Below are 288,358 nucleotides of genomic sequence, written 5' to 3' on the forward strand. Positions count from 1 at the left end.
GTGCTTAGATTTCATATCATCTCTCACTATCAGCCTGATCTAATCCTTAATTATGAGTGCATTGCTTTATTGCCTGCCCTCCTGCATTGCTAATGCTCTGGACATTTATTTCTCAACATCTCCACCCTGCAACCACCTTTCTGCCATGGCCACTAAACCATACCCCTTGTACTGATATGTGCAACAGGTTTGAAAACTGTGAGCATTCAGATCAGATGCCCTTACACTCTTGGTTCTTTTACAATCCAATAATATGCGTCTTTTACATTTGGATTTTTTTGTACTCCTCACTGCTTTTCACTTTGCCTGTGACAGAGGTAGCAATCCTACCTTTGAGGACCTATCTTTTAACTTATCTTTTAGCTTCCTAAATTCACTTGGTAGGACTTATCTCACCCTTTTCTGTCCTTCTGTTTTCTACTTCCCTTTCTTGTAGTTGATGATTTACTGACAAGGTACTGAACAGGTGTCAATCATTCTACAGTGCATCGTTTATGGTCACAGGTGAGTCTAGACACTGCACAAGAATAAGCTTGCATTTACCTAATGTCTTACTGAGTCCTTTGTGCTTTACAAACAATGGTTTCTTCTTTCTTCATACGGCCAGGTCTTGCAAGGTCATAACAGGGTAAATGAATGAATGACCAGATAACATGTCTTTAATGATGTTGATTAAAGGAGGACTGTCACCAGGACCTTGCCCTTTCTCAGAGAGTATTGGACTTTAATTGCCACTTTACCTAAGCCTAAAACATCAAGACCTCATCAGAATGGAGGTAATTCTAAATGTAGCACTCCTTCTGTGAAGAATCACAGTCCACTGGGTGTAGCAGGGATCGAACCCTGACCCTTCTAATTTGAAGGCAAGAGTGCACTTAATGTACTATGATCCACAAAATATAACAGTTAAGCAAACACAGGAAACCCTATACACATTTGGAACTGACTGAAAATAGAAATAGTAAATGTTAGGAACCTTTTTGCTGGTGTTGGTGGAATCATAATCCTTCGTCATTTTTGGTACAGCTCAGCAGATGCTAGGAATGTCCTTGGGTTAAAATAATGTGGCTCCAATTGCATTACTTTTGGATGGCCAGCCTGATGAGAACAATCACTGCATTTGCAGAGAGGGTCAAGACTGGTGTTGACAATATTTCTCTGATAAAATACTCATCTATGGGAATTTTAATTCAATAAATTTGCTTCATTAACATTTGCTTCAGAAATAAGCCCTTTACTGTTTTGTGCATGCACTCTGATTTCTAATAGTTCCTAAACTCCCCCTCTGAGCTGTAATGCTTAATGTTCTTGCAAATGATTAAGTCCCACTCCAGGCCTTTGTCTACACAACCTGGCTTGTATTTTGGAAGTGTTAACTTACAGGTGAATTTTGAATGAACCGTACAGATCTCTTGGTGAGAGCTTTCCAGATGTCCTAGTACTTACCCTCAGTAAGAGTCCACAGTATGTTACAGCATTAATTTTAGTGCTGTTTGTAGAAACATATTGTACTTAACTTGGTTATTGCATTCTCTACATTACAACAGAGACTGCTACCCTGCAGAGTGGTGAAGACTTACAGGTGGATGATCTGGTGGTCTCTCAGACAGCAGTGCCCGGCATAAGTCATTGAAGTAGAGAAGGAAAAAGCACATCAAAATATAAGTGAGAAAGCCCTATGGGAAACAAAGACAGGTTTTACCAACATTAGACCAGCTGTAGGACATACAGAGACTATACACGTTAGACAAGATAAAAGGAAAATAAGAATTCATTAACAATTAACAGGTGCCTCCAATGGGAAATATTTCGTGAATTATTTCAACTAAGATGGCATCTGGTTACTGTTATACCATAACTAAAAGCAATTTTAGACTGCATCAAACTCAGCAGCCTTGTATTCCAATTTTAATGTTTTCTTCGCAGCACATTCATCCCTGACCCAGTTTTAACAATATACCCTATAGATGACCTAATCAGGAGTCATCACTGGTTCCGTGTTTGTTTTGCTCCAGGTGTTCTTGCATTCAAATACAGGCAAATGTACCTTAATTTGGACGTGAGGAGAAAGCAAGGCACCACACAGACCGAATGAAACCTGCCAGATTGTTCCAGATCTCAATGGCTCTCCAGTTCTTGCCTCTTGTGCTTTCCGAGTTTCCATGGCTCCACCTCCACTTGCTCTACCTTCAGCTGCGAAGAGCTACTCCACCCCTCTGAAGCCCACCACTGAACAGTTCCCACGGCCTATGGACTCACTTTCAAGGGTTCTTTGTCTCATGTTCTCGATATTTATTTATTATATTATTTTCCCCCCTCTTTTTCTGTTTGCATAGTTTGCAGTCTTTTGCACATTGGTTGTTTGTCTGTCCTGTTGGGTGCGTTCTGTCATTGATTCTATTGTGTTTCCTGTATTTATTGTGAATGCCTGCAGGAAAATGAAATTCGGGGTTGTATATGATGACATTTTTGTACTTCGATAATAAATTTACTTTGAACTTTGAATAAAACTCCTCATCTTTCAGTTAGTAACATTCCTAAGAAATACCTTGAGGTGTTTTATTGTACTGAAAGAGCTTTAGAAGTCATTGCTGATATGTTAATTTATCACTAACCAAAAGGGAAATCATAATTGTACCCAAATGGACACTCATGACCTCTGTGAATGATCTCACACTCCTCCCCATAAGCAAACATTTAGTTGATACAAAATACTACGACAAAGCCATATTTATGTTATGCTAGAAATCTGGCAAGTGTTAAAAATGCTCATAAAATAACTTCTATTGTATGGAAAAGATTCTAATCTTAACATTAAAAATTGACTCTAGGCCATAATTTTCTCATTATGTTTTGCAATGTATTCACTTTTTTCTTATATATGAATAATGCACTCATTCTTATTAATAACGTCTCTAATCATTACTGTGTGTTTGCAAAGTTACTGTACATTAACAAAGGATTTCAATATGCCTTTGTGTTCTAATGCCACGGTGAGCTTACATTGTTGATTCGGTGCTGAAGTATTTGTTGGATCCTGTTCAGACCCAGTTTATTTAATGACTTCTTTGCCAGAAATGTTATTTGATTATCAGGAAAGCTCACATAATAGAAATTCACTGGCTTGTTTTCAATGCTCATAAACAGGTTTATAGAACGGAAACTAATTGTCTTTGCAGCCCGTGCTTGTCAACATCCTTACAGGAAACCATGAGCAGAATAGATGTGCAATCAGCGACTGTACATCAAAGTGACTGAGTAACTTGGAGGCAGTGCTAAATAGTTTGTTAAAGAGCAATTTTAAATGCTCATTCTGTGGAGCTCATGCTAACCAGGCAGTCACCATACTGTCCTGCTTTATTCTGTTTCCTTTAATAAACTGGACCAAAGCTAATATGGTATATTAGCCACATGGTATATTGTATTGATTTATATAGGTCGGAAAAATCAGGGATTTAATCTGAGCCTTTGCCATGATAAATAATCTCAGCTAAGGCAGTACTGACGGCAAAGATTAGCTGGAATTTCATCTCCACAGACTTACCACTCCCCATCAACTCTAATCTTTTTTTATGCTGCAGTCTTTCAGGAACAGTGAAGGGAAATTATGATGAGGTGGCTCTGAAATGTGTTCCAACATCTCTGAAAATGATGCACCATAAAATTAATCATGCTTATTGACGTCATATGATGCTTCATTCATGTTCAGTCACAAATGGGAAATTTCCACTTGCAATAAAGCGACAGCTAGGACAAAGGCAAAGCACAGCAAACATTGGTATCTGGTACATATTTTAAACAATAGCAGACACATGGAAGTAAATCCTAAGCATAAATCCAGTTCAAGGTCCAGGTGACCAAAACAAACTCTGCCTCCATGGTTTATGATGTTTCTGTGGTTCCATAATTCTATGATTAACTTGCGGGTGTCCACTGCCTTTTAGAATACTATCTGGAAGAAGCACTTCATAAGCCAGTAAATCACTCCTGTGAAAAAAAAAACTTATAGCACTTCAGAATTTGTCACGAGAAAAGCTGACAGAGCTTCAGGTCAAATGTTCATACTCGTTCAGAAAAGCCTTTTTGTTTTACATCATATTGCTTCAAGCTTCAGTCAGTCAGCACACCTGGAACATAAAGATAAGGGTAGATAACTTTAAAAAATCTTCCACCTATAAGCAGCACTATATATTTCTTAAATACATGCACAAAGTAACAGCTGCTGGGAGTAAGTTGCACACCAAAAGCAGAGTCCAGTGATCCAGGTGAGCTCAGGAACCACAAGATTGAAGCTCAAGCATTCACAAAGGCATCAGAACCAAGTGATCATATTGGTGTATGTGTGGAGCTTTTGCCTTATGCAATGCATGCAGTCTTTCTTTTCCAACAGCTCGTTATAAGGTGCAGATCATGATTATAGAGGCAGCTCTAAAGTAATATTAGACTCCATTATGTAGTGCAGTGCAACCTCTTTAAATGTTATGAATGATAAGCATTACAATGAAAATTTAATTTGGTGTGATGATCTTGCATGAAAGATGAAAGGAATGACAGTGTTTTGCAGTGTACAACACACAGAAAATGCTGCAGAAACTCTGCAGCTCAGGCAGCCTCCATGGGGTGGAATATCCAGTCAATGAACTGGGCCAAGATCCTTCATCAGGTCTCAGTCCAAAAGATCGAGTGTTCATTCCCCTGCCTGACTTGTTGAGCTCCTCCAGCATTTTGAGTGTGTTACTCAAGGTTTCCAGCACCCTTCAAACAAGAGAAAATCTGCAGATGCTGGAAATCCAAGCAACACACACAAAGTGCTGCAGGAATTCAGCAGGCCAGGCAGCACCTATGGGAAAGAAGAATTAGTCGATGTTTCAGGCTGAGACCCTTCACCAGGGACCAATATTTTGGGTACTGAATCAACTTTGGAGTTCAGCCTTGATGCCATTGAGATTCCATTTTATTTATGTATTATTTCTCACTAATTCTTCTTTCATGACGTAAGCTCTTGTTTCAAGATGTTTTAAGATGTTTGCTCCTAGCAAGTTTCAGTCTTCCCACAGAATACAAGACTGACCATTCCAAAGTTCACTGGCCTTTAGAACTACCCCAGTATTAAAATGGCATCTCCTTGCTTCAGTAGAAATGAACGTGGTAAATTAAGACTGGACGATTCTGTAGCTCACATCTAGTATTTCATGTGCCAAGTAAATTGTTCTTAATTTTAAAACTCTTCCTACACAATACCACTCTCTATTTGTGAGAGAGAGAAGACTGTTTTAGTTCTAATGAAGGTAGTTAGGATAAAAGGAAGCCTATTTAGCTCTCATTAACTGTCCAACTGGAGTGATCCTTACTGCATTCTATCGTAGCATCTAATTCGTTCCTAGCATTGTTCTAAGCTGTTTTCCTCCACCTTTGTTTCTGAATGTTTATTCCACATATCATTCACTCTTTCTACAAGTGAACTCTAATACACGTTTGGTGAAGGTCCCCTTCTTTAGTCTGAATCTGATTTTTTTATTCCAGCTTTTCTGTACCCTTTTACATTTGTAGAATCATAATTACTACCCTTTCAATATTTTTACAAGACCCAAAAATTCATATTTCTCCAGACACTCCCCAATTTTGTCTTGTGGCTTTTCCATGCACCTTCTTTTCTACGTGACAGTTTCACTCCCTGCTGACAAGAACTAGATCCTATAGTGTTCTAACTGCACTCTGGCAAGAGCATAATCAAACTTGATCGTCATCTCTTGAGACTGCTGTTTTGGTTGCACAGTTAAATAACCATAAGACCATAAGGCATAGATGCAGAATTAGGTCAGTCTGCTCTGCCTTTCCATCAAGGCTGACTTATTATCCCTCTCATCCTTATTCTCCTGTCTCCTCCTCATGACCTTTGATGCCTTTACTAATCGAGAGCCAATCAGCCTCTGCTTTAAATATCCAATGGCGCAGCCTTCACAGTTGTCTGTGGCAAGAATTCCACAGATTCACTACCCCTTGGCTAAAAAAGTTCCTCCTCATTTCTGTTCTAAAGGGATATTCTTCTGTTCTGAGGCTGTGCCCTCTAGTCCTAGACTGCTCCACTATAGGAAACATTGTCTCCACATCCTTTCTAACTAGGCCTTTCAATATTCAATAGATTTCAGTAAGATTCCTCATCATTTTTCTGAACTCCAAAGAATATAGCCCTAGAGCCATCAAACACTTCTCATATGTTAACTGTCTTAAACTCAGGATAATTCCTCTGAACGTCCTCTGGACCTTGTCCAATGCCCTCACCACCTTTCTTAGATAAGAGGCCAAAAATCACTCACAATACTCCAATTGCTGTCTGACCAATGCTTTTTAAAGCCTTAGCATTACATCCTTGTTTTTGTATTCTAGTCCTCTTGAAATGAATGCTAACATTGCATTTGTTTTCCTTACTATTGACTCGGCCTGCAAGGTAAATATTAGTGGATCCTGCACTAGGACTCACAAGTCCCTTTGAACCTTTAATTTCTCAATTTTCTCGTTTTGCTGGTCTATATAATTTGGACATGTTTAGTGTTATGTTTTGAAACTCCAAAACATAAAAACTAATTGAAAGGAAACATGGAGCTGGGAATGCAAATCTTAACTTTGTTTTTTTTAACTTTAAGTGAGGCGCTCATGTATGACGTGATTCACGTACTTTTACATAAAACCCTCAATGAATTATGTAAACACAAAGAATGGTTAATCAAACAATGTATTTATGATATTACTGAAATATTAAATAAACAACATTCCTTCCTGCTTATTATAATCTCCAACTCAATATAGAATGCATCTCAATTATATACAAAAAGTATGATATATAATACAACTATTATATACTGTAGACGTCCACAGCAGAGTAAATTTTAAATTGTCCCATTCAGGCCTGAAGATTTAATCACTGTGGGGAATTTCTTACTCTTGTGGGATAATGCCTTTCCTGACCAGGGAGGTCACTCTGCTTGGCAGGTGAGACTTGTGGCTCTGAAACAATCTCAGTTTTGAGGTCTCCTCCATGGTGGTTGTAGGAGTTGACTCTGCGACTGCAGGAAGTGGTTCTGACGACTCTGTATACCTTTCTTTTTGACGTGTTGGCATCCCAAACAGTGCATGGCAAGCTGCTCGATTTGCTGATCTATCCAAGCCACCAGGCAAAACTTTGAGCCAGCACCTTCATTTTGACCACACCTAGATGACTGGCATGTCGCTCCTCCAACACATTAATTCACAGCTTGAATTGTACAGCAACTCTCAATCCCCACATAAGCCAACCTTTGTCAAGGTAAAACTGGGGGGAACTGGGATTTCTGCTGCACATTCCAGTTACTTTGGGTGGCCATGGAGGCATGAGACAGTGTAGGGTCATTTGAAAGATTTCAAATGTTTCAAAGGTATATTTAATGTCAGAGAAATGTGCACAATAAACATCCCGAAATGTTTTTTCTTCTGGTTTCCCTTTGGATAATCTCTGCCACAATAGGGAGACCTTTCATTTGCATTAGGGAGAATACTTCAAGAGGAGTGTCATCTTTTGTAAGTTTTTCAGGTATTTCTTTTTCCAAAACTAAATATGACAACCTAACAGCATTTCCATAATTAGACATTCTCTTGAATTCAATCTTGTAATAGTGTCCTCCAAGAAACAGAGCTCATCTCTGCATTTGTGCTGTTGCTGTCAGTGCAACACCCTTTTGTAGATTGAAAATGGACACCAGTGGCTGATGATCAGTAATGAGGATAAACTCTCTCCCATGCAAGTACTAGTTGAAATGTTTTACATCCCAAACCAGCTCAATGCCTCTCTGTCAATTTGTATGTTATTTTTCTTTGCAGTGGAAAGGGAATGTAATGCAAACACTATTGGCTGTTCACTTCCATCACTTCTAACAAGTGACATGATTGCACCTACCTACACCGTAAGGCAAGGCATCACTGGATGAAGTAGATCATAATGTGTGAATACACTGTCTGGCATCACTATTTCTTTCACCTCATGGAAAGCTTTGTCCATTGCCATTTCTTCCCAATCTGTAGTAACGAGTTCAAAGGGTGGAGCACAGTAGCCATGTTTGGCAGGAACCCGTTATAGTAATTGGTTAATTCTAAAAAGGACCGCAACTGTGATATGTCTTTTGGTCTTGGAGCAACCACCACTGCTTGAATATTGTCAGCACATTTGTGTAATCCTTACGCATCAATGGAGTGACCACAGTAAATGATGCTGGGTTTAAAGATTTCATACTTCTTGCATTATGCTCTGAGCCTACAATCTTCTAATCTTTGTAATGCTGTCTTGAGATTTTGGAGATGTTCCTTGTCATCATTATTGGTAACCAGATGTCATCCCGGTTGCACTGAGTGCCTGGGCAGCCTTGCAGCACCTGATCCATGGCTTTCTGCCAGAGTGCAGGTACAGATGCTACTTGAAAAATAAACCTATTATAGTGATAAAGCCCTTTGTGAGCTTTTATGGTGACAAGCACTTTGGACTCTTCTTCCTTCTCCATCTGTAAGTAGGCTAAGTCCATTCTGTTGAAATGCTTTCCTCCAGAAAGGTTTGCAAAGACATCATTTATTCTGGGCAGGGGGATCTACTTTCTGGGCAGAGAGATCTACTTTCAGTATTCATTGATGATGACCATAAAATCACTGCAGATCCTAAAGGACCCATTCATCTTGACTACTAGACCACTGGCATAGCCCATGGACTCCATTCAACCTTGGAAAGAACTTATTTACCCTCTATGCAATCTAGCTCACTGGCTACTTTATCACAGATAGTATAAGGAATTGGACGGGCTTTGTAAAACTGAGGTGTGGGATTTTCATTGAACACTACTTTACCCTTGATATGTTTTGAGTTTTCCAGTGCCATTCCTGAACACTACTGTGGCATCATCCACTACCTTTCTTAATTCACTTTTGGTTGACTCTATTGCAAAAAATGTGGCATACAAATAGTGGATGGATCTCTAGTCAAGTTCTAGTTTTCTCAGTCATTCATGACCCCTCAATGCTGTTCCTCCTGATTTTACCACATGCAAGCTCAATGTGGCTTTTTGGTTGTTGCATTTCACTGTTATGAATGTAATTCCCACAGAGGTTATCATTTCTCCAGTATAAGTTCTTAGTTAGGTGTCTGTAGGCTTCAGTTCAGTATTCAAACTCATATTGGGGAATGACAGGAACAGCTGAACTAGTGTCCAAACTAGAGAAAATCTGCAGATGCTGGAAATCCAAGCAGCACACACAAAATGGTGGAGGAACTCAGCAGGCCAGGCAGCACCTATGGAAAAAGGTACAGTTGACATTTCGGGCCGAGACCCTTCGGCAGGACTGGAAAAGAAAAAGATAAGGAGTAGGTTTAAAAGGTCGGGGAGGGGAGAGAGAAACACAAGGTGACAGATGAAACGGGGAGGGTGAGGGGTGAAGTAAAGAGCTGGGAAGTTGATTGGTGATTGACACAGAGGTGGAGAAGGGGGAGCCATGTGTCGCTTGAATCAGTGTCCAATTCCATTTTAATTAATTTGTCGTTAACTTCTGGTGTAAGCCATGCTGCTTGTCTATTGTTAGCTTTCGCATTGTAAATCTCAATGCTATTCAGTCCTGTGTGACTCTCATTTCACAAGATTTTTCAACAATAGCATGCAGATTTGTGCTCGTTTTAAAACTGCAACTTGAATTTTCATCTTTTTCATTTCCCTGTGCAGTCCATTTATTTTTGTCTGCCTGACATGCTCTTTTGTATGTGTCCTATTTTGATAGTTTTCTGCAAGTTTTGCCTTTAAACCTACATTGGCCTGGTGAATGTGAGCCCCTGCCACAACGGTAACCTTGCCACAAAAGTAACATAATTTGTTTGACAAGGCCAGTTTCTGTTTAGTTGATGAATTTTTGCTCAAGCTCACTATCATTCCTGACTGAAACTCAATTGTGTCTCTGTCTGCAGGATTTTATTGATACAGCTATTTTAACTGCTCTCTGAAATGCAAGTTGTGCATCAAGTAGGAGCTGTTTTTGAATGCTTTCTTGTAAGATTCCACAAACTAAATAACCTCACAGTACATCATTAATCTCATTACTGAACTGACAACGTTCAGACTATTTCTTCAATTCAGGCCATTGAAATGGACTTCTCTTCCTTTTGATTCTGCTTAAAAAGCTAAAGTCTTCTGCAATCAACAATGGTTTCGATTCTAGATATCCTTGCATTGCTTTCACAATATCAGCAAAGCTCATTTCAGCTGATCTGGTTGGAATACTTAACCTTCAAAGCAAACTGTATGCCCTTCCACCTGATGCACAGAGCAAAACTTGAATGCTGATCATTGGCTATTTCTGTTACTTTAAAATTCTGCTCAATTCACTCAGTACACAATATACAGTTATCTCTTGTGCTATCAAACACATCTATCTTTGCGATTTAGCCACCCATTTATGATCACTATCACCCAGTAGTCACTGTTTATGAACCCATGAATTTGTCCATTTTCTGCCATCGTTGTTAAACTCGGATGTCTCTGTCCCTTCCAAAGAAGCACATAATGTGTTGTTTTTTCACTTCAGCATTTCTCACTGCACTTTTTTTTTAAACACAATTGTCTGCAGTGCACTTCAATAGGTAGAAAGTTGTCTCAGATTCGTTTAAAGCTTCCTTGTCACCACTGTTATATTTTGTAACTCCAAGGTATTAAAACTAATTGAAGAGAAACATGCAGACCGGAATGCATGTCTTAGTTTTGTTTTTATTTTAAGTGAGGCGCAGACATATGACATGGTGGCATGACGAAGTATGCTTTTCATGAACTGATACATATAACCCGTGATGAATTATGTAAACAATAAAGAATGCTTAAAATCGAACAATATAGTTAGAATATTACTCAAATATTACTGAAATATTAAATACACAATATTTAGTATTAAAACTTAGGAGCAGAATTAGGTTATTCGGCCTATCACATGTTCTCCACCATTCCATTATGGTTGACTTATTTTCCCTTTCAACCCTATTCTCCTGCCTTCTCCCCTTCTATTGAGGCTCCTAAAGCTCTTGGTCTATTTAATTTATTCTGAGCTACTACGACCACATTCAGCCTCTAGGCTTCCCTCCATTCCCACACCACCATGCATGATTCACTTGTTGCCTCAGTTATAATTTGGAATTTATGGAATACTGTTTACAAGTGGCAAGATCTAAAACAGAAAAAAGTGAGAAAGCATTATTATTTAGGATCACAGAAGACATTTATAATATTCATAGTTGAAGCTGCATTTAGTTTTGTACCCTATTTTATTTTATAGTTCCTCTCCTTAGCATAGAGTATTATTACCGCTTTGCTCTTCAGCTTCCTAAGGTAATGACTCATGCTTGAGCGTGATGTATGTGGCATATCCCACCTGAAGACATAGAACATAGAACAGGACAGGCCCTTTGGTCCATGATATTGTGCCAACCTTTTAACCTACTTTAAGATCAAGCTAACCAATCCCTCCCGCATAGCCCTCCACTTTTCTTTCATCCATGTGCTTATCTAAGAGTCTCTTAAATGTCCCTATGATATATCCCCAGACAATGAAAGTGGAACAAATCACAGCTCAGCCTACACATGTGCACACACACAGACACAAGCACTGACACAGAAATGCACTTGTCCTTACGTTGAACACCTTCTCCATCAACCCCACTCATTATCTCTAAGTCCATCTACCAGATCTTTTATCCTGAACACTTGTTGCTCTCTCCCCCTCCATTCTCATCATCCCATGACCCAGCTAGTCCTTCCAGGTGAAGCAGAAATTCAGTTTTGCATTTGGTGTTCCTGCTGAAATTTCCTCTATATTGCAGAAATAAAATGCAGATTGCATGATCGTTTTGCAGAACATTTCCATTCAATCAGTAAGATTGACCCAGTGCTTCCAGTTGTCTGTCAGTTTAGTCCTCTATCTAACACGCTTTCATTTGACCTCCTTGCCTTCAACTTCCTACACTGCCCCAGTGATTCCAATATAAGCTTGAGGAACAACATCTCATTTTCTGTCTGACTAAATAGATGCTAGACCTAGCATTGATTTAAACATTTCTACAGATGTACAGTTGCTCTGCTTCTCTGCTATAATTTGTTTTATTTCTTTTGTGTCCAATTTTTGTTATCCGTATACCTGCCCAAATACCTTTTACATATTGTTAAGGTACCTGCCCCAGCCACTACCTCTGGCTATCATTCTGTATATTGACCACTTTCTGGGTGAAAGAGTTAACCCTCAGATTCCTATTACATCTCCCTCCCCTCTTATCTTACACCTATGTCCTGTTGTTCTTGATTCTTCAACCCCAAGGAAAGAAGTCTATCAGCATTCACCCTAACTATGCCTCTCATCATTTTATACAGTTTGATGAGATAAATCCATTAACAATTGTCTGAATTTAGATCAGCCAACTCAACATAGGGCAGCTATTTACTTTGCAGGTAAAAATAGTTTCAAATGAAGCGTAATCCTGAAATATGCAGACTGTTCACATAAAGGGCTAAAGCCTGTGCCCAGAAGAGTAGGAGATTTTAGCAGGTAAATGTAATGATTCTCATGTGAACTTCCTGCCATTATCTAGCATAAAGTAAGCAAGACGTATGTATTGAACTGGTTATTTAATAACAATATCACATGAATACGTTGAAGCAGAAATGAGGACAGTGAGAGTCTATTCACTACAGAACCTCGTGATTATCTCACAAAGTGCATGTAGCCTCAAGCTACTGATTTGAGTGATTAAATTTGAGTGGAATGTGCAGGAACACAGGACAATGCTCCTTTGCTCAGCAGTTTCTTATGTGTTTGTAATGATCGAATCTTGGTCTGACCTAAGGAAATAAAAAGAACCACAAGAATCTCAGATCTCTCCTTTAATACTCACGGTTGTGTGAAAATGATGTATTGAAGTTGCTTTCAGGTTCTTGAACCTTCTTAGAAAATGTCTTAACTCTTCTCAGTGTCCCCAGAACTTGGGAAAACTGCAGTGGGGACTCCCAAAAGAAATATCACTTTGTGGCTTGTCGGTTCTATAAGGTCTTCCACCCGAACGTATTGACTTTTGCAGACTTTTTGCCCGAAGATAAATCATGGTCTGTTAAAAATCCACTGTAACTATTGTTCAAGTCTAACCACTCCTAAAGGATGGCTGCAGAAATATGAACAACATCAGTCTGACACCAGTTGGAATTAAACTATGAGTAGCAACTCACTTCTATTTGATTCACAACTGAGATAAACGTGAGCAAGGAATTCATTCTAAGTATGGAGGGAAAAGCCTGAAATACTCTATAGGAGTATCAGAAATCACACTTGCAAAGAGCTTTGTTGATAAAGTTGTTCATCTAAAAAGGAAACTAAAATACTAAGAATACTATAAATATTAAAATGCTGAAAGGAGAAGTGGACTTTGATGCTTGCATAATGATTTTCTCTCTCCCATAATTATAAAAATAAAGTGTAGATTTCTTTTTGTTTGGTGCATAAATGAAGCTGCAGTTGTAAGTAAAACCACTTCTTCCTGACAGAGGAAGTGGTTAAGGCAGGTACAATAATATCACATAAGAAGTACTTGGATAGTTACATGTAGGGGCAGAGCTTAAAGAGATATGGGCCATATGATTTTGTATCTGTGGATGTGAAATTTCCTCTTTTCAGGACATTTACAGCGGCAGATGCGTAAAAATGGCCCGGAGGATCATTAGGGACTCCACCACCCCAAACCATAAACTGTTTCAGGGGATTCTGTCTAGCAAACGGTACCAAAGCATTAAGGCCAGGACCAACAGGCTCCGGGACACCTTTTCTCCCCAGACCATCAGATTTATCAATGCACATTGATCTGATTGCATATCTGACTGTACATACATGTATATAAAACAATTATGTATACAATCTTAGTGTTTGGGCAATATCCTCCCAGATTTCCCTTCCTTGTTGCTTGTACATTGCGACAGAGACACAGCATAAAGAGTTTTACTCCCTCATGTTATGAGGTGGATGTAAGAAATAAAATAAATGCTAACTCTAATTCTAATATGCTGGAAATAGGCTGGATGGGCTCTGTGGTTGGGATGGATCATTGGACAAAAATGGCTGCATCCATGCTGACTTGCTCTAAGACTCTATGAAACGATTCCAGACTATCATTAAGCAAATATGTTGAACATCATATGAATATTTTTAAACAAAGAATATCACACACTATGCATAGCCTAGGACTGTACTCACTAAAATTCAGAAGAGTGAGAGGAGATCTTATAGAAACATATAACGTTATGAAAGGGATTGATAAGATAGAGGCAGGAAAGTTGCTTCCACTGGTAGATGAGACTAGAACTAGGAGACATAGCCTCAAGATTCGGGGGAGTAGATTTAAGACAGAGATAAGGAGGAACTGCTTTTCCCAGAGAGTGGTGAATCTGTGGAATTCTCTGCCCAATGAAGCAGTGGAGGCTACCTCAGTAGATATATTTAAGACAAGGTTGGATAGATTTTTGCATAGTAGGGGAATTAAGGGTTATGGGGAAAAGGCAGGTAGGTGGAGATGAGTCTGTGGCCAGATCAGCCATGATCTTATTGATGGGCCAGATGGCCTACTCCTGCTCCTATTTCTTATCTTCTTATGTTATTGTACAGTGCACATCCAGGTTCTCCACATAGAAATATGGTGGAATATAACTCAGTACCACACTTTCTCTTCAGACATTGGTAGCTATCACAAAAGCCATCGTTCCAGAGTGTATGTGTGTGAAAGACGAGATTATATTAATATCATCTTCACTGCCCTGACATGACTGTAATGTGTTACAACGTGAATAATGATGAGGTTTAAGAGTTGGGAAGAATTGAATCCTAATAATTTCCCCTTTTCTGGTCAATGAGCCCATTGGCAGGGTTTCAGTGTCTCACTGAAATTCCAGCCTTGCTGGAATTCATTGAATCCCCTGGAAGTGGAACACTGAAGGCAATTAATAAATAATATCATAAAGGCACAGTCATTCATGCAATAATAATACACAGAGGCAGTAATATGTGGTACATTTGCTGTGCGATTGCAACAAGAGACTGGAAATTAGTGTTCAATCATGTATGGAAAGTGAGTCTTTATCTAAACTTCTGTTTTAAGCTTCATTTCGTTCTGCACTGGAAATGTGTATAATTGCTTCAAATTCAGTTCACTTTGATTAAATAAGTTCAATGACAGATGATTAGAAGTTAAAAGGTTTGACTTATTTAAAAGATATTTGTCAAATTCTATACCTTATGAGGAAAAAAATCTACAAGAATACAAGAAAATAGGAACAGGAGTAAGCTGCCAGGCATTCGAACCTGCCTCTGCATTTAACATGATCACAGCTAATTTATGCTGGCCTCAACTCCTCGTCCATGTCAGTTCCTCATAGCCCTTACTTCCTTCATCTTTCAATTATTTATCCATCTCTACCTTAAATAATCTGATGATCTGGAATCCACCATACTCAAGAGCAGAGAATTCTCAAAATTCACTACCCTCTGAGAGAAGAAATGACCAGTTCCTTATTTTGTAAGGACACTCAGTGGCCACTTTATTAGGTACACCTGTATACCGGCAAATATCTAATCAGCCAATCATGTTGCAGAAACTCAATGCATAAAAGCATGAAAACATGGTCAAGAGGTTCAGTTATTGTTCAGACCAAACATCAGAATGGGGAAGAAATGTGATCTAAGTGACTCTGACCGTGCCAGAGGAGATGGTTTGAGTATCTCAAAAACTGCTGATCTCCTGGGCAACAGTCTCTAGAGTTTACAGGTAATGGTGCAAAAAACAAACAAAAAAAATCCAGTGAGTGGCATTTTCTGTGGGTATATCAGAATCAGAATCAGAATCAAGTTTAATTTCACTGGCAAATGTAATGAAATTTGGTGACTTTGTGGCAGCAGTACAATGCAATACATAATAACAGAGAAAAAACTGTGAATTATAGTGTGTGTATATATATAATAGTTGTTAAATAAGTAGTGCAAAAATAGAAATTTTAAAAATAGTAAGGTAGTGTTCATAGGTTCAATGTCCACTCAGAAATCGGATGGCAGAAGGAAAGAAGTTGTTCCTGAATCGCTGACAAAACTTTGTGTGTACCTTCACTCCAATACACCACCTCATCTCCAACACTGCTTTCTGGAATAGAGCTAATCTACAGAGCTAGAACTATTCATTCTTTGTTGATTCCATTTCAGAACAAAGATGAGTTGACCCTCAGTTACTGAATTACAGTTTGCACAGAGACAATGCACATATTGATGCACATTTGAAGCCTGAGTTCCGCTATAATTAGGCAATAAAAAGAGGATGAATCTTAAAATAAATATCCGGAAGACAAAGGTCCTTCACTGCCTGCCCATTTGCAAAACACTGCCTGCAGAAATCAAGATCAATTGAGAGCCCTGGCGAATCTGATTCATTCTCCAGACCATAGGAACCACTTCCCAGTGAGGGTGGAATTTCAGAACCCATTTCCGCCTCTGTTGCGTCAACTCAACCTTTAGTCTCCTGAATGAAATACCTTTGAAAGCCAAGATATCAATCCTCATTCAGGCCTGTGGTCCATGGTACAACAGTGATCTCTGTTAACTACAGCAGAAATCTCAAAACACTGGAGATGTACCAGCAACAACCCTTACACAAACTTCACACACAGCATTATTGAACCAATATCAGAGTCCTCTCCCAGGCCAAAAACCGCAGCCTCATGGCTCCACTCATGATCAATCAGCTTCAATAGGTGACCCTTGTAGTCCACGTGACTCAAACCAGACTCCTAGATCAAGCACTCCTCTCCAAACATGATTAAGGCTCGGCATAGAGAACTGTTTTCAAGAATGTCTGTGAAGCTTCCTTGAAAAAAGAAAACAACTTACTGGCACTAGACAACTTAAACATCAGGACAAGCACCGAAAGGCAATAAGCATTTCCCTTCTCGGTGAAAGAAGTTATGTGAATGTTAAGTGCCAACAGTGGAATCTACCCTATCAAGCTCCAGATGCTATAAAACACTCAAGATCACACATGGGGCTCATTCACCAACTCAGAACCCAGAGAAATACAGAGGAAACAAATCACCCTCAAGCCCAAGAACAAGATGAGAGGAGTTGTCCTCTTCTGATGGCAAGTTCTGCATCATAATGCAACCCACCTGAAGTACCGGCATCCACTATGCTGATACTGAACAGCAGGTGGTGGAAATTTTGTTCAATCAGATCAATGATGAGCTCTTCCAGAATTAACGTGGCAGAAAGACTTTTACTGTATGCATTGATTGTAAGACACATTGTCATTTGACAGCTGTTGTTACCAGTCGTCACTCTTTGGCTAGCTGTTGTGTTTCCAATGCAAATAGACTGGAAGGTACTGCAGTAATGTAAGTATCATAGCTGGTGTTAGAATACAAGGCACTGAAATGCATTATGTTCTACCTGTATTCACACTCCACAAAGTAATGTGCATAAACTTAGTGGCATTCTGTGTAATTGGGAAATTTTTAATCCTTACAAAGCCAAGATAACGCTTCTCTTGCTCCTCTTAGGAAGAGGGGATGACATTAGCTGGTTCTCTTTGAATATACAGCCTCACTAGTACAACTAAGTACTGAAACTTGCAAAATTGTGCAAATACTTCTAGCTACAGCATGGCAAGAGATCTTTACTAAGAGCTTCATAGTCACAGGCAAAATTGTTCTTGCCCTGCTTTGAGGATGCATTTATAATTGGGTCAGAAGGCAGAAGTCAGTGAGGGTCGTCACTGAAATTCCACTAAGAGAATGCTTTCCTCTATACCCTCGATTATTAAGGGTTTCCTCTGAGAGCCGTTTCATTTCTCTTCACTTCCTGCCTCTTCCTGAGTCTTTTCCTGCTCTGTTTTGCCTCATCTCATTCTTATACCTCCCTGTAACGATTGTCTTTCTAGATGGATTGGAACTTGGTGTGGGTGGGGTTCAAAGAGTTCCACACCCCAAAAAATAATAAGAGCAGGAGAGATATTGGGACCTCAAGCAAAGTGAGTCAGAGTCCTGTAAGGTGTGGGTAGAAGGAAGGTACTTGGGACTGGGTTAAATGGGGCTTATTTTCACTGAAGTATATAAAATATATGAGGTAAAACAACCCAACTCCAACACTATTCAAGCTCTGTAACCAATTCGCAAGCAAGCAGAAGATTCAAGACTTTTTTAAAAGCCTTCTTGGAACATTATGACATCCCAGGCAACACCTGAGACACCATGGTGCATGATTACCCAAAGTAAAGAAGAAGCTTTTGGGATGGTATTGACAATCTCAGGTCCCTGCAAATGGAACAGATACAAGGAGAGAATGAAGAGCAGCAGGAGAGTACAACCTGACAGCTAGCCACCCGTCCGTCTTGTCAGAAACCTCCCGCCCCACCTTCAGAGCAGTCTACCTTTCCCTCGTAAGCCTTGGCAGCCAGGGGACAAAGTGGGTTGGAAGCAGGTTATTCTCAACCTCTCAGGGGCAAACTAGGAAGAGAGACCAGAGGGCATCCAGTGATCCAGAGAAGTAATGAAAAGTCAGTTTGAAATAGGAGTGAGAATTTGTACTCCAAAGAGATAAATGGAGTCTTTATGAGAGGGAAAGATATAGCCAGTTTATATCAGACTGGTTTACACTGAAATTCCCCCTAATTTTAATCCAGCTCAATCAGTGTCTGAGAAACATTCATCTGGTATTTTCTATGTCGCACAACTGGCGTTGAGGTCAATGAAAGCGAACTTGCAAGAGTTGAGTGTCTGGAAGGCGCTAACTCTGAAAGGAGTACGCTGGCAGTGCAAACCGCAGCTCAAGATCAATGTTAATGCGGGAATATGGGCACTGAAAGAAGTAAATGCAGATATATATTTAAAATATTCCGCGCGTTTTCTGGTTTTGTAATTGCTATTCTCCACATGCTCTGCCGAGGGTGCATCATTTCGGTTTAGCAGGTGCCAGCGCGCTTTTTTGCAAGGATTTGAATATGTTTCAAGGCTATTTGAATATCGCCCAATGGCCAGGCTAGGGGGAGGATCTACGCTCACTGAAGTTACAGCGAGTTAAAATGTTCATCATGTTGGAATCAGGCAGGTTGTAAATTGTGAGGCAAAATCACCGGCGTGGAGGAGAGTGAGAGCGCGAGAGAGGGAGATGGGGGGTCTTGGATCAAAATCTCTCCAAGACCACTCCGAAGTATAAATGAGGCTTGGGGAAAGAATTCGTAACTTGGACATTTTGCAAGGTCCCAGCGATATGCACGAGTGAGACTGTGAGCAAGTTTTGAAGGGCGTTTTGTTTCTAATTCTGCATGAATTTTAATTCAGTTGAAAAGCATGTTTCCAAAGTTTTCCCCCGTACTACAGAGTAGGAAACCGACTCATGGGATGTGGTAACTGGAGCGCCTGTATTCACCTCGCTTCTCTCAAGGCTCAGACGAAGGCGCCGCTTCTTCTTACCATGATCATAGTCTTCACCTATTTTATCTACTGTCTGACGGGCTGCTGCGACACCATGCCGAGCCCCATCCCCGTGTCTCCCCAGCGCCGGGCGGCCAGCCCGCTGGTCGCAGCCGCTGACTTGGGGCGATACCAAGGCAGGGAGCCGCCCGATCGCTCTCCCTACCCCGCTCCGCTGGAGGAGGAAGCCGCAGCGGGGCGCTGGAATATCTCTGTCTTTAACAATTTTGGGAGTAAAAAGTTTCCCCAGGCCGTGATAATCGGGGTGAAGAAAGGGGGCACAAGGGCTCTACTAGAGTTTCTGAGAATTCATCCGGATGTCAGAGCCGTGGGAGCCGAGCCGCATTTCTTCGACAGAAACTACGAGAGGGGACTAGACTGGTACAGGTACTGAATCTGCGAGCGGCACCTCACCAAGCACACTCATTTAAACACAGACCTTCCCTTTCCCTTTCAATGATATTATTGATTGAAGTTAAAGGCGAATTGTAAAGTTCAAAAAATCCAAGAATTACATATTCGCAAAACAATGCATGTTTTAATTTACAGGAACAATCATAGCAAACAAGTAGCACCCATGATTGTAATGAAAGATAACATTTTGCCAAGCCATTGTATTAACGTGTTTGAAACCTTATTTATTCGTAATTATATTTGGGTGCTCTGAAACACATTATTACAATAAATTGAGAAATCTGTTTTTTTTCTGTCGAGGTTTGCGCCAATATAGAAAAAAAAGTCTGCTGAATATGACATCTATTTCATTGTCAGAGTACCAATCCTTATCCAGAACAAAGTTGAAAGGGAGAATTTAAATTTATTTCAAACTCAAGGATGATAGAAATTGTGACATGCTGCTTGCTGAATATTAAGTTCCTACTTTCTGCTTTGTCTATTTTAGGCACAAATGTGACATTATTTGAAAACAAAATATAAGAACACCTAATAGTCAAGTTTTGGGAAATCACACACACAAACACACAGAGTAATCCTTTTGGAGTTATGAAATATAAAATTTATTTTGCCAAGCTTTAGTGCTACAGATGGACTCCCATTCTCGGGCTGTACTATTAAGATGAATACCAACCTATTCCATATTGAATAGAGTTATTTACTGTTTCTTCTCGATAAAAATAAGACAACTAGACCATGCTGATCATTGACATTCTGAGTGACATATACACATATTATAGTTGGACCTACCTTGTCGTTCCAAATAAAAATCAATCTTCTCTGGACTGTTCAAGCTCAGCCTGCATAGCACTGCATTTTATTCTCAAAGTAAGAATTCATTAGTTAGTGACCCATCTCTAAGGTTTAACAAGGTGAACATTGTAATTATAGCTATTATATTCCAATTGTTGACTCAGTTACAGTATTGCAGATTATATTTCAATTTAGAACGCTGTGTGAACTCTCCAAAATCTAAATTGTTAACGGGAGGCAGCTGCTTTCAACAAAAAGGAAGAGATAAAAGAGGTTTTGCAAGAGAATGCTAACTTTTAAAAATCTGTGTAATGGAACAACCTCACCCACCAATCAAAGCTTTAGACAATGATGCACAGAAGTAGAATTCACCCAGCTACTATTTGAGGTATATCACACGCATAATAGGTAAAATAAGTATTTTATGGGATTGAAGAATGAATCTATCCAGTCAATACACAGCCACATAAGTAGGGAAAATTTCTGAGGTCCAATATATCATATGAACATGAATATAGTTGGGATACCTAGCTCTACATCAGTGAGAGTCAATAGACCGCAGCTCTGTGGAGATAGAAACTGTGTCACCGAATGCAAGTTCAGATTTTTTTTCCCGGTACCAAACTAGCAAGGAGTGTTGCTGGTGCCTTGGGTTTTCTTAGTTTGTTTTACATTCAGCCTTCTGCCTGTAGTCATGCATAGCTAGTTTCTGTGTTAGACGGATATTCCAGAATTGGCAAAAGTGCCATTGCAAGCCTTGTCATATTAGACACAGTGGTTGAGAGCGTATTATTACACTGAAGGTCTGACCTATCATGGAGCAATTCAAATTTTAAGCATGATTAAGCTACATTAGGGAGAATTTTCAGTTTACTGGATCATCATCCAATTTGCAGCAAACAAACTTGGCCAGAACATTGCAAATTCATTTTTAATGTGGAAAACAATATCTCATTTTAGAAAGACTGCAAATTAAAATCATACAGAAAAATTAACATTAAGTCACGAGTGGCCACAGAAATGCTCAAGTGTTTCTATTAATTATCTTGTGTAACAAACTTGAAGTCATTGTATTTGTTACTACGAGCTATTATTTTCACATTAAAAGTTTGTATTTATGATGTGGTTGGCCTTGTAGGTGGCCAGAGGCCTTCATTTGCACAATATGTATGGTGGTGTACTATATGTGCCATATATTGTAAGTTAAGAACTGTGACACACTGTTTGGAATATTTCCTGCAAGATTGGCTTTTATTTCTAGGAGACAGAATGCTTGATATGTATTAAAGTAAGAGAAATACAACAATACTTTAGGGTGTATCTAGTGATTTTCAGAAGATAGATATATCTTTTTTTTTGCCTTGTACTATATATTTTTCCCTGTGGTAGTTTGTAATGTGCAAATTTGATATCATGTACAGTGGATTCAAGATAATTGGGGCTGCTGCTTACTTGGGATAACTCTTAAAAGAACGAAAACTAATCAAGAAAATAGCCTGGATTCCTTTGTTTATTTGGGATATTGTGCTGCTTAATTGGGGCAGGAACTGTTGCTGAACAGATTCTAACTAGCATTGGTCATGTGCACTTGTGTGGCTGTTAAACACACCGTGCTTTGGGTGAACAGTTTTAAAATAATATCAGTTGTGTGTGTTTGTGTTCAAAAAACAACGATTTTTGTCACCGATTGTTGGCGAGAAGTAAACAGTAAGACAACTCAGAACGGTTTTGCTCACTGCAGTTTCAAGCATTCAGGTTTGGAGATGCCAGAGACAGCTGAGAATAAAAATGAAATGATTTTGCTGCATCAACAAGTAAGAAACTATAAAGAATTTGAAAGTATCAACAATCATCTTGAATATTACAAAGAAGATGAAGATTTGGCAGATGCAATCATCGACAGCGTTGTATAAAGCCAGTCAATTATCTGCACTAGATGCAGGTACTTATTTTGTTCATTTACAGTCAAAAGAATGCAACATGGATGAATTCCTCAGTCAAAAACTATTAGGAACTAATACACAGTTTTATAGCATTGTAGCAGTATTGGTAGTGTTCTAATTTGTTCTGTATTTCCTTTAAGTACATTATTTGTTACTCAGTTTGTCTTTTTTATAATATTTAAAATATTTTCATGAAACTTCAGTTAATAGGAGCAGCCTTTTAATTGGGCCAAAATGTACTGGTCCTGATGTGTCCCAACTATCTAGAATCCACTGTATGGTTTTGAAGTATCCACAGTAAGTCTCTTTTTAAGACATTGTATTACAGTTCACAGTTATTTTAGATTTGAAGTATTTTCCCTGTATTTAAATACTTTAAAACTAAAAACACTGAAATAAGATGTGTAAATTGTATGAGATTCTGGGGCTACTAATCATTCAGATATGATTTCCAATAAAATCCATGTATTTTGGGGGAAAGCAGAAACCTGTCCTCATTATCCACTGTCGAAATGTCAGTACTATATTTTCAAATTGACAATGAGAATTAATTGCCCAAAGGGTTAGTGTGAGCCTGGGAGAATGAGTAGTCTAGCCTAATCACAGGCATTTTGATTTAAAAAGAAAAGTATGGGTATCACACTCTATTACAGCCTAACCTTTCTATGTCTACATAAAATGATTACTTTTCAGTTCCTCTGATATCAATTACTTATCAAATATACCAGTGGCTTCCTACTGTAAATGGCAAAACTCACATCTTTCCACAAATTCACAGAGTTGTGACCTCCATGTGTTTTCCAAATTCAGTGTTTAAAAATGATTGAAAATATACATAAATTTGGTCTATGTCTATTACCCAGCTAATAATAGTGGTATTCTCACAGACACAATTAAAAAATGTATTGTGAAGTAATAACATTATTTTTCAGGAAATATAAAAGATCAGGATAATTTATCCTTGAAACCTCTATGATATGCACTGAGGTGAAAGTTTGTACTGCAGAAAGTCTAAACAAAATAATATATTTGTCATCTTTGTTACTGCACTGAGTTCCTGAATTAAAGGTATGTTATGGAGCACCAGTTTTTCATGCTCTTGTGCTGAAATAGAGTATTTAATAGATTAAGGACATTTAAGAAAAGTAATCAGAGAGATTGGATGAAAAGCAAAGTACTAAATTATTTCCTTTAGAATCTGATGGTAAAGTCTTAATTAAAAAGAAAATGATGATTTGTACCAAGAGTTGCCAAATTTATTTCTCATTGGCTTCTTAAAAAAGTCCTTAATATTGCAAAACTTTGTCCCTTACAATGTAAGGTACTTTATCATAAAATAATGCTGTCAAAACCATATTGAAGTATAATGTATCACAGGGAAATAACTTCCAATTTCAACAATTCATAGTCTGGAAACATTTATACCATACCAACCCTCTTTTAGCATACATTTAATTACCACCAAGTTATCTGTTTTGATCATTTTTTTACATAAGATGATGCAGTTATTGTTTAAATGCACCATATTTAAATGGTTCTTTTAAATGACCTCTTTCCCTCTTTTCACTATTTGTGTCCAGCTGGAATTGAACAGTCAGGTAAAATGTGCCTCAGAAGGTTGAGTGGTTGTGAGGAGAACTTTTGACATTATTGAATTTGTTATAACTTGTTTTTGGCATCCTAACAAATTAAACAGTCAGGCATTGACAGAAATGTATCTTAACAGCTTTACCACTGTAATATTCCTAAGATTTACTTTTAAGGGATTTGAAATATTGAAAGATTCTACAAGAATTCTGATTATTGACATTTTGTATCAGTGTAGTTTAACATAAACTGCTGTAGTACGATTAAGTGCAGAGATTTTCAGCAAGGGATTTGCAATGTGATTTCTGTCACTGAGTCTTTAATAGTTTAATGTTGATATAAACAAAATAGTTGATATTGACTGAAAAATTTTTCCTTTGGTCACACTGTGCAGAGAATTAACATTGTCTTTTCATGTTTAGTGCAATCGGAGGACAAAATGAATCTTTTTTACATGAGTAATTTGAATGTTACTGTAAATATGTAAGCTTATACAAGTTGCAAAATGGGAATAAAAGCTGTCCAACGTTGTAAATTTCTAAGGTGAGAGCATTGTCAGTGGGAAGTATAGGTGTTATGCCTTCTGTTGGGTCAGTGCTTGCATCCTTTTGTATAGATGAAAAAAAATTGAGGATATCATTGCGCTTCCATGCACCCCCTAGTGACCAGTCACAGAATAGGAAAGGACAAGGCTTGGTGTATTCTCCCAGTTGTAAAATTGTCTTTTTATAAACGGCACATTAAAAGAGCATCTGAGGAGCAACAGTGAGGAGTAAGCTTTCTGAAGCCTGCTGATTGGAGCTGGGGGGGGAGGGGGTAGGTTGCCCAGGGTCACTGCCTTTGCCTCAATATCCTGAAGTGGTTGACAGAAAAGTCTGCCTGTAGATACCTGATGTGAACACAGGATTGAATGCAGCTTTGATGACTTGCTATGGTCAGTTGGTGGGCTTTTGGATGTCTTTTAAGCATCTATTGGGCAATAGTATGATATGACAGAGATAGGAAAACAAAAAAAAATTGGAAGTGGACCATAGATGTACAGTACAAAAGCCCAGTTCTAGTGCAATATTTTATCACTTGGTGAATTGAAATTACCTTAGCATTAACTTATTTTATAATACACAATGTATAAGATTCCAAATCTTGAAGGAATAAACCCAACGGTTGGTGTTCTGGTGACACTTAGGAAGGGTATAATATAGTTGGGGTCATGAAAGTCTTACCCAAACAGGAAAGTTGATCATACCAGCTCCTGGTATTTCCAAAATGTATATACCATAGCTTATCAAAACTTTTAGCATTCAGAGGCCAAATGACTACTCTAAATTCTTGTTTACTTTGCAAAATTAATACTTTCATTCTTTAGCTAAATGTAGCCACTTCCATTTCAATTGGAGGCATGAAATTAAGTCGGTGGGAAATAATCAGCAGATCAGGCAGCACCTGCGGGGAGAGAAAGAAAGTGAATGTGTTGGATCAATGGCCTATTCGGTAGTCATGTGTTTTCTTTTGTACATGAATGAAAGTTGCTTTTCTCGATGGCATGTTGCCATGGTCAGAACACTAGTTCTTGAGCTTTATGCAATTACTGCTATCAGTCACTTGGGTGGTTGAAGTGATTTGAGTTGTCGACGCTTATTTATTTCAGCTAATGTGGATTTTATATTTTTTCATGATCTTTATATTAAACATAACAATAGCAGACAATATGATACTTTGGTTGCTGATAATTCACTCCCTCTTGTGTGATAAAAATGAAATTCTGCAATAATTTAAATATTGAACAATGGAATTAATGTTAAAGAGCAATTTAATGTTCAGAAAAATCAGATCATTTGTATTAAGTAATTTTAAATTAAGAACAATAACTCATACTGACATTTTAAAATAAAACTGAAGAAATGGAACACACAGCAGAATTGAGAGTGGAGTTTTGCAGTTACTGTTGAGCTAGAGGAGTCGTATAAAAGATAAACCTTTTTTTGGTTGAAATACAATATTGAGAAACCAATATTATAATTTATGAGTCAATTCCTCTTAATGCAGAGCTTTCTTCGAGGCTTATTATAGATTTAAATGCTTGCATTATTGATGGATTGATGGGACTAATGATACCATGTAGTTATTTCTCCTGGGTTCCAGTATAGATTGAGTGAAATGTACTGCTGGCTCGAAAGCAGAAAGCTTAAAGTCAGAGCTGATGAAAAAGGTTGAGTGTCTGAAAGTACAGTTTGGTTTGTTAACATCATCAGTCATTACTACTACCTGTCAATACAATGGTAAACGGGAGTTCCTAAGCCATTGGTTTATTCAGTCTCCTGCCGATAACTGTTGAGCAACTTTTCAGATGTGATTCAACAAGGATGGCAAAGTAGAATCCCTGAGGATTTGAGTCTGAGGAGAACAAACGTGGAATAGTTGAATATTAGGAAGCAGGTTGAAGAGTCTAAACTTGAGAAGGGATTGGGACTATGCCCAAGTGAGCAGTGGGAGATAGGATCCATATTCAGAGGCAGAGGATTTGGGACCATGTCCAGGTTGAGGAAGATGATAGGGTCCATGTCTTGGATAAGGAGAAATTGTGATTTGTTCCAGGGGTTGAGCTCAGTGTCCAGAAACCTAGGAGAATTGGGATTAAAGGTCAGTAGCTTGGGCAGTTGGGATCCATGTCCTGGGACCAGTAGAAATGAGATTTACGTACAGGAGCTAAGGGGAGTTAGGAGTCATATCCAGGAGCTAGGGGAGTTGGGATCCATGACCAGGATTTGGGGGAATCAAGATCCATATATTGTTACTGGAGGACTGTGCAGTGAGGATCCATGCCCAGAAGCCAAGGGGAGATCAGGGGCCTGAGACTTTGGGTTCTTGTCCAGGCACTGGGGATTTGAGATCAGTAGCCTCTGGATCTGGAATAGTAGGAGAGAAGCTGGACACGTTGGATCTGTTTACTGAAGCTAGGAGTTGGATCCATGGCTAGGGATAAGCACACATCACACTTTGGACCAGGAGGGGAGCGGGTAGCCCTATGGCTCAGAGAGAAACCAAACAAATATGGATGGTACACATAAATTGGGCTGTCTATTGGGGTGCAGTTTTCAGAAGATGGATTTTATTTTTCCATAAGTTGTTCTATTTAAGATTTGAGGTAAAATCCCAATTGAAACTTTAGCTATTGCTTTTGAGTTAATTATGTTTGATCTTTATCTCTGCCTTCCTCATGCTGGCCTCCTGCTCTGCCATTGGCAGCTATGCTTTCAGAGATCAAGTTTGAAGCTGAGAAGTTATTTTTCTAAAGCTGCACAGCTTTTTTGTCCCCATTAAGGCATTTCCTAAACCCTACCATACTGATTTAGTCTGCTATGTCAGCTTTTGTCTGATAATGCCACTGTGCAGAGCTTGGGGAAGTTTTACTGGATCAAAATCTGCCACAACTTGTTGACATATGATTCAACTCCACACCAGGCAACTGGTGTGTTCAATTTTGTTGGTCCTCTTTATAAAATGAAACATTAAAAAAATACATAAGCACTTTCAGTCTTCCTGTGAGAACAGATCTCCAGTCAGCTTTTAGATCCATAAGCCTGGGATGTTTTAGTCATGTGATCATTGCAATCATCAATGCTTTATTTTTCTATTCAAACAGTTCTATAGCTCGATTGACGTAAATTTTTAAATAATGTTCTTTTGTGCTGATGCGAAGAGCATGTACCATCCCTTTCAATTGGCAAGTTTATCAAGGGAAGTGATAATGTGATGAATGCCATCTATCTGGACTTTTTTCCACAAGTAACACGAGTCTCGTGACATTTTCCTTGCCGTAGCTGAGCATTGCTGGACTGCATACATCACCAACATGTGCAAAGCACATGAACTTAACCAAAGTGTACAGAAAAGAACGTGCAAGATAATTGAACTTAAACCTAAGGGGATCTTCTGCAGATGAAATTTCAGATTCTTTGGTAGGGTTGGGATGGGGGGGGGGTGAAATTGGTGGGTGAATGCATTATAGGGGGGCCTGTAATCTAACCCATTGCATCATTTATACCCTTGGGACTGGGATTTAAATGAAGCCCAGCTTGCTAGTTTATAAACCTTCCCTATTTGCCGGCTGTAGCCCTTTATTAAATAACTTTGTTTGATCTCCAGCCAATTCCTACTCGGCAGTAATCCGCAATGAAAAAAAAATGCAATGATTTGGTTCAGTACTAAGTTGGCTAAAATTCATTAGAATCATAAGGGGTGAGTGATGTGCTGAATAGAAATGTCATACTAGAGAACTTGTTACTGTGGTTTGTGGATGTAGATAATTTATAGAACGAAGGAAACTGTTTCTATTGGCAGAAGGACTGATAATCAAAACACACAGATTTGTCAAAAGAACTAGATGTGAGCTGGAGATCTTTCTTTAACGCAGAGAATTGTGATCTCAAATGCACGCCCCAGCAGGATAGGCTATGCAAATTCAGTGGAAATTTTGAAAAATATATTGGGTAAATATTTGAAGGAAAACATGCATTAGGCCATGAGAAAATTGTAGCAACTAGGGACTAATCAGAAAGAAATTTCTGAATAGTCCCTGTGCTGCACTTTGCTTATTGACTAATGTACGAGAGCACACTGGGGCACAATATACTGCGACCTCTTCCTATGCAGGGTATTATTCAAGGAAATATACAGTATAAAAATTCATTCAACCCAAACAGTGCTCATATTTTGCTTGAGATACACCCCTCCCCAATTTCAAATCACATCACTGTTTCCTTCCTGTCGTTACTTACTAATATGCTAACCAGCTCAATTTGAGGGTAGCAGCTGATAATAACTTTTCCCTCAGGTAACAAGTATCCCTATCCAACTATCCCCTGGATGTAAAGATGATCTTAGAATTTCATTTTGGAATTACTAATGACTATCTTATGTTAATAATCCCAAATTCTGGCCTTTCTGTGCATCTGATTATCCATTTTGTAACCTGAAAGATCCATCTCTCGAGTCATCCCTCAATTTTCTCCTCTTCTAAAGAAACACTCTCTTCATTTACTCCAGATGAATGTGCCTCTTCGTTATTGCATTGTTCAATTAAATCTTTTTTGCACCTTCTCCAGTGTTTCTCACTATCCTTTTTAGAATATGGAAAATGCATAGAACTCAAAGAGATGTCCACCAACATTCAACACGTGGTCAACTTAGCTTTCCTGCTAATCAGTTCTGTTCCCACATTTTGATATATTTTTGGCTCATTGCTTTGTATTACTGCATTTGATGTTGTATGTGCCTATAGCCAAGAGTTCCCATACAAAGGTGGCAAATCTTTTAGAGAGCGAGTCTGAGTCCAATTTGGCAATAACCTTATAAAAATTTCTTGTGTAAATTTCATGGTAATTTTGAGGAGAGAATATCATTGGTTAATCAGAATCAGAGTCAGGTTTGAAATCACCAGCATATGTTGTGAAATTTGCTAACTTAGTGGCAGCAGTACAATGCAACACATGATAAATATAGAAAAAAAGAATTACAGTAAGCATAAGGATGTATATTAGCTTGTTAAATTAAGAATAGTAGAGCAAAAACAAAAATAGTAAAAAGAGGTGAGGTAGCGTTCATGGGTTCAATGTCCATTTAGGAATTGGATGGCAGAGGGGAAGAAGCTGTTCCTGAATTGCTGAGTGTGAGCCTTCAGGCTTCTGTACCTCCCTCCTGATGGGTAACAGTGAGAAGAGGGCACTTCCTGGGTGATAGGGGTCCTTAATAATGGATGCTGCCTTTATCAGGCACCGCTATTGAAGATGTCTTGGATACTACCAAGGCTAGAACCCATGATGGAGCTGACTAATTTTACAACTTTCTGTAGCTTCTTTTGATCCTGTGCAGGAACCTGTTCAAAACTTGTTAATATTATATTTTTAAAAGGCAATTGACAAATAATATCATTTCCAAATAGTATTGTTATTGTACGTCATATATAACATAGGAAATATGAATGTGAAATTATAAGTTTTGGTAAATGTGAAGGATCAAGGAAAGGGAAAAAACATACTTCACTTTCAGGGAGACTTTTGTTGCTACGCTAACGATGAATGGAGCACTGGTTTCGTCAGTAAGTCCATTCCTGTAATTAGGCTTGACCAAGCTGATGTGAGTATTCATGGGGTGCTAAGTTACATGTAGTATTCACCATTATTTTCACTGAATATCCGAACAACAGAAGAAAAATAAGCTGAGCAAAGCCAATGTTAACAGGCCCAACTGCTAACTATCCAAGTACTGATGTGCACACCAGGTGTTGGAGGATTTTAAAACATATCATGCATTCTCGCAATTATCTAGCTGATGAAAAGTATGTGTGAGATGTTGCCTACAGAATAAAAAAAAATACACTGCTTTATTTGGCAGTAAAGGAAATCAGTATGTATCTTTTTATTCTGCGGGGTTCAAAGAATCAAATGGTGGCATTGCATGCCGCATGCCAACAGAAAATTTTTGTGCATGCCATCTTGGGCGCAAGTGCCATATGTTCGCCACCCCTGCAAATGGAAACAGAAAATGCTAAAATCACTCAAGCAGTATCTGTGGAGAGAAAAAGCAGAGTTAACGCTTCGTTGATGGTCCAATCCCTCTGTTGCTGTACTTCTATATTGAGGCTTGTTCCAAGGAATATAGATTGATATGGTTAACAAGGATTTCTTAGTAATGCTGGAGAAATTAAAAGACGTGAAGGACTTTGCAGTTGTGGTGAGAAGAAAAGTAATGAAGATTCTGTATGACAATTTGTTGTTGGGGAAAGAATGAAATAGGAGGTTGATAAGGATTTGATATTGGTGAATATTTGGAAAACTGGAATATCAAGGAGCTGGAGTTTGTGGAACTTAATTTGCTGGTTGCGTTGGTCTTGGGGAACAATAGTTAGAGGGACTGGGAGGTCAGGGAAGAGAAAGAAAAAGGCTAGTGAGAAAGGGCTTTCATTAAAAGGTCTATAAACAGGGGCACCTTCAGTTTTATAAATGGGAGAAATGGGCCTTTTTAGTGTCTAAAATAGAGGCTGATGCAGGAGAAAAATAAAGTATGTTGTGCAGTGAGGAACTGTAACAAGAATTTAAAGTAAAGCAGAACATGGACCTATAAAAGGAGAGTGGTAAAGTTGGAGGTCGCCAAGCTGGGGTGGCAGATAAGAGTGGGCAAGATTTTTTTTGAAGTAAACAGCCTAAAAACTGGGCCTTAAATGGAGATGTGGAAATCAGAAATATGGAGCATGCAACAAGCCAAAATTATTTGATTGTGGTTTGCTTTCATGGAAACTGCACGGCCAGGGGAGATATTAAATTGGTGAGGCTTGATAAATCAATTGATACTTGCTGGCAGGACCATTTATTTATTTAATTTTATGCACGCCTCCATCAGTTGGTTTCAAATGATTAATTGTTCTCACATGGTTGGAATCTCATTTAGTTCTATATTTACAGAGGGAAAGATACTTGGAGAGAGAAGCTGGACCATAAATTAAATCTTCCAAGGTTAAAATATTTGTTAATACCTGTAGTGCTACTGTGTTTCTTTTTTAAGTACTCACTTTGGGTGCTAGACAAGTCTATATTGACATTTATTTCATGTTAGCTGTGCTTTAAGACTATTTTATTTTCATTTAAAGGAATTATTTATCTTGTGAAGGGAGATGGCAGAGACCAAAACTGTAGCTAGAAAGAATTTGAAATGTACCTGATATTTCTGAAGTCTATATTTATGATATATGGTTGGGGATGGCAAAATAAATCAAATGTGGGGGAAGGCAGTGAGTCCCAAGGAAGGAATCATTAATGTACGGATAGGGATCAGAATGCAGTAAAGTTTTAAACTGGCAAAAAAAAGATTAAAGGACTCTGTCAGATCTAAACCCAGTAAGAATGTAAAAGGGGAGGGGGAGGAACAAGTCTGATGAGTCAATAGAAGTAATTTGTCTGAGAAATGTTTTACAATGAAAGTGTGATAGTTATACAAAGGTTTCTGAGTCAAGCTTTTCCAATCACACCACAGATGTTTTGTTATATTAGCATAATTCATATTGCATCATGTCTCATTGGCCAGGCTATTAATAGAAACCAAGGGGCCTGTTATGGACGTGGATACACATACCGCATTAGTGATATTGAATTACAATAAGATTGCTTTAATTTTGATAGATAAATCGCCATTGAACAATTAAAATAACTGATATGAAAGCTTGGAGTTTGAAATGTAAATAAGAGATTACAGCCTGTAACCAAGGCTTGAATAAATATGGAGAGGAAAGTAAATGGCTCAGATAAGTCAAGGATTGCCTGGTACTGTGATTTAGATAACTCTCCCACCCTTTGCTTCCAATCCTCGGGAGTTAATGTACAGATGGAGCCTCCAGGTTGCTGAGGTCCACTGGCGTAGCTGAAGTCCTAATCCCTGAGTCCTGTGAAATACACTACATCCTCCTTGCCTCTAATCCAGTTGCTGGAATCATTCTGGGTAGTGGCATGACTGTGGGTTGTGTCAGAAGTATGAAACTGGTTCCTGAACATAAATCCTGTTTACCCTTGGGTCATAGAAATTAGCAGAGGACTTGGCTGTCTGTTTTATGCAGTATTGGTGGAGATTGGAAACATGATTAGGTCAAAGTTTACTTGAAATAGAAACAGGAGTTGGGTACACTCAGCAAGTTGAGCAGCACCTGTGGAAGGAGGAATAGTTAGTGTTTCAGGTTCAGGACTCTGTTAAAAACAGAAACGGGGGAGGAAGCTAATGTTTAGTGGTGCAGAAGGTGGGAGAGTGATGCATAGAACAAAGGGAATATCTCTGATAAGGTGAGATCATTAGAGTAAATATTGCAGTGAACTAGCCATTAGGTTCAAATTAAGCATCTTTGTTGCTAATTGCAAGGCTATGAATGATGGCTGTTGAGTCAGACTAAAGATTGGGGGGGGGGGTGGTGGAAGACAAAATGATGAGATGGAAATGATGATTCTGGTATAAACAGACAGAAAGAGTGAGTCACATTCCATTAGAGAATTTGATATTGAGACCTATAGTCTGTAACATGCCCAAAGAAAAGATGAGACAGTGTTCCGTAAGCTTGTGTTGAGTCTTGAAACAGTACAGAAAGCAACAAACGGATGAACGTGGGATGGTGAATTAAAGACTTAAACAAGGTTCCTGTCTGTATCAGAACTGGCCATTTTCTTTATTTTATCTATCTCTCCTCCCACCTTTCATGCTACTGAAAACTAACTTGTTTTCTTCTTTCCCCATTCTGACCTGCAATACTAACTGTTTCTCCTTCAGCAGATGCTGCTTGACCTTGTGTCTTTTCAGCCTTTTCTATTTTTATTTCAGATTTTGACGTTCATTTATCTGAAATGTTGCTTCCTGAACTGAGGTTTGAGAAGATTGCTATGGTTGACTGCAGGGGCATGTAAGACAATAGAGGTAGTGAATTCATGGTTCCATAGACCAGGATCCCTTTCTGCAAAATCAGGCTTTTAACCTGTTAGCAATGTGGATTCCAGGAGCAAACTGGGACCTTCATACATCATGATGGGATTGCTGAGAACAGCGGAGGAAAATGGTGGACTGTGGTATAGGTTCTGACATGAAGGTGGTTACCATGAAACATGGTGTAGAAGGTGGACCTTTATATTTTATACAAACAAAGAACAAAGATGCAAAGATTAAAATGGAAATTGTGAATAGATTAGAAAATGATATTGTTGACTCTGCAATGCTTACTCTGCTAAATAGCCAACTGTTGAGGATGATGGTTTTTCACTTAAGTTAGAAAGCAAGGTTTAACGTTCATTTTATTGTCAAAGTATGCATGTACAATACAACTCTGACATTAGTCTTCTCCGGATAGCCATGCAATACACATGAAAAAGTAAAAGAAACAAAACTTGCAGACGCCAGAATCCCCCATCCCTCCCTGCAGAAAAAGAACAGTGATAGTGACAATTTCCGACCCCCTCCCTGCAGAAAAAAACAGCAACAATACAATCCCTGATGCCCTCCCCTGCAGAAAAAAAGCAGCAGGAATACAATCCCCGACTCCCTCTTTGCAAGTAAAAACCAGCAACAATAAATATTCCCGCAGGGGAAAAAAAAATCTCTCGAAGAACACTTAAATTGCTCAAGACACAGAAAGCTGTGGATGGTATACTTGTAAATGGGATTAAATTGCTCAAGACATAGAAAGCTGTGGATGGGTACTTGGTCGTTAGCCTGGACGTGATGGACAGGAGGGCCCAATTCTGCACTGTATGTCTATAAATTGTATATCAGGCAGGTTTAAAACCTCAGTGTTACCACACGATTCGCAGTCAGCTGTGTGATTGGTTGAGATGAGCTGCCCATGTATGCATGCCATAACCAAAGAGTTGTAGAAGTTGTTCAATCTGTTGCTTTGTGAAGTAATTGTGGACTACTTTAGCTTCCATCCAGTTTCTCTGAGTCCTGAATTATCCTTTTCCAGTATCAGTCCAATTCCTTTCTGAAAGCTGTGATGAAGTTTGCATCCGCTCACCTTTTAAGATGACTTGCAGAGCCTCTAAAGTTATTTTTGCCAATGACCTGACTGTGATGAGATGTGCACGACTCACCTCTTTGTCTTTGACTTGCGGACTGGCACTTCTTGTTAACCAGCTTGGTGTCAAAACACGGTGCTGCTCTGCACCAAGCAATATTGCTGTTTCGCTGTCTTTCAAGCCAGCAGGCTTTTTTTTTGTCTCTACATCTGTGGAAGGGAGGGTCAACACTGACTGATGGTGGGAAGTGGCGGTCAAGGGTGCAGATTAGATCGGATCACATTTTTGAGAATGTGGAATGAGGCACTGTGCTTTCCCTCGACTGCCAGGTGCAGCACAGTCACCATGTGGGACTAATAGCATTGCGGATGATCACAAGGAAATCTATCAACCAATCACAGCCTGCTCATTTGCTGCGATGAGGAACAAAGGAATGTATAAATTGACTCTAATTACAACTGCTTCCCTTAGGGTACATAAAGTACATAAATAAACCATCTTTCAAATGAATCCTCAATAAATCATTCCCTTTAGCAGGAGTGGGTGAGGCAAAGAAAACTTCCTTTTGTTGTTATTCAAGACTTGAATCTCAGAGACACGGAGACGGCAGATGCTGGAATCTGAGGCAACAAGCAATCCACTAGAGGAGCTCAAAAGTTCGAGCAGCATCTGCGGGGGAAAGAAATTGCTGACGTTTCAGGTCATTACCCTGCATCAAGAATAAGGGTGGAGAGGGGAGATAGCTTTTACGGAAAGGAAAAGGGGAGTATTGAGATAGGAGATGAGGGGTGATAAGTTAAAATGACTTAAAATACAATTTGCTGCCTGGATTTTAGTTGCTTTCTTCTGCAATGGGAAAGGCTTTATTGAACATAAAGTGTGCCAGGCCGATTCGGTTGCATGCAAGGCCAACTGTTGATGGTTTAGCACATACTTTGAGACGAGGTACAATTTCTAGGCCCACACCTATATGATTGATCCCACCTGTTTGTAGACACCTATATGAGTTGTTTGCCTATGGATTGGCAAATGCAATTCAGAATACTCTCACCTGCTTTTCTGAAAGTAATATTTCGACTCTTTAAAATTGTTTATTCTTGGGGAAAACACCATACTTCTACTCAGTAGCTATTTCTCGATTGCACACCAACTTGAAGAATATCATAAAGTAGTTCAGAATGTGTGAGGGCTGTTTCATCTGCAAAATGTAAGCTGAAAGCACAATGCATTCACATTCCTCTTCTGTATGCATGCTGGTTCACTCTGAGAAATAGGTCCTCCCCAAAGAAGCTACATGGACCATGGTCACTTTTCCACTGTTTGAGACCAGTTTCTGCTTTGCTGAGCCCACTGAACATTCATGGTAAACATCAGTAGTTGCCCATAACATTTCCATTCCTATCTCATTCCTCTCTGGAGGTGGGGCATGTCCTATTTTCTCTCATGCTCTACCTGCAAGCATGTATCTAATTTATACCTTACTATAAATTTCAAAAGGTCAATAAATATATTTTTGACATAAATTATATTGAAGAATATTGTTACTAAAGTTGAGTAAATAGCCTGATACATGGGGCTGGTTGTTTAGTGTGAGCAATAATGGGGTAGTTTCTATGTGTCTTCTATAATGTGTCATGAGTAGTTGCAGTTTTGCTGGAAAAAATAAGCAGAGTTTTTCCCATAATTTCTCAGAAACATTTCTTTTTATTTTAATTTGTGTGAGAGAATGTTGTATGGAGCTCTAATGGGCAAGGTGATCTTGTGGACTTTCCAGCTAAGCTAATAGCTGGGTTTTGGTGGTAAAATGTTACTTTCTGACATGAAACCTCATGAATCTAACATATGACAAGTGATCACAATATGATCAGATTCACCCTGAAATTTGAGAAGGAGAGGTTGAAGTCAGATGTATCAGTATTACAGTGGAGTAGAGGCAATTAAAGAGCCATGAGGGAGGAGTTGGCCAGAATTGATTCGAAAAGAACACTGGCAGGGATGACGGCAGAGCAGCAATGGTTGGAATTTAGGAAACAATTCGGAAGGTACAGGATATATACATCCCAAAGAGAAAGAAGTATTCCAAAGAAAAGAAGACACAACCATGGCTAACAAGAGAAGTCAATGTCAACATAAAAACCAAAGAGAAGGCATATAATAGAGCAAAAATTAGTGGAAGCTGGAGGATTGGGAAGCTTATAAAAGCCAAAAGAAGGCAATTAAAAAGTCATTGAGAAGGTAAAGATGGAATATGAAAGTAAGCTAGTCAATAATCTTAAAGAAGATACCAAAAGTTTTTTCCAGCTACATAGAGTGTAACAGAGAGGTGTGAGTGGATATCAGTCTGTTGGAAAATGATGCTGGGGAGGTAGTAATGGGGGACAAGGAAATAGTGAGTGAACTGAATAAGTATTAAGTATCAGTCTTCACTGTGGAAGACACTAGTTCCAGGTGTCAGGGGTCACGAAGTTTGTGAAGTTACCATGACTAGATAGAAGGATCTTGAGACACTGAGAGGTTTGAAGGTAGATAAGTCACCTGGACCAGATAGCGAACACCCCAGAGTTCGGAAAGTGGTGGCTAAATAGATTGTGGAGGCATTAGTAATGATCTTTCAACAATCACTAGATTCTGGAATGGTTCCAGAAGAGTGGAAAATTGCAAATGTCACTCCATTTTTCAAGAAGGGAGAGAGGTAGAAGAAAGGAAACTGTAACACGGTTAGTTTGACCTCAGTGGTTGGAAAGATGATGGAGTCAATTATTAAGGATGTGATCTCAGGGTACTAGAGGAACATGATAAAACAGGCCTTAGTCGGCATGATTTCAAGGGAAAATCTTGCCTGACAAAACTGTTGGAATTCTTTGAAGAAATAACATTAGGATAGATAAAAGAGGATCAGTGGATGTTACGTATTTGGACTTTCAGAAGGCCTTTGACAAGCTGCCGCACATCAGGCTGCTTAACAAGGCTCAAGTCCATGGTATTACAGGAAAGATTCTAGCATGGATAAAGCAGTGGCTGATTGGCAGGAGGCAAAGAGTGGGAGTAAGAAGAGCCTTTTCTGGCTGGCTGCCAGTGACTAGTGGTGTTCCACAGGAGTCTGTGTTGGGACTGATTCTTTTTATGTTATATGTCAATGATTTGGATGATGGAATTGATGGCTTTGTTACAATGTTTGAAGGCAATATGAAGATAGGTGGAGGGGCATATAGTTTTGAGGAAGTAGAGAGGTTACAGAAAGATTTACACAGATTAGGAGAATGGACAAAGAAATGGCAGATGGAGTCAAATGATAAGAAGTGTATGGTCGTGTACTTTGGTAGCAGAAATAAAAGGGCTGACTATTTTCTAAATGGAGAGAAAATACAAAAAAAAACTAAGTCACAAAGGGACCTGGGATTCCTTGTGCAGGATTCCCTAAAGGTTAATCTGCAGGTTGAGTCTGTGTTGAGGAAGGCAAATGCAATGTTAGCATTTCAAGAGGACTAGAATATCAAAGCAAGGATGTAATGTTGAGACTTTTTAAAGCACCGGTGAGGCCTCATTTGGAGTATTGTGAGCAGTTTTGTCCCCCTTATCTTAGAAAGGATGTGCTGAAACTGGAGAGGGTTCAAAGGAGGTTCACAAAAATGATTCCAGAATTGAGTGGCCTGGCATATGAAGAATGTTTGATGACTCTGGACCTATATTCATAAGAATTTAGAAGCATGAGGGCTGACCTCATTGAAACCTATTGAATGGTGAAAGGCCTTGATAGAGCGGATGTGGAGAGGATGTCTCCTATGATGGGAAAGTCTAAAACCAGAGGACACAGCCTCAGAATAGAGAGGTGTTCTTTTATAAGAGAGATAAGGAGGAATTTCTTTAACCAGAGAATGGTGAATCTGTGGAATTCTTTGCCACAGGCAGCTGTGAAGGGCAAGTCTGTATGTACAATTTAAGGCAGAGGTTGATAGTTTCTTGATTAGTAAGGGCACGAAGGGATATAGGGAGAAGGCAGGAGATTGGGCTTGAGAGGAAAATTGGATTAACCATGGTGAAATGGTGGAGCAGAATCGATGGACTAAATGGCCTAATTCTCCTCCTATATCTTATGGTCTTATTATGATCTTGTGGAATTAGGAACAGGAAAATGCCACTTGGCCATCAATGCTATTCTGCTTTTGAATAATATGAGAGCTAATCTAACTCTAGCCTGAACTCCTAATAATGAACTCTTGTCTAACCCTAATAACTTTTCAAACCATACTTATTAAGAATCCATCTAATCTTGTTTTATAAATATTCAAATAAAAGCTCTACTTCCACTGTCCTTTGAAAAAGGGAGGTCCAGGAAACCTTATGACCCCAAAAGAGAAAAAAGACGTTTTATCTGTTGTTAAATGGATTAGAGCTTGTTTTTAAACAGTGACCCCTGGTTTTAAAAGAAAAATATTCTCTCCACCAAAACCCTTTCGAGGTTTTTCAGGATTTAAGACATTTTATTTGGAATATTATAAGTTTTAATTGTTGCTTTGCATTCTTCTGAACTCCAGTGGATACAAGTATATGCTGTTCACCCTTCATAAGACATCCACCCGTTTTTGGTGTAGATCTAGAAAATATTTCTGAACTGCTTCCAATGCGTGTACATCTTCCTTGAATGATATCTCTAGGCTGGCATCTCAGGGAGTTCTGTTCTCTCAGGTTCTGTACATTGAGATGAGATGTTAAACGAGGCCTTCTTAATCTCATGGCACCACTCTACGTTTGAAAAAGGGAGTTATCATAGCATTTTAGTTACTTAACCAATGACTTAAAAAAGATCTTTCTATAAAGTAGATTCCAGTTAAATGGGACATATTGGGACCAATACATTTTGGCCCAATTAAGTGGTTGTCCCAATTAGCTGAGGTTTCATAAGAATAGTTAAAAGGCATAACAAAGACAAACTATTGTATAACTGAATAAAAAATTATGTATTTGAATAAAATACAGAACAAATTAGAACACTACCAATATTACCACAGTACTATAAAACTATGTATTTGTTTCTGATAGTTACTGATGGAGGAATTCATCCAGTGTACGCTGCTATGATCTTTTCATTGATTGTAAGTGAACAAACTCAGCACAGACAGCTAATGCAGATAATGGACTGGCTTCATTGCCTTCCTGCACAAAGTCAAAATATAGTGTGCTGTGTCACAGAGAGCAGTGGGTGCGTGTAATGCACTGCCAGCGAAGGTGGTGGAGGCGGATACATTAGGGTCTTTTAAGAGACTCTTAGATAGGTACATGGAGCTTAGAAAAATAGAGGGCTATACAGTAGGGAAATTCTAGGCAGCTTCTAGAGTAGCTTACATGGTCGGCACAACATTGTGGGCCAAATGGCCTGTTATGTGCTGTAGAATTTCTATGTTCTATATTCTGTGAAATAAAATGATCAAAAATCACTGCTTTATGCATCAGTGTCCACCAATCCAAATGGATAACATAACACAAGCACACACAACTGACACTATTTAAAAACTGTTCGCTCTTTAATGTCCAATAGCCATTTCTGACATCTCCAAGCCTCAATGGTTGAAGTCACAGGGGTGCAAAACAGTTCTGAATTGTCTTACTGCTTATTTCTCACCAATTACTAGTGACAAAAATCACTGCTCTTTGAACGCAAACGCACGCAACTGATGTCATTTAAAAACTGTTGGCTCCAAGCACGCTGTAGTGTCTAACGGCCACACAAGTATTTGTAACTGATGTTTGATAGAAACTGCTTGGTAACAGTCTCTCGTCCAGATTAAGCAGAGTAGTGTCCCAAATAAACAAAAGGATTCCCAGCTATTTTCTCGATTGGTTTTTGTTCTTTAAGAGTTGCCCCAAATAAGTGGCTGCCCCGATTAATTGATGGCCCAAATTACTGGCATCCACTGTATATCATATCACTATGTAATTACTGTGATGACACAGCTTTTCTTTCATTGTGGAAACATACACCTTCACTGATTCAAAATTCTACCTTTGGCTCTGTGTCTTTATTTCCACATTTCATGGAATATTTCATCTACCGCGGAGGTTATAAGACGATATAATTAAACTTGCCTAGCTATGACAGCACCTGGAGTAGATTTTTTTTTCATATTCCATTGGGGAAACTCAACTGAATGTACTATGGACAAAAACGAGAATAAACAGTGTTGTTACTGCACATTTCAAAGCAGCTGGGGAGTGATGCAAAGCACTGGCCATCCAGCTGAGGAGGAGATGGGTGGTGGGTGATGAGGGAGTAGATAAATTTAAAAGGACAAAGAACAGACCATGTGTGAAATTATATAAAAAAATCTTCAGTTAAAAATAAGCAAAAGATTCATCCATCTGTACTAGATACACAATACCTTCCTAGCAATTTGATTTGATCTCTGCCAATATAAACTCTTCAAATTCATGAGATCAACTTAGTCCACTAATGAAGAAAATTTGTATATACAAAAGCAGGAAGAGTTTACAGGGCTGTCTTTTTATAGATGGATGGTTTGTCCACAGTGGAGAAACCTCATTTACATCTGGAAGGGAGCATCTGTTTTTCTTTTGCAGAAAGTGACATAAATTAATTTAAATCACATTGTATGTATTCTTTGTATTTTTCACTTGTGGTATATGAGAGTTTGATATTCTGGTTTTGATTGAGGAAAAATGCAAACTCAACAGAGCAGGACTACATTATGTAAATGTTTCTATGAGTACAAACAGAATATTCAGCAAATTAGTTTAACGCCTTGGGAGTTTGGACATCAGTGTTGTGGAGTCTTCAAGAAGTCTAGCATAAGATTGACACAACAAAGGTTAAATATGCCTGCAAGTACAACCGTTAATCTGCAAAATTACAAAATAAAGGCAGGGACAGCCTGGAGGCTGCGATGAGTTTGTGTCTGGCTATTAAAATTATAACTGTTTTTGTTACAATCTTGAAATATTATCCTTCTGTGTAAAGCAATCCACTGTAATCCTCTACTTACCATGGAGTTCAAAGTAAATAAGTGGTGCTCAATCTGGCTAGGCTCACAAGGGATTCAAATGTGGTAGCAGTATGTGTTTAGTTGAGTCAATTATTGTCACTTTTATTTTGAAGGTAATGAAGGAAGAATGTATAGGAAATCTGTTTTAACTTTTAGTTCCTGTTGGAAGTGCATGTTTATTATAATATTAGTTAGGTTGCATTTACAATGCAGCATCTGGATTTACATAAATATAAATGAAGTTGGTTGTAAGATGCAATATATATTGGCACTTAGTTATATTGCTGTCAAACATACAGTACATTCTTAGACAAAATGGTACTCTTGGAAATAGATTTCAGTTGCATAAAATGTTTGCAGAAGGATTATTACCATGCTTTCAATTTTATCAGAGTGATGAAAAAGGAGCCTTTTAAAAAGACAAAAGGCTTGAATTCATTCATAACCTCAAAACAGTTTAAAATTTTTTTGCAGTCAATTAATTATTTTTCAAGTGTGGTTGTAGCATGCAATCATAGCAGGCAATTTGAACACTGTAAGAACCCATGAGAAACAATGAGTTGAAGGCAGTTTTAAGCAACATTGGCAGAGGCAAAATTATTGGCCAGGACGTGGCAGAGGAGATCCCAGGTCTGCTTCTAGTAACGTTATGGCATCTTTTCTGTTCACCTTGGTGAATAGATGTGGCTTCAGTTCAAGTCTGATGTTGCAGCTCTTCCTCAGTGTTGCACTGAGCTGCCAAATCTGATATTCCACTCGCGTCGCAATGGAACCCATTGACCTGTGGCTTGGTGTAAAAAATACTCTTACTGAGCTAGACCATTTATCTAATCAGATTTTTTTTTGTTGCTAATCACAGCATACAAAGAGTTCATTCATTACATAAACACAAAAAGGGTAAATCTGCAGATGCTGGAAACCCAATGTAACACACACACACACACACACACACACGCACACACAAAATGCTGGAGGAACTCAACAGGTTAGCAGCATCCACGGGAATGAATAAGCAGTCGCTGTTTTGGGCGGATGCCCTTCTTCAGAACTGGAAAGGAAGGGGGAAGGGTACAGAATAGCTGGAAGGCAATTGGAAAGGTAAAGGGCTGAAGAGGAAGGAATCTGATAGGAGAGGAGAGTGGACCATGAGAGAGAGAATGAAGGAAAGGCACCAGAGGGAGGCGATAAGCAAGTGAGAAGAGGTAAGAGGCCAGAGTGGGGAATAGAAGAAGAAGAAGGAAGATGGAGGAACACACACAAAAGTTGCTGGTGAATGCAGCAGGCCAGGCAGCATCTCTAGGAAGAGGTACAGTCGACGTTTCGGGCCGAGACCCTTCGTCAGGAAGATAGAGGGATTTCTTTTTCCAGAATGAGAAATCAATGTTCATGTCATCAGACTGGAGGCTACCCAGATGGAATATGAGGTGTTGCTCCTACACACAGAGAATGGCCTCATTGTGGCACAAGAGGAAGCCATGGACTGACCTGTTGGAATGGGAATGGGATAGGAATGAAAACAACTGGCCACCAGCAAATTCCACTTTTGTCAGATGGAGCAGAGATACTCAACAAAGTGGCTCCCCAGGTTACAATAGGTTTCATTGATGTAGAGGAGGCTGCGTAGGGAGCACTGGATACAATAGATGACCCCAGCGTATTTGCAGGTGAAATGTTGCCTCACCTGGAAGGAATGGTTGGGAACCTGGATGGAGTTGCGGAAGGAAGTGAATGGGCACTTTGGCAGCTTGTAGGGATAGGTACCAGGAGGGAGAGACAAATGGACAAGGAAATCACGGAGGGAGTGATCCCTGCGAAAAGTAGAGAGTGTGGGAAGGTAAAAACATATTTAGTGTTAGGATCCTTTTGGGGATGGCAGAAGTCGTGGAGAATGATGTGTTGGATGCAGAGGCTCATGCGGTGGTAGGTTAGGTCAAGAGGGACTCTATCCCTGTTAAGGCAGCGGGAAGATGGTATGAGCACAGATATCTGTGAAATAGAGGAGCTACGGGTGAGGTCAGCATCGATGGTGGAGGAAGGGATGCCCTGTTCTTTGAAGAAGGAAGACACCTCTGTCATCCCGGACAGGAAAGCCTCATCCTGAGCACAGATGCAGCAAAACGAAGATACTTAGTTGAGGGAATAGCATTTTTACAGGAGACAGGATGGGAAGAGTTATAGTCTAGATAGCTGTGGGAATCGGTAGGATTTTAAAAAATGTCAGTAGACAGTTTGTTTCCAGAGATAGAGAGAGAGATCAAGAAAGGAGAGGGAGGTGTCAGAAATGGACTAAGTGAATTTAAGGTCAGGGTGGAAGTTCATTACTGTTAGCTTGTTTCTCACAGTGTAGATATGCACCCCTACCCCTCCAGGATGACTTAATAGGATGTTTCATCAATAGTAATTTATGTTCATAGGTAACTGAATGACTAATACAAAGACCATTTCATGGCCTGATATTAACTGACTTCAGTTTCCAGAGGTGATCAAGGAATGTGACTCAGAATAGAAACTTTTAGCTTCTGTCCCAAGCAACACTTTCATAACTAATAGAAAGTGATAACTTCCTATAATCACAGATTTTGATCTTCAAAGGACTAATACTAAAGAATCTGTACAAATCCTTTGAAAGTTGATAATCTAATTTGATAATGAGATTTTTTTTCTTTTTGTAGTAAGAATTTAGAGCTAGGACTATTCAAGAGGCTGCCCTGAGATTCCACGCTGGTATATAGTACAGTACAGTTATGGAGGTCCAATCACAATTACAAAGGTCCAATAGCAAATACAGAGGTCTAGTGGCAATTAAGGAGGTGCATTGGTGGTTAAGAGGGTCCAGTGGCAGTTAAGGAGGTCCAATGGCAGATGTATACCTGCGGATAAGGATTTGCTGTTTGATCTCCAGATACTATTAAACTTAGCTGAATATTGGAGATGTGAAGACACATTATTTACTATCATATTTATTTACTATTTACTGGAATGTGTCGCTAACACCAACTCCAAACTAAAACTCTAATCGTAAAAACCTCAAACTGCAGCGGTAGCCATGAAAACATAGAACATTACAGCTCAATATAGCCTGAAATTTTGGCTCTTTATTTCTTTCCATAGATACTGCTTAAGAGTCTTTTAAGAGACTCTTAGATAGGCCCATGGAGCTTAGAAAAGTGGAGGGCTATGCAGTAGGGAAATTCTAAACAGTTTCTAGAGTAGGTTACATGTGGGGCCGAATGGCCTGTAATGTACTGTAGATTTCTATGTTCTATGTTCTAACCTGCTAAGTTCTTCCAGCATTTTGTGCATGTTGCAATATTCCAAATGTGATCTTATAGAGCTACAACAATACCTCAATCCTTCTACTAATGAAGGCCAACACAGCATACAACTTCGTAACTACCCTATCAACTTTGAGGGATCTATGGACATGGACCCCAAGATCTCTGTGTTCCTCCACATTGACAGGGATCATTCCATGAACCATTCTGCCTTCACATTTGATCTTCGAAAGTGAATCACTTCTCACTTTTCCAGAAAGAACTTGATCTGCCACTTCTGAGCCAGCTTTGCCATTGTAACCCATGACAACCTTCTACACTATCCACATCACCACCAACCTTCATGTTGTTTGCAGACTAACTAACCCACCCTTCCACTTCCTCATCCAAGTCACTTATAAAAAATACAAAGAGCAGGAGTCCCAGAAAAGATCCCTGCAGAACACCACAGGTCACCAACCTCCAGACAGAATGTGCTACATCTACAACCACCCTCTGCCTTCTTACCATCCTTTCCCTGCCTCAATGGGACAAACCAATCCAGACCCCCATGCAAGTGCTTCCGAAACAACCACCCTATTTCTGTTGTGCTTTCCCCGAGTACATCCATTCCCAATTTATACTCCCAGTTTCCTGCCTAATGACATCACAATTCCCCATCCCCCAAATAAATAGTTCCCCATACTGTCTTCTCCTATCCCTCTCCAAGGCTATGGTAAAGGTCAGGGAGTTGTGGTCACTGTCTCCAGAATGCTCAACCAGTGAATGTTCTGATACCTGACCTGTTTCATTGCCGAATACCAAAATCTAAATGATTACTGATGACAAAATGAGAAAGTTTCTTGGGGGCTGAGCATTTGGAGTGGAGCTGGAAGTCCTTGTATTCAAGTTGCATTCTCTATATTTCTCATCTAGTTACAAGAAAGGGAAATAAAAGAGTTCTACAGAAGATTGCACAGAACACTGAGAACAGCTGTAGAGCAGATGCTCCAACCCCAGCAATATCCAGCCACAGAGCTGGGCAGGAAGGAGATACAGAGATAACAGTGAAAAAGAAATCTAGTATATAGTTTCTTAAGAGCAAAGTACTAATCAAATCTGAGATTTTTAGATTAAATTCATATACAGAGAGAATAGTTCATCATATGGAGCATATTCTGAGATGTTAATGCATTTTAGAGCAAAGTGGATAAAAACACGAAAAAGAAAGGAACTGAAAAGGATAGTGATTAGGTTAAAAGAAGTACAAATAGAGTTATTGAGAAGTACAGCACAGAAACAGGCCCTTCAGCCCATCTAGTCCATGCTGAAACCATTTGAACTGCCTACTGCCAATGACCTGCACCTGGACCATAGCCATCCATGTACCCACCCAAACTTCTCTTAAATGTTGAAATCGAGCTTGTGTGCACCACTTGTGCCAGCAGTTCATTCCACACTGTCATAGCCTTCTGAGTGAAGAAACTTTCCCTCATGTTTCCTTTAAACTTTTCATCTTTCACCCTTAACCCATGGCCAATGTCAGCCCTTTTGTGGAATGTAAAAGCCAACATAGATTGAATGGGCCAAATGGTATACTTCTGCACTTGTATTTTTCTGATATGTATTTTACACTTCAGCTGTTGCAGAGAATTGTACTTTAAGTTATTTGAGAGATCAGGGTTTCAGGCAGGGGAAGCTGATTTTTTTTCCAGATGTTTTATCTTCAGTTATCTTCTGCTTTTTGGAGACCAGAGCTGCTTGAGATTGTGCACTTAACTATTACCACAGGAGCTGAACATTTGATCATATTTTGCTTTCGTTGATCAGCTTCAGTTGGGTTAGTGAAGCAGCCTGAGGTGATGCAGAAGCCTCAATTCAGGGATGAAGTCACAGTCAGTAAAGCTTTAGCATCTGGCATTGAGGGAGGGGGGGGCGGGTGTAGCATGTGGACCTCATTTTTTCACCATATGTAGAGGTTCTGCACACTGGAATAGTTAACCAGCATGAAAAAAAAATTCTCTGCAAAACATCTGAAACCGATCTTCGTGGCTGTCATACAAAGAACCAAGGGAAAGAGTTTTCTCTACTGTAGACAAAACAAATACTGAAATGTATTCTACAACTAATTACTACCAACCCTGCAGCTAAAAATACTACTCAACATTCAAATGAAAAGGGTTGCCCTCTGCTCTCCTGGCCTTGTAATATTTGCCATCGTGTTCAGTTATGCTTCCAGGTTATTTATAGTAGATCACTGATGCTACTTATTGTACTCATTCAAACAAAATTATATCACTTTACAGCATTTTAAACAAAAGTGCTCTTTTTTTTGTATCTTAGCTGTTTTATGTCCCGCTTGGCCATTGAGTATCCAGCCATTTTCATTTTAAGGTAATCTAATGCAATTATGAGTTCTTTTTGAGCTGAGCTGACAGGGACAGATTGGTGACTGACTGCCATCTGTGGCATTGATTAGTGATCTGGCATATACAATATATTGAGTGCTAGGAAACACTCAATTATTTAATGGCAGGGATTGGTATTTAGCAGGGTAAAGTCCTAGCTATTGATGCTCCAGTATTGCCTGTCAATGCAACTGCCAATAAGATAAATACAGTTTGCATTTGTAACTCATAATTTCAGATGTTTTAGTCAAGTCAAGTTTATTGTCATTTAACTATATACATGTACACCGTCAAATGAGTCATTTCTTCAGAACTGGGTGTGAAGTTCTGAACACACACATACTTAGGAAAGTAAGAATAAGATCTACAAATGAATTACGCATAAATAAACAAAATAAAGTGCATGAATTAAATATCGTCAAGTCCAGAACAGGTTAACCAGTGACACTTTGTATGTAATGAGGCAGGGAGTTCAGAAGCCTAAAGGCCTGAGGGAAGAAGCTATTTCCCATCCTGACCGTTCCTGTCTTTATGCATTGATGGTAGAAAGTCAAAGAGGATGCTGGATGGATGGGTGGGATCCTTGATAATACTAAGGGCCCTGCATACACAGCGCTCCTGATTAATGTTCCCGATGGATGGTAGGGAGGCCCTTATGATCCTCTCGGCCATTCTGACAGTCCTTTGTAGGGACTTCTGGTCTGATGCTCGGCTGCTCCCATACCAGATTCTGAACTCATTCCACATACATCAAGGTGGGTATGCATTAACTTATGCGGCTAGTCCTTGACCACAGGAAGGCACCTGCACCACTGTTCCTCACCCTATAACTAACTTTTCGCCAAATCCAGAGTAGATGTGTGTAGACATTCAGTGGTTGATGGTTGCTTGTGCTAGCGGGGTGGTGTCTTACTGGAGCCGGTGGTACTGCCTTCCTAAATGTCCAGAATGGAGTTGGTTATCTAAAAGTGAAGACAGGGATTGAGTGATACCATTGCAATAATAATCAAAAGATTGAGTCTGGAATCCTATTCACTGTGGGTTTACAATCTGCATTGTAGTATTAAATGGTCCCTATCTAATTCCATTGCCCTGAACAAATATATTCTTAACTTATTAAGCCTGTCTGTATATCCATATATGAAGCATTTGTTGCTTTTTTGGTCATATCTAGTTTCTCTTTTTTATCTATTAAGTAAATAAGCTGTTTGTACTTATAAGAAACACATCAGCTGTTTTAAATGACCCTGATATTTGTTGCTGCTAAGTAAATTGGAAAGTCCTGTGCTAGATCCAACTGCAGAACGTAAATCACTATACCTTTTCACTTCATGAACCTTTGACGCTGTGTTTAGATTCCTTAGCATTGAGTACACAATTTGGTCCTCTTAAAAGAGAGAGACCTTTTTCAGAGACCCGTCATAAATTGTGAGATTGCTTCATTGAGGAGATCCGCACATCTGCCACAAGTGGGACTTCCCAGTGGCCAAACATTTTAATTCTGATTCCCATTCCTGTCCATTGTCTCCTCTTGTGTAAAGATGAGACAACTCTCAGGGTGGAGACGCAACACCTTACATTCCATATGGGTAGCCTCCAACTTAATAGCTTGAACATCGATTTCTCCTTCCGGTAAAGTAAATCAACCCCCCCCCCCCAGCCCCCGCCCCCATTCCGCTATTCCCCACTCTGACCTTTTACGTTTTCTCACCTGTCTATTACATTCCTCTCCTTCCCTTTCTCCTATGGTCCACTCTCCTCTCCTATCAGGTTCCTTCTTCTCCAGCCCTTGACCTTTCCCAGCCACCTAGCTTCACCTATCACCTGCAGATGCTGGAAATCCAAGCAACACACACATACAAAATGCTGCAGGAATTCAGCAGGGCAGGCAGCATCAATGGAAAAGAGTAAGCAGTCATTGTTTCAGGCTGAGATCCTTCACCAGGACACTAGCTTGTTTTCCTTACGTTATCTCCACGTTTTTATTCTGGCGCCTTCCCCCTTCCTTCTCAGTCCTGAAGAAGGATCTCAGCCTGAAACATCAGCTATATATTCATTTCCATAGATCCTCCCTGACCTGCGAGTTCTTCCAGCATTTTGCATGTGTTACTTTGGATTTCCAGCATCTGCAGACTTTCTCATGTTTGCAATAAGGCCTTTCACACTTTTCCAAATATTCTCTGGGGAAAATGTAATTAGTACAGTTTAATTTTTGCACCATGGGAGCAGCAGTCGATTGCCTATATGCTGCGTGTTATAAGCCAGATAATGTAATTGTGTACTGATAGTGATTTGTCCTGGGGCCATGCTTTCTGATTTCTACAATATTTGGAGATGTTAATGAAGGCCATTTATTAAAGCAACATATCAACCGATCTGAGAAGGAATGCAAGCAATGACTTTGATAATTTTATAATACTTATGCAGCTTTTTTGCTCATTAGCTATCAATGTTCTTTTTGTTTTGTTTTCTTTCATTCTGGTATTTCATATGATGCTTTATCCCTTTTCCTCCTACATATTGCAGAAAGTCATAGTATCATAAATGTTAACCTGATGCCACATAACTGCTCAGGGACAGATTGCTTAAGCAACTCCTCTGACATTTCTCAAAGAAACCCTTCACTAAATGAAGATAAAACAGACAGGAAGCCACAAACATCAGGCCTGTAATTTTAACTATGCCGTTGCAGTCTCTAACCATAACCATGCAGATGGAAACACTTATCAGGTATAAATTTGGGAGTAAACGCCTTTGGTTCCATCCACTGAGAACAAAAGTAGTGTTGTCCTTGATCTGCACAGGAGAAATTTTAATATTCAATTTCAGTGTGTTCTCTAAGATTCAATAAGACATTAAGATCATACTTTTTAAAACAGACCAACCATTGGAACATAAATACATGGTAATAAATCCCACTTCTTTGGAAATGTCCACTCAGTAAAGCTTGGTTCTTGATAAAATGACACTAGCCCAGTGAGGTGTAGCAAGAACACCTAACTTAATTTGCCGAGTTCCGCCAGTTCTCAGCTGGGTCACACTTGGTGCTTTCCCCCAGGGAAGAGAACCTAACATTGTCCTCCCGAAAAGTCTATCTGCTGTCAGTCAGGAAGCATTGGACTGACACTGGTGACAGTTCTCTTAAGAATGTTCTCCTTCCTCATCCCCTGAGCAATCTCCCCAGCTACCATCAAAAACACCCAAATGAGTGAAGCTGTTTTTTTTTGTCTTTTATACTGCAGATGTTCCGCAAGTTTCTGAGGTTGCTGTACTATCAGGGCAATATTGCTTTCATTATTTCAAACCTTGTCAGGGTGGGGGTGGGGAAATAAAAGATAGCACTGTTATTTTATTGTCTGAATGATAAATCTGAGGTGCCTAATGTTCAGATATTGCTGTTTCAAAATCATCATCTACTTAAGCTTTACTTACCATAAGGTTCGAGCCTGCTGCATTTATTTGTATCAAAAGTAATTGGAGTAGACATTACCAGAAGTGTCTTGCAGAAGTTCTATGATTATAAAATATTCCGTGAAGATTAAGGGTCTGATGTTTGTAGGTTGCTTGGCATTAGTTATGTTAAACTAAACCTGGGCGATGCAAATTGAAAGGAGCACAGATACTAAAGCCGCAAGTGTGTGTAGTGGCTATTCACAGCTGCAAATAAAGCAACCTAATTAAGATAACTCTTAATTCATTTTAAGAAAAACCTACAATAGATTCCTTATCATTTCATGTCGTAATCTATGCAGAAATGCACAGTACCATCTAAGGAACTTAAAATAGCCTAAAAGGAGTTTAAATGCTAATAAATTATAATTAGGCTACCTGTTTAAAGTTATCTCCCTGATTTGAATGAAGAAGAATAATGTAAAAAAATTACAAATCATCTTCAATTTTTAAGGAACAATAACTGCATTTAATTTTTACACTTTCTGAAAATCATTTTACATTACAACACAGGAATAAAATATATATATTTTAATTTTAAACTGAATCAGCCTTAAGTATAAAGGAGTTGAGCAGGGAGCGCATTGTGGATTGGTGGAGGGGATTGTCTCTGTGGGCCCATTTAATAGTGGGAAAAAAAAGTCTTTCAGACAAAACATGAGGTCCCAAATCGTAAGACAATTATTTCAATCATGAAGCATCCTGGAGGAACCTCGGAGATATTCTGCATATCTGTATTTAAAATAAGTGCTTAGGTACATCCCTTCAAACACTTATGAATATTATAAAGTGACAGCAGGGATGTGTAAAGGAACACTGTTTTTTTCATTTGCTGTACTTTAACAAAAGGCAGCTATAACCTGGCTACAGTCCGTGGCACAAAGGAGGTCCAGTTGCCAAAGGCACTTTTTCTCATTAACAAAGAGCTACAGCAGAGGAAAAGGCTATTTGGCCCAACTTTTGCTGCATGCCAGTTTTAATGTTGCAACACACCTTCACTCAGCATCTTCACCTCAGCCTATTCACCACATCAGTGTATTTCTGTCTCCCTCAAGAGCTTATCTGGCTCCTGTCTACTGGCAGGAAATCTTAACTATGCTTATTTCTTATCAATGGCCATCTCTATTGACTGGAGCATTAAGAAAGTTCTGAAAAAGAGCAGAATAAAGCATTCACTTCCAAGAGGACCTTCCAGAAACTCCTTTATTTCAGATTCCCAACATCTGTACTGTTTCACTCTAATATTTCCAGAGTTTTCTATTTCTAGTCATCTGAACTTACCTAGAAAGAAGTGATTGGCAAAGATAAAGGAAACTGTGGTAAAATGTGCTTTTCTATAGATTGAGTTGATGGGGATGGTTGTTGGAGGAGAATATGGGGAGCACAATTTAAATGCCATTTGGAAAACTTCCTTTTCGTGATGAATCACTGAGATCCCCTGGACAAAGGGAACTGGAACTGTAATTTACTCAAACATAGATAAGAAAGCTGTTGGCCGATCATTGGAAATAAATAAACCAGAGGGACACTGTCTGCATGCATCCCACTATCATGTAACTTCATGTAAAGGTCATTGTGATCCAAAATCAACCAAATTAGTCCATGTGACTCTTGATACCAGCAACACCACCCCGCCCCCCCCCCCCCGGATTTAACCCTAGCCTATCCCAGGACAATTTACAAAGACCAACTAACCTACCAACTGGTACGTCTTTGGACTGTGGGAGGGAACTGGAGCACCTGGAGGAAACCCACGTGGTCACGGGGAGAATGTACAAATTCGTTACAGGCTGAGGCAGGAATTGAACCTGGTACAGTAAAAGTGTAAACAACAGGAATTCTGCAGATGCTGGAAATTCAAGCAACACACATCAAAGTTGCTGGTGAACGCAGCAGGCCAGGCAGTATCTCTAGGAAGAGGTACATCTCCCCCTCCCCCTCCCACTTTCAAATCTCTTACTATCTCTTCCTTCAGTTAGTCCTGACCAAGGGTCTCGGTCTGAAACGTCGACTGTACCTCTTCCTAGAGAATCTGCCTGACCTGCTGCGTTCACCAGCAACTTTGATGTGTGTTACAGTAAAAGCGTTGTGCTCACTTCATGCTTCCAGAATCAAATCTCAAATAGCTGATTAAAATGGAATCGTTCCCCAGTCAAGTGTTGGAAAAATACTTGTCGTTTTCCATTTCAAATTGCTTTCCTGAAGGTGTCAGATTCAACCGTCATATGACACAGACCCGGCCCAATACTAGTACCTTCGCAGCTGAACACAGAAGCAGGATGAACCCAAGAGTTTCTTGTCTGTAGAGCTCAACTGTAATGCAACTAATGAATCTGAACTACTAAATCAGCACAGGAGTTTTTTTTAACCATTTAAGTCAAGTTTTGTAAGGTGATTTCACCTCCATGTACCTATGTTTGGAATGTGGACATGAAACCCCATATATCTAACACGGGGCACAAGTTATAGTTGAATCCATGTACCATATGGTTCTGGTGTTTTCACTGCCAAACTGTAGCTACTGTCAATCAGAAGGACTTAAGTGTTTCATTGTCCTTGAAGGGAATTAATATAACTTGTGAGCAGGTCTTCCATTTTTCTTTAATAAATAATTGTGCATAATTGTTTGATTATAAGCAAGTTTTATCATTAGCTCATAAACGCAAGAGTTTCTGCAGATGCTAGAAATCTTGAGTAGCACATACAAAATGCTGGAGGAGCTCAGCAAGTCAGGTTACTCCAGCATTTTGTGTGTGCTTTATCATCAGCTGTCTCATCTAGAGTTTCTTTTACATCTGCACATAAATAGATTCAGCTCTTGCTACGTACGTATTCACTTTATTAAGAGGGAAAAGAAACTTTTATAATCAGTTTGTGAAAATCCTAATCTAGGCATAATATTTCTTGGCAAACAAGTCGTGTGTTTATCAGGATTTGTACTATTAAAATATTCAAGCTGTGTTGAGTAGTGACAGACTGCGAAGGTCAGGTCACGCATTTACACTACAAGGGGGGGGGACTACATGCTGTGAGTCAGAATGTAAACATTAGGATAAGGATGTAATTATAGCTGGCATTTCTCTGGATATTTCTAATGGTGGTTTGAGGTTTTAAGCCAGTGTTTATCTTGCTTGTAGCAGGTGCTGCTTCTTCCTTCATCTTTACAAGAGGTCACCAAGCTAGCCATTTGCAGCCAGAGTGTTGCTGACAACTGTTTTCAATTATTTCTTGCTGCCAAAAATAATAAACCAGCAAAACTGAGTGATTTTTTTTCTAGAAATAAATCTTTGCACAACAGTAGTAGATCACAAAATGCAGGCAATGGTGGGGGGGGGGCATTATAAATTTTGGAGATCCACTTCGGCTTCACCAGAACACCCAAGACATTTGTGCTTGTCCCAAGCCTGAGATCCCTTATGAGGATGGAATTGTTTACAGAGCCAGGTTAAGCACCAGTAAGGACACTTCATGAGAACCTACTATGAGCTGGCTGTGTTAGACAAAACTGCAGCATTCCACCTGATATTTCACTGGCACAAAAAAACACACACGTGTCAAGGTCGGCAGAGTTCGGACTCTTGAGTGAGGATCCGGGCTTTAACGAAGATGATCCACTGAGCAGTAAATATGCAAAGGGTAGGATGTTTTAGGGAGTCTGGCAGCTCTCCTCTAACATGTCCCTTGTGGTATCTGTGTAAAATATTTGTTTAAAGATAACCTTTCTGATGGAAAACTACTACTTTGGAAAAGAAGGGGTAGATTCAATGAATCCAGCTGCTGGCCCAAATTCTAACAGCAGACAGCTACAAGGATAGAATTTCAGGATCTAGCTGTCTGTGGATCTTCTAATTCTTTGAGAGTGTTAGTGTGTAGACTATGCAATATTCCAGATACTAAATGCTGGGGAGGGAAGGGGATAGGGTGTGCGGGGACGGGGAGAGAGGGGGGAGGTGGCAATTAACATCTAGAGTTGCAGCCCAAAACCGTTTTCTTTTCCATTAGCCACTGTGTTTTATGCAGGTTCTGGCATGGGAAAGTGGAGGCTTACCAGTTGCATTAATCCACCACGTAAATGGTCAGCTTCTGTGCAGGAAAGGAAGAAAGCAACTGATACATAAATATAGTTCGGTTTCTAATACAGCGTGGTTCCTGGACCAGCCTCCTCACTGCCTTTAAAACCTTTATCATAAGACCATCAGACATTGGAGCAGATATAGGTCATTCAGCCCGTCGAGTCTGCTCTATCATTCCATCACGGATGATTTATTATCCCTCTCAACCCTATTCTCCCACTCTATCTTTGTAACCTTTGACACCCTGACTAATCAGGAACCTATCAACGTCCACTGTAAATATACCCAATGTCTTGGCTTGCACAGCCATCTGTGGCAATGAATTCCACAGTTTCACCACCCTCCGGCTAAAGAATTCTTTCCTCATCTCTGTTCCAAATGGACGTCCCTCTATTCTGAGGCTGTGCCCTGTGGTCCTAAACACCCCCACTATAAGAAGCATCCTCTCCACATCCGCTCTATCTTAGCCTTTCAAAATTCGACAGTGTTTCAATGAGATTCCCCCTCATTTTTCTAAACTCCAGTGAGTACCAACCCAGAGCCATCAAACGCTCATCATATGTTAACCCTTTCATTCCTAAGCTATTTCTCATAAAGCCCCCCGGACCCTCTCCAATGCCAGCACATCCTTTCTCAGATAAGGAGCCCAAACCTGTTCACAATACTCCAAGTGCAGTCTGACAAATGCCTTATAAAGCCTCAACATTACATCCTTACTTTTGTATTTGAGTCCTTTTGAAATAAATGCATTTGCCTTCCATACCGCTGACTCAATCTGCAAATTAACCTTTAGGGAATCCTGCACAAGGACTCCCAAGTCCCTTTGCACTTCTGATTTTTGATTTTTCTCCCCATTTAGAAAATGGTTCACACCTTTATTCCTTCTGCCAAATGCACGATTGTGCACTTCCCTACACTATATTCCATCTGCAACTTCTTTGCTTATCCTCCCAACCTGTCTAATTTCTTCTGCAGACACCTTTTTTCCTCAAAACCACCTTCCCCTCCACCTATCTTCATATCATCCACTAGCTTGGCCACAAATCCATCAATTCCTTCATCCAGCAGGTACCCACAGCCAACCAGAAAAGGCCCCTTTAATTCCCATTCTTTGCCTCCTGCCAGTCAACCAATCTTCTATCCATGCTAGTACCTTTCTCGCAATACCATGGGCTCTTGTCTTGTTAAGCAGCCTTATGTGCGGCACTTGTTAAAGCCCTGAAAATCCAAATAAACAACCTCCACTGATTCTCCTTTGTTTATTCTACCTGCTATTTCCTCAAAGAATTCCAGCAGATTTCTCAGGAAAGATATCCCTTTTAGAAAACTATCCTGACTTTGGCCTATTTTATCATGTGCCTCCAAGTACCCCAAAGCCTCATCCTTAATAATAGACTCCAACATTTTCCCAACCACTGAAGACAGGCAAATGGACCTATAATTTCCTTTCTTCTGCCTCCATCTGATCCATGTGACTTAATTACCCTTAAGAGTTCTCAGCTTCCCAAGCACCTTCTCCAGCATAACAGCAACGGCATTCACTTCTGCTCCCTGACACACTCACATTTCTGGCATTCTGCTGGTGTGTTCCACAGTGAAGACCGACGCAAAATACTTATTCTGTTCGTCCTCTGTTTATTTGTTCCCCACTACTCCCTCTCCAGTGATCTGATATCCACTCTTGTCTGTCTTTTACTCTTTATATATCTGAAAAGCTTTTTGTATCCTCTTTTATATTATTGGCTATCTTACCTTCATATTTTATCTTTTCTCATTTTAAGGTGTTTTTAGTTGCCTTCTGCTGATTTTTAAAAGCTCCCCATTCCTCTACCTTCCCACTGTTTTTAGCTATATTTATATACCCTCTCTTTAGCTTTTACGCTGTCTTTGACTTCCCTTCTCAGTCATGGCTGCCTCATCTTTCCTTTAGGATACTTCTTCATCTTTGGGATGTATCTTACCTGTGCCTTCCAAATCTCCCTCAGAAACACCAGCCATTGCTGCTCTGCCATCATCCCTGCTAGTGTCCCCTTCCAATCATGCTATGGAGCATCTGAGATAACAAAGAACCACTGCTATTCTTGCTCTCCAAATAAACTTATCACAAACTTGGACTTAGACTCCACTGTGTGGCCCCTGGTGTTGCCAGTGGTTATCATCAAGGTTGTGGTCAAAAAATACTAAAGGTTGACTTAACAGACAGTGGGTTGAATTTCTGAATTCAACCTGAACTTCACTTTGGAATGTGTGCACCATCTAACAATGGTGGAAACTTAAAGAAATGCTGTCACTTATTATTTATTGAGAGAAAAGTGTTTTCAGTATTTAAAGCACAATCCTCTCGGTATAATGGGTTTAGATATGCACATAAAAATTGCAATCACTTACAAATCACGCAAATGAAAATAAATAGCCTGGTGTTTATGCTGGATAATAATCTTTAGTTTGTTAATTAACCAAAGTTGAATTAAAACTCTGTTTCCCAAAAACTGAACAAAAAAATCAAAGCTGTTTTGTAAAATGAATATTCCAATTTCAACACATCTTTTATTTTTTTTGTATGTATTATATGATGTATCATGATAACAGGGGGGATGTGAAGGTTTCTTTAAGTGTTGGAATTTTCTACTTCAAACTATTACTGAAGCAGAAATCCATAAATGTTTTATGAGCGAATTAGCAGGTTCAGAAACAGGGATATTATAGAGTGAGTGTGTAGGAGAGGACAAATTTGACTTCTGTGGTAAAGAGTCCCAGTACAGATTTGATAAACCAAGTGGTTCAATCATATTTTTAGATACTATTATAGTTTTTTAACTAGCTGAATTTGAAATTTTAAATGGCTTGTCAAGACATGTAACCCTGTCATTGTTTTGAATGAAGTATTGTTTTGTGTTTTGCCATAGAATTAGTGAAAGATTGTACAGAAAATAATCATTCAGACTAAAAAATGAACACTAGGAAATTATGTTAGCTGTATATTGATCAATGCAAAGTAGAGAAAATAATTCCTTGGAGAACAAAATGATAAATGACTTTAAGTGCCCTTTGTTCAATGTACTGCTTGTACTTCTAGAGTAGTACTGACTGACATTGGAAACAGTGAGTTGGACTTAATTGAGTGTTGTTCTTATAAACATATTTCTGGCACTGTACTTTACATAATTATCGCCAAAATTGTTAACACTGGAACAATATGTATTTTTATTTGTTTGAATAGAATCAGATAAAAATGGATAAAAACAGAGAATGCTGGAGATCACATGGTTCAGCAGCTTTATGGATAGGAACAAATGCTTAGTATATTGTATCATTAACCTTTCATTATTTCTTTTGTTCTCTGGGTATTGGCGCTGTTTATAAGAATGGCTTTATTTCCCATTCATAGTTGTCCTGAAGAGATTGAGCTGCTTGCTGAGTTAATTCTGAAGGCAGTTTTGTGCCAAATGTTCAGTGTCAGACAGAAGTTGCTTACAGACCAGACTGGATAAAAATGACATGTTTGCTTCTCTGAAGAGCATTAAGGGGCCAGCAGGGATTTTCCACCATTTGACGGATTCATTGTCAGTTCTGTGGTCAGCTGTTATCCATGCTACTTTTTAAAAAATGAATTTAAATACCCTACCTGACCTACTGCAATTTGAAATCCTGTTTTCCGGATTCTGTTTTGCTTTGTACATGGAGATTGGTTTCTCTTGCCTGATAAATAGAGGTTTATGTTGTCCCCTAAAAGTTAATTTTCATTTGTGCCTGATTTGGAGCTCAGTGAGCTTTCGGTGCAAGAGCTTGGGCTACATTGTTCACTAAATGTAGAAAACAGCAGAAAGGATCTCCCCAGAGTTCAGAGAAAAGGAAACAAAGGAATGGACATGTCCCAATGAGAAATTTGGTAGCGATGACCAAAAGACAGAAGATAGAATTTATGGGTGCAAAAGGAGACAAATTTACAAACAAAAAATAGAAATTGGATCCATTGTCATCCAATTACAAGTGGAATTCAATCTTAGGAACAGTGATCCCCTATGAACCAGTTAACACTTCTGCGTGAGATAGCTTGCATCAGGGAAGTGGTTTGTACTCTTTCAGCTCATATGAGGGAAACTTGTGTTTCTCTGCTGTCACAGGTCACACGTCATACATTTCTGCCTTTACCAATGTGAACTGGAGCATTTGACTATTACCTCTGGTCTTCCCTTGGTATTCATTGCAGAACTAAGAGTATATCCCACAACGTTATTGCCTTCTGTCTATTGAAAGGGACAACCTGATCTAACTTGGACCCCCAGCACCTCCTCATTAGTCAAGAAGGCGCTATAGCGCCTACACTTTCTGAAGAGATTGGGGCTTGCAAGGCTGCCTGACCCATTCTACCAGTTTTCTACAGGAGCACCATCAAGAATGTTCTGTCTGGCTCCAGCGTTGTGTGGTACAGAAGGTGCAAGGCACTGGACCTCAAGTTCCTGCAGAAGATAGTAAAAACCACTGAGATGGTCACAGGGGGTCTTCCTCCCTTCCATATTCATACGAGTTGTATACAAATGGCCTGAAGCAATGTTGAGGATCTTTACCACCCATCCCACATTCACTTTGACCCACTACCGTTAGGAAGGAGGTGCAGAAGCATCAGGACTAGGACTACCAGACTGGATAACAGTTTCTTCCCTCAGGCTGTGAGACTAATTAGATTAGATTAGATTATGAGGCCACACAGTCCTCTTTTATTGTCATTTAGTAACGCATGCATTAAGAAATGATACAATGTTCCTCCGGTGTGATATCACAGAAACACAGGACAGACCAAGACTGAAAAACTAACAAAAACCACATAATTATAACATATAGTTACAACAGTGCAACAATACCATAACTTGATGAAGAAGTCCATGAAGAAGAAGTCGCACTGCCATCTTCTCCTCCTGCCGATCCCTGCACTACTGAGGTCTCATCACCAGGACAGCTGTACTATTTACTATTCACTGTTTGCCTGTCCTGTGCACTACGTGCACTTTGAATTATATTTTAATAACTTATTTGTGGTTATGTTTTGTTTTACCTGCTGAGTGTGAGTCATATTTCGTAGGGGCACCATGGTCCGGAGGATCGTTGTTCCATTTGGTTGTATACATGTACAGTCAGACAACCGTAAACCTGAACTTGAACCTGAGTCTGTTGACAAACTGAACACTTAACTGGATGAGCTCAGAATTAACCGCAGTTTGATCAAAAACATTGGAAAGTTAAAAAAAAGTGTGCTTAATCTAAAGGGGTTGCTTTACTCAATACCTCCTTTCGTACTAAGGCTGTAGAGTGTCCTTGTTGACCCATGAACAATTCTTGTCCTGGGTGAATTGGCTTCAGAATGCTCTTCGGGGCCAGTCTGGGATGACTGGCTATGGGGCGTGATTGAGTCTGCTGTCTGGGAATCAGTCCCCTCTTGAGGAGGGACATCCAGGTCCTGAACCTTTATGTTTACCAGCCTCTGAGGAACAGGGTAAATGGAGATAAATAATCTGGTAGCACTCAGACAGACCCACCATTGCCCCGACCTTTAGAGCCAAAGCAGAGACCCCATGTCCTGCAGCTATATAGGATCCTGGTCAGACCACAGTTGGACTACTGTCCTGACGAAGGGTCTCGGCCTGAAACGTCGACTGTACCTCTTCCTAGAGCTGCTGCCTGGCCTGCTGCGTTCACCAGCAGCTTTGATGTATGTTGGTTGGACTACTGTGCTCAGTTCTGGTTGCCTCACTACAGGAAGGATGTGGAAGCCATAGAAAGGGTGCAGAGGAGATTTACAAGGATGTTGCCTGGATTGGGGAGCATGTCTTATGAGAATAAGTTGAGTGAACTCAGCCTTTTCTCCTTGGAGCGACGGAGGATGAGAGGTGACTTGATAGAGGTGTGTAAGATGATGAGAGGCATTGATTGTGTGGATAGTCAAAGGCTTTTTCCCAGGGCTGAAATGGTTGCCACAAGAGGACACAGGTTTAAGGTGCTGGGGAGTAGGTACAGAGGAGATGTCAGGGGTAAGTTTTTTACTCAGAGAGTGGTGAGTGCATGGAATGGGCTGCCGGCAATGGTGGTGGAGGTGGATAAGATAGGGTCTTTTAAGAGACTTTTGGATAGGTACATGGAACTTCGAAAAATAGAGGGCTATAGGTAAGCCTAGCAATTTCTAAGGTAGGGATATGTTTGGCACAACTTTGTGGGCCGAAGGGCCTGTATTATACTGTAGGCTTTCCATGTTTCTATGTCACAGATGCCTGCTTTCCACTCTTCATTCGTCCCCTTGGAGGTGGCTCTGAGAGGTTCTGCTGATCACATAAAGGAGGGTGAGTTGTGGGGGCGGGGGGGAGGCACATCTGTGTGAGGAGAGACCTGTTCCCATGCCCCATTTCTGTGCATCGGTAGGTGAAGAAACAGCTCACATATGGCGGTTTCGCTTTTCCTGCAGGACAAGCCATCTGCTGACACGCGGTATTCCATCAGGAGAGCACAGAGTTGCTCATATGCAGCAACTCTTTGCTCCTGAGGTACTGTGAGCTGCCAGTAATTGTCAGCCTCCCCATGTCCATTGAGAATACCCATCTCCCTATGAGTAGATCATGAGGACATCAAGCTGCTCCCAGGTGACTTTACACTGACTCTACAGAACCTCAAGTGCTTTTCATGTGGCAATGGCTAGCTCCTCTGGCTGGATTAGTGCAGGTATTGTATAGAACCGCACAGAGCCATGAGTGACAGCTCATGTGACGTTGCTCTGTCCCTCTACAAAAGCTGAGACCTGAACCTGTAGGCTTTGTATGATTGACCTCTAGCAGAAACGTACACATCCTGTCCAGGACTTCTGAAGCTTGAGAATCTTCTGAAAGACCCTGGAGGTGGAGTTCTGCTTTCGCCTTGTCATTTCCCGTATGGAAGCAGACCCGATAGCTCATCAACTCACTGCGCCTCGGAACAATGGCATCTTAATCCTCACCTTTCTGGCAATACAGATGCACAGACTCTCCCACCAAAGAACCAGTGCACTATATTCCCTTCAAAGTACAACTCCTGCCCCTCCCCTCCATCCTCTGTAACTTACTGTGGCACACAGTCCTCCAATTTCATTTTCTGAAATGATGCCAGAGATCCAAGGCTCAAAGTTACAGGGTGCTGTCATTATCATTACAATTATCTCAGTCCTGAGTCACTTCGTGCTCGTTTCACACTATTTCCTTCTCTTCCTGACGCCGGCCCCCTAGGCCTGAGTCAACGTCGTAGTAGTAGTAGTCCCTCTCTTCTGCAAGTGGCATAATGTGACCTGGAACTACACTTTGAAAAGGCAAAGCAGTTGTACGTTAAAACAATAGAGGATGCTTGTTGATGCCCACGTCAAAGAGCTGTAGCAATCACAATGAGATGTTGCTTGTGGGCTTACTGGCAGATTGGTGGTTTTGGGATCGAGGTCCCTTGTCCCTGCTCGAGAGGCAGGGTGAGTCCTCTGTGGGTTAGGCATTGAAACACAAAGGTCCTTGTCCCATGGAAGTGACCTTTATGCTGTAGCCCACTAATTTTGTCTGAATGTAGGAGATGGTGAGATTGGGTCGCCTTTTGGGTATTGGAGCCTTGACCTCAGTGCTAAGGATGCAAGGGGTGTATGTGTTAGAATGTCAGTAGCTGGGGAGAAGGGATTGGTGGGGAGAAAGGTTGAGGATGGAGTAATAATTTTTGTCAGGACTGTAGCCAGGCTCTGCCAGCAGCCTTCTGGTACACAAGACATCCCTCCCTAGGGCTTCCCTTTCACCAGAACATCAATATGTCTCTCTGAGTGAAACATAGTGTCCGGGCCCTCAGTGCCTCTGCCTTCATGGCTGCTGCACTGTTTTGTTTGGGGAGTATTCTTTCAGGCTTTTGCTCTTCCCTAGTCGTTGGATTGCAAGAACCATGCAGCTCTTGTTTTAGTGCATCATTCTGCACGATCACCATAACCCCGTTTTAATGCTGTTTTGGCCAATTTCACCTTTTGCAGGAGATCTGTTTGGTTGTGGGATCTGTGCACAGCACTAGTTTAATGCTCTAAAGAGAGACATATCCAGTCCTTACGAAATAATATAACCAAGTTCCAAGCCACCGGAAGACCCAGTCATGCTCACTTGGAAGTGGAGTCACTGTTAAAAAAACGGGGAATACATAGCTGAATTGTGTCATTCAAGCCCCATAAACATGGTGGTGGTTGTCCGTCATTTCCAACAATGCGGGTGAGTTTTTAAAGTGGAAAAGCTGCTGCACTGGGGCAGTTCCACTCTCTAGACCTTGGAAAGTGGTACAAATAGTTGTCTTCCTTGGTTACAGTGGATGGTCATGACGTTGTGCCTTGTCATTCCTTGAGCTCTCCATGTAGTTTCGCAGACCCGCCTTCCTGGTTGCTGGATCTCACTGTTGATCTCCACTCCACAGTTCTTCACAGCTGACTTAATATGCTAGACAGGCGTGTCCCTAGCTCACTGAGGTATGAGGCCTGCCTGCTACCTTCACCTGGTTTAGCCCACCTGTCGAAGCAGCTTACCAGGGTGTGGCCGCTGTCACGTGCAAGCAGCTACTTGGAGCCACAGGTGAGAGCGGAGTCTCCGGTAGGGACCAAAGGTGAGTGAGCTGCCCCAGAATGGACATGACAAGCCCCTTCACCAGAGGTGCTACCGCTTTCTGAACACTCTATACACACCAATAATAAGGTAATCCTCCCTATTAGTGGTGTTGGGTAAAAATAGAAAGAGGCCAGGACACGGCCTACCTCCCCTAGAAAAAATACTGGAAAATCTCTTGCATCCTCCTAAGAGAGATAACAGATTGTGGTTGAATGCCTCATGTGAAAGCTAACAGCATAGCAATTTATTAGCTCTGAACTAGACTGCCAATATGTATTGTCTGGGCCAAACATTTATCCATTAATCGCTAAATCCAATATTGAAATCACATTACTGTTTCTGGGCTCAAGTCTCTCCAGTAATACTTGGATGCATGATCTTCTGAATTAGTGGTAAGGGTACAACTAACTGAGCTACAGGTATCATTGGAAAAGCAGCCTGTGGGATTCAAGGGGAGAAACTGGGAGCAATGTTGGTAATGTGGTAGTGGAAATGACCCATCATGCTTCAGTAGCTTGTTTAGAACCTATCTGATCTATAGAAAGAAAATCAAGCCTAACATAAAACGTGTTGTTAATTCATTATCAACTTTGCTTTGCCCTGCTATCCAATCCCAACCTTGCCCCAGTGGCTGTTCTAAGGAAGTGTATTGACCTCTGTTCCCAATGTTTGGAAGACCCCTCTGTAAATATGTGAGTACTGTTTGTACTTGGAACCTGAACAGCCCTGTTTGCATTGCTCATGGTCCAATGCACCGCTGGCCCTTACCGTTCACGCTCATACATGGCTGATTATCTGAGCGGCTGCCTGTGGCAGGGTACCAGCAGGGGCTATCTTGTTTAAATTGGAGCAGCAGTCAAAAGGCTTCTGACCCACCTGGTAATTTTGAGCAGAGGCTAAAATATCAATTAGTAATGATTCCTTTGAAAGAACTTGTCCCTGACAAAATATATAGGAATATATATAATATTCCTCATTATATAGTGCAGTGAGACTTAATAAAAGTTACCTATTTCTGTAATTTCAATTCTGACACATTACCACTTCACAATGCTTGGCATAGTTGCCAGTCTAAGTATTACAAAGCTTTCTTCAGTGAGAAAATATCTTGAATAATGAATATATCTAATAGACTTCCAATAACGACTTCAATTTGAGGAAGAAGCTCCAGTGGTTTCAAGGCTTCCTTAGTATATAGAAAACAGCTGAAGTGAAAGGTGTTTAGTTGTACTTCCGTGAAGGTATTAACTAAGGTCTCTGAAAGAGTGTTCCAGGATTAAGTAATTTGTTTGGTCAAACTAATAATCATTGATCTTTAAATCAAAGGATTTTATTCATTTATTTTTTCTTCTAGTCCAGCAATTCATTAGGTCCCCAGCAATTTAGAGTTCATCGTAAAAGTTAAATATCAGCCAAAGAGATGTCAGTATGTCAGAGTGGTGGTATGTCTGAGGGCTAATGGTGTCATTGGATAGTATACATTCACAGCTAAGGAAGATTACCGTGTTTGATTTGGACAGGTTGTAAAGTCATCAGCAAAGACAATAAAAGTAAGGCTTGTGGGATGACCATTGTTGCCTGAAATACGGGCCAGGTAGATTCTGCATGCCATCCTCCTCTGCAGCTCTGGGTCAATATTGGGACTTGTGTTCTTTCATCTCCTGTTGACAGGAGACAGATGGCGACTGCTTGTCTGGTTTGAATTACTTACACCCAGCCTGAGGATGGTTTATGCTGAAAAGGGGAATAAAAAGTTTCTTCTGTCATTCTCGTCTTATATAATTGAGATTTGCTAGTTTTAAGGTAATTTACATGGAGTAAATTGTTCTTCTAAATAACGTGTTTGAGAGAGTCTGGAGAGCAGTGGGGGTGCGGTTCAGTGAATCAAATGTTTTAAAACTGGGTTGTAATTACTGGTGTATTTTACTTGCAATGTGCAGCAAATTGAACCAATATAAACATTGAAATACAAATTATTTACTTCTTCTTAAGCCCACCACCCCTATGGGGGCAAAGGACGCCAACAGCAGCTCACTCGAGTCCCCTGTCTTGGGACAGTCTTTCAACCTTTCAAAGTGTAGCCTGCCGAAAATTAATAGAACCACAGGAAGCACAGAAGCAGCTGAACTAACTGATCTTTTTTCTGTCTGCACAGTTTCTTCACAAGCACAAATCATTGTTAGTACTATTGCCCTGCTTAAATATGTAACAAAGTTTCCTCTAAGACATAAACACCAGTTATTCCTTCAGGCAAACATTCCGTGTTCCAGAAACCTTACATATCCGGAGCTCTTTCCTAAGCTCTCCCTATTCTTGCTCTGATCATCATAACCAACTTGCCAAAGACCTTTCCACAGTAATTTATCTTAAAAAGGTTCTGTGTAAACCTTGTTTGCAATGTTATTGTATAACAAAATAATCTGAAAAGAGTGATTTTCAAAAATATTAAGCTGATCTAAATTAAACCAAGTAACAACTTGTACTGGTTAAGAAGAATAACAATATTATATGTGATTGTGGTCTACGTTTATGAGAACCAAATGATAATTCAGACTGCAAGACTTCCACCATGCGTTCAATTTTAAATGCAAACCATTCAGATTGGCTTAGGATAATGGCATTATTTTATATACATTCTTCACCCTCTTCTTGTTTTCCACTATATATTTATGTCAATGCTCTTGCTTGACAGGCAGAGAAACTCCTTTAAGATGAGCAATTTGGCTCATATGAGATGATTTCTGCCTTTAGGACTGAACCAGAGCATCTAGTCTGAGAAAGCAAAACACAGTCCATTAAACCTTTAGTTCCCAATCTTCTTTTGACTGAGTCCCACTGAGTCCCGACCCTTACCCCAAGCTAATTATAAACAATAATTAATTGTTAATTTCATCTGATTTCTGCCTTCTAACATTATTACAGAATCCTCCCAGGGCTTTCCCTCAAATTTGAAAAGCAATACATTAAACCATTACCAGAAGCTAAAGCCTCTGTTGTCACTCAAACTCCTATTTACAAAAATTTTACATGGAAGCCCTTTATCTCATTCGTAATCAATATGTTGCTGTGCACAATTACTGCATCAAATGGTTAGTGCATGTCTGAGGGACTGAGTGCTTTACATTTAAATAGATTTGAGTCCCAGCTTTATTTTTTTATTTTGAGATACAGCACAATGAACCTAACGAGCCCACACTGCCCAATTGAACCTATGTGACCAATTAACCTACTAACCAGTAGGTCTTTGGAACGGGGGAGGAAACTCATGGGGTCACAGAGAAAGCATACACGCTCCTTACAGACACTGGTAGGAATTCTACCCAGGTTGCTAGCACTCATGCTAACTGCTACGTAACTGTGCTGCCCCCATCTTCCTTTTTTGATCTGACCTGACTTTCCTCGATTCAAAACACCCTCAAAGCCAAATATTGTGATGACTATACAGGGGAAGGTCAATTAGCTTCAGAGCTTGATGGAACTTCTTATAGTGAACAGTGATATTGAAGAGCAGCATTTCACTAATTGCTTTCACTCTGAGTGAAATAGCCATCCTTTTACATGAAAATTGCACCATGAAACACTTAAACAGTTGAATGCTTATCTAATACTTCCTTGCAAATCCATTTTCTTTTGACTTCAACCTTCTGTGCAAAGTCCCCCTAAGTCCAAGCAATTATTCCTGAGATTTGTAACTCTCTGTCTAAACCAGGAGGTTCCAACCTTTTTTATACCATGGACCAATACCATTAAGCAAGGTGTCCATGGACCCGGGTTTGTGAACCCCTGATCTAAGCCATAAAAACTTCATAAACTCCTGTCCAGAGAGTCAGTCACTGCTTTTCCCCCCTTGTTGAGATTATAGTGTACGTTTATGTCATTGGTGCTATAGTTACAACCTTGCATTTATTTAATGCCATTCACATTGTGAAACATCCCAAGGCACTTCATTGGAACAGTGATCAAACAACATAAAATATATATGGATTTATAAAGAGGTACGTTTTTGGGAGTATTACAAAGGAGGAGGAGGAAAGTGGAAGGGCTTTAAGGAAGAAATTCCAAAGCAGAAAGCCTTATGTACCAAGGACGCAGTCTTCAAAAGCAGTGTGAAGAACATCAGGAATGTGCAATTGGAACAATGGAGTCACTTCTGAGATACCTTGTTCTGCTGCAAGGATTGGAAATAGGAGTGACAAGCCATGAAGGGAACTCAGTGTATAACTAAATGACACTAACAGGACATTTATTCTCCTGTGCCCAAACTGAATTTCTTTACTTTGTTGAAGTTGATTGTACACTTCACAACCACAACAGGAAATGCTTTAGAAGTTGAACGTTAATGAGGGGAATGAAGCCTGAAGAAGCTGAGAATGCAGTCAGTTCAGGTTTCATCAATATTTTGGAGTCACGAGCCTTTTATGTTTAGGATTATGATTTTGTTTATTCTGAGAAACTGAATGTCAATGACCGGCAGTCATCAACGGTCAGTTATTTGTTAGAATATCCACACAATGGAACACCTTTGACCATATGATATGGTAGCATACAAATTAGATTGTATTCCTATGAATTTTCTTCAGAATTTAGCAGATGGAATATTTTGTTTGGATTTAAATGTCTTTCCCTATTATGTATTCAGCGCTAAACATAAGGTATGAGCTTGTTACCTTAGAACTGCATCTTGGAAGGTAAATATTGTTTTGTGATGAGCTCTGTAGTGATGAGTTTGTAAAGTGGAGACATGCCTTTCATAATTGCTAACCAATGAACTCTCAAAAACTAATCTCTATAATCTTGCATCTGATGACATCTTTGATTTAAGTTGCATAAAAGTGTGATCAAACATGAATTAATAATTTATGCTTGAACTAAATTGAATTAATGCTTGAAGTAATAATTGAAACAGAGGATGTTTATTTGTCCATTTCATTAATTTTACTAATTGCTGTGGATAAATTCGCATTAAAGATAACAACTTTCTCGTGTAATAATTCATTCACATAATGTGGATATTTCTCCATATAGAACAGAGCTTCACTCATTTTTTACAAACTGTGAATACAAGAAGGGTAGGAAATCTTTTATTCATTTGGCTTAGCCTGAAGGTGATTTCTGTAAACCAGTCCCTGGTTTTGCTTGCCAGTGTGTGACATTCTTCATCATCGAACTTTCATCTAGTCCCAAACCATTCGTATGGCTTTGATCATCATTCTAACTATTTCCTTTTAAGAGCCAAATCTATCAAGTGAATCTTGTATTGATTTATGTACCTTTTCATCGAACAGGGAATGATTTAGTACAGTACAGGGCATTTGGCCTGCGATATTGCAATGACCTTTTAACTTGCTTCAAGATCTTTCTACCCTTCCCTCTTATATAGTCCTCAATTTTTTTTTTCATCCATGTGCTTATCCAAAAGTCTATTAGATGTCACTAATGTATCTGCCTCTACTACCACCCCGGCAGTGCATTCTATACACATGACTCCATGTTAAAAAACTACGTCAGACCTCCCCCCTGTGCTTTCCTCCAATCACCTAAAGGTATGGCCTCTCATATTAACCATTGCTGCCCTGGGGAAAAAAAGGTGCTAGCTGTCTGCCCTATCTATGCATCTTATCGTCTTGTTCATCTCTATCGAGTTACCTCTCACCCTCCTCCAGTCCACCCTTCATCATAAGACATGATCTCTTATCTAAACAGCACTTTGGTAAATCTCTGCACCCTTTCTAAAGCTTCCACATCCTACCTACAATGAGGTGACCGGAACTGTACACTGTACTCCAAGTGTGGTCTAACAAGCGGCAACATTAACTCGTGGCTCCTGAACTCAATCCCCCAACTAATTAAGGCCAAAGCCCGCATACACCTTCTTAACCGCACTAACAGTTGGCATGGCAACTTTGAGGGATCTATGGACATTGACCTCAAGATCCCTCTAAGTACCTCCACACTGCTAAAAGTATTGCCATTACTCTGCCTCAAGTTTCACCTTCCAAAGTGATTGACTTCACACTTTTCCAGAGTGAACTCCATCTGCCACTTCTCAGCCCAGCTCTGCATCCTGTCAGTGCCCTCTTGTAACCTATGATAACTTTCTTCACTATCCACGACACCGCCAACCTTCATGTCATCTGCAAACCTACTTACCCACCCTTCCACTTCCTCATCTAAGTCATTTATAAAAATCACAGAGTAGGGATCCCAAAATAAAATATAGTCCATCTATAACCACTCTCATCCTTCTATGGGCAAGTTAAATCTGAATCTGTGCAGCCATTTTGCCCTGGATCCCATGCCTCCTGACTTTCTGAATGAGCCTACCATCAGGAATCTTGTCAAGTGCCTTACAATAATCTGTATACATGACATCCACTGCTCTACCTTCATCAGTTTGTTGTGTCACTTCCTCAAAAAAGTCAAACATGAGCATAAGGCATGACCTGCCCCTCAGAAAGCTATACTTCCGATCCCTAATCAGGCTATGCTGCTTCAAATAGTCATAAATCCTGTATCTAAGAACCCACTCCAATAGTATGCCCACCACTGATGTGCAACTCACTGATCTCTAATTCCCAGGATTATCCCTATTATCTTTCATGAAAAAAAGAATAACATTTGCCTTCCTCCAATCTGTGGTACTACTCCTGTGGTCAGTGAAGACAGACAGATCATCAACTGTGGCACAGCAAATTCTTCCCATTCCTGAGGACTTAACGTATTTCATAACGCAAACACGAGGAATTCTGCAGATGCTGGGATTTCAAGCAACACACCTAAAAATTACTGGTGAACGCAGCAGGCCAGGCAGCATCTATAGGAAGTGGTACAGTCGATAGTAAGAGATCCTTAATATCTCTTCTTTCAGTTAGTTCTGACGAAGGGCCTCAGCCTGAAATGCCGACTGTACCTCTTCCAATAGATGCTGCCTGGCCTGTTGCATTCACCAGCAATTTTTATGTGTGTTGCTATGTATTTCATATCCTCTTTCTTAACCTCAACGTGTTCCAGCAGGTTAGCCTGTTCTATGCCGATCTCACATCCATCAAGGTCCCTCTTACTGGTGAATACTGAAGCCAAGTATTTATTAAGGACCTCCCCTTTCTCCTCCAACTCTAGGCACACGCTTCCTCTTTTATCATTGATCAATCGTATCCTGACTCTAGTCGTTCTCCTGTTGTTTATGCGCATGTAGAATGCTTTCAGATTTTCCTTAATCTTACACATCAAAGCCTTCTCATGCCCCCTTCTAACTTTCCTAGTCCTTTACTATACTCCTCCATGGCTACCTCATAACTCTGAAGAGCCCTGTCTGATCTTTGCTTCCTAAACCTGAAGTATGCTTTCTTCTTCCTCTTGACTAAATATTCCACTTCTCTTGTCAACAATGGTTCCTTTACCTTACCATCCTTTCTCTGTCAGTGAACTGATCTATACAGAATCCCATGCAAGTGCTCCCTAAACAACCAGCGCATTTCCATTGTACATTTCCCTGAGAACATCTGTTCACAATTTACGCTCCCAAGTTCCTGCCTAATTGAATCATAATTAGCCCTTCCCCAATTAAGTACTTTCTCATACCGTCTGCTGTTCAAGGCTATGTTAGCAGTCAGAGAATTGTGGGTACTGTCCCTGAAATGCTCACCCACTGAGAAATATGTCATCTAACCAGGTTCACTGCCTAATACAAGTTCCAGTATGGCCTTTCCTATAGTCGATCTGTCCGCATATTGTATCAGGAATCCTTCCTGGACACATCTAATAAATTCTGCCTATTTAAACCTCTTGCACTAAGGAGGTGTCAATCAATATTAGGGAAGTTGGAATCACCCATGACAACAACCTGTTATTTTTGCACCTTTCCAAAGTCTGCCTCCTGTCTGCTGCTTGGTGTTTCTGTTGCTATTGGGGGATACATAGAATGCTCCCAGTAGAGAGATTGCTCCCTTCCTGTTTCTGACTTTCATCCACTCAGATTTAGTAGGTATCCCTCCACATTGTTCTCCCTTTCTGCAGCTTCAATACTGTCACTGATTTATAATACACCTTTTACCTGGCTTGCTGTCTGTTGTAAAACTATTTAACCCCGGAACACCCAGCAGTCCTTGTGACAGCTAGTTCTCTGTAAAGTCCAGAACACCATAGTTCCATGTATTAATTCATGCTCTAATTTCATCATCCTTGTTCCTGATACTTCTCGCGTTAAACAGACTTCAATCGATCCACGTTTATACCCTCTCCACTGACTACTCTTCCTCACAGTCTCTCTACACATTGAATCTACCTTTACACCAATTCTCCATCATCTGAGTTATCACTCTGGTTCTTCTACCCCTGCCAACTCAGATTAAACCCTCCCAACAGCTCAAGCAAACCTGCCTGCAAGGTCATTGATCCCTCTAGAGTTCAGGTGTAACCCACTGATTTTGTATAGGCCACACCTTCTCCAGAAGAGATCACAATGATCCACAAACCTGAAATCCTGCCCCCTGCACCAATTCTTAAGCCAGATCTTCGTATGTCAAACCTAGAGATTACCACCTTTAAGGTCCTGCTTTTTAGCTTCTGTCCTCACTCCCTATATTTGCTCTTCAGGACCTCATCCATTTTCCTAGTTCTGCTTTTATATCAGTATATAATGAAATTAATCAAACTGTTTGAATCTCTAGCTGAAAACAAGTCTCAATCTTCCTCTATTTTAGCTAATAGGAGTCCAGGAATATTGCAACACAATTGGTCAACTGGGCTTGTCTGATTCTCCTTCAATCAATCTTTTGTCACTAGCCTTTGGAAAGTCATTTTGAACTCTCCTTTTACTGCTTTAGCAATACTTTGTTAGCTCTATGATTCCACATGAAACAGATGTTTTCCTTTCTGCATAGAAACAAATAGAAGACTAGACTATTTGACCCTATCTAAGAAGAAGAAAGCCCTTAACTCTGAGTGGAGTCATCGAGTTTTTTTTAGCAGGCTTTCCGATTTTTATGAGGCCGAGTTGCTAGCTTGACGCTCAACCCAGCCCAGATGGAAAGCGTGCAAGGGAGCCAGCTGGATTCGAACTTGGGAGCCTTCGCCCCGAAGTCCAGCGTTGATGTCACTACGCCACCAGCCAGCTATGAGTCTGTTCTACTATTTAGATAATTACAGCTGATCCTCCATTTCAATGTTGTATTCCTGTTTTTGTTTTGCCATGCTTTTTGAGTGTCTTTTGTTTCTAGAGATGCATCTACTGACTTCTTAAATATTTTCAGTAGCTTGGCTTCTATAACTTTCTGTGGTAGGGAAGTCATCCTCATCTCAGCCGTTAATATCTGTGTCCTGAGATAGTGACCTATTCTTGTGGACATCCCACTTACGAGGTAAACATACTCACTGCATCCAGCCAATCATATTTTGTACATTTAAATGAGATTTCCACTCATTCTTCTAAACTGTAATGAATATAAGGCTTGTCAGTTACATATCTTCTCATGTGAATACTTGCCCCTCACAGGAATCAGCTTGGTGAACATTTGGTGATAGTTAGCATCTCTATTACATTATCTATTAAGCTTTGTTCCAACAAGAAGGTTGCCTTTGTGACCACGTACTTACAGTCCTCCTAACCTTCTTATCACATTGCCATTTACCAAGATATGTTGGCTCTAATGTTGATTCCTATGTAATACCCTGGTTAGGAACATGTTTTACTGTAATACTACAGTTATGCTGTTGGGTATTTCATTTTCCGCAGATTTTTTGTAAAATACAGTGGTCTGCTAATTAAGTTTTATAGTTCAGTATTTTGTGTTCTGTTTAGATAATGAATCATTTGATTAGATTAGGAATGTTGTATCAGCCAATCGGGTTTGTCTTGATAACATTCTGTCCATTGGGGCACCATAGAACATTTGAGAGAGATTGCGGCATCCAATTTCTAGGAGAATGTGGGTTTTTGGGCGTCTGTTGCGAGGGTTGGGAGAGAAGTGAGCTTCAGCGAGGAGCACAATGGAAGATACTCGCAGAACCCCGCCTGAAGGACAGACACCGTTGTAAGAAATTCCTTGTGCTGGCATATGGTTCCATGGAGGAAGTGTCCATATTTCTGAGTTAGCCAGTTAGTTCATAACAGACTTTGAAGAAAGTTCAAATCATGGCTGACGCCTTTCATACAGAACGTGGGTTCAGCACCTTGAGTAATTAAAGGACAGTGCACGACTACGCAGCAATGAGCTCCAATGTTTATGTGCACATTATAGACTGGTTTAATCATGATGGGCCCCTTTTCTGTGAACTGTTTGTTAAAGTGGAAATATTTGTAAATATACTTCCATGTTAAGTATATTTGTAAATAGGCTTCCATGGTGTGAGTTTCATTATTTCCCGGCAAACAATAAACCTTACAGCATTCATCATGATTTTTGTTCCCTTAATGGAACGTTCCAACTTTCCTGTCTGTGTTGAATCTGAATCATACCGACCCTCGACGTGTGTTGTTTATTGGAAGTGTCTGTCTCACTATTACCCATGCATCGCTGAGTTATGTGGCTGTTCACCAGAAATAGCTAACAAGCCTGATTTATTATGAGCCACAGTAAGAGAGTTACACCTAAAACTATGCAAATGCTCAAGATGTTTGTCACTTTGTACAACTTCCAAAGATTCTATGTCAATAACCACCATTAGGTTGAAGGCTATTCTTCGTATTTTGCCTGATGGCCACTGATGTCATTCAATAAGAAAAGGCACTGACTGCATCCGTAGGTAATGACTGCAATCCCTCTTCTAGCTCCTTCAGAGCCTTTGAACCTTATTTGATAGAATATAGTGCTGACTTCGACTGGTGAGGCGAGAAGATTGTAACAAGGCTAGATAATATCGAACAGGTGCTTCAAATGCCAGGCAATGGAATGCTTCCCTGGACAAGTGTTTTGTGAATCCAGCACTGGGAATACCAAACACCTACTTTGACCATAAAAACTATCTTGAAGGACTAACATAGATTAACAGCCTCATTTCTCAATGGTTTATTTGTTCCCTTCCTCCATCCCCTTACCCAACTTCCAGCTGTCCATGTGGTAGTGACATAATTGTTTTACAGCTGCCCTTTCAAAGAATGAAATCTCCCGTGATTTTATTGTTAGGTTTACTGATTAACATAGTAAAATTTCACACATAGCTTGGATTTCTTTTACCAAATCTGAATCTGTTTCATATATTCAAAGCCTTTGCAGTGCTACTGTAGAAAAGACTATTTTACAGAGACTAGTGTGGTCTATGTAAGGCAATGTGCAATTGTACCACTGTTGGGTTTTTGGAGGAGTGTTTTGTATTTTCCTGCACCTAAGTACTCAGTGCCATGTAGCCTATGCTAATGTGAAGATAACGATCTGCCATGGTTGTTCTAATTCTGTGCAGTAACCTGCTATGAGGAAATACGGAGGAGCATTCAGATTTCCTCCCACTACCCGTAGAGAAGATCTGGCTGTGCTTGATTAATTCTGACAATTTTATGGCCAAGATTTGCATCTTGTCAAATGGGGACTCCCAGGTAGTAACTTAACAAGAGAATTGCATGACCATTACCTTTCCTTGCTCATGGTTTTAATTTTACCTGACTACTCGTAATTACTTTTGACAACATCATCCCTGGGAGCCAACTAAGCACACTGTGTCCGTGCAAGTGCAGCATATAGATTAATGATTCATGTAATCATGAAATATCCACAAAAATGTATATGATAGCAGAAGTCATATATGTCACAATGTATTAACTGCTTTTGAACACTAATTTAGGGTTGGTATTCCTTTCAGGAACTTTGTAACATGTGTTTTACTGAGGAGCCAAATGGTTTGATTTTACTTTAGTATCATTATAGAATTAAAGGTATACTTGGTGATGTTAGAGTAGCAGTCAAATACGTTGTGTTTACCTCGAGAAAGACTACCATGACCGTGAAGCCTTGTGCGGGCACCTGTGTGTGCATGCGTGCATGTGCCGACTTTTTTCTACAAATCGTTTTTGGTGATTCTGTTCGGGGGGGTGGGTGTTAATCACGACCGGAATATAGGTGATAAGTGGCTAATACACTCAATTTCGTTTCTAAAAGGGTTTATCTAACGAATTTAATATTAAGCACACAGTGCATAATTTCCTCGCATGAATATAGTGATAAGTCAATTATCAGGGGAGGACAGGAGAGCTTGAAGTTAGTGTTGAATGAACTTCCAGTAGAAGTGGTAGAGACAGGTTTGATATTATCATTTAAAGAAAAATTGGATAGGTATACGGACAGGAAAGGAATGGAGGGTTATGGGCTGAGTGCAGGTCAGTGGGACTAGGTGAGAGTAAGCGTTCGGCATGGACTAGAAGGGCCAAGATGGCCTGTTTCTGTGCTGTAATTATTATATGGTTATATGGTTATATTACTGAAGGATGGTAGCCAGTGGAGACCTTTTTCACTGTTCATTGTTTCCCATAAAATTAGTGATCAATATTGATAAAAGAACTTCCTACAGAAAAAATTGAAGTCAACACGGATGCCTTCTACTGAGATTGGTAGCTGTCTTAGCTCAGCTGGAGAAAATATCTCCATTTCTTCAACAAACTGGATTTCTGTCTGCTGATTTTCAAACATTCCTTTGCCTGGAATGGCTTTCTAAATATTGATGTACTGGAAATATTGAAATATTCCCGAGGAATAAACTTCAACCTGTGTTTTAGAGATTGCCAAGCCAAAACTATGTTGTTTGGCTTGAGTTCCAATTTCATTTTATATGAGGTTCAAATTTAGAGGATGGATCTACAATATTCTCTAAATCAATTATACATTAATCTTGTATTCTAATCTGAATAGTTAATAACCCATCGTTTGAAACCAGGAAGCTATGGCAAGAGCTTTTTGCCTAAAGTGGTCTGGTGAGTGGGAGGAGGGATGATACTTGAATATTTCATTTGGGATTCTGTTGGCATTGAAGTTAACTTCCTTCCATATCTGTTCTATGGGTTCCGAAATGGGTATTGTGGCCAAAATAGGAGATTTGGCCATAAGTGGGCCAGGTGGTCTTTCGCGGATGGATAGTTCAGGAGGTGATGTACAACTTCTGCTGTTTTCTCTTTGAATAATACTGCTCCTAGCAACCAGAGTCAAATTTCTCTGTGCCTTTCTGGACTTTCCCCTTTGATATTTTGAGTTATCATGTGGCAGTGATCCCCAGGAGTAAATGAGAGTGTGACATTGTTTGCAAGGAGGTTCTAAGAACGTCCTTAAGGCATGGTCTCTGCCTCTGCCATTACTGGAGTCGACTGCTTGCTTTGGATGCCTCATCTACATGGCATGCAAATGATACAGCCTGCTCTTTGAAGCTGGTTGAGATTAATTAAACATACTTGTTAGGGATATTTATCTAACAGAGGATGTTGACGTTAGTCTGCCAATGGAATTGGGGGATTCTGCAGAGAGGGTATATTAATAGTATTTATCTGGTTCTGTGAGGTGTCTGCCGTGGGTGTAGTCCATGTACGTTTTGAATATAAGTGATCTTCAGGGAGGGGAAATCAGAGAACACATACCAATCCTCATTGAGGGATCAGCAGTGAAAAGGACAAGCTGCTTCAAACTCCTGGTTGTCAACATCCCAGAGAATCTAAACAGGGACCAGCGTATTGTTACAACCGCAAAGAAGGCATGATGGCAGCTGTATTTCATCATGAGTTTGAGGAGATTTGGTATGTCCCTAAAGGCTGTCGTGAGTCTCTACAGGTGTACCGTGGAGAGCATTCTCATTGGTTGCATCACCGCCTGGTATAGGGCGGCTGGTGGCGCAATGGCATCAGCGCCGGACTTTGGAGCAAAGGCTCCTGAGTTCGAAACCAAGTCGGGCCACCCCCCGAGCACACTTTCCATTGGTGCTGGGTTGAGCGTCAAGTTAGCACTCGGCCTCGTTAAAAAAAAGGGTTGAGGTAGGAACGTTCATATCGTGGCCCAATTAATCCGAAAGGAGACCAATCCTGACACCACACGCCAGACAAGAATGGCTGACTGTTTGGTGCAACACGCTAATAAAAAACGTCTGGTATGGAGGCTCTAGCAACACACATCAAATTTGCTGGTGAACGCAGCAGGCCAGGCAGCATCTCTAGGAAGAGGTACAGTCAACGTTTCGGGCCAAGACCCTTCATCAGGACTAACTGAAGGAAGAGTTAGTAAGAGATTTGAAAGTGTGAGAGGGAGGGGGAGATCCAAAATGATAGGAGAAGACAGGAGGGGGTGAGCTGGACAGGTGATTGGCAAAAGGGATATGAGAGGATCATGGGACAGGAGGCCCAGGGAGAAGGAAAAGGGTGAGGGGGGGATAAAACCCAGAGGATGGGCAAGGGGTATAGTCAGAAGGACAGAGGGAGAAAAAGGAGAGTGAGAGAAAGAATGTGTGTATAAGAATAAATAACGGTTGGGGTACGAGGGGGAGGTGGGGCATTAGCGGAAGTTAGAGAAGTCAATGTTCATGCCATCAGGTTGGAGGCTACCCAGACGGAATATAAGGTGTTGTTCCTCCAACCTGAGTGTGGCTTCATCTTTACAGTAGAGGAGGCCGTAGATAGACATGTCAGAATGGGAATGGGATGTGGAATTAAAATGTGTGGCCACTGGGAGATCCTGCTTTCTCTGGCGGACGGAGCGTAGGTGTTCAGCAAAGTGGTCTCCCAGTCTGCGTCAGGTCTTGCCAATATATAGAAGGCCACATCGGGAGCACCGGATGCAATATATCACCCCAGCCGACTCACAGGTGAAGTGTCGCCTCACCTGGAAGGACTGTCTGGGGCCCTGAATGGTGGTGAGGGAGGAAGTGTAAGGGCATGTGTATCACTTGTTCCGCTTACAAGGATAAATGCCAGGAAGGAGATCAGTGGGGAGGGATGGCGGGGATGAATGGACAAGGGAGTCGCGTAGGGAGCGATCCCTGCGGAAAGCAGAAATGGGGGGGGGGGGGAGGAGGCAAAGATGTGCTTAGTGGTGGGATCCCGTTGGAAGTGGTGGAAATTACGGAGAATAATATGTTGGACCCGGAGGCTGGTGGGGTGGTAGGTGAGGACCAGGGGAACCCTATCCTTAGCGGGCTGATGGGGGGGATGGAGTGAGAGCAGATGTGCGTGAAATGGGGGAGATGCGTTTGAGAGCGGAGTTGATGGTGGAGGAAGGGAAGCCCCTTTCTTTAAAAAAGGAGGACATCTTCCTCGTTCTGGAATGAAAAGCCTCATCCTGAGAGCAGATGCGGCGGAGACGGAGAAATTGTGAGAAGGGGATGGCATTTTTGCAAGAGACAGGATGAGAAGAGGAATAGTCCAGATAGCTGTGAGAGTCCGTAGGCTTATAGTAGACATCAGTAGATAAGCTGTCTCCAGAGATAGAAACAGAAAGATCTAGAAAGGGGAGGGAGGTGTCAGAAATGGACCAGGTAAACTTGAGGGCAGGGTGAAACTTGGAGGCAAAGTTAATGAAGTCAACGAGCTCAGCATGCGTGCAGGAAGCAGCGCCAATGCAGTCGTCGATGTAGCGAAGGAAAAATGGGGGACAGATACCAGAATAGGTGTTCCACAAAGCCAACAAAAAGACAGACATAGCTAGGACCCATACGGGTGCCCATAGCTATGCCTTTAGTTTGGAGGAAGTGGGAGGAGCCAAAGGAGAAATTATTAAGAGTAAGGACTAATTTTGCTAGACGGAGCAGAGTGGTGGTAGAGGGGAACTGATTAGGTCTGGAATCCAAAAAGAAGCGGAGAACTTTGAGACCTTCCTGACGGGGGATGGAAATATATAGGGACTGGACATCCATGGTGAAAATAAAGCGGCGGGGGCCAGGGAACTTAAAATCATCGAAAAGTTTAAGAGCGTGAGAAGTGTCACGAGCATAGGTAGGAAGGGATTGAACAGTGGGAGATAAAACCGTGTTGAGGTATGCAGAGACGAATTCGGTGGGGCAAGAGCAAGCTGAGTCAATAGGTCTGCCAGGACAGGCAGGTTTGTGGATCTTGGGTAGGAGGTAGAAACAGGAAGCGCGAGGTGTGGGAACTATAAGGTTGGTAGCAGTGGATGGGAGATCCCCTGAGCGGATAAAGTCGGTGATGGTGTGGGAGACAATGGCCTGGTGCTCATTAGTGGGGTCACGATCGAGGGGTAAATAAGAGGAGGTATCTGCGAGTTGTCGCTGTGCCTCGGCAAGGTAGAGGTCAGTACGCCAGACTACAACAGCACCCCCCTTATCGGCGGGTTTAATAATAAGGTTAGGATTAGTGCGGAGGGAGTGGAGAGCAGAGCGTTCGGAAGGAGTGAGGTTGGAATGGGAACAAGGTGCGGTGAAGTCGAGACGGTTGATGTCCCGTCGGCAGTTAGCAATAAAGAGATCCAGAGCAGGCAGAAGACCAGAGCGGGGTGTCCATGAAGAGGAGGAGGGCTGAAGACGGGGCAAGGGGTCATCGGTGATGGTGGAAGAGTCCTTAATGGTATGGAGGCTCTGGAGGCTCTGATGCACAGGATTGATTTACAGCTTCAGTGTGTTGTAAACTTAGCCAGCTTCATCATGGGTGCTACAGCCTCCCCACCGTCGAGGACATCTTCAAAAGGTAGCATCCATCATTAAGTGCACTGACCACCCGCCATCCACTTCTCATTAATACCAGTAGTACAGGAGCCTGAAAACACGCAGTCGGTGTTCTAGATTTCTGAACAGTCTATGAACCCAGGAACACTACCTGACTACTTCGCTTTCTTTTTGTATTATTTATTTATTTATTTATTATTGAAACATTGTCTTTTTTAATGTATTGCACCATACTGCTGCCACAACACAGCAAATTTTATGACATATGTCCGTGATAATAAGCCTGATTTTCATTCTGAGTCTTTGACACATCTGGACAGAACAACGTGTTTTGCAATATATTTTCTGAAGCATTCCTTCCTCAGTCTTTGAAGGTATATTGTGTCCTGCTTATCCTTGTATGGTAGTAGATGAAGATGCCAGTATTAATACTGCTGAAATAAGTGCCCCTGAACTATTTAAGCTTATCGATGTCCCAAAGACTTACACTCTCAAATTTTTGTAAAAATCTGCATTAAATGATCACCTGTAGCTGTCCAGGCACCAACAATTGCAAGGTTCAAAAAAGGGTTTTGCAAATATTTAAAATAAGAACAGACAAAATTGAAGGAGGCCATAGAACTCCTAAAGCTTGTTCCAACAAGCAGGAAACTATGACTTTGTAAGTTGACTTTTCTGCCCTAACCTCATATCCCTTAATTCATAATTCTGCCTCTAATCCAGTTTAGAATTACTTCTGTATGTAATAGATATCTTGAAGATTTTAGACTCAGTGCCGGAGGCCCTGCCACCGTGGCTCACACCTGGTCGGTCGTCCCCGCCAACAGTATCCAGGACGGTAAACTTATTATTCAGGGGAATGGCTACAGGGGTGATCTGCGCTACCTGTCTGCTCACCTTCGCTTTCCCCCCTCTGACTGTCACCCAACGACCTGCTTCCGACAGCCTAGGTGTGACTACCTCCCTGTAGCTCTCAGGGTGGTGCAGAAGAGTGGGACGGAGAAGAGAAGAGCTGTCGTCATTGGAGACTCTATAGTCAGGGGAGCAGACAGAAGATTTTGTGGACGTGAGAAGGACACCCGCATGGTTTGTTGCCTCCCGGGTTCCAGGGTCCGGGATGTCTCTGACCGGGTGCACGACATCCTGGTACAAGAGGGAAAGCAACCAGAAGTCATGATACATGTTGGGACCAATGACATAGACAGGAAGAGGGATGAGGTCCTGAGTGTGAGTTTCGGGAACTAGGCAGAAGGCTGAAGAACAGGACCTCAAGGGTGGCGTTCTCAGGGTTGCTGCCAGTGCTACGTGACAGTGATGGTAAGAATTGGAGGAGATGGCAATTGAATGCGTGGCTGAGGAGTTGGAGCAGGGAGCAGGGTTTTAGGTTTTTGGATCATTGGGATCTCTTCTGGGGAAGGTGGGACCTGTACAGATTAGATAGGTTTCACCTGAACTCGAGGGGGAGCAATATCCTTGCAGGTAGGTTTGCTAGCACGGTTCGGGAGGGTTTAAACTAATTTGCAAGGGGGATGGGACCCAAAGCGATAGAGCAGTGGAAGAAGTGCATGGAGTAAAGCCAGATCTAACATATAAAGAGGCTTTGAGGAAAGAAAAGCAGAATAAACAGTGTAAAGGTAGTAAGGCAGAAGGGCTGAAGTGTGTGTACCTCAATTCAAGAAGCATCAGGAACAAAGGTAATGAACTGAGAGCTTGGATACATACATGGAATTATGATGTAGTGGCCATTACAGAGACTTGGCTGGCACCAGGGCAGGAATGGATTCTCAATATTCCTGGATTTCAGTGCTTTAAAAGGGATAGAGAGGGCGGAAAAAGGGGAGGAGGGGTGGCATTACTGGTCAGGGATACTATTACAGCAACAGAAAGGGTGGGTAATGTAGCAGGATCCTCTTTTGAGTCAATATGGGTGGAAGTCAGGAACAGGAAGGGAGCAGTTACTCTATTGGGGGTACCCTATAGGCCCCCTGGTAGCAGCAGAGATACAGAGGAGCAGATTGGGAGGTAGATTTTGGAAAGGTGCAAAAATAACAGGGTTGTTATGATGGGTGACTTTAACTTCCCTAATATTGATTGGCACCTGATTAGTTCCAATGGTTTAGATGGGGCAGAGTTTGTTAAGTGTGTCCAGGACAGATTCCTGTCACAATATGTGGACAGGCCGACTAGGGAGAATGCCATACTAGATCTAGTACTAGGTAATGAACGGGGTCAGGTCACAGATCTCTCAGTGGGTGAGCATTTGGGGGACAGTGACCACCGCTCCCTGGCCTTTAGCATTATCATGGAAAAGGATAGAATCAGAGAGGACAGGAAAAATTTTAATTGGGGAAGGGCAAATTATGAGGCTATAAGGCTAGAACTTGCAGGTGTGAATTCGGATGATGTTTTTGCAGGGAAATGTACTATGGACATGTGGTCGATGTTTAGAGATCTCTTGCAGGATGTTAGGGATAAATTTGTCCTGGTGAGGAAGATAAAGGATGGTAGGGTGAAGGAACCTTGGGTGACAAGTGAAGTGGAAAATCTAGTCAGGTGGAAGAAGGCAGCATACATGAGGTTTAGGAAGCAAGGACCAAATGGGTCTATTAAGGAATAAAGGGAAGCAAGAAAGGAGCTTAAGAAGGGGCTGAGAAGAGCAAGAAGGGGACATGAGAAGGCCTTGGCGAGTAGGGTAAAGGAAAACCCCTAGGCATTCTTCAATTATGTGAAGAACAAAAGGATGACAGGAGGGAAGGTAGGATCGATTAGAGATAAAGGTGGGAAGATGTGCCTGGAGGCTGTGGAAGTGAGCGAGGTCCTCAATGAATTCTTCTCTTAGGTATTCACCAATGAGAGGGAACTTGATGATGGTGAGGACAATATGAGTGAGGTTGATGTTCTGGAGCATGTTGATATTAAGGGAGAGGAGGTATTGGAGTTGTTAAAATACATTAGGACAGATAAGTCCCCGGGGCCTGACGGAATATTCCCCAGGCTGCTCCACGTGGTGAGGGAAGAGATTGCTGAGCCTCTGGCTAGGATCTTTATGTCCTCGTTGTGCACGGGAATGGTACCGGAGGATTGGAGGGAGGCGAATGTTGTCCCCTTGTTCAAAAAGATAGTAGGGATAGTCCGGGTAATTATAGACCAGTGAGCCTTACGTCTGTGTGGGAAAGCTATGGGCATTTAGAGAATCATGGTCTGATCAGGGACAATCAGCATCGCTTTGTGAAGGGCAGATCATGTCTAACAAGCCTGATAGAGTTCTTTGAGGAAGTGACCAGGCATATAGATGAGGGTAGTACAGTGGATGTGATCTATATGGATTTTAGTAAGGCAATTGACAAGGTTCCACACGGTAGGCTTATTCAGAAAGTCAGAAGGCATGGAAGTTTGGCCAGGTGGATTCAGAATTGGCTTGCCTGCAGAAGGCAGAGGGTGGTGGTGGAGGGAGTACATTCAGATTGGAGGATTGTGACTAGTGGTGTCCCACAAGGATCTGTTCTGGGACCTCTACTTTCGTGATTTTTATTAACGACCTGGATGTGGGGGTAGAGGGGTGGGTTGGCAAGTTTGCAGACGACACAAAGGTTGGTGATATTGTAGGTAGTGTAGAGGATTGTTGAAGATTGCAGTGAGACGTTGATAGGATGCAGAAGTGGGCTGAGAAGTGGCAGATGGAGTTCAACCCGGAGAAGTGTGAGGTGGTACACTCTGGACGGATAAACTCCAAGTCAGAGTACAAAGTAAATGGCAGGATACTTGGAAGTGTAGAGGAGCAGAGGGATCTGGGGGTACATGTCCACAGATCCCTGAAAGTTGCCTCACAGGTGGATAGGGTAGTTAAGAAAGCTTATGGGGTGTTAGCTTTCATAAGTCGAAGGATAGAGTTTAAGAGTCGTGACGTAATGATGCAGCTCTATGAAACTCTGGTTAGGCCACACCTGGAGTACTGTGTCCAGTTCTGGTCACCTCACTATAGGAAGGATGTGGAAGCATTGGAAAGGGTCCAGAGGAGATTTACCAGGATGCTGCCTGGTTTAGAGAGTATGGATTATGATCAGTGATTAAGGGAGCTAGGGCTTTACTCTTTGGAGAGAAGGAGGATGAGAGAAGACCTGATAGAGGTGTACAAGATATTAAGAGGAATAGATAGAGTGGACAGCCAGCGCCTCTTCCCCAGGGCACCACTGCTCAATACAAGAGGACATGGCTTTAAGGTAAGGGGTGGGAAGTTCAAGGGGGATATTAGAGGAAGGTTTTTTACTCAGAGAGTGGTTGGTGCGTGGAATACACTGCCTGAGTCAGTGGTGGAGGCAGCTACACTAGTGAAGTTTAAGAGACTACTAGACAGGTATATGGAGGAATTTAAGGTGAAGGGTTATATGGGAGGCAGGGTTTGAGGGTCAGCACAACATTGTGGGCTGAAGGGCCTGTAATGTGCGGTACTACTCTATGTTCTATGTTCTATGTTCTAAGATTTTAGTGTACATATTTTGAGAACTGAATACCTTACAGATAAGCAATATATTATATAAATTTTTGAAGCTTTTGATGACATTCTTAGGATTCAACATTGTGACACTTCCACTTCTGCTATTGTCTTCTGAAAAAAGGCACCGTCCAACAGTCATCATTTCACAGATAGTACATCTGCGACTGTAGTGATGTAGTGATGTAGACTGTAGTGATGTAGCGGCAATAGTTTCAGCTGACTTAAAAATTTTAGATGCCAGAGGTGAAAAATTATAGTCTAGCCAAGCGTGGTGTCCAATAGCATTGTGTTCAGGAACTAAATATAAAATGATGCTTTGAATTATAGTGTATTGCAATAATTATGCATTGACTTAAGCAAAGCCAAACTGTGAATACTTCTAAATTTAGGGAATTAGGTTAGCTGGAGTTAGAAAGCCAGATATTCCCCTCATTTTAAATAAGCGCCAGTTAGTCATTTATCAAGATACTTAAACAACTGTAGCATTTTAACAACATATGTTAACTTTATTCTCATTATCAACCTCAATAAATTTCCAGACCCTTGCTGTTTAAAATCAAAATATTTTTCCTATATTAAAATGTGCTTTTCAAAAGAAAACATGGCTTGATTAATTGTAATTAATTTCAAAGATTTAATATTTTAAGGTGTTCGTTATTTTTTATTTTTACAAATATACATAAGGAATTCTGGTAGTTAACATAATTCATTGAATGTAATGTTTGGATTCAGTTTGGCAATAACAGCAATACAGTGCTTCTATTATTTAAAAATGTACGTATGTTTCTAATATCTAAAGGCAATGAGAGAAGAAAGGGCCCTTTAACAACACAACTCAAATCCCAATTGTTTGCTTCTCCTTGGAATACTTAAAACCAAGATAATGACAGTTAATATCAAACACTCACCAGCAGTCTTTCTAACAGGAAGCTGTAGGGTCCTGCACAAGAGTTAAATGCTGGATAAAGAAAAGAAAATCTCCATAATTCCTCTCATGGGGTTTGGGATTAAGAGAGCGTGTACTGTTAGTCTTTAGAGGCAGTTAATGGTATAAAAAAGCCTCAGAGAAATGTATAGAGACAGCCTGTGTTTTGCTGTTCATTAGGGTCTCTTTCTCCTTGTTTGCACAAGTGAGATTCAAAGTGGAAGCAGATACAAATGAAGTCTTCGTGTAAACGTTCTCAGCATTATGCAGCGGCTTCAAGTCTTTATGCCTGGGAATTGTCTCATAGCACATCTAACACTTAACCCTAGCTGCAGTGAGTTGTGAGGCAGGGATTGAGTTCAGACTCGAGAACGAGGAGTCAAAGAGTCACATAATCATGGCACGAGAATTGATTGTACATTCATGTGAGGTTCCAGGATATATTGATCATTTTATGTGACATCTGCTTTTGTATAATGCAAACACATTGCATGCTTGTGAAAGAATTTTATCTATAAAGAAAAAGAGAAATTGTTGGAAATACCCAGGCTGAATCTGTGCAAGGAAGAACAGAGGTTCTTTCAGGTTGGAGCCCTTGCTCAGAACTGGGAAGGAAACAGAAGAATCTTACTAAGATGCTCTCCAACACACCTTTCTTTGACTTTCGGGGCGTTTGTATTGTTAAGTCTATCTGCTGCTATTGTTTGTCAGTGGGAGCTTGTGCAGAGACACGTCTTTTGGACAACGCTTCAGCTCAGTACTCAAATCAAAATGGTAGTGCAGCTGGGTCGTAGAGATGAAATTCAAATTCATTTCGGATTTGGCACTCAGAGTGAATGGAGCTTGCTGTCTGCATCTAGTTCTTGTTCAGTGGAGGTGCTGAGGCTTTGAAAGATCTAACTTCTGACTTAGTCCCCCTCTTTCATAGAACATAGAACATAGAATAGTACAGCACAGTATAGGCCCTTCGGCCCACAGTATTGTGCCGACCTTTAAACCCTGCCTCCTATATAGCCCCCCCATCTTAAATTCCTCCATATTCCTGTCTAGTAGTCTCTTAAATTTCACTAGTGTATCTCCCTCCACCACTGACTCAGGCAGTGCATTCCACGCACCAACCACTCTCTGAGTAAAAAACCTTCCTCTAATATCCCCCTTGAACTTCCCACCGCCTTGAACTTCATCTGTAGGGACTGCATAACAAACAAGTATTACTGTGCAGAGACCCATATGAAGACTGTGTCTTTGTATCAGAGGGTTATAAAATTCCTGGCAAGCTCACCAAAAGCCCCATGTTTACATTGTTTGTTTAATTCCCATGTTTCTGTGTAAACACACTGGCTGAAACTCACAAGCTGCTGCTCGAAAAAAATGTAAATTAAATTTATTGTCTTTTTAGTCACAATCGTTCAGGACTGAATCAAATTCTTGTGGTAATGGGTGAAAAGGCATGTGTGCAGTGGGTTTTCCTCATTGTATTGGTACGAGTCACAGGGTTTCATTCTCTGCTTTGGTGTGGTCTTTGGAACCTAAAGATCTCTGCAATCTTTGTAATTAATAAGAAACAACAGCAAATCATGGAATCGTAGAGTCACGGCCCACTGGTTCTACACTGACCATCAAGCACCCAATTTACATTAATCACAATTTAACCACCCCACGTTTCCATCTATTCCCCTAGATTCTACAACTTACTTACATGATGGGGGAGATTTACAGTGGCCAATTATCCTTACAATCTCTGTTTGGGAATGTGAAAGAAAACTGGAGCATCGGGAAGAAACCTATTCAGTCCAAGGAAGAAAATGCAAGCTCCGCACAGCTGACATCTTGTTGAAAATGAATAGGCCACCGTTAGCATTCCACTCTGAATAAAATAGGAGAAATCTCTCGCCGCTTCGTGACATCAACAAATGGTTTCTTTGTAGGGTTTCATTGAGTGCAAGTGGCTCCTTTTTAAACCACTTGTGTTTGTGGGAGCAGCAGTTGTCATGTTTTCTACAGTTTCTGGATTTTTCTCTTATTTATCCTATTTACCCTTTGCAATCTGCTCTGTCCCCATGGTTCCCTCATCCACAACATCTGATGAATCCACTGTTTTCGTATTTCCATTGATTCCTTTCTTTCTGGCCTTCCAACCAACCAGCTGGGCTTTGGTCTTTGCAACTACTTCTACAAGCAGTTTTTTGTCTCCCACTTGAAGTTCATGCAATGACTGTAAGGCTTGTGAGGTAGGTTTTAGTTCTTTATACTTACAAAAGCCGAATGCTTGCAACTTTCGTGAAGCTCCTTGAACTCTATTCCTTCTTAAAACCAAACCACATTTCACAAGTAACTGCCTAATTAACATATCAGAAGCTTTCATAAGTATTTTGCTTGGAAAAACTGTTGCAGCTGACTACTTCTTTGGTCACTTTCACGATTCCTCTGAGTAGTATGTTCCTTCCTTGGTATAGCGTGCTTTCCAACCAGAGGCACAGATGTTGGCACCAACACTAGTTTGCCCTCTGTTGGGCAACGGTTCATAGTGTACATCATGGAACCAGCTGCAGCATCATCCAGTACCTTTCCTAATTTGCTTTCAATTGACTCTATTACAAGGGGTGAGGCATGCAAATAAATCTCCAGTCAAGTTGCATTGGTCTCAATCAGTCATGTCCACACAATGTTGGCCCTTCTGTTTTTACCACAAATAATCCCAATGTGGCTTGTCGGTTGTTGTATTTCACTGTAACTAATGTCATCCTTACATGTTACCTTTTTTCCAGTATATGTTCTTAGTTGGATTTCTGCAGACTTCAGTTTAGTATCTGTGAGGTGCCGTTCAAAATCATGTCTTGGAAAGACTGAAACAGCTGAGTCATTGTCCAGTTCCATTTTAGTTAATTTGTTATTCACTTATGAGGTAAGCCATGTTGCTTGTCTATCGTTAGTTTCCACATTGTAAATCTCAAGGCTACCCAGTTTCATCATTAACAGATCTTTCATCAACAGCATGTAGATTAGTGCTCTTTTTAAAATTCCAACTTGATTCTTTCTCCTTTTCTGTTCACTGTGCAGCCCACTTATTTTTGTCTGCCTAAAATACTCCTTGTATGTGTCCTACATTTTCACATTTTCTGCAAGTTTTACCTCTAAGCTTGCATTGGTATTGTGTATTTGAGCACCTGCCACAATGGTAACACAATTTGTACAGCCAGGTGGGTTTCTGTTTAGAAGTTGCAATTTTGTTCACTCACTTTCATTCCTGACTGCAACTCAGTTGCATCTCTGTCTGCTGTTTTCATTGATACAGCTATTTGAACCTCTGTTTTAAATATGAATTGTGCTTCAGTGAGAAGCCATTTTTGAATGCTTTCTTGTAAGATTCCACAAACTAAGGAATCATTTAGTGTATCATTAAGTCCATCATTGAACTGAGAATGTTTGAACAATCTCTTTAATTCAGCCACTTATGCTGAAGAGGTCTTCTCCTCTGTTTGATTCTGCTTATGAAACCTAAAGCATTCTGCAATCAACAAAGTTTTCAGTTCTAAATGTACCTGCATTGCTTTCACAATATCAGCAAACCCCATCTTGCCTGGTTTGGTTGGAGCAGCCAGATTTATCAGCAAGCTGTGCTTTTTCACCCATTCCACTCAGCAAAATCGGTACTTGTTCGCCATCTGCTCAATTATCTCAGTATGCATATTCTAGTTATTTGTTGTGCAATTGAACGTGTCTATCTTTCTGATGTAGCCAGTCATTTCTGTTCTTTTGAAATTTATGATTGTTACCACCCAGTATTCACTATTTACGAATCCACAAATTTCTCCATTTTCTACCTACCTTTAAACTTGACTGCGTCTCTCCACGTTCCCAAAGAACCAGGTGCAGCGCTGTTTTGTTCCTACTTGACCGTTTTTCACTGTGCTTTTTTCTTAAACTCGAACGTCTCGCTGTCCTTTAACAGATTGTCTCAGGTTCATTTGTAAAACTTACCCCCCCACCACTCTTATGTTTTGTAACTTCAAAACATAAAGCTAATTGAAATAAAAACTCAGGAGAGCCGGGGATATCTTGTGAACTTCGTTTTTACTTTAAGCGAAGCACGCACATATGACGTGGTACCATCATGGCATATGCAATTCAGGTATTTTTACATATAACCCGTAATACATTATTTAAACAAACAAGAATACTTAAGCAAACAATATGTATACAATATTACTCAAATACAACTGAGTTATTACCTACACAATAGCAGTGTTGGAATTGAACCCATGAAACTTGAGCGGTAGGAAAACAACTACATGAGCTGAATCACTCTGCTCCACCCCATCTCATCTTTGCTCTAATTTTTTTCCCTTGCTTCTTATTTTGTGAAACAACAGCAGCCTCTCAGTACCTTAATCACCAAGTACTTTTATACCTGGACTAATATAGCACCTGTACATATATAATTCCATCCAGGTAAAACATTAAGTGTAAATCCCAGTTGAGTCTTTCTCTTTCCTTGTTTATCCTAATTCAGAGAAACTGAAGAGATGTGCAATTCCGCCCCTCTTTCAAAAGCTGGCACTGACATGAAATCAAATCTCTTAGGTATCTGTAATTTAACCTGATGTTATGTTGTGCAGTGCTTTTACCTGCAGAGATCAGAGATTTCACACAGACGAAAAGGGGGAAAAAAAACGTGTGACAACAAGATGATGAAATTGGCTGCTTGTTGAGCTGCACTACTGACTGGAGCCAGAGCTCTTTCACTGTATGCAGAGGAAGCTTGGCATCAGACCATAGATTTACTAGTTGTATTGATTGTGATCATTTTTCTAGAATGAGTAGTTTGCCATTAGGATTCCAATTTGAAAGGTTAAGCCAAAATCTTTGTTCTTTTGTGAAATCAACCAGTAGTTTGACTGTAGGGCTTCAAGAGATGAATGAGAGGGGCTGTGTTGTATCTAGTTGACTCCTTTTTAAAAAAATACTTGGGTTTGTGGGATCATTTAGTGGGTTATACTATCTCTTTAAATTAATATATTTTTCCTAATGTTGAATTTGAACAGAGTTTCTTCTCTGTTTGATTTACTAGCAAATTCTTCCAATTCTTCAAGATGTATATTTTTTGCTGTCGTGACCATGGGATAGTAAGAGAAACTAACCATAAAATCGTGACGGTCACATCTAGACGTAAACAAAAATAATGACCATCCCTTAGGATCCAATTATGAGTGGATTTAATTATGCCGAGAAATGTTAATGGATTGCCAACTTTGAAAGGAAAAGGTCAAATAGTAATAAGGGAATCATTTTTATCAAGCTGCAGTTAGAAAAAGCTTTTACGGACTAAATGAAGACATCAACAGAGATAATAAATGCCAAAATTACAAGTTACTTATGTAAATTTAGAAAATTTTGAAGACTTTAGAATTCTCTCCATTTCTTTACCTGTCTTAAGTAATCGGTTGGGCATATATCCAAAGTTTTGCTTTTGTTCTTTACATGGCATCAGTTTTGGTTGCATATTTTGGGCCTTTATGTACTTTAAGTATGCTTTCTCTATGTTAGATATTATTGTTGATTATACTATCCCCTCATCCTTCCGTCATGTTGGCTCTAGACTTAAGAAAAGACCTTGCCATTTTTGAGAAGCAAATGTTGATCCTTCACAAGAATAATCCAATGAATGAAAGGCTTGAGTAATATTATGAGTCAATCTTTAGCCATTGAACTATGAATGGCCCATGCATGTTACAAAGAAGGCCCCGGCAGCAAAGGGTTTTGGGAAATATTGAAATAGAACCATTTCATCTTCCCACGATAGCTACACTCAACATACCTTACACCTCAACTTACTTTCCCCTGTATCCTAAAATATTGTATTGTGAGAATGGTTTTTCCAACTTGTTAGAAGGCTGCCATTAGTGTTTTACAAATCAATTTTAATGAAGTTTATTGTTAATAATTATCTTCTCTAAAAGGTTTGCAATGTAGCCCATAAAGAATTATGTAGATGCTTTAATATGATTACAAGTTAAATCAGGCTTTATTTCTGTTTGGAGTCGGGGCAGTGTACACAGAGCGGCATGGTAGCAATGGTTAACGCAATTGCTTTACAGCATTAGCTGTAAGGTTGGGGTTTGATTCCCCTGCTGTCTGTAAGGAGCTTGTACGTTCTCCCCATGACTGTGCGAGTTTCCTCCGGGTGCTCTGGTTTCCTCCCACATTCTAAAGACACTGGGTTAGGGTTAGTGAGTTGTGGGCATAGTATGTTGGTGCTGGAAGCATGGCGACACACGTGGGCTGCTCCCAGCATGATCTGCACTTCCGTCTGGGTAGCCTCCAACCTGATTCCGTCTGGTAGCCTCCAACCTGATGGCATGAACATCGACTTCTCTAACTTCCGCTAAGGCCCCACCTCCCCCTCGTACCCCATCTGTTACTTATTTTTATGCACACATTCTTTCTCTCACTCTCCTTTTTCTCCCTCTGTCCCTCTGAATATACCTCTTGCCCATCCTCTGGGTTCCCCCCCCACCCTTGTCTTTCTTCCCGGACCTCCTGTCCCATGATCCTCTCGTATCCCCTTTTGCCTATCACCTGTCCAGCTCTTGGCTCCATCCCTCCCCCTCCTGTCTTCTCCTATCATTTTGGATCTCCCCCTCCCCCTCCCCCTCCAACTTTCAAATCCCTTACTCATTTTTCCTTCAGTTAGTCCTGACGAAGGGTCTCGGCCTGAAATGTCGACTGCACCTCTTCCTAGAGATGCTGCCTGGCCTGCTGCGTTCACCAGCAACTTTGATGTGTGTTGCTTGAATTTCCAGCATCTGCAGAATTCCTGTTGTTTATGATCTACACTGGTTTGATTTGATAAAAACAATTCATTTCACTGTATGTTTTATGCACATATGTCAAATAAACCTAATCAAATATTTAATCATTACTTGTGAAGCATCTTTACTAGCAGATTTAATGAAATTTAGAGATTCTCTTTTTCTTATCCTTTATTCCAGTCACACTCATTTTCCTGTTTGTCCTTGTCTCAGGAATGGTCAAGGCCAGCACTGGATGTCCAGTCCTGATGAAGGGTCTCAGCCCAAAACGTCGACTGTTTTCTCTTTTCCATAGGTGTTGCCTGGCCTGCTGAGTTCCTCCAGCATCTTGTGTGTGTGTGTGTTGCTCCGAGTTTCCAGCCTCTGCGGATTTTCTTCTGCACTACATATCCATCAATGTTTTGTTTCTCAGATACTGGTGAGAGCTTGAATGTGCCTTCAAGTTCTCCACCATAGTCCTTTCTCAATTATTGTGCAGTAATTGAATTATAATTAGCCCCAATTTCCCTTATTAAGGGAAACTGTGCAAACCTTTTGTTGAATACTGCAAATCTGTGGCATTGCTGTTGGAAAACAAAAAGCAGATTTGAGTTGTGTCAGTCATTAGTGGGTTCAGACCATTTGATACAACCATTTTCCTTCCATTTTTCCTGAAGAATCTTCCTAATTGCATTTTTTTATATTGTTGGATTTGATGCTGATTTGCATTTTGGCACATAGATATTGAAAGAAATATGTTCTACTGAGCACATACCTCTGGATCTCCAGCTGGGTCTTGCAGCATGGAGATGTGAAATATTTGATTATTTGGATTGGATAGACACATTGAAGAAATCAGATCCAAAGGATTTCCTTTTTCTTGAAGGAAGTACAGTTTAATTGCTGCTGGACTTCTTGCTCGTGGCTGAGTGAAATTCTTGTAAGTTGGCAGTCTGTAAACCAGCCACCAGAATTTCAACAGCTGCAGTGCACATTCAAACTATGAGGAGCTTTGATACTGAGACGCAGCTGATTATAAAGATGGCAAAACACACATCAAAAGCAAGAAGGAATATATTTTGATTTAATTGTGAAAGAGCCATGTAATGGAAGTACAGTGGATTCTGGTTAATTTTGGCCATCGGTTAATCGGGGCTTACTGCTGATGGCACAACTCCTAAAGAACAAAAACTAATCGAGAAGTTAGTCGGGATTCCCTTTGTTTATTTGGGACATTATGCCGCTTAATTGTTGCAGGAGACTGTTGCTGAACAGTTTCTAACTAGTGTTAGTCGCATGCACTCGTGTGGCCGTTACACCATGCTTCGAGTGAGCGGTTTTTAAATAGCACCAGTTGACTGTGTCTGTGTCCAAAAAGCAGCGATTTTTGTCACTGATAGTTGGCGAGAAATAAGCGGTACGACAATTCAGAACATTTTTGCTCATTGCAATTTCAAGCATTGAGGCTGGGAGTTGCCAGAGGTGGCTGAGAATGGAAATTAAACAATTTCACTACTTCAACAAGGTAGAAGCTACAAAGAACTTGAAGGTATCTGAGTGTTACAATGAAAATGAAGCAATAGTCAACACCATTATATGAAGGCAGTCCATTATCTGTACTAGGTGTTTGCACTGATTTTGTTCATTTACAGTTTCATTTTGCATTTTCAAAAGAACATGATACGGATGAATTCCTTTATCGATAAGTATTAGGAAATAATACATAGTTCTATAATACTGCAGGAATATTGGCAGTGTTCTATATGATACTGTATTTCATTTAAATACATAATTTGTTACACAGTTTGTGTTTTTTTTATACCTTTTTAACTATTTCCAAGAAACCTCAGCCAATCGTGGCAGTTGCTTAATTGGGGCAAAATGTACTGGTCCCAATGTGTCACAAATAACTGGAATCCATTGTATTTAATTATATGTTATAGAACATGTGGTAGAGATTCATTTGTTGTCACAAAAAATACCGTAGGTTTAATTTTCTTCTTTTTTCTTCCTCTCCTTCAGTATTCACCCTTGATATGCTATTTGAGCTTCTCTCTGTTTATTGCTTTTGCCAATGTTAAACACATATCTCCATTGCATTAAATTTGTTCTTTGATTCATAACTTAAATATTCCTTTTCATATTAGAATAATTTATTTCTGAAAGGCAGCTTTAGATCAAAGCTATGATGATGGGATCTTTAATGAATCCAAGATGGTAGAATGGAATTGATGACAGGAGAGAGATGGATTTAAGAGAAAGAAACTGTGCAGCTTATGGATGATTTAACATCAACAGCAAAGGAAATTTATTGATTTGGAAAATCATTCTGTACTTTTAGGTCCATGTTCTAGGAATTTGGGTATCCAAAAAATAACAAGTTAAGGAAAGAGAAAGGGATGTAGTTTTTTTAGGCAAAACCCACAAACTAATGGAGCCAGAGGAAGGATGCATTAACATCAAATAAATGGTTAGCTAAGTATTTCACTTTGAAGGCATTTTGGCCAGGAAGACAGGCTAGCCCTTTGCTTTTTTTCCCTCTGTCTTTGTCTACATCCACTTCATTGGGCAGATGCCTGGTCCAAAATGAAACTTTGCAGATAGTAAAGGAAAGCTGCTTTAAATTTCAGCCCCGATCTGCATCTGCATCTGTAGTGGCATCTGAGAATGCAGCCTTTGAATTCAGAGATGAGAGGCTTCCAACTCAGACCCACATGTTAAGAGTTTGTACTGAGAATGTGTGTGCTGGTTTGAGTGGGTGGCTTAGATGCCACTTTAGAAAAGTTCCTTAAAATTGGAAAATTTGGGAACAAAGTGGCTCCATGGTTGATAAATAACCTGAATAATTGAACCTGCCCAGCTTTACCAGCCGGGCATTTGCCCCCATTTTCCATCTACTTCACCCCAACTGCAGTACTCAACAGAACTTTATTATGTCACCACGGCTTTTTTTCTGCTGTAAGGCTGGTTGTACCACAATAGAGGCAAAATATTTTTGGCTCTGGATCAATGCAAACTGTTTATTTTAATCTGGATACTGAGTCATATGGACCTAATTTCTGGGACGACCTCCTAAGTGTGTGATCCACACTGCTTCTTCGTGCAAACACATTGCATGTGTGACAATGTACAAAAAGCATCTTGGTTCATCACCACTTTATTGTCTGCCTTTAATGATTTGATCTGATTATGTAGTATTGCTCCCAGTGGTGTGAGTCCAGTGACACACTTTTGCTTAAGTTTAATTTTTAGACTGAGGAACTTCTAGTTCTTTTTGCTTATGTAACAGTTTTCTTGAGGACATTTTAAAGGTTGATTTGATTACAAATTTTTCCATTCATCATAAATGGTTTAACTATTATAGGCCATTCCACAAGTCAATAATACTGGATCATTTACCTCAGTAATGCATTCCCGCATTAGCCTCACATACCTTTGGTGCCTTAATTTCCAGAAAAATCATTCGAGCTCTGTGTTTGATACACTGACTTTCTATATGTACTTGCTGGTGAATACTAAAAACTCCCTCATTGAGGACTGGGACTCGCTTCTGCAAGCCCAAGAAAGGCAATGAAGACAAAGTAAGAGGAAAAATCAATTGAGAAGTGATATAGACCAAGGAGGTGACACTGCCTGAAATGTATCAGTCTGTTATAAATCCAAACTGTTTGAAATTTCTTTGAAGAACCTTTAAGTAACTTTAAAGACCCCTTACCCATTACCCGACACACATTTTATTGACTCTGCCTCTCGCCGCTTCTCCCGTCAAGCTCTGAAGGCGACTCTCTCCGCCATGAGGAGGTACTTGGTGTCCCTATCCCAGACCCTTCCACACCTTCGGGACACTTTCTTCGCCGTCTGTAATGGTCCTACCCGTTATTTCATCCTCCGTCGGATTCACGCCTGCAATCACCGTTTTTTTGACTTTGCCATGTTAGGCAAAGATTGCAAGATCCTACATCTACGGACTCCAGAGCCTGCCGGCCCCGACGCTAGCAGACACGACCTTCAGATTGTGGCCCCTGCCATTGATCTCGGCGGCTCCAACACCTCAGGGCATATTCAAAACCCGGACTCCAGCAACTACCATGGACACCTTCACAGCGATTGCGCAACCACCTACTGCGACGCCAGCCTTGAACTCCAGGCCGGGTCTTTATGTGCCGCTGTTGTGACTCCTGTCTCCCCTTCCCCCACCAATACTCTGTAACCCCGTCTCCTTCAGATCCCATCGTCAGCTCCTGGGTACTCAGAGGCTCCATCCTCCTCTCACCCCAACCCTCCCCTCTCCATTGACACCCCCAGCCTCCCCCCTCCCCCCTCTGATCCCAGCTCTCAAGATTCCAGCCTTGAACTCCAGGCCGGGTCTTTATGTGCTGCTGTTGTGACTCCCGTCTCCCCTTCCCCCACCACCACTCCGCAGCCCCGTCTTCCTCAGATCCCACCGTCAACTCCTGGGCCCTCGGAGGCTCCATCTTCCTCTCACCCCAACCCTCCCCTCTCCACTGACACCCCCAGCCTCCCCCCTCCCCCCTCTGATCCCAGCTCTCATCCGTGCCGGGTCTTTACCATCCCCTCTGACCTTCAACTGTTGGAGGCAGAACGCTCTGTCCTCAGTAAGGGCCTCACGTTTGTCCCCCTTCGCCCACACCTCAGCGAATTCCGTGTTCGCCATGATGCGGAACTTTTCTTCCGCCGTCTCCGTCTCCGAGCCTACTTCTTCGGCAAGGACTCTTCCACCCCCACCGATGACCCCTTCTCCCGTCTTCAACCCTCCTCTTCTTCATGGACACCCCCGCTCTCGTCTTCTGCCTGCTCTGGATCTCTTTATCGCTAATTGCCGACGGGACATCAACCGTCTCGACTTCACCGCACCTTGTCCCCATTCCAACCTCACTCCTTCCGAACGCTCTGCTCTCCACTCCCTCCGCACTAATCCTAACCTTATTATTAAACCTTCTGATAAGGGGGGTGCTGTTGTAGTCTGGCATACTGACCTCTACCTTGCCGAGGCACAGCGACAACTCGCAGATACCTCCTCTTATTTACCCCTCGATCGTGACCCCACTAAGGAGCACCAGGCCATTGTCTCCCACACCATCACCGACTTTATCCGCTCAGGGGATCTCCCATCCACTGCTACCAACCTTATAGTTCCCACACCCCGCACTTCCCGTTTCTACCTCCTACCCAAGATCCACAAACCTGCCTGTCCTGGCCGACCTATTGTCTCAGCTTGCTCCTGCCCCACCGAACTCAATTCTGCATACCTCGACACTGTTTTATCACCCCTTGTTCAATCCCTTCCGACCTATGTTCGTGACACTTCTCACGCTCTTAAACTTTTCAATGATTTTAAGTTCCCTGGCCCCCACCGCTTTATTTTCACCATGGATGTCCAGTCCTTATATACTTCCGTCCCCCATCAGGAAGGTCTTAAAGCTCTACGCTTCTTTTTGGATTCCAGACCTAATCAGTTCCCCTCTACCACCACTCTGCTCCGTCTAGGGGAATTAGTCCTTACTCTTAATAATTTCTCCTTTGGCTCCTCCCACTTCCTCCAAACTAAAGGTGTAGCTATGGGCACCCGTATGGGTCCTAGCTATGCCTGCCTTTTTGTTGGGTTTGTGGAACAATCTATGTTCTGTGCCTATTCTGGTATCTGTCCCCCACTTTTCCTTCGCTACATCGATGACTGCATTGGCGCTGCTTCCTGCACGCATGCAGAACTTGTTGACTTTATTAACTTTGCCTCCAACTTTCACCCTGCCCTCAAGTTTACCTGGTCCATTTCCGAAACCTCCCTCCCCTTTCTGGATCTTTCTGTCTCTGTCTCTGGAGACAGCTTATCCACTGATGTCTACTATAAGCCTACTGACTCTCACAGCTATCTGGACTATTCCTCTTCTCACCCTGTCTCTTGCGAAAAAGCCATCCCCTTCTCGCAATTCCTCCGTCTCCGCCGCATCTGCTCTCAGGATGAGGCTTTTCATTCTAGGACGAGGGAGATGTCTTCCTTTTTTAAAGAAAGGGGCTTCCCTTCCTCCACTATCAACTCTGCTCTTAAACGCATCTCCCCCATTTCACATACAGCTGCTCTCACTCCATCCTCTCGCCACCCCACTTAGGAATAGGGTTCCCCTGGTCCTCACCTACCACCCCACCAGCCTCCGGGTCCAACATATTATTCTCCGTAACTTCCGCCACCTCCAACGGGATCCCACCACTAAGCACATCTTTCCCTCCCCCCCTCTCTCTGCATTCCGCAGGGATCGCTCCCTACGCAACTCCCTTGTCCATTCATCCCCCCCATCCCTCCCCACTGATCTCCTTCCTGGCACTTATCCGTGTAAGTGGAACAAGTGCTACACATGCCCTTACACTTCCTCCCTTACCACCATTCAGGGCCCCAAACAGTCCTTCCAGGTGAGGCAACACTTCACCTGTGAGTTGACTGGGGTGATATACTGCGTCCGGTGCTCCTGATGTGGCCTTTTATATATTGACGAGACCCGACGCAGACTAGGAGACCGCTTTGCTGAACATCTACGCTCTGTCCACCAGAGAAAGCAGGATCCCCCAGTGGCCACACATTTTAATTCCACATCCCATTCCCATTCTGACATGTCCATCCACGGCCTCCTCTACTGTAAAGATGAAGCCACACTCAGGTTGGAGGAACAACACCTTATATTCCGTCTGGGTAGCCTCCAACCTGATGGCATGAACATCGACTTCTCTAACTTCCGCTAAGGCCCCACCTCCCCCTCATACCCCATCTGTTACTCATTTTTATGCACACATTCTTTCTCTCACTCTCCTTTTTCTCCCTCTGTCCCTCTGAATATATCTCTTGCCCATCCTCTGGGTCCCCCCCCCCCCTTGACTTTCTTCCCGGACTTCCTGTCCCATGATCCTCTCGTATCCCCTTTTGCCTATCACCTGTCCAGCTCTTGGCTCTATCCCTCCCCCTCCTGTCTTCTCCTATCATTTTGGATCTCCCCCTCTCCCTCCAACTTTCAAATCCCTTACTCACTCTTCCTTCAGTTAGTCCTGACGAAGGGTCTCGGCCTGAAACGTCGACTGCACCTCTTCCTACAGATGCTGCTTGGCCTGCTGCGTTCACCAGCAACTTTGATGTGTGTTACTTGGGATTGATCTCAGTCCCCTTTATCCACTTGATTTACATATCTTGCAGTCTCCCATTTGCAAAGATGCCCAACATTTATGCTGCTTTCTCTGTATCTTTCACTGGCAGCTTGCTACATCAAACTTTTCCCCATTTTGTTTCTCCACCAAGTTTTTTTTAAAATTAGCTCTTAAAATCTGAAAGTGAGATTAGGATAAGTGACATTGGTCCTGTCCAATGGGAATAATACTTTGTCTTTACTACCTTCAAACAGTGTTGCAGAAGCCCAGAATCTTGATTCAAAGAAGTGATTTGCACCTCAGTTTATAGGCCATTCATCCCAGTTTGTTGATGCTGCTGTTTAAGCTCAAAATCCGTCCTCCTTCCTTTCACACCATCACCATCTTGACCTACTGTTCCGTCCACTCTCGCGTGTTTATCAGTCTGCTCTTTAAATGGATCCATGCTGCTTTCTTTCCATATAACAAATCTTACCTTCAAAACGCTCTCCCAGTCAAGAAACTTCTCATAAATTCCTGACTGTTTTATTATCTTGTATGCGTGAAAGAACTTAAAACACGTCCAAAAAGTTGGAGGAACTCAGCAACTCAGGCAGTATCCAAGGAGAGGAAAAACAGTCAATGTTTCAGGATGAGACCCTTTGTGTAGTTACAAAGCTCGTTTCAAGAACTCAAAGCAACAATCAGCTTTCAAGAACTCAAGATAGCCTGTGAAGTATTTTTTGAAGGGTAGTCACTGTTAAACACTGGAAAATGTGGCAAGCGATTTGCCCACAAACTCTTCCCAAAAGCAGACATGACAGTCTGTTTTAGTGCTATTAAATGAATGATAAATATTGGCAACAGATGCAACTTCCACTGTCTACAGCATCCAGCCGAGAGAGCAGATGTCTCATTCAAAAGACAGTATCTCCAAAGGTGCAGCCCTCCTTCCCAGTACAGTACTGCACCATTAACTCAAACCCCTGTAGAGGGATTTGGGCTTCCAACTCAGTGACACAGAGGTGCAAGTGCTACCGATGGACTCACACCTGACATTGAACTTGTGTTTCTGAGCCTTGATGTGTATGCAATGAGAAAGGAAGGTACAATGTGCTGTCTGCAAATTTCCTTTTTTTGAAATGTCAAACATTGATGAAATTTGGGATGTCTGAATATTGACAATCTAGCACCAATGTTTTCTGTTTTATTACTTGTTTCAGCATAAAACATAATGTCACCAGTCACAGGGTGTCCATCACAGAAAGTCTATCTACTGTGTTTTCAACTCCAGTTGACTCAAAGTCTTATGATCAAGAAATATGAATCAGAGTCAAGTTTAATATCACTGGCATATCTCGTGAAATTTGTTGTTTCTGTGACAGCAGTGCATTGCAACACATTACAATAAAATCTGTGAATTACAGTAAGTATGTATAGTTAAAAAAAGTAGCAAGGTAGCGTCCAAGGGTTCAAAGTCCATTCCGAAATCTGATGAAAATGTTGAAGGCAAAAATCATTTCAATACCTTTGTTTCATTCTCCTAATTTTAAACATTGGCTTCTTGAGGAATGTGCTCTGGACCTTCGCACTGGGATCTGGTATTCACTGCGGGCAAAAATTAACAGCACCTCTACAGTTGTCTCTTTCTACTGTTGAGAAATGATTTAATAGGAAATCTGCTGCTGCACCTAGTTTCATCAAGGTAACATGTTTAGGTGTGCTTGTTGCCACTGAGAATAGAAGTAGCTAGCGCCAATGCTGGAAACAATGTCAATGCAGAGCCTTGACAATCTTTGTGGCTGAGGAGGAATGTCCAGTTGTAACACTACCCAGCATGTGATCAGTGTTCTTGAAGATAAAAGGGCACCTTCCAGCAGCATGAAATTGGAAAGGCGTATCGGTTGTAAATGCAATCAATCAAAGTTACAGTGATTTACTCAATGCTTTTAATGCTTTTAATCTTCAGGCCCTAGACAGAAGAGTGATCAGAACATAATTCAAAATTAGAAGAAGCCTCACTGAAATGGTTAATTCTACATGTTTAAAATATCCCGTGAGTTACTTGGGATAGTAGTGCAATAGCTTCTCAGTGGAGCTATATATAGTCAAAATATCGGTGGGTGGTAATAGTTCTGTATCAGCTACTTCCTGTCAGAGGAGATCGCTATGTAATTATGAGGAGGCTTCCTTCCAGATGTCCAGTAGATAAGCTGAATTGATTTGCCATGTACAACACAAAAATTGCTCGAAGACATACAAGATTTTCTCATGTGATAAAGGATGTCCGGTAGATGTCAATCTGAATGATTTCTATGTTCTGAAATCCAATCAAACAAATGTTTAGTTAATTTAAATAATTTCAGCCAATGCCATTCAAATAGCTTAAAGGAACTTACTCTAGCATCTATAACTTGTTGGAAGAAATGTATTAATTTGATATTTCTGCCTGTAAATGTCTACTCCAGCCGTGTTTTGATATGACCAAGATTGCTATTCACTTCCAACGCTAGTTTCTTCAAGTCATTTGTTTTTGTAGAGCAGATCTTAATGTGACTCCAAACAAAAAACATCCATGATTTATTACAAAACAACATATAAACAGTGCCTTGAAAAAGTATTTCGCCCCCGCAAATATTTTCACATTTTACTGTCTCATTTTCTAAATATAAAATATATTGAAGGAGGATGTTTGGGGTAATCTACAAAACATTGTGCGTCATGTCAAATCAAAAGAAAATTCCAAAACCTATCAACAATTTACTAAAGATTAAAAACTAAAATTGTGAGCCTGAATTCATCCCTTTTGTAATTACTATGCTAACATTCCCCAGGTGTAATACTCCAACTCACCACATTTGTTGATGTAGAAAATTGGAGGAGCACCTGTTTTCAATAAACTCGTAAGAATAAATACACCCTCTCTCTGCAAGGTCCAACATTATGGTTGATTTAGAACAGACCAAACCAAAATGAAGACAAAAGAGCATCAAGACAAGTCAGGGAAATGATAATAGAGAAGCGCAAATCTGGGGAAGGGTACAAGACCATCTCAAAGGCACTGAACGTACCTTGGAGCTCAGTGCAGTCCATCATGAAAAAGTGGAAAAAATATGAAACCACAGCCACACTGCCTACGTCAGGCCACCCCTCTAAATTTAGTCACTAGAGAAGAATGGCACTTGTAAGAGAGGTTACTATGACACCAACACTCTGAGTGAGCTGCAGAAGTCATTGGCTGCAACTGGAAATTAAGTTCATGGCTTCACAATCTCCAAGGGCTTGCACAAAAAGGGTATTAATGGAAGAGTGGCAAGGATGAAGCCCCCGGCTAAAAAAAAACATATCCTCGCCTGTGAAGACTTTGCAATGCGTCACTGAGAAGATACCGTAAAGATGTGGAAAACAGTGTTGTGGTTGGACGAGACTAAAGTGGAACTTCTTGGCCTCAGCGCTAAGTGTGGCATAAATCTAATACTACTCATCAGCCAGGTAACACCATCCCTACTGTAAAGTATGGTGGAGGTAGCTTCATGCTATGGGGAAGCTTTTCAGCAGCAGACTGAAATCTGGTCAGGGTTGATGGGAAGATAATTGCTTCTAAATACAGAGAGAACCTGGATAAAAACCTGATAGCCTCTGCCAGAAAGCTTGAACTGGGGAGGAAATTCAGCAGGACAATGACCCAAAGCACACTGCCAGAGCAATTGTGGAATGGCTTCAAATGAAGAAAGTTGACGTCCTTGAGTGGCCCAGTCAGAGTCCTGACCTTAATCCAATCGAACATCTCTAGCAAGACCTCAAGATTGCTGTCCAGCAATGCTCCCCAACTAACCTGGCACAGCTTGAGCAATTTTGCAAGGAGGAATGGGCAAATCTTGCACCATCACGTTGTGCAAAGCTAATAGATACATAGCCAAAAAGACTACTGGCTGTAATAGCCACAAGAGTACTAAGTACCGAGCAAACGGGGATAAATATTTTTGAACTGTTAACATTTCAATTTTTGAATTTTTAGTTCTTCATGCTTTACTGTTTTTTGTGGAAAAAAAGGAGCATGTGATTCACAAATAAAAATTCTCAGTTAACTTGATCAAAATCCCAGGTTGTAATACTAATTTATGAGGACAAAGTGGGGGCTGAATACTTTGACAAGACACTATATATGCTTGGTGAAGATTTTTGCTTAATCACTATGTGCTCTAGGGGCACAATCTCCTCCAGCACTTTGTGTGTTTTGCTCTAGATTTCCAGCATCTGCAGTACCTCTTAATCACTGTGTTTTGAATTCTAATCATTTTACCAAATGTCAGAAAATGTCCTTTTAGTTTAGACTTGCAGCAAACTCTTTCAGTAGCTTGCATTTATATATTTGAGTGCCACCCCAATGCAGATTTTTTTTTCATTTTGAGTGGCATATTTTCCCTGAGTTGAAGCTGGTTAATGTGAGTTTGAAAAATTTATGATCAAAATCCATTAATGTCAACCAGTTTTCAATTAAATTTAGTAGTACAGGTTAATCAAAAAATCCTGATAACAAACTGTTCCATCTAACCTCAGACCTGCTGGATCCTGTTGATTTTCCTTCTCTAGATTTCAGTACATCTGAACTGTGATAGTCACTGACAGTTGTCATCAGTGCTCTCAGTCACACTGTTTATACACTGAAATGACTGAAGGTCCAATCAAATTTCTATCTGTTGAGGCAAATAATCTGAATCTAGGTTGAGTTTGGAGTCATTGACTATAGAAGTTTAGTTATCTATCAGCATCAGTCAGAAATCAAATGAAGGGAACAGTGAATTTAAGCATTATTTATAGCAGAAATAAACTCTTCTTGGGCTTCTAGCTGGGTAGAGGTATTGACTTTAACTGACGTTTCAATGACAAACTTTGCCATCTTCATCAGGGATGATGCCTGGGCATGTCTGGTGGTATTGATACCCCTTCGTCCATCCTTCCTGATTGGTGAGTGCTCATCCAATCAGGTTTCTGCTGTCCCATCTTGTTTACAATCAGCAGCAATACATTAATATTCTAAATTATGGACATCTGAGTGTATGAATTTCTAAATGCTTTCACTGAAGAAAATCAGAGATCCCGCGATCATTGAAGAGTAAGGTAAATTCTGAACAGACCTCATGTAACATAAATGCAGCAGTGCCTAAATTTTGAAACCTTTTTTTCCAATTTCCTACATTGTATGTTGTTTGTATGTTTAAATACTCAAAGACATGCCTTTAAGGTCCGAAGAGGAAAGTTGAAAGGAGATGTGTGAGCAAGTTTTTTTCCTACACGAAGAATGTTAAGTGCCAGGAATGCATTGCCAGAGTTAGTGGTGAAAGTTGATACGAGAGTAACACACATCAAAGTTGCTGGTGAACGCAGCAGGCCAGGCAGCATCTCTAGGAAGAGGTACTCGGCCTGAAACGTCGACTGTACCTCTTCCTAGAGATGCTGCCTGGCCTGCTGCGTTCACCAGCAACTTTGATGTGTGTTGCTTGAACTTCCAGCATCTGCAGAATTCCTCATGTTTGCATTGATATGGTAGTGACTGTTTAGGAGGTTTTCTCATATGAATACACATGGAATGTTGGGATATGGATTCATTGTTGTACCAGTATCCACAGAAGATTCAAGGGTGAGATCTAAGATTTCATGAGAAATGCCTATTATGTCTTGAGGGCCTCTCTATTATAAATTAGAAACAGAAAATGTTGAAAACCCAGCAGCTATGGAAAGAGAAACAGATGTAATGTTTTGGGTTTGTCACTCTTGCTCAGAACTGTGAAAGAGAGAAAGCAGGTTAGTTTGTAGTTACAGAGAAGGTGTGGAAGAGATGGGTAGAACAAAGGAAATGATTATGATAGGATGATACCAGATGGGTAAATGTGGAAGTTAAAACTAAATTATTCTGCTTTTGGCTGCCTTATGCATCACTAATAGTCAAGTTTTTGGACATCCCCAACATGTCAGTCTCCACTAATGTAAAGGGAAGAACTGAGCCGAATTCATAGATGGATGAATGACAAAAATGGTCATTTCCAAAACCGTTAGAAAGAGTAAATTATTTAAGTTTAGAATTCAGTATTGAGTTGGGAAGGCTGGAACTTGACCAGGCAGAAGATGAGGTGTTATTCCTCAGGCTCACTATACCTTGTAAGAGTGCAGGCTGCTTTGACAGAGAGGTCAGAGTGCAGTGGCAGTGGGACAATGACAGCCAGAAGTTCAAGGTCCCACCTGCAGACTGAATGTAGGAGCTGCACAAAGTCATCACCTATCTGTGTTTACTTTTTCCAGTGTAGAGGAGACCTGGGAATCTCTGGTCCATGACTGCTTGAAGTAGAAAAGAGAATATAGGATGGTATTGAAAATCTTGAGGCCATTTATTAGGGGCACACAGAAGCCCTGAATAAGCTTCAGAAAGGGAGGGGCACCTCACAAATGCCTCTTGCTCCCACTGTCAAAGAGTCTATGGTTCTCTCCTTGGACTCAAGAGCGACCTCAGAATTCACAACCACAGATTGGAAGCAAGTCATCGATCCGAGGGTCCACCAAAGAAGATTAACTCCAAAAGAGAGCAATATGAATATTTTTCACTCGTTTCACCATTCTTCAACTCATAAATACAATAATACTCCAATATAGCTTCATACAATCTGTGCTTTTGACATTGTGAGATAAAATTAGGTTCCCTTTACAAATAATTCTATTCCAGTGAAATTTGCTTTATTGCTGCCTGTGCGCAGTGGAAGTCTGGCTGAGCTATGAAAGGTCCCCCTTTAGAGCAGTTTGTAAAGCAGCTCAGCTTCAGCTTTAAGAATAACCTGGGATGGATGCGATGAATGTTATAGTGTGTTGGAGGTAATAGAAAGCTTGTTCAGGCTTTCATTTCGAAATACAGCCCTGCTGACCTTAATTTTGAAATTCAGTTGGACCATGTCAGGAGGGCAGCCATTTTGTTTTTAGAAGAGTTATTTCAGTCAGACTAAAGTACGTATAACCAATCCTCTGACTTCCTTTGTTCACTTGTGCCATCAAAATAATCTTTTTACTCTTACTCAATTGTATGCGTGAGTGCTGCCCAAATAAAGCACCCAGAGCTTGGACACTATATCCTGACTCTCTTGTTCAGCTGAGTGGAGTTTGGCTTACTGCTGAATTGTGTACTTCCTACTTCATGCACAAGGAGAGCTGGGCAGTGAAAAGACGAGAACGTAGCTGGCCAAACAGCATATGGACAAGTCGACAGCAGTGAATAGCAAGCACTCTGGATGACAGACTCTCAAAACACACAACTCCACAGGAAAGACAAAGCTCACAAAACAGAACGTCTGACAACGGGTTCTCATTGCGGTTCACTGCAGTCGTGCTGATCATGAGTTGGTGTGGCCGCAGCACGAGCCAGAGTGAAGGCAGAGGCTGCACCAACATGTGCTACGTTTGCAGAGAGGGAGATTGCCATTCAACAAGACAAAGCTCGGCTAGAGGCAAATTTGAAAGCCCTGCATCTTGTGGCTGAGGCTGCAGTTGCTATTGGCCGGGCAGAGATACTGGAGGCAGAAGCAGAAAAAGAGGGTGAGGAGCTTTACGATAAAAAGAAGACCAGCATTAATACAGGGCACACATGAGCATGTGAGTGATTACATCAGGGACCAAGTCAAACACCATAGCCAGTAGTCTAAGACTGGCCGTAATACGACACGGGATCAAGAGCTACTTCACTCCATTCAATTTATCTCCACACTTCTCATAACCCTTGGGAGAAAGACAGCAGTCAGCAGGCCATAGCCAATGGTCACCCTCCAGTAAGTTGCTTACAGCAACACTCAGAAGTACTTAATCCTTCACAACACTTATTTACCTGTTCAGCACCAAATAAGGAATCCCTATACTGTTAAAACAGAGGAGATAAAGCCAAGGTTTGACAGTAATGATCCATTTCGACAGGTAAGGTTTAACGCACCTGGCTATGGCAAAGTATCTAACATGCAAAGAACCTGTGAGCACTGGCCTATCCCACTCTGATGACCATCCAGAAAATTATACAGCATGGAAGCCATCTTTTATTAATACAATCATGCTGCTGGTTAGGAATTGGACTTGCTGTCGAAATGGCTCAGTACAGAATCCTCAGATTATTTTAGGCACTTTAGAGCAGTTGGTAAAGCAACCCAGCTTCAGCTTTGAGAATGACCTGGGACAGACTCTATGAATGTTACAGTGTGTTGGAAGTAATAGAAACCGCACTCTTCAGGAAGCTGGTCAGCTTTCCAAAAATTGCAAATAAGGATAAAAATGAATTAGGAGAACTAGGGAATCTGTTAATGAAGCTGCCTTCAGCAAAGGAAGACGGTTATTTGCCTGGCTTAGCTAATTTAGATACTGCCCACAGATTTAGTCCTGTTGTTGAAAATCAGCTACATTCTTTGCAAGAGAAGTGGATTATTCAGGGTTCAAAGTATAAAGTCACATATCCCCTACTTACCTTTCTACACCTCTTTTGTCTGTCATCAAGCTAAAGTAAGAAATGCTCTTCCCAGCTTCAGCTCATTTCAGAGCGAGAAACCTCTTCCAAAGCACACCAACGTTAGTACTCCGGTGTCCAGCCTACAGCCCAGAAGGAAACTATGCTTAAAGGTGACCCAGCAAAACATTGCCCCATCCAGAATAAACCTCACCCATTGTCTTCAGGTTAAAAACCATCGAGGAACAAAGGGCTTACCAGAACGAGCAAGGGATTTGCTTCAGATGCTCTTCATCATCAACACATCCCACATGTAACTGCAAGGCCACATTAAAGTGTGATGAATGCAATGGCAACAACCACTTTGGAGACCTACACTCTGGTCCTCCTCTGTGGGCATCCAAGGTTTTAGATCGCACTTTAGGGCACGGCAGGGAGGAAGAGGAAGAAACTTTGCCGTCTGTGAACTCTTTATGCACAGAGGTTTATCACAGCAGTCGAGCCACTGAATCCTGTTCCAAGATATAATAATAAGTTAAAGTGTATCCTAAAGGGCAACAAGAGAATGCTTTCAAAATGTACACTCTGATCAACGACCAGAGCAACAGATCCTTAGTCCGGTCAGAGTTCTTTGATCTGTTTGGTATCCATGACGATTCGTCATCCTACATCTTGAAGACTTGTGCTGGTGTAATGGGGAGATCAGGTAGGAGAGTGACAAACTACCAGATTGAACCAAGGAATGGTGGCATTACTCTTACACTTCCAACGCTAATAGACTATACTGACATTACAGACGATCGCGAAGAAATACCATCTCCTAAGGTGCTGTCTGTCACATCCACTTCTTGCCGAACAGATCCCAGCTTGAACTGGTATAGGCCAAATCCTACTTCTGCTTGGTCCTGGCAATGCATCCTTCGACAGAAGCTGCACCTAAATCAGCATTTGTTGGTGATATGTATTTAGGGAACATCCAAAAGCCTACTGTTCACAGCTTTAAGACAAACATTCCGGAAATGGGAAGATTTCACTGTTTAGCCCTTGCACAAGCTATGTTAACCTTAAAGAAAAGGTAAGCTCCATTTTCACAGCAACACCATGGTCTCTCACAAAGTGTCAGTATCAACAGAACATCCCAGAATAACCTGCCTCCTGAGGTACAGTCAATGTGGCAGACACTGGATTTTGGCAGAGGAAAGAATTAACTAAACACTGTTTCTCTAGCCAATGCCCAATTACAAGGTGAAGCTGCAGGGCAAACATAGGGTTTGGCGCATAATCTCCAAAGGCTAATGGAACTGGTCCCAGAAACAAGAAAACATCTAGGTAGGCATCAAAGAGCAAAAGGTTTGTAGAGGAACAATTGTGCGATCAGATAGCAGTGAATGCGGGGAGTGACAACACAGTGTGTTGTGTAGGGCGTGTGGTTCCCAACAACCCAGCAGCTGTAGGAAATGCACTGAAGGATGTATCAAGTAAGAGGAAGGAAAAGGATATAAAACCTGGCGTGAAAAAAGCCAAAAGGGAAGATTGATGCTTTGGCCCAGTTTGAGTTAAGTGTTTTCATTACTGATGATCACCCAGCCATAGCTGTGGAGTGGCAACAGTCTGTGTCAACTGTGAATGATAGTTTTACTGAATTTATCTAAAACAAAAAGCACTGCCGTTTATTTGAAGAAGAGTGCAGGAAGAAAGAACAAACTTTGCAGGCACCTGGGAAAGCTTGGAATGAGAAGAGCTGGACATCTTCAGCCAATGTTCCTCCTTGTTTTCTTAAAGATTTGAGCAGCTCAGAGAGGAATCCCATTATTTTACCTGGCAAGCTTTAAGTCTCCACGTTGCTCATACACTACTATAATGAACAGGTAGAGCATCAAGGTCGGATGCTTGCAGAGGGAGCCATTAGAGCTGCTGGTATATGGCTGATTGGTGGCAAGAGATGCATATGTAGCAATTTACTTCACTGTGTCACTTGTTGCAAGCTTCAGAGTAAAATTCTGTTAGACTTGCCAGAGGAAAGATTAACCACCACTCCATCCTCCACATACACTGGTCTGGATGTCTTTGGTCCTTGGGCGGTGCTTAGTAGACGTACGAGAGGAGGTCTAGCACAGAGCGAGTGATGGACGTTGCTCTTTACTTGCCAGAGCGCTGGAGCTGCTCACATAGAAATGATTGAGTCCATGGATACATGTAGCTGTATTAATGCATTGAGATGTTGTTTGCTGTCCATGGGCCCTCTAAAAGACTATACTCTGACTGTGGTACAAAATTTTTTGGTGCTTGCCATGAACTTAAGTTCCAGAAAGTGATGAATGACTCTAAGGTGCAGGGGTGTATTAACAGCCACGGCTGCATTTGGGACTCTAATCCACCACAATCCTCACATACAGGCGGCGCATTGCAGTGCAGGATCGGAGTGCAAAGGAGAATCTTGGACTCTGTGCTGATGCGCAATGGATCTTTCGGCTTGAGCCATCAGGTTGTGTGCAGTCTCATGGCAGAAGTAATGGCAATGATCAACTCCAGGCTATTAGCTCCAGTCTCTGCAGGTATAGACTCCCATTTGATTCTTACTCCTGCAGTGCTTCTCACACAGAAACACAGTGCCCTGTCCCCAGCTGGAAACTTTACAGAAAAGGACCCCTTTAAACTGTAACGGCATCACATGCAGAATTTAGCTGATCAACTCTGGAGGCGGTGGAAACAAGATTATCTGAAGACACTGCAAGTTTGCCACAAATGGCAAGAGCGCTGCTCTAACATTGAAGCAGGTGATGTTGTGCTTTTGAAGGACAACAGAGTCGCCCAAGAGGACCAGCCCATTCATTAGTAACACAGACTCTTCCAAGTGAAGGTGGAAGGTTTCACAAAGTAGAGCTCCAAGGTGACAAAGGACGAAGTTCTTCAGCCCTATGTCTGAGATTGTTCTCCTTCTGAAAAATTAGGACTGAACTTTGTAACTTGTTCAGTTAACAGTTTGTGGCACTTTTATAGATGCCAGGTGGGCAGTGGTCAGGCTTTTGTTTTGAAATGTAGCCTGGCTGACTTTTATTTTGATGGCCCTGCCAACGTTAATTTTGATAACATTGCCGATTTTAATTTTGAAGTTCAGCTGGAGCTCATCAGTAGGGTTTTTGAGTCAGACTAAAGTACATATACATAATCCTGCATTGTCTTTTATTCGTTATCATCATTGAATCATTATCTTTTTATGCTTACAGCATGGGTTAGTAGGTTAATTGATCACATAAGTGTAATTAGGTGTCGTGGGCTCGTTGTGCCAGTGCCAGATGGGCCTGTTAGATTAGATTAGATTAGATTCAACTTTATTGTCATTGTGCCGAGTACAGATACAAAACCAATGAAATGCATTTAGCATCTGACCAGAAATGCAAAGAATAGTGTTATTTACAAAATAACTGCGAATAAAAAAAGTGCTACAGTACACAAATATAAAAGTACTGAGACAGTACAATACAGATACAATACTGCTCAGCGCTGTGATGAGAGGTTCAGCAGTGTCACAGCCTCAGGGAAGCTCTTCCTGTGCCTGCTGGTGCGGGAGCGGCGGCTCCTGTAGTGCCTACCGGACGGGAGGAGAGTAAAAAGTCCATGGTTAGGGTGAGATGCATCCCTGATAATGCTTTTCGCCCTGCCCAGGCAGCATTATGGTAGATGTTCTAAGCTGTATCTCTAAATAAGATAAACATAAGTGTCATTGCAAAGAAGGCACGACTGCGCCTCTACTTTCTTAGAAGTTTGTGTAGCTTCAGCATGTTACCATAAACTCTTTGCCAAACTTCTATAGGTGCACAGTGGAGGGTATCGGAACTGGTTGCATCATGGCCTGGTATAGAAACACCAATGCCCAGGAATGGAAAATGCTATAGAAAGTGGTGGACATAGGCAGGTCCATCACAGAAAACACTCCCCACCACTGAGTACATTTACATGGAGTACCGTCACAAGAAAGCAGCATCCATTGTCAAAGCCCCCCACCATCCAGGCCAAGGTCTCTTCATGGAGCAGGAAGTACAGAAGCCTTAGGTCCCATACCACCAGGTTCGGGAACAACTATCACTCTACAGCCATTAGCTTCTGAAGCAGCATAGATAACTTTAATCACTACCACTCTGAACTGATTCTACAACCTACAGACCTACTTTCTACTCAAGTTTTCAATGTTATTTTTACTTGCACAGTTTTTTTTCTTTTGCATATTGTTTGTTTGTCATTCTTTATCAGTCTATGCATAATTTTTCATAAAATGTTATTGTATTTCTTTTTTCCTGTAAATGCCTACAAGTAAATTAATCTCAAGGTAGTGTATGGTACCTTGATAATAAAATTACTTTGAACTTTGAACACTCTTACAGCCAGTATTGCAACTAAATGAACAGATGCTCATAGGAACCTTCTGGGTGCCTTACAGGACAGTGATCTGTGGCAGCAGAGCTCGATGGATACGATTAAATATTTTCGTTTCAGCCTGATGCAGCTGAGAATCACAGCTTTATTGTACAGTTAATAAAGATACCTTAATGTGATTGAATAAAGTATCACTGCTTAAAACTGATGGAAACACTGCCGATTGTGTACTCAATGGATAGGAACCGTGGCTGCAGGTCAGGGATGCAAGTGCATTTAAGGAAACGGGGTACAAGGGGCCCTGGAGACTTTCTAGCACAGGGCTGGAGGTTGCCAGGGATATCTCTGCAAGGGTGTGAGGGGAATCCTGGCCTACACCAAATACCTCTCTCTATTCTGCCTCCTGAGGGCTGAAGCAACAGGAGATAAAGCTCTTCCTCCTCGTGCATGGAGTGTGGGTGTGCTCCTTACCGCAGCGCTAAGCAAACCAAACATTGTAAAGTCTTGCAGCAGCTGCTCAGCGAAGTCCAGGGACCATGATGCTCAGAGTGACCATGAACCTGATCTCCACGGGCAACTTTGTCAAGGCCCATCTCAGGAGTTGTATTTGAGGTCAGAGTTCAGTGAGGACAAAGAATACAGTTCAAGTGATGGCTCCTTGGCAGAGTTGCAGGCGAAATAGCATAGTGAAACTGCTTCTTCTGTGAGAATATAAGAGTTATTGTTTTCTAGACTGGCATTGATCAAGTCACTTCACAAAGAGTATTGATCCTCCTGACAATGTTTGGGTGATGGAAATAGTGTAAGAAAAAGTTAAAAATATGCAGATATTCAAAGTTGTGCAAATGAATTTCTGATGCAACTCAAATTCCACCTTGGCTTGTGTACTTGAAACTCAATATGTTATGCAGTAATATTGGGCCAGGCCATGCAGTCTTGTAGACCATGTTTGTTGCTAATGAGTTGTTTTGGTCATCATGACAATCATCTTAAACAGCACTGAAGTTTTGGTAGAGGTTTTCATCAAACAAAAAACTAATAACCTAACCTATATCAGGTAGACTGCACATGAATAAATAATTTTCCCAATATTAACAAGGCAACCATTTGAGGGAAAGACAATAAATAAGTTATGAATCAGTTTGTCTATTCTGCATCTTGTCTGCATGATTACATCCATGAGGAAAACATTAAACTGTCTACCTCATGCTAAATACCTTGGTTAATTCAATAAAATGGTGTAATACAGAACAGCCTAGGAATTCCTTTGTTCAACTCCAAAACAAACTAGTTAGAAATCAACATCACCTGGTGTAGAGTAATATAATACACATTTATAGGTGTCTTTCAACCATCTGGATACTTAACCCCTTCCTTTGCCATGAGATTTTCATGAGCACAAAATATCATTTTACTAGCACTAAATTCTTCTAAATAAAATCAACATGCATAATTTGTCTGTGGTAATTTTTTTAACTTCAACAGTAAGAAAAGTGAGTTATTATTTACTTATGGAATCTCTAGGTTTTACTCACCCCTATCTCCCAGGGAAAGTATAATTTAGATAACCAACACGGCCTACAGGGAGGAGAAGGAAGAGCTTGAGGCCTGGTGCCAGGAAAATAACTTCTTCCTCAATGTTAATAGACCAAGGAAATGGTTATTGACTTCAGGAGAACTCGTACCACTCACACCCCTCTTTACATCGGCAGCACAGCAGTGGAAACTGCGTGCGATTTCAAACTCCTGGGAGTGCACATTCCGCACGAACTGTCATGGTCCCAGAACACATTCCACACATTCAGGAAAGCTACCAGAGCCTCTACTGAAGGGAGCTGGACTATGCACATCAATACTTACGACCTTCTGTATATGCGCAGTAGAGAGCTGAATCAGGCTGAATCACTGAATCACTGCATGGTACAGAAACTGCACTGTGACGGACAAGAAGGCTGTACAACAGGTAGTCAAAACTGCCTAACGCATTATCAGAACCAACCTAGCTGCCATCAAGGACATATATACAGAAAGGTGCTGGATAAAGGCCAGCTATACATTGAAGGATCCTATCTGTCCAGTTCATGAACTGTTTACTCTACTCCCATCCTGGAGGAGGCTACATAGTATTCAAAACTAACAGATCACTGGGGGGTTGTGCGAGGGAGGGGTTGCGGGGTTTGGGGTTTGTGAGTTTTTGTTTCCTTTTCTTTTTGTGCAGGGGGTGCATAATTGATGTCCTTCTTTCAACTACTTATATGGTTTTCTATATTTTATGGCTATCTGGAGAAGACTAGTTTCAGAGTTGTATTCTGCGTACATACCTTGATACTAAAATGAATCTTTGAACAAAACAATTACTTTCCCTAAGCAGTAAGGGTAATCAACACCTCCACCCACTATCCTACCCCACCAAACCCCCTAATCCCACTTCTTTATCATTTCCTGTAAGTCACCTTATGTACAGAAACTCCTGTGCCTAGCATCAATTTATGTATTTCATACAATCAATCTTTTTATATGACCTATCTTATATATTTATACTTACCGTGTTTTTTGATTACTCTGATCATTATATTATTTTTTTTTGTGTTGCATCTGATCTGGAGTAATAATATTTTTCATTCTCATTTATACTTGTGTATGGAAATGACACTAAATAATCTCGAATCTTGAATCCACGCAATGTTGTGCTCGCTGCAATTATGAAGATGTGTGACCTCATATACAACCACACATGTGGCCCGACTCTTTTGTTCATGGAACAGGTTGTTGGAGCCCTGATGTAGCAGCTCTACTGGTTGTGCCACCATTCCACTCACTGTGTGGTCAGTTTCACTGTGTAAACACTGTCAGATTCAGCACTTTCAGCTTCCCAGCTCTGGGCTGTTGCAGGCTGCTGCTACTCATCTTTGCCACTTCTTACAAGGACCTTAGGGAGGTCACTCAAGCTGAGTCCTCAAAGAAAGGAGCTTTCATCCACTCTTTCTTCATCCCACAATGGAAGGAGAACATACAAGGAGATCTACCTACTCTGTTTCATTAATTTACTGACCTCACAGGGAACTTCCTGGCAGGAGCTCTGAATGTTGCTCTGGATGGTTTCCAATGAACATGCCTCCTGGTTTTTCTTGGTTTATCCAGCTCGTTGGGAGTCCTCCCCCACATCAACCCCATCAGAATTTTGTTGTTCCTTTCTGCACCTTGTGGCATTTTTTGCCGTTTCTGTAGGATTTGACTGTTTTTACGAAGCCAAGTTGCTAGCTCAACACATAACCCAGCACGGACGGAAAGCATGCAAGGAGCTAGCTGGACTCAAACTCAGGACCATTCGCCTCAAAGTGGTGCTAATGCCACTACACCACCAGCTGTCTAATCCCATCAGCATGGCATCCAGTTAGGTGGTTGTAAGTCTGAAGTGTTAGAAGGACTCTGCTTGCTTTGTGATATGCCCTTTTCACTGCTGGCTCAGAAAACATACTATATTGTGAGCTGTGAGACCTTGGATGAGATCCACAGGAAATGCTGAATCTGACAGTGTCAGAGTTGGATTACACAACACTCAGTGTGGTGGCACAGTGAGTAAAGCTGCCGTCTCATGGCTCCAATGACCTGGATTAAGTCCTGACTTCCAGTGCTGTCTATGTGGAGTCTGCATGTTACCCTTCTGATGACCTGGGATTCTCTCAGGTGCCTTAGTTTCCTCCCATCAATTAAAGATATACAATTGGTAGAATATTTGGCTTCAGCAAACTGCCCCTGGTGTGCAGGTGAACAGAAAAATCTGGGGGAGGAGATGGTAATACGGGAGAGAATAAAATGGTGTTATACATAGTGTAACTAGTTTCTGGAAGATCAACAGGAGATCATGAGCAGAACAGCTTCTTTCAATGTGACTATGAGTTCTGTGAACCATGCAATTGAAGATGTTACTGTTTATATGATTTTCAAAGCAATGTTTTAATAGTCCAACACCATCAAAGTATAATGAAACCTATCACTGTATAATAATTTCCAGCAAATATATTTTGCATGAATGTTACTGGGAAGGCAAGGTTAAGTTCTGTCAGTTGGGACAAATCATAATAAGTCTACATAATATATTCCTCTCTATTAAAATGTCACCTTGCACAGATAGAAGACCCCGTATCTGATGATTTAGCCTGCTATATAATGCGGGCTCATGCCTCAGTATAGTGCAGAGTATAGTACAACAATTGAAAGTGCTGTTTTCCTGATTTGAGCCAACCAGTTTGTCAAGTGGACACTGAAAATTCCATGGCATGAAATAAGGAATAGCAGAAAGTTATCTTCTGCGTCCTTGCCAACAGTCCAAAAATAGATTAATTATTCATCTCATTGATATTTGTGAATCCCTGCTGCGCACAAAATACAGAATCTGACTTCAGAGTAATTCTTGATGTGGAAGTACTTACTGATAATCCCACAGATTTTAATAAACTACAGGACGAAGCATGTCTTTCAAGTTAGAAATCCCAACTCCTCCCCTCACTCCGCCAACAGTTCTGACAATGATTTGTGCTTTTGAATGCATCTATTGAAATAAACATTTTTCATTTATAAACATTTTCCTAAGAGAATGGAAAATTACTCAATGTTCTTCAATAAAAATAAAAATGTTAGCGGCTCCCTTCATGTTATGTGTAACAGATTGGTTTAGTATCTCTGCCGTTAATACCTAGAAATTTAATCTGAATTTCCAAAAGCATTTTATAGTGGTGTGGAAGGAAATTGCCATTGGATTCCTCTCAGTGAATCCATGAGATTACAAAACCTTGGCTGCATCTTCCTCTCCCACCAGCAGCTGCTCTCTGGAGACCCATTCTCCCAGCACTAAATTCACTGTGTGGACCATAACCTTCAGTATTACCTTTCTCCTGACCAACATTCCCTTGCACTCACTGGCTGTGACACTGTTTCTGCTTGTCCCAGGCAGAGGCAGCGATGCACCAGTCAGCACCTGGAGCTAAAATAACCTGAGGTTTGTGTGCCCCTTGGGTTGTGAGGGAAGGGACTGACTCGGCAGGCAGGCAGCATCCAAACAAAGCCCAGTTCAATTTTTCATTCTTTACTGTACAGAAAATAATATTAAATGTGCAATTATATTTGGAAAAAGTATGTGATTGAAAAGGGAGACGATGTGTTTTAAAATGTACTCCATCTGCCTTGGCATTGACGAGTTGTCTTTCTTCTCCACATTGTTCTGCTCCTCTCCGTTTTCAACACTGTTTCTCTTGTGACTTCGTACTTGCTCAGTGGTCATGTGATCCCCTTTAACAAGACTCTGACATCGCTGTTGTTGTGATAAGCTTATTATGGTCCCCTGCAACCTTTCGCTGTTTCCATCTGGCCTTTCTGGATGGCCTTTACCACCAGCGCTGTTGCCGTATGGCCTCTCTCGCTGCCTTCTCCCAGCATCTCTGTAATCAGCTTGTCTCCCTGGCTGGCCTTCTGCTCCACCTCTGCTGTCACTCGACGGCACGAGCTGCCCAGGAGCCCTGTCGCTGCTGACACTTGGCTGCTGTTGCTGGTCTTCTCAGCCATCTCCTCGGTCTCCTGCCTCCCCAGTTGGCACCCACAATCGTTTCAGTTGTCACTCAGCAGCACTGCTTGCCTTTCCGCTCACCCTGGATCGCTGGCCAGACTCCAGCAGCTTTTCTGCTGTCCCTCTGTTTATCCAAATGCCTGCCACCGGTGTCCCTGAAGGCACTCTGCTTTTGTAGCCGTATGTCCCACTCTCCACTGATAACTGGGTTTGACTCGTAAATGGCTGCAGCTTTCACTCAGCCTCGGTACGATTTTCTTCCCTTTGTCTTTTCTTTGATTCTGCTTCCCAGAGCTTAACATTTATAGTGTCCTTGTAGCTTCTCAATGGCTCCTTGCTTACACTGCCACGGATTCAGATTCATTTATTTATGATAGATATATCGAAACATACAGTAAAATTCGTTGTTTACATTAACAAACAACACAACCTGGGGACGTGTGGGGGCAGCCTGCATGTTGTGCCACATGTTCCAGTGCCAACATAGCATGCCCTCCATGTTTACAAAATGACACAATCAGCAACAGCAACAACAAAACAAATGAAGAACAACAAAACAAGCCCCATTCCTCCCTCCCACTCACCCAAGCCCACACACGGACAGTTCTCCAACCACAGGACAGTTTGTCTTGGGCCTCCAGCCTCCCGCAGACTTGGACTCACTGACATTGGGCCTTCGACTTTCCTAGTGGACACAGGGACCCATGCCTTGACGTCTGAACTTCTGACTGACCTTCAGACTTCCATCTTCAATGTCAACGCATGACTCGCTGATGACAATGAAAGTGGACACTGGATGAGGACTCTGAGCTCCAGGCCTCGAACTACGGATGCTCTGATGACCAGACCCCTGAACACTAGGCCCTGAACTCCGATCTCACCGTGTTGCATATTGATGTACTATCAATTACTCCAAAAGACTGGAAGTAGAGTAAATATTGAAAGGCTTTTATTAACAGTAAATTGGGACCTCATCCATGATGAGCATCTGCCCCAGACTGAGGGAGGAGCATTGGCACAATCGCCTTTATTCAGGGGTCTGTGGGAGGAGCCACAGGAGTAGTCAGCAGAGGGGCGTGTCCAGACAGGTAACCCAGTTACAAAATCTATATGTGGTTTACCACACATACCTGGAGGGTCAATATCGCTTGTGCCTCCTGCTCGCATGGAACACTGATCCTGGAACAAGCTGATAACTTCCGGAGCTCGGTCGGACACCAGCCCTTATCCTCATTCAGAATCAGAATCAGGTTTATTATCACCGGTATGTGACATGAAATTTGTTAACTTAGCAGCAGCAGTTCAATGCAATACATTATCTAGCAGACAGAGAAAAAACTAATAAATAAATAAAATAAATCATGATAATAAATAAACAAGTTAATCAATTATGTGTATTGAATAGATTATTAAAAATGTGAAAAAACAGAAATTATATTTTTAAAAAGTGAGGTAGTGTCCAGAACTTCAAAGTCCATCTAGGAATTGGATGGCAGAGAGGAAGAAGCTGTTCGTGAATCGCTGAGTGTGTGCGTTCAGGCTCCTGTATCTCCTACCTGATTTAATATCACTGGCAGATGTCATGAAATTTGTTATGACTCATTGGTCTTCCTGCCTGACATTTGATCACAGACGCCCCTTGTCCCATGTCTACATCACTGGCCTTTGATTGCCTGACCTCTAACTCCCCCACATTCCTGTCCCTGAACCCTAACCTGACCCTATTGCCCCTCTCCAGTAGAACCCACCCTCGACTGTATTGCCTTGGGTGATTTTGAGAATTTATAAAAGATATTTATCTGCTTTTTAAGATTATTTTTTGTGCAATATTCCAACTTATTAATTTTTGCTCTTTTTTCTGCATCAGACACTACCCACCCTGGACATTTTCTCTCCTCCCTCTGCCATTGAGCAGAAGATGCAACAACCTGAAAGTAGGTACCACCAGGCTCAAGGACAGCTTCTACCCTACTGTTATAAGGCTACCAGATGGTTCCCTAGTATGATAAGCAACATACACAAAAGTTGCTGGTGAACGCAGCAGGCCAGGCAGCATCTCTAGGAAGAGGTACAGTCGACGTTTCGGGCCGAGACCCTTCGTCAGGTGTCTAGTATGATAAGATGGACTCTTGACCTCACAATCTACCTGGACCTGCACCACACTTATTCTCTAGCTGTTAAGGGTTATTCGGCATTTTTGTAACCTTGTTTCTACCTCAGTGCACTGTGCAATGATCTGATCAGTATGAGCAGTATGTAAGACAAGCTCTTCACTGTATCTTGGTACATGTGACAATAATAAACCAATTCCAATTCCAACTCCAGTTAACAGTTTCTCAAAGGGAAAAGAAAGTTGTCAAGAATGTTAATGCACATAACCCTGTATTATTTCTACTAGGTGATATTGAAGGGATAAAGCCGAAACTTAAATTGAATAAATATCAGAAAGAATTTATAAAAATTGCATTGGCAGTAGCTAAGAAGACTATAGCAGTTACTTGAAAATCTGATTCGTATTTAAGTATGAATCGTTGGAACAATGAAATGGCTAGTTCTATTCCACTTGAAAAATTACTTATAATTTAAGAGATAAATATGAAACATTTTTGAATATCTGGCGCCCTTATTTACAAAAGATAGGATGGCATATTTAATTGCTCTGATAAAGATCTTGGTCCCTTGGGGAAACTAACGAATAAGTATACTAAATTTATTTTGAATCCCATGAAGCATGTGGAAACCTTCCAACACCCAGGTGGCTCTTCTTTTTTTTCTTTCTTTTTTTTAGGTAGGACTATATATGGGGGGGGGGGAGGGTTGAGGGGAGGGGGGAGGGTAGATATTATCTTTTCATGTATTCATTTTGAAAATTTAATAAAAATTATATTAAAAAAAAGAATGTTAATGCATAGAAGGACTTTGGGTAGAAGTCTATAGCTTGCTGAGGGTGATGACACTGGTGGATAGGATAGTGAAGAGTGTATTTGATGTGCTTGCCTTCATACCCGAGGCATTGAGTATTAAGAGTTGGGATGTTATATTACCTCTGTACAAAATATTGGTTAGACTTCATTTGGTGTATTGAAGACCTGGTATCAATAGAGACAGTGAAGAAGAGATTCTCTGGGGTGTTGCCTGTAATTATAAGGAGAGATTGGCAAGGCTAGGTTTATTTTCACTGGAACACAGGATGCTGGGGTGGTGGTGGGGAAGGGACCTCAAAGAGGTTTATAAAATTTGTAAGGCATAAATAGGGTAGATAGCCTTTACCCAGGGCAGGGGAGTCTATAGCTGGACCTAAGTTAAGAAGGAAAAAATTTAAAAATCTGTGAAGTATCTTTTTCACACAGATAATGCTGGGTATCTTTAGTGAGTTGCCAAAGGTGGTAGAAGCAAATACAATTCCGCCGTTTCAGAGGCTTTTGGACAAATACTATGGGTAAGGAATAGATGGATACAGTCTAATGAGGGGAATGGGATTAGTGTAGATGGGCATCACAATCATCATGGACAAGGGGGGCTGGAAAGGCCAGTTTCTGTGCTCCATCATTCTATGAAGCAAAACTAATAATTCAGGCCAACATTTTGCATGTCAGCTGTTCCTGAGAATTCATTCAACAGAAACTTAGACTTTCCTAGGTATTCAGAGATAGAATATCCACCTTCTCCAGATACTTGAGAGCAAAATCTAAGCTGGCATTGATGTGCAAAGGGAAGACTACACTGCGGAAGGTGGTGCTTTTCAAAGACAATGTTAAACTTTAGCCCTTTTTAGGTGGATGCCAGCGATCCTGTGGTGCTATTCGGGAAATGAGTTGGTGATTCACTCCGGTGTCCAAAATGTGTCACTCAGTATGACGTTGGGGGAGGGAACTAAACAGAGATTCAGTCATTATTTGTAGGATCTTGCTATGTAAAAGTTGATATCCTATGTTACAATATAGGACAAACGGGATTCATTTCATTCTCTTTCAAACACACTGGGACAACCCGAATTCATTAAACACCCTACAGGAATAGCTGAGCAATTTTATCAACTACATCTATAAGAATGCACATACATCAAAGTTGCTGGTGAACACAGCAGGACAGGCAGCATCTCTAGGAAGAGGTACAATCGACGATTCAGGCCGAGACCCTTTGTCAGGCTGTCCCGACGGAGGGTCTCGGCCTGAAAAGTCGACTGTACCTCTTCCTAGAGATGCTGCCTCGCCTGCTGCGTTCCCCAGCAACTTTGATGTGTGTTGCTTGAATTTCCAGCATCTGCAGAATTCCTCGTGTTTGCGTCTAAAAGAATGCAATCTTTTCTGTTCTTTCTTAGGATTGGCAACATTATTTTTTGATATATACTAAGTAATTTTGCAATAGATAAGTTTCTTATCAGAGGTACAGAGCTTTGTACTTCGGAAGGTTTTTTTTTAAGCACGCTGATTGGTGGGAAATGGTAATATTTAGCCTCTCCTGCAAAGAATCAAAGAATGTGAAGGAATGTTCTCTCAGTAACCATTCTGTTTTCCATACAATCCATGTTGCGGAAACAGTATTCCAATGGTTTTGTTCTGAAAGAACGCAGTGTGTTCAGTGATGTTATTAGCAATGGAATTTCAAAACAAGTTGTAATTGGTTTCATAGCAGCTGTCTCTTTTATCAGAGCCTTGTTCAGTCTTCAAAGGGTATCATCTGTTCTCAGTAGTAAGCTTACAAACATATTTTCCACATAACTCGCTAGTGTGCTACTTAAGGTGGTGGAAATATTACAGAGCTCTTTAGATGGCAATAATCCTGGCAGCTCACATGGAAGTCTCACTTAAAGATCCCCTCTTACAGTTAAGGCTAGCTATTATCTCACAAGCCCCAGGGCTGTCAGTACTTAATGCAGTGCAGACTCGAGGTTACCAACTTTTCGCATGGTCTATAGGGTCTGGCCTGACACTGAAGTGATAGTCCTTTAAAATCAATGAGAATTAATCTTTAATTTAATGAGATTTTTCTGGGATTAAAAAGTTAATGAAGAATGCCTGGTCTTCATTGGAAGACCTACTGGAAATTTGTCAAAGGGGGCATATTAATAATTAAAGGCAGCAATTTAGAAGATGATATTTTCAATCTGATGAAAATGTGCCACATTATTATAATTACCCAGAGGCTAACAGGAAACAGTGGACATAATTGAGTTTGTGGGAAGTAGTAGTGATATGGGGGGTGGGGGTTGGCAGTGGGAGGATGGGGAGGTGCTGGGGGCAGCTTGAGGCACTGGGAATATCTCCCTTAAACTCTATCCCTCTCATCATATAATGCTCTTGTTCAGAACTTTGAAATAATGATAGCAGATGGTATCGTGTGATAACTTCACACTGTTCTCAACAGAACACTTATATGACTATAATGAGCGGGTTTGAATTTAAAAAGAACTGATGTTTCCTGTTGATGATTGACTGACTTAATAAAAAACAATTCCCAGGGAAAGGATTCTGCTGCTAAATTCGGGAACATTTTTAGCATATCCATGTGTTGAAAGCAGCTTTAAATCCCATCCTAGGAAGAGTAGCATGCTGAAAATCTATCATGATATTGCACTGTTTGTGACTTTCATATATAATGAAATGCTTAACAAAAATTAAAACTTATACTCTGAAACACAAACGCAAGAGATTCTGCAGATGCTGAAAATCCAGAGTAACGCACCCAAAATGCCGGAGAAACTCAGCAGGTCAGGCAGCTTCTATGGAGAGGAAGTAAAGAGCTGAAGTTTCAGGCTGAGACTGTTGTAAGAGAGTCAGCCCGAAATTTTGCCTTTTTATTTCCCGTCCATAGATGCTGCCTTACGTCCCGAGTTTCTCCAGCATTTTGTGTGTTACTCTACAACTTATACTATAGTATCTAACCATTTAACATGAGCACAGTTATTACTAGCTTCATGTATTAAAGGCTGGAAAAGCTTCTAATGAGCATGTTTTGCCAAATTGCCTGGTTGATTGGTTTGTTATTGTAATATCTATCGAGATACAGTGAAAACCTTTTGTTCTGCGTGCTATCCAGACAGAACATACCATACATAATTACACTGAGGTAGTAAAAGGATAACTAGTATTCAGGATATAGTGTTGCAGTTACAGAGAAAGTGCAGTGCAGGTAAACAGAGTGCAAGGAACGCATTGAGGTAGATCGGCAGATCAAGATCTCGCCTTTTAGTGTACAAGGCTGTTCCAAAGTCTGATAACGGAGGGAAGGAAGCTGACCTTGAGTCTGGTGGTTTATGCTCTCAAACCTTTTGTATCTTCCACAGAATGAGAGAGGGGAGTAAAGAGAGTGACTGGATTGGGAATGTTTATAGTTGATTGCTATTAATGGGATCTACTTACTCTAAAACAGGAAACCTTGTCCCTAACTCCAATGTCAATGGAGTGAGAATTATTTGATCCTTGAAGAGCTGTTTATTGAATTCATAGAAACATAGATAATAGGTGCAGGAGTAGGCCATTTGGCCCTTCGAGCCTGCACCGCCATTCAGTATGATCATGGCTGATCATCCAACTCAGAACCCTGTGCCTGCCTTCTCTCCATACCCCCTGATCCCTTTAGCCACAAGGGCCATATCTAACTCCCTCTTAAATATAGCCAATGAACTGGCCTCAACTGTTTCCTGTGGCAGAGAATTCCACAGATTCACCACTCTCTGTGTGAAGAAGTTTTTCCTCATCTCAGTCCTAAAAGGCTTCCCATTTAAAACTGTGACCCCTCGTTCTGGACTTCCCCAACATCGGGAACAATCTTCCTGCATCTAGCTTGTCCAATCCCTTTAGGATTTTTACGTTTCAATAAGATCCCCCCTCAATCTTCTAAATTCCAGCAGGTATAAGCCTAGTCGATCCAGTCTTTCATCATATGAAAGTCTTGCCATCCCAGGAATCAATCTGGTGAACCTTCTTTGTACTCCCTCTATGGCAAGAATGTCTTTCCTCAGATTAGGGGACCAAAACTGCGCACAATACTCCAGGTGTGGTCTCACCAAGGCCTTGTACAACTGCAGCAGTACCTCCCTGCTCCTGTACTCAAATCCTCTTGCTATAAATGCCAGCATACCATTCGCCTTTTTCACCGCCTGCTGTATCTGCATGCCCACTTTCAATGACTGGTGTATAATGACACCCAGGTCTCGTTGCACCTCCCCTTTTCCTAATCAGCCACGATTCAGATAATAACCTGTTTTCCTGCTTTTACAAAGAGTGGCCATTGCTACTTCCTTATACCCTGCATTTTCTCCCATCATAAAGTGAAAATGCAGTTAAGATCTACACAACCTAAAGTATTCTGCATGAGTGGTCTTCTCATTTTCACAGTGGGAGGCATTAAGGGTCAATGATCAGAAATATTAACCATGTTTCTTCACAGATACTGTCTCACCATCAAAGTGTTCTCAGCACTTTCTGTTTTCAAACTTTGGTCGATTCAACTTCATAGTGCCACAGTCCTTTGGAGTTCTGATCATTTCTTTACACATGATATCGCGATGATTTGGATGATAGAATTGACGGCTTTGTGGCCAAGTTTGCGGATGGTACAAAGATTGGTGGCGGGGCAGGTAGTGTCGAGGAAGAAGGCAGTTTGCAAACTGACTGAGACAGATTTGGAGAATGGGCAAAGAAGTGGCAGATGGAATATAGTGTTGGGAAATGTTTGGGCATATACTCTGGCTTAAGGAATAAAGGCATAGACTGTTTTCTAAACAGGAAGAATATTTAGAAATCAGGGGTGCAAAGTCGTCATAGAAACATAGAAAACCTACAGAACAATATAGGCCCTTCAGCCCACAAAGCTGTGCAGAACATGTCCTTACCTTAGAAATTACCTAGTGTTACCCATAGCCCTCTATTTTTCTGAGCTCCATGTACTTGTCCAGGAGTCTCTTAAAAGCCCCTATTGTATCTGCCTCCACCATCATTGCCGGCAGCCCATTCCATGCACTCACAACTCTGTGTAAAAAATTTACCCCTGACATCTCCTCTGTACCTACTTCCAAGCACCTTAAAACTGTGCCCTCTCTTGCTAGCCATTTCAGCCTTTGGAAAAAGCCTCTGACTATCGACATGATCAATGCCTCTCATCATCTTATACAGCTCTATCAGATCACCTCTCATCCTCCGTCACTCCAAGGAAAAAAGGCCGAGTTCACTCAACCTATTCTCTTAAGGCATGCTCCTTGTGAATCTCCTCTGCACCATTACTATGGTTTCCACATCCTTCCTGTAGTGAGGTGACCAGAAATGAGCACAGTACTCCAAGTGAGGTCTGACCAGCTGCAACATTACCTCTCGATTCCTAAACTCAATCCCACGATTGATGAAGGCCAGTGCATCGAATGCTTTCTTAACCACAGAGTCAACCTGCGCAGCAGCTTTGAGTGTCCTATGGTCTTGGACCCCAAGATCCCTCTGATCCTCCACACTGCCAAGAGCCTTACCTTTAATGCTATATTTTGCCATCATATTTGACCTGCTAAAATGAACTACCTCACACTCATCTGGGTTGAACTCCATCTGCCACTTCTCAGCCCAGTTTTGTATCCTCTCGATGTCCTGCTGTAACCTCAGACAGCCCTCCACACTATCCACAACAGCTCCAACCTTAGTATCATCAGCAAATTTACTAACCCATCCCTCCACTTCCTCATCCAGGTCATTTATAAAAATCGCAAACAGTAGGGGTCCCAGAAGAGATCCCTGAGGCACACCACTGGTGACCAACCTCCATGCAGAATGTGACCCATCTACAACCACTCTTTGCCTTCTGTGGGCAAGCCAGTTCTGGATCCACAAAGCAATGTCCCCCTGGATCCCATGCCTCCTTACATTCTTAATAAACCTTGCATGGGGTACCTTGTCAAATGCCTTGCTGAAATCCATATACACTACATCTACTGCCTTCATCAATGTGTTTAGTCACATCCTCAAAAAATTCAATCAGGCTCGTAAGGCATGACCTGCCCTTCACAAAGCCACGCTGACTATTCCTAATCATATTATGTCTCTCCAAATGTTGATAAATCCTGCCTCTCAGGATCTTCTCCATCAACTTACCAACCACTGAAGTAAGACTCACTGGTCTATAATTTCCTAGGCTATCTCTACTCCCTTTCTTGAATAATGGAACAACCTCCTCAACCCTCCAATCTTCCGGAACCTCTCCGTCCCCATTGATGATGCAAAGATCATTGCCGGAGGCTCAATAATCTCCTCCCTCATCTCCCACAGTAGCCCAGGGAACATCTCGTCTGGTCCCTGTGACTTATCCAACTTGAGGCTTTCCAAAAGCTCCAGCACATCCTCTTTCTTAATATCTACATGCTGAAGCTTTTCAGTCCCCTGTAAGTCATCCCTACGATTGCCAAGCTCCTTTTCCATAGTGGATACTGAAGCAAAGTACTCATTAAGTACCTTTGCTGTCTCCTCCGGTTCCATACACACTTTTACACTGTCACACTTGATTGGTCCTATTCTCTCACATCTTATCCTCTTGCTCTTCACATACTTGTAGAATGCCTTGGGGTTTTCCTTAATCCTGTCTGCCAAGGCCTTCTCACGGCCCCTTCTGGCTCTCCTAATTTCTTTCTTAGCTCCTTCCTGCTAACCTTACAATCTTCTAGATCTCTATCATTACCTAGTTTTTTGAACCTTTCATGAGCTCTTCTTTTCTTCTTGAATAGATTTACCACAGCCTTTGCACACCACGATTCCTGTACTCTATCATCCTTTCCCTATCTCACTGGAATGTACATATGCAGATCTCCCCGCAAATATCCTCTGAACATTTGCCACATTTCTTCCGTACATTTCTCTGAAAACATCTGTTCCCAATTTATGCTTCCAAGTTCCTGCCTGATAGCCTCATATTTCCCCTTACTCCAATTGAACTCTTTCCTAACTTGTCTGTTCCTATCCCTCTCCAGTCCCTCTAAAGGAGATAGAATTGTGATCACTATCTCCAAAATGCTCTCCCACTGAGAGATCTGACACCTGACCAGATTAATTTCCCAATACGAGATCAAGTACAGCCTCTCGTCTTGTAGGCTTATCTACATATTGTGTCAAGAAACCTTCTTGAACACACTTAACAAACTCCACCCCATCTATACCCCTTGCTCTAGGGACATGCCAGTTGATATTTGGGAAATTAAAATCTCCCACCACAACAACCCTGTAATTATTACGTCTTTCCAGAATCTGTCTCCCTATCTGCTCCTCGATGTCCCTGTTACTATTGGGTGGTCTTTAAAAAACACCCATCATGCAACATTTCCTCAGGTTAACTTGCAGGTTTGAATTGGTAGTAAGGAAGACAAATGCCATGTTAGCATTCATTTTGAGAGGACAGAATATAAAGGCAAGGATGTAATGTTGATGCGTTATAAGGCATTGGTCAGAGTGCACTTGAAGTATTGAGAGCAAAATTGGGCCCCTTATTTAAGAAAGGGTGTGTTGCATCGGAGAGAGTCCAGAGGAGGTTCGTGAGGATGATTCTCGGAATGAAAGTGTTAACATATGAAGAATCTTTGATGGCTCTGGGCCAGATGGATGTGGGGGGTGGGGTAGGGAGTTCTCATTAAAAGGCCTAAGTCGAGTGGGCACGGAGAGGATATTTCCTATAATAGGGGGGGGTGTAGATCCAGAGTGCACAGCTTCAGGATAAGGGGAACATCCCAGTAGAAGAGAGCTGAGGAGGAACTTCTTTAGCCAGAGGCTGGTGAATTTGGCACAGACAGTTGTGCAGGCCAAGTCATTGGGTATATTTAAAGCGGAGGTTGATAGATTCTTGACCAGTAAGGGCATCAAAGGTTACAGGGAGAAGGCAGGAGAATAGGGTTGAGAGGCATAATAAATCAGATGGTGGAGCAGACTTGATGTGCTGAATGGCCTCATTCTGCTCTTATGACTTATGGTCTTAGAAGTCAATCATCCTGGTGCATCTTCAAATGCGCTGCCTTTACGACAACCACTTTCTCTTGATAATTGCAATCTGGGATCGTGAGACATTTGTGCGATTCAGGGTTGTGCAGCTTTATAGAGCAACCTTGGCTCTGCACCTGTGCCTAATCCGTGGGGAGTATACTTCTCTCTTAGCGTTCATTTCAAATGGATAATCATCAGTCATCTTGCTTGCACAGCCCAGTTTTTCTTTCAACTGATGCCAACGGAGGATAAATTTGGCCTGGGTCATTTTGTACACCTAATTCAGTGTCAACCAAAGTTCAGAATTTATTTCATGTTATTGCCAAATATGCTTGTAATTATCAGAACGGAGGGAAGGTACGGCATTAGAAAGGGAGCTTAGGGTTTACAGTTTCCAGTATAGATCTCAGATGAGTCCTTGGTGAGTGGCATGGAGATAGGTAGAAAGGAGTCATCGGTGTTGTGGAGAAAGAACAGAAACGTTGTTCCTGCAAACTGTTGGTCTGCTTAACAGTCTTCTGTGTGGAAGAAAGTTTTATATTGTGTGTGTTCTTTGCGTTTGTTGTGAGTGAGAGGCAATGGTACGTTAACATCAGATAGGCGTTGTGGCCTCGAAATGAACTCTTGATATTGGTTCCAGCACAACATGACTGATAGAGAATGAAGGTGTCATGACACAACCTACATTTGGGCTCAGGCCAGTGTGGTTCACAACCGCAGAACAGTAGGATGAGGTGGGGGTGGAATTCTTTCTGGTTCTGTCGTAAGGCAGTGTTTAAATGCAAAGTGATGTACATTTAGGCAACTACATTCTGCACCGTGAGGAAGTTTACTATCCCAGAGAAGTTGCACACCACCTGTTTTGGAGCCTGTGAGTATGTAAAGTGAAATGCAGTCATTCCCTTGTGATAAGAAATTTCTCTCAGACAATAGTGGGTAGAAAATTACAGGAAACTGTAAATATCTCCAGCCCTGGGCTTCCCTCACCAGAGTTTGTTGCCACAGTCATATCTCTGGGCATTGCCAGTGCAAGTCTGGCCCTGCTTTAAGATAATACCTGTTAAGATTTCTATCAGGAAAGTTGTTCTAAAGTTTAGGTCTTTTAGAAATTGTTTGTCTTTGATTCAGTCCATTGAATTACTTACATGGACATAGAGTGATAGAGAGATCTAGCAGGGGACAGGCCCTTCTGTCCATAAATCATAGCAGGTAGATTATAGTAGCTGGATATCTACACCTGAATGACAAGGGACACCCCTTTGATGACAACAATGTGCACAGGGAGGACAGGTGACTTGAAAGAGGGGTTAAAGAAGCCATTTTTGTCAAACTGGAAAACCCACCCCCGAACAGAGGGGGTGGGGTGCGGCACCACCTATCAGCTACTTGCAACACAGTCCTAACATCTCTACCCCAGCATCTCCACAACAGTTCATACCTCCATTCCTAAAAAGATAAGACTAATGACCCTCTTATTACCTCTACGACTCTTAATGACCCTCATGTGATTGCTATACGTTTAAACAACTCACAGAGTCTATAAACTGGAAAACCACCCAGCGTGGATCAGAACTGAAGAGGCCTCTTGGATGAGTGGTGAAATGTCTTCTAGACAACACAGAAAGTCCAGTTGACTTGATTTACTTCTGCTTGATATTGGTGTCCACAACTGCTTGTAGCAAAAAATTCAACAAATTCACCACTCTCTGGCTAAAGAAATTCCTCCTCATTTCTGTTCTAAAAGGACTCCCCTCTATTCTGAGGCTGTGTCCTCTGGTGTTAGACTCTCCACCATAGGAAACATCCTCTCCACATCCACTCTGTCAAGGCCTTTCGCCATTCGATAGGTTTCAATAAGGTCACCCTTCATTCTTCTGAATTCCAGTGAATACAGGCCCAGAGCCATAAAACACTTTTCATATGACAAGCCTTTCAATCCTGGAATTATTTTCATGAACCTCCTTTGAACCCTCTCCAGTTTCAGCACATCCTTTCTGAGATAAGGGGCCAAAAACTGCTCACAATACTCCAAATGAGGCCTCACAAGTGCTTTATAAAGTCTCAACATTACATCCTTGCATTTATATTCCAGGCCTCTTGAAATGAATGCTATCATCACATTTGCCTTCCTCACCATAGAGTCAACGTGCAAGTTAACCTTTAGGAATCCTGTGCCTCAGTTTTTTGTATTTTCTCTCCATTTAGAAAATAGTCAACACTTTCATTTCTTCTAACAAAATGCATGACCATACACTTCACAACACTGTATTCTATCTGCCATTTCTTTGCTCATTCTCCTAATCTGTCCAAGTCCTTCTGTATCCTCTCGACTTCCTCCAAACTACCTCCACCTATCTTCATATCCTCTACAAACTTTGCAACAAAGGCATCAATTCCATTATCCAAATCATTGACATATAACATAAGAAGAATTGGTTCCAACACAGGTCCCGTGGAACACCTCTAGTCACTAGCAGCCAGCCAGAAAAGGCTCTGTTTATTTCCATTCTTTACCTCCTGCCAATCAGCCACTGCCTTATCCATGCCAGAATCTTTCCTGTAATACCATAGACTTTTAGCTTGTTAAGCAGCCTCACGTGCGGCACCTCGTCAAGGGCCTTCTGAAAATCCAAGTATACAACATCAACCGATTATTCTTGTCTATCTTGCTTGTTATTTCTTCAAAGAATTCCCACAGATTTGTCAGGCAAGATTTTCCCTGAGAAAGCCATGCTGACTACAGCCTGTTTTATCATGTGCATCCAAGTACCCTCAAACCACATCCTTAACAAATGACTCCAATGTCTTCCCACCCACTGAGGTCAGACTAACTGGCCTTTAAATTCCTTTTTTCTGCCTCTCTCACTTTTTGAAGAGTGGAGTGACATTTGCAATTTAAAAGTCTTCTGGAACCATTCCAGAATCTAGTAATTCTTGAAAGATGATTACTAATGCCTGCACAACCTCTTCAGCCACCTCTTTCAGAATCCTCGGGTGAACACCATCTGGTCCAGGTGACTTATCTACCTTCAGACCTTTCAGTTTCCCAAGAAACTTCTCTCTGGTAATAGTAATTTCACACATTTCACGACCCCGTCACCTGGAACTTCCACCATATTGCTAGTGTCTTCCACAGCGAAGATTGATGCAAAATACTTATTCAGTTCGTCCACCATTTCCTCCCTAGCATTGTTTTCCAGCAGTCCGATATCCACTTTTGCCTCTCTTTTACACTTTATGTATCTGAACAACCTTTTGGTATCCTCTTTAATATTATTGGCTAGTTTACTTTCATATGCCATCTTTACCTTCTTAATGACTTTTTTGTTGCCTTCTGTTGGTTTTTAAAAGCTTCCATTCGGTTCGTCCACAGAGTATAATTGCCTGTAATCCAATCCAATTAGTGCTTAGAAGTTATAGGTATATAATTAATGTCAATTGAGTCATAAAACAGTTAAGTTAGACATTTAAAAAGTTGGACGCTGAGGAATTCTGTAGCACTGTTATGAATTAAGATTGTAGCTTGTGTAGAGGCAAAGTAATATAATGCTCCATTTATTTCAGTATTGTTTTCAATGGTGAGATTCCTATCAGTAAAGTCTACAACAATCACAGTATAAGCAGAAGTGGCAGCACACCACTGCAAGAGTTTGCATTTACACTTCTAGGTGCTGCTGGCAGACAATAAATCACTGATACTAGTCACTCCTGTCACCTTGGGTCTATCCATGGACATCTGTCTTCATTGCAATTGTTGGGCTGTGTTGAAGATCCAAACATGTATTCCAATTAGGGCTTAAAAGGCAGGTTTGTCACTTAGGAGATCATGTTAAGAAAACCTTTCTGTAGCAAAAAACTTTGTTATATAAGTATGATTGAAAAGTACTTACCTTGGACAATCTTACACAATTATTTAAAATATAAAAAATAAACCCAAGTTTAACAATTTAATGTCCACATTACACAACAGATTATTTGGAGACCAAAATACGGGTTAATCATGACAAATAATGAAGGGGACTGTTACTAAATTGAATTTAAGAGAAATTTGGATAGGTAAATGGAATGGAGGGGTATGGAGGGCTATAGTCTGGGTGCAGGTCAGGGGGATGGGGCAGAATGATAGTTTGGCATGGACTAGACATTGAGGGGCCTCTTTCAGTGCTGTAATGTTCTTTGACTCTATGACTGTAATATTTTCTTAGTTTTTGCTAAAGCATCTAAAGCAGGTCACCCTTGTTTATTGTCAGGAAGCATAGAGGAGGCTTGACCCAAATGCAGAACAGTGGAGACAATTAAGCAGAAAGCGGTAATTGTAATAATGAACTGGAAAATAATAATTAGTCACAACCAAGAGAGAACAAATACTTGACAAGACAAGGCAACAAGATAATTGAAGGCTAAAAGCAACTGGTTGAGGCTGCCTGTTTCTTGAGAAGATGAGAGCTGGGTTTAAATAGGCTGCAGGTGACGAGCTGAAAATGAGCGGCAGGTGATTCCTGTTAGCTGGGTAGAGACTGACAGGTGCTTGCCTGTGCAGGCTTGGCAGGACCACCCCTCCTCCAGCTGGCACCCAAAGGACCAAGACGATCCAGATGGGTCCACTAGGAATCCTCTGAGCAGGGACCTAAGATGAAACTGGACAGCACACAAGACCTGTCCCCCAGGTTGTACCCTTCCTTGTTGATGTGAATCCATCAAGCAGCAAACTGTGTACACTGGACCACCTTCTCCATCCTAGGTTCTGGAGGTGCAGCCTCAGGTGGGTTGAGTGGTCCTTGGACAAGGGCTTTCAGGCAGTACATGTTGAAGTTAGGGGTGATCCTGAGGGATGATGGCAGAAGGAGTTGGAAAATCACTGGATTGAGGCAATGAGTAATCTTGAAGGGACAGATGAACTGGGGGGAGATCTTGCAAGAGCAGGGACACTGTCCCCAGGCCAGAATAGTCTGGCTTGGTGCCTCTGGTGTTTGGCAGCTAAGATGGCTTTCCATACCCTCTTCCAAGGATGCCAGCAATGGCAAACCAGGGCCCTGAATAATGGGACCTCCACCACTGGCTCCTCCCTGGGGAACAAAGAGGATTGGTGGCCATGAAGCACCTCAAAGGGTAACATACCCATGGCAAAGGAGATGTATAAATGGTGGAACAGCTTGGCCCAGAGCAGATAGGTCTTCTATGTGGAAGGTTTAGAGTCCGCGAAGCATTACAGAGAGTTCTCCACTTGCTGATTAACTATCTTCTCCACTTGCTGATCTGCCCATTGATCTACAGATGATAGCCAGAGGACAAACTCACTGAGGTGTGGAGGAGGGAAGAGAAGGCTGACTAGAAGCGGGAGGTGAATTTGTGGGTCGCAGTCTGACACAATATCCTGAGGGTAAACCATAGAGGTGAACTACAAATTGGGGATCCAGGACCACCGTCTTGGTGGCTGACGTAAGTTTGGTGAGAACTGGTCCACCACTGTCATGATCACTGAGGACCCACTGGAAGATGGCAGTGTGATGACATCCATGGTGATGTGGGCCCACAGGCACCGAAAGACCAGTCGAGTCTGCAACAGCCCAGAAGGCCGCCGGTTGGAGGAGTTTGACTGAGCACATTGAGGCCAGGCAGTGACAAACTAACATACATCTGCAGTCATAGTGGATCACCAGAAACAATATTGCAGAAAATCCAGAGGCTGTCATGAGAGAGAGGTGAAGAGTGGACTAACTGGAGTGCCTCAGAGTGCACGGCCATACATGTGGTTGTCAGGGATGTCTGCTGCTGTAGACTCATGGCGGATCTGGTTCTCAAGGTCCTAAATGATTCAGCCAAAGATTTGGGAGGATGGAATGTTGGGTTGAGGATCGATCGCCCTTTCAGCTGGGTCAGACTGTCTTGACAGGGTGTCCTCTTCAGTGTTCTTTGAGCTGGGTCAGAATGACATGGTGAAGATGAATAGCACAAAGAAGAGGGCCCAGCAAGCCGGACATGGGTTGATTTGGGGGTCTGTTGTATGGATTTGAGGTTCTGGTGGTCAGTCCAGATCAGGAAGGGCTTGGTATTTCCCATCAGTCAATATCTCCATCCCTCCAAATTCATTTGAACTTGTGCGAGAAAGCAGTACAGTGGTGTATCATCCTACCTGGTCCTCACTGGGAGACGGTGGCCCCAGTACCCATGTCAGATGCATCCACCTCTAACACAAAACGTCCGGAAGGGGTTCAGATGGTGGAGAATGGAAGTGGTGATGAAGCATCTCTTGAGCTCCTCGAAAGCGTGGTCCACAGAAGCAAACTAATTTATCCATGAGGTAAGTGAGTTGGTGAGGGAGGTGAGGGGACCCGTGATTTAGCTGTAGTTTTTGAAGAAATGGGGTAGAAGTTGGAGTACTCTAAGAGGCATTATAGCTGTTTAGGGGAACACAGTCAGAGCCATTCGATGACAGCGCACGCTTTTTCTGGGTCCATGGCTATGCCCTGGGGTGACAGGACGTAACCCAAGAAGGAAATGACTGGGGTGTCAAACTGGTATTTCTTTAACTAGCTGTACTGTTGGTTTTCGAGGAGACCCTGAAGGACTGAATGGACATGACCGACATGGTCTTGGGGGTCCTTGGAGAAGATGAGGATGTCGTAGACAAACACATACTTGTGTAGCATGTCTCAGAGTATTTCACTAATGAAGGCTTAGAACACGGCTGAACTGTTGGGCAGTCCAAGTGGCATCACCAAGTATTTGTAGAGGTCAGTGAGTGTTACAAATACAGCCTTACATTCATCCCCCAGCGGATTCAGATCAGGTTGTGCATGTTCTATACATCCAGATTGGTAAAGACCTGGGCCCTGCAGGATGTTTCAAAGGTTTTGAAAGGGAGAGGATAGCGGTTGTTAATGGTGGTTTTGTTGGGTCCACCTTAGTTGATGTCAAGTTGGAGACCCTCATCTTTTTTTTGGTCAGAGAAGAATCTTGCACCGGCAGAATCTGGGACGATTGAATTAAGCCATGTGGTCATGCTTTGGCGATGCAGTCATTCATGGCTTGGTTCTCAGGAGCAGAAGGGGAGAACCTGAGGAGGGCTGGTGCCCAGGAGGAGGTTGATAGGGCAGTTGTGTGGTCTGTAAGGTGGCAGGGTGCTGGCTTCCCTCTTATTGAAGGCGACACTAAGGTCATGGTACTCCTGTGAGACTTTGGTGAGGTCAGGGTTTTCCTACTTCTCCACGGATTTACGTGGTGAAATCAGCTGAGGTTGATGGCAAGTGGGTCCCCAGCTCAGCAGTGGACCGGATGGCCAGGCAAAGTAAGGGCTTGAGTAGTGAGCCAGTGGTAACCCAGGATGAGAGGAGGTTTGAGTGAGTCAATCAGGAAGAATTGGATGGATTTGTGGTGCCCTCTGATGCTCATGTGTATGCTCTGACCCATCCCAGACCCCAAGGGATGTCCATCAATGGCTGTGATGCAGAATGGGTGAGAGATAGGCTCGGAGGGAATCCAACCTGCACACACTCAATCCAGCCCAGAAAGCTGCCTGCTGCACTGGAGTCCACCAGAGCCTCCTGTGTGCATAGAGCCTCTGGTCTGTGGAGGGGGACAGGGCGAGTGAGTTGGGCTATGGTGCTGGAACGAAGGGCTGAGAAGAGCTTACCAGGTAGAAGGCTCCTCACCTCTACCTGATGGTGCTGTTTTGTGGTATGCAGGGGGCATTTGACGTGTTGTTGATTGGCTGCTTCGCAGTAAGCGCTCAAAGTTTTTCGCCACCAATTCCCGTGCTCTTGGGTGGCTAAAGGAGCCCTCCCAGACTGCATGGGCTCTGGAAGCATTGATAATGAGGGCTCTGCAGCCTGGAAACAGTACCGCGTCCTGGCTGATCACATAGAGGGCCATTCTGTAAGAGGCGTGTCAATATGGACGGCCAGAGTGATGAGACTTTTGAGGTCATTGGGCATTTGCCGGGTTGACAACTCATCTTTTAAGTGCTCCGAGAGGCCATGATGATAATGGACCAGCAGCTCTTCTGCATTCCAGCTATTCTCCACTGACAGGGTTTGAATTCCACAGTGTAATCCAGCACCGTGTGTGAGCCTTGACACAGCGAAGTATCTGATCCTCTGCCTCCCTGATGGTCAAAAACCCAGCGCATCTCAGCAGTGAAATCTTCACCCGTTGCTAATGGTTGTCTTATTGTCCTAGTTAGCGATGGCCTAGGTCAGAGCTTGCCCAGTTAGGAGAGAGACGAGGAAGGCAATCTTGGCTCAGTCTGTGGAATACAGAGACAGCTGGTGCTCGAAATGTAAGATACACTGGGACAGGAAGTTGTGACATTGGGTTGAGGATTCATTGAAACATACAGGATCTGGAATCTGAGGGTCAGATGGAGGAGGGTGACAGGCGCCAGGATCCTCTATCGAGACAGAGAGTTGGTTGAGAGTGGTGTGCAGACGGTCGATAGTTCCCTGCTGCTTCTAGATCGTGCAAATGTGTCCATGGATGACTTCCTTTAGGTAAGCATCCTCAGCAGGGTCATGGTTGGTTCGCCCACCCGGTCTAAAAATGTAGAGGAGGCTTGACCCAAACACAAGACAGCTGAGACAGTGAATTGGTGAGCGATAACTTTAATAATAAATTACAAAATTACAAGCCACAAGGAGTCCACAAAACAACAGATTCTTAACATGCAAGATAACAGGGTGACTAAAGTCTAGGAGCACGTGATTGAGGCTGGCTGGTATGATGAGTGAACAAGGTCTGTGGATGAATACTGGGTTTAAATAGGCTGCAGGTGATTGGTTGGAAACGACTGGCAGGTGATCCCTGTGAGCTGGGTGGAGACTGGGAGGAACCTGTCTGTACAACCTGACATACTGTATATACTAAATGACCTGGTTCAAAATATTGTTCCCTCCACTTCAGTTGAACGATATGCAACATATTTCCCACATACAGTATTTGGTATAAAGATTTTTAACTAGCTTCTCTGTGTAGAACCCAACATATGTAGGTAATTGCTATTTTACTAACAGTCTAATGAGATTCTTGATTAAGTTCTATAACTTGTAAATTAGAAAGTACATGACATGATGTAAACCATCAGAAACAAGTCATTCATTTGACCAGAGTGGTTTTGATTTTTGCCTGGGGCGTCACTCTGTTGCTTTACTATAAATATTCATGGTGTGATTTTGTTCTCTTTCATAAAAGGGCATCCCAAGACACTAATTGAGAATATCAGGAGGAAGGGGCTAGCCAGGGAAAGAATATGTCCCGTTAAGTTTTCCCTTTTGATTTCCAGTGGGGAGCATGAGTTGTGAACAAGGTCTAAATTAACTATTTCTCATTAGTGTTTACCATGGAGAAGGGCCTAAGAGAAAGTGAGTTCAGGAAGGATACATGAATAATCTGCAGCAGGCTAATGCTAAGAAAGAGGAGTTCTTATATGTTGTGGGATGCATCAAGGTTAATAAATCCCTAAGGCTGGGTAAGATCTATGGGTTGTTAGAGGAAGCAAGTGATGAGATAGCCTAATGGATCTTGCATCTTCTTGAGCCATTGGTGAGGTCCCAGAGGATTGGAGCATAGCTAATATTGTTCTTTTGTTTAAGCAAAGCAGCAGGAAAAAGCCAAGTTTGTTCTTACATCAGTTATAGTGACATTAGTGGAGAAAATCCTAAAGAACAGGAGTTACATACATTTCTACGTGTAGGATATGTAAAACAAGAGATTTAAGATGAAAGGAAGAATTTTTTAAACAGTTTTGAGAGGAAGGTTTTTTTTACACAAGGAGTGGCTGATATCTGGAAATAACTGCCAGGGAAAGTAATTAGATACAATCACTATGTTTAAGAGCATTTTAGACTGCTACTTTAATAGGCCAGGCAATGGGATTAGTGTAAATAAACAAAAAATCCAACATTGATGTGGTGGGATGAAGGGCCCATTTCTGTCTGTACAGCTCTATGACTTTATAAATTGAATAAAAGTTCCTCTGAAGTTCAATGCTATTTATCAGCGCTTCATTGGTTTGATGACATCAGCCTAATTTTCCACTCTGTTCGTAGTATTGCAAGCATTAAGAATACTTATTTACCACATAATATAATTCTGTAGAATAGAAAAATTTAATTTCCATGGTCTTTTAATAATTTCAAATACTTTCAACTCTTTATAGACTATTAATAGCAAGGCTTCAAGCTGAATGCAAATCCGTAAGCTGCTTATTATCCTGTTTGTTTGATCATTGAAATTTCTTTTAGTTGATTTCTTCTTGTAGTGCTTGGCTCTTTTGATGTCCTTGATCTGTTTGAGGCCACAGATGATGTTGGGATGCCTTACAGAAAGATAAAACAAAATGAATAAGATGCTCTGTAACTTAACAATGTAAAAGCATGTCTCTATTCAGGCAAACTACTACTTTATCCAAATATTCCCTATATTCAACATAGCTAGCGTTTGAACTGAAACCTCCAAAATCATTGATTTTGTCAGCCGTGTACAGAAATTTTTCTTCTAATGAAGAACAATGCCTTATTTTCTCTGATTAATGAATGACTAATTAATAATGATGTGGGAATGTGTAGGTTTAATTTCTGTGTTTTTTGCTTCTTTTCTTGAGGGTTGGCTGTTAATTTATTTTTTTCAGCTTGATTTTGTCTGTTTGAAATTTCTGCTTTCAGCTAATCACTCCATTCCCAAACTGTCTGAGATATATAGCAATTCCTTGGTGCAGATGCCGATGAGTCTCTGAATTTCTTTACTCCAGAAGATTGTAGAGACCACATCGCTGGGGAGATAAGTCTTTGTAAAGACAGGGTAATTGAGGGCTATGTGGTGCTGGCACAGAGAAGGAATAGGTAGACCTTCATCATTTTGAATGGCTGTCAGGCTTGAGGGTATGTGAGTTAGAGTTAGAAATACATCGGCAGGTGTTGGATGCCATGTTGCATTCCAGTCTCAGTTTAAGAGACTACGTGCACAGAGGAGAGTGGGGAGGAGGGCAAGGACAGGAACACAGTGAGGATGTAAAATCATGCTGTCAAAAAACCAAAAACATGCTTTTACTGTTGTATATCCAAACTGAAAGGGATAGTTTTCAAAAACATCACAGGACAGTACAATTTGTTTGGCTATGTCTTTCTGACCGTGAGTTGAATAGCTCATCTGCTATCATGAGTACTTATCTACGATGTCGTTCTTTACCCTATTCAGTGAAATGCAGTGTTATGATAGGTGCCAACATCCTTCACTTTCTGTTCACTTGATCAATAGGTTCTCCTTTTCAAGAGGTGAATTTACAATCTATTCTGGGCTTGATTATAGAAAGTAGTGAACAGAACTGACGAAGTGCAGTACTGTGAGAGATGCTACCTTTCCACATAGGTTAAGTTAGGACTCAGTGGGCTTGAATAACCGACAGCACTTTTCAAAGAATTAGCAGTGAGTTAGTTTGGTCCACCTCACCTTCACCCTTTCATCAAAATTTCAAAACATTCCTCCGATTACAAATTTGTGTAACTGATTCTTTCGATTTGAAACAACAGCTCTGACTCTTTAAGAAGTAATTTAGTAACCGTAAACCATATTGTCCAGATTGGAACATTACAGTTATGAATAGTGATTGGATAGGCCTGGTTTGTTTTCTCCAGAGTGAGAGAGGCTGAGGCATGACTTTATTGAGGTATGTAAAATTTATAAGAATAATAGATAGGATGGAAAGCAAAAATCATTTTCTGATGTGAGAGCATCAAAGATAAGAGGGCATAGGTTTAAGGTGGGGGGAAGATTGTGTAGCATGATCTAAGGAGCATGATTTACACACAGATGGTGATTGGAGTCTGAATTGAATAGTCTTAAAGGGTGGTGGAAGAGAGAAGACTTACAACAATTAAGGAGCATTTAGATAAATACTCAACTCACCAGGGCAGAATGTACAGACCAACCATGGGTAAAAGGAATTAGTTTAGGTTGATACAACAACATCGTTGCCATAGTGGGCTGAGTGGCCTGTTTCTGTACAGTTCATCATAAAATTTTATAGTTTAAGAGTTTTAATGTTCATTGACACAGCTAAGAAGTTTGCTTAAAGGGTAAAGATTAACAATACGTGTTCTACTGAAATAAAGTGTTGTGAGTTTTTTTTCTTCCTAGAAGTGAGATGTGTATAAATTTGAGAATATGAATTTAACCTCTTATGAATATGATTGCTTTGTCAGTATTTTCTTTCCAAACATTTTTTTGTGCAATGGAATAAAATATTGTGTGTTTTGGAGTAAAGGACTTTGAGCTCAATGATGTTCCGTTCCCAGAACCTGTAGTCTTACAATAACAAGTACTAATGCGACCTACAGGAAAAATAAAGGTTTAAGGTTTCACAACTGTTGCTTTTACTCTTTACTATGTGAAGAATAAGGGATGGCATTGATAGGTTTTGCTGAGAATCAACAGATTTGTTGATATATGTGACTCTTGTCTTTCACAAGACTCCAACCCATTTGTCTTCAGGAAACTTTGAAAGAAATAGTTGTACTTCTGTAGCATTTGTTATAATCTCAAATTGTCCCAAGGTGCTTTCCAGCCAATTAAGGTGGTTTTGATGTATGCTCACTGTTGAAACATGGGGAGCCAACTCATACACAACAAGCTCCCCCATACACAAATGTGATAGAAATCAGATAGTTGTCTTATTGACATTGATTGAGGGCTACATAATGGCTAGGACACCAGAGATAATATTCCTGCTCTTCATAAAAGTACAGCTTGGGATATTTTAACTCCATGTGAAGGAGCTGAAGATTTAATGGATCACACTAAAAAAAACAAAGTCAGTTGTAAAACTTATTCTATGAGTGCTTTGTAAAAAAAAAAGATACTTCAATTACCCGAACTCTGTCACTGTGCTGCTGTTTGGGGCAAAATTTGCTTGTGTTGAATAAAAGCCAAGAAGAACATGTGTGAAACATTTACAGAACTATGCAGAATGTTATTTTTGGAAAGGGAGGCACACATTTTGAAAATTTAAATTCAATGTCATGAATGTAAGAAACCTCGTTATCCTCTGAGTGGAACAGACAGGAAAGTCTCAGATGCTTTTATGATCTCACAAGGTCTGCTTGTTTTTCACTAGGGTGGACATTAATAGGCCACCCAATCCTCCAAAAGAAAATGATTTAGAAATTCAGTCTTGAGGTGCAAATGTTTTGAACTATATGCTGGAATTTGATCTAAAACCTAATTATGAATTCTTCACGCACATTAGCCTGATTCTGAAAATCATTGTATGGTTCTCTGCTTACACCCAAGAAACTACTGGGAATTTTTAAGTGACACCAATTGGACTGCAAAACATGATTGATGTCAGTTTCATGATTTGCTAATAGGAATGCTGATTTGCCAATGACATGGATCTTGATTACATGAGCATGTCTTACACACAGGGTGAAGACCTACTCCTTCATTGAGCATGTAGCAGAAACTTAATAAGTAACTGTAAAAATCTTTGGCACAATCTGAGGTTATAAAAGATGTTATAGAAAAATAACTATTTCTTTCAAAGCTTCTTGAAGACAAGTAAATCGCAATCTTGTCAACAGTGAATGGTGGAAGATCTGTTCTGTACTTGGAAACCCCATCCTCACCAGATCATTTCTACAGAGGTTGGCTGTGTTTATCCAGGATGGTTCTCAAGGATGTCCTTCTTGAAAGTAAATTCCTTATCTTTTGTTGTGGGATACAGACACCTACTATCCCTAAGTGCCTACTTCCTCTGGTGCAGAATGCCTCATTGATTGTTTGTGGTAGGTGATTCCCAATTCTGAAATACCTCATCATTCAAGGGTAAATTTGCTCCAGTGTGGCCCTACTCTATGGAGGAATATGCCATGAAAAGCTCCTGTTGTGGCAGGAAGCAAGGTAGCACTTTCATGAGACTTTGAGCTTACCACATGTTTCATACAGAATTGCACACAGAAGGTCAAGGTTTCTTCATTCTAGCTTCACAATGTGTTGCATTTCATGAGGATTGACATGTTGTACCCTCTCGACATTAATCAATCTGGCACTTATCTCTATGTGTTTTCAAGTCATAGATTATTAGATCTTGTCTTGTATATTGATGAAATCAGATTATCAGCATAATGTCACACACACGTAATTGTACTGTATATAATGCAGAGTGTAGTGATGGGTTAATTGTGCACAAGCAACCCTGAGCTTAGCAACTATCCTCCTCACCAATGTGATCCGTAAGACCATAAGATATAGGAGCAGAATTAGGCCATTTGGCCCATCAAGTCTGCTCTGCCCTTCAATCATGGCTGATGCTTTTTTTCCCTCCTCAGCCCCACTCCCTGGCCTTCTCCCCACAACCTTTGATGCCATGGCAAATCAAGAACTTATCAATCTCCAGCTTAAATACACCCAGCGACCTGGCCTCCACAGCTGCCTGTGGTAATAAATTCCACAACTTCAGGCCCTCTGGCTAAAGAAATTTCTCCTCATCTTTGTTGTAAATGGACACCCCTCTATCCTGAGGCTGTGCCCTCTTGTCCTAGAGTTGTCCACCATCCTTTCCATATCTACTCTGTGTAGGGCTTTCAACATTCGAAAGGTTTCATTGAGATCCTCCTTCATCCTTCTGAATTCCAGTGAGTACAGGCCCAGAGCCATCAAACGTTCCTCATGTGATAACCCTTTCATTCCCAGAATCATCCTTGCGACCCTCCTCTGAACTCTCTCCAATGCCAGCACATCTTTTCTTAGATAAGGAGCCCAAAACTGTTCACAATACTCAAGGTGAGGCTTCACCAGTGCCTTATAAAGCCTCATCACCACATCCCTGCATTGTATTCTAGACCTCATGAAGTGAATGCTAACATTGCATTTGCCTTCCTCACCACCGACTCAACCTGCAAGTTAACCTAAAGAGTGTTCTGCACAAGGACTCCTAAGCCCCTTTGCATCTCAGATTTTTGGATTTTCTCCCCATTTTGAAAATAGTATGCACATTATTCCTTCTATCAAAGTGTATGACCATGCATTTTCTAACATTGTATTTCACTTGCCACTTTCTTGCCCATTCTCCTAATCTGTCTCAGTCTTTCTGCAGTCTACCTGGTTTCTCAACACTACCTGCCCCTCCACCAGTCTTCGTATCATCTGCAAACCTGGCAACAAAGACATCTATTTCATCATCTGTGATTGCTCTAACATGTTGTAACATTAAAGGTTCATTTGAGCCAGAGGCCTCACTTCTAAACCTGCCCCACTGTGAGTGCCCAACAAGACTGAGGTGACAGTTCCCTCGGCCATTCTGATAGCATTTTGACAAATTGCCCTCTTAAAAGTTTCTAAATGAGTTGTTGATCAAAAATTTAAGAATATTTGATGCAAATTTAAATCATCTTTATAAATTATTAACAAAATAAAATATACGTATATTTAAAACACATTTAACTGATTTTAATAAATGTAACACCAGTGAAATGTCTTTTTTACTAATTTATAAGGTGAGAAATCACTTCCTTTACTATTTTTCTCACTGAGTTTCAACAATTCTTTCATATAAATGGGGCTATGCTGTAGGACTCGCCAGACATGGCCGGTGTTAAGTTGATGTGTCAGATATGCAGTGCAATTGGCCCAGTGGGTCAGTGCAGTCCACCTGACTGAAATCTGATTTAAGGCACATTCTGTTCTTCCACAGTTAAGTGGGCAGTCAGGGAGACAGGATGTGCTAACACACATACTGCTGTTGGCTGGCAGATTTCTCCAAAACTGCTGGCTCAGGAGGAAGGTAATCCAGGCCAGCCTGGTTTATCCAGCCAGTGTTTTCACCATTTCTCTCATATAAAAGAGATTATGGCAAAAGAAAAATTATTCATGTGCTAGAAAGAAAAACAGAAAGCACCAGAAAGTCGTAGGGGTTTACTCCCAGTCTGAAGAGGAAGGATCTAATGTCTGGGTGCAACTGGTGGACAACTTCAGTGTTGCTCACAGAGATGCACCAAATCACAGACAACATCAGCTTCCATGAATGGTGCATTAAATCTCTCAGGGGCAACTAAACAAACTAACACAATTTTCTCTCAAGGAGTGGATTGAAAACATGCAGGGAACTTAAAAAATAATGAAGCAGCTTGTTAGATACAGATATTTCCGCTTGTGGAAGTGGTGTGTTTGGCGGGGGGGGGGCGTGGGGTGAAAAGGAATCAATATCAGTGACCATTAACTTGAGGTCTTCACTGATGCTATTAATAAGGAGCTGAAGAGAAGTGTTGTCAATGAGGAACCTGCTCATGCAGAGAGCAGTTTAAGCAGATGGAATTGCATTGAAGGTAAAGGTATATAAATGAGTTTGTAAGGAGAAAATATTGTGCTGATATGAGATATGCCACAGAATATCTGGGCCAAGTGACTTTACTTCCGTGATTTACACTCAATGGCCACTTTATTAGGTACACCTTGGAATGTCACGTCACTCGTCTGAGTGCTACTGGTACCATGTAACCCAGTACAACCTGTCGCATGGTCGGGTGGTCGGCGACTAAACCGGCTCCCCCACCAGGCTTGCCTGTTGAGGAGGGTGGCTAGACACCCTGCAGGACAAGAAACAAGACCTGTCAAAGGGCAGATGAACCCTCTCGTAGGGTCAACAGCCACCTGGAAACACGTGCCGTGAAGTGCGGAAAGGGCATCCCTTGCATCGAAGCTTGGTCTGGCCATTCACTGCAACAGAACTTCCCCCAGCCGTCTTGGACCCCACCATGCCGCTGGATCCAGGACGGGATGTCAAGAGGGTGGGTCTGGACCTGTGCAACCCCTTACTCACCTAAAATCCATTCACACACACGCTGTTCCTTTCTACTGAAAGGAACCATCATCATCCTATGGGATGGATAGCCAGAGAGAGAGACTTTGGGTGGTGGGGTGGAGATATGTCTCTACTGAAGGAGGTGTATGGTGCTCCTTCCCTCAGCCAGTCTGCAGGTCACCCTTGGGCAAGGTGTAGCACCTGCTTAGCACCCTCAGTCAGGGTTATGTGAAGTCATGGGAGCTGGTAGTGGATTGTCGTATGAGCAGCTAGTGCATATCACAAGACCAGGTTATGTGACCACCGACACCAGGCAATCTTTAAAGAGTATTGATAATGGCCGAGGGACTCGTCTTGTAAAGACACTGCCCAGAAAGAAGGCAATAGCAAACCACTTCTGTAGAAAAATTTGCCAAGAACCATCATGCTCATGATGATGATGTACACTGGCTTGTTACTGCAAATATCTTATTAGCCAATCATGTGGTAGCAACTTATTGCATAAAAGCATGGAGATATGGTCAAGAGGTTCAGTTGCTGTTCAGAAAAAACATCAGAATGTGGACAAAATGTGATCCAGGTGCTTTTGTCTGTGGAATGATTGTTGTTGCCAAATGTGATGGCTTGAGTATCTGAGACACTACTGATCTTCTGGGATTTTCTCGAGTTTACAGAGAATGGTGCGAAAGCAAAAATACATCCAGTGAGAGGCGGTTCTGTGGGTGAAAACCCTTGTTAATGAGAGAAGTCAGAGGAGAATGGCTAGACTAGTTCAAGCTGACAGGAAGGCGACAGTAGCTCAAATAATCACATGCTACCACAGTGGTATGCAAAGGAGCATTTATTGGAATGAGGTTTTAGGTGGGTAATATAGATAGAAAATCACAAACAAGGGAAAATCTGCAGATGCTCAAAATCCGAGCAACACTCACAAAATGCTGGAGGAGACCAGAAAGCCAGGCAGCATCTATGGAAAAAAGTACAGTCGATGTTCCAGGCTGTGACTGTTCATCAGCTGTTGAAGGGTCGCGGCCCGAACTGTCGACTGTTTACTCTTTTCCATAGATGCTGCCTGCTTGCTGAGTTCCTCCAGCATTTTGTGTGTGTTGCTTTAATATAGATGGAAAGTAGATTTTGATTTTTTGGTTTCTGTTTAATTGAAATATTTACTGTGGGAGTTGGTCGCATAATCATATTCACCTGTATCCTTGTCTATTCTGATAAAGTAAAGATACAGAACTCAATTCATCATTGAAAGTGTTGCATGCCTGTCCCAGAATCTTAAATTCATTAGTGGACAGCAAGTAAAAGGCTCTCTGCTTTTGGTATATATCAGAAAATACCAGCAAACTAGAAACTTAACTAATTTACTATATATTCAATGCACTGTACAAAATCAACTTAAGAGAACAATCTATAATGCTTATTTTCTTATTTGTATCTATTTTCCCTCGTTAAACTTATTTTTGGAGTGTGTTATCATTCTGAGGATCATCTGCAGTGGTGATATCACTTCTTGTCTATCAGAGTGATTATTTAAGAAGTCATAGAATAGAACAACATACTCTTTATTTTTAATATGTTTTCTAAATACCTCCTGCAGAAAGAGGAGGAGCCTATTTTTATTACATTAGTGTCATTTTTATGTTATCACAAAATGAATGTGCAACAATTATCTCTTAGCTTTTGGTAAATCAAAGTAAACGTTGCTCCAACTTTTTTATATTTAGTTTGTGGTGGTATTTTAGAAGTTTAAAGCTCTGACATCTTGTTTATTTGCTATTTCAGTACAAGTACTCTTTTGGAAAAAGCCGCTTGAAAGCCATTGCTATTTATTTCACTGTTAAGGGAGAGAAGACATCATCACAACATAATCTTCATTCAGCAAGTCAGCAGCCACTCTGATAAGAGGCCTCTCTTAAAATATAGCTTCAAGGCAAGCCTTCATGATGGTCCAAGACAATTCCTCTTGTACAACCAGCTGCAGATCCTTTTGCAACCAAAGTGCTGACAGTCCCATTCTTTAACCCCCTTCCCTTGTACCTTTGTGTAAGCTTTGATTTGAAGCATATCCCCACTTAAAGAAACATTAGCTTTATACCATCTCTGTTTTACACTTCTGTCTATATCGTGCTGGGACTACAATTAGTTTTTTTTAAAACAATTATTTAAGAATATTGAAGGAAGATGCATGAAATTAGATAAATAGCTTTGATTGATATGGTGGCTTATGCTTTCTACAGAGAAACTGCATGTTTGATTTTTGTTTCACTTTTTCTAAGCTTGCAATCTTGGCAAAATATTACTTAAAATTCCTAAATATTTCCCTTCCCTGCCCCCATCTCTGGCTGACTGGGAGGGTGGAAGGGCTTTCATCTACATGTAGACTCCTTCAACTGTGCAAATTGAAGAGATATGCAGGTACTTGACTTTGTGGCTTTGAAGTTGAGGATGCTGTTTAATCAGCCAGCTGGAGTCTGCTTAATGTAGAAGAGTGGCCCATCCTTCTTTTCTTTTTCCATCTGTGAGGTGAGGTGCAGCCTGCCCGACATCAGCTGAAACTCATTAAGATTATGCCCTCCAGACAAATCTTTTATGATTGAGTTACACTCCATTCTACTACAGAACAGCAGGTTAGAGCCTTGTCAAAATATTTGATATAGTAGAAATCTGCATTAATTCATTCAAGGATCATAGCACTGAAATTGTACTCCCTCCTTTTCAATTAAGAAACTTTCTGGCAAGAGTGAGGTCCCAAAGCTCGGGTCTGCAACAGTGTATGCAATTACACTCTCTTGACTTGGTAAGCAAACTCCAAAAACACAGCTGCGAAGTTTGTAAAACTTCTGAATTCCCAGATAACACAGTGAGCAAAATCCAAAATTTCATAGAAATCTGAACTAAAACATAAAATACTTGAGGTATTCACCAGGTCAGTCAGCATCTGTTCAGGGAGAATCCAAGCGACCGTTATAAATCGATTGCCGTGCAGCACTGCTTCAACATGTACTTTTACAACAAAGAATTTCTAGCCTACACAGTATAAAGCACTAAGTACAATATCTAATCCATTGTAAATGCATGTATCCATGTGCAGAAAATGACAAAAAGCAGAGTAAATACAAGAGTATAGTCACTCACAAAGCAGGCAGACATTGTAAAATACAGTGGATTCTGGTTAATTAGGCCATTGGTTAATCGGGGCAGCAGCTTATTTGTGACAACTGTTAAAGAATAACATGTAAACCGAGAAAATAGTCAGGATTCCCTTCAGTTATTTGGGACACTATGCAGCTTAATTGGGACAGGAGTCTGCTGCCATCGATAACTATTAGGAACTAATACACAGTTTTTTAGTACTGTGGTAATATTGGCAGTGTTCCAATTTGTTCTGTATTTTATTTAAATATGTAATTTGTTACTCAGTTAAACTGTAGTTCACCTTTTTAAAACTATTTCCTTGAAAATTTGGCTATTTGGGGCAGTCACTGAATTGGGCCAAAATGTTCTGGTCCTGATGTCTCCTAATCCATGCAACAAAATGCTGGAGGAACTCAGCAGGCCAGGCAGCATCCATAGGAAAAAGTACAGATGCTTGGATTTCCAGCATCTGCAGATTTTCTCTTGTTTGTATTCCAATCCATTGTACTTTTTAAAACATTTTTGGCAATAAATTCTTAAGACTATTCAGTAGCACAGAAATTGTTTGACTTAATCTAATGTTTGTTACATTGCTTGAAAATTCATTTATGCCTAAGTACATCTGAATTCACATAGCTTAATGGACAATTAAATTATGTGAAGTTTAGATGCCCACAAAAACTTCAGTGAGCAACTACGTTTCACATGGTTAACTGGGTAGTTAAAATCCACTCATTGCTTATTAGTTAAAAGCATAACATCGAAGGAACAGGACAAATGGAAATTTACATGGGAAATAAATGAGAATCCAGACTTCCTTCAGAAATTGTTGCCTTATTTAATCCGTGTGACTGTAAGTGTGGATCACTACTCAAGGCATAATGCAAACTAGTATTGCATTTAGAAGACTGTGAAGTTCTTAATCATCCAGTGAAATGACTTTCCATGAGATTTTCTTGAACTTCATTGGAAAACAGGCTATGAGGCAGAGGACAGCGAGGTCACACTGGGAGTGGAATGGAGAACTGTTTTGTGTTAAGCCCCTCTGGCCATCAAAATTTTTTCTGGGAGTTCAGCTGACCAGTTATGAAGTGCAACTGGCCTTGGAGTGCTGCTATAAAATACCCCTCTAAACTAGGCCTCTATAATCAGCTGAAAATACCCTCAAGGATATTCTTGCGAAAACATTTCTTTAAAATCATGTTAAAAATTCGTTATGAAGGAGAGCTCTAGATCAATGAGGATTATTAATGGAGCTAATCTTCCAAAGATTCCAAGATCACATTGCTATAAATCACTTTATTTCTTATAGTGAAGTTGCAGATGCAATCTGCTGGGAGGCCCGTTTTCTGCTGATTGCAGAGGCCTAGTTTAGCAGGGTATTTTGTAGCGACACTCCAAGGTCAGTTGTACTTCGTAATTGAACAGTTGAACTCCCAGAAATGCTTTGATCGGCCACGAGGCTTACCGAGATAAAACTACAAAATGCTGGAACAACTCAGCAGGTAAAGGAAGGATGTATACACATAACAAAGGACGTATTGCCGATAGGGTAAGGCCAAGATTTTGCAGGTGATTCCAAAGTTTACAGAGCCATTTGGTCAATCGACTACTGAGGGAAATTAGAGAAAAATGGGTATTTTAAATCGTAGTTTTAAATCATAGATGTATATCCTAGTTTTAAGTATGATATATATGAGTCAGAGCTATTGAGGACATCTGGAACCTAAGGAGAATATGGAGGATGCGAAGCTAACTGGGCAAAGTCTATGGAAAGCACAACATGGAGGTATCATTACAGAGGGATGAACTTACACCAGAATTGGCAAGCTTTGGTTTAAAAAACAGAGAAAAGGCAAGCTTTTTGAAATCATGGAAGTCAATATCAAGACTTGAAGGCTGCAACTTGCCCAGATGAAAGATGAGACCTTTCCTCAAGTTGACATTGGGTTTCAGTAGAACAGTCTTAGAAGCCACAGAGAGAAGGTCAGACTTGGACAGTGGTAGATAATTACAGTGACAACGCATTTTCATCTGCATCCTCTGATATTTAAGATATTTTTAAAATGAAACTATTAAAAGATTTTAAACACTGTAAACTGCACAGGGGCAGAGACATAAACAAATCATTCTGTGGACAGCCACTGTTCTTATTCATTTAAATGGGACTATTATATGTGAACCAGGTCTAATGTGGCAGACTCAGTGAGCACATTTTCCTACCTGAGACCTGGAAAGTCTGTGGTTATCTTGCTAGCTTTTAAGATGAAGATTTAATATTTATCCTCATCAAGTTTCACAATTGGACAATCCTTAACAAATTTGTATGAGGAGCTCGTAGTACATTTGCTGAAGAACTCTGGGACTTTTCCAAGGCAATGTCGGCTCCATTAGCTGTGGCTTTTGCATCACCGGTGGCTACTGCCAACTCACTTACTTGAGCCACAAATATAGAGTTTAATACAATACACCGCAAACAGTCTGTGTAGTCTTGATGAGGCTGTTAACTGAGTTCCTTAAATGTGGTGCAAGCTTACATTAGTTGGACAAGCACAACAAAATTCATTCAGTTGAATGGTTTCATCTTGCTCCAAGCACAATGCTCATGTCATTCTGTGAACCTGCCACAGAGAAGAGCTGGAGTTGGTACCAGTCAAACAAAATTGTTCTTTTAAGGCCCTGCTCATACTTCAGAATTAGTAGCTTCCCTATTGATTTCAATTTTCAAAGTAGAATAGAGATCAAGTGACAGTGATGGACTTGAGCCGGTTCAAATTGGTGAACCAGTCCTCACACTGAAAGATGGCTTTATACATACAGATCAGACTCCCTGCTGACAGTACAGACTCCTACCCATGGTCATTGTGATTTATTACTGAAAGTGGGCATATTTTTATTCATAGCAGGTTAATTTTGCATTTTATTTCCTTGTTAATTGAAGACACAAGAGCATTGTTTTCTATCACTTATCCAAGATGCTTGACAATCAAAAATTGTAGTTTACAATTAAAAAACAGGACCAGAAGATGGATTTATGTTTTTTGCTTTAAAAAGCCATGAAACAAAGTGATTTATTTTTGACTAGAAATCTGTCCTGTTCTTGAAGGTTGTTCTCCTCTAGTTAAGTATCTGTTTGACCTCAAAAGTAGAGTGATCTCAGCTGGCTAAATGAAAGTGGGAGCGTTGCATACAAGAAAAAGAATCATCTGTCTGGGACAGGGAGCTTTTGAGGAACAGATGACAGCCAAATTAGACCATCAGTTGTATATTATATCGCAGTCATTAGACCAGGATCCACTGAGTACATGCAAGGATGGGAAAGCGATTGTCCCTTTAAGTCAGACTACAGTGACTAATGTTATATAAAAATCATGAAAAAGGAAAATAACTTATTTATCTTTGTTCCTTTGAGAAATTTAAACTAGCTTTTTGAAGTTACATGAGGAAAGTTGTCAAGTATACTGTAGAATAGGTTTATAGCATAATTTAATGAAATGATGTATTGTCCTATTTGAAAGGAATATGAAAATGAAATCAGAATTGTTGCAATCAGGCATAGATGGAGCTATTTTGCTGTGGGTATTAATGGTTACAAAAGAATGTGGCAATAAATGGGTGATAGAATCCTGAGTGGGCTTTTGTTCGGCTCTTGACGCAATTATACCTTTTCAGTTTCAATTTTAAAAAGCAAAGTTAGTTAAAAAGGCTCACTAATGTATGTGGAAAAACTTATTAAAGTGCTTGCATAAGAAACAGGTGCAATTTTGTACACACACACACATACACACACACACACACACACACACACACACACACACACACACACACTTTTACTGTTTTCCCTAACTCTAGAAAATCTTATGGATATTTTAGTTTATTCTTCAGAATGTCTAGATTAATTTCTTATTGTTTCTCCTCAGTACTTGTAAAGGAACTGAAAGCAGCATAGATGCAATGTGCAGAAAGGCTCTGATTATCCAGTGATTTTGCTCACGTTATGTTTGCTGCCTCTATTCCCACTCACTGATGCCATGGTTCCCACACCCCCTTCCTATTTAGCTGGGCCGAGTTCCCATGCAGTACTTAAATTAGATTAGGTTTATTTGTCATGTGTATTTCTGAACATAGAGCAAGACACGTCGTTTGCATCAAATCAAATCAGCAGGATGTGTTGGGCGGCCCACCAGTGTCACCACGATTCCGTTGCCGACATAGCATGCCCACAATTCACGAACTGTGACCATACATCTTTGGAATGAGGGAGGAAACCGGAACACCCAGAGGAAACCCATGTGGTCGCGGGTGCAACAGATAAGCTTCTTACAAGCAGAAGGGGGATTTGAACTCCGAAGTTACAGCTGGCATTGTAGTGTGTTGCACTAACAACTATGCTACCATGGTCCTTCCAACAACTGCAGAGTTTTATAATAACATTTAATATCTTTAAAAAGTAGTTAAGGTATTAATAGAAAGAACATCTATCAGTCTGAAAAATCTGGAGGAACTCAGCAGGTCAATTAGTATTCTGTAAATGGAAGCAAGCCCAGAAGCAGAACGCAATGTGTAATAAAATCACACTGTCATATATTTAGTGCCATCAATGAAGATGAATTTCCAGACAAATATTGCTAAAATAAATATTCGCTGCAGAATCATTTGAAATTTATCCAATATTAAGAGGCCATTCAACCCAGTGGCTATCCACATTGTTCTCTTGTGATGGATATTCACTCCTTGGTTGTTTTCTAACCTCGGCTTTCTGAACACAGCACCTGCCACTTGAAAGATCACAAACAGTTGTAAGTAAACTTTCAAGTATATCGCTTTGTTTAGTTTCTGGTCATAAATGGAAGACAGTCTTTAGTTCTTAAAATTAAAATGGAAAGCAATAATAAGTCTCTACACCTGCTTTAATGCTACTCAGAGAAACAGTATAAGACAATGGATTGTTTAATTTGCCTTATTTCAAAGAGACAAGCTGACTCTCAAGTTTCATAGTTCAAGGAAGCTTGCAGACCAGATTGATAATAACACTCAGTATATTAAATAACTGGAATGATTATATACTCAAGGAAGTTAGCTTTACAGCATTAAATATGAACTGTGAACATTAAGCCAAGGTATCTGTCTCTAAGATGCTTTTAGAGTCTTTGTGTTAAAAGGGTATCTGAGGAAATGCCATATGCGTGTGAAGTCACCCGAATGGTAAAGAAAGAGTAGAGATATAGAGAACAGTTCAGGATTATTAGAAACAGGGTAAAGAATATCAAGAAGCATTGGAAGAAATATGGGGTGAACTAGAATCCACTCCTCTTGCTTCAGTTTCTACAATGGGCAATTTGTTTGCCTGCATCTTTGATATGTCTTTTTAGTTTATAGGAATTGTACCTATGTTTTGGAAATCCTTTATGCTTTATGCTTTGTTTTTGGAAATGGTTTGTGTTTTAAAAATGATTTTTAATTTGGAAATGTTTAAGATAAAAATCCTGTGTGAGTTTTAAATGTGTTTCAAGAATGTTTGAATTTAAGCATACTGTATATCACTGAAAATAAATGAACTGTGTTTTAAGCAACTTTGTTAGCTGGAAGTATCTTCTCCTCAGTAGGGTGAGGGGAACAACCACTTGAATAGTGGGTATTGGCAGCTCAGCTCACTGTGGAGAATAAACAGGGAAGTAAGTTATTCTTTGAAGATTGAGTGGTTACAGTATAATCTCTCTTTAGTGAGAGTACTTGTAGCTATTAATATTGGATAGGGCTTAAGGTCTTTGTTTGAGTTTAGAACTTCACGGTCAGCAAACCCAGTGCAATCACACCCTTTCCACTCCACCCCCCCCCCCCCACCTCTGACTCCACCTCCTCCCCATTCTACCAACTATTCTATATACTTTTGTTAAATTGTTAATGCCTTTGCTTTTAAAAGATGCCATGAATTCTACATCCATTGCCATTCTTGGAAGGCACTTGATGCCTGAGCAGTTTTCTGGTTTGCAAAATCAGTTACCTATCCACTGACCAGTGGCAGTATTTGTTCTCAGCTTATCAAATCAAAATCCTTTAAATGTATAGCTTTTTATTAGATATCTTTTTATCTTTCTTTATTGAAAAACACTTATTTCTCAACCAGTCATCCTAATGTCATCCACATATCAAGTTAATATAATATTCTTAGTATCCTTTCCAAGTCTCCATGTATATTTAACAGCAGATTATTATCTTCCCATTTCTCTGATGTCAATTTGTTCATTCTGCCATGTGCTGCAATGAGGATTTCCAATTGAGAGATCCTGCCTCAGAAGCATTTTTAATTATGAAAACAATAGGATAAGGAACTGCACTCAGACAAGGCTTGGAACTGGATGACTAAATAGTGGAATGCAATGGAGCTCACTCATACTTTTCATGGTAAGGGTTGTTTCAAACAACAGTGCAAATCAGAATCAGTTTTAATATCATTGGCATATGTCATGAAATTTGTTGATTTTGCAGCAGCAGTACATTGCAATACATAATAATAAATACAGTGAACTGCTGTAATATATATAATTAAATTAAATAAGTAGTGAGGTAGTGTTCATGGGTTACCCGTCCATTCAGAAATTGGATGGCAGAGGGGAAGAAACTGTTACTTGTGTGCCTTCAAGCTCCTATGCTCCCTTCCCAGTGGTAGCACTGAGAAAAGGGTGTGTCCTGGGTGATAGGTACCCTTAGTGATGGATGCTGCCTTCTTGAGGCATCGCTCCTTGAGGGTCATCAGGTTGATAGTAGAACCTTTCCAATTCTATTCACATCTAATATCATGGCAGCTTTAATGATTTAACTACCGATCAATTGATAGATCCAGCAGTTATGAATTTCATATAGTTCATCTAACAATTGTGGAAAGTTTAGTTCTTGGGTGTAACAGACAGTCGTTATTCCAAACTTTTGGTTTCACTAGGCTATTTTTAACATCAAAAGACCAATTAGTTAAATAGAAAACAGAAAAAAAAAAGTTTTGTGCTGAAATGGAATTTCCTGAACATGATACAAATTATAAAAAGAATGATGGATACCTGAGAATGATTAAAAGACAGTAATTTAATCAATACAGGTTTAAATTGCATCACAAACCACAAGAGACCTCAGTCACCCTCCATCTGTTAAGCAGTTTACAATTACTTTATGTGAAGTAACATACAGTATTCACTGTTCTCAATGGGTAACTGTTTGGCAGAATATCTCCATCTGTCCACAAGTCAGATCATTGCCACTTTGTAATTTGCTCCGATGCCTTGAGTTCTTCCCCTTTCTGTTTTTGACTGCCTGTATCAATCCATTTCTTCTTTAGAAAAACATTTTCAATTGGAATTTCCAGATCTCTAACCCGTAGATTCGCTTTCAAGTATTCTACATCTCACGTTCTTAGCATTTATACATTTATCGATCTAACTATCTACCTGATTTTGCACAATTTATCTTCTTTTGTGCATTGGTTGTTTGCCAGGCCTCATTTATATATATTTTTTAATAAATTGGATTGAATGCCTTCATTTTCCTGTGCATGCCTAGAAAGAAAATAAATCTCAGGGTTGTATATGGTGACGTATATGTACTTTGATGATGAACTTATTTTTACTTTGAACTAGACTTACTTTGGCTTTTAGGTGGTGTGATTGAGGGTTTTAAGTATCCTGTCAGGAAGTCTTAGAAAATTGCAATAGTGTTTTTTTCATAGATGTTATTGTATGCTGGGTGCGAAGTGGATGAAAATACATGTTGGTGAATGATGTGCCACTCAAGCAGGCTGCTTTGTCCTGCTGAAGACTGAGCGCTACTGTTGTTGCCAAAGTTGTTTTAACAACCCCCCCCCCTCCACTTCTGCCTTATAGATGGTGGAATAAGTATGATGAATCAAAGAGGTGGCTTGCTGTCACAGGATCCTCAGACACTGACCTGCTCTTGTGGTCATAATATTCATGTGCGAGTGCTAATAAGTCTTTAGTCTAACCTATCTTTGTACTTCCCACTTTTTATTATACACATAATGTCTCACTTATCCATTTTTGCTTTGTGTTTTGCCTCCCGCGTTTCTCCAGCACTGATTATCTTCATTTTTGTGATTTGTTTCCTAATCCCAAATCACTTTGGTGTTTTATATATGCTGGATCTGTCTCTGGCTAATAAAAAAGTTTTTTTAAAAAAAGACAAAGTTATGAGCCCAGTAGGAACATATAAAAATATGGAAAAATTGGATACATATCATTTAGCTTAAGAACAAGTGTTTGAATATTAAGTAGATGTTATCAACAAAGAATCTTTGGATCAGATTATGAAACATTAGGTGAAGCAGTTTGGCATCTGAGTGCTTTGATTCCTTGTGCTGCAAATTGCCTTGCCACATTTTTAATGCTGTTGAAACAGCATTGTGGGTTGCCATAACCCTGAAGGTCTTGTCAAAATTCAGAATTTGCGGTGTACAGAACAGCATAGTCAAATTCCCCCGAAAAATCCCACTCTGAGCCTTACTCTCATAGTCATAGTCATACTTTATTAATCCCGGGGGAAATTGGTTTTCTTTACAGTTGCTCCGTAAGTAATAAATAGTAATAGAACCATAAATAATTAAATAGTAATATGTAAATTATGCCAGTAAATTATGAAATAAGTCCAGGACCAGCCTATTGCCTCAGGGTGTCTGACACTCCAAGGGAGGAGTTGTAAAGTTTGATGGCCACAGGCAGGAATGACTTCCTATGACGCTCTGTGCTGCATCTCGGTGGAATGAGTCTCTGGCTGAATGTACTCCTGTGCCCACCCAATACATTATGTAGTGGATGGGAGACATTGACCAAGATGGCATGCAACTTAGACAGCATCCTCTTTTCAGACACCACCGTGAGAGAGTCCAGTTCCATCCCCACAACATCACTGGCCTTACGAATGAGTTTGTTACTCTGGCTCCGCACTGAACTTAGTTTATAAAATAAATAAAAATTGGTTTGTTTCAATTGAACTAATTTTAAGGCTACAGAATCTCAATGCAGTTTGAGGCCATTCAGCCCCATGGTCTAAACTGGCAGAAACCTCCTCTATCCCTCTTCGTCAAGACCAATTGACGTAATTTACTAGCAATTAATATTACTTATGCATTATGTTATACATATTTGGTTTGAAAAAGTTACTAATCAATTTCTATAACAGTACATTATTTAAGAAACAATTACTGAAAATGCATATCTAAGTATGGAAGACTAATAAATTGAAGATGCATTCTAGCAGTAGAATCAAGTCCTCAGTGCTGACACAGGTTCTGAAAGTTTAGGCAAATATCTATAATATTAATCATCCCAAAAATGAGTTTTGTGAGATGTAATCCAATAATGTTTTGCCCTTTATTGCCAGGCTTTTTGGGAGACTTAGAATTATTTCAGAATTATTGCCTCTGCAATATGTATTGCAATATTTGCAGCATTTAAAGTGCCCAGCAGGCAGTGTTTAAACGGCAATATTCTACAGAAAGTTAATAAAGTTAGAGGATTCTGTTTCCTTCAGGCAATAGTACTACCACAGAGATTTAGATTACAGCAGCAAGTCGGCACATTTAAAATTGCAAAGCAAATTCACTGCAGCAAAGGTTAAATAAATGACTGGAGGAATAATCAAACAATTAACTATTCTGCTGAAGTAATATTTTTGCACAAGTAATAATTATTTAGAACTGGGGGCAAAGTCTCAGGGTAAGTTAAGGAAGATCTTCTCTCTGAGGGCTGTGAATCTTTGCAGAAAGTTGAAGACACTAAGTCATTAAGTACTGTTAAGACTGGGATAGATAGACTTTTAAATAACAGAGAAATCAAAGATTATGGTGATGGGACATAAAAATGAAGTTGAGGCCAAAGATCATTTCAGGCATGATCTAATTAATGTTAGAGCAGACTCTAAGTAATGTATGGACTCTCTGTGTTCTAGTGACTTAGGATCTAATCTTACAATTAGTTATATTGATAAATGAGATGAGCTAAGAGTATTATTTATAATTACTATATTAAATTTTCAATCCCATGGGTACCATGTATGTAGCTCCTTACAGAAACTTGCTCAGCTTCGGTCAAAGCACCTCCAAAACAGTGATTATTACTCATGTGAAAGACAGGGGTTCTATGCAGTCATAGAATCATAGAGTTGTATGGCCTTCTGGTTTATCACAGTCATACTTCCTTTTTTTTTTACATATATACACTAATGCAACTCTCCCAGACTTAGTTGATATCTTTCTATGATTTGTCTGTCTAAATGTCTAATGCCGTGTCTCTCCGGATAGCAACCACACTTTGTAAAAAAAAATGTCATCATGTCCCTTAAAAGCTCCACTTTAACTCTATACTCTCTTATTCTGGATATCACTACCATGAGAAAAATATTGTAACTATCTACTCTATCTATGTCTCTTATGAGGGTCACACTCAGCCTCACTTGCTCCATGGAAGACAATCACAGCTTATCCAATCTATCTCCATAACTAAAGTCCTCCAATCCAAGCAACATGCTGGTGAATCTCCTCTGCATTCTCTCCTCTCCGTCAAAGCCACATCCTTCCTATATTGAGGTGACCAGAAATAGATACAATACACCTAGTGCCGTTTAACCAATGCTTTGCAAAATTTGCAAAACCGCATTTATTTCATGTGCCCCGATATATGAATGCATGCATTCCATTTGCCTTCTTTACCTGCCTATCTACCTGTGTTGCCACTGTCAAGGAGCAATGGACGAACACCAGTGTTTCTCTTTGTCTATGAGCATTATGCCAGGAGCTCCCAACCATTTTTATGCCATGGACCAATACATTTAAACAAGGGATCCATAGACCTCAGATTGGGAAACTCTGCTCTGTCATTTACAGTTAATTTTTTACTCCTATTTAATTTCCCAAAAAGCACCACTTCACATTTGTCAGCTTTAAACTCTAATCTGCCAATATTCTACCTGATTCCATCTGATTTATATCCCAATGTGGCCTTAGACAAGCTTCTTTACTATTCAAATACCGCCATATTTACGTCATCTATATTTCCTAGTTACCTACTCAATGGTCACTTTTTTAGGTACCTCCTGTACCTAATAAAGTGGCCACTGAGTCTACGTTTGTGATCTGCTGCTGCTGAAGCCCATCCACCTCGAGATTCAACGTGCCGCACATTCAGAGATGCTCTTCTGCACACCACTGTTGTAATGTGTGGTTCTTTGTCGCCTTCCTGTCAGGTTCATCCAATCAGGCCATTCTCCTTTGACCATTCTCATTAACTGTCATTTATGCCCACAGTACTGCTGCTCACTGGGTGTTTTTTTTTCATTTTTTTTAGTTAAACTGTCAAGTTAAAGAAAAGGTTTGGAAACGGTGATCACAACTCTCTGGCCTTTAGTATTGTCTTGGAGAAGATAGGATCAGATGGTATGAGAAGCTATTTAATGGGGGGGTTGGGGTAGAATTATGATGCTATTGTGTAGGAATGTGGGAGTGTAAATTGGGAACAGATGTACTCAGGGAAAAGCACAATAGAAATATGGATGTTGCTTAAGGAGCTCATGCTAGAGGTTCTTGATTGGTTTGTCCCATTTAGGCAGGGCAAGGACAGTAGGGAAGAGGAGCCATGGTTGACAATAGATGTGGAATAAGAACATAGGAACATAAGAATTAGGAGCAGGAGTAGACCATCTAGCCCGTTGAGCCTGCTCCGCCATTCAATAAGATCATGGCTGATCTGGCCATGGACTCACCTCCAACTACTTGCCTTTTCTCCATAACCCTTAATTCCCCAACTATGCAAAAATCTATCCAACCTTGTCTTAAATATATTTACTGAGGTAGCCTCCACTGCTTCACTGGGCAGAGAATTCCATAGATTTACCACTTTTTGGGAAAAGCAATTCCTCCTCATCTCCGTCCTAAATTTACTCCCCCGATTCTTGAGGCTATGTCCCCTAGTTCTAGTCTCACCTACCAGTGGAAACAACTTTCCTGCCTCTGTCTTATCTATCCCTTCATAATGTTATATGTTCTATAAGATCTCCTCTCATTTTTCTGAATTTCAGCAAGTACAGTCCCAGGCGACTCAATCTCGCCTCATAGTCTAACCTCCTCATCTCTGAAATCAACTTGGTGAACCTCCTCTGCATCACCTCCAAAGTCAGTATATCCTTCCGCAAGCAGGGAGATCAGAACTGCATGCAGTACTCTTTATGTTCTTATGTTCTACCTCCCCCTCCCATGCTCCCCCTTTACGATCTGATCTCTCCTCTTGGTTTCCTTATCCATAACATTAACTGACAAATTCTCCATTTTTGTATTTCCATTGACTCCTTTCTTTTTGACCTTCTATTCATCCAGCTCGGCTTCGGTCTTTGCATCTACTATTACAAGCAGTTTTTTGTCCCCCACTCGATGTTAGCGGTTGGTGACCAGTGGTGTTCTGCAGGGATATTTCTGGGAACCTTGCGCTTTGACATTTTTATAAGGGTGGTTTAGAAAGTTTGCAGATGACATAAAGTTTGGTAATGTTGTAGATAGTGCTGAAGGTTGTCGAGTTAAAAATGGGACATTGATAGGATGCAGAGCTGGGCCGAGAAGTGACAGATGGAGTTCAACTGGGAATAGTGGAAATGATTAACTTTGTAAGGTTGAATTTTAAAGCAGAATAACAGGTTAATGGCAGGATTCTTAGCAGAGTGGAAGAACAGAGAGATCTTGGGGTCTGTGTTCGTAGATTCATCAAAGTTTATAGGGTCGTAAAGGAAGCGTATGGTGTGTTGGCCTTTGTTAGCTGGAGAATTGTGTCCAAGAGCCACAAGGTAATGTGGCAGCTTTATAAAACCCTTGTTAGACCATACTTGGAATTGTGTTCAGTTATGGTTGATGGTATAGGAAGGATATACAAGCTTTAGAGTGGGTGCAGAGAAGATTTATAATGATGCTGTCTAGATTTGAGTGCATGTCTTATGAGAATAGGTTGAGCAAGCTAGGGCCTTGCACTTGGAGTGAAAGAGGATGAGGAGTGACCTGATGGAAGTGTACAAGATGATAAGAGACATAGATCAATTGGACTGTCTGAATTTATTTCCCAGCACAGGATTGGCTAATACGAGGGGGCATAATATTAAGGTCATTGGAGTAAAGTATGGGGGAGATGTCAGAGGTAAGATTTTTACGCAGAGAGTGGTGGATGTATGGAACGGCAGCCAGCAGTGGTGGCAGAGGCAGATACATTAGGGCCATTTAAAAAACTCTTAGATAAGCACATGAATGATAGAAAAATGGAGGGCCGTGTGGGAGGGAAGAGGTAGATTGTTCTTAGAGTAGGTTAAATAGTCAGCACAACATTGTGGGCTGGAGGGCCTGCTGTAATATTCTATGTTCCAGAGCTGCAGGTGCATTGGACAGATTGGAATGTTGGCCTCTGCAACTTTGATTCATTCAGTGCAGTTCTCTCAACTTCCTGAGAAAATTTGAGAGCATTAGCAAAATTTATAGTCCTTTGGAATTTTCTGAAAATCCATTCTGGTAACTCCTACAGAATATTATCAAACTCATGTCATTTAAACTGAGGTAGTTCTCCTATTTTTACTTACTATGGTTTCATTATGTCAAGGATGAATAGCCAGGGATTTGAAAAGTGTCATATTACTGCAAGCCATTTTTTAACATCTCCTAAGTGATGTCTTCGTATCACTGCAGCCTCCTTCATTTCACCCTCCTGTGACCCACTTCTACCTTTTCTTTTGCATTTTCTGTTTTCACCCAGAGACAAGCCTTAAACTCCCATAGCTAAAAGACTGAGAATTCTTTACTGAAATCTCTTACAGCAAACACAATGCTGGAGGATGTGGAATGAGCAGTCATTTATGGTGACTGAAAGGTAAAAGGGAGATGAAATGAGGGGAAAGGGTGACCCAAGAGCAAGCATTAGGTGGATCTAGGTAATCTCTTCTCTCTTCCCTCCTTTAAGATGCTCCTTCAGAGCTATTTCTTTGATTAAACCTTTGGTCATTGACCTACTCTCTGATAAGGCACTGTGTCTAAATAAATATTCTTTATATAAAAGGTATTAATATTTTATGGGTTCAAGCCTTTTGGGTAGGTGGGGATGGTGACAGGGAGGGGAGAAAGGAAGGCATAGTTGAGGAACACACACAAAATGCTGGAGGAACTAGACAGGCCGGGTAGCATCTGTGGAAAAAAGTACAGTCGACTTTTCGGGCCAAGACCCTTCGGCAGGACTGGAGAAAAAAAAACTGAGGAGTACACTTAAGAGGTGGTGGGAGGGGAGAGAGAAACACCAGGTGATAGGTGAAACCTAGAGGGGGAGGGATGAAATAAAGAGCTGGGAAGTTGATTGGTGAAAGAGACAGAAGGCCATGGAAGAAAGAAAAAGGGGGGAGGAGCACCAGAGGAAGGTGATGGGCAGGCAAGGAAATAAGGTGAGAGAGGGAAAAGGGAATGGGAAATAGAGAAGGGCAGAGGGGGTGGGGCATTACCGGAAGTTTGAGAAATGGAGGTTCATGCCATCAGGTTGGAGGCTACCCTGATGGATTACAAGGTGTTGCTCCTCCAGCCTAAGTGTGGCCTCATCACGACAGTGGAGGAAGCCATGGATTGACATATCAAAATAGGAATGGGAAGTGGAATTAAAATGGGTGGCCACTAGGAGATCCCACTGGTTCTGGTGGATGGCGCGTAGATGCTCGGCAAAGCATCTACGCTGTGTGCCGAGATGGGTGGCAGAGTGTTGAGAGGATGAGGATGCTCCCTGACATTTATGGATACGGGAAGCAAAAATGGTGTCTTAATCAGGATATTACGGAGTTGGGATTCTGAAAGCATACTATGGGAACTAGAGTTTTTCGGAGGTGTGTGGGAGGTTTAAGGGCACAGTGATGATCATGGTGATAGTTAGTATATTGGGGTTCTGAGGACACCAAGTGAGTGAAAGTAAGCTAACAGACTTACCAGAGAGGGTCCCAGCACAGACAGTGTCATTAAAATAAGGTGGTTGTGAGAGTACCGCGTGGCAAGTGAACCTCAGAATAATAGGCATAAATTTTCAGGCAATAATGCTTTGGGGATTATATCATTTAATGTGACTAGTGTGGAAATGTTATCAGATGCATGATTTGCAGCAGAGAGACCCAGATGAATCTCCTGAGTGCCATGATTCAAACCAAGAATTTGTTCAGATGAATTCCACAATAGAATAAAATAATATTCATAGGCATAAAACACAAAAGAAGCATTACACATATAAATTTCTAGAACCTCTTCACTGACTTCCAGATTAACTGACCATGAATTAAAAAATATTTTTGTAAGTAAAGAGTTTTTTAACAAGTCAAGGTAGAGAAATAATTTTCCTGGTTCCTGGAATATTCCCACATAATCTTATTTTGAAATTGCACATTGGAGTTTAGGATTGAATTTAGTGTGTTTTTCTAAATTCCAGAATATTACTTCAATATTAATTAATTAAAAGTTTGGTGTGCCCTGCACTGTATCAACGGGGAGTCCATAGAATAACTAAGTTAACTCTAGTTGGCTTAACCACTTTCTATAACTAGTTAGATCAGAAAAACTTTTAACTATTTAAATCAGAAAAACACAAGAGATTCAAGATGCTGGAAGTCGAGCAACTCACACAAGATGCAGGAGGAACTTACAAGTCAGGCAGCATCTGGTGTGGTGGGAGGAGGGAACAAACAATCAATGTTTCTGGCCAAGACCCTTCATCAGGAATACATCAGATCAGAAAAACTAATAAGCAAATGCAGGTTACTGACAATTTACATAAGCATATTTCTGATAATATCCACCTAATAACACTATGAATTAATTACATAATTCAAATTCCTTTTCATAAACAGATTTCAATAACACTTGTTAAGTTTGAGTCAATTGAGCAAAATAGCTACAAGTAACTTTACCCCACAATGAATAATTTATATGAATATATAATTAACTGATATAATTCTTAGAAAAACATAAAATCTAACATTTTACTTTAGAAATCTAACTTTGAATTTTCCATCATTAGCACGATCCATCATTGGGGATTGAGATCTTTTAAATTCTCCAAATTTTAGTGATAACCTCTGTAAAAAGATAATGTAAATCTGGCCTGAATCCTTAGAATGTGCTGGTCACACGACTCACATAACGTTCTGGGATGGTGACTCCCACGATAGCCTGCATGTTGCTCGGTCTCCCTGCCTTCATTTTAATGCATCACTTCAGCATTATTGGCTGGATTGTGTCTTGCTAGCAAATCATGATCATTTCTAGTCCAGTGTAGTTTTCAACACAAGTGATGGGGAAGAAGCCGATGAACAGTTATGCCCATATACTGTATGTCATGCCAATTCAGTGGTAGGGGAGAAGTTAGAGACAGGTGTTCCATTTCCAGAAGACCACTTATAAACTGCTCAGACAGTTGATGTTGGCTGATGTTGAGAAAAAGCGCTAAGACTCATTCTTTGCACAGGAGTCCTCCAAAATCATTTTCTATGTAGAGTATGCTCCATGCATTAGTTTGACAAATACTAATTGAGAGAGAAAGCTACTATTCTGCCATTCTGGCTTACATTGTAGAGATTCTGATTGATACTTACTTCTCCCTGCTCCATTCAGTCAGGTTTTGGCTTATTTGTAAAGTACTTATATCATCAAGGCAATTATTTACCTTGAAGTTCAGCAACATTATTGGTTCAATGGTACATTCTTCTTTTCTTGAGGCAGAGGATGACTTCCTACACTCCTTCTAAGGCAGGTGCTCTTAACCTTTTTTATGCCATGGGCTCCTTTGACAGTCCGGTGAAGCCTATGGAAACCTTCTCAGAATAATGTCTTCAAATATATAAAACAAAATGCATAGGATTACAAAAGAAATTAATTATATTAAAATACAGTTATCAAAATATATAAAAAAGTTAATTTGTGATATAGTAATATATGTGCTTCTTTATTAATGCATTAAATAACAATATACATTAAACATATGGGCGTTAAAATTACATTTTATTTTTTCAAGACATATCAGTGTGAAGGTTGTTGTTGTTTAGAATATAGAATATAGAAATCTACAGCACATTACAGGCCCTTCAGCCCACAATGTTGTGCTGACCATGTAACCTACTCTAGAAACTGCCTAGGATTTCCCTGCTGCATAGCCCTCCATTATAGAACTTAGCTTGAATAAGCACATTAAACTGTGGGGTGGTCTTTAACAAAGCAATACACATGTCATGTTGGACATCCAATCGATTTTGATTTTTTTGTTTTAACAGTTATAAGTGCTGCAAATCCTAATTCGCAAAGGTACGTTGTTGCAAATGGATTTAAAACTTCCATAGCTGACTTTAGTGCGCATTAGTGCGCATGCGCCGGTCGTGCATGCAGCCTGTTACAGCCGTTCCAGACCAGTATTCTTACTTTTTCTTCTTACTTTTTAATTTACGTTATGTTTTGTATTTTTTTTCGCATGGTAACACGTCGAAGCTGCACCCTCTCTAACATGCTGGTAGAGAGAGTTTTATTTGGGTTTTTAGCGCTGGAAATAGTTACATTCTGACACGTCTCATTAGCGGGACAGAAGCATGGCTGCATTGTTCATTCCAGGGACCAGCTGCTTGAGCTTATGCCAGCCAGTTTAGCGAGCAGAGCGGCGGACACCCCTGCTAAAATCTGGAGGAAAACACATAGAGGATGCAGAGGTGGATCACAAAGTTGAGGAAAGAGGACCGGGTTGAGGCAACAGAGACTTATGGAGAAGAGGAGTTCGGTGGGTAATAAAATGGATGAGTTCACGGAGCTAGCCGGGCGTCAGAGAACATTTCAGGAGTGCAGTGTTATGTGTTTCACTGGAACAGGGCTGCACAAGGACATACCCGATCAAAACTTCTCCATGGATGGCTTCCAGACCATTTGGGCTGACCGGAAGTGCACTGAGAGCGGTAAGCGTAAAGGAGTTGGGTGCTTACTGTTCTGGTTAACAACAGATGGTGCAATCTGGGTCATATTACGATCGAGGACGTGTTTGTAGACCGGATATTGAACTTTTTGCTGTTGGACTTCGGCCATATTCCACCGAGATACAACACTGGGCGGCATGGGAGGTCGCTCCTGCCTGTGGCCATCGAATTTGCAGCTCCTCCCGTGGAGGGTCAGACACCCTGAGCCAATAGGCTGGTCCTGGACTTATATTTCCATCTAGCATAGTTTGCATTTTGTTGTTTGATTGTTTGTGGTTTTTGTATTGCTATATTTATGCTCTATTCTTGGTTGGTGCGGCTGTAATGAAACCCAATTTCCCTCGGGATCAATAAAGTATATCTATCTATCTATCTTTACAAGGCAAAGATAGGCTTCTGTCAAGGAACACCAGAATTCGTTATGGCTTTTTGAGTTAAACTCCAATTGTAGTAAGCTTTTTGTCCTAAGATCAATGAGTTCATCTTTGGCTAGATCAACATCTTCTATACAGTTTATATCAGAAAGAAAAGGATTGCAGATCCATGGTTCAAATTTAACGCCATCAAGATGGAAATAACTTTTGAAAGAGTTCTGAAGTGGTTCCAGGTGTTCACAGATGTTTCTCTTCAAATAAATTGATAGAGAATTTTGAATCTCAACTCCATCTTGGTAAAGCATTTCCTCTGGCATTTGAAAGTTTGCAAAGATGTCGGCCTCTACTCCCTTCCTCCATGTCGGCAGCTTAGCAAAGAAAGCTTGTAATTATTCAGTAGCATCCACATGGTGTCTTCAGGGCCTTGAATTAAATATTTATTTCATTCATATGGTTAAAAATATCTGCAAGGTAAGCCAATCCTTTTTTTCAAACTGTTCCAAGAGTGGGTTTTCTTTTTCTTCCAGAAAAAGTGGAACTTCAGTCCTTAGTTCGAACAAGTGCTTCAAGACTTGTCTTCTTGAAAGTCAGCAGACTTCTGTGTGATAGAGAAGCACTTCATATTCTCCACCCATTTCTTGACAAAGTCTTTTAAAATTCAGAGACCTGCCTCTAATAAAGTTGATGACTTTCACGGCCGTTGACAAAAATTTTTCATGGTTGGTGGAAGAGTCTTTGTTGCCAATACATGTCTGTATAAAAACAATGAGTGACAACGACGTGAGTAGCTTCCTTTTTCACTAAAGTAGCAAAACCTGATGTATTACCAAATATTGCAGGAGCTCCATCTGTGCAGAGAGTATGAAGTTTTTTCTTTCCAGTCAAAGCTTGTTTGGTCAAAAAAAACTCTTTTACCATTTCCAAAACATTGATGGCCTTTGTAGTTTCCAAAAGGTACTCACAAAACAAGAATTCTTCTTTGATGGCATCAGCATGTGCGTAACGAAACAAAAATAAGGAGCTGACTACATTGAGGAATGTGTGTAGTTTCATCCAGTTGCATACTGAATGGGAAATGACATGCTTCAAAATGCTAAAAGAAACATCAGCTATTCTAGAATGCATCATATTATTTGATAAGGGAACTGCTTCTAGTTTTTTCCTTTGTTCCAGACCACAAACTAGCTCAACCATTTCCAGTGCACATAGCTTTACTAATGTCTCTCCAATAGTGTAGGCCTTCTTTTGTTTGGCGGTCCGATAAGCAACTTTATAGGGTGCTTCAAGAAAATGTTTTGTGAAATGGCAAATCCAAATTTTGGAAGTGTGCATCGAACCGTGTTGCTTTTGTATCTATCATGTCCATTAATGCAAGCTAAACTATATAATACATAGTTTTCACCATCCTTCCTTTTCTTCAACACTTCAACTGAAATTGGGTCTGCAAAAAATATAAAATCAATAAAGCTAAAATAAAATATTTGATTCAATTGATTTTTTTTGAAACTTGATGTTTTTGTATGGTTTTTAAGTAATTTGTTTGACAAATCTGCAAAGAAATAAGTAATCTGTGTGTTAATTAAATGAAGTGTAAGATATTCAAGAAATTTCTATGCCAATGTAACACCTGTGTAGTGCTAGTCTGATCTCCTGTGACTGACCACCGTACTCTTTATGAGAAAATCAAATTACATAGTACTACGTTAGGTGCAAGTGGGCCATCAGAAGCTCTAGGTATGGAAAGGAGGCAGCGATTAGAGAACACACACTTTTGGAGATAATTCAATCACAAACAAGAGAAAATCTGCAGCTGCTGGAGGAACTCAGCAGACCAGGCAGCATCTATGGAAAAAAGTTCGGTCCACATTTTGGCCTAAACATCGACTGTGCTTCTAGAGGTAAATTTTGTTTATAAAAAATAACAATATAGACAAAATATTTACATGAGTAAGAACAATTCAAAATTCCAACAATCTGTCTTAGGTTCCAAATCTCAGATATCAATGAAAACCAAATTCCCTTTTAGTTAGAATCAGTGCAATTCATTAGAATAACTCTTGTTGCTCCCATTTCTCTAACTGCTTAGACTTAGTAATATTTCATATTTAAAGGTTTATAGACTAACATTTGCCTTTTTCTTTATCTTTAGTCAGGAAACATATTGAATTCCTATTTTTAAGTATTATGGTTAGTCTCAGTTTCAGTTTCAGATCAGTATGTCTGCAAGTTCAAATTCAATCCCCCCCGAAGAAGAACTGATTATTTTTGCAAAGACTTTGATAAGTGACCGAACTTTTAAACAAAGTAAATCTCATTCACTTATCAGTCTTTGCAAAAATAATCAGTTCCTCTAGAAAATCAAATTCAGATCATTCGAATGAGAAATAAACTCATATGTTCAACCGTAGTAATTCCTTGAAGTATTTCGTTTCCATGATGGTTCTTTGATCTTGGGTGGCTTGCTATCTTGTTCCTTGGTTCGTTGAAAGAAAAGTGGGTCATCCACGGAAAATCAATTCACAAAACTTGCACAGAATAAAAAACTGATCTGCATACAACAGGATTACAATCCATGTTCTTATACGCATTCTATTTTCTATTTCAAAATAACCCAATATTATTACATTATCATTTCCAAACATTTCTCAGTTACAACACTCCTGAACATATTTCATGCACTACTTATACAGTAAAAGTGTTTTAACTCACCAAATCCCTTGGAATGATTTAACAGAACTAATTCCTGGTTACACGGTAGAGATCATGGACACGACTCTCTGCCAATATCGTCTCACTATAACTGATGCTCGTTATAGCCGTAGCTTCTATACATCTTTTAACGCTATCGTCTCTCTTCCAGTGGTTTCACCCTGAGGTTTTCATGTGCCTGTGTCAGCCATGCCTTATTCTCAGCATAGCTCTCTTTTACAAGTTCTATGCTTTTTTTAATTCAGTAAATCTCATTTTCATCCATCCACAGGTGGAGCTTTCTAATATTACATCTTTGGAGTTTGGTTAACTTGGGTCATGCCAAGTAAGTAAAATAAGGCAAGTTTTACAATTTATCCAAAGTTTAAACACTTTTAATGGCTTTTAGATACTCAGATAGACACAAGCATTATAGCAGTAGCTCAGGCATCAAGTCCTTCCTGGAATTGTTGCGCACGGAGTCACGTGGTATTACATCCGCTACGCGGCCTTATGGAGAGTTAAGAGTTCTCATTTGAACTGTCCAGTTTTGCAAAACTTTAACAAGCAATAAAGCGACCCACCTCCTCCTGAGCATTGATCAACAAGCAATAATGGAGAACATTGTAGATGTCGGAATCAAAAATGAGAGAACATGCAACTTCAACGTTTGGTGGTTGAGCGACTACTAGGTGGAGGGCTGCCCAATAATTGACCAGCTATGTCGCATGAGTGTCTGCAGACAGGAAGACTGCGATAACATCTGATCCAGCGGCAGGTCTACTAACTACCATAATTTCAAAGTAGTGATGAGCTTGCCTGAGATACTTGTAGCAACTGTAATGTGATATGAAAATATCTGTGATTTGTGACAAAGTCACGGGTACTGCTAATACTACTCTGGTTTGTCGCCTACATTCATAATTGATGGAAATGCTAAATTTCATTTAGAGGTTCATGAAAATAAAGATATAAATATTTTCCCAATCAAGTTCACGAATCCGCTGGAATCTATCCATGGAGCCCCATGGGGTCCGAAGATCCAGATTAAGAAGTTCTCTTCTAAGGGCACCAATAAGGCTAAAGTGGGAATCACAATCAAAGGGTTGACTGCTGATAGGTTACGAGATTTGGTAGTTGGTGGTGAAGTGGAGCAGTCCTCCTGCTTTTTATGCTGAATTGTTCTCGTGTGGCATCCCAAACACACCTCCTGGGCTAAGGAATGCAAGTAATCAATTTTTCAAGGATGCTTTGATCATGTCCTTGAGCCGGTTCCTCTGTCTGCCTGGTAATCTCTTTCCTGAGGAGATCAGAAATAAAATGTTTGTATTGGGAAGCTGATGTTGGATATGTTAGATATCTAGCCTGCTCTCTGGAGCCATCCGACTATGATGTTGGCCTCGGAGAGCACACAGATATTCGCTTACCCTTCCATGAGGTTAGGAAGACTTTGCAGACAGTTAGTTTTATTTTTCAAAATCAGAAACAAATAGAAGTTCAGGGATTACTGCTTCTTGATAGACAATAAGTTTTATGTCTGGTTTGATACTCTGATCCTTAAAAATACTTTTGCTCAGTTGGCCAAACATTGTCCTGGTGGACTGAAGCTATTGAAAGGTTACATAATTGTTAGTGTTTGCCTTTGCTGAGAGGTAGCAAAATATGAGCGTGCTCAACATTTTCCAGAGTCTCGCTATGAACCTTTATTGTAAAAGTGCGCAGCCAGGCCAGTGCTTCTGTGAATAACAGTGACTTAAAAAACATGAAAAATAGGAGGAGTTGGCCATCAAGGCATTCATTGAGAGATCACGGCTGACCTGGCCATGTGTTCAACTCTACTTGCCTGCCTTTTCCTCATAACCCTGTTATTCACCTGCTATGCAAAAATCTAATTGTGTCTTAAATATACATTATTTAATGAGGTAGCCTCTACTGTTTACTTGGGCAGAGAATTCCACCTTCACTACTCTCTTGTAAAAAATACATATTCTCCTGATCTCTGTCCTGAATCTATTGCCCTGAATCTTGAAGCTATGTCCCTCAATCTCACTTACCAGTGGAAACAACTTTGCTCCTTCTATATCTATCTATCTATATATCTATCTCTTTCATCATTTTATATGTTTCTCATTCTTCTGAACTCCAATGAGTAAAATCCCAGGTGGCTCCATCTCTTCTCATAGGTTAAACCCCACATCTCTGAAATCAGTCTCATGAACCTCCTCTGCACTGTCTCCAAAGCCAGTATGTCTTTCTTCAAGAAAGGAGACCAGAGCTGCACGCAGTACTCTAAATATGCCTCATCGATGCACTGTACCGACACAGCATAACCTCTCCGCTCTTAAGTTCAATCCCTCTGGAAATGAAGGCCAGCATTCCATTCGCCTTCTTGATATGGTGGTGGCTCCACAGTAGTACAACGAGTGGTAGCACAATGCTATTACAGCCTGGGGTGTCAGAGTTTGGAGTTCAGGTTTCGACGCTGTCTGTACGACCTTTCCATGAGCGTGTGAATTTCCTCCGGGTGCCCTAGTCCAAAGATGTACCAGTTAGTAGGTTATTTGGTCATTATAGATTGCCCTGTGGCTAGGCTAGGGTTAAATGGGTGGGTTGCTGGGCGGTGCGGCTCATTGGGCTGGAGGCGCAGTATCTATAAATAAAAATATAAATAACAAGTAACACCTACTAACCAACTTTTTGGAATTCATCCACAAGCACTCCCAAGTCCCTCTGTACAACAACATGCTGCAATCTTTCACCATTTAAATAATAATCTGATCTTCTAATTTTTCTACCAAAGTGGTTTAACCTCGCATCTACCAGTGTTGTACTCCATCTGCCAGACCCTTGCCGCTCACTTAATCTCTTTATATTTCTCTGGAGACTCCACACACCCTCTGCATAATTTGCTTTTCCTTTCAATCTAGTGTCAGCGGCAAACTGATGTATTCCAGTCTCAGTCCCCTCTTCCAGATCAATCACATTCTGTACATAGCGTACGGTTCCAAGCCCAGCACAGACTCTTGTGTCACCCTGCTCACCATTGGCTGGCAACCAGAGAAACATACATTTATCCCAACTGTCTATTGGTTAACCAATCTTCCATCCACGATAATATATATTACCCCAAATCCTGCAACCATGCATGTCTTTTATCAGACACTTTCTGGAAATCCAAGTATATGACACCCACCTATTCCCCTCTATCATCCACTGCACTTATTATATCCTTACAGAACCCCAGTCAGACTGTCAAAGATGAAATACCCTTCACGAGTCCATGTTGCGCCTGCCTTATTGAAACACTTCAATCCAGACAACATGGTCAACAAAAACGTGGTGCTCATTCTGCAAAGGTGTGCAACCACAAATGTTGCTTTCATATAGCAGCTTGGTTACTGAGGGTGGTTTGATCCTGATCCTAGGGTGAAGATGTGGTAAGGTGAACAATCCTGTGTATTCGTTCCATTGCAGTGAGAAGCTTGTTGGAGCTGAGGTGCAGCGTTGTAGTGAGAACGGTGCAAAAGAAGTCTTGGGATGATGGTGAAGCAGAACAATTCTGCCCTGAGACTGGCTTTCTTGCAGAAGCATTGGTGAGAATCATTGTACGCCATCACAAACATAAGACGGGTGTGAGTTTCCGCTGAGTTTGAGGGGTGTGCTCCATCTCGGTTGATTAAGAGCAAAGCTTCAATTTGAAAAGAGTACATTTAGTGGATGGTATTGCTCCACATGTATTTGGAGTTGTTATGCATTGGAAGTCATGTCCACTGCGCACATTGATTCTCACTGCAGAGCAGCTACTGGGAGGAGGTGGAACTTTGCACAGTTTTCCTGCATCAGTGCAGCTCTTTGCTCCAGATTATAGCATCTGTAGTCTCGTATGTCTTCAATTACCCTTTCATGTTTCTTTAAAAAAACATGGTATAGTGCTGCTTTTTACGTACGAAAACTATGAAAACAGACCCTAGACCTACATCTGTACAGAAGGGATTATAAAAAAATCCAAGATGGATGGAGTTCATTTCTTCCAAATAATTAATTACTTCTCTGTAATTTTTTTTGGGTATTAAGTATTCAAAGAAAAATATCTTCCACTTGCAATTACCAGAAGAATTTATACTAGTTCTGAGGAGTTGGACATTTGGTAGTTCATATATAACGAGATGTTAAAATAATGCTTTCAGATAAACATTTCACTGATTAGTGTTTGCAATGATATACGAGGCATGTATGTGCACATTGCGTGTATGGAATGGAAATTGGCACCAGCAAATTGATCTTTAACGCACACTTTCCTGGAAATGATAGAGGAAAGCTGTGATCTGGTACTAAAATGTTCATATAACTGCATTGACAAAATTGACAGCTGCCAAGTTAGACGTCTTTGTTGTGCTAGATTCAAGCAGAAGAACAACAGGGAAGACGATAAGATTTTGTTGTGACTTTAAACCATGCCTGAAACGGTGCTGAAAGCAGGTAAAGGAGTAACTTTGAAAAAGAACTATATATATATTTGAAACAATTAATGAGTTTACAGTGCCATGAAGAGAGATGGGAATACCTGCTTAAGTAAAAAATCTGTGGAAAGTGGAGTCAGCGCAGGCAACTAAGTGAATAAACTTTGTACTTGAAAAGCGTGGGATGGAAACCCAGAAATCCACTTGAAATCAGCAGTACTTGTATGCAAAAATTGCTTATTTCCAGAGTGGATTGTGATGGCAACCATTTTATTTCGGGAACCAGCCAAGTGAACCTTCCCTAATTAACCTCGATGGGAGTACATGTCTCTCTTAACTATCAAGTCTAAAAGTGTATAATCGAAACCCTACCTTTGCTAGGCTAGCTTTCGTCGGCCGAATCATGTCACTTTCTGAGCTACATAACAACGTGATTTTCAGGCCATTTGCCAGGATGATATCATTCCTGTGCAGGATTTGTTTGGAACAATGTGACCTTTGAAGTGTTCTGGTTGATTTGATCGACAACTATTTTGGGTCATGTCCAGAACAACTAGGTTTTCAAGTGCAGGCCCTGGACCCAAAATGTCAACATTCCCACCATCTCCACAGATGTTGCTTGGCTTGTTGAATCCCTCCAGCTGTTTGTCTTTTAGCTCCAGATTCTGGCATCTGTATCTCTTATGTCATTGATTATAGATTGTATCCACTTATTACTCAGTTATTTCCGGTTAACTATTTTTAAAAAAACTTTCCTGTGCTGTTTAGATGTCCACCCTTACTTCCCTTCTAACGGGATCTCCAAACGCACAGTTCATGGCACCGGGAGTAATGCATCAGGCTCAGATTCAGGTTTACTTATAACATATACATCAAAACAAACAGTAAAATGAGTCTTTTGCATTAACACCCAGCGCACTCAAAGACCATGCTGGGGGCAACAGAGCATGCCCACAATGTTCAACATAACACAATACAAGCAGCAGCAACAACAAAACAAAGCAAAACAACAACAGCAAAACACGCCCCTTTCACACCTCTCCCCCCCACCCCATGTCACACACACGGGCCTCCAACCCCTGTACAGGCTGTCTCTGGACCTCCAGACTTGTGGAAATCTGGCCTCTAATCTCCAGTTTCTGGTCCAGACTCCCAGACATCTGGCCTCCAATCTCTAGTCTCTGGTCCGGACTCCCAAACTTGCAACATCTGGCCTCCAATCTCTAGTCTCTGGTCCGGACTCCCAAACTTGTAGATATCTGGTCTCCAATCTCTAGTCTCTGGTCCAGACTCCCAAACTTGTAGATATCTGGTCTCCAATCTCCAGTTTCTGGCCCAGACTCGCCCTTTACATCTGGACTTTCTGATTTTGGTCTTCAACCTTTTGGGCTTTCCACCTTCAGACGTGCCGAGCTCTGGACTTTGGCCTTTGATTTTGCCTTCCAGACTTCACCAACCCCTACTCAGCTGCTCCTCCGACCTCAGAGTGGCCTCATATTCTGCCTGGGTAGCCTCCAACATTTATTTCTCTAACTTTCAGTAATTTCTCCCCCTCCCCCTTCTCTCTTTTTCCATTCCCCATTCTGGTTACACTCTCTCCTCTTCCCTTCTTCTCATGTACCCATCACCTCCCTCCAGTGCCCCTTCTTTCGCCTTTACTTCCATGGACCACTCACCTCTCCTATCAGATTCCTTCTTCTTCAGCCCTTTAATGTTTACATCTCCCAGCTTCTCTCTTCAACCCCGCCTTCCCCACTCACCTGGCTTTACCTATCATCAGCCAACCTGCATTCCTTCCCCTCCCACCACCTTCTTATTCTGGCTTCTTCTCCCTTCCTCTCCAGACCTGATGAAGGGCCTCAGCCCCATAAATGGACTGCTTATTCCCTTCTGTAGATGCTGCTGAGCTCCCCTAGCAATTTACGTGTTGCTCTAAAATTGCAGCATCTGCAGAATCTTTGAGTTTATGATTAACTTAGTGGTTCTGCTGTTTTTAAAATTTGGTTGCTCAGTTACTTTTGTTCATACAGTGGAACTTCCTTCTTATCTAAATTATGCAAACAAGTATCTTAATATTGTCACTTTATCTGTCAAAGTCCAAACTATTAAGACACTGAATGCTGTGGACACAACATCATGTGCTAAAGTACAGTGTGTCTTAACAGAAAGAACACCGAGAGCTAGATCCTGCTATAGAAGTGCACCAGATTCTCATTGTTTGAAGGACCATATGACTCAATGAATGTTTTTGAAGTGGTTACAATGAGGATACTAATTTTTCTGAAATTATAAATAACTTCTTGGCAAACACATTTCCTGAACACTATCAAGAATACTTGGGGAGAAAAACCATTGAAGCGCTGAGAAGATTGCGCACTTTACTTTTGAATGCTTTATGAATATTAAATATAGGTCTCAAAAAGAGGTTTCATCAATGAGCTGAGGCATTCCTTACTTACAGTGTAGGAGGACATTCTGCCCATCAAGTCTATGCCAGCTCTTAGAACTATTATTACCCCAATAGCCCTGTAACCTACTCTCTCACATATGCCTGATCATCCATTATCATTGGGTAATTCACAGTGGTCAAGTATTCTACCCACCAACAGATGGGTTGTCCCTGCTGAAACCTCCAAGAGAATGTCCACTCAAGCTGGAAGCATCAAGTCCCTTTGACATCAAATTAATGGATAAAGTTAAGGTAAAATGAATGCATACAGTTGAAATGAAATTCTCTGGAAAATTCATTTCTGTTCATTATAAATAAAAGAATAGGTCGAATTCAGTATCAAGCTGTTCAAGAAACAGATTGATGCGGCCATCCTTGGGAGAATTAATTTTAATGGCTTGTATCATGTAAAGTGCCTCATCAACAGCTGGAAGTGAGTCTTATAAAGGTTGCTAAGTTTAAAGTCAGGCCCGTGGACTGCAGGAATGGATAATGAAAGGATTCATGCCGATATTGGCAAGCTCAGTATTCATTAAACCCTAAGGGTCCTTTTTGATATCTTCCCAATGAAATTGTTTAAAGCTTTCACAATCTTTCACTTAAGTCACTGGAACTATAAAATGTTACACATATGCATCTCCTCATTAACCAGTTTTAGTAAAGGAGTCATGGGCTCTGAGGGATAAGATTTTGATTGGTAAATTTCATTTTTAAAATATTGTATATACGTCCTGAATTAGTTAATCTAGTGTATTTCATTGTTTAGAAAATCTAAACTTTTTCTACTTGCGACAAAGATTGGAAGTTTTCTCAAAAGATGCAATGTAGAGACTCGAACATCTGTCCACACTAATCCTATTTGACTGAATGAGGCCAGTATCACTTTATCCTTTCTTGTCTAAACATCTGACTAAAACCTTTTAAATGGACGCCATTTAACCCTAAGAGCCTGCTATACCATTGATCGAGATCCGGGCTCAGCATATACCACAGCACCATTTTCTAGCACTTCTGTAATGTCTCGAGATTTAAATCTATTAAACTTTCTTTTGAATGAATGCATAAAGTAAGCCTCCACAGCCTTCTGGGAGAGAATTCCAGAGGTTCACCACTGTTTGAATGAATAAAACAGGGTTCTTATCCTTGTCTTGGTTGGAAACATCCGACCTCTTGTTCTGTTCAATGAAACCTCCTCACTTTATACCCTTTAAGAACTTTGTAAGCTTTTGTTATGTTTCATAACTCTAAAACATAAAATCGAAAGGAAAACAAGAGAGCCGGGAATGCGAGTTCAATTTCATTTTTACAAATGTACTTTGAGCAAGGCATTTGGTGACGTGATGACATACGCCGTTTACGTACTTTTACAGATAACCCACAATGCATTTGTAAACAACGAAGAATGCTTAATCAAGCAAGGGATTTACAATATTACTGAAATACTAAATACACAACAGCTTTGATGTGATCTCTCATTCTTCAAAGCTCTAAGTAATACAGTCCCAATCCACTGACTCCTACAACCAAACTAATTATCTTCATTCTTTCTTGAGTAAGGAGATCAAAACTGTGCACAGTTCCCCAATGAGGTCTAACACATCCCTATAAAATAGTAACAAGAATCAAATTCTTTCAATGTAACTGCTACAATTTCTGCATGAGTCCCAGATGTAAAATTTGGCCTTGTCACTGATAGCACTCCTTTCTTTCATCTATCACTTCAGATCGCTGTGCCTTTGTATATGTTTTACACTCTCTCTGAAGGACATAGACACCAACAACCATCCTGCCTTTATGTCAGGCCCATCTGTGACAGCTGTAGTGCAGAAACTGTAGCTTAAATAGTTCAGTCATTTCTCTGAGAGGATATTCCTGCATTGAATACCAATGGTCACTACATCATTATTAGTTCAATCACTGAAAAGAAAAGATTATCAGAATATATAAAGCATTTTTATACCAGGAAACTAATTTGTTATATTAAGTTATTATCAGCTTCTAACATTATGCAATACATAACAATTGTAAACACTCATTTTGCATCTGATTGATTGGAATTGATTCAAGAACTCTGTGCTGGATGTAAATTACCATCAGTAGAATTGTAAGAAGAAAGAAAGTACTTTTCACAATCTCGGAATATCCTGAAGTGCTTTACGACCAAGCAAAGTCTTTGAAATATAGGATTGTAATGTTGCAAATCTGAAAGCTAATATACACATAGTAAGGTTCTGTCACAGAGATATGAAAATGGGAAGATAATTTGTTTATAGAAATGATGATTTTTAGAGAAGACAATTTAGATAAATATTTGCCGGGAATCAGGAGATCAAAATATCTCTTTAATAGTTTAAAGAGATATTTTGCTCCTTTAAAATAGTGTCGCTGATGATTTCACAGTCACCCAGAGGTCAAACAGGGCCTCATTTTAACATCTCATCCAGAAGATAGAAACATTGATTGTACAGCACTCCACAGCAATGTCAACCTAGATTATGTGCTGAAGACTCTGGAAACGAACTTTACCAACAATCTCCTATTGAAATGTGAGAGTGTTTGCACTGTGCCGAGGCTGGCACCATCTGCACAGTTCTAGCCACTTACCAAGATTACAGTGTCCTTTGTATCAGTCATTTGCACTTTGGCTTCAAACTACACTAATCTAGATTTAGAAACTACTTCAAGTGCCTCTGGTGGTCTGAATAGCTGGGTAATGTGCAGTTTCTCTAGAGTCTGGATTGCACATAAAAGAAACTAATGCAGGAGGAAAATAATGCCAAAAATATGAATGAATTAATAGCATTTCCTATGAGAAATGCTAATTTGATTCACCAATTCAAAAAACATAATTTTGTTTAAATTTACAATGCAGAGTAAAATATAGAGTTTAATGAATAATAGTTAATTAATTTTGTACATTACAAGTAAAATGCATTTTATTGCAATATATTTCATAAAATGTTGTTACAGGATAAATAAATGCCATCTAGTGTTTAAGCCACTTAATATTTAGTTTGATTAACATTTAGCTTTCTTTAATGAGAAATCCTGTTGAAACTGTTGATAACTAAGTATTTAGGTTTTAGAGTTCTAAGATCGCAGCAAATAAATTTAATTTAGTGTCCATTCTTGTCGAGTTTGACATCTTTAACTCCCTCATGTACTCTTTATAAACTGGCCTTGGTTTTAAATTCTATGCTTATAACGGTTACCAAGGTCCATAGTCCAGCTGCATTAAGTAGACAATTTATAAATTCATAAATAAACATTTCACTTGTATTCAGCAGAAGAAAAAACATTGCTTCTGCAACTCATGAGAACAGTGACTAAAAGCTGTACTGCTTCAGAGTTAGTAATTTCCATGGTGAGTAATTCCACCCTGTAGGGATGGTAAACTGCATTGGACAGCAATATGATCTGCCACAGAAACCCTTCTGACATTGATTTGCACCAAGTATCAGGAAATGACATCAGATAGCAATTTAAGACAGATACCGGAGTTTAAGGCATTCCACAATACAGTACTGTGCTAAACATTCTCAGGGCAGCTTTCAATGTCTTTTTTTTCTTTCTTTTCATACTTTTCGAAGTTCCCTTTCATAAAGGTATTAGCTCCTTTGTGAGGAGAAGACATAAAATACCAGTCACTGTGGCTGACTGGAAAGTGTTACTTATTTTGGGAGGAAAAAAAGCTGGAGTTCTACCAACTACTGCTTTTGGATTACTGCCAATTTAGTTACTGATAAAGAGGAGCAGGGCTGGAAGTATTTATGTCGGGGCACTGACAGCATAAGTTGCTGTTTAAGAGGATTCACTCAAAATATTGGAACAAAGGCTCTGAGTTTCATTACTGATGAAGCTGATGACTTTGGTGCTGAAAATAATGTAGCAGTTGCCTTGACTTGCTGACAGTTATGTTGCCAGAGAGAGTACAATAATAGTGAAGAGAGTGCTTTTCCCTCCACAGCATCAGAAGCCTGGGTGATTATAACTATCAGAATATATACATAGAACCGTACAACAGAGGAACAGGCCTTTAGCCAATGATGTCTGGGCTGACCATGATGCCAAATTAAATTAATCCCATCTGCCTGCGTATAACCCTATAATCCTATATTCCTTGCCTGCTTATGTACTTGCCTAAGTGCCTTGTCACCTATCCCCTCAGCTGGTGGCACATTTAAGGCACCTACCATTTAGTTTTTATTTAAAAAAATTGAAAACTTGCCTTGTAAATCCCTTTTAAACCTCCCCCCACCTCATCTTTAAACTATGCCCTCTACCCTAGAAAAAGTACTCTGACTATCTATCTCTCATGATTTTATATTCTTCTATCAGTTCACTCTAAGCCTCCAATACTCCAGAAGTTTGTCCAACCTCTCCTTAGAGCTAATATTGGCAAAATGATCAGAATCAGGTTTATTATCACCGGCATGTGACGTGAAATTTGTTAACATAGAAGCAGTTCAATGCAATACATAATTCAGCAGAGAAAATAATAATAATAAAATAAATATAATAATAAGCAAGTTAATCAATTATGTATATTGAATAGATTTAAAAACCGTGCAAAAACAGAAATACTGTATATTAAAAAAAAGTGAGGTAATGTCCAAAGATTCAATGTCCATTTAGGAATTGATGGCAGACGGGAAGAAGCTGTTCCTGAATCACTGAAGTGCCTTTAGGCTTCTGTACCTCCTACCTGATGGTAACAGTGAGAAAAGGGCATGCCCTGGGTGCTGGAGGTCCTCAATAATGGATGCTGCCTTTCTGAGACACCGTTCCCTGAAGGTGTCCTGCGTACTTTGTAGGCTAGAACCCAAGATGAAGCTGACGGTGAAACTCTGCACCCTCTTAGCCTCCACATAGCAATGCAGACCACCATCACACAATTCTCCACATTTGGTATAACCAAAGTTTTATACTGTTTCAGCATGACTCGCCAACTTTTATACTTAGTGACCCTACCATTGAAGGTAAGAATGCTATATGCCTTCTTTACCACCTTATCCACTCGCATTGATGCAGCCATTGTACATCAATGCTCCCGTGGGTCTTTCCATTTATATATACTGTACTCTTGCCTTTACCTCCTAAAGTGCAATACTTCACCTTTATCTGGGGTAAAATTCATTTGCTATTTCTCCATCCTTATTTCTAACTGGTCCTCATCTTTTGACAACCTTCCTCACTATCTACAATTCCACCAATTTTTGTGTTGCCTGCAAACCCTCACATTTTTGGCCAAGTCATTCATATTTCTCACAAGACACCAGAAGTATAATCACAGAGCCCTGCAGAAAATCTCTGGTCATAGGTCACCAGTCATAATAATACACCTTCAACACTACCCTCTTCTATGGCCAAGTCAGTTTTAACAAGTTGGCATGGATCCCTTGTTACTTAATCTTCTTGATTAACTTCCCATGAGGAGCCCTTTTGAATGCTTTCCTAAAACCCAAGCAGGCAACATTCACTGCCCTAACACCATCAGTCATCTTCATCACCTCCTTAAAGAAACTGAGGGGGTGATGAAGATGGCTGTGTATAAGGCATAAAAATGTTATAAAGAGGAAAAAGATGGAACATGGAAGTAAGCTAGCTAAAGAGGATACGAAAAGTTCCTTCAGATATACGACGAGTAAAAGAGAGATGAGAATAGATATCAGACCGCTGGAAAATGATGCTGGAGAGTTAGTAATAGGGTCAAGGAAATAGCGGACGAACTAAAGAAGTTCTTTGCATCGGTCTTTACAGTGGAAGACTCTAGCAGTATGCCAGAAGTTTGAGAGTGTCAGGGGGCAGAAGTGAGTGTAGTTGCTATTTCTCAAGTGAAGGTGCTTGGGAAGCTGGAAGGTCTAAAGGTAGATGAGTCACCTGGAATAGATGGACTACATCCCAGGGTTCTGAACAAGGTAGCTGAAGAGACTGTGGAGGCATTGGTAATGATCTTCCGAGAATCAATAGATTCTGGCATGGCACAAGAGCCTCAGGACGCTCATCACCAGCTTCAAAAACAGTTACTGCTCCTCAATCTTCAGGCTCCTGAACAAAAGAGTATAACTATAGTCAGTCTATTCTGGTGTTCCCAATGCCAGTTATCTCATTTTAAGGATTCTTTATCTTGTTATTTCATGCTTTTGTTATTTATTGCTATCTATTTATATTTGCATTTACATAGCTTGTTGTGCATTGATCCTGTTTACAGTTACTGTTCTGTAGGGTTGCTGAGTATGCCCACAGGAAAAATAATCTCAGGGTTGTATGTGGTGACATGTATGTATTCTGATAATAAACTTTGGAGAAAGCAGGAGATTAGGGCTGAAAGGGAAAATGGGTTGGCCATGATGAAATTGCTGAGCAGACTCTATGGGCCAAAGGCCTAATACTGCTCTTATATCTTATGGTCTTATGGTCTACCTGGACTTCAGTAAAGCATTTGATTAGGTCTTTCATGGTAGACTGATGCAGGAGATTAATTAACATGGAATCTACAGTGACTTAGTAGATTGGATTCAAAAGTTTGTAAGACATGACCTCCACTGCACAAAGCCATAGCACCTCTCCCTAAAGGCCAAGATTTTCCAAATGTCAGTAAATCCTGATGGACTACCAGCCTGCCAAGTGAAATCAATACCAAATGCTATGTGTCCAGCAGGAGAAGGCTCTTGAATATCAGAAAACCATGATCAAAGTTCAAAGTTGAAAGTAAATTTACTATCACCATAGATATATGTCACCACATACAACTCTGAGATTCATTTTCTTGCAGGGAGTCAAAGTAAATACCAGAAGTGCAATAGAATCAATGAAAGACCAGACCCAACAGGAGGGACAACAAACGATGTGTAAAATAAAAACAGCAAAATGTGCAAATACAGAGAAAGAAAGAATAATAATAATAATAATAAATTGCAATAAATATTGAGAACATAAGATGCAGAGTCCTTGAAAATGAGTCCATAGGCTGTGGGATAAGTTCAGTGACAGGGCAAGTAAAGTTGAGTGAAGTTCTGGTTCAAGAACTTGATGGTTGAGGGGTAATAACTGAACCTGGTGGTGAGGGTCCTGAGGCACCTGTACTTTCTTCCTGATGGCAGGAGCGAGGAGAGACCATGGCCTGGATGGTGGGGCCCTTGATGATATACGCTGCTTTCCTATGTCAATGCACCATGTAAATATGCTGAATGGTAGGGAGGGCTTTACTCATGAAGGTCTGTAGTGCATTAAATATTTGAGTAATATTGTAAATGTATTGTTTGATTAAGCATTATTTGTTTTTTTTACATAATTCATTATGGGTTATATATAAGAAGTATATGAATGGCACATGTTATCACCATCACACCACCACGTCATATGTGGGCGCCTCGCTAAGTGAAAACTAAGTACACAAACATCCCCAGCTCCCGTGTTTTTCTTTTGATTCATTTCTAGAATTACAAAACATAACAGTGGTGATGTGAAAGTTTTAAAATGAACCTGAGACAACCACCTACCATTTGAAACACAGTATGTTTTTCTTCATAAGGGTCAGAGGAAAGTGAAGTTAAAAAAAGGCAGATATGGGCAAAATTCATGGGTTTATAAATTGTGAGTACTGGAATATAATCATAAGTTTTAAAAAAGCAGAAGTGGCTGGCTAGCTACATCAGAAAGTTAGACACATTCAATTGTACAACAGGTAACTTGCCTTGCCTTGCCCGATGCCAGCCCTCTAGGCCTGGGTCGACGTAGTGGCAGTAGTAGTAACTTGATGATGTATACTGAACAAATTGAGCAGCATTTTGAAGCAAATGAAATAGCCAATGAAAAGCGAGAGCCAATGTTACTGAGTGCAATAAGCGAAAGAGCATACAGTTTATTTAGAGGTTTGACTGCTCCAATCAACCCAGCTGAAAAGAGCTTTTGCTGATATCATGGCCATAATGCAGGAATATTTAGAACTGAAACCATTGTTGATTGCAGAAATTTCAGTTTTTACAAGTGAAATCCAAAGGAAGGGGAGTCCATCTCGGCTTGTGTGGATGAATTGAAGAAATTGTCTGAGCATTATCAGTTCAGTGGTGGGCTTAGTAATTCACTGGGAGATTGTTTAGTTTGAGGAATCTCACAAGAAGGCATTCAAACACAGGTCCTAACTGAAACACAACTCACGTTTAAAAGAGCAGTTGAAATCGTTGTAACAATGGAAACAGCAGCCAGAGCTGCAATTGAGTGCAGTAAGGAGTGAAAGTGAGCCTGGACAAAATTGCAACGCCTAAACAGAAACCTGCCAGGCTGAACAAATTATGTTACCGTTATAGCGGGGGCTCACATACATCTGACCCATGCAGGTTTAAAGGTGAAACTTCCAGAAAATGCAACAAAGTAGGACACATGCAAAGAGTGGTGGATTTTGCCGGACCAATCATGGGCACAAATTTCTCGGTAGTAGAAAATGCAGCTACTGATTGGTCAGAAGTATTCCGAATAGCCTCCACTACAGCCTCACACATTGTCAATGTGTTGAGAAGCTCCTCCTCAAGGACAGGTGTTCTAGAACACTTAGTCAATGTCGATGCACCACAGTTTGTTGCGAAACAGTTTCAGTTATTTCTGAAAATGGTTGGAATAAGACATATTACATCTGCACCGACCATCCAGCTACAAAAGTTGTGGCAGAAATGTTTGTCCAGACGCTAAAGAACACTGCAAGCAAAGCCAGCAGAACAGACTACGTTGATACTGAATCAGAAGCTCTCCAAATTGCTCCATGCATATTGCATTGCAGCATGCTGCACAGCCAGCAATTCACCAGCCAAGCTGCTCCTCAGTTGTCCTTTACTCTCGTGCTTGAATCTTCTCAAAGCCAATCTCAGAAGGAGTAAATCAAAAGTTGGTACTTGGGAAGATTAAAGACAGAACTAGACCACCCTCCTACACCATAGAGATTGTGCCTGATGCCATCTGGAGATGACACATTGATCGGTTGAGGAGAGCAGAGTCAGTTGTTAGAGAAGCAAGGTGTCCAGAGTTGTTTGGTCCACTTGCTGCAGTCCCAGAGTCAACTCTTGTAACCACCACAGAAGAGACCCCAGAACCTGAGATTGATTCACAGGCACAAGTCTCAGCTGCCAAGCAGAGTGACCCCCCCCCCCCATCCCCCACACCCCCGTTCAGGAAAGACCTTTTCTCACAAGAGCAAAAAATCCTCCACAACAATTAAATATTTAGGTCTGAAAGAGACAATTCAAAATATAATGTGCTGTAGATGTCTATATAGTCATTATATCTAGAGCATTCATTTGTTATGTGCTATATCATATAACATAAGCAATTATGGTCTTTCTAAGACCATGATTGTTCTTGACAAATTTTTCTACAGAAGTGGTTTGCCATTGCCTTTTTCTGGGAAGTGTCTTTACAAGACAGGTGACCATGACCGTTACCAAAATTCTTCAGAGATTGTCCGCCTGGCATCAGTGGTCGCATGACCAGGACTTGAGATATGCACCAGCTGCCCATACGACCATCCACCACCTGCCCCCAGGGCTAGAGAGCAATATGTGACATATGTGAGTTGAAATGCATTCTATGTTGAGTTGGAGTTTATAGCTAAATAGGGAGGAGTGTGGTGTATTCAATATTTCAGTAACACGTGCATAATATTGTAACTATATTGTTTGATTAATTCATTATGAGTTATATGTAGGAAGTACCTGGCTGGCAAACATCGTTACTCCACCACGGCATATGTGTGCATCTCACTAAAAGAAATCCAAGTACTCAAGAATCCTTGGCTCCCACGTTTTTATTTCAATTAGTTTCTGGAGTTACAAAACAAAGCAGTATCCACAAATTTTTGTTGGCTTCTCTGTACAAGGGCATTGGTGTTCCCATTACAGGCCATAATGCAACAAGTAAATATACTCTCCATCACACATCTACAGAAGTTTGTCAAAGTTTTAGAGGATTCAAGGAGCAGTTTCAACATTCAGGATAATACCAAAAACAAGGAAGCACTTATTTCAGGAAAAACCAAACAGGATTGCAGCTGGAGGATTTTAGAATTGTGAAGTGTTTGATGGAATGGAGCTAAAAGAGGTGTTTCTATGAAAGACCAAAATATAAGGATCACAAATATAAGGGCCTCAAATGAATCTGTTGTAGGAACATGTTCCAATCTTGCTGTAGTGTTTGGGAAAGTTATGTTCAGCAGATTAAATGATTCACAAGTTGTAAAGTAGCTAGCCCTGGTAATGGTAAGTATAAAACAACTAGACTGTTGCAAAAATACTTAAGGTTCTTCAGAGAAGGAGTCTTCTGCGCTCCCATATCTGGTTGATATGTGACTCTGGATGCATAATAGGGCATTTGGAAATAGTCTACTAACACTTTAGTTGTGTCAAAATTACTGTACGAAAAACAACATAGGAACCAAATCAGAATGTCTACTCAGCACTAACCCTGGCACCAAACTCAGACATTGTAATGTTGACTGGGCTGTGAGGGATCTTGCCAAGTCCTCTTTATAAACATTTATAATCTGGAATCTGTTTTGAAAGAGCTGGCCTACAGAAGGGTGAAGCAATAGTCTGTGTTGTTTTATTTACAGAATCACATAACAGCCTCCTCTGTTACATCCATAGATATTTCTGTTTCCCCAGGTTAGGATGTCTACAGCAGAAGAGGTGACATAGTAGTATAGTATAAAAGGGGCATCCATGGAAACCTTCAGAGTTAACTCCGACCCCAATAAAATCTCACAGTATCAGATCAAACAAGACCTGCTGCTGATGGCCACCTAACATCATCCCTCAGTTTCTGAATCAGTGCCATGTGATATTGAACAACAGAACCATCGAAAATAACAAGAGCATAGAACGTTCTCTAACAGGGTCTTCAATATTTATCGGCAGGAGAGGGTCAGTAGCACCAACCACTAAATGAGTTGACCAAATCCCAATGGGCATACCCGTCAGACCGGAACATGAGGGTAAGCTGATAGATCCATGTCCCACCAGTCTACCTGTTGCAGGTGTATCAGTCTGTGACAATATTGGTACAAGTAACTACTGCAAGTACTTGTAGAGACAAAGTCATGTCCTTACATCATGGTTGCATGGCACCACCACCTTGCTAAATGGAAAAGCCTTTGTACAATTTGAGCAGTTCAAAACTGGAAATCCAATCATTACTATGGACCGTTAGCAATAAAAGAATTGCACTTTATCATAATAATGTTGTGTCATGGTCCAGCATGCTCGCAACTCAAACCTTACTAACAACCCCAGAAATGAATTTTTGTTCAATGAGGGTAGAACACATTCAAAAGTAGCTCCAGGGGCACGTACAACTGAAGTGCAGACCTAACCTGCATGCTGGATGGTGCGACGCAATTCTTTATATGCTCGTTATGCTGCGCTTGCACCTGCAGTTCTGATCTCTGTGCTTGAGTAATGATATACTGGCTTTGGAGACAGTGCAGAGGAGATTCACCCTGTTGATTGCAGAGATGAGGGGTTAGACTATGAGGAGAGATTGAGTCACCTGGGTCTGTACTCACTGGAATTCGGAAGGATGAGAGGAGATCTTATAGAAACATATAATATTATGAAAGGGGGAGATAAGATAGAGGCAGGAAAGTTGTTTCCACTGGTAGGTGAGATTATAACTAGGGGACATGGCCTCAAGATTCGGAGAAGTAAATTTAGGACAGAGTTGAGGAGTAACTGCTTTTCCCAGAGAGTGGTGAATCTGTGGAATTCTCTGCCCAATGAAGCAGTGGAGGCTACCTCAGTAAATATATTTAAGACAAGGTTGGATAGATTTTTGCATAGTTGTGGAATTAGGGGTTATGGGAAACTGCAGACAGGTGGAGATGAGTCCATGTTCAGATCAGCCATGATCTTATTGAATGGCAGAGCAGGCTCGACAGGCCAGATGGCCTACTCGTGCTCCTATTTCTTACGACCTTATGTTCTTAAGATCAGATGATACTAAAATATGTAGTCATGAATGGTGGTACTCATGAATGATAGCTTCAAAAATGTTCTGATTAGAATTGGAAAAAGGTTTATTGTCAATGGCATAATCCATGAACTTCATTGTTTTGTGTCAGCAATATATTGCAGGCGTAACTATAGGTTACAATACAATAAAGACATGAATAGTGCAAAAGACAACTAGCTATGTAGTGTTCACAGGTTCAAGGAGCATTCAGAAATCAGATGACAGAGGGGAAGAAGCTGTTCCCAAAACATTGACTGTGGGTCTTCAGGGCATGTCCTCGATAGTAAGGGCACTTCATAATGAATGCCACCTTCTTGAGGCACTGTCTTGGAAGATGTTATCATTAATGGGAGGCTTGTGCCTGTTATTTAAATTCCATTGATGAAATTGATACTTCTAATGGCCATTATAAATAAGGCAGAGTCGAACTATCTACCCTTGACATTCAATGGTATTACCATAGCTGAATCTTCCAATGTCAGCTATTTATGGGACTTTATTAACCAAAACCTTAACCTGACTAATGACAACAATATTGGGTTACGCTTTTATTCACACAACCGTAAATAATATAGCATTTAGTCGTTAGAGATGGGCATAAACCTGTGATAATACATTTCTGTACATATTTTTGGACAAATCAGAAATTCCCAACAGGATTTTTATTCTGCCTCTTTTATCTGACATAAAACTCGATAGAAAGACGATGTTAATAGCAGTGTGACATGCATAATTCATTAAAGGTGATATTTTAAACATAAAAAAACCTTCAATTATCATTTTCTTACAGAATAACCAGATACCTGAGCTGGCATGATTGTCATACGAATACAGATTGACAGATAGGCCTGTATTCATTGGAGAAACACAAGAGGCTGCAGCCGTTGGAAAGTTGGGGCAACACACAAAAAGCTGGAGGAACTCAACAGACCAGGCAGCATCTGTGGAGAGAAACAGACAGTCAACATCCTGGGTCTCATAGATGCTGCCTGACCCACTGAATTCTTTCCCTCCATAGATGCTGTCTACCCTGCTGAGTTCCTCCAACTTTTTGTGTGCTGCTGTGCAACAATAAGTGACAATCTCAGGATATGAGAGGAATTTCTTCATTCCGATGCTGCTGAATTTACAGAATTCTTTACAAGAAGAAGTGGACAGATTTCTGGACACAAGATACTTCAAAGAGTATAGCGAGCGAGCATGAGAATGATATTGAGTTGGAAGGTTGCATTAAATGACAGTGAAGGCTCAAAGGGTGAATAGTTACAACATGCTCCTATTTTCTAAGTTTCTACATTTACTAATTCTAGTTCCCTTGAAACCAGTCAATTGAAAGGGTCAAAACTCAAACTACATCACAACACTGTAACTTAACTGAATGCTTTCACATGACCTCCAACCTGTTTGCAACAGGCACCTCAACCAATTCTGAAAGTTCATGGTTAAAACGCAGTTTGTTGTAGCAAACTGGGAATCTATTACTTACTCACTGTTTTTATAAACAGACTCAACCCCATCCATAAAATCTTTTGTTTTCCACGCTATTTTAAATTATTTGCCTTGTTCATCTCAGATGAAAAATAGAAAGCCATCTTCAGTGCTTGGGAGAGTTTTTAACCCCCATCAAATTCAATTGTTCTTTAACAAAATGCTAAATGAGGAGCCATGATGAAATTACATAGCTTATACGAAACCAGGCTAATTGCTATACCTGCTCCTACACCTTCTCCTTCACTACCATTTAGGGCTCCAAACAGTCCTTCCAGGTGAGGCAACACATCACCTGTGTGTCTGTCAGGGTCATCTGGTATCTGGTGCTGCCAGCGCAGCCTTCTCTTCATTGGTGAGACCCGACACAAATTCGGGAATCACTTTGCTGAGCACCCTTGCTCCAGCTGCCGCGACAGCCAAGATCACATGGTGGCCAATCATTTTAATTTGACTTCCCATTCTCACACTGACATGTCTGTCCATTGTCTCTCTTACAGATATGCTGAGCAGCATATATCATTTTGGTAGTCTCTAACCTGATGGCATTAACATCGATTTTCCTAACCTCCAGTAAGCATCCCTTCTGTTTTTCCCTTATCTTTCTGGCTCCACTACCCCTTCTCCCACTCTCACAACCTGCCCATCACTTCCAGTTTCCCCTCTCTGTTTCTCCACATCCTTCCCTTTAATCTGAGGTCCACTGCCTTTGGCCGTCACCACCTATCATCTCCCAACTTCTAACATTATTCCCTTTGCTTTCCCACCTCGCTTCCCCTCTCACCTAGGTTCACATAGCGCCTACCAGCCTTTCGTCCTTCCCCTCCACTACTGTTTCATACTGGATTCTGCCCTGTTTTTCTCCAGTCCTAGTGAAGCATTTGGGCCGAAACATTGAGTCCACAGATGCTGCCTGACCCATTGAATTCCTCCAGCATCTTATGTTTCTTGATTCAGATTTCCAGCATCTGCAGACTCTCTTGTGTCATCTCTTCTGTTTACAAAGAGGCTTTAAGAAGGGAGAGGTTGGGATTCCTCATCAATTCAATTATATTCTGCATGTCTCTCCCAAAAAGAAGTAATAACTAAGAGTGAACCAAAAACATCAAAAGGGAGAAAGGTTTCTTGTTGGCAAGTATTTTATAATAATGGTATCCAAGCCTCAGACACAGGTCGGTCATAATCTAAAAGGACGGTAGAACAGTTTTTAGGGTCTGAATGGAGAATTTCAATGTCGAATATGAGTACCAATGGGAACAACATATTCTTACATTAAGAACGCAGCAAAATATGGGAAATAAGAGGAAGATGTGGTATCCCATTGTTATTAATTTTGCTATATGTGATCAGAATTGGTTATGGGTGTAATTTTTTTGGGATTCAGTTACCTTTTGATACATTTTTAAAAGTAACAAATCAAAATTTGTCTTTGATACATTGAAAAACCAGATGATATTCATGACAAAAAAACATTTTAACACAATATTAACTATTTTAACATCTGGAAACTATTGCCCATCTTGCCCAGTTAACATTATTGATATTTCATTGACCAAAGTTTGTCTCCAGTGAGATTTTCAACAATATTGGTCTAAATAAAAAATGGTGCAGTTCATTTACAAAAGTACTCGCCTTTAAAATGTACAGGCTTGTTTCCTCCACATTTTACAGGCAAAATGTGACACATCTTCCGGCACAACAAAGAGCTGGTAGGCTAATCGGTAACAGGCTCCCAGATATCACATCGCCTGGAAATTTCAAAATTTAGTGACCAGATATTCCAGAAGAAATCCTGCATAGAGTGAGGTGGTCTCTTGTTCATAAGATGAGAAATTAGTTTATAAAAAGAGGACGACATATGACAAAAGATGTGGTATCCAACAAGGTTTCACAGGCTGCCAATGTCTTAACACCTCTTACAGGAGCAATATCCATGCAGGCTACCATTTACATCTGTGACCAGAATGCAAGTTCACACTCTTACACTCAAAATTCTCAGGATCAAATTAAAGTGCATCTGCTGATATATGCCACTTAAAGCACATTGCTGCTCGCTGCTGCATTGCAGAAGCCAAGAAAGACTGAACCTTCATGGTTAATGCAACTTTTATATTCAGAGATGAAAGACCATTTGGAAGTTTTGCAAACATCTAGAAAAAGACACTGAGTCCTTACGCACACTTTCCTGTCAGAAGTGCCCTTACCCAAGGAAGATGCCTTCTGTACTCAGTGATCTTCAGTAGCCTAAATTAGGTTCCCCCATTCCCAGTGAAGACCCTGCCAAAAACCTTTCCCAAAATTACAGCATGCATTCATTCCTTATCAATGCTCTCCTAGAAGAGTATTGCTCAGGTTGTGAGAAGCGACACTTTGAGGGCTGTTTCCGTAGGTCAGAGTTGTGAAGACACATGCTAGTTGTTGAAGAAATTTGAAGGAATCTACTGCACCAATTCAAATGGGCACTGACAAATATTCTTTGTCTCCAGGGGTTCTCAACCCGGGGGTCCACAGATCCCTCAGTTATTGATAAACCTCCATAGCATAAAAAAGGTTGGGAACCCCTGTTATCATTTCTAAATAGTTTTATGGAAGTTACTAACATTGCCTTTTTACTCAAAAAAACACATACGTTTCTTGACTAACTTTCTTTTTAAGCACAATTGAATCCTGTTAGTCCAAGTTGCGGTTGGCCCACTTATAACGTACTGAGAAATTAATTTTGCTTTTTTTTCTACCTGAGTCAGTGGTGGAGGCAGATACACTAGTGAAATTTAAGAGACTACTAGGCAGGTACATGGACGAATTTAAGGTGGGGGGGGGATTATATGGGAGGCAGGGTTTGAGGGTCGGCACAACATTGTGGGCCAAAAGGCCTGTACTGTGCTGTACTATTCTATGTCTATGTTCTCTATGTTCTAAAGCACAACAAAACTCATCCTGCCGTTATTCTCCACAACAGATCTCAAGTGGGCTCACCACCACATCTGTAACTTAATAAAGTATTCAGACTTTCGTAATCTATAATAAGACAACTCACAAAAGCATGTTGTAGCATTGAGGGTCACAAACTCCTGAAGCATAAAAAAATGGAAGATTTTATGTAAGCTTCCAGGTAGTTAGTTCAGAATGAGCTGTTTACTTTGGGTTACTTGCACAGTTCCTTGGCTGTTTTTGAGTGGGCTCAAGTACTTGAAATGGTTAATTTAGGATGGTATTTTCTGTTTTGATGTGAGTACAGTATTTGGATAAAATCTGGTACAAATTCTTTTCCTATGACAAGTTTTAAAACAATCAATGTATTGTATTGAATCTTATATTTTATTGCAGAAATGAATATATTTGGACTTAATTCATTAATTACAGTAACTACATTTAATTTCTTTTGTATTTTGCCCCAGGAATTTTAGTTTTATTTCTCAATCGCTGTGTTGTACAGCCAATTTTCTTTCTTGAACCTATTTAGCCACCTCTCTTTTAGTTCGGTTTAGAATGGAAGGGCCTCATAGAATTATTCTTGTCTGCACCTGATGGTGTGTGTCTATGTCTAGCTCAAAGGTTTGACCAATTCTGGTTGTCCTTGATTTTTCCTGACCCTCTGGCATTTTCTATTTCTATCAGAATCAGAATCAGGTTTAGTATCACCGGCATATGTTGTAAAATTTATAAACTTTGCAGCAGCAGTACAATGCAATCCATGATAAATATAGGAAAAAAAACTGAATTACAGTAAGTGTGTAGGTATGTTTATTAAATAGTTACAATTAGTGCAAAATCAGAAATTTAAAAAAAATAGTGAGGTAGTGTTCATGGGTTCAATGTCTATTTAGAAATCAGATGGCATAGGGGAAGAAGCTTTTCCTGAATCTTTGAATGTGTGCCTTCAAGCTTCTGTACCTTCTTCCTGATGGTAACAATGAGAAGAGGGCATATCGTGAGTGGTGGGGGTCCTTAATGATGGACGCCAACTTTCTGAGGCACTGCTCCTTGAAGATGTCTTAGAATCTACGGAGGCTACTGCCCATGATGGAGCTGGCAAATTTTACAACTCTCTGCAGCTTACTTCAATCCTGTGCAGTAGCCCTTGCCCATAGCAGACGGTGATGCAGCCAGTCAGAATGCTTTCCACGGTACATCTGTAGAAGAATGTGGAAAAAATATTCCACATTTAAGGACTGTCTTCTTATCGCCATTATATCTCTCCACATCCTGACACAACATAACCTGTCAATAGATGGTAAGATATGGCATGTGGAACAGAATGTATGAAAGTCCTGGAGGTCATCTGACCAGCTGATCTTCTATTGATGGGAAGCTATTCTGCACAGGAGTTGCAAAGCTGCATGGAATATCTGTCTTGTTAGCCAGACCAGCATATATTTTTTGAAAATGTTAGGAATGTGTACATGCTTCACAATCAGTCAAAGGTCAAAGTAAAATTTATTATCAAAGTGCACACGTGTCACCACTTACAACCCTGAGTTTCTTTCTCCTGTGGGCATACTGGGTTGTGGCAACAACAGAGGTAGAATGAGTGTAGTTATCCCCTTTTGTTCAAGAGCTTGATGGTTGATGGGTAATAACTGTTCTTGAATCTGGTAGTGCAGGTCCTGAGGCTTTTGTACCTTCTACCTGATGACAGCAGTGAGAAAAGAGCAAGGCCTGGGCAGTGAGGATCTTTGATGATGGATGCTGCTTTTCTTTGGCAACTTTTCATGTAGATGTGCTCAATGGTTGGAAGGGTTTTACCCATGAAGTACTGGGCTGAATCCACTACCTTTTGTAGGATTAGTTTTCATAATGAGACTTAACTACCCTACCTCCACTGCTATTACTGTAACTGCAGATAAGTTCCTTTGACCAGTGGAAAATTAACTCTCCTAGACAGCTTCTTCCCATTGAAGCCCAGACAAACAAGAAGAATGCTTATTTTTTAAGTTATGGATAGGAAGGTTTTAGAGGGATATGAGCAAATTCAGGCAAATAAGGCATCTTTGTCAGCATGGATGATTTGGGCCAAAGGGCCTCTAAGCCTACTTGAATTCTTAATTTTTTGGTATAGTAGAGATAGTTTACAGGAGTCTGCATGATATTAAGGTCCAGCTGCAAATAATTGTCTGAATCTCCAAAGTTATATTGGTGATTAGTTTTCAATTAAGTGAGAAACGAAAATACTGAGAATTAACTATCTTTTAGTTACCTACCGAGTACACCTAGGTAAAGTAAGAGTCAGGAGGAGTCACAGTGATATTTGAGTCATGGAGTCATAGAAAACTACAGCACACAAACAGGTCCATGCCAAAATAATTTTAATTGCCTAGTCCCATTGATCTGCAGCCGGACCATAGGGCTCCATGTCCCTCTCATCCACGTACCTAACCAAACTTCTCTTAAACGTTGAAATCAAAATCGCATCCACCACTTGCGCTGGCCGCTTGTTCCACACTCCCACCACCCTCTGAGTGAAGAAGTTTCCCCCTCATGTTCCCCTTAAACTTTTCACCTTTCACTCTTAACCCATGACCTCTAGTCGAAGTCTCACACAACCTCAGTGGAAAAAAGCTGCTTGCAGTTATCCTATCTATGCCCCTCATAATTTTGTATACACTTATCAAATCTCCCCTCAATCTTCTACATCCTAGGGAATAAAGTGCTAACCTATTCAGTCCTTTCTTATAATTCAGGCCCACCAGTCCTGGGACATCTTTGTAAATTTTCTGTGTACTAATTTAATCTGACTTACACCTTACCTGCAGCAGACATCCCACCTCTCCCGGAAGATCCAGGAATCTCCCGCATATCAATAGTGGCTCCCGGAAATTATATACAATATCCTGGAAATAGATTTTTTGAGAGGGAGAGGGAGAGCGAGCATCCTGATTGGTCTCTCTTCGTGCTAAGAGTGGTCCCTAACCACCGTGCCGTGAGGAAACAATATGATTTGGCGATATGTAACGATATGAGTCATTTGCACCTTTCCTCATTCCCTGTCACGCACTGTTAAACTTGAACGCACGCAAGATCATTACGCGTGCGTCATCCATGTCAGTGCTGGAAGAAGGTCAACTCCTCGAGCTTGTAAATGACGGCGGGCTGAAAAGTTTGTTTGACATAATATCTCTGCCGGCATTCTTGATCAAAGTCAAAGCTAAATATCCTGAGGTAACCATGAAAGCACTGAGAACGTTGCTTCCATTTCCAACATCATATCTCTGCGAAGCGGAGTTTTCTGCAATGAATGCAACGAAAACTAAATTGCGGAATAGACTGGACATGAGGAACCCCCTTTGAGTATCGCTGTCTCCCATCACCCCTCGCCCAGGGCTCACAGTGATTCAGCGATATTGATGTGTTGCAATGATTTTATATGTTCATACGGGGAAAATATACGCTGTGTGTTTAATATCCAAGCGTTACTTAAAATGTTATGATGCTATTGACTTATCACCTACATTCCGGTCGTGATTAACACCTCTGCAAGAATATCGTCAATATTAAACTGGTCTGCGGTGCAAAAAATGTTGGGGACCCCTGCTAAGTAGACCTATCAGTTTTCTCTGTGGGCGGGCTTTACAGTCGACCTCAAAAATAACGACAGTGTTGTTCACTGCACTGTTTACAACAGTGACTTTTCTATTGTCCATGGTGGGTTAAAATGTAAAAGGCATGTTGTGGTGAGTTTAACAGGTGTTATTACAGCATAGCTAACGTTATTTAAACTAGCTGGCTGGCTGCTAAGGAGCTACGCTATTGATGTCCTACGTGATGAGGCCAAACTCCCTGTAGACTTGCTTAAAGTTGTAATAGAATAAACATGATAATATAATATAAGCACATATTTTAATGTCACATTTGCTGCATATACCCAACTTGGTTTACAGATTAGACAAAATCACTAAACAAAGTATTACATGCACCCTTGGAGGTCAACGGGTGGGGTGGGGGGGTGGTGCTAATCTCCCTGAAATGGTGGTGATACCTTCCTGAAATGAGTTTTTGCAGGGCGGGATGTCTGCTGTAGGTAGGTGACCAAAACTGTACACAATACTTAAAAGTAGGTCTCACCAATGTCATATACAATTTCAACATAGCATCCCAACTCCTGTACTCAATACTTTGAACTATGAAGGTGCTTGGAAGTAGGTACAGAGGGAACGTCAGGGATATGTTTTTCACACAGAGAGTGGTGGGTGCGTGGAATACGCTGCAGCTGAAGGTGATGGAGGTGGATACAATGGGGTCTTTTAGGAGACTCTTAGATAGGTACGTGGAGCTTCGAAAAATAAAGGGCTATGTGGTAGGGTGATTCTAGGCAGTTTCCAGAGTAGGTTACATGGTCGGCACAACATTGTGGGCCAAAGGGCCTGTAATGTGCTGTAGAGTTCTAAGTTCTATGAAGGCCAATACGCAAAAGCTTTCTTTACGACCCTCTCTACCTGTACCACCACTCTCAATGAATTATGGATCTGTATGGTCAGATCCCTTTGTTCTACTGCACTCCACAGTCCCCTATCCTAAGTCCCATGCTGGTTGGTCCTCCCAAAATGCTACACCTCACACTTGTCTGCACTAAATTCCATCTGCCATTTCTCAGCTCATTTTTCCAGCTGCTCCACATCCCACTGCAGGCTTTGATAGTCTTACTCCTGCTTTGCCCAGGAGCTAGCCACCCATTTCCTGAAGTATGAGAAATTCAGTTTACCATCTCAGCCATCCTGTAATCTCTCTGATTATAGAATCAGATTTATTATCGCTGATATGTGATGTGGAGTTTGTTGTCTTGCAATAAGGGTACAACACCAAAACGTAAAAATCTGTAAATAGCAAGCATAAATAAATACTGCAAAAATAGTGCGGTAGTGATCATCAAATCAAAACGGTACACAAATCAGAAGGCAGAGGGGAGGCAGATGTTCCGAAGTCGGTGACTATAGGCCTTCAGGGTCCTGTATCTCCTCCCTTTAATTTAATGCAGAACTATGAATGATGTTGCATGTAAGTCAACAACGGCAAGCAATTGAGTTTCAAGCTGTCCTAGCTCATTGCACAGGTGTCCCATCAGTGTGATCTAGGTTTCAACCTAGGTTCCAAAGATGAAAATATGTTTTATGCTGCTGTCAAATATAGCCTTCCTGTGATTTATTTGAATATGTTTTACAAGCCCCTTTTATGGTTGGAAATTTGAAGAGCATTGTCCCAGAGGCTTTAGGGTCTGATCTGTTTTATTTTACCCTAAATCCAATAAAGTAAGACCAATGCTTCAGTGTTTGAACATCTGCAACAACTCCCTTGAATTGTCAATGAGCTGCCTTCAGATTATTTGCCAAGAAGTTTCTATTTTAAACTAAATTTTTATACAGTGCAGTGATGATGTGAATAATCCTTCTTCATGTCTTTAAAAAAGCGTTGTGAGATTTTACTACTTATTCTGGAGCTATAAGACAATTACAAAGCTAAGCAAACGTAGGATTTTGCTTTTTAGGATCACATGATGAGAGAGGGAAATATCTTTCCTCACCTGCCCAAGTTTAGGAGAATGTATTGTACTTCTAATTAATCTGTAAACAATGTCTGTTGGGATTACAGACTTGCTTTCTACCATAAATTCACTTCGCAACTGCAGCAATCTACACATCATCTAAGTTGACACATCTTAAATTGGCCTGGGGTATTGAAGCCTTTTCGATGAGTAGAGTGCCTTCCTTAAAAGAACTCCATGGCTAAGCCCGGTAGAAAAATAATGCCTTTAAAAGTTATGATGTCTAAATTTAATTAATTTTTATTTTCCTGTTGACAGATGAACATCTTTTCCCCCAAGCAGAGAAGATGACATGATTGAGAATTGAACTTGATAGGAACAGCAGACTAATCAATACAAACAGCTTGAATTGCACATTGCACTGTGGTGGTGATTCTGCATTGCTGGGCTGTGTAAAACCTACTCTACCAATCAACTTATTAGACTAAAATGGGGAATGTCTTGGAAGTATAAAAGTTGTGCCCACATTTTAAACTGGATGTGGGCACTTAAACCATGTTCCAGCTTTTGCAGACAGACATGTTTCAGATATTTAGTCCTGTTTTGTCCTACCAAATCCATCCTTAGCATAGCAAGTGCTATTTGGAACTCCTGGTTACTTCTCCAGCTCTCCACTACCAATGCCAGATCCCAGTCCAACCTACCATTGCCTAGTCCTGTCACCACTCTAACCGTAATATACACCCTGGCCCCTAACGTCCCATGGACCTTGCCCTCCAAGTTCCCAACCTTAGTCCCCACTACCCAGCTTCAAATACAACTTTCTCTCTTCCCGCCCCACAACACACCTCACCCCTACCCCAGAATACTCAGGATATTCATTCTGGAAAAACCTCATTTACAACTCAACCCTGTGTTACGACATGCGCCCAACCTCGCTAGCTTCCAGAATTTTGACGCTGTAACTCTCCAGAGTATGGATAGCAGGCCTGGCACCTTTAAGGGTTCAGGGCCATCCCACTAGTTGGATACCATTATTTGGCGCCAGGATATCAGTACTTAAGGTGCGCCTGAATGGAGGTTCAGTGCTCAGTTGTAAGCTCAGTTAAGGATATCATCTAGCATTTTGTTTGGCGCTCAGTTCTCGTTCCAGTTTCGTACCGTGTCTCAACCCTTGCCTCAGATACTCTAGCAGTTAGATCCCAACCATCCTCATCAAGAACTCTGGTCACACCCCGTTTGTCCCAAAACAGTAGCAATGGGACATCTTCTTGAGTTACTGTGCTCCTTTGTTGCAATAATGCTTCTAAGATAGTGCTTGTTAGTAAATTTGGGGATGTTTGGCTAATTACAATGAAGAAAAATTTACTCATCCCTGACCAAATGTGCTAGATGTTACTTATTGTGGTGTATTCCAAAATTTAGATCGATTGAAGTCAATCTTTTTATTTCATTACTTTAAGAACTCTTACTTTATTGATCATTGTTCATGTCATTCTGATGAGAAAAGATAAAGATACAAACACAGATAAAAGATGCAGATTTCAAGTCTTTATGTATTTGTTCATGTGGCATCTGCTTTCAGATATAATTCTAGTGTTCCCATGATCTATGTTCGTGGGGTATTCCCTTGCACTGTCAAGACCACTTATATTCCTAACTACTGTTGCCCCTACACTACTCGTGGTGTCTTTCATGGGTCTTCTAGAGAGGCACATTGCTAGTCTGTGTGAATCAACTACTACACTAGCCCTGATACCTGGTCATTTTGTACTGCCTCAATATCCATCAAACGCCATTATTGCCAGCCTCCCCCTTTACCGTTATTGAAGTTCACTTTCCCTGAGTAGGCCTACACCTGCAAGCATCAGGCAATTAAATGACTTGCGTAAAGAAGCATAGTGTCTTATGGCTGCTTTTTTCAACATTAAAAATATTAGGCTAGAAATTTGTAGCACATTCACTAAATATATCAGCATAGATGGTCAGAGGAATCACATTTTGGAAGCGGACCACAACATGCACAGAATGTAGAAACATAGAAAACCTACAGCAAAATACTGGCCCTTTGGCCCACAAGGCTGTGCCAAACATGTCCTTACCTTAGAAATTTCCTAGGGTTACCCACAGCCCGCTATTTTTCTGAGCTCCATGTACCTGTCCAGGAGTCTCTTAAAAGACCCTATTGTATCCACCTGCACCACTGTCGCCGGCAGCCCATTCCACGCACTCACCACTCTCTGCATAAAAAACTATAAGAAAAAAACCAAAAAAAACTTGTATGGTGTTTGTTTTAAGTCATAGGTCTTTTAGATCTCTTGAGTCCCCAGGGCAGGATTGATGCTGTCAGTCATGTACTGCCACCTTCTGCACTTTCTTTGCATTCAAGAGCCCTGTCCTTTCCCACCAACAATGCTCTTGGATCGATCTGTTTCTGTGATTCTCGGCACACACAGGGGTCCCCATCAGTAAGGCTGCCTTCACTGGCATGACATTTTATCAATAAGTGAATGCTTCACAGCTGGATTATCAAATTTCTAAGCATGTAGCTTGCCTCATTAGCTGCTTGAGAAGCCCGATGTTACCTTAGGTGAGCCTTGTGACTTTTTTTTCATTGAAATCACTTTTTCAGAATTGGCCTGTTTAAAAACTTCAGATATCTGCAGCTTTGTTGGAATTTCACTGACTTTTGGCAGAGAAAGGAAGCTGCCTCAATTACACCAGCCCCTCAACTCTCTTCTCTAGTGCAGGGAGCCATTTACTGTATAGTGTACATTCACTTGACGCAAGCATGGAGACTAGTGAACTAGTTTATAAAATTATGGGTGGCATACATCAGAATAAAAGGGAAATCTCAGCAAGAGAGGCTTCCTGCCAACCTCATGAAATTAGTCCCCTTACTCAATCTATTCAAACAACCTACACCAGAAACTACACATTCACCCACACAAAATCAACTATCCCTTCAGAAGTTAAGCAAATCCCATTTTATATCGATATCTGAGTATTTTCAAGTGTAGAGGTACTTAAAGCGTTGTGGCATATTTAGCTTCAAGGCTCATTTGATATGTAACATACTGTACTTCGGCAGATCTTTGGTTGATAATTAAGGGATGTTCTGCTACACAGCCAGGTTTAACTTTAGATATAATAGAATTCTGTGAGCCAGAGAAAGGATTCTGTAATGTACTGGTATCTAGAAAGGTTCACTCAAGAGCCTATATCCTCTCAGCACTGGCCTCTATTTTTTTCCCTTTCAATGCAGATTCTGTATTGGGCCAAAAACAAAGTGCAATTATCCCTTACATTAAAGTGTGTAGTTGATAATTATTCCTTCTTTACATTTTGGTGAAATACAACTGGATCTTGCACATTATATCTTGCCTTAGAAATGTCTTCAAGTTACGCCAGACATCCTTCAGTTATTCACTTGATAAAATGACATGCTCACAGTGTGTTTGGTTTCTAAACATGGGAGTCAGTGGAACCAAATTTTGGAAGTTGAGTGCAATGCAAATTGGTTGCTGTATTGCACATTTAGTGGTTCCAACTTAGAATGAAAGTTGAGTCTGCTGCCAAATTTAACGTGGCAGAAATAGAGATTTATCATTGTTGTTTAGTGAATATCCTGGAAATGCCTTCCAAACACCATCGAGGAAATGCATCATCACCATGCCTCAACAAGAAAGTAAGAACCGCCTCCTTCTTGGAAGAATTGGAGACTGGCAATAGATGTAGCTTTGCCAGAGTTCTCCATGGCTTGAGAACAAATACCGTGCTTAAAATGCCAAGCCTTATGAATATAAATGCGGGGATATTTTAATGTGTTCAAGTGCTATATTGTAGTTCTTAGTCTGTAAATGACAGTGTCTTGTCAGAATGAGGTACAGTATACAGAAATTGGCACATATTAAGCTAAGGCTTAAACCTGAAAATTAGTCATTCTTAAATAGTATCGGCAGAAAAAATGGACTGAATAAAGCTGTTAATGTGGACTGTTTTATCCATGACACGGCCCAACCCACAATGTCACATTTACTGGCCATTTCCAGCTTCAACACCAAAGAAAAGTAAAATTACTCCCAAGTTTAATAAAGTGAAACTTTTATAACCTTGTTTCCCCAAAGTGTTAATCCTTGGCTAGCTGATTTCTAGCACTAGGCTGCATCAGTTGACAGGATTTGTTGTTTTCCAGAGATAACTTGATCATATTTGTATTTTCCATAAGTGTCAGTCCATTTTGTAGATATGTAGCTTTACTAAGTGTTTAAAATTATTATTCTTTGCATGGGAAATCTGGGGTTTCCGCATCCAAACTTTTGAGATCTTTAAAAAAATCCAACATCTGAAAATTACCAACGTTTTCAGATTCTTCTCCCTCCACCGCCACTCTTGCCCTTCACTTGTATAAACTCTGAAATAATAATAGAATGGGAACTAATTGGGTACTGTCATGCACACAACATGGACCTTAAGTCACTTGGGACATGGCAAACAGTTCCACCCTGGAGAATGAACCTGTTAGAGCTGAGCTTTTATATCTTGGATTTAGCCTTCGGGCCACAATTATGTTCTTAGAGCAACTGAAAACATGTAAAACTGGACCACGGGGACGTTGACTGCTTCACATTTTAGAAGCTGAACTGCAGACCTTTGTAAAGCCAGGAAGCTGATTGCACCTGGTCCCACTAGGTTCACCCGAAGTAATAAACACAGTACCTTCATGCACCTAAAACAATATCTGTTCTTATAGAAATAAAGACAGTTCCTTGATATAGGCAGCTCAGAATATTCATCATGGAAGAAAACATATTTCATTCATTAAAAAACTGCCAAGGAATTTTAGAGCATATAGGATTCATTCAGTTTTATCAGAGAAGATGTATCATGAAAAGTAATCTTCTGTTAAGTGCACAAGGATAACGCTGCCGTCTTGAATTTTTCAAGAAAACTTCAAAGGAATATTTGACAAGGCTGCATAATGTTAAGAAGACCTGGCCAAATCTGAACTGTGAAAATTTTGAATTATTGATTTTAATATGATATCAAGACTTCCAAATTGGGATTGAAGTGATCCCTAAATAATTCAGGTCCCATAAAAGTATATATTTAAAGGGAGAATTTGTGAAATCCTACAGATTCTTTAAAAAGTATCATTAGTTCACCCTGCTTTCAAATGATATTTAGTCTGTTCAGACTGTCAAGTAACACCCTTTCTAAATAGTGTGAACCTTTTTTAGTAAAGATGTGAATGGAAATGGAGCAATATGGAGATGCTATGATGCAAGATGAAGAGCTGTTTTGATATGAAGGGAAGGACAGATAAAAGACACAAAGGAAACATTGCAACATGGGATATTAAGTCGAGCAGACCAGGATACAGAAAGATAGGGAGAAGGTCTGTGGGAAAATTGATCTATAATGTAAAGGATTATAGTGAATGCAGGAGGCAGACATTCTACCTCTCCCGGAAGTTCCAGGAGTCTCCCGCATATTGATAGTGGCTCCCTGATGCCTGCAAGTTATATACAATATCCCGGAAATCAATTTTTTGAGAGCGAGAGAGAGAGAGAGAGAGCGAGGGGGAGAGAGAGAGCGTGAGAGAGAACGCGAGACTGAGAAAGAGAGAGAGAGAGAGCGTGAGAGCAAGAGAGAGAGCGCCTTAGCAGAGTGTTCCAAAAAAAGAAAATATAAAATGTATGTCATCCCAGACTACACTAAAGTGTATTCCTGCCTAATAAGGGTCAAAAATAATGACAGTGTTGCTCGCTGCACTGTTTGCAACAGTGACTTTTCTATTGCCCATGGTGGGTTAAGACTGTAAAAGGCATGTTGAGGTGAGTTTTACAGGTGTCATTCGTTCACTAGCATAGCTAACGTTATTTAAACTAGCTGGCTAGCTGCTAAGGAGCTACTCTATTGCAGACATCCCACCTCCCACAAATTGATGGTGCTACCTCCTTGAAATGAGTTTTTGCAGGGTGGGATGTCTGAGGAGGGAAGGTTTTGCTCTGATGCAGCAGGAGGAACACCAAGATGGAAGAGGAAAGGAAAGTTGTGAGAGAAGGAGAAATGACCTGCTACAGATGCAGGGTGGGTGTGGAGCACACAGTGATAAAATGAGTACTTTAAGATGGCGGCCAGGAACACCCTGGTATGAAGGAGAGGAATTGCAATGTAAGTACCCCGATGCACAACATTTATATTTTAATCTAGAACAACTACCCTGGTTGGACAATGATGACAGTGACAACATGAAATTGCTTGGACATTGTACTGTATGTCCTTGATTCCTACAACAACTATTCCAGACTTCTGCCCTGTGTAAGTAGCTGAACAGTTCAAGGATTCTTATCTTTTATGTGGGCATACACTATTTTAGGAATGCACAGTTGCCTAATAATTCATCTGCAGTCAGTAGTTCTGGAGCAGTATTTAATTGCATCAGCATGTTTTAATCTGCCACCTAATTTATATCAGTGGCCATGAGATCTGTAAGTCGTGATAGGGTGGCAGCTGCAACACAGCACCATTCCCAGTGCAGCAATGGTGTGTTAGCTGGGATTTTTGTTCAAAATTCTCCAAAACAGGACTGGAGCCTGCAAACTGCTGGTGACATTTTCACAACTCAGAGTCATCCCTTACTGTTAAGTAGTAAAACACCACTAACCCGGTATGCCCAGGTCCTTTGTGGCGCCCGACTAGCAGTCATTGGATTAGTACCCCAATGCACATGTAATTTGCCTATTGCACAGCTGGACAATAAGTTTTCCAGTGCATCCAGAAAGTTTCAAGAGGGAGTGAATGGGGTGGGGGGGGGGGGGTTCCCAGAGCGTCAAAGGTAACACAGTAATCTTGACCACAGGGCGTTACAGAGGAGCATAGACAATGGGGCTCTAGTGAGTTAAAGAAATGGGGCCCTTGTGAATTTAAGGGGCGCCAGGCCAACATCACCCAGTGAGCCAGATACCACCCCATCAGATTTCTGAATAATAGTATTAACAGTTTCAATATATTGCACACTGATTTTCAGTATTATCTTAAATATATTTAGATTAATTTTTAAAGTTCCTGAAACAAAATTAATTTACAATAATGTAAAGATCTTTACATTTTCAACTCCATTGTGCTTATATACTTGCCTGATAAATATAAACACCTGACCTAATTGATTTTTACAGAACCTTCTTGTCAGGGCATGTTTTACACACCTGCAGGCTACAGAGAAACTTACAAGTTGCTCATTATTGATTCCTACTTAATTACTCAGACTGGCGTTTTGCGATAGCAATTTTTTCCAAGTAGGACTATTTCCAGTCCTTGAAATAATTAGAGGCTTGAACAGAATGGGTAGAAACAGCCTGGTTAAATTAAATTGTAACTGGAGCTGGAGAAGGCAACTGCAGCGTTAAAACCACTCAAGTGCAGTATAAAAAGAAGCTTATTTCGTCAGAGCTTTGGATTTCATGAATTACAAGGATATGTCAAAATAATCTTTATAGCAAATTATCGCTTAATCCAGGGCCCCGGATGACAAGTTGAATAGATAGCAAGGTAAAACAAAAGGAGAAGGCTTGTGTGAGATGTAGAGAGCTTGATGCAGGAGAAACCCTAGACTGAAATAAAATTGAAAGCAAAGATGGGGTATGAAAGGGAGGGGTAAGTAAAATCCAGAGAGGTTTTGTAAGTATGTATAAGAAGAGAGCATAATTAAGGAAATAATGAAGCAAATTAAGGTCAAAAAGAGCAACCTGTGTGTGGAACTGGTGGTCATGCCTAAGATGTTTAATAGTTGTTTTGTGACTAGTTTCATAAGAGAGAGAGATGATGCTGATGCAGTTAAAGATGAATAGTGAAAATATTGAATGGATGAATTGTGGTAAAAGGTTAGGTTGTAATGGGTTTATCATGATGGGTAAATTGCCAAACCTAGTTGAAATGTAAATTGCTGTTCAAAACAGGCAACGAGAGCATCCAGGTACTCCTTGGCTGCTGGATGCCTCGTTGCACCATTATTTCAAAGGGAAGAAGGAATAAATCAGGTACCTTTCAGCCAGTTAGTTTAACTTCAGTGTTAGGAAAATTATTTGATTTAAATCATAAGGAACTTACAATTTCATTTAGAAAGGCACAGATTAGTCAAGGACAATTGGCACGGATTTGTCAGGGGAAGGATTTATCTGACCAATAATGGTTTATTTCCGAGGAAGTCACAAGGAACGTAGATGAGGGAAGTGTAGTTAATATAGTTTGCCAAGGCTTTTGACAAGGTTGAACTTGGTGTTTTGGTCATCAAACCCCATTGGATCCAAGAGAGAGTTGATGGGTATTTTCGTTTCTGGAAGGCTGTTACCAGTGGGTCCCGCTGAGGTTAGTATTCAGCATGCTGCTTGTTGCAGTTTGTGTTAATGATGTGTCAGGGACTTGATCAAGAATCGGCAGTCAATACAAACACTGGCAGCATGCTTGACAGTGATGGCATGAGTTTTAGAATTTAGGAAGATAAAGAATGTCTTGTCAAGTGGCAAATACTATTTAAACCAGAGAAATGTGAAATAATGCGTTCAGGGAAGTTCGTCCAGATAACTAAATATACAGTAAATGAGAGGATATTGTGTTGTGTGGAAAAATAAAGTGACTTTAGGCCAGGGGTTCCCAAATTTTTTTATGCCATAGACTAATGCCATTAAGCAAGGGGACCAGGGAACTCAGGTTGGCATCCTTGCTTTAGGGGATTATATTTGCAGTTCCTTAAAGGTAGCAGGATAATTCAACAAGATGGTTAAAAGAATACAGAAAAGTTTCCTTTACTATTTGCGTTTATGGTGGAGCTATGCGGAACACTAGTTAAACCACAGCTTAATTCCTGCATAGAGTTCTGGTCATTATATTGGGGAAAGCTCCGGTTGGACAGGTGCGGTTCAAAGGAGATTATCAACGTTTCCTGGACTGGAGCATTGGATGGCACGGTAGCGTAATGGTCAGCACAATGTTTTAAAGTACTGGTGACCCGGGTTCAATGCCCGCCGCTGCCTGTAAGGAGTTTGTATATTCTCCGCGTGATTGCATGGATTTCCTCCGGGTGCTCCGGTTTCCTCCCACAGTCCATAGGCGTAGCAGTTGGTAGGTTAATTGGTCAGTGTAATTTGTCCCATGATTAGGCTAGAATTAAGTTAGAGGATAGCGGGGTGATGTGGCTGAAAGGGCTGGAAGGGTCTATTCCACGCTGTATCTCAATAAATAAACAATAGGATAGGATAAGATAGAGTGTTTTCTTTGGAACAGTATGGAGTCTGAAAGTAAATGGAACAAACATCTAAAGGTACGAGGGGTCCTTCAGCATAAAAAGAGATGAATAGATTTAAATAATTGATTAAAGGATTGGCGGGAAGATGAAGAAAAACACTTTCACCCAGAGGGCGGTGGGTCAATTGAGGGAGTGGTGGTGGAGGGTCCATTTCTGGCTGAACGGTTGTGTGGCAGAAAGGGTACTTGCATGTGCACTTGAAGGAACGCGGCCTGTGGGGATGGGAACCCAGTGCTGAAAGGTAGAATTTGGCCATGCAGCTGTTTTTCCTGTCTGGCATGGATAGGATTATCCTCCCGTGCTTGAATTTTCTATCATTTTATGAATATCTCTAAGAATGAAGTCTAAAGTGATAAGAGAAATGCTTGAACAATTGGATGTAACTGCAATGTTCCTGAGACAAAAACAGAGAGAATTTTGTAGGATTGATAGTTCTGCTCAACTGCATTCTTCGATTAGGGTTTTTGTCTGTCATTCCCTTTGGAGTTTGGATAGATCTATTCAGAATGTGTAATGGATTAAGGGACCTTCTCTCATTATGAATATTTTGTATCTTACGTCAGGTGAATGCTAAATTTACGTCAGGTGACTAAATTCCAGTTCTTATGATTGGTAAAGGTAAAAAGTCAATGTACAGTGGATCCAGACCAGTACTTTTTGGCCCATTTAGCTGAAGTTTCAAAGAAATAGTTAAAATGTACAAAAAAAGACAAACTACCCTTTAACTGAGTAACAAATTATCTACTTAGAATAAATACATGACAAATTAGAACACTACCAATACCTCTACAATACTATAAATCTGTATTTTAGATTATAATATTTATCATTGGAAGAATTAATCTACCGTGTTTTTTTGATTGACTGTCAAGGAACAAAATCAACCTGACACCTAGTGCCGATAATGGACTGCCTTCATACAACAGATAATTAGATCCTGCAAGCCTTCATTTTCATTATAACATTCAAGATGATAGTCAACACCTTCAAATTCCTCGTAGTTCCTAACTTACTGAAGTAGTGAAATTGTTTTAATTTCACTCCCGCCTGATTCTGGCATCTTCAAGCCTGAATGCTTGAAACCACAGTGAGCAAAACAGTTCTGCATTGTTTTACTACTTATTTCACATGAGCTGTCAGTGACAAAAATGACTGCTTTTTGAGCACAATTACGCACAACTGATGGTATTTAAAAGATGATTGCTGTAAGCACAGTGTGGTATCATACACATGCACATGACTAATAGCAACACATATCAAAGTTGCTGCTGAACACAGCAGGCTAGGCAGCATCTGTAGGAAGAGGCACAATCGACGTTTTGGGCCAAGACCCTTCGTCAGGTCTCGGCCCGAAACATCGACTGTGCCTCTTCCTACAGATGCTGCCTGGCCTGCTGCGTTCACCAGCAACTTTGATGTGTGTTGTTTGAAATTCCAGCATCTGCAGAATTCCTCGTGTTTGCACATGACTAATGCTTGCTCGAAATTGTTCATCAACAGTGTCCTGCCCAATTAAGCAGCATAGTATCCCAAATATGCAAAGGAAATCCCAGCTATTTTACCAGTTTAGTTTTTTTAAGAGTTGTCCCAAATAAACAGCTGCCCCAGTTAACCAATGGCCCAATTAACTGAAATTCACTGTATATCTAGTTTTTAAGCACGGATGCAATTAAAAGCTCTGAAACATCTTTTCGTCCTTTTTCCTACACAGCATAATTAACCCATATTTGGACAAGTGTCACTCAGCAAACAATGACAATTTCTATTCTGCATTTAGTGATTTCTTTGGTCAATAAATGAAAATACTCTCTGTCTACATCATCACAAAGTAAGCCAAAATAATTAGAAACTTGGTTTTGAAATGTGTAAAAATACTGTTAGCCTTTTTAAGTTTTAGCCCTCAGGATGGTAGTGCCACTGATTTATATTTACAGAGAAATAATGTGTGTGCAGCAATAGCTGTGCTAAGTTCTCTGATTGTGATTGTGCTGTACAACCTTTTAAAGATTAAATCCCAGTAGCAGTGAAGAGCTGCCACCAATGGTGACAGAGACAAGCTGTGATCGCCCAGCATGATCTGTCATTAAATGGTGACCCCAGTGGTCGGCTACATAAGCACAACCAGGCAACGCTGTTGGCATTGGTGAAGTGGAACATGCAGACACAAATCACATACAGTACTGAACGCTATCACCTACAAAAGCTACTCCAGTCTTTACCTCTGAATTGATCACTATCTGATCAGTTAATGTTTACAAAATATAAACTCAGAAAACCTATTGGAGCCAAACATTTTAAACCCTTTCCAAATTAGTAATTGTTTCCATTAAGTCCATTCTATTTGTTTTACTTGAAATTTGCGTTTTATCAAGACTTGAGTGTTGGGAAATAACATATTCTGACTTTTGAGGCAAAAGGAAGTAGTTTATACTGTGAATTGAAAACAAAGTAACACTCCATCTGGTCTATGTCAACAATCGACACAACCCAAGGTCAGAAAACACTCATCCCATTTACATCAACAGGATATTTGCATCACCCATGCTGGCAGTCTTAAATCAGATTGCTAGTTTATTGTGCATTGGTGTGGAATGGCACACTGTTTTGTGCTACCCATTAAGAACTTGGGTGAAATGCACTAAATTGTGTTCAGCCATTGGGAACAGTATAGTTTTTATCTCCAAACCAGCTTTCCACCCAGGTTCTGCTTGATTTGTGCCCACTTATTTGTCATATATATTAAAAATTTGAATGAGACTGTAGGTGACATGTTTACTGAGTTTGCAGATGATACCAGAATTGATGGTGTAGTGGACAGTGAAGAAGGCTGTCAGGGATTGCAATAGGATCCAGATCAATTAGGTAAGTGGACAAGAACCACCAGACATGAAAATTAACTCAAGCAAGTGTGAGGTTACTCATTTTGGCAAGTTGAACCAGAGCAGAATATTGTGGACATGGAATGGCAAATCTCAGGTGAGTATTTAGAACAAAGAACCCTAGGGGTACATCATCATCATCATTATGAGCCATGTCGTATGATGAGGGCAATCATGGTCTCATGACCATAACTGTTCTTGGCAAGTTTTTCTACAGAAGTGGTTTGCCATTGCCTTCTTCTGAGCAATGTCTTTACAAGACAGGTGACCCCAGCCATTATCAATACACCTCACCAATTGTCCCCTTTGCATCAGTGGATGCTTAACCAGGACTTGTGAAATACACCAGCTGCTCATACGACCATCCACCATCTACTCCTATGAATTCACGTGACCCCGAACGGGGGAGCTAAGCAGGTGCTACACCTTGCCCAAGGGTGACCTGCAGGCTAACAGAGGGAAGGAATGCCTTACACCTCCTTTAGTAGAGACATAAGGGGTACATAGTACTCTAAAAATGGTAACATGGTTAGCCTCAGCAATGAAGAAGGCGTATGGAATGACTGCCTTCATTGGTCAGGGCACTGAATACAAGAGATGGTATGTTATGTTACATCTGTACAAGATGCTGGTGAAACTACACAGTATCCTGTGCAATTCTTGTTGCCATGCTATTGAAAGGATAGAATTACACTATAGAGGTATTACACTTCAGAGGGGAAGGATTGAATGTGGACCTGAGGGGCAGTGTTTTCACACAGAGGGTGGCTGGTATATAGAACAAGCTGCCAGTAGAAGTGGTAGTGACAGATAAAATTACAACATTTAAAAGTCATTTGGGCAGGTTTATGGACAGGTAATACTTAGAGGGATATAAGCCAAGTCAGGCAAATGGGGTCGACTCAGTGAAGCATCTTGATTGTCATGATGTGTTGGCCAAAAGAGCTAGATTCCCTGCTGTGTAACTCAGTGTGCCTACTTTAGAACATTAAACTAATGCAAGTGTTTCAATACATGCCTTATACTGACTTATTTCACCAGGGAAGGTAATTTGGAAGTTCTGTGAATGGATATTGTATTTCTAGGACTCCAAGAAAATTGACTCTTTAGTCCCTGGAGATCCCAGGATAATCATAGAGGGTTAGATCTGTCTTAACCTATCTGCATATACTGTAGTCTTTTTGCTTACATCTCAGCTCTTCCCCCATCTCTGTTGTAAAAACTGTAAGCCTTCTACTCTTCCCCTAATTCTGAGGAAGGACCTGAATTGTTGACTGGTTTCTCTTTCCACAAGCACTGCTTGTGTTTTGAATTCAAGTATGCATGCTGAATAGTTTCCCCCAGTCGTAAAGTTATTATGGCACAAGAAGAGGTGAATGGGCCCAATAAAGTCCACATTGGCACTTAGCAGAGCAACCACTAAGTCTAATTTCCCCCACTCTTTCCCCATAATCATGCATGTTTTTTTTTGTCTTAACTGCCTATCCAGGTCTCCTTTGAAGGAATCAATTAACTCTGACCTCACAAGTGATAAGTTCCAAATCATAACATTTTCTCCAAAGAAAAATGTTTTCCGCACATTTTTTTCTTGGTCTGTCACTTAAATATTTTTGTTCACTGATAAGAATAAAAATTCCATGTTTACACTATCTCAACCAGATATGACCTCGTACATTTCTATCAAATCCACCCTTCATTACTTTTGCTGCTATGTCTCTCATCCTGTTATGGGTGCTTTTTTTTCCCCTACACACTCCCAAGAACCCATGCATCCTTCCTGAACATAGTGACCAGAATTGGATGCAACAATTCTGTTGTGGCCTTATCATGGTTTTATTAAGATTGAATATGATCTCCGTATTTCTGTGCTGCAATACTGTACCTTTATTTATGAAATCAGAATCCCATATGATTCGTAAACCATCCATTAACATGATTGGCTCACTTTTTTAAAGCTTTGTGCTTATAGTCACCCAGATCTAAATGATAACCAAACAATTATTCCTTGTTTTGGTAGAAATAATTTGGATAATTCTTTATGATTATGTCTTTGTGACATTGTTTTCAGTTTGTGGGAAATCACACCTTTACACCATCAGAACAATGCCACTTTGTCTAGTGCCCCTCTTCATTCTTTCTGAAAGTTATCTTGATTGAGATGCTTCTGTCAACAATACCACCATGTCTAGAGATGGAGCTGATTGAGCCTTTGAAATTCTCCACTACATCCAGGCAATTGAGCTGCAATGTTGATTATTATTCTAGGTAGGTCTGTTGCTCTGTTATAGCTTAGGATGTATAGGAAATTAATTAATTAAATTGTGCTGCACAGAAGATATATTCAAAACTCTAAACTCTTAAGAGTTAACTCTCAACTGTTAATTCAACTCTTAATTGAGAATATGTTGCAAACATAAGCAATGTTCAGATTGTTATCTATGGTAATCCACTGCAAAATGTATCACATCAGAACCAATTTCCTCTCCTGAGGAATAGTTTCCAGAGCAGTTCCTTGATTGGTTATTCCCTCAATTGAAACAAAGCATATCACATTCAATTCTCTGATTGGTCGTCCATTCCGTTTCCTCATTGTGTTGTGCTCTAATGCCCAGCCAAAGATCAGCTTCAAAGCATTCAATCCTGCTCTGGTAGTATTACTTTGGTTCATATTTGGATTAAAATTTTGAATCCGTCTTCTGCTTGTGGGACATATCAATCATAGAATTCAAGAAACAGAAACCAAAAGATAGCTTTTAAAAAGTTCACATTAACTAATGTGGTTGTGTACATAATTCAATGTCCATTGTTTTATTTTCAGTTTCCACATAGGAAACTGCTTTGAATTACATGCACCAAATGGGAATGAGTACACATTATAAATGTAGTGCATCAGCAAGGAAATAGGCCTATTCCCTGCATGCATCATGCTTACTGCAATGGAAATTATTTTTCACTGTGACCAATTCATTTGTTTCGTACTTTTCCCTTTCCTTATCTGGCACCGGTTCCACCTTTTCCTCAGAGTCTCCACCTTTCATACAATGGAGAATGTCAATTGTGGCAGTTATCTAACAAATTAGAGGGAGTCTCCTTCTTTTTCTTGTTTTATGGCGATTGGCGCCCAGCTTAATGGTACTTTTTAGAGGGAGTCAGAGGGGAAATAATCAGTATGTGTGACGGCACTAATTTGATTCCACCACAAATACTTGTATAAAACAACACAGGAGGGGCCATTCAGCCCATTAAGTTTCATTGGACCTATCTCTTCTCTCTTATTTACTAGTACTCCTGTGAGTGTAGATTCTCACAGTAAGTGCCTAATGGAATCTTTAGTGCTCATTTGATTTAGGAACCAACATAACCACCTTCCAAAAAAGGCAACGTTATACAGCTCAATTTCTTTTCAAAGTGGCAATATGCTGGTTTTCATTTTCTATTAAGCATGGATATAGAATCTACAGCTGATGTCTTGTACTTCTATTAGAATACAGTTCTGTTAATGGAAAATTTAGTGGTTTTGGGCAAGAATTTCTTTCAGGATGTAAATAGAATACTACACTCCAGATTTTCTTCTCTAACCATACATTTTTCCCAGCTTTAAAATAACCCACCTGTGGCACTTTTCTAAACAGCTTTGTATGTGGATAGGTGTGAAATTATGTTGGATAACTTGTCACTGGAGTGTGCTGGGCCGTGTTGTTACATTAAAGGCCGACATAAATAAAACCTGTCGTTGCTAAAGATCCAGTCAAGCCAGCTCCACATATCTGCCAAGTCCTTAGATATGCTTTGCAAATTGCTTTGAAATACATCAGGGTATAAAATAGGTGGTACTACTATAGCCAAGTGGAGCCCAAACAAGGTGTGGGTTCTCATACCAAATTAGCAGTACATTTCAAATTTTAATGTGATATGTTGATTTTATAAGGTTCTGTAAAGGAATCAGTAGGTATAAAATTGTTTTTTTAAAGTGCTTCAAATGATACTGGAAAAATATTTTGCCTGCCACTGCTGAAAATTTAGTCATGATTTAAGCATACTCATTGAGCTAGACAGAAATTCAGAGCGCCCATGCGTGATTATAATTTGCTTCATTGTATGTGTGGCCCAAATAAAGGGGGAATATAGGTGATTTAGACAGGAGAAAATCTTTAAAAAATCAGTAGGGATACATTCAGGGTTTCACAAGCAGATTGTGGATATATTGCATAACTCAGTATTGCAATAAATCATTTTCACTAAGGGAATCCATGATACGCTTGCTGTGTTGTGCTACATTTACTAACCTCAGTCCAAGTATCATCTTTGGAGTTATGATTCATCTCAGAACTTTTCCTATTCTTTCCTTTCTCATTAGCACTGCTGAAAAGCTGTACATTCAGTGGTCATTTTATCAGCTACCTCCTGTACCTAATAAAGGGGCCACCGAGTGAATACTCGCGTTCTTTTGCTGCTGTAGCCCATCCACTTCAAGGTTTGATGCGTTGTGCATTCAGAGGTGCTCTTCTGCACACCACTGTTGTAATACAGGATTATTTGAGCTCCTGACACCTTCCTGTCATCTTGAACAAGTCTGACCATTCTCTCTCTGACCTCTCTCATTAACAAGGCATTTTCACCCACAGAACTGCCACTCACTAGTTTAGTTTTTTTTGTTTTTGCACCATTCCCTGTAAACTCTAGGGACTATTGTATGTGGAAATCCCAGAAGATAAGCAGTTATTCAAAGCATCCAGTCTGGCAGCAACAATCATTCCACAGACAAAGTCACTTAGGTCACATTTCTTCCCTTTTCTGATGTTTGGTCTGAACAACAACTGAACCTCGTGACCATGTCTGCATGCTTTTATCCATTGAGTTCCTGCCACGTGATTGGCTGACTACATATTTACATGAACAAACAGTTGAACCTAATGAAGTGGCTGCTGAGTGCATATGTAAATGTCAGGGTTAGCAAAGCAGAATCAGATTCAGTCACAGAGCCTTTCAAGTACTTGCCAGGATTCCATACTTAGGCCTGTATGTGAAGAAATGTCGATGAAGCATTAGAGAATACTTGAAACTGCATTCAGTACTACTAGAAGTTGAAGGGTGGGAGTGCAGGAAGTGGGATGGGAAGAAATTGCTTAATGCAATAAATCAGTGGAACTAGTATAGTCTTATACTTAACCAGGTTATAAAGATGAGGGGGAAAATGATGCAAAGTTATTTGTTCATGTAAATATTGGCCCTTTCAGCTGAAGATCTTTCCAACTGTCTAGTTTTATATTACAATTCCAGTGGTTAATAGGAAGATAACTGTATTTCCTATGCCAGGATATCAGAATGAAATCCAGGTGAAGAGAAAGCGTAGCTGAAGGAAGCAAGCTCAGCATGCACACAAAGCCCCTGCATTGCTGGCTACTGTGCAAAAAAGTCATTAGTGCGCAAACCAATTTTAAGGGCTCAATTTTGCCTGAGGTGGAATAAGTGATATGATCACAGATCGTTAAATTTCATCTTTTGCAAAGTGCAAATAGCTTTCAATGTCTTGTTCCAAAATCAAAAGATGCCCTGTGTTACCATGAAGGTGGTCCAGGTAAACCCTTTCTTCCACATTTATAGTCTTGATATAATTTATTTCAATAGCAAAAAGCTAAGATGATGAGAAAGTCATGATTAGCAATGACTAAAGTATTTGAATTTGATGGGCTTCTTTAAGAATGAGTTGTGTGGTTCACTTATATACTTTGAGATTTGCAATAACTCACTGCCACTCCCAACTGTGTGAGTGTAATTGGTTTTCCAATTTGGTGTGATGCATCCTATCTTCCTTAATATAATTTGATGAAGCATCCAATTGATAGAAATAAAATGTGACTGCTGAAATCTCAAAAGATCCCTGACTTGCAAATATTAGTCCTTGATATATTTATTGTTATTACACTGCACTGAATGGGAAAATGATGCCTCTTCATTATACCGCCTGGTTCACTGCAGCGGCTGGTGAATGTGCTCTCACAGTATTGCATGGGAGATGAATATAGTCCCAATGATGATGGAGAAACAGTGAAATATTTCCAAGTCAGGATAGTTTACAATTAGATAGGGATCCTGTACACTGTACACTGTATCATCATTTGTAAATTGCCCTGGGCTCAGTGTGCAAAAATAAAATCTTGCAAGCCAGTTTCCCATTTGGAATCTGTCAGACCAAATTTATCTTAATCAGCGCACAGTCTCTTAATGGTCACTAATTTCAGTTGTTATTTGGAGCCACAGATCACATAAAGACGTGAGATGCTGAGTCATGGAATGCTGTCCTTTTCTGCAAGCTTAGGATTACCTGATTTGAGATGCATTTATTCTCAAGTACAATGTCACCTCTGTGGCCAGCACAAAGGACTTTCAAGAAGACATCATTGGGCTACTTTTGCTCCACCGGGTGCTCTATGGACACCAGTTACATGGTGGGGAGAACAAACGAGAGCAGAAGGAGCAATTGTTATAGCCTACCCAGTACGGATCTCCATCTGAAATAAGGTGTGAGTGAGAACCATGGGGTTGGAGTGACCATGTAACGTTCAGAATCATTTTCCAGGGATTCTGGTGGGGTTGGACAAGTACTGTGGAATAAATTGGGCAACAGGAGTTGCAAAAGCTCCCCCTGTGAATAGGGAACCTGTGGAGAGTCATCCAGCCGTTTCCTCCAAACTTGAAAAGCAGTAGAAATTTTCACAGTCCTAGTGCAAGAACAGGGTGGTGAGGTGGAGATATGTCTCTACCAAAGGAGGTGTAAGATGCTCCTTCCATCCGTTAGCCTGTAGATCACCCTGGGGCAAGGTGTAGCATCTGCTTAGCCCCTTGATAATGGTCACATGACACCATGGGAGCAGGTGGTGGACGCTCGTAAGAACACCTGGCACATACTGACAAGTCCTGTTGATGTGACCACTAATGTCAGGCAAAGTTCAAGTTCAAAAGTTCAAAGTAATTTTATTATTGGAGTACATACATTCCACCACATACAAGCCTGAGAATCTTTTTCTCCAGGCATATTTAAAATCTGTGGAACAGCAACTGTAAAAAGGATCAATGAACAACAAACAGTGCAAAGCAAATATAAATAAATAGCAATAAATAACAAGCATGAAATAACAAGATAGAGACTCCTTAAAGTGAGACCATCGGTTGTAAGAACACCAGAGGTAGAATGAGTGTAGTTATCCTCTTTTGTTCAAGAGCCTGATGGTTGAGGGATAGTAACTGTTCTTGAACCTGGTGGCGCAAGTCCTGAGACATTTGTACTTTCTACCTGATGGCAGCAGCATGACCTGGGTGGTGAGGATCTTTGATGATGGATGCTGCTTTTCTCCAGCAACGTTTCCTGTAGATGTGCTCAATGGTTGGGAGCTTTTGTACTGTGATGTAGTGGGCCGAATCCACTACCTTTTGTAGGATTTTCTGCTGAAGAGGCATTGGTGTTCCCATACCAGGCCATAATGCAGTCAGTCAGCACACTTGCCACCACACTTTCCACTAACCTTCTATAAAAGTTTGCCAAGGTTTTAATGACATGAAAAATCTCCACAGGCTCCTGAGGAAGTAGAGGCGCTGTCATGCTTTCTTCACAATTATACTCATATGATGGGTCGAGGACAGGTCCTCTGAGATAGTGACCCCCAGGAATTTAAAGTTACTGACCCTCTCCACCTCTGATCCTCCGATGATTTCTGCTTCATGGATCTCTGGTTTCCCTGTACCGAAGGCTACAATCAGTTCCTTGGTCTTGTTGACACTGAGTGAGAGGTTGTTGTTACTACACCACTCAGCCAAATTTCCATTCTCCCTCCCGTTTGCTGATTCATCACCACCTTTGATACAGCCCACAACCGTGGTGTCATCAGTAAATTTGTATATGATGTTGGAGCTGTACTTCGCCACACAGTCAGAGGTGTAAAGACTATAACTGAAGAGCATCGATATTGGCTGAGGTCACCCACCTTGTAAGGACACTGCCCAGAAGAAGGCAATGGCAAACCATTTCTGCAGAAAAATTTTCCAAGAACATGGTCGCCTACATCATATGACAGATAATGAATGAATGGGTCCAAGAACATAAGAGCCTTGTTCATATAGTGATATAATTCATATCATTATTACTTTACTTCATATTCTAAATCCACTGGAAATAATAGGAAAATAATTACAATGCAGCTGTGACAGTCTGTGAAGTTGTTCACAGTGTGCAAAGTCCCTCAGCTGCCCCTGTTTGAGTGTCTCAAAGGGCTGCTGCTCAAGTTCAGGTTGCACTTCAGCCTTGCGCTGCTTATACACGGGCACCCAGTCTGGAAGGTTCATGAGGAGGATCTGCTGGTGGGCTTGCTCCCGGGCCTGGCCACATTGGCCATTCGCAGGTCTAGGTGGTGGAGTGTCGAGGGTTGTGCCAGGGCCGACTGCCTGCCCCTCTTCCGAGGATAAGTTCGTGCCCGGCTGTCCTTGGAGAGGGAGCATGTGGTCACAATGGGTACAGTGGGGGATTTCCGTGAGTGGTGGTCCCCCCAGGGAATGAACAGTCTTATAGATCATAGTAATTATATTTCAGTTTGAATTTATTCACCGTCTTGTAAATACTTAATGTTTGTATTTTGTGTATTTGTTGTGCAAATAAACTTTTATAGTTTTGTTATAAAAAAGCCCCTCTGGTGCACTATGAATTTGGATAGTTGGTCCTATATTCTTTGTACTATACACTTTGTCTGCCTTTTTCATCAAACTTTTAAAAGTTATTCTACATTTAGCCTCCCTGTTCTTTTCCCTTTAAGTCTTTGTTTATGTGCTAAACATAAACTGCCAGTCCCAAATTGGATCCCTTTCATAAAATTACAAATGGTCACAGCAAGGTGATTTGCATGATTCTTGATATACCAATAATTCAGTGGAGTTCCTATACTTTTACCAAAGAGATTTCCAGAATCTTTTCCTCTGTTCTTCTGATAACACTTTGCCGTGCAAAAATTCAGAATAAAGTATCTCTTTTCCTTTAGAGCCTACATATCCACAACATTAGGGATGATAGCCAGAAAGAGGATATTGTGTTGATAATAGTTCGATTATTACATTGTTAATGTATTTTACAGCCACAGTGTTGGTGTTACCTCTACTGTGTTTTGAAGGTCCTGCTACGGGGTAGTCCATAATCTCAGCATCTTTCAGGAGGGCAGGTTTGCTGCTTCCTGCTGGACCATTTGTTTTGTTACAGGTGTGAGTCACAAACCGTGTGTTCAACCACCAGTTATATAGATGTTGTAGCCCAGAAAATATTATGAAAGAACATAATTAAAAACTGGGATTGAAGTAGAGCTTCCACAGGTGGCGGTTACTGATCTGAACCAGGCCATTAGGATTTTTGTAGAGTTTTTCTTTAGCTATGAGTATTCTCTCTAGTTTCAATCTTGCAAGAGTCTGCACGTTGCAATTCAGCATGAAAGAGTGACAATGAAATGACTTAACAGTAGTAGTTGGTCAAAAGACACTGCACACACAGAAGCTGCTTTAATAAGTAGTTTGCCTCCGCATTATCCCATAAAGGAATGATCCTAACAGAAGTTAGTTCCTCTCCTTGTCAAAATAAATAGTGTTCACATCAGTGTATAAAGAATGTACGGGTTTTTGACTCATCTGGGCAAGTGTTTATGCTCTGCACGGGTCTTCTCCTTCGTGCTCACCTAGTTTTCCATGACATGTAGCTGCTGTTGTTGAGGGTGATTCGACAGTGACAGAAGAAGGAAACAACGAGGCTCTAAAAGCAGAAATTCCTTGGAAAGGCACAGGTGGAATCAGTGGATGAACATGGACTTCTCAGCAGAACAACTGTATTAGGCTGAGGAAGGGAAGTAGCACGACACCTAGTACTGGGGATTGGCACGCCACCCCACAGTGTGGAAGAACAAAGCAACACACACAAAATTCTGGAGCAACTCAGCAGGCCAGGCAGCATCTATGGAAAAGAGGACAGTCGACGTTTCAGGCCGAGCCTTTTTGGCAGGACTGGGGGATAAAAGCTGAGGAGGAAATTTAAAAGATGGGGGGAGGGGAGAGAAAAATACAAGGTGATGGGTGAATCCCTAAGGAGGAGGGATGAAGTAAAGAGCTGGGAAGTTGATTGGTGAAAGAGATATAGGGCTGGAGAAGGGGGAGTCTGATCGAAGAGGACAGAAGGCCATGGAAGAAAGAAAAGGGGGGAAAGAGCACCGGAGGGAGGTGATGAGTGAGCAAGGAGATAAGGTGAGAGAGGGAAAAGGGGATGGAGAATGGTGAAGTAGAGGGGCTATTACTGAAAGTTCAAGAAATTGATGTTCATGCCATCAGGTTAGAGGCTACGCAGATGGAATATACGGTGTTGTTCCTCCAACCTGCGTGTGGCATCATCACAACTGTGGAGGAGGCCATGGAGAGACATTTCGGAATGGGAGTGGAAGAACAAAGACTTGTTTCCCCACAGTAGGCTCCTCGATTCCATATGGGCCCTTATTAAGGGAAATTGGTTGATGCCAGAAAGTAGCACCAAAGTAACAGATAACCAATGATCTCACTGGATGACAGAAAAGTAATAGCCTACTCCTTCTATTTCCTCTAGCAATCAAGGATGAGTTAGGTTATTCTTCCAAGACAGTGTCCTTGGTTGACATTAGGTCTCAAGTCAAGGGCTGGACTGCTCTCAATAACAAAACTAAACCAGGAAATATAAGTGATAACGTGACATGAATGGAAACTGTATTGACATGAGGTTATTCCTAGCAAAGATTTTAATAATGGGTGACTTAAGGCAGGAGGCAATGGTAGTCTGCTGATGGAAGACCAGCTGACAGTGCAACATTCTATCAAATTTAACTACCATGTTGAATTTCACTGCTGTTGGGAGAGATTCTATTGCTCAGGTGATTAGTCAGATAAAGAGAGGTGTAACAATAACCTATCCCTCAACATCAGCAAGACGAGGGAATTGGTTGTTGACTTCAGAAGGAGTAGCGGACCGCACGACCCAATTTACATCGGTGGTGCGCAAGTGGAACAGGTCAAAAGCTTTAAGTTCCTCGGGGCCAATATCACAAATGACCTGACTTGGTCCAACCAATCAGAGTCCACTGCTAAGAAGGCCCACCAGTGCCTTTACTTCCTGAGAAAACTAAAGAAATTTGGCCTTTCCCGAAAACCCTAACTAATTTTTATAGATGCACAGTAGAAAGCATTCTTCTAGGGTGCATCACAACCTGGTATGGAAGTTGTCCTGTCCAAGACCGAAAGAAGCTGCAGAAGATTGTGAACACGGCGCAGCACATCACACAAACCAATCTTCCGTCCTTGGACTCACTTTACACCACATGCTGTTGGAGCAGTGCTGCCAGGATAATCAAGGACACAACCCACCCAGCCAACACACTTTTCATCCCTCTTCCCTCTGGGAGAAGGCTCAGGAGCTTGAAGACTCATATGGCCAGATTTGGGAACAGCTTCTTTCCAACTGTGATAAGACTACTGAACAGATCCTGACCCAGATCTGGGCCGTACCCTCCAAATATCTGGACCTGCCTCTCGGTTTTTTTGCACTACCTTACTTTCCATTTTTCTATTTTCTATTTATGATTTATAATTTAAATTTTTAATATTTACTATCGATTTGTAATCCAGGGAGCGGGAAGCACAGAATCAAATATCACTGTGATGATTGTATGTTCTAGTATCAATTGTTTGGTGACTATTAAGTAAAGTAAAGTTTACTGGAGCAAAAAAATAAATGTCTTAACATTCTCTTACTGAATACAGTTTGCCATCTTGATTCACCTCAGTTATCAACTATACAGTCAATCCTTCTGATACCCTCCATCCTGTCTCCACTGATCTTCTGAAGGAAACTTTTGCCCCAATGCCACCACTACTCCCAGACCTCAGCATCTAAACTTCCTTTAGATCTTCCCATCTTTCAGCTTCAACCAGATCTTCCTATCCTTAAGCTTCAACCATCAATTTGTTATCTACGTCCAATCCTCCAACTTCTCTGGATCTTTATACCCCTCTGCCCAACTGACCTCTGATAATATGTATTTAGAATTAGTGTAAATTGTGCAAGCAGGGAAAGAGACTGAAGCTCAGAAGTGGGAAAGTGCAAAGCTATTTACCCAAGTGCATAAGGTGTTGAGTGTGTGAGCATGTGAGGAGCATGGTATGCAATAATTTGAGAGAACTGAAAAGATATAAAGGGATATAAGAATCAAAGACGTCTGGTACCTTAAAGTGAAATAAGAGTTCTTCTCAAATGCAGATTATTAATAATACCTTTTTGAAAATGCAGAAATATATGTATTTCCCAGTAGAAGAAAGGCATAAACAACCTCAGGGAAGTTGTTACTTAAGATTATTTGCTAGCATTTTCTAATTTACCTCACGTGAAATTACTGTGATTGGAAGCAATAGATGAAAATGTTTTTGTACATGATCTACTGTAAGTATAGTAAACAAAACAGAATATGGAAAGCCTCTGGGAGCTGATGTTGTCCATTAACCTCTTATTTTATGGACCAGTGCGATGACAGTAGGAAGGATTTATGAATGCAGGCAAATGAAATTTCCCTGCAAGGTTCTTCACAATTCACATTCTTCCTACATCTGATGTTGGCACATATGTAACTGATTGTGATAAGTCTGTGACTGATCAACCCAAATCACAGTAGGAAATACAAAGCAAAGAATCGTGAAGCATTAAGGTCATGTGTAAGGGGTTGTGGATGGGGGGAGGCAGTGTTGTGGGGAGGATATGATGGAACAGTAAACATGAGATGGATTGAAGGCACAGAGTTGATATTGCAGAAGAAAAATGAACTATGAGTGAATGTTTCCATTTAATGATTTTCTGACTGAAATATGTGCTGAGTGGCTCACAGAATCATGTATTGCTCAATAACCATGATGACTTCCCTTGTTTTTCCCATGCTTTCTCACTATAATTTAATTAGGATCTATAAGTGTTTGAGAAGGGGTTATTTTTCAATGAAAATTAAGCATGGTGCAATCCTATTATCACATCTTCACATACAACACCAAGAATGAAGTCACCTCACAGGTTTCATTCCCATGTGGGTTCTGTTTCCCTCAGAGCAAAAATTACGTAGATCAGACCACTTTGCACTGAAATCAGAATGAAGGGAAGCAGTTACTTCCTGCGATGAACATTGGTACAATGTTGAGAATCTTTTTGTGCTTATGGAAGGAAAGTGATGAGCCCTTGAAGATTGATTACTCTGATTGGAAAATAATACAGTGGTACTCGGTCTGAAAATATGCATCACTGGTAGAAATGGATAATTTAAAAGTAATAATTGAATTTCATTGTTGTAAGGTCAATTAAGAACAAAGAGGAAGCAACAAAGAGCAAGATTGGATTGGTGGATTTGAGGTTAATGTTCATTCTATTGTATGAATGGAGCTGAAGTGGGACAACTGCAGATTTGGTTCAATTCCCTCATAGAATTATTGAAGGATTCACATCTTTTTTATGGTAAATTCAGCATATATATTATTTCTGTAGAGACTGCAGTATTATGGTGCTTCAGTAAAATGGCTGTTTCTCAAGGCATTTTGTGGATATAGAATATTAGCTCATTATCTATATTAAATATCACAACTGCACAATCCATTTTCCACCTAATATCCATAAAAACTGTCCAAAAGGTGGGTAAATCATGGCTTTTTGTTTACCTACAACCTGGGCAAACAAACCATTTATAGCTGTCCCATTGTTTTCCCCACTGGGGCCAGCGAACACGGTGAATGCAAAGTGATGCCATTTGGTCTGATACTTGAGTGCGAGTAGTGCACCATGTGATGCACTGATCCATCAATTTGTTTGTTCACTTACGAAGCAGAATATTCTTAGTTTTGCTAACTCTAAATAATATGGCAATTGCAAGAGAAAAGGTTCAGTGATTAAACCTCACCGAAGAAATTAGACATTTTCCTCTGGGAACTGCGTAAGACTCCATTGTACTTGTTCAGTCATGTTAGAACTGCACAGAGAATATTTCCCCTTCCCTCAGCTTACCTGATACATGCACAAAAAAAAGACAAAACCTTGCCACTCTACCCTAGACACCTGCAGTACACATGGGAGTTGCTATTGTTTCAACCCAGGGCCAGTTTTGTAGACCTCTTTCCTCACTATTAAAAGGAAAATAGTATGTAGATGTCTAAGTCTAGATGCCAAGTTTCAACACAAAACATCATCTATTTCTTTCTCACCACAGTTGCTGCTCAGCTCACAGTTGATACTCTAGATTCCAATATCTGGAGTCCTTTGCGTCTACACACAAATCTCTAAGCATTGCTTCATATTAGCTGTGATTTTAGAATCAACTGACTGAAACAGATGGTACACTTACTTCGATTCAGCAGCTTGTCAGTTGTTAAGTAATTGTATTATTGTGGTAGACACAGCTTCAAATGGCCAACTCTATAGTATTTTAAATAAATGCCTTAACTTTTATATATCACTTTAAAAGGGCAATTAAAGTTGTAAAAATCAAAACTGAATTACATTCTACCTGTGACATGTGCCAGTGAGGGTAAGAATAGGATGATTTGGCAGATGAGTGTGTGGCTGATGAAGTGATGCAGCAGCCAGGGTTTCAGATTTCTGGATCATTGGGATCTCTTCTGGTGAAATTATGATCTATACAAAAGGAATGAGTTACACCTGAAACCAAGAGGGGACCAATATCCTCATGGGCATGTTTGCTAGAGCTTTTAGGGAAGGTTTAAACTAATTTAGTGGGGAGATGGGAACTGGAATGATAGGCCTGAGGATGGGCCAGTTGGTATACAAGTAGAGGCACTGTGAGGAAGGCCAGGCAGATAGATGGTAGGGCAAAATTACAGTCAGTGGGATGAGTTGAGGTGTTACATGGGGGCAAAATTGAAAAGGCTGAAAAATACAGGACCGAAGATGTATTTGAATGCACGCAGAATACAGAACAAGACGGATGATCTTGTCATGCAGTTAACAGTTTAACAGGTAGAATATTAAGGGCATCACTGAGTTATGGCTGAAAGAAGATCCTAGTTAGGAGCTTAACATCCAAGAATACACATTGTATTGAAAGGACAGGCAGGTAGGTGGAAGAGGTTGGATGACTCTGTTGGCAAAAACAAATCAAATCCTTAGAAAGAGGTGACATAGGATCAGAAGAGAGGGAGAAACTAACATCAGATGTATCAGTATTACATTGTGATCAAGGGAACTACAGAGGCATGAGAGAGGAGCTGGCTAGAATTGACTGGAAGGGTACACTAGCTGGAATGATGGCAGAACAGCAATGGCTGGAGTTTCTGGGGCAATTTGGAAGGTACAGGATATATACATCCCAAAATGAAGCATTCTAAAGGGAGGACGAGGCAACCATGGCTGACAAGGGAAATCAAAGGAAAAGAGAGAGCATATAATATAGCAAAAATCAGTGGGAAGGTAGAGGATTGGGAAGCTTTTAAAACCAATAGAAGGTAACAAAAAAAAACCCATAAGGAGAGAAAAGATGAAATATCAAAGTGAGCTAGTCAATAATATAAAAGAGGATACCAATTTTTTTTCAGATATATGAAGAGTAAAAGAGTGAGAGTGGATGTCATACTGCTAAAAAATTACACTAGAGGAGTAGTAATTGGGGACAAAGAAATGGTGGACGAACTTAATAATTATTTTGTGTCAGTCTTCACTGTGGAAGACAATAGCAGTATGCCAGAAATAAGAGAGTGTTAGGTGGCAGAAGTGAGTGTAGTTGTGAAACTAAGGAGAAGGTGCTTGGGAAGCTGAAAGGTCTGAAGGTAAGTAAGTCACCTGGACTACACGGGATTCTGAAAAAGGTGGCTGAAGAGATTGTGGAGGCATTAGTAATGATCTTTCAAGAATCACTAGATTCTGGAATGATTCCAGAAAACTGGAAAATTGCAAATGTCGCTCTAGTCTTTAAAAAGGGAAGGAAACAGAAGAAGGGAATTATAGGCCAGCTAGCCTGACTTCAATGGTTGGGAAGATATTGGAGTCCATTGCTAAGGATGAGGTTTCAAGGTACTTTGGGACACATGATAAAATAGTCAGGATTATTTCCTTAAGGGGAGATCTTGCCTGACAAATCTGTTGGAGTTCTTTGAGGAAATAACAGGAAACGTAGACAAAGGAAAGTCAGTAGGTGTTGTTTACTTGGATTTTCAGAAAGCCTTTGACAAGGTGCTGCAAATGAGGCTGCTTAACAAGATAAGAGATCATAGTATTGCAGGAAAAATACCAGCATGGATAGAAGATTGGGTGATTGACAGGAGGCAAAGAGTGGGAATAAAGGGCTCTTTTTCTAGTTGGCTGCCAGTGACTGGTGGTGCTCCTCAGGGGTCGGTGTTAGGACCTCTTTTTTTCACGTGATATGTCAATGACTTTGATGACAGAATTGATGGCTTTGTGGCCAACTTTGCAAATGATATGAAGATAGGTGGAGAGGCTGGTAGTGTTGAAGAAGCAGGGAGTCTGAAGAAGGATTTAGACAGATTGGGAGAATGGCCAAGGAAGTGGCAGATGGAAAATAGTGTAGGGAAATGTGTGGTCATGCACTATGGTAAAAGAAATAAAGACATAGACTACTTTGTAAATGGAGAGAAAATTCAAATATCTGAGTTGCAAAATGACTTGGGAGTGCTTGTGCAGAATTCCCTAAAGGTTAACTTGCAGGTTGAGTCAGTGGTAAGGAAGGAAAATACAAGAGGACTAGATATAAGAGCAAGGATGTAATGCTGAGGCTTTGTAGGACAATGGAAGACTGCATTTCATGAGCAGATTTGGGCCCCTTATCTGCGAAAAGATGTCCTGGCATTGGAGAATGTCTAGAAGAGGTTCACAAGAATGATTCAGAAATGAAAAGGTTAACATGTGAGGAGCATTTGATGGCTCTAGGCACTACTCATTAGAGTTTAGAAAAATGAGGTGTGGGGGACCTCATTGAAACTTATTGAAAGGCCTGGATAGAGTGGGCGTGGGGGAGATGTTTCCTATAGTGGGTGAGCCTTGGACTAGAGGACATAATCTCTGAATAGAGGGACGCCATTTAGAACAGAAATGAGGAAGAATTTTTTTATCCAGAGGGTAGTGAATCTATGGAATTTGTCACCACAAGCAGCTGTGGTGCCCAATCATTAAGTAAAGTGGAGATTGATAGTTTCTTGATTAATCAGGACATCAAAGGTTTTGGGGAGAAAGTAGGAGGGACAATAAATCCGCCCTGAAGGGATGACAGTGCAGACTCAATGGGCCCAACGGCCTCATTCTGCTCCTATGTCTTGTGGTTTTTAAAAAGAGTTCTGTATTCAAACATCTCTTTCAAAGAAATTAAAACTAAAATATTAGACTTAGATGAACCTTAATCAATATTAATCAATTACTGCAAAGTCCAACTTCCCAGCAATGAAACAAAAAAGAATGTTACAAATATTGTGAGCCAAAGGGCCAGTATTGTGCTATAGGTTTTCTATGTTTCTAAATATCCTGGCAGGGAACTAATTGGCTTGAAATGTCCATAAAATGTTTTCCTGGGAAATAACATTTTACAGTCAGGGACACCTAACAAAAGACGCTGAATGTGATGGAAACTGTTGCAGAGTAGAAGCACACCAGCCTCCTTGTTCCTTGAGTGCCAGTCTTGACTGTGTGGCAACTCACCCGACACTGACTGCCACTCCAAGATTTGAGCACCTAATCTACTGTAGGTTGGCAGTTTCGCTCAGTTGCTGAGAGAGTGTTGGAATAAAAAAAATCTTCAGGATGAGACTTTAAACTAAGACTCCTAATTTCGTGAGTGTATGTATATTTGTTTATTTATTTAGTGATGCCACGTTCCACGGGGAGGAAGCACAGAGACTCCTCACAGAATGGCGCCAACATTGAACACTGACCCAATGACCACATGAAGAAGCAGAGTGCACTGCCTTTGTCAATATTACCCTCAATGAATAGAATTCAAAAAGATTATTTCAATAGATTCTGGCAACATGGGTTACTGCATTTCCTTAGTTTCAAGAATAATTAATTCAAATACTCCACTGGATGACGTCAGGGTTTTGAAAGGGCATGGCTTCCATTCACATCCAGCTTCAATGTCTGGCTGTGATAAGATGGAAGTACTGATCTCTCCCTCTCTCTCACTCACGTTCTCTGTGTTACCTTCTCTCTTTCTCTTTCCCCCATATTTTGGAGATCCACAATGACCTCAGTCCAGTTTTCTTCTTATCTATACCTGTGTGTGCACTTAATAAAACCATTTTGCTCATTTGTGAAAGGATCAGATTTGATGATGGGGGATAAAGAGCACTGTTTACCAAGCTTTGCTCTGTCGTCTGTTTGTTAAATTGAACTCCTCAAAGCTACTTAGTTTCTTCCCCCCTTTACAGGAAATGACTTAAGGATTTGAAGGCTTGTCGAATAATGATGCAGCTGGAGTTATGAACAAAGTTAGGCTCTTTTATCTGTATCTATAACTAACCTGTGGTTGTGAGTTCACTATTGAACAATGGAGACTTCAGAAATAGTTGAAGAGTCCCAAAACTCTGGCCAGTCTTTCTGGCAGCAGGAGAAGTCCAGGGCCTGAGGGAAGGAACATATTGTCAAGAATATAAATTAGTGTTATATCTCCAATCTTCTGTTCTTTTGACAGAGCACAAGCTATTGATGTAAATAAGAATTGACATTTTGCACTGCTTTTCCGAATTACTTAATTTTAATTAGGTTTATTTCTTTGTTTCATAGGAACCTGATGCCTCGGACACTGGAAGGGCAGATCACCATGGAGAAAACCCCTAGTTATTTTGTTACTAAAGAAGCCCCGAAGCGGATCTTCTCCATGTCAAAAGATACTAAACTGATTGTGGTGGTCAGAAACCCTGCAACCAGGGCGATCTCAGATTACACTCAAACCCTCTCCAAGAATCCAGCCGTTCCAAGCTTTCAGATGCTGACTTTTAAAAACATTAGCACGGGCCTCATTGACACATCCTGGAGTGCAATCCGCATTGGCATTTATGCCAAGCATCTGGAAAACTGGCTTCAGTACTTTCCCCTTTCCAAGATTCTCTTTGTGAGTGGGGAGCGGCTCGTTAGTGATCCGGCTGGTGAGATGGGCCGTGTGCAGGATTTTTTGGGACTTAAGAGAGTCATTACTGATAAGCATTTCTATTTTAATGAGACCAAGGGCTTTCCTTGCCTGAAGAAACCTGAAGGCAGCAGCCGGCCTCGTTGCCTTGGTAAGTCGAAGGGAAGGACTCATCCTAAAATAGATGTGGATGTGCTTCTTCGGCTTAAAGAGTTCTACAGGCCATTTAATCTGAAGTTCTACCAGATGACAGGCCATGACTTTGGATGGGAGTAAAATGCGTCCACCAAGCACAAAAAAACTGATAATTAATTGCATATAAAGAAACCGGGTTTGCTCATTTTAATCTTTTCTGAGCACTCTGTTTCTTGTAAACTTGCCTCAATTTTGCTAGCATTCACTGAACCTTTTACAGATCATTTTTATGCAGAACAATATAAAAGAAGAATGCAAAAATGTCAAACAGCAAATCAAGAAATAATTGTCATAAAAATTATAAGTGCTACTTTCATACTTGAATGACATTAAAAATTAACTGCAAGATCATAGCACTCAGAAATGCCCAGTATTAGGGGTAATAATGTTATTGCTAAGCTTTTTTTCGCACCATTCTGAATCTGTTCTTAGCAGCTGTTGTGTGTCCAAGGCTAGTGAAACTTATTTTGAAGCTAAATACTGGTCCCAAAAAAATGAAGGCAAACTGAATCTTAATCACAAAATTAGCCTGATCAACTGCAGAAGTATATGTCATGAATCTGATCTGGGTTCACTGTTTGCTTGGAATTTCAAAAACTCTGTCCCTTTGCCTATTTCAAGATTAATCTATCTATTTAGTTCAGATGATTGTCTTGTTGTTTTACATCCTCTAAACCTAAATGTGACTTGCATCAATACCATTTTCAAAAAATGTTATCTTGTCTAGAAAGAAGTACTTTTAATATAGCAAACAATGAATATATAAACAAAATTTACACAATGTGCCAGGAAGAAAATTAATTCACTTTTTCAGGTTTGGACTCTTGGGAAACATTCTGTGTGTAGCCCTTGAAGATCTCTTCACTTGCTATAGTATGAAGTGGACAAAAATATTGCCCAAAATTTGACTAAATTATCTTTATAGAACCTTAGATTGAAAAATAAAATCACACCTGATTCAAATTGACCCAAATCCATAACTAACTGAATAACTTATTCATTAAATGAAAAAAAATTGTAATTTCTTACATTTGTACCTGGTGTACAAAATGAAACATGTAGTGCATGTGATTATAGCTTTTTGGAATTGATTGGCACACAGTCAGTTACCATCCATTGATGTCTGTTTGTCAATGAAAGGAATAATAATACTATTGAATGCTCTGAAAAACTGAATGAAGTTTGGGCATGTTAACCCAAATTTAATTTGGCGTCTTTGGCTTTTTCCCTATTTCTCTCCCGAGCATATGTATGAACAATGTAGTGAGAAATTTGTTATCTGTGCCTGTAGCCTGCAAGCTACTAAACTGGTTTCCCTCTTACTAGCTGAAAGAAAGTAATTCTACATACTATATATGATGAAACTATGCTAAAGTAAAGAATAAACCATAATTCAGTGAAAATGAGCAAAAATATACAAAGAACTAACCCCTTGTCATTTGTTTTATACATGAGTTTGTCTTTGAAAGTGCTGAAAATGTTATAACTTAATATTATCACCATAAAGGGAATGAAAATAATGTTCTATTGTCCAAGACATTGCTGCACCTCTACAGCCTAACACCAATTTACTCTGGTGATGAGTGCATCACTGTTATGGAACCAACAGGAAGTTCTAAAGAAGAGTGATTTCATTTAACATCAACCTTTTCTTCCTGATGATTCTTACCTCCTGCTTGGACATCATTCTGTGGAGCAAAAATGCATAGAAGGCCAATCTGTGTCCTGTTAAAGAATCAGGTTACACCTCCACCTCCACTACTCGGATAAGAGCGAAAGTTCTGTATTCACAATTGGATCATCATCAGAAGTGAAGAAGGCATCTTCCTGATATCAAATACAACCATTTAAAAATGGCTGCTTTGTCGTTAGCAAGTTGAGTAAATCGCATAATAAGAGCCTCGCAAATCATGACTTGGTACAAAGTGCCACAAGCAAACTATAATTATTTTGAGAAACACATTTAAAGATGGAAAGTTCATTCATCCATGTTTCATTTTGTTAACGAAAAGAAGCAATCCGGAAAATTTTGACTCTTCCTTCTGGATTCTATACTTTAAGCTGTTATTTTACATTGATATTGTTTAATGTTGTATTCATAATGTATAGTTAAGAGTAACTAATATAATTTCTTTCAACTAAAGTCATGTATGTTTTGCACCCTGCTTACTACTTACATTTTTGTGGAATTGCATTACTTTGGTACAGTTCACTTAACACTGAAACTGTATATGGTAATTATTTCTGATGGATATAATTAACTGAAATCAATGTTCTCCATTATATATAAAGAAATTATTATTTTAAGTAATATGTCATCATTTAAACTCTATATTCAGTGAGAAATTATCCTTATTTCTATAAACAAAACATATTTTCTATCATTTGGTTTCTAAAGTGATAATTCCTCAAAAGAGAATGTTTTAATTTTTTGCTTTCAGAAAACACATTCATTTATAAACAAGATTTCTCTGTCAAACACAGATCATGGATTTCTCCACTTTAGGAAGCTCATAAAAATTGTATTTTTATTATTTCTAGATTGAGAGCAATGTTTAACTGATGCAGACTTACATTTTGAAAATTGATATATTGTGATGTTCTTCCACTTAAGTTACATTTGTGTTCCAGCTCCTTCCTTTATTCAGTGTGTTGGTTACTGTCCCAGTCGAAGACTGGAAGTTAGAAACTGCATAGTTCACAAATACAGAAGTGTATTCCACTGGATTATATTTCATATCTCAGCAGGGTTCTTCACAAAATATGTAGTAATTTTACAAATAAGGTAGTTTATCATGGGCGCCATTGTGCGTAACGGCTAGCCTACTGCAGCTCAGAGCATTAGAGTTCAGAGTTCAATCCCAGCATCCTCTGTAAGCAGTCTCTGTACGTCCTCCCGTTGGAATGTGTGGGTTTTCCACGGGGGTTTCGGCTTCCTCCCACAGTCCAAAGACGAACTGGGTAGGTTTGGGCCAGATGGTCTGCATCCCAGGGTGCTTAAGGAAGTAGCCCAAGAAATAGTGGATGCATTAGTGATAATTTTTCAAAACTCGTTAGATTCTGGACTAGTTCCTGAGGATTGGAGGGTGGCTAATGTAACTCCACTTTTTAAAAAAGGAGGGAGAGAGAAACCGGGGAATTATAGACCGGTTAGCCTAACGTCGGTGGTGGGAAACTGCTGGAGTCAGTTATCAAGGATGTGATAACAGCACATTTGGCAAGCGGTGAAATGATCGGACAAAGTCAGCATGGATTTGTGAAAGGAAAATCATGTCTGACGAATCTCATAGAATTTTTTGAGGATGTAACTAGTAGAGTGGATAGGGGAGAACCAGTGGATGTGGTATATTTGGATTTTCAGAAGGCTTTTGACAAGGTCCCACACAGGAGATTAGTGTGCAAACTTAAAGCACACGGTATTGGGGGTAAGGTATTGGTGTGGGTGGAGAGTTGGTTAGCAGACAGGAAGCAAAGAGTGGGAATAAACGGGACCTTTTCAGAATGGCAGGCGGTGACTAGTGGGGTACCGCAAGGCTCAGTGCTGGGACCCCAGTTGTTTACAATATATATTAATGACTTGGATGAGGGAATTAAATGCAGCATCTCCAAGTTTGCGGATGACACGAAGCTGGGTGGCGGTGTTAGCTGTGAGGAGGATGCTAAGAGGATGCAGGGTGACTTGGATAGGTTGGGTGAGTGGGCAAATTCATGGCAGATGCAATTTAATGTGGATAAATGTGAAGTTATCCACTTTGGTGGCAAAAATAGGAAAACAGATTATTATGTGAATGGTGGCCGATTAGGAAAAGGGGAGGTGCAACGAGACCTGGGTGTCATTATACACCAGTCATTGAAAGTGGGCATGCAGGTACAGCAGGCGGTGAAAAAGGCGAATGGTATGCTGGCATTTATAGCGAGAGGAATCGAGTACAGGAGCAGGGAGGTACTACTGCAGTTGTACAAGACTTGGTGAGACCACACCTGGAGTATTGTGTGCAGTTTTGGTCCCCTAATCTGAGGAAAGACATCCTTGCCATAGAGGGAGTACAGAGAAGGTTCACCAGATTGATTCCTGGGATGGCAGGACTTTCATATGAAGAAAGACTGGATGAACTGGGCTTGTACTCGTTGGAATTTAGAAGATTGAGGGGGGATCTGATTGAAACGTATAAGATCCTAAAGGGATTGGACAGGCTAGATGCAGGAAGATTGTTCTCGATGTTGGGGAAGTCCAGAACAAGGGGTCACAGTTTGAGGATACAGGGGAAGCCTTTTAGGACCGAGATTAGGAAAAACTTCTTCACACAGAGAGTGGTGAATCTGTGGAATTCTCTGCCACAGGAAACAGTTGAGGCCAGTTCATTGGCTATATTTAAGAGGGAGTTAGATATGGCCCTTGTGGCTACGGGGGTCAGGGGTTATGGAGGGAAGGCTGGGGCGGTGTTCTGAGTTGGATGATCAGCCATGATCATAATAAATGGCGGTGCAGGCTCGAAGGGCCGAATGGCCTACTCCTGCACCTATTTTCTATGTTTCTATGTTTCTATGTTAGTTGGTCATTGTAAATTGCCACATGATTGGGTTAGGGATAAATCGGGCTGGTCAGATTTTGCCAGGTGGCGTAGCTCGAAGGGCCGGAGAAGTGTATTCCGTGCAGTATCTCTAAATAAAAAATAACATAAGTCAAACAAGCTTAGATCTCGATCAAAGCAAAACAGAAAGAAAACTTCTAAAACAACTGGTTGAGAATGGATAAAATTGCTGGAAACTTTATCCCACATGATTTTACACTGAAGTGGTTCTAGTAAAATCCATTTAAAGTTAGAAGAGATTAAATACAGTCTTAAAGCACAGCATGCAACTTACACCCATTCGGAATTACACTACAGAACGTTGTTAATAAACACTTGCACTATGATTAACCTACGCATCACTATTTCTGGAACAGCCTATGGTGATTATAGTATCCCTCGTGAGCAAGGATAAAACCTACAGTGACTTCTCTGCTGATGATCACGCAATGTTTTTCTATTCTCTCTAAAGCACATTTGATAGTCCTCAAGAGGCGTGTTTTAAAAGCAATTGACTGGTTTTTGTTTTGAAATATGTGAGAGCCTAACCAAATAATTCATTACCTTTACAATACATGCATTCAAAGTGGCCATTTGACGGCAATGTACGAACTAGTTCCTTAGTATTGCTGGAAGTTTAAATTTGCAACTTACATATCAAAAATATAGACCCAAGGCCATTGCTATGAATGTACTGTTTTAAATTGAACTATCAGCCATTCACAGCAGAAGATCACTAATAGAATCAATTTGGCTTTATCAGAGTCTCAGAGTTTGAAACTGAGTGCACTACAGAAAGCACAACTGATCCCAATTTTCAATTATCTAACCCATTGCAGAATAAACTGTTGACACCAAAAGCTGTTCTAAAGTCCAGCAGTGGGAAAACCCTAAACTGAGGCTGACCTAATGCTTTAAACAGGTTTCCACAAAGAAGTCACATCTTGCCTCCAGAAAGCAAATTTTATAATATTGGATGAGTAATTTTCATTTTTCATTTTGATGGTCGGCACAACATTGTGGGCTGAAGGGCCTGTACTGTGCTGTACTATTCTATGTTCTATCTTAAAATGTTATCTAAAATTGTTTAATGGAATATTTTGTTAAGTCAGCATCCTGAACTCACTTTAAGGTTGGATCACAACAAGTGAAGGACTGATTTCCCTGATCCTTTCCTATATGGAATGTTTGATTTTCTGAGAGTAAAACTCACAAAAGAGAATCACATGAACATTTTAGTCAAATTTTCATCTCTTCTATATTGTCTCAGGATTTCCTGGAGTCATAGCTTGGACCAGGAGCAGCCCTGGTCTCATACTAATACATCATTATGGCTCTGCATCCATGCCTGGATTTCTATTTACTAGAAACTGGGGTGAGTGGGGAAGGGAAATGTTTTGGAGGATGTGCTCTTGATGTATTAAAAAATGCGCCATAACTTACCTTTGCTGCTAATAGCCCTCCTTGAAATGAAGTTTGCTGATAGAAAATGAAACCATGAGTTCTGTAACACCAGCTGCAAAGTTGGCAGGAAGGGTCTCAGAGATGTTATCAGATCCTGACCTTTCATAATAGTTCCCAGTTTTGAAGCTGGCTGAGCAGTTCTTGAAGGAACCTTTCTGGAGGAAACACGGTTGAAACTCATTGTACATGACTTCTGTTGCCTGGGTGACAGAGTGGCACAGCTTGTTCAGCTTCTGTTTTTTGGGGCCAGAGAACCAGGTTCAATTAGAGTCACAGGGGCTGTCTCTGTGGTGTTCGTACATTCTCCCTGTGAGTACCTTTGGATGGTCCAGTTTCCACGCACATCCCAAAGACTTGTAGCTCGATAGGTTAATTGACCACTGTAAATGCCCCTACTTTATAGGTGAGTAGCAGAATCTGGGAGTGAATTGATGAGAATGTAGGGAGAATAAAAAGATGGAGACAGATGTGAGAGTATGGAGGAACATCTGGAGAAACTTCTGAAATGCCCGTTTCGCTGCCGCTGCTACTGTGTGGTAACCGGAATCTCCAGAACAGAAGGCCCCGAATCCTTGGCTTTGCTTCTTTCAGCGGCTGGGGCGAGGTCGAAGGCGCTCGGCAGAGGATGGCACTCGGAAGGCTGTATCGGAGGGGCTGGTCAGAAGCTCGGAGTTTTCAGACGGATGGACTCAGTGTCGGCTGTGGTTGGCTGCTTCCAAGTCGATGGTGCCTGGAGGTTTATGGCAGGGAGTTTCTCCCTTTTGCTGCCTGCTATCAGGAGTCGATCAACTCAGGGACTTTGAGACTTTTTTTTACCATGCCCATGGTTTGTTCTTCATCAAATTATGGTATTGCTTTGCACTGCTGTAACTATATGTTATAATTATATGGTTCTGTCAGTGTTAGTCTTTGGTTTGTCCTGTTTTTCTGTGATATCACTCTGGAGAAACATTGTATCATTTCTTAATGCACGTATGCATTTCTAATGACAATAAAAGAGGACTGAATGTTCTCATAATCTAAAAGATGATGGTTGGTGTAGAATTAGTGTAAATATAATAGTTAGACTTGGTGGGCCAAAGGACCTGATTTCATGCTGCAACTAGAACATAAAACATAATCAGTACAGCACAGTGAAGGGCCTTCAGCCCTTGTGCTGACCTAACTTACTCTAAGATCAACCAAACCCTTCCTTTTTTTTCTTTCATCCATGTACAATCAATCTAAGTCTCTTAAATGGCCCTAATGTATCTACCTCTACCACCACCCCTGGCAGCGTGTTCCACATGCCTATAACTCACTGTGTAAAAGAACTTACCTCTGATATCTCCCATCCCCTCTATATCTTCCTCCAATCACCTTAAAGTTATGCCCCCTCATATTAGCGATTTCTGTCCTGGGAAAAAGTCTCTGGCTGTCCTCTCTATCTATGCCTCATCATTTTGTTCACCTCTATCAAGTCACCTCTCTGGTTCTATGATTTAAAACAAAGGTAACTGGCCTTATAGTGTTTTTATTAACTTCTGTCCTAGAACATAGAACATAGAACATACAGCACATTACAGGCCCTTTGGCCCACAATGTTGTGCCGACCCTCAAACCCTGCCTCCCATATAACCCCCCACCTTAAATTCCTCCATATACCTGTCTAGTAGCCTCTTAAACTTCACGAGTGTATCTGCCTCCACCACTGACTCAGGCAGTGCATTCCACACACCAAACACTCTCTGAGTAAAAATCCTTCCTCTGATATCCCCCTTGAACTTCCCACCCCTTACCTTAGAGCCATGTCCTCTTGTATTGATCAGCGGTGCCCTGGGGAAGAGGCGCTGGCTGTCCACTCTATCTATTCCTCTTATTATCTTGTACACTTCTATCATGTCTCCTCTCATCCTCCTTCTCTCCAAAGAGTAAAGCCCTAGCTCCCTTAATCTCTGATCATAATGCATACCCTCTAAACCAAGCAGCATCCTGGTAAATCTCCTCTTCCACATCCTCCCTATAGTGAGGCGACCAGAACTGGACACAGTACTCCTAGTGTGGCCTAACCAGAGTTTTATAGAGCGACTCTTAAACTCTATCCCTCGACTTATGAAAGCTAACACCCCTTAAGCTTTCTTAACTACCCTATCTACCTGTGAAGCAACTTTCAGGGATCTGTGGACATGTACCCCCAGATCCCTCTGCTCCTCCACACTACCAAGTATCCTGCTATTTACTTTATACTCTGCCTTGGAGTTTGTCCTTCCAAAGTGTACCACCTCACACTTCTCCAGATTGAACTCCATCTGCCACTTCTCAGCCCACTTCTGCATCCTACCAATGTCTCTCTGCAACCTTCGACAATCCTCAACACCACCAGTCGTCTGCAAACTTGCCAACCCACCCTTCTACCCCCACATCCAGGTCATTAATAAAAATCATGAAAAGAAGAGGTCCAGAACAGATCCCTGTGGGACACCACCAGTCATAATCCTCCAATCTGAATGTACTCCCTCCACCATGACCCTCTGCCTTCTGCAGGCAAGCCAATTCTGAATCCACCTGGCCAAACTTCCCTGGATCCCATGCCTTCTGACTTTCTGAATAAGCCTACCGTGTGGAACCTTGTCAAATGCCTTACTAAAATCCATTTAGATCACATCCACTGCACTACCCTCATCTATATGCCTGGTCACCTCCTCAAAGAACTCCATCAGGCTTGTTAGACCATCCTTCCCCAGGATATTGAGAAATATGTTAAAACTTTTGCCCAAGTATCTTTTCATATGTAATTCTTATTTGTAATGAATGGGTAGGGTAGTACTTATATTAACTCATTTGGAATGTACATTATTGTTACAAGGATTTTATTGAGATATAGCCCACTGCACTTATGTTGTGCTTGTTTCAGACTGAGTATAATACTGTTCAACCTTGCCTGTGTCACTTATTGACAAGGTACCTGCTCTGTGAGTCATTAGTGGCAGATGGTCAAGCATGTTAATTTCACATTTACAGTTGGAGAGCGACTTTTGCTACTGTGAAAAGACAAAATCATAAATGAATATTGAAGCATACATCAGTGGTTATTGCAAGATTGTTGGTGCCAGACAGAGTGATTTGAATATCACAGAAACGGCTGACGTCCTGGGATTTTCACACACAACTGTCTCTAGAGTTTACAGAGAATGATGCGGAAACCAAAAAAAAACAACCAGGGAGCAGCAATTCTGTGGGTGAAAATGTCTTGTTAATGAGAGAAGTCAGAGGAAAATGACCCGACTTCATGTTCTTCGGCCCACCACTGTTTTAGCACCTGGTTCAATTACTCAAAAGAACCAGGTGGCGGGCAGAAGAGCATCTCTGAGTGCACATCATGTCGAACCTTGAAGTAGATAGGCTACAGACAGAAGACCACAGCGAGTCCCACTCCTGCAACTAATAAAGTGGCCACTGAATGTATGTACCTACATCTTAACAAAGTATTCAAACACCTTAACAGAAATGTACAATTATGTTTTCTGAAGACCCATCTGCTAGTGTCTGCACAGCTACTAGGAAAACCACAACTCAACATCACAACATGAATCATTAGTAGCTTGAAAGCCATTAAGGAGTAATCTCATACCAAACTGTGTCTGCTATATTTTTGTTTGCAGAGTTTAATTGTAATTATTCCATAATGGAAGACATTAATCTGAATTTCTTAGTAAACGGTTATGAAACTTCAAAAAGTTTGCAGTGTGTTTGTATAGTCCATGGCCAGAGCTTCTTTTGCATGAAGGTTCCAGGGGAAGTGTTAGTACTCGAGAATTGAATGTTTCAGTGAATAGTAGTCCAGTTGATATAAAAGAAAATAGCTAAGTTTTATTCTCCACATTTTTCATGGCCGAGGAACAATGATATCATTGCCAACAAAAGTCACCGTGAGCAATTAAAAGTACTTCTCTATTGGCACTCCCCTGGGACTGTATAATTCAGGGACAAAATGTCTTAAAAAAGCAAGGAGCCCATCAAGATGAAAGTGGGCACAGGACTAACGTGCTGGGAGGCTATGTCACATCTGCTGCAACTTGTTGTCAGTTTCACTGGCAGCTCAGTGTGATGGACTGCAGTCCTCGTGTTTGGGTTTTGTGTCCTGTGACATTCTACCAAATTATTCTCAGTGACAGCTTTAAAGTTTCTCAAAGTGCCTGTGAAAGCCTCAAATGCTGATAGTGATCCTATTAGCCAGCTGAGTGAATACATTCAGGGGCAGCCATATTGATATGCAAAAAAGCAGCCTCAGTCTAAAGAGTGTCTGTGTCTCCCTTTTGTAAAACACCCGTACTTTTTAAGAGCTAGCCTTTCTCCAACTGCACAATACCATATAGACTGCAGTATTAAGAGCATCGAAAGCAGCCACAAACGTATTGAATTTCAGATCGCAGACTCATTAAGGATGCTCAATGAGGTCTTGCAAATACTGCTCAAGGGGATTGACTGCGAGGATTTGGATTTTTGAAGTGTTGCACAATCCCTTGTTGAACCTAATTGCTGCCCTTGCAGTTAGGGGTCAAGTGTTTGTATTCATTAGATTGGACCTTGAGCACTTGTGCTTTGTCCAACCAGAGTCTCCACTTCATCACATCTTGGACAATATATGAGTGTTTTCTGTTACTGAGAAAGCACCTGAGACTGAACTTGGTAAGAGTGATTTTCAAACTCTTAGTTTCTTCAATGAAGGCAGAACCTGCGACTTATCAATACAGTGGAAGAAGGCCATTCGCAATCTGTAACATTTAAACAAGCAAAATGCTTAAACTTCTACACCAAGCCATTCCCACTTTGTCCATACTTTTCTCTGAACCACTGTTAATATTGTTATTTTGCAAAGAAAGTAAATTGCTTTACACAATTTATTTTTGTGCATTTATTCTTTCTGACACAATTGAATATTTTAAATCATTTCATTACTTTATTCTGTTATGAAGGATTATGTAAATGTAATAACTTTTTAAAAATTTGATTTTGAAAGATAATCCTCTTTATATCTTGGTCTTTATGTACTGCAGCCATTTAATTAAAGAATACACTAATATACCCATTTAGAATTGGTTATATAAATGAAACCTTAAGACATAGAACCATAATGGAAATGCCTGAAGTATCTTTTAAATATATAGTTATAGCAGACACTAGATTAGTATGCAAAACAATATGCCGGGGGTCTGGTGGATTGCACATGTCACAACTTGTTTAAAAGGAGAGAGATAAATTCAAGAGCTATAGGCCAGTCAGCCTATTGTTAGTGGTGAGGGAGCTTTTACAGACAATAATTCAGAACAATTTTAGTGACAATAATCCACAAACTTTTTAATAAAATTAAAGCCCATGGGACTGGAAGGACAATTAAGAAATGGGCGAAGGGACAGAAAACAGAGCTCGTTTTAATTGGCTGGAAGCAGTGACCAGTTTTGTTCCCTGGAAGGCTGATAGTCAAAGCATTGCTCTTTGAAATGTATGTAAATTACTTCAACATGATAAAGATTCCAGACTGTATGTGAGATGAAACTTGCAATGAGGATTGAAATGGCAGCTTTTAGGGGATAGCAGCAGAATTCAGGAGGGAATTGGCCAATTGGTAACATGGGCAGGCACATGGCAGATAAAATTCAAAACACAAATGTGTGAAATATTACATTTTGGTAATATAGAGGAGAAAGATAGACACATTTTGAATGTGGCAGGACAAAGCGAGAAGCCTCTCAAAAGTCCGTATGGACTCATTTAATAGTGGATGAATAATACTTAAAACTAAAACTAAACACCAAAATTGTATATATCGATCTCTCCTTCCGATGTGGCGTGAATATCGATTTCTCCTTCAGGTGAACAAAAATACTCCTCCCCCCCCCATTTCCCAATCTTTCCTTTTGCTTCTTCTCATCTGCTCATTACTTCCCCCTGGGTCCCCACCCTCTTCTCTTCTCCTATTCACCACTCTCCCCTCCTATCCGATTATTTCTTCTCCACCCCTTAACCTTTCCCACCCACCTGGCATCACCTATCACATAGACCCTTTTCCCTCCCCTCCCACCTTTTAATTCTGGCATTCACCCCTTCCTTCCCTCCCAGTCCTAAAGAAGAGTCTTATCTTTAAACGGTGACTGTTTACCCTCTTCCATAGATGCAGCCTGACCTGCTGAGTTCCTCCGGCATTTTGTGTGTGTTGCTTTGGATCTCCAGCACCTGCAGATTTTCCTGTGTTTGAAAGTTGCATAAAACACTTTTTAAGCATCAGTTGGAGCATTTTGTTCGTCTCTGGGCAGAACACCTTCAGGAAGTACGTTAAGGTTTTAGAACAGAACTTGTTTGAAGGTTTACCTGAGCGACCAAAAAAAAATCCAGGAGAACTCATAGAATGTTAAGACTAATAAATAATAAAAAGGTGTTTAAAATCACAAGCAGCTTTGAGTAACCGAGGAGAAACAGTTAACAGTGTCATAGAGAATAGTAGGCAGAGGATGTGGATGGGTGACTGGTTAAGGAACCCAGAAGCCACACGAGGAAGCACTTTTCCATAGCAAGCTGTGATCCTGAGCGCACTCCCTCAATGGGTGGTGGAAGTGGATTCAGTAGTAACATTCAATGCTTAAAGAGAAATAAAAATTACAGTCTGAGTGGGGTAGGATTAATTGGATAGAGGTACCACAAAGCCAGCGTAGTCACAGTGCTTTGAATGATTCCCCTCTGTGCTAAGTGATTCTATCATTTTATATAGAAGAGTTGCTTTGCTGAAGTAGCCTGGGCTACTTTAATGAAATGTAAATAGGTCAGCAATACAAAAATATAGAGGCCAGGATTTCTTTGAGTGCGGAACAAAGAGTAGTGTTAAGACTATTGCAGTTCAGGAAAGGAAGTAGCAAAGGCATGCTGATTAATGGTTGATAATCCATAAACACTACCGGTAACTGAATTTGTATACATCAGAAGAGGAAGTTTAGTTAGTGTCTGATATACAAAATTTCTTAGACAATCACTTGGAATCAAGGATGACTTACTCCTCGTATTGTAGGTTTTGAAGTGGCTAATGAGGCCAAAGTGGGGATCACGGGGTTGGGGGTGGGGGTGTGTAGCATTGGTGAGATGGGCTGGTAACTGCTGTTACTTATGCAGGACCTCAATCTTCTCACTACCAACCCCAAAAAGCCCTTATACTATTAGAGGTAAAAAGAGGTGATAGGCCATTCAGCCCATTAAACGTCATGAATTTCAACAGAATCCAACATTGCAACTTTCCTGCATTACTCCATCCCCCCAGCTGATTTCCTCACGGATTAGAATTAAATCTATCTCAGCCTTATATACAGCCAAGTACTCTGCCCTAACAGCTCTCTTCCAGAAGGGATTTCAAAGGCTCACAATCTTCTAAATCAGGGGTTCTGAACCTTTTTTATGCCCTGGAACCCCTACCATTAACTAAGGGGATGTGGATCAAGGTAGGGAACCCCTCCATCATCCCAGTCTTCAGTGGCCCCTCCTTATTTTGAGGCTATGCCCACTCAGCTGCTGCAACCTTTCCACATCTCCATGTAAACTGTATCTCCTTGCAAATTGCCTTCCAATCTCTATTTGTGTAGACTGCCTTCCTCCAAGTCATTAGTATATATTGTAAACAGTTGTGGCTCCAGCACTGATCACAAGTGGTGCCCCGCTTGTTATGGACAGCCAACCTAAAACTGACCCCCATAACTCTACCCATAGCTTTCTACCAGTTAGTTAATCTTCTATCAATGCCAATATGTTAACTCCAATAACTTAGGATCTCACCTTGTGACTTAATATTTTGTGAGGCTCTTTGCATGTTTTCTGAAAATTCAGCTGCAATACATCTACTAGTTCTATGGCTGTTGCATGGTCCTTTGTACTCCAAGGAAGTGCAGGTTGAAGCTCGCACAACAGTTGGCTTCATGAAGTACATGTCAAATGATGGGAGAATACAAACAAAGTAATATTGTGGTAAGAAGTACCTCATCCTATTTCACAACTGGCAATACTTCACCTGGGTAAAATTGATCATACTGTATATTCAGAGAGAAATATTTTCAATTAATCAAAACATTACAGGTTAGTTACTCTGACTGTGTACAACAGGTGAAGACAGTGCTCAGTTAGTCTATGATGAACTTAAACATAGCTGAATAAATCGCCAAGTCATGTGCATGTATAATAGCCCTTTGAGATATTAGAGGATTTGTTCTGTTCAGTGGATTACAGCTGGTGATTGGATGCTTTATATTCTCACTTGAGAGGTATATTAAGTCACAGCAAGCCAATAGTACTTGTTAAAAAAAATTCAGGCTTAAGCATCTTGTTCTCCTTACAGCTAAAGTACAAACAAGTCAACCTGGACTCAGAGGGACTGCAAAAGAAGAAGCTATGATCAACAAAGTTTATATGCATCAAAATCATGAACCATCAAAGGTTTGGTCCTGCAATTTTTCTTGAACTTGGAAATTCCACAAATTGATCATTGATCTTTTTGAGTTCTAATGAAGGGTCTCGGCCTGAAACGTCAACTATTTATTTCCCTCCATAGATGCTGCCTGGCTTGCTGAGTTCTTCCAGTACTTTGCGTGTGTTGTGTTGATACTGATTCATTTGAACATGGTGTTCTGCCAGCTATGTGTTACTTATTCCAGTTGGAGACTGTTAGAATTATCGGGGAAGTGACTAAGATCTGATCTCAAGTCAAATGACAGGCAGGAACTATGGACTCCATTGATCAGTGGATCAGTGCCTCAGTTAAATGAGGTATGGGGGCTGAAAAGAGCATCTGTGGAGAACAGGGTATTTGACTGCTTAGTCAATACCATATATGCAGTAACTCAGCCAAATATCTAAACTCATCTCTTGTTAGAATTCTAGTGTGTCATTAATGATGCATCTGTGGAGTCGCTATCTACATTTGAAACAAGAAGGAATAAAACAAGAGGATGTGAATGTAGAGCTGAAGCATCGGATCAAACTCATTGAGCCAATGCCCTATTTCTAATTATATAATTAATGAGACAAAGTATTAGCAATTCTATCTCAACTAGAATGGCACAAACAAAACTGGAAAATGTAATAATAATGATTTTGACTATTTGTTCCACCACAGAAATATTGGGGATGAGCCAAAGGAGTATGTATGATATACCAGATAACCACTTGAGAAGCAGCTTGCTAAATTTATGAAGGACACTGTAAAGCACAGTTACTAAATAATTAGACTAACCTAAAAAATATACTTTCATACAATGGTGCCATTTAACCCATTGAGTCTACACTGGTATCAGTACATTCTATAATCTCATTCCCTCATTTATTTCCCTATAAGCTTTTCTCTCCCACATTTCTATAAACTACCCTTGATTCTCCTACCAACTGTTGCACTGGGTGTTTCACAGCCATCAATTAACCAACCAACCAGTGCAACAACGGGACGTGAGAGGATAAGAGGAAACCTACGCAGTGTGCAAGTTCCACACGAGACCACAATAGAAGTCAGGAGTGCAACTGGAAGGTTGTGAGGAAGCAGTGCTGACTGCTGTACCATGTGTCATCCACTGTAAACCATAATGTTTCTAAAGTGCATCTGAAGTAAAACTTACTTAGAAAATTTGCAGGTTCTGTTATATCTCCCGCCACTTCCAAATATATTCACATCTCAAACAAGCTTGTAACAGGGTTAAAATATAACACTTCATGTTTTCAGCCCAAATCTGAAGAAAAATAAACTTCACCATGTGTGCAAATCCTATCAATTATAATCAAATGCATGAGATTTAATTTAATTCTCTAATGCCAGATTTAATACCATAAATGCAGATAATTGGAACTGTACCATGTTTTGGGTTAACTTTTTCTTTGTTTGCCATTCCAGTCACTGAGTTTAGATTAACAAAATCAACATCATAATATCAAAATTTGCAAAGATGAAATCAGTTCATTAAGCTTCAATTTTCTTTGCACAGCTTAATTTGAACTATTCAATAGAAGCCCTTTCAAGAAAACCATAAAAAGGTATGTCATTACTTATAACTAAAATACCTAGAATACTTACTTTGTTGCCCATGCTCTTTCACTTACAAAATGGATTACAATGGTTTGAAAAGTATTTTATAATTTCTTTTGTATTTTTGAGTGTGCACATGCTTCTGTTTTATTTGTCTCAACATGGATTAGTTGATTAGATTAGAGTCAAGAATTTCTGACTATGTTTGCCAATTGCATGTTATAATAGGACCTCTTTTGCATAACTTTGAAGATACATATGCCAGAAACAGCTGGAGAAGTGGTAATTGGAGCAAACTGGCCAACTCAGATTATATATTCTTGCAAATAATTTGATTTAAAAATATCTTAGAACACACAACTGGATTGATCCATGTCTAGCCAAGTTACAGTTGAACTAGCTTGAAACGTTTGTAAGAATATTGAAACATGGAGTAGCCATCTATTCTTTCAAACCATTCTACCATTCATTAAATCAGTTTTTATCTGCACTTCAAATCTATTCCAGAGGAACTCTTTGGCTCATAAGATTCATATTAATTATTTTCTTAAGTAAAAATCTTTTAAAATTATTCTTTGCCAAGACTATATAAATTATTTATACTACCAAATAAGATGTTGAAAACTTAACATGCATTTCTACAATTATTGCACCTCTTGAAGTACCTTCTATGCCTTTAAAAACACTGAGGTGAATGGCTAAATTCAAAGTTCAAAGTAAATTTTATTACAGTATATATATATATATATATACACACACACTGTATAATAACATACAACCCTGAGATTCATTTTTCTGCAGGCATATTCAGGAAATCTATAAAATAAATCTATAACAAGACCAATGAAAGATCAACCAGAAGACAACAAACTGTGACAATAAATAGCAATAACTAACAAGAACATGAAATGACCAGATAAAGAGTCCTTAGAGTGAGACCATCGGTTGTGGGAACGTCTCAATGGATGGGACATGATCAAGCTCTATACTTGCAAAGAAAGGGTGACCTCCTGCAGCATATTTGTAATTAAGATACAACCTCTCCTTGGGTTACAGTGTGGCTCCATTCCTGAGAACTCATTATATCTTAGACAGTTTGTGAGTCAGAAATGTAACCATGAACCAAGCAAGATGCTTACAAGCCTGCATAAGCAGGCAAATACATTCCACAGGTCTCCCAAATGCCCATTCATGTGTATTTGCTGTAAATAAGTCTTGCATTTGAACCTGGGAAAGACTTATTCATCTTTCAATGTTCCCTCAAGTTTCATCTTATGTAAACTTATGTGCACAACTAGGATGATGAGCAGAACAGAAAGGACAAACATGAAAAACTCGCTCGAAACGTTGACAGTTTACTCTTTTCCATTGATGCTGCCTGGACTTCTGACTCCCTCTGGCGTTTTGTATGTCTTGCTTAGAAAATAAAGGAGATATGAAAAAGCTATTCAATTTTCATATCTTTCTCTATTAACCTTCTTTTCTTGAATGAATCCTAACACATCTGTCAAAATGCTGCCAAGGTACCAAATATATGCAGACTTGCAAGGAAGAATTAAAAGATGTCTATGTAGATTAGCTGGTTATCCTTCCTGCAGATGAATCCAGTTTCTATTTTAATATATCATCCATGTGAAAGTAAGAGATTGCTTCACCTTGCATGACTGCTATAAATTAGTATAGTATAAATACTGTACTGAACTGTTAAACAATGGATACTGCACTTGTTTTGTCATTTATTTTAGTAGTATAATATTCTTCCCAGTGTTTTGGTTTAGCAGTTACCTGTAAATATTTTCTCTCAAGAGAAAATGCAACTACTTTTCAAAAGTATCTTTTCTGCACAAAATATATCTACACACTCCTCAGTTAAACACAGAAGGAAACAAAAGGGTTCGATTTTATTAAATAACATATGATTTATTCTTTTCACTTTTGTTATTAATATCATACCTCACCATTTGATCATCAGAATTTGTATTTCAAAGTTTTCCTCCTTGGTACAGTTGGGCTGGAGTCCAAAGCAATGGAAATAACATCAGAATTTTTGCAAAATTTACAGGGATTCAAGCTTGAGCTTCATATTAATTTACAACAATATTCCATGAAGTTCATCATCCAGTTTCTCAGCCCAAAAAGTTAATTTTCCATATTTTTATGTCAAATAATTATGTGTGCTAAGCAAACATCAGCCCCTTCAACTGGAATCATCCTATATTATTCTCTTGGTGCAGGGCTTTCTGCACCAGGAAGTTTGCAGTTTTAATAACGTAATTACAGTGCCTATAAACAGTATTCAACCCCTTGGAAGTTTTCATTTTTATTATTTTACAACACTGAATCACAGTGGATTTAATTTGACTTTTTTGCCACTGATCAACAGAAAAGGATTCTTTTGTGTCAAAGTGAACACAGATCTCTACAACGTGATCTAAATTAATTACAAATATAAAACACAAAATAATTGATCACATAAATATTAACCCCCTTTAATATGACACACCAAATCATCACTGGTGCAGCCAATTGTTTTTAGAAGTCACATAATTAGTTAAATAGAGATCACCTGTGTGCAATCAAGGTATTTCAATTGTAGTAAAAATACACCTGTATCTGGAAGGTGAGTCAGTATCCTGGCAAAATTTACACCATGAAGACACAAGTACACTCCAAGCAACTGCACAAAAAACCTTATTGAAAAGCACAAACAACAGGAATTCTGCAGATGCTGGAAATTCAAGCAACACACATCAAAGTTGCTGGTGAACGCAGCAGGCCAGGCAGCATCTGTAGGAAGAGGTGCAGTCGACGTTTCAGGCCGAGACCCTTCGTCAGGACTAACTGAAAGAAGAGTGAGTAAGGGATTTGGAAGTGGGAGGGGGAGGGGGAGGGGGAGGGGGAGGGGGAGATCCAAAATGATAGGAGAAGACAGGAGGGGGAGGGATGGAGCCAAGAGCTGGACAGGTGATTGGCAAAAGGGGATATGAGAGGATCATGGGACAGGAGGTCTGGGGAGAAGGAAAAAGGGGGGGGGGACCCAGAGGATGGGCAAGGGGTATAGTCAGAGGGACAGAGGGAGAAAAAGGAGAGTGAGAGAAAGAATGTGTGTATAAAAGTAAATAACAGATGGGGTACGAGGGGGAGGTGGGGCATTAGTGGAAGTTAGAGAAGTCGATGTTCATGCCATCAGGTTGGAGGCTACCCAGATGGAATATAAGGTGTTGTTCCTCCAACCTGAGTGTGGCTTCATCTTTACAGTAGAGGAGGCCGTGGATCTCCCCCTCCCCCTCCCACTTTCAAATCTCTTACTAACTCTTCCTTCAGTTAGTCCTGACAAAGGGTCTCGGCCTGAAACGTCGACTGCACCTCTTCCTAGAGATGCTGCCTGGCCTGCTGCGTTCACCAGCAACTTTTATGTGTGTTGAAAAGCACAAGTCAGGAGATGGATATAAGAAAATTTCCAAGTCACTGAGTATCCCTCGGAGCACAGTTAAGTCAATCATCAAGAAATGGGAAGAATATGGCACAGCTGTAAATCTGCCTAAAGCAGGCCGTCCTCAAAAACTGTGACCATACTCGTGAGTGAGGCCATGAAGAAAACTATGACAACTCTAAAGGTGTTACAAGCTTCAGTCATTGAAATAGGAAAGAGTGCACATACATCAACTGTTGTCTAGGTACTTCACCAGTCACAGCTACCTGGGGGAATGCCAGGGAGAATGCCAAAGAGGAAGCTGTTGCTGGAAAAAAAACTCACTTGAAATCCAAACTACAATTTGCCAGAAGGCATGTAAGAGACTCTGAAGTCAGCTGGAAGGTTCTATGGTCTGATGAAACCAAAATTGAGCTTTTTGGCCATCAGACTAAATGATATTTTTGGCATAACCTAAATACTGCACATTGTCAAAAATTCCATCCTTATTGTGAAGCATGGTGGTGGAAGGCTTGTGATGATAGAGGGTAAAATGAATGCGGCAAAATAGAGGGAAATCCTGGAGGAAAACCTCATGCAGTCTGCAAGAGAACTGCGACTTGGGAGAAGATTTGTTTTCCAGCAAGATATTGACCTCAAGCATCAAGCTACACAGGCATGGCTTAAAAGCAACAAAGTTAATATCCTGGAGCAGCCAAGTCAGAGTCCAGACCTCAATCCAATTGAGAATTTGTGGTTGGACTTGAAAAGGGCTGTTCACTCACGATCTCCATACAATCTGACAGAGCTTGAGCAGTTTTGTCATGAAGAATGGGGAAAAATTGTAGTGTCCAGATGTGCAAAGCTGATACAGACCTATCCACACAGATTCAAGACTATAATTGCTGCCAAAGGTGCATCTATTAAATACTGACTTGAAGGGGGTGAATACTTATGCCATCAACTGCTTTGTGTTTTATATTTATTAATTTAGGTCACTTTGTAGAGATCTGTTTTCACTTTGACAAGGAAGAGTCTTTTCTGTTGATTTGTGTCAAAAAAGCCAAAGTAAATCCACTGTGATGTAATGCTATACAACAAAACATGAAAATTTCCAAGTGTGGTGAATACTTCTTATAAGCACTGTATTTAGCATAATTGCAACAGAAGTACTACACTTTTTACACACTATTCTTGAACAAGCATGGCACAAAGTGAATGACTAGATTTGTGTATTTAAGTGTATTGTAAATTTTTTTTAGAGAGGCTAGGGTAGTAAACTTATTTCCTTGATTGGGGAATGAAAATCAAAAAAATGCAGATGGTGAAAAGTTAACTTTTCAGGTCAAAGACCCTTGAATGAGTAATGAAGGGCTTTTGCCCAAAAACTTTATCTCTGTTCCTCTTCCTACAGATGCAGCCTAACCTACAGAGTATTCCAGAATTTTCTGTTAACGTTATTTGGAGAAGATAATTAACAAACTTTGATAGGTGACATATTAATGTCTAACATCAACACTTTTCAACATTATTTTCAGATTATGGAAGTTAGTTCCTTTAAATAATTATCCAATTAGCCCCAACCACCCTACTGGATCATTATATCCTACAAATTATTCTATTATACTTACCTTCCAGAAAGTCACATGTTTATCACTTTCTTCGGTTTCATACCCCTCTTAAAATCATTCTTATCCAGACTAAAACATAATCGTAGTTATTTCCAGATCAGATCCAACCACTCTGGAAATTCAGTAACAATCATGCAATAATACAAGATCAATGAAGGATCTCCTGGGCGTGAGTAATCAGATTATGGAAGATTGTCAAATTCAGGTTGAAGGTGAAAAGGTAGGGTCTGAAACTAGTGTGCTATATTTAAGTAAAGACAATTATGATGATATGAGAAGTATTGGCTAAAGTAGAAAGTAAATCAGCAATAGCAGATAGTTAAGGAGATATTTCATAAATCTTATTGAAAATTAAGACTCCATGAAGATACACCAATAGTGGCTAACAAAGTAAGTTGCCAAATTTTTAAAAACACATACAGTGTTGCAAAGTGGTGTTCTGGTGGATTGGGAGAGTTTTAGGAACCAACAAAGGATGGATAAAGATGAGAAGATCTGCAGATCTGGAAATCCAAGCAGCACACACAAAATGCTGGAGGAACTGGTCAGGCCAGGCAGCATCTACGGAAAGGAGTAAACAGTTGATATTTTGGGCCAAGACCTTTCATCAGGGCTGGATGGATAGATAAAATAGATTATAAGAGGAGCTAATAATGTAAAGAAACAGTAAGAGGTAATTAAGAGAAGAGATTAGCTGAGGTAAACATTGGTCCCTTAGAGAATGATACTGGGGTATAATAATGGGAAATAGAGAAATGATTGAGATTCTAAGTAATTACTTTGTATCAGTATTCACAGAAGACGACACTGAAAATATCCCAACAATAGAAGATAACCAAGGGGACAATGGAAAGATTTTTTTTAAATCACTTATCACTAACAACACACACAAAACACTGGAGGAACTCAGCAAGTCAGGTAGAATCAATGGAAGAGAAATTTTGGGCCAAGATCCTTCATGAGGATTGAGAAGGAAGGGGGGAGATGCCAGAATAAAAAGGTGGGGGAGTGGAAGGGGGCTAGCTGGAAGGTCATAGGTGAAACCAGGTGGGTGGGAAAAGTAAAGAACAGGAGTAGAAGGAATCTGATAGGAGGGGGGAGTGGAGAAGGGGGCCCAAGGGGAAGTGATAGGCAGGTGAGAAGAAGTTAAAGTCACTTATCACTAGAAAAAAAACAAGATGAACTAATAGGGTGAAAGTCCAACAGTTCCTCTGGACCTAATGAGCAGCATTCTAATATTTTAAAGCAACTGACTGTAGATACAGTATATGTGTCAGCTTCAATCCACTACAAGTCCTTGGATTCTGGAGATGTCCTACAGGATTAGAAAACTGCTAATATAACAACATTAATCAGGAAAGCAGAATGACAGAAAGCAGGAAACTATTGGCCAGGTATTTTAATACTTGCCTTTGGGAAAATTCTGAAATCCATTAAGAAAATAATAACAAAATATATGAAAATCATCCAACAAGCAGAATCAATAGGATTATAATGAAAGGTAAATTATGCTTAACAGAATTTGCTAGAATTATTTGAGCTTATAGCAGTTAAGGTAGATTAAGGGAAACCAGTAGGTGTAGGATAGTTGTATTTCCGATGGTGTTTATTATGGCACCCATACAAAAATGGCACAATGGCATATAGAATTGAAGGTAATATATCAACATAGATAGGTCAACCAACATAAAACTGTCAAGGATATGGGTTACTTTTGAATTGACAGTCAGGAGGTGGTGGGTACCACAGGGATCAGTGTTGGAACCTTGAGTGGTTGTAACTTATATTACAGGACTCCTAACTGAAGTGAGGAGGAGAAGATGGTGGCGCAACGCAGCGCGCGTGGCCTCTCCAGTGATGATATCTGTTATCTGTCAAGTAGGATGCCGTGCATAATTCTGATTTGATGGAAGCAGACGTGAGAGCATGGAGGAACATCTGGTGAAACTTCTGAAATGCCTGTTTCGCTGCCGCCTCTACTGTGTGATCCGAAATCTCCAGAGGGGAAGGCCCTGAATCCTTGGCTTTGCTTGTTGCTTGGCAGCCGGGGCAGGATCGAAGCGCTTGGCCGAGATGGTGCTTGGTGCTCGGTGTCGGAAGGCTGGTTGGAGGCTCAAAGTTTTCAGACGGATTCAGAGTCGGACTGTGATCGGGTGCTTCCAGGATGCTGCATCGACAAGTTTGTGGCACTGGAAGCTCATGGCAGGGAGAGTTTCTCCCTTCTACCGTCTGCGTGAGATGTTGGGGCTATCGGGACTTTCAGACTTTTTTTTACCGTACCCATGGTCTGCTCTTATCAAATTACGGTATTGTTTTGCACTGTTGTAACTATATGTTATAATTATGTGGTTTTTGTCAGTTTTAGTCTTGGTCTGTCTTGTGTTTCTGTGATATCATACTGGAGGAACATTGTATCATTTTTTAATGCATGCATTTCTAAATGACAATAAACGAGGACTGAGTGTCCTCATAATCTAATACTGACAACTGGGATGAAGAGGTGTAGTATTTGTCAGATTTGCCAATGATCCATAAAATGTAGGTTAGCAAGTCATGAGTAGGACACAAAAGAACCTGCAAAGTTATGTAAATAGAGTGCACAAGAATTCGCAGTTGGAGTATAATATGGGAAACTATGAGTTAATTTGCTTTGGCATTGAAAAGGCAGAAGGAAATTGATATTTAACTGGCGTGAGGATAAAATGCTGTACAAGGGAATCTGTGGTCTTAGTGAGGAAACACAAAATATTTGCATGCAGGTAATTTAGTAATTAGGATGGCAAATGGAATGTTGGCCTTTATTGGAAGCAGTGTGGAATATAACATTGGGATGTTCTGATGCAGCTTTAGCGGATGATGGAGAATTACTGGATACAATTATGGAAGAATGTACTTCCATGGGAGGCCATGCAGAAAAAGTTTGCTGGGCTCACTAGGTTAATTTGTGTGAAGAAGTGGTTGACAGATAAAGAAAAACTGAGTAGGCCTTTCAATAGAACATAGAAATATGAGAGATAATATTATTTTATTTATTTCAATAAGGAGGTGGATTGAAATCATGTTTCCTCATTAGTACTTTGAAGGCATGGACTCAGAATCAGAAATTACCATTTCAGGTAGAGATGAGGGAAAATTTCTTCTCTCTGAGGACCTTTAATCTCTGTCCAAGAGAGCTGTGGAGGCTGTGTCACTGAATATTTTCAATGTCCATCCCTCTTCCTCCAGCTATTTGTTTTCCCCACCTTCCGAGCCCAAATATTGGCATAGTCATTACTTACAGAAGCCCGATGATGTTATTCTCAATTGTATTATCTTTAGTTTATTTCTTCTTTCATCATTTTCTGCTGGGAAATTAAGAACCCTGACCAAGTTCAAACATATAATCAGGATAGTTACTAATTAATCTAGTTGTGAAATCTTTGAAATATTTGTTTAATTCTCCAAAAGAAAAGACTTTTAGGTGTAGGATCAGCTAAGTCCATGGTGAAAACTGAAGCATATCAACTCCCTGTATAGAGCATATTTAAGCTTCCATACAAATAGTTGCAATGGCTATTCTTATAGTGAACAGCAAGTTAACTATATGGTGATAAGAGGGCAAGAAAGCCACATTTGGCATATATAGAATAAACATATAATAAGTTCTTTAGTGACAATGAGCTAGTGTTTCTAAATTCTCCATTAAGTTAATTCATCAGATAATGACAGTACTAATGGAAAAGTCAATGAAGATTGTTAAGAACCTCTTAACAATCAGGGGAAATTCAAAATGTGTGTGCGTGTTTACTATTGTATTTCACTTGAGAGCTGGCAATCACCAGCACTTATTCTCCTACCTGTGAGATACAGAGCCAGCTGTCCAGGAAACAGAATTACTAAATTACTGGGAGTCAGAGATGACAAAGAACATGTTAAAGCAATAAAAGAACAACAAAATCTACAATAAGGCATCAGGGGGTTGGAACCGATGATATCATCCATTTCATTCAAAGATCAAATCTAAAGGAGAAGAGGCTTTAAGGACCATCTGTATCACCTAATGAAATTCTTGAATGAAACAATAACATTTGAGATTAAATATACAAAAGGATAAGAATATCTAACCACTCCTGATATTAGTGGCACTTTAAAAGCTTTTATATAGGCACATTAATTGTGCAGGAAACAGAGGGATATGATCATGTGTAGGAAGAAGGGATTAGTTTAATTTAGCATCATGCTCAACACAGACACTATGGGTTGCTCCTGTGCTGTGCTGTGCTGTTCTATCTTCTAGTAGAAAAATATAGTTTGACTGAGTTCAGAAGAGAACGTGGTCTTCAGCCTCAGCTCTGTGTAAATAGCATAGACTGACACAGAGGGCCTCAAATCTCAACCAGATGATTGTGGAATCAGGATGATTGAATTTTGTCACTTTTTTTGTGTGAGCGGGTCTTGACTAAATACTAAGGGCTGTAAAAGAGCATAAATGGAGGGAGAGTGATCGTGGCCATCATCAGCCATCAAGAATACTGGGCTGGCTACTACAGCACCCAGAGAATCCAATGCCACACATTGATGTCGATATTGGCAACCACTGTGGTACATTGACATTCCAACATGGCTGCTCCTAAACAGGATGATTAATGATGATTAACTATCATATTCTTGTTCTAGCTGCATGCTGTTTAGTTCTAACAGAACACTTTTCTTAGGTAAGAATAAAAGGGTTGAATATAATTGTTAAAAACTGGAAAAATAAACACAAATCTCTTGTTGCGGAAACAATATCTAAAGGCGTAGCTTGGCCGGTGTTTAATACTTGACACCTTCAGATTTACAGAGCTCATTTGTCACATAGGACAATACTTTCACCATTTTTAAAGAGGGTGAAAACCTTGGGAAGGGGAGATATGGCTAACTTGTGGCCATCCTCCATTCAATTGCCTGGCCTGATCAACCCGCCTGCTGCAAGTAGCCCCACAACACCTTCAGACAGTAGGCAATCAAAGAGAAAGCAATCATAGCATGCAGTCTGGTTTGGATAATTTAACAGCACTTCAATCAGTGTCAGAGCAACCACTAATAAGCATTGATACCTGAGGCTGAGAAATGATACGTGCAAGACATTGATGTCAGAAAGGAGACCTATTACTTGACAATCCTGTGAAGATACTCCTCAAATTAGATGTTCTAGAACAAAGAGGATAATCTCAGAATAAGGGGTCAGACATTTAAGGCTGAGGTATGCAGGAATTTCTTTGTAGAGATGTTGAGGTTTTGTCATTGAATATGTTTAAGGCTGACATAAGTAAGGATACGGATAATAAGGAAATCCATGTTTAAGGAGATAAACAAAGAAAGAGGTGTTGAAGCCAAATATCAGGGCTGCTATTGCTTTATTAAATGGCAGAACAGGCTTAAAAGGTCACGCGGACCAGTCCAACTTTGAATTTGAAAGTTAATGCTTTGCAGAACATGAAGAAATTTTCACTGAAATCTTATCTGCTAATTTCCATTGAACAGACTACTAATTTATATTTTTTAAACTTCTGTTAATAGACAATAGACAATAGGTGCAGGAGTAGGCCATTCAGCCCTTTGAGCCAGCACCACCATTCACTGTGATCATGGCTGATCATCCACAATCAGTACCCTTTTTCTGCCTTCTCCCCATACTCCACTGTCTTTAAGAGCTCTATCTAACTCTTTTTTGAAAGAATCCAGAGAATTGGTCTCCACTGCCTTCTGAGGCAGAGCATTCCACAGAACCACAACCCTCTGTGTGAAGAAGTTTTTCCTTAACGCCGTTCTAAATTGTCCACCCCTTATTCTTAAACTGTGGCCTTTGGTTCTGGACTCCCCCAATATCGAGAACACGTTTCCTGCCTCTAGCTTGTCCAATCCCCTAATAATCTTATATGTTTCAATCAGATCCCCTCTCATCCTTCTAATTTCCAGTGTATACAACCCCAGTTGCTACAATCTTTCAACATATGACAGTCCCGCCATCCCGGGAATTAACCTCGTGAACCTACGCTGCACTCCCTCAATAGCTAGAATGTCCTTCCTCAAATTTGGAGACCAAAACTGTAGGACCAATATTCCAGGTGTGGTCTCACCAGGGCCCTGTGCAACTGCAGAAGAACCTCTTTGCTCCTACACTGAATTCCTCTTGTTATGAAGGCCAGCATACCATTAGCTTTCTTCACTGCCTGCTGTACCTGCATGCTTACTTTCAGTGACTAATGAACAAGGACACCTAGATCTCGTTGTACTTCCCCTTTTCCTAACTTGACACCATTCATATAGTAATCTACTTTCCTGTTCTTGCCACCAAAGTGGATAACCTCACATTTATCCACATTAAACTGCATCTGCCATGCATCTTCCCACTCACCCAACCTGTCCAAGTCACCCTGCATTCTCATAGCATCCTCCTCACTTTTCACATTGCCACCTAGCTAAAGGGGAAATCGTGCTTGACTAATCTTCTGGAATTTTTTGAGGATGTAACTATGAAAATGGACAAGGGAGAGCCAGTGGATGTAGTGTATCTGGACTTTCAGAAAGCCTTTGATAAAGTCCCACATAGGAGATTAGTGGGCAAAATTAGGGCACATGGTATTGGGAGCAGAGTACTGACATGGATTGAAAATTGGCTGGCTGACAGAAAACAAAGAGTAGCGATTAACGGGTCCCTTTCGGAATGGCAGGCGGTGACCAGTGGGGTACCGCAGGGTTCAGTGCTGGGACCGCAGCTGTTTACAATATATATTAATGATTTAGATGAGGGAATTAAAAGTACCATTAGCAAATTTGCCGATGACTCAAAGCTGGGAGGCAGTGTGAAATGTGAGGAGGATGTTATAAGAATGCAGGGTGACTTGGACAGGCTGGGTGAGTGGGCAGATGCATGGCAGATGCAGTTTCATGTGGATAAGTGTGAGGTTATCCACTTTGGTGGTAAGAACGGGAAGGCAGATTATTATCTAAATGGTGTCAAGTTAGGAAAAGGGGAAGCACAACGAGATCTAGGTGTTCTTGTACATCAGTCACAGAAAGCAAGCATGCAAGTACAGCAGGCAGTGAAAAAAACTAATGGCATGCTGGCCTTCATAACAAGGGGAATTGAGTATAAGAGCAAAGAGGTCCTTCTGCAGCTGTACAGGGCCCTGGTGAGACCACACTTGGAGTACTGTGTGCAGGTTTGGTCTCCAAATTTGAGGAAGGACATTCTTGCTATTGAGGGAGTGCAGCGTAGATTCACAAGGTTAATTCCCGGGATGGCAGGGCTGTCATATGTCGAAAGATTGGAGCGACTGGGCTTGTATAATCTGGCATTTGGAAGGTTGAGAGGGAATCTTATTGAAACATATAAGATTATTAAGGGATTGGACACACTGCAGGCAGAAAGCATGTTCCCGCTGATGGGTGAGTCCAGAACCAGAGGCCACAGTTTAAAAATTAGGGGTAGGCCATTTAGAATGGAGTTGAGGAGAAACTTTTTCACCCAGAGAGTGGTGGATATATGGAATGCTCTGCCCCAGAAGGCTGTGGAGGCCAAGTCTCTGGATGCTTTCAAAAAAGAGGTGGATAGAGCTCTTAAAGATAGTGGAATCAAAGGTTATGGGGATAAGGCAGGAACTGGATACTGATTGTGGATGATCAGCCATGATCACAGTGAATGGCGGTGCTGGCTCGAAGGGCCGAATGGCCTACTCCTGCACCTATTGTCTATTGTCTATTGATACGACGTTGCTTTACGTTTTATTATCTAATGATCTACAAGTGAACTGTTATCTATGAGTCCTGGGTATGACTCTAAACTGCAACCGGTGCTGAGGCTCTGATTGGGGACTTTCGAGCTTTGGGGAAAGTGGAGTTACCCCTTAGTCATTCATTGATCCCAGGGCCGCTCTGACCCAGATTGGTAGCACCTGCAAGGGTTCTTGCTCAGGATACGAGCGAAGGCCAACAGCAGATCAAGTCAAGTCAAGTCACTTTTTATTGTCATTTCGACCATAACTGCTGGTACAGTACACAGTAAAAACGAGAGAATGTTTTTCAGGACCATGGTGCTACATGAACAACACAAAAACTACACCAAACTACGTAAAACAACACAAAACTACACTAGACTACAGACCTACCCAGGACTGCATAAAGTGCACAAAACAGTGCAGGCATTACAATAAATAATAAACAAGACAATATGCACAGTAGAGGGCAGTAGGTTGGTGTTAGACCAGGCTCTGGATATCGAGGAGTCTGATGGCTTGAGGGAAGAAACTGTTAAACTGAACTTATGACGGAGAAGGCGGATGAGCTAAGACCTCAAATGTCAACGGCTATAGTACAGGCGGATGAATATTTGGGAAGAGAAATGGCAATTTCTTTAGTTCACCCAATGGTAGGCAATAGCAAAGCACCGTTGCTAGATACTAGGTTTCCTAGAATCTATTTGCTAAGAAAACCATGGTCAAACTCACAAAATGTATCACACAACAACAGCATCAAGAGGATCTTCAAGACAATTCCGGAGATGCTTCGCTCGGTAGGGTTGATTGTGGGCAGCGGGGGATCCCCAACCGTCATCAAGCTACTGCTCATAAAATTCAAGTAACACAAAAGAAAATTATTGCCACTTGGAACGTAAGAACCCTATATCAAGCAGGAAGATTGGACAATGTGATAAATGAAATGGAAAGACTAAAGATTAATGTCATGGGAATTAGCGAAGTTTGTTGGATAGGTGCTGGAACATGTCAGAATAGAAATAAAACACTAATTTATTCTTGTGGAACATCCTATACAAATGGAGTAGGAATTCTCAGGGATGAAAACATGGCAAAAAGTGTCTTAGGACACTGGGCAATATCAGAAAGAGTGCTCCTTGTTAGATTCAGAGACAAACCATTTGACTTAGCAACTATACTGTACAGGTATATGCACCAACAACAGATGGAACAAATGAGGATGTAGATAAATTCTATGAAGATCTTGAACAAGCAAAGAATGGATGCAAATCTCAAGATATTGTTATTGTCATGGGAAATCTAAAAAGTAGGACAAGGTGCTGATGGAAATATCACAGGAAAAATTGGACTAGGGGAAAGAAATGAAAGAGGTGAGAAATGGGTAGAATGGTGCAAGATGAATAATCAGGTCATTATGAACACCTACTTTAAAAACCATCCAAGACACTTGTGGACCTGGAAAAGTCCAGGTGATAGCACCAGAAATCAAATTGACTTTATTACTATAAATCAAAGATTTAGAAACTCAGTGACTCAATGCAAAACATATCCAGGTGCAGACTGTAATAGTGACCATAGCCCAGTAGTATGTCATGTAACAGTAAAACTTAAAAAACTCAAGAAGCAAAAACCTGATCAATCATTTGACTACTTGCAAATAATTAGAGAAGAAAACTTAAGACAAAAATTTACAATTGAAGTAAGGAATAGATTTCAAAATCTAGAAATAGAATCTGTTGAAGATGATAGCAATCATGTAGAAATGAAATTTAACTCTCTAAAGGATGCCTTGGTAGAATCAGCAGTCAGTGATTCCTAAAAAGAAAAAAGCATAAACAATAAATGGATGACAGATGAAATCAAAAATCTAATGGAAGAAAGGAGACGGAAGAAAGAAAATCCTATAGAATATAAGTCCTTAGATAAAAAAGTTAAAAGCTTATGTCAAAAAGCCTCAGAAGAATGGTTAAACTAGGAATGTGAGCATCTAGAAAGAATCCCTATTACTGATCCAGAAAGGGTATTTCAACAAATCAAGAATATCACTGGTAAAAAGCTCCTCTGTTCTTCAGGTGGATGTTTGAAAGCAAAAGATGGTACCGTTATCATGGAAAAAGATGAGATTATGAACAGATGGACCGAGTATATTTAGGAATTGTTTGAAGACGATCGAGGCGAAAAACCAGAAATTAAGAAAAACATTGAAGGTCCAAGTATTTTAAAATCTGAAGTTCATAATGCAATAAATAAGATGAAGAAAGGAAAGGCAGCAGGTCCTGATGAATTCGTAATAGAACAAATTATCGCCCTTGAAGATTATGGAATTGAAAAACTTACTGATCTAATCAATGGCATTAATGAGACTGGAATAATACCAGAAGAAATGAAAAATCAGTATTTATCACTTTTCCTAAGAAACCTGGAGCAATAGAATGTGAATTACATAGGACCATAAGTTTAATGAGTCATATCACCAAAATACTTCTAAGAATTTTGATGGCAAGAGCTAAAAGTAAGATACAAGCTGAAATAGGTAAAGAACAATGTGGTTTTGTAAAAGACAAAGGTAGAAGAAACGCAATATTGATGTTAAGGATACTATCAGAATGAGCTATTCAAGTGCAAAAAGATTTGTTTGTTTTATCAACTACACAAAAGCATTTGATAAAGTGAAGCACAATAAGTAACTTGAAATATTACAGGAAACTCTAGATCTAGATTCAAAAGACCTCCGCCTAATTAGAAATCTGTACTGGGAAGAAACTGCCGCTGTAAGAATAGATAGAGAAGTGGGTCAGTTTACAAAAATCAAGAGATTCAATAGACAAGGATGTGTTTTCTCCCTGATTTATTTAATGTGTACAGTGAAACAATATTACAAAATCTTGGGAATCAAAGTTGGCGGTGAAAACATCAATAATTTCAGATATGCGGATGACACTGTGTTAATTACAAGTACGGAGGAAGAACTACAAAACTTAATTGATATACTGTAGTTGTTGAAGAAAGTGCAAAAATGGGTCTATCTATCAACTGCAAAAAGATGGAATGTATGGTGATATCCAGACAGAAGGAGAATCCTATCTGTAGGCTGAGAACAAACGGGGAAGACATAAAACAAGTACAGGACTTTTGCTACTTAGGAGGCTGGGTGACATCAGATGGCAGGTGCGACATGGACATCAAAAGAAGAATAGGGATGGCAAAAGACACCTTTACGAGAATGAAGAGTATACTGACCAATGATTAGGCATGACAACCTGCCTCAGAGTACTGTTACATTTATCCAGTTATGTTTTATGGCTCAGAACGATGGACAATATCTAGTAGCATGAGGAAACAAATTGAAGCAGCAGAAATGTGGTTTTTGAGGAGGATGTAAAGAATATCATGGACGACATGAATATCTAATGATGATGTCATGAACAGAGCAAACACAAAAAGAGAAATAATGTATGAGAATGAAAAGGCAAGGTAACTTCATTGGACATGTGATTAGGAAAGAGGAGTTAGAATGCACGGTAATTATGGGAAAGATTGAAGGGAAGAAAGCAAGAGGAAGACAAAGACAAATGATGATGGAGACAGCAGCCAGAGAACTGGAAATGAATACCAATGAATTGATCCACTTGACCCAAAACAGGAGTGTGTTGGCCATGGCAGCCAAAGCTCAAACTGGGCACGGCACCTGATGATGATGATGATGATATGTCACCATATACAAACCAGAGATTCATTTTCTTGTGGGCATAATCAATAAATACAATAACAGTAACAGAATCAATGAAAGACCGCACTAATAGGGTGGACAACCGATGTGCAAAAGACAATGAACTGTTCAAATACAAGAAGAAAGAAAAAAGTAATAATAATAATAAAACACCTCTAAACTTAAATGAAAGCACAAATAAAAATGAAGAAATTATCACTCTTGAAGAAAAAGTTAACTAATGGAAGAGCATGACCCTCCATGGAAGACATCTCCACAATCTGAGCAGACTAGATGTCGGGAAGGAAGCGTCGAACACCTGGCTCAGAGTTGGAGACCTCATCCCAAAAACAGAAGGACTCCTTGTGGCAATACAGGTCCAGGTTGTTAACACAAAAAATAAACAAAAATACAAAATAAAAGACCAACAAATTCAAGACAACTGGTGTCAACCCAAAGGCACTACACAATAGCATTAAACAATTGGGGCTATATGGTAACATTTATGTAAATCTTCAGAAAGCCACAATTCTAAACACCACTAGAATAGTCCAAAAGTTGCTAGCAATTGACAAATGAGTGTGTTTAGCTATGCCTGTACTCAGGTTTTACCATCTTGAACTGAGAAAAAATAAATAATAAATATTAAGAACATGAGATGGAGAGTCCTTAAAAGTGATTCCATGGGTTGAGTGAACAGTTCAGTTATGGGGCATGTGATGATGAGTGATGTTATCCCCACTGGCTCAAGAGCCTGATAGTTAAGGGGTAATAACTGTTCCTGAACTTGGTGGTGTGAGTTCTGAGGCTCTTTTACCTTCTTCCTGATGGTAGAGTGAGAAGAGAGCATAACCTGGGTGGTGAGAGTCCTTTATGATGAATGCTGCTTTCCTGCAACAACGTTCTGTGTAGATGGACATTGGTGTTTCCATACCAGTCAATAAACTCTCCACTACACGTCTACAGAGGTTTCTCAAAGTTTCAGATGTCATGCCGAGTCCTCACAGATTTCTTCGCACAGGGCTCAGGACAGGTCCTCTGATATGATAACACAGAGGAATTTAAGATTTCTGACCTTCTCTACCTCTGATCCCCCAATGAAGACTAGTTCATGGACCTTCGTTTCCTCCTCCTGAAGTCTATAATCAGCTCCTTGGTCTTGCTGACATTAAGTGAGAGGTTGTTGCTGTGGTACCACTCAGCCAGATTTTCAATCTCCTTTATATATGCTGATTTGTCACCACTTTTGATTTGGCCAATGACAGTGGTGTTGTCAGCAAACTTAAAATGGCATTGGAGCTGTGCTTAGCTGCACAGTCATAAATGTAAAGTGAGTAGAGCAGGGGGCTAAGCACATGGCCTGGTGGTGCACCTATGCTGATGAAGATTGTGAAGAAGATGATTTTGATCAAAATGACTAGTGTCTTCAAGTGAGGAAATCCAGGATCCAATTGCACAAGGAGGTATTGAGGCCAAGGTCCTTGTTGATTAGTTTTAAGGGGATAATAGTATTGAATGCCGAGCTGAAGTCAATGAAGAGCATCCTAATGTATGCATCTTCACTGTCCAGATGTTCCAGCGTTGAGTGGAGAGCCAATGAGATGACGTCTGATGTGGACCTCATTTGAAAGCTCACACTTTCCAGGAATCAGATTGAGATGGGAGGTGGGAAGGGCTATGAGATGGACATAAGCACTCTAATGGGCCAGGAAGTTTAAATGTGCTGCCCAGAAGAAAGTTTACAGCTTACTCCAGACACAATCATGAGTCCAATGTTCTCTCTATACACATCCCCAATCTCTCATCTATCTACTTAATGTTGGCTTGAATATTGCCGTACTACTCTCTCTCTTTACCTACCTTCACATCCCTCACAAACCCGAGTAGCAGTGTAAAGTGACTTTCCAGTGCTCACTCACATTGACTACTGGCCCATGGGCCCCATCCGTTATTTGGGAGCTTGTGCTCCCAAACTCCAGCTGTGTTTTCTGCTGGAAAGGAGATTACAGTGGATTACTTGGGTTAGCTAAATCTCCACATTATTGACCTGGTCAGACTCTTCTTCCAGCATCCAGATGTCTTACACTCAAGCTCATCTTCCTAGTGACACTGAGGCCAATCTTTTATTTATCTATAGAGATATACAGTAAACATTGACATTTTTAATACTTAACTGTCATTGTTCCTCATATCTTTGTTTGAAAACCACTAGTGCAGTGTTCCTGCTGAGGCTGTTGTGTATTTGTAGCATAATTCCAGCATCACTCTGTGTTCCATATGTACAACCATCCACATCCCAGAGTCATTGTAGTCCTGTATATTATCTTATTGTATAATGGGGTAAGGTTATGGAGAATGTTACTTTATTATATATTATCATTTACATACATACCGTATTTACATATTTAAAATGCCATTTGCAGCCATTTCTGGAACATATCCCCTATGAAAGCTAAATGCGTACAGCAATTTGCAGAGCTGTGTTCACATGCAGTGTGAGAAACTGTCGGAAAGTTTTATTGTATAGGCAGCCAAAGAAACAAAATTCCCTTGGGGCAAATTTTATTGGATAAATAACTGCATTTAATGATTAAATATTTAGAATATTTACCAAAATGTAAATAAACAGTGTAAAAACTTGTAATTGTTTATTTCTAGGCTTCCATCCCAGACATTGCAGCTGCTCTTTGCAGATCATTGCTAGGCTGTTCATATTAAGAACTGGGTCCATCTGATCTGTGGAAAGAATCCCAACAGTTATCTGCAATCTCCTTTATCTAGGATGTAATTAACGACTGGCTTCAACACACAACATCTGTCCTATGAACCCATTCTGGGAATTGTCAAAATTTTATCACCCAAATGTAAAATTTCCTCTTGCAGTTCTTGGAACAGTGAACATGAGGCTACATCAGAATAACTCACAGCAAGTACAACAGAAAGTTTTCCTAATAAAGCGGTATGGGACTTCAGTGAAAAGTAATTACACAAATGTACAATTGAAGCAGAATAGCAGTCAGGAACCTTCTTAGCTAAGTATGAGTAAACATCTTTATATATGGTTCAACATGGGTCATTAATACTTAGAACCAAATCTATGATTGGGCATCAAACATAGCACTGGCAACACTGCACGTTGTTTGCCCCTCCGTCACCAGTGTGCTGATTTGATTTATCTCTGCAGCTCCAGTGAGAATGCAGCAGAGTTTCAGAGCACTAAGATTTTGCCACCCTCCCTTCTTCATGAGTGGAGTGACATTTGCAATTTTTCAACCCTCTGGAGCCATTCCAGAATCTAGTGATTCTTGAATGATCACTAATAATGCCCCCACAATTTATTAAGCAAACTTTAAGATCGTTAGGGTGTAATTCATCTGGTCCAGGTGATTTATCTACCTTCAGACTTTTCAACTTCCCAAGCACCTTCTCCTCAGTAATAACAATTACACTCACTTCTGCCCTTGACATTCTCAAATTTCTGGCATATTACAGGTGTCTTCCACATTGAAGACTGATGCAAGTTACTTATTCAGTTCATTTACCATTTCTTTGTCCTTAGTTACTACCTCTCCAGCATCATTTTCCAGCGCTGCGATGTCCACCGTTGCCTCCTTTTCACTCTTTATATATCTGGAAAAAAAATCTCTTGGCATCATCTTTTACATTATTGGCTAGCCTATCTTCATATTTCATCATTTTAGCTGCCTTCTGCTGGTTTTTAAAGCTGCCCAATCCTTTAGCTTCCCACTAATTTTTGCTAAATTGTATGCCTTCTCTTTTGCTTTTATACTATCTTTGACTTCACTTGGCAGCTATGGATGCCTCATCATTCATTTAGAATGCCTCTCCTTCTTTGGGATGAACTGATCCTGCATCTTCCAAATTACTCCCTGAAACTTCAGCCATTGCCACTTGACTGTCATTCCTGCTGGTGTCCCCATTCAAACAAACTTTGGCCAGCTCCTTTCTCATGTTTCTGTGGTTCCCTTTCCTGCACTGCAATACCAATACACCTGATTTTAGCTGCTCCCTCTCAAAATCCAGGGTGAACTCTGCTACATGATGTTCACTGTCTCCTCAGGGTTCCTTTATCTTAAGCTCCCTAATCAAATCTGCTTCATTACACACACTCAATCCAGAATCTCCTTTTCCCTAATGGGTTTAACTATAAGCTGCTCTAAAAAGCCATTTTGTTTGTAGGCGTTCTATAAATTCCTCCTCCTGGAATCCAGCACTAACCTGATTTTCTCAATCTATCTGCGTATTGAAATCCCCATGATCATTGCCCTTCTTTTCTCTCTCCCAATGTAATTTGTAACCCACATCCTGGCTACCCTTTGGGGGGCCTGTATATTACTTTGATCAGGGTTTTTTTACCCTTGCAGTTTCTTAATCTATCCAAAAGGATTCTACATCTTTTGAACCTATGTCACTTCTTTTGAAGAATTTGATTTCATTTTTTACCAACAAAGCCACTCCACCTGCCTCTCCTTTCAATACGTATCCTTGGATATTAATTCCCATTTGTGGTCTTCTTTTAACCATGATTTAGTCATAACTGCCAATTACTAAATGAACATTCAAATAAAACACCTTCAGTCCTGGATTCACCACTCTATTCAATTTTGTCTCCATGTTTGTCTTATTTTTTATTCTGGAGACATTTGAAACTACTCATGCACTCTCCTTCCCTTTTATTTTATCCATACTGTACCAAACAATTGATCCCCCCCCCCCCACCCAATATTTAGTTTAAAGCCCTATCCACAGACTTAACTATGCAATCCTCCAGGATTCAGGTCCCACCTTGATTTCAGTGGTGGGTAAGATGTTAGAGTTTATTATTAAGGATAAGGTTTCAGGGTATTTGGAAGCACATAATAAAACAGGCCGAAGTCAGCATGGTTTCCTTAAGGGGAAAAATTGCCTGACAAATCTGTTGGAATTCTTTGAGTAAGTAACAAGCAGGATAGACAAAGGAGAGTCAGTAGATTTTCTGAAGGTCTTTGACAAGATGCTGCACATGAGGATGCTAAACAAGGTAAGAGATATGGTTTTACAAAAAATACTAGCATGGACAGAAGATTGACCGACTTGCAGAAGGCAAAGAGAGGAAATAAAAGGGGCCCTTTTTTTGGATAGCTGCCAATGATTAGTGGTTTGTGTTAGGTAGGCTTCTTTTCATGTTATATGTTAATAATCTAAATGATGGAATTGATGGCTGTGCGGCCAGGTTTGCTGATAATACAAAGATAGGTGGAGGGGCAGGCAATGTTGAGGAAGCAGGGTGACTGCATAAGATCTTGGACAGATTAGGAGAATGGACAATGACCTAGCAGTGAAATACAGTGTATATAAGTATATGGTCATGCACATTGGTTGAAGGAATAGAGGCATGGAATATTTTCTAAACCGGGAGTGAATTCAGAAATCTGAGGTGCTAAGGGACTTGGGAGTCCTAGTGCAGCATTCCCTAAAGGTTAATTTGCAGTTTAAGTTAGTTGTATGGAAGGCAAATGCAATGGTAGCATTCACTTTGAAAGGACTAGAATATAGACACAAGGATGTAATGCTAAGGTTTTATAAGGCATTGATCAAGCCACATTTGAAATATTGTAAGAAATGATATGCTGGCATTGGAGATCACCCTAAGAATGATCCCAGTAATGAAAGAGTTAACATATGAGGAGCGATTGATGGCTCTTTGCTGTACTTAGATAAATTTTGAAAAATGAAGGGTTGGGGGCTCTAATTAAAACCTACCAAGTTCTGGAAGGCCTAGATAGAATGGATGTGAAGAGGATATACAGTCCCAGAATGCAAGAACATCCCTTTAAGACAGAAATGAAGAGGACTGTCTTCAGCCAGTGGGTGGTGAATCTGTGGAATTCATTGTCACAGACTCCTATAGAATGCAAGCCATTGGGTATATTTAAAGTGGAGGTTGATAGGTTCTTGATTAATAAGGGTACCAAAGGTTATGAAAAGAAGGCAGGATAATAGGGTTATGAGGGAAAATAAATCAGAAATGACGGAATCGCGGAGTAGATGTGACGGACCAAATAAACTAATTCTGCTCCTTTGCTGTATGGTCTTATGAGCACAGGAGATGGAAGAATTGAGGGAAGGAATTGTATGTGATAATGTGGGAAGAAGTGTGGTCAAGGTAACTGTAAAAGTTGTCACTAGGTGATGGAAAAAGAGAAATCAAGAAAGGGGAAAGAGGTGTCGGAGATGACCAAATGAATTTGAAGGTGGGTTGGAGGTTGGTGCCAAAGTTCATAAAACTGTCAAGATACAATATGCTGTGGAGATACTGTTCTGCCTGTGAAAGAGGAGTCTTGGGGTTTTGGGCATGGACAGCAACAAACTTTAATGAAACTTCACCTAGATCTTCCACCTCTAAAATTCATCAAAGAGAAGAGGAAGTTATCCCCTTAGGTTCAAGTGTCTGATGGTTGAGGGTTAATAACTGTTCCTGAATCTGGCTGTGTGAGCCATGAGGCTCATGTACCTTTTTCCTTATGGCAGGAGAGAGAAGAGAGCATATCCTGGGTGGTGGAGGATCCCTGATGATGGATGCTGCTTTCCTGCAACAGTACTCTGTGTAGGTGTGCTCAATGGTGGGAAGCGCTTTACCCATAATGGATTGGGCCATATAGTCATAGTCATAGTCATAGTCATACTTTATTGATCCCGGGGGAAATTGGTTTTTGTTACAGTAGCACCATAAATAATAAATAGTAATAGAACCATAAATAGTTAAATAGTAATATGTAAATTATGCCAGTAAATTATGAAATAAGTCCAGGACCAGCCTATTGGCTCAGGGTGTCTGACCCTCCAAGGGAGGAGTTGTAAAATTTGATGGCCACAGGCAGGAATGACTTCCTGTGACACTCTGTGCTGCATCTTGGTGGAATGAGTCTCTGGCTGAATGTAATCCTGTGCCCACTCAGTACATTATGTAGTGGATGGGAGACATTGACCAAGATGGCATGCAACTTAGACAGCATCCTCTTTTCAGACACCCACCACCGTGAGAGAGTCCAGTTCCATCCCCACAACATCACTGGCCTTACGAATGAGCTTGTTGATTCTGTTGGTGTCTGCTACCCTCAGTCTGCTGCCCCAGCACACAACAGCAAACATGATAGCACTGGCCACCACAGACTCGTAGAACATCCTCAGCATCGTCCGGCAGATGTTAAAGGACCTCAGTCTCCTCAGGAAATAGAGATGGCTCTGACCCTTCTTGTAGACAGCCTCAGTGTTCTTTGACCAGTCCAGTTTATTGTCAATTCGTATCCCCAGGTATTTGTAATCCTCCACCATGTCCACACTGACCCCCTGGATGGAAACAGGGGTCATCGGTACCTTAGCTCTCCTCAGGTCTACCACCAGCTCCTTAGTCTTTTTCACATTAAGCTGCAGATAATTCTGCTCACACCATGTGACAAAATTTCCTACCGTAGCCCTGTACTCAACCTCATCTCCTTTGCTGATGCATCCAACTATAGCAGAGTCATCCGAAAACTTCTGAAGATAACAATACTCTGTGCAGTAGTTGAAGTCCAAGGTGTAAATGGTGAAGAGAAAGGGAGACAAGACAGTCCCCTGTGGGGCCCCAGTGCTGCTGATCACTCTGTCAGACACACAGTGTTGCAAGCACACGTACTGTGGTCTGCCAGTCAGGTAATCAAGAATCCATGATACCAGGGAAGCATCCACCTGCATCACTGTCAGCTTCTCCCCCAGCAGAGCAGGGCGGATGGTGTTGAATGCACTGAAGAAGTCAAAAAACATGACTCTCACAGTGCTCGCTGGCTTGTTCAAGTGGGCGTAGACACGGTTCAGCAGGTAGACGATGGCATCCTCAACTCCTAGTTGGGGCTGGTAGGCGAACTGGAGGGGCTCTAAGTGTGGCCTGACCATAGGCCGGAGCAGCTCCAGAACAAGTCTTTCCAGGGTCTTCATGATGTGGGAGGTCAGTGCCACCGGTCTGTAGTCATTGAGGCCGCTGGGGCCGTCTTCGGCACAGGGACGAGGCAGGACATCTTCCACGGTACAGGAACCCTCCAGAGCCTCAGGCTCAGGTTGAATACATGGCGAAGTACTCCACATAGCTGAGGGGCACAGGCTTTGAGCACCCTAGTACTGACACCATCCGGTCCTGCAGCCTTGCTTGGGTTGAGACATTTCAGCTGTCTTCTCACCTGTTCAGCTGTGAAGCCCACCGTGGTGGTTTCATGCAGGGAAGGGGTATATTCACTACATTTTGTATAATTTAACTCCTCCAGCAGTATGTGTGTGTTACTTCGATTTCCAGCGTCTGCAAATTGTCTTGTTTTTGTAGGATTTGCATTCAAGGGTATTTGTGTTTCCATACCAGGCTGTGATTGCAAAAGTCAACATAATCTCCACCAGACATCTATAGCAAATGTAAAGCGAATAAAGCAGGGAGAAAAGCATACAGTCTTCTGGTGCAATTGTGCTGATAGTGATTACAGAGGTAATGTTTTTGCAAATCTGAACTGACTGGGATCTGCAAGTGAGGAAACCAAGGATCCAATTGCAAAAGGGGGTACTGAGACCAAGGTATTGAGGCTTATAGATTCATTTTGAGGGGATGATAGTCTTGAATGTCAAGCTTTAGTTGATACAGAGCATTCTGATATGTGCATTTTTGCTGTCCAGATGTTCCAGGTCTGAGATTGAAGAACCAAAGACATGGCATCTGCTGTGGACCTGTTGTGACGGTAGGCAAATTGGAGCTCATCCAAGTTGATTCTCAGGCACATGTTGTGAACTTGGGGGTTGGGGTCTGTGCCTTGGGAGGATTGGGGTGTAAAGGTGTGCCAGTAAGTAAATAATTTTAATGGAACTTACATGTGGCTAGTTTTGAGTATTAGGCTGAGATTTGCTAAAGGAGCCCACATGTAAATTGTCTGCCAGCAGAGCACTGCCAAGAAAACCCGTTGTCAGTTCTGTTTTCAATAGGAATTATGAAACCATGTCTGGATCCAATATGGAAGTAACTTCTCTGCAAGCCTAAATCTCTAGAGGAAGTGACTGAATTGCTGAAGTGGCCTCAGTTGACCCATAAATAATTGTCATTGTGTTGTGCATTGAAGAAAGTAATTTTCCTACACCCAGTGTTGACGTAGCCAAACTTCTGGGCATGTGACATTGGCCTTGACTTTCCTCTTCACAATATTAGATGCATTTAAAGTTTATGTTTCTGGTTCCGTTATCAAATCTGTCAGCTATAAGAATTTGTACAGCTGTGTCTATTCACTGACAAACACTGGTATTACAGGGGTTATGCACTGAGTTCATTTAGAATGCCATGCATTTCAATTTCAAGTATTGCTCATTCAGGATGGCCAATGACAAGGTATTTTCTAATAAAAATTGTCATGGATTGGGAATGTTTCTCCCCACTGCAGACTCCTGCATTTTTAGCCAAGAATTTTCCTGAAGACTGGAATTCTAATGTGTAGAAATAAATTATTGGATGAATGTTAAAACGAGAAAGTTAAGTAATCATTGGAGTCTTCAAGGGTAATATTGTCAGAAAGAAAAGAAGAATGGCAGAATGCATTAATGTAAAATTAGATAACCAAATAGCATTGGATGGATTAAATTTTCATTTTGTTTGCGATGTGGACTGCCTCTGTTCAAGCAACTGAGAACAAAAGAAATTTAATTTATAAAGCCTACAAAAGTGAGAAACTGGCAACTGATATCAAAATCGGATTTTATTTTAAAATTGTTTTGGGGGAAATAAAATGCTACTGGAAGTAATGTGGGCCCCTAAAATGCACAATGGCATTATATGAGAGATACTAGAACATTGGTAAGTTTTTGACAAGAACAGGCCATACAGCCCAACAAAACTTGCCAAATTCCTATTCATATAGTGTGTTGGAATAACTAGTGAGTTTAGATTTGAAAGTCTCCAAAGTACAACTCAACAACACAGCCAGATACTTGTTCCATGAGTCCACTGCTCGCTGTTGTTAATCTGAAATCGTCCTTTAACCAGTCTACTCTTATGGCCCTGTGTCCTCATTGATTGATTCCTTACTTACAGCCTTAATAATTTTGAACACTTCTATCATGTCTCCTCTCAGTCTATACCTACTTAGACTAAAAAAGACAATTCTTTCAATCTTTCTTCATAGCTCATACCCTGCAGACCTGAAATGGGTCTTGCTGCCCTTCTCTGGACTCTTGCTAGCGCCTTCACATCCCCTACACAAGACGGAGACCAAAATTGTACACAATACTCAAGGTGTGGCCTCACAAGCACATTATACAGCTTAAGGAAAACATCTATAGACTTGAACTCCATTGAGCACATTATATAGCTCAATATTAGCCTTCCTAATCGCTTCTGTGCATTGTCTAGATGTTGATAGTGATCAGTCTACTAGGATGCCCAAATCCTTCTCATGCAGTGCATTTACTAAACTCAAGACACCCCGTTGTATATTTATGTCTAATATTTCTACTTCCTATATGTAATATCTTACTTTTACTTACATTAAATTTCATCTGCCATTTATCTGCCCACATCCTGATTTGATTTCAATCTAACTGTATTGATTCTTCTGCTGAATGTTATCACCCCATCCCCTAATTTTGTGTCATCTGCAAACTTTTTTAGTTTATTTGTTACGTGCTTATCCAAATCATTAATGTAAATTAGAAACAGCAGCAGCCCCAGAACTGATCACTGTGGAACCCCATTTTAACATTTTTTAGGTATGAAAATGATCCACTCACCATAACTTGTTTTCTGTTTTGGAGCCAATTCTGGACCCATTCTCACACCTTACCTTGAATTCCTACCTCCAGTAATTTAATTATTAACCTCTGTGAGGTAAATTGTCAAAAGCCCCCTGAAAGTCCAATTAAATGATATCAACAACTCTATTGTGATAATAAATTTTAGTTGCCTCTTCATAGAACTTCAGCATATTAGTAAAAGATGATTTCCCCTTTCTGAACCCATGGAGGCCTTCGGCTAACATGCCTGTTCTTATCATCTGCTTTTCCATCTCACTTTTTATTAACATTCCCACTATCTTACCTACGATACTGTTATACGAGGGGTGCAGGAAGCGGACCCAAATGCAAGACACAGACACTGAGATACTAGGAACAGGACTAGGTTTATTGAGATAGCAAGATGAGTAAGGAAGAAACGACGTTGGACATTGACACAGGCCCTAGACAAGACTAGGGTTCAGGGCCTGGGCTAGGACTTGGACTAGAAACACGGGACATGGACAGGGAACTAGGAATGAGGAGCCTGGACTAGGAACACTGAACTCCGGAACCAGAGCCTGGACAAGGACCCGGAACCTGGGTCTTGACTAGGAACCGGAACCCAGGTCTAGGCTAGGACTCGGGACTAGGATCTTAGCAAGGACAGGACATGGCTACAGGACAGAACAAGGTACTCCAGCACAGGACGAGGAATCTCCAGCACCGGGCTGGGTGAGGCACTGGAACTAGATGAGGACACAAAGCTCAGATTTGGACAGGGCTGGAACACAGCGCCTGGATTTGGTCTTGGAACAGAGGAACTCAGAGTCTTGGATGTGGACTGGACACTCAGAGCCTTGGACGTGGACTGGACGCTCAGAGCCTTGGACGTGGACTGGACGCTCAGAGCCTTGGACGTGGACTGGACGAGGTACTCCAGGGCAGGACGAGGCTCTTGGACTCGGCCTGGTTAGGCTCTTGGGTACAGAGCCGGGACTCCTCCTTGGAGCACAGAGCCGGGACCCTTTCTAGGACACAGGGCTGGGATGACTGCCAAGGACACTTGCCGAGGTAAACTACTGAGAGACTCCTGGACTGCACGAGAACACGAAGCCTTGACTTGGACAGGACTGGAACACAGCGCCTGGAACTTGGAACACAGGAACACAGTACACAGAGCCAGGACCCCTCCTTTGGAACAGGACTGGGGCTGGGGCTTTACACAGAGTCAGAACCCCTCCTAGGGCCAGGACTCTTCTTTGACATGGACACTAAACACAGGGACACGAAGAGATAGTTCCAAACTCAATAATAGATAGTTCCTTATCTTGGCGTTGCAAGGCTCCGGTCTCACACAGGCAGTTGAACTTGCCGGGGTGCAGGTGAGGTTTCAGAAGTCCAGCAGGGAATCCTTGGTTTCAGAGGTATTTATGTGCCAGCCCAAAATGAGAATCAGGTGCCTCAATTAAGGCACTCAATGGAACAAGGGAAAACAGGAAAACCAGAAATAAGGAATCAACGGACTGGACCATGAACCGGAATGCGGACTTCATGGACCGGACCATGACAGATACACGTTAAGCTTACTAGTCTATAGTTACCAGGGTCAGTGCAGTCACCCTTCTTATATACCGAGACAATGTTAGTCCATTTCCAGTCCTTACGGATTACACCAGTCTTCACTGACTTTTGAAAAATACATGTTAGGGGTTGTATATGTACACACAGTAAGATTCGTTTGCATCAATACTTTTGGCAGAAAAAGAGGAAGATACCCTGGATATCTTGAAGAAACCCAGTTTGAACCATGCATAGGGGTGCTCCAAGATTAAAGTAAGTAAATATACAGTAGTGAAGAAATAATGTTATTGAAAAGTGATAGGCCCTTTGGACCGAACAGTCTCTATTCCTAGGACAATGGCAATCGGTTGTTGGTATTCTAATATTATCTTGCAAAGTTCTCAAAATTTAATGATCGTTTCTGTGGACTGAAAAATTGCACAACCACTATATTGTAAAACGGAGATAAAAGTGTGAACCTGTTAATGTATCATCTGTGGTTGAGAAATTATTACAGTGGATGGAAACCTTGATTAGTAAAAGCCAGTGTAGATTTGTAGATCTTGCCTGATGAAACTGATTGATTTTTTGAAAAGGCAATAAAAGTACCAGACAGGGTAATTTCTGTGGGTGTTATTTATATGGACTTCAAGAGACATTTGATAAAGTCCCTCACAAGAGACTGTTACTTAAAGCTGAGCTTTGTGGAAATGAATATCTGGCCAGGAAATTGGTTGAACAACAAGAGATGGGCAGTCATGATAAAACAGGTATATTTATTAGCAGTCGTGTGGTCATGTAGGATTTCCTCACTGGTACTGAAACCTAAAATTTCAGAAATAATATCTGAAAAGTGTGTTTTATTCATTTCCTGGTGCAAGGAATAGGTATTGTAAAGTGATCCAGCATCTCCTGCAAAACAAAAAAATACTGAAATTGGCCAAAAAGACATTTCAAACAAAGTTAGGGTGAAAGTTTGCACTCTGAACTTGTACAGAAATGTTACTCTTGTTCCCTAATGCCACTACTCTCAATTTAGAACTGCTGCTGAGACCTTGGATCAATGGCAAAAGGGTATTAGTTCTTATAATCAGACTCCATGGTAGTATAGCGGTTAAGGTGACGCACTTACAGCTTGCGACGCAGGATTTCTGAGTTCAATTCCAGTGTCCTGTGTAAGGATTCTGTACAGAGGACACTGTCCCCTGTGGAATATGTGGGTTTTTCCTGGGTGCTGTGGTGGAAACAGTCCAAAGACGTACTGGTAGGTTAACTGGTCACTATAAGTTATCCTGTGATTAAATTAGGGTTAAACCGGGGTTGTCAGGGGTTGTGGGCCTGAAAGGCCAGAAGGACCTACTCTGCACTGTATTGCTAAGTAAACAAACAAACAAATGACTAGATGCATAGAACTCCCTACTCCAGCCAGTCAGCAGCAAGAAGCATTATGGCTACCACAGAGGAGAGAGACAGCAGAGGAGAGAGACAGAGTTCCCAGATTCACTGCTGCAGAAGACAGAGGCCAGTGGCACTTCCTGTGTGGGTTGAGAGATGTGGCACAGAAAAGAGACCAACCAGTGTTGTTGTTATTTGTGCCTGTTAGGAGGTGGATGGGAAAATGTTGCTCAAGCTTGAGGATGACAGAGGCAAGAAATTCATAGCTTTATTAGATATGACAAGGTGAGCACTAGGTCAATAGAAATATTGCTCTCTTATGCTGATTTTTTTCCACACAATCACACACGTTCTCTGTCTCTCACACACATATACACACACACAAGCATATTTGTATACAGAAATACTCTTCCAAATATTCACTAAATACTCCGCCCTCTCTCGCACCATCTTGTATCCTCAACCCATCACTGAATTTGTGCATCCTCTGCTTGAATTCCAGCCTTCAAAGGGACAACAATGGAGAAAGTTACTTAGCCTTCATTATATCCACTCAGGCAAAAATTGTGAGCTACAAGAAGAAAGCTTGGTGTACAGGAGGGAGGCTCTCACTTTCCAGTAAAATATTTTCACAAGACTAGGACCATCAAATATCAAATGACCTCAGCAGCAAATGTAGTCCATAATGTGCTCGGTAGCTCTACACTCTACAGCAATGTTTTGATGTCTATACTACGTCCCTTTAATCATTAATGAAATTTACCATCTGCATTACTATAAGCGTATGCATGTAGGTCACAGTTTCTGAATTGCAGTTCAGGGCTGCGTGGTAGCGTAGTGGTTAGGGTAATGTTATTACACCACCAGCGATCAAAGTTCAAAGTAAATTTATTAACAAAGTACATATATGTCACCATATTCAACCCTGAGATTCATATTCTAATAGCCTATTCAACAAATCCATAATAGAATAACCATATTAAAATCGATGAAAGAATATGAGATGAAGAGTCCTTGAAAGTGAGTCCATTGGTTATGGGAACATCAGTGATGGGGCAAGTGAACTTGTCCCCTTTGGTTCAAGAGCCTGATGGTTGAGAGGTAAGATCTGTTCATGCACCCGATGGTGTGAGTCCTGAGGCTCCTGTACCTTCTTCCTGATGGCAGCAGCGAGAAGGGAGCATGACCTGGGCGGTGGGACTTACTGATGATGGATGCTGCTCTCCTACGACAACTCTCTGTAGACGTGCTCAGTGGTGGGGAACGCTTTACCCGTGATGGGGTTCAGTTCCTGCCACTGCCTGTAAGGAGTTTGTATCTTCTCCCTGTGAGCGCGAGAATTGCCGCCAGATGCTCCATTTGTGTGCACAATCCCCACTGAATTGATTTGAGGCAAACAACACATTTCATTGTATGTTTTGATATTCCGATGTATATGTGACAAATAAGTGTTTATCTTTAAATCTTTAAAACAGATATATTATCACTGACTTACATGTTTATTGATTACAGCTCAGTATTCAATACCATTATCCCATCATTATTAATAACCAAGCTTCTGAATCTGAGCTTCTTACTTCCCTCTGTAACTGGATCCTCGACTTCCTCATGAAGAGACCTCAGTCAGAACAGATTGTTGAGGACACCTCCTCCTCAGTATGTACCTTGATAGTAAATTTACTTTGATCTTTTGAACTTTTATCTTACTTCGATGAGGGGAGTACATTAGAAAGATATGTGTCACAATGAGGTGTTTCTAGCACCAACAGGCTATAGTGTGGCACCTGCTGTGCCTCAATGGGGGGAGGAGTTTACAATCCATCAATCCATATTTTTCTAGAGGAACCTGCAAATTGCCAGGCTGGATCAGATTAAAATGTGATATGACAAGAAGCATGAAGGAGTCTATCGCTAAGCTTCATGGAAGGTTACGGGAGATCTAGGAGACCAAACCTTCCATTTTACCCACCTTCTTTACCCCCTTGCTGCGTACCAGCAACAATCCTTTCACATAGCAGACCATCAACACACCCACACCCTGAATCAGGTTGGAGGCAAAGATGGAGACCACTTGATGACTTTCCTCTTCCATCCCCCTTTATCTATCGTACGACCTGGTATCTGTTATATGCGAGGATCTGTGCTATAAAGGCATCAATGAGACTGCCCACCATTGAACTAACAGCCTCACCATCATCGGCTGTCAATTCAATTGGTCCTAAGCAGCAGTCTGAAACAGGGCAATTGAGGGCAAAAGCATCTTGGGACCCATCAAGGACATGTGTTTGTTCTGAAAATGAAAATTTTCCAACAGCCACTGTGACAGACTATCAAAACTCGCATATAATGTGGTCTAACAGGAAAGAAAACATAATGTTAAAAATCCAATTCAAATGTTATGATTTTGACTTGTGTTATCTGAACTTTTCAAACAAATTCTGGCTCAGAAAATCACATCTTTCATTGTTGAGAAGAAAAGGACACTGGTGTACAGCTGCTGAGAGCTCCTGCATGCCCAACTTAAAAAAGTTGTTCATGAAGTTTTGCCAGCAATGCTGCCAATTAAGCACCAATTTAGTATCTCTGCAGCTAAATCCAGGAGAAAACACTTCACCATTTAGCAGCTGCGGAATCATTCAATGGGCACCTCGGTGGTGATGCAACTGCCAGCGCGCCATAGCAACCATTGTGGACTTCGTGAGCAGCCTCAGTAAGATATGAAGTTTCCCATTTAGGTCTCCCAGTGTCAGCAGGGTGTTCCTTTTAAAAAGTGATTATAGCAATTAACTAGAACAATGGATTCCTCATTAAACTGAGGCTGTAGGTTCCAACGTGTCAGTAAGAAAAGAAATCGGCACTGCACAAAAAGGACTGATGTTAGGTGCATGGCAGAACTGAAAGAAGTCAAAGTGCATGAACATGATTGGAATTGGAATTGGATTACTATTGTCACATGTACCGAGGTAGAGTGAAAAGACTGCATGCTGTTAATACAGATAATTTCATTACGCAGTGCTGGGATGCACTGAGCTGTGTATTCACAACGTTCCGCAGTGTCTTGCAGTCATGGGAAGAACATTTGCCATTCCAAGCCTTTATGCATCCAGATAGGATGCTTCTTATTATGCATTGATAAAAATCATAACGGCTGACAGGGGCATGCCAAATTCCTGAGGAAACAGAGGAATTGGAGAGCATTCTCAGTCATGGCATCGAAGTGATTAGTCAGGACTGGCTATTGGTGATGTTCTCTTCCAGACGTTTGAAGCTCTCAACCCTCTCACTGCCCTCCTTCCTGAAAATTTCACTTTACATCAGCTTTGTTGCTTTTCATCACTGAGTGAATTGTTGCCATCATGACATCATGTTTGTAAGCCCTCTACCGCCTTCCTGTATGGTAACTCATCATTATTTGAGATACAGTCCACTACAATGTATTCATCTGCAAATGTGTAGTTGGAGTTAGAGTAGAACCTGGCCATGCAGATGTTAACTTACAGTAAGCTACTCCTTTGGTGTTTCTGCCGATATCAATCTGCCAGGCACAAAAGGCTTTCCTTTTGGAGGCAAGTTGTCTTATCTCCATGTTATTATCTTCAAACCAATCCTGATGTTTTCTGGACTTGTACCCACAGATGTTTTTGCAGGAATTGGGGATGGTGGATTAAAGCAGACACCAGTGTTCTTCAATATCCTCTGGATATTCCTGATTGAGGTTTTTCACAAACAAGGCCTGAAGGTGCTGTTGGGTGGCAATGTCAAGTAGGCTCTCAAGTTTTAGTCTTGTCTTCATCTGCTTCTTATGAACCTCCTCTTTTTCATGAGACTGATGGAGCAGATCAGGTGATGGTCTGTCGAGCAGTCATCTGCGCCAGTCATGGCCGTTGTGATATTCACATTGGAGTAGTCCCTAGCTTGGATAATGACACTGTTTAGATCAGAGAAGCTGCCAAAATGACTTGAATTCATTTTTCTGGCAGAAGAGAGAGTTTGTGATGATAAGATTGTGCTCAGCACATACCGTATGGTGAGAAGTAGTACTCCATTTGTGTTGATGTTGCCAATGCCTTCCTTTCCTATGGTACTCTCCCAAAAGTTGAAGTTCTGACTAACCCTGGCATTAAATTCCACTAAGAGATTTATCTTATCCTCCTTGGAGATGTTCAGCAGTGTCACGTCTAGGTAAGTGCAGAAGGCCTCCTTTTCTTACTCCTGTGAATCCAAAGTGCATAAGCAGTCAAGTCAGTTGGCATCTGGTTGTTGGCAAGCACCAAATGATTGTCAGGAAACGTTCATTGATCCCCATGGGAAGTTCAGAGAGTTGACTGACAAGATGGCTTTTTATTGCAAACCCACGGTTCCTGGGCTTGTTTTCCCTTACCAGAAGAAGGTATAACCACACTTCTCCTCCCTCAGTTGCCCTTCATCTGCCAGAAGAGTTTCAGAAAGAACAGCTAGGTCAGTCTGGCATCTCGTCGGTTCTTTGGTGATTATCCAAAGTTTTCCTCTCTGGTTGATCACTGGTTGCAATTTCAGAGTGTGCACATACCAGGGTCCAAAGGTAATGCTCTTTGTTTCTGACCACATAAGGCCAAAGGAGAAGCTCAGATTTTAAAAGGCCACATTTTTAAAAATCCAATTTAGCTTTGATATACCTTCTCTTATACACCCTGACAGTCATTTCAATCTATTTTTCCACCCATAAAATAAGATCAATCTTAGCTTATGTCACCGGGATGATAATCATCTTATAAGTATCATTTGTAATGCCTTCTTATTAACTCCAATATAAAGGCATATCAATATATCACTGTCCTCTTTCAATGTTTCAGTGCTCCCAATGTACTGAGCTCATGAGCTTTTGACCAGGAGAACAAGGCTTTCTCCATTTTGGATTACCTGGCTGGAGAACATTGATGAAGACATTAAGACATCTTCCATGAGCCTCTAGCAAGAGGTAAAGTCTTGACGTCATGAGGAAAGACCAAATAGCTAGACTTTTCAATTGACCAGTCAGTCTCTGAACTAAGTAAGCCAGACCCTGATTCTTGTCACATTGTTCTGAAAGACAGAAAGGCAAATAAGTTTAGCAGTCCCATGACAATTCCATGATAAGAGTCTGTGTACTTGCACAATCACATAGAAGTTTCACTGGCTCATCAACAAGAAATTATTGAATTGTGGCAAGACAGCAGAAGTTTACTTTAGATTCAGAATTGTGTATTTATCACATGCACATTGAAAGGTACAGTGAAATTGTATCTTATTTGCGTTAACAACCAACACAGCCTAAGGATGTGCTGGGGTCAGCCCACAAGTGTTGCCACACATTCTGGCACCAACACAACGTGCCCACGATGATCAGTAGAACAATATAAGCAACAATAACAACAAGATCAACAGCAAAACAAGCCCCTTTTCCTCCCTACCATCCATCCACCCACTCACACACACAGAAAGGCTTCCAAACCCCAAGCCCAGGACAGGCTGCCTCCAGACTTCCAAGCTCAAGTCCCCGGCTTAGAGTTACACAGGTTGATAATGGTCTACAGTAGAGTCAGTTGGCACACTGCTACTTTAACAGATGAAAAGGCAGCTTCGTTTTTTTGTAGAGGGGCTAATACTGCTTATCCAGAGCTTATGCCTGCTTTAAGCAATCGAGTGCCTTTAACACGTAAACTATGGTCATAGGGCATTGAAAAAAATCTAAATCAAGAGAGCAAAAGGAGTAAGATTATGGTGGAAAATCTTTAGAGTGTGATTAGGCTAAAGGAAAAAAATTGCAATGGATGAATTCTAAGATGCTGAGGAGGGAGGAAAATATTTCAATCCTAAAAATTATATATCTGGCCATTCCTGAGTGTGGAAGCTTGCTAAAGATGGTGTAATTTTGACATTCCAAACAAGATGCAGAAGTAACAAAATTAATTATAGGCTAATTAAACAAATATTGTTAGCAGCAAAAACTTTAGGTTGAGAAGTTTATCTTTGTTTGATGGCACTGAAGGTACGAGAAGGTATTGATTGCCTGTTGTACTCAACCCCTGATATTTGGCTCCATTAATTTCAACAGAGCTGCGTATTGGCAGGAGGAGGTTCAGGAGCATCCAGCTGGTTTTACTATGTCAAGTAAAATGCTTTTCTACTCCTGGGCTGGATAGTCAATTGACCAGTGCATCTGAAGTAGAAATGGTGCTGTGCAGATTTGATTTTGGCCACTCTGATTTGCAGATCATACCAAAATAGAAGATACTGTACAATTCATAGGAAGCGTCATAGGAAGTCATTCCTGCCTGTGGCCATCAAACTTTACAACTCCTCCCTTGGAGGTTCAGACACCCTGAGCCGATAGGCTGGTCCTGGACTTACTTCATAATTTACTGGCATAATTTACATATTACTATTTAACTATTTATGGTTCTATTACTATTTATATTATGGTGCAACTGTAATGAAAACCAATTTCCCCTGGGATCAATAAAGTATGACCATGACTAATTCATCTCCTGGAAGCTTGCAGGAAAATGCAAAGAGAAGTAGTGAGATGGAAGAATTCAATTCATTATCAGTAAAGCTTATGTAGCACTTTGTAGCACAGAAAAACAACAGGAAATGAAAGTGGGTTCAATGTTGTAGAGAGTAGAGGGATTTGGTTGAGAGGGTATCAATTTGATATCCAGGCTTTTAATCTGAAAAATCAGATTAAGAAGGTAATATTGAATTGAATTGACTTTATTACTTACATCCTTCATATACATGAAGAGTAAAAATCTTTACATTACGTCTCCGTCTAAACGTGCAATGTGCAATCTATAGTAATTTATAATAAACAGCATGAACAACAGGGTAGTCAATATAACATAGAAATACAGTTGTGTCAGCATGAATTAAGCAGACTGAAGCCCTGGTGGAAGAAGCTGTCCCGGAGCCTGTTAGTGCTTTTCTGCTCTGGTACTGTTTCCCCAGATAGTAGCCGCTGGAAGTTTGTGGTTGGGGTGACTCGGGTCCCCAATGATCCTTCAAGCCCTTTTTAACACACCTGTCTTTGTAAATGTCCTGAATAGTGGGAAATTCACATCTACAGATGCGCTGGGCTGTCCGCACCACTCTCTGCAGAGTCCTGCGATTGAGGGAAGTACAGTTCCCATACCAGGCAGTGATGCAGCCAGTCAGGATGCTCTCAATTGTGCCTCTGAAGGAAGTTCTTAGGATCTTGGGACTCATGCAAAACTTCTTCAACCATCTGAGGTGAAAGGCACTGTTGTGACCTTTACACCACACCGCTGGTATATACAGACCACATGAGATCCTCAGTGATGTTTATGTCAAGAAACTCAAAGCAGTTCACCCTCTCAATCCCAGATCCATTGACGTCAATAGGGGCTAGCCTGTCTCCATTCCTCCTGTTGTCCACAACCAGCTCCTTTGTTTTAGCGACTTTGAGGGAGAGGTTGTTTTCCTGACACCACAGTGTCAAGGTAGTGACTTCTTCTCTGTAGGCTGTCTCATTATTATTTGAGATTTGGCCAATCAATGTAACACAGTCAGCAAATTTAATTAGCAGATTGGAGCTGTGGGTGGCAACACAGTCATGGGTATACAGAGAGTAAAGGAAGGGGCTTAGTACACAGCCCCAAGGGGCACCTGTATTGAGGGTCAGGGGGGCAGAGGGGAGGGAACCCACTCTTACCACCTGCCAGCAATCTGACAGGAAGCCCAGGATCCAGCTGCACAAGGCAGGGTGAAGGCCGAGGTCTTTGAGCTTCTTGTCAAGTCTGGAGGGAATTATGATGTTGAATACTGAACTGTAGTCCAAGAACAGTATTCTCACATAAGCATTCCTCTTCTCCAGATGTGTAAGGACGGTGTGTAGAGCTGTGGCTATTGCGGTATCTGTCAATCGGTTGTGTCAGTAGGTGAATTGTAGGGGGTCCAGTGTGGATGGCAGCTGCAGATGTAGTACTTGACCAGCCTCTCAAAGCATTTGCTTATTATTGAGGTGAGTGCAACAGGACGCCAGTCATTCAGACATGTTACCTTGGTCATTTTAGGTACCGGAACAATGGTGGATGCTTTGAAGCAGGAGGGCACTCTACACTGGGAGAGGGAGAGATTAAAAATGTCTGTAAACATACCTGCCAGTTGTGCCACGCACATCCTGAGTACTCGCCATGGGATGCTGTCCGGTCCTGGAGCCTTGCAACTGTCCATTCGTTGAAAACACCTTTCATTACATCAGATGAAATTTACTCTTAGTTAAGTGGATGCACAAAAAAAATTGATGAATATCCAGGCAACAATAAGAAAAGGACACAGGCATGCCAAAATTAATAAGTACTTGGTTTATCATTAGCAAGAAACCATATTTTTCTCATTAGAACTCCAAGCCAAATCAGTAATTTAAGGGTAAACATTGCATGCATGGTATCTTTCTTGATTTAATGTGCTTGAGAATACGAAGTGGATTATCTTCAAGGAAAGCCAATGAAATCTGAATATTGATGCTTTTTTCAGTTTTGTCTTGTTTAATCTCCTTGTGCCATGGAAACAAAAGAAATAGTCTTAGTTTAGGTCACTTTAGTGGAGGCCTTCTCCTTTGGGATCCTATTGGATTTGGACCGGGCCACTCCATGCTGTCAGTCAGGATGTGCACAATGTATAGCAGGGTCACCCTGTGATCATGTGGCCTTGTCAGTCATACAGACAGAGGGCCTTGCTATTACTTTCTCATCATGTGACCCTGTCAACTTTATAGACAGAGGGCAGAAGACATTGTCAATGGAGATTAATGTACAAAAAGGGCAAGGATGTAGAGCTTTGCTGCTTAAGATAAAGCGTTAACTCTTTCAGCATCAATAACAAGTGGACATACAACAATCCCTTCATTTTTAACAAAATCATATTGTTCTGTTTTACAAAGCAACTTAAGTGAAGTTTGGACTGTTTTAGATTGTAAATCTTCAGAGATGCCAATTGTACTCTGTGGAAAATTCAAATAACCCGTTCCCGAATCTGCAAAGCAAGTGCAGGTAATGTTCCTCATATGAATAGATCTTGGGACACACATGCCATAAAAGATCAGGTTTACAGCTTAAGGTAGATATTTCAAACTGAAATTCATAGAAATTGAATTCACAGTTCGGTTGGCCTCAAAAAAATAATAGCAATAAAAGAGACTATCTTATTTCCATTTATCCAAATTCAAAAAACCTCATACTTTCAAGAATTCTAGTTAAAGTCAAGTAAATATCGCAATAAATGGTCATTCTTTTCATTGATAAGAAAAAGGATTAGGGCCTAAATCTGAAGATGTAACGCTGTATTGGCTCCAGTCTGTGTTCCTGTAGTGGTAGTCCCAACAATTGTTTGGCCACTCTGTTAGGATAAAGCTCATTCACTATGGGAAATGGACGCATCAAAAATAATCTTTGACCACAGGCACTATACGGGTATTAAATTATCGACTATTTGCTATAATCCTCTCCTGACAGCACTCAAGTGGAATATTGAGAAGGTAACACACCAAGTGACCCTTGCTCCTGAATCTATTTAGTTTAAGAAGCAGAAGGGGAAATTTCTGCGTCCTCAGAGCTTCCTAAAAAGCAGTTTACTCTGCAATACCAGTGGATTCCTACATTCTACAAACAGTCTTAGTAATAGATAAGAAGCCTTTCTTTGCCATGTTACTTGTAAATATAAAAGGATAAACTAAAATTTTTTTGTAAAATTCTATAGCATTTCCTTTTTTCCTGTAAATCCCTGCAAGAAAATGAATCTTAAGATAGTATATGGTAGCATATATTTTTGTAGCCTGGGGAAAAGTACACTCTCAGGACAACAAATACTTCTTCGGGTTTTAATTCCTTTCTCTGTTTTAGATGTTTAAGTGCCAGAAGAGGGTCTCAAAACAAAACGAATGAAGTCCTGACGAAGGGTCTCGGCCTGAAACGTCGACTGTACCTCTTCCTAGAGATGCTGCCTGGCCTGCTGTGTTCACCAGCAACTTTGATGTGTGTTGAATGAATTTACAACCAGTTCTTGCTGCTACAATCTCAGTTTAACTTTCAATCCACACCCATGTGTATCGACGAATTGCGTATGCAATATAAAAATACATAAAGCAAACCGCACAAACTAATACAAAACTAATACGGTATTGGCAATTCTGAAGGAACACAATACAAACAACATTAGAATCCCACCAACCCTATACCTGGGATGGCAGGACTTTCATATGAAGAAAGACTGGATGAACTAGGCTTGTACTCGTTGGAATTTAGAAGATTGAGGGGGGATCTGATTGAAATGTATAAAATCCTAAAGGGATTGGACAGGCTAGATGCAGGAAGATTGTTCCTGATGTTGGAGAAGTCCAGAACGAGGGGTCACAGTTTGAGGATAAGGGGGAAGCCTTTTAGGACTGAGATTAGGAAAAACTTCTTCACACAGAGAGTGGTGAATCTGTGGAATTCTCTGCCACAGGAAACAGTTGAGGCCAGTTCATTGGCTATATTTAAGAGGGAGTTAGATATGGCCCTTGTGGCTATGGGGATCAGGGGGTATGGAGTGAAGGCTGGTGCAGGGTTCTGAGTTGGATGATCAGCCATGATCATAATAAATGGCGGTGCAGGCTCGAAGGGCCCAATGGCCTACTCCTGCACCTATTTTCTATGTTTCTATGTTTTATACATAGCAGCGAAAACGTAAGCGAATACATCTCATCTAAGACGTCTACTACTTTTTAGTATACATGTGCTGAACTTCCAAACAGAGACTAAACATTCACGTACACTGTTACATTCACAATCAGTCATGATACAATAAAGGGAGACAAAAGGTACACTTTGGCACAACTTTTACAAGATATTGCCTGGTAGTTAAATTACAGGAAGACTGACCTACTTGGCCGGTAAGGAACTTTGCACAAGCCACGCTGTCCAGCGTCGATGCCTTCACTCCTGAAAATCTAAAGTATCCACATGTAAAACATGTCAAATTACTAATATTCTCGATTCATCAACAAGCATAAACGAATTCACATGGATATCGTCAACTAATACTCACCTTTCCTCCCCATGCCCAGTATCTCTGGGAGGAACTTAATCCCAACGCCCCACCAGCTTCTTCTGCCGAAAACAAAAATGGTCTCTCCACTATCCCGCGCGTGCGTAATGACATCACCATCTCCACTTGAAGGCACAGACAACTTTTCTAGTATTACCTGGATGGATGCCTAAGTACACTTTTAATGATAATGAATAAGATTCAGCGGTCACCTGGTTACATATATGTGCTTTGATAATCAATATACTTTGAACTCTTACAGTTGATACTTTTGTGCCTTAAATTTTGCAACTGAACAAGTATCCAAGTGTTTTCTTTTTACTTGGGGTGGTGAAGACTGGACAAATTTCCCGATTTCTAACACCATCTATCGGGGAAAGGTGACTAAAGTCCTGAAAGACCTAATTCAGGCAATCTTTTTAAGACTTCCCTTCTAAACAAAATTTCAAAGGAAACAAAATTATTTGACACTTTTTAATTCAGTGCCACCTGATTAAAGATTTGACTACAGCCACATCCAAATCATTTCGCTCCATCCTGGAAATTCAGTCTGACACTCGTGTTGAAATACGTGTCAGAAGTGTTATCAAGTAATAGCTAAGGAAGTGATCCCACATTGTCCTTATTGCCCACTTCCAAAACCAACATGGTTCAGTTCCAAGCTGGAACCTCAATAAAATAACTTTCATTCCCAAATTCTATCCTTTGGGTGGCTCTCTGTTCCTCCAAACATCAT

The 288,358-nt window shown here is 40.6% G+C and overlaps 1 protein-coding gene across 1 annotated transcript; it reads left to right on the plus strand.

Moving 5' to 3' along the window:
- Positions 1 to 19,134: 19,134 nt before the first annotated feature.
- Positions 19,135 to 232,543, plus strand: LOC140202987 (heparan sulfate glucosamine 3-O-sulfotransferase 3B1-like). The gene is made up of 2 exons (XM_072268642.1): positions 19,135 to 19,916; positions 229,740 to 232,543. Exons 1-2 carry the CDS (start codon positions 19,453 to 19,455, stop codon positions 230,356 to 230,358), a joined length of 1,083 nt encoding a protein of 360 aa, XP_072124743.1. The 5' UTR covers positions 19,135 to 19,452; the 3' UTR covers positions 230,359 to 232,543.
- The last annotated feature ends 55,815 nt before the right edge of the window (positions 232,544 to 288,358 follow it).

The sequence above is a fragment of the Mobula birostris genome, chromosome 9 (genome assembly GCF_030028105.1).
Source record: "Mobula birostris isolate sMobBir1 chromosome 9, sMobBir1.hap1, whole genome shotgun sequence".
NCBI classification, from domain to species: Eukaryota; Metazoa; Chordata; class Chondrichthyes; order Myliobatiformes; family Myliobatidae; genus Mobula; species Mobula birostris.

Coding starts and splice junctions, on each gene's coding strand:
- LOC140202987 (XM_072268642.1), top strand. CDS start 19,453: ATGGGATGTGGTAACTGGAGCGCCTGTATTCACCTCGCTTCTCTCAAG. Junction 19,917..229,739: donor AGGGGACTAGACTGGTACAG/GTACTGAATCTG, acceptor TTTGTTTCATAG/GAACCTGATGCCTCGGACAC.